The sequence below is a fragment of the Engystomops pustulosus genome, chromosome 7, assembly GCF_040894005.1.
Source record: "Engystomops pustulosus chromosome 7, aEngPut4.maternal, whole genome shotgun sequence".
Classification (NCBI taxonomy): domain Eukaryota; kingdom Metazoa; phylum Chordata; class Amphibia; order Anura; family Leptodactylidae; genus Engystomops; species Engystomops pustulosus.
Window position 1 is genome coordinate 54,628,708 of NC_092417.1, and position 288,358 is coordinate 54,917,065.

The 288,358-nt window shown below is 43.1% G+C and overlaps 1 protein-coding gene and 3 long non-coding RNA genes across 4 annotated transcripts; 3 read left to right on the plus strand and 1 right to left on the minus strand.

Moving 5' to 3' along the window:
• Positions 1–42,038: 42,038 nt before the first annotated feature.
• LOC140070177 (general transcription factor II-I repeat domain-containing protein 2-like) lies at positions 42,039–43,946 on the minus strand. The gene has a single exon (XM_072116516.1). The coding sequence runs from the start codon at positions 43,944–43,946 to the stop codon at positions 42,039–42,041; it is 1,908 nt and encodes a 635-aa protein (XP_071972617.1).
• Positions 43,947–55,338: 11,392 nt separating this feature from the next.
• On the plus strand, positions 55,339–205,447 carry LOC140068778 (uncharacterized). The gene is made up of 3 exons (XR_011848554.1): positions 55,339–55,409; positions 63,877–64,133; positions 205,339–205,447. It is a non-coding gene; the product is annotated as an uncharacterized lncRNA (long non-coding RNA).
• A 38,709-nt stretch (positions 205,448–244,156) lies between these two features.
• LOC140068779 (uncharacterized) lies at positions 244,157–245,618 on the plus strand. Its single transcript, XR_011848555.1, has 2 exons — positions 244,157–245,360; positions 245,509–245,618. It is a non-coding gene; the product is annotated as an uncharacterized lncRNA (long non-coding RNA).
• Positions 245,619–247,351: 1,733 nt separating this feature from the next.
• Positions 247,352–249,188, plus strand: LOC140069827 (uncharacterized). The gene is made up of 2 exons (XR_011848859.1): positions 247,352–247,937; positions 248,688–249,188. It is a non-coding gene; the product is annotated as an uncharacterized lncRNA (long non-coding RNA).
• Positions 249,189–288,358: the final 39,170 nt, after the last annotated feature.

Genomic DNA, 288,358 nt, shown 5'->3' on the forward strand with positions numbered 1-288,358 from the left:
GATTGGGTTGACATTACCAGTGAAGTACCACAGGGGGGTATTGGGGCCACTTCTTTTTAATATTTTTATTAATGACCTTGTAGTGGGTTTACATAATCAAGTTTAATATTTGCAGATGATACTAAGCTGTGTAAAGTAATACTGAGGTCGATAGTTTAGCATTACATAGGGATTTGTGGAAGCTTGAGGAGTGGGCAGAGAAATGCTTGATGAGGTTTAATGTCGGTAAGTGTAAAGTTATGCACTTAGGCCATGGAAACAAAAAGTATAATTATGTTCTAAACAGTCAATTACCTGGTAAAACTGGAGCTGAAAAGGACTTGGGGGTATTGGTGGATGGTAAACTTAATTTTAGTGAGCCAGACTGCTGCTGCTAAAGCAAATAAAATTATGGGATGTATCAAGAGAGGAATATATTCTCATGATAAAGACATAATTTATTATACAAATCCCTGGTCAGACCACACATGGAATATTGTGTATAGTTTTGGGCACCAGTGTATAAAAAGGACATAGTAGAGCTGGAACAGGTGCAGAGGAGAGCAACCAGGATTATTAGGGGAATGGGGGATTAGAATACAATGACAGATTACAAAACTTGGGATTAATCAGTTTAGAAAAAAGATGACTGAGGGGAGACCTCATTACAATGTGCAAATGCCTGAACGGACAGTACAAGGATCTCTCCAAAGATCTTTTTATACCTAGGCCTGTGACCAGGACAAGGGGGCATCCTCTGCGCCTACAGGAGAGGCGATTCTACCATAGCCATAGACAAAGGTTCTTTACTGTACGAGCAGTGAGACCATGGAACTCTCTGCCGCAGGAGGTTGTTATGGCGGACTCTATGTACATGTTCAAGAGAGGTCTTGATGATTTTCTGGAGAGAAAATATCACGGGTTATGGGGATAAAACATTTATTTAATTCTTAAAGGTTGGACTTGATGGACTTGCGTCTTTTTCCGGCCTTATATACTATGATAAGATGTTTCCTCTTTTTATAGCCCCACCTGCCAAATATAACATTTTTTTTTAAATCCTGGACAACTCCTTTAATCTTTTTATTACTTTCATTGTGCTGTCTAATGAGACATTCCCTTCATTCTGTTGCAGAAATATTAAACTTATATATTTTGATTTAGACCTTTGAAGAATGAAAACATTTAAAAAATGTCTTTGCATTGTCACTTTGGTGTAGGGAGCTGTGCAATGGAGTTTTTTATGAGACCAGCTGTCATTTTCATTGATACCATTTTGGAACTCTACGACCTTTTAAACACTTTTTATTCAAATTTTTATGTTTGTCGAATTGGCTACAAAATGGCAATTCAGCCATCTGGACATTTTTTTCCGTTACAGCGTTCACCTTATGTGATAATTATTCTTACATTTTATCAGGTTGTGTATGTTTGCATGCGGAGATACCTGACGTGTTTGTTTACTTTAGTTTTTTTATTGTTACCTGTGGTAAAGGGAAAGGGCAGTGATTGGAATGTTATAGTTTTTACATTTATTAAATACTTTGTCATTTGAATCCTAGGGGATCTAATTTTTCATACAATACAGGCGGTCCCCTACTTAAGAACACTCGACTTACATATGACCCCTAGTTACAAACGGACCTCTGGATATTGGTAATTTATTGTACTTTAGTCCTAGGCTACAATGATCAGCTGTAACAGTTATCACAGGTGTCTGTAATGAATCTTTATTGTTAATCCTGATTCTTATGACAACCCAACATTTTTAAAATCCAACTGTCACAGAGACCAAAAAAGTTCTGGCTGGGATTACAATGATAAAATATACAGTTCCGACTTACATACAAATTCAACTTAAGAACAAACCTACAGACCCCATCTTGTATGTAACCTGGGGACTGCCTGTATACGTCAATACTACATTAATGCAGTACGTTGCAGTGTGTCGGGGTATGAAAAGCACACATGGAGAAAATTTTTCTCTCACACTTTAAGCTCACCCCTTTGGTATCCATTTTCCCATTATGAGTAGCAGCCAGACATGTCCAGCCAAATCTGGTTTCAACCAACCAACTACTTACTTTCAACTAACCACTCCTCCCCCTAAAGCTAAAGCTAAAGCAATTCCCAGTACAGACTGTGGGTGTCACTGTTGCCAGGTTGTGTGTGTAGTGCAGTCTCAACGTAACTCATTCTCTGCCTACCAATTACAATGGTACAATGAATCCATAATACAGTTACCTCATGAAACATATAAAATAGCACTTGAGTATGTCACGGGTGTTCCTGCGATCCATGCCTCGGATCAAAGGGACACATGTGCCCCCCTCACTTACCTCTCCATGAACCTGCTCCTGTCCCAGCTAGGTCGCCCACGTGTGTCCCCGCTCCCTAGGGCACGCCCCTGCAGCCACTCGGAGTGCGCTCACTAGCTTAAGAAAAAGCTTCCCTGCGTTCCTTGCTGTTGTCCCCGTTTCTCCTGAATTCCTGTTGTTGACCTCGGACCTGAACTGTGACCTTGCATCTCTGCCGCCAGCCCTGACTACGTGCCTGTACCTGACCTCGAGCCTCAAAGCTGATTCTGTACCTCGACCTTGGCTGCCACCGTGGGCTAGTCAAGCCTGTGGAACAAGCTGGTGGCACCCTGCCGCAGTAAGACCATCCCACTATGCGGCGGGCTCTGGTGAAGACCAGTGTGGTGGGACAGTCATAGAGTCAAGATATAATACAAAAAAATCCTGGCTTGTATAGAGGGGATTCAGCTCCTTACTGACACTGACAGATCAGTAGGGTAGATCAGTGATTGGTTAATTGGATCCCAGTGATCCCATACACCAAAGAATAAAGATATTTGAAGAAACCCTGTCTCTCCTTTTACTAGAAAATGATGAGATTCTCTAGCGTGGCAGAGAGTGATTGATTTATAGACCTGGCTTATTTGTAGAAATCTTGAGGCGGTAGACAATTGATAACTTAGTGCATCAATTAATCATTACTAGTCTCTGGAGAAGATATATAAAAAACACAAGTCAATTTTTTTTACAAACGTTCCAATCTTGCTGCCTAATGGCCAAAATCCGAATGATGTAGACAATGAATTGAGATAAATCGAATGTGCTTTCACAAAGAAAACTCATCGGGAATGGCCTGATTTCACAGAAAAATAATGTGTGTCAATCCCACTTGTCACTTTAACAAGGCCTGCCAAGCACACTAGATTTTACTTACAAACCCCAATCACAGTAGACGAGGCATCTGTAACATCCACATTAGATTAAATATGTCTGCAATCACCGGGCAAAACATTGGAATAGAACACAACAGCTCTGACTAAATTGTGTCTTTTCTACTTAAGGACAAAATAAGTGTTCAGGCGGAGACGGAATAGGGCATAAAAAAAGTAAATCCTTTAAGATTACATTGTGAAGATTGGAAATATCTGCTGCATAGCCATTGTTAGCTGTTCTAGTCACATGAGGTAAAAGTACTTCATGGATGAAATTGAAGTTTTCATGAAAAACAACTTACATTCACAAGCCGGCCACTTTTCACTGTTTAGAAAAATATAACCAAAAATCCAATATTTTCACAATATTTTCAATTTAGTTGTGTGAACATTTTTGTCCAATGAACTTTGATCTCAAATGGACTTTCAAAGATAGAACAAGTATTTGGCCAATCTATTAGGACACAGCTCTCTGCCCAAATACTGCACCCCTAAACCCCTCTGCTTTGTTGTGGGATTCCGCTTGCCTTATGTAAGCCGCCAACAGATGCATAGCCATGCATTGAATACCTACAGCAGGTGGTTTAGTTAGCTGCAGAGGAGCACATGACTAACCAAAATTTGGATTTTGATGCACATCATAGCTGTAGCTACACTGATGCAGAAACACATCTTGTTTAATTCCTGAACTAAGTGTTTTTTCTAAAAATACTATTATAATATTCAGGAACTTGGGAAAACAGGGTGCAGGCTGGCTGCTGTACGTAAAAGAGCTGCCTGAAATTGTCCAGACAGGACTAATCAACCTGAGCTGGATGACTCTTACACAATAGCTGGGGGATGGTGAAGTGATTGATATGTCTGCCTGTCACGGACAATACAATGATTACGTATTCTTGGCTTATGCTTGGCAGGACAAGACTGGAGAAGGGCATAATTAGGGTGAGGAGAAGCCCAAGGGCAGCCACAGGGGCAACAGAGTCTCATTATCATATTTTATAATTGTTTTTTCAACAAGATATGTTTCTGCATCAGTGTAGCTACAGAATTCTCAAATTATGTTTGTTTAATAATGCATAAAAGCAAATGGTAGATTTTCTGGTTGAAGTTATTCAAGAAAGAGTTAACGTTTGTTATGGACATAATATTATGAAGCTATGCAGGATGGTGTCTGCGTGCTATGACTTCCAAGACAACATAATCTCCAACACGGCCTTGAAGAGGGTACATCAAGTTTCTTCTCCATTCTCCATGAGAAAGACTGAGGTCTCATGTATATCAATATCACATGATATGTTGTTCATTATATTTTGTATCTGTGCATATTCGGAAACATGACCAAATTAGGATAAGCCAATCACAACCAAGCACAGTACCTAAGAGACCATGGCTGTGTCTGTGTGATTCTTTGCGTATGTGTTATATAATATATTTATATGTTAATATCCGAATTGGAGCAGAGATCAAGTCATTCAGAGTGGCACACAGGTTTTAATTTGCAATCCAAATTAAAATAACATCATACAATCATGTCTTTGTATGTTCTACAAAGCTAAAGAGTAAAGATACTCACTATGGAGGAGGGGTCCAGCTTCCATGTAAATGTATGGGGTCTAATGTATTCATTTAGGGGTTATTTTTTACTGTGCTTTCTGGTATTTATTTTAGAACATATTTGAGAGCAGATGTTTTTTGTGTTGCTATAGAAGATAAGGTTGGCTACAGATACACTGGGCAAAAGTAGTCCTTATGGTTGTCTAGGGCACAGGATGAAGATAAGCAAGAGAAAACCAGCTGTATACTTTTCAGGCAGTACATGCAAGAAAGATTTTGTAGGTTCGTTCTTAAGTTGATTTTGTATGTAAATTAGAGATGTAAGTTAGAACTAGTATGTTGTTGACAATAGGATTTTTTTTATAATAACAAAGATTAACAATAAAGCTTCATTATAGCACCTGGGGGTAAAGTTCAGCCAACTATCAACATCAAGAGAGCTTCACCAGAGGTCACAGTATGCAGAGAAGACCGTCCCTAACTAGGGGTCATATGTAAGTCAGGTGTTCTTAAGTCGGAAGTTCTTAACTTGTGAAAGTTTCCTGGTTGCCCTTCTTTATTTTGGGACTACTCTCCAGAAGGTGAGAGATATCATTTATATATAGAAAGCTGCTGTTAGTCTATGGATGAGGTTAGCGATCTGCCAATTTGTGACCAGGCCTTGCTCATCAACATTCTTTAGATTTTACAGAGAGCTATAAGTTTTATTCTCCAGCTTATCCCCCATTCATTTGATTGCACAGAAGGGAACATGCCTATTGACTTTCATCTGCTTGATTTTGGTTTTTCATCAGGTTTTCATGTAGACAAACTGCAAACTCAATGTGTGAAGGAACCCTGGAGCCGTTTAAACAAAATGCTTGCGATTTAATGTCATTCTTTTCCTGCCTCAGCACATGGCAGAACACTTGACAAAGCCATTTACAAGGCAATGTTCTCAGATAGAAATGTGCTTATCATTAGATGCTAAGCAATATTTATATATCAAATAACTTAGAGAATTAATGAAATAATTGTTCCATTAATGAATGACATAATTGTTCTATGCTTGAATGGAGGCCTTCAGAGATTGACCTGCCCTTGTACTCTGGAACATTTCTGTCTATGCGGACAATATTCCTCCTAACTATATGAGATGACTCTTGCGTGACACCGGGACTCTAGAGACAGCGAGGACTCGTTTCTTTCCTGGCTCAGGTAGAGCTGGCAAAGTGCTGGACCGCACTCAATAGACGCACAGCAGATGTTCACTCTGGCACCAGATATCTGAAATGATTGTGGGTCGGGACTGAAAAGTACAAATCCAGCTAGATTTGCCCAGAAATAATATAGTTGAGTGAGTATAAATGGATGATTTTATTGGTGCACACTAGACAGCCTGGCAGCTGTTTGACTTAGGACACATGAAAAGCAATGGACGCTGTCCAGAACACAACTATTTTCTACTTCCTTTTTTGCTTTGCTTGCTAAATATTAAGTATCATACTGCTGCAGAACCTCTTTGCATATAGTGGTTTGGCGTAGTAATGAAAATATTTACCGTAATACATCCAGTGTCCACACATCTGTAAAGACCTCAGTACAAGAAGTCACTTTTTATGACACATTTTATGTCACCTCTCACACTCAGTGTAGTAAAAATCACATTTCCCATGAAATATTTACGCTGGAGCATGTTGTTTCATGCCTTTGTGTTGTGGTTTTCCTCTGTTATTTCTAATAAATATTCATGACCAGATTTGACGCCTGTTGACACCGTTCCTCTTTATGAATACTAGTATTTACTAAGACAGACATTTTAGATTCCCCTTTAGAGGCAGGGAAATGTCATTCTATCAAAGCAAAATTATATCCCAGCATCACTTAAAAATTAACTGCTCATTGTTCATCCATTATCCATATTAGGATCAATGAAAATGATGCGTTGTGGGCAGTAAGTTGCCTTTTTCTTAGCAAATGTGTCTCTATGTTCATGTCCAGCATATCTTTTGGAAGATGTGGAACAGACCATAGTTTTTGGTGCCACTTCTGCTTCACAGGCATGTAAAAAGTATAACTTTTTTGTATGTTTTTTGTCTTTTCCCCTTAGTGACCATCAAGCTCATTTGCACCTTGATGACCAAGGCCAATTTTTTAAAACCAGAATGTGTCACGTTATCTGGTAATGACTTTAGAACTTTAACTTACCCAAATGTTTTTGAGGTTTTTTCATGACATTTTGTACTTCACGTTAATGGGATAGCATATTTAGCATTTATTTATGAAAACAAGGTGAATTTGGTAAAAATGTAGAAAAAAATAGCTATTTTCAAAATTCTAAAGGTTCTGTTTTTCAAACTGATAATCTTATTACCAGAATTAGTTGCTAACTAAGTTGTAACTAACATTTACCATACCTCGGCTTTGTGTTGGCGTCATTTTAGAAGTGTCCTTTTGTTATATTACAACGCTAGAAAGATTACAATTACAACTTTTCAAGAAAATTTTAGAATCAATTATTTTAGGGACCATTTCATTTCTATAGGGGTTTTGGAAGTTCTGTTAATAGAAACCCCCACATATCACCACATACTATTAACTTTACCCCTCAAACTATTCAAAACAGCAGGTAGGAAGCTTTTTAACCCTTTAAGTATTTTACAGAACTTCAAACAAAATTAAGGTCTGATTTGGGATTTACAAATTTTTATCATTAATACATTCATTTAGCCCTAAAATTTACCCACTTAAGCTGAATAAACGTAGAAAATGCATCTACAAATATATTGTGCAGTTTCTTACAAGTAAGAGGACACCCCACATGTGAATGTAACATTTAAAAAAAATGTAAATGTGGGTGAATACACTGCTACACAACAATTTATAAAAAAAGAGGTCAATACCTTTATTATTTCATGTTAAAAATAGTACCACAATTCATTAATGGACAAACAGAGATAAAAGCCAGCTTGGAACACAGCCCATAGTAGAGGCATAGCTGAAATGGAATACTCAACTTTAGTATACAGTAATATTATTAATTCAATATGCTACATACCACACAATAAATTTTATATTCACTATAAAAGTAGAAAAAATATTTATTAAGTTATCATAATAAGATGTACAATACACAAGCTAAACAAAGATGACATATAATCTATAAGCACCATTTACATCAAAGTTAAGTACTCTAATGGGGTGTAGGTAGATGTCCCAGATACAATGCACCACCCAAAGCGCATTTCAGAGTGAACTCCTTCTTCATTCCCACTGAGACCCCACAGATCACGAAACAAGGGGTCTACCGCCAGACTAATGGAGCAGGCGGCCACAGATCTTTGAATTTTCCTCCTAGCCCCCTCCATTCCTGAGATATGAGCCCTGGGATCTGACTATTCCAAGGGCTGTTTTGTCAGAGAGGAGGAGCTGCAGCATTGGTGGGTGGTGTGACTATGCTAAAATCCTCTGACACCATCCAATCAGTGTCGGATGGTGTTAGAGAAAAGACTCCTTTGTAATGGCCTGAGTATGCGCCAAGCAGCGGCTCATGGGATCATGTGTCTGCACGCAGCTGCTTGTCCCTGTGCAGCACATGGAACACAGCGTGATCTCACGATCTAAAGCCGGAATCCGACCAAAGACAGCAGTTCGGGAGACGTGGAGCGGCAGTGAGTTAGGTATTAGCGTTTGCCACCCCTAAGCAACGAGCAAATGGCCCAAAAAGATTGAGCACATCTTGATTGATACACTAATAACACCCCCTGGCAACGAGCACATGATGCCGGGAGCGCGCAGCCGCTGCTTGACGCGTACTAAGGCCATTACAAAGGAGTCTCTTCTCTGACACCATCTGACACTGATTAGATGGTGTCAGAGGATTTTAGCATATTCAACCCCCCCCCCCCCACCTGTGCTGCAGCTCCTCCTCTCTGACTATACAGCCCTCGGAATGGTCAGATCCCGGGGCTCATATCTCAGGAACAGAGGGGGCTAGGAGGAATATTCAAAGTGCCCCAAAATCAGAATGAAAGTGCCTACATATGTTTAGTTTGGGGTGGTTAAAGGTCCTCTTTAAGTATTATTTGGGAGGGTCCTCTTTAAGTATTCTTGGTCCACATTGCTGTATTTTTACAGCCTTACTATTGATGTTACAGTATTACATTTTGTTTGGCTGGATGTAACCTGCTGTCTGGGAACATGGTGGGCACAGAAGAGAAGAAACGCCATTGAAGTTTTGTAAGGTAGATTATGATACAATAGTTTTCAGGTGCCATGACATGTTTGCAGAACCCCTGTAGCAACATTTTCATTGCAATCCAAAGGCTCTTCCAAAGGCTCTTCATGTTAAGTCAACACCTGGGAAACACAATGTTATGTGATAGCAGGTGAAGCCTTTGGATTTCTTTTCAAAACGGAACCGAAATGCCACATGTGAACATAAACCCCTTATCCCAGAGAGTGACTACTTTTCTATCATGTGGTATAGGGGGCATATTAACCCATTGCCATTGATGGGCTTTTTCCATTTTCCATGTTTATCGTTCCCCACTTTCAAAAATCTCTAACTTTTTTATTTTTCCGTGTACAGTGCTATATGTGGGACTGTTTTCTGTGTAACAAATTGTACTTCTTAGTACATCCCTTGTACTGGGAAGTGGAAATTCAATTCAAAATGCAGCAAATGCAGCAAAATTCACCAGAAACCACACTTGCGCCATATTCTTGTGGGCTCTGTTTTTACGCCTTTCACTATGCGCTCCAAATGACATCTCTAATTTATTATCTGGTTCAGTACTATTTACAGGGATACCACATTTATATAGGTTTTATTAGCTGTTAATAAGTTTTAAAAATAAAATCTAAATAAATAATGAAAATAAAAGGAGGTTTAGATGACCTGCTCCGCTGGCTTGTGGAAAAGAGACAAATTCTCAAGAAAAGGAGTTGTCCACCACCATACAATAAAATGTAAATTTTTTATGTAAAAAAACATTAAACACATGGCCCAAACAACAGCATTTTTTTTAAAATAAAAGATTTACATTTTATTGAATGGTGCTGGACAGCCCCTTTTCATGAAAAGTGGTCTCTGAGCCTGTAATCCAATGTTCCTTCTGCAGCAAATAGGTTCCTGCTGTATATAGATGCAACAGTACAGTACTGTACTATACATAGACGCAACAATTGGGCTCACCTGGTGTACTTAAAGGGGTTGTCCACCTTCTGCAAATAATTGATATTGTTTGTGTAAGGAAAAGTTTTACAATTTAAAAATATACTTTCTGTATCAATTCCTTATGGTTTTCTAGATCTCTTCTCACTGTCCTGCTCTATTGAGCTTCTCTGTTTACTTCCAGTGGATGGAAATCTGTCCATGGTCTTGTGATGGACAGGCAGGTGCACTAACCGTTAGTATCACAGATTTCTATCAATTGGATGTAAACATAGAAGCTTTCTATAGAATCACAACAAGCAGAGATCTAGAAAACTGTAAGGAATTGATATAGAAAGTATATTGGAAAATTGTATAACTTCTCCTTACTCAAACCATATCAATTATTTGCTGAAAGTGGACAACCCCTTTAAGTTTGAGTAATCTGCAAGGGATAACAGGGAAAAGAATATTAAGTCACCAGACACCAGACAGAAGGCAATGAGCGAGTAGGACATGAAGTAATTTGACACCAGGTTTTCGAAGGACCATCCATTGGACATAGGTAGAAGGCTTTTTTAGTAACTATATACAAGACTAGATTGATTACTATGGACTGGGCAATAATCTACTAGATACCAGGGGTCCAGAAACGTTACCACCAGATACTAGACACCAGAGAGCAGTGAGAAATTAATCAAAAATAATTATTTTTTCTATTATACTTGTTTCTAGTCTTGCTGTATCAAATAGCCTTGTGTACATAAAGAATCTATAGATTTCTCCAGAATACACTTAAATAGGTTGACCCCTTTTCTTTTGTTTCAACCTATCATCTACCTTTATGCAAAAATATCATCTCTTTGAACTGTAGACCCTTGAATGGGTAGGAGGTTAAGCAGCTTCTGATGTTTGTTTTTTTCTTTTCACCCAATACTCAGAAGCTTTTTTGACGATGCGGTGAGTGAAGACTGCCTAGCCCTGCCGTATGTTGAGTGCCATATCCTAATCATATGGTAGATAGTAAAAGCAAAACTATTCTCAACACTAGAAAATGTTAAACAATGGATGGAGCCTTCTTATATTTCCATCTGTAACTTGCAGTGTTATAAATCATTTACATTGACAATGTTATGCTAGAGCTAGAAGAAAGCTGACAGAAGGTAAAATAGAAAATTCACATAAGCAGATGTGTAACTTCTGTCACACTATGGTAAATCATAGAGAAACATATAAACACAACAGAAATGCATGTTTTTTTCTTGGCTCTGAATGCTGATGGACAGATGGACCTCAGCCATTTGGACCAAGATTATAGTCACTAGAGATTCTGAAAATCTTTACAAACAACATCAAACTGATAATTCACTTTCTTCGGGCACTTTAGGTATTGTGTGTAGAATGAGGTGTTTGATGTTTTTTTGTGTTTTTATTTTACTTATGTATTGCTGCCAAAACCACTCAACTCTCCATGCAGAAATATTTAGCTAAAGGCATAGGACGACAATGAAAGACTCCTTCTAGTCATCGGATCTACAATGAAATCTTTGGGCTTGTTTGGATAGCACCCTGTCATGGTTAATCAGAGTTTTGGAATCAATTGTAATGTATGAGGAACTTTATTATTTTCCAAGATGTGCCAAGATAGGCGAAGTGAAACATTTCACAATTCCCACTGAAATCACTTCCCACTTTCTGTGTAATACATGGACACCTTTGGTCCAGTAGGAAAGATGCTTCAAAATAGACACAATTATTGACAAGGGAACACACTGAGGATAGGAGGTAAATCCAATGTTCCCGTGGAATCTGGTGGAATGTCTCTAACCTAAAACTCACATCTTGGTTAAGGACTGATTCTTGTGGACAGGTGATAGATGAACACAGAGATTGACCTTCCCAGGATTAGATAACTTAAAATAGTTTAATTGAAGCTCCTCCATCCAGAGGCGTACCTGGAAGAGCTTGGACCTCATAGCAGACTTCTGCATTCCACCCCCCGCCTCTTACCCTTAAAAAAAAAATACATATTTGTACACACACAAGTTTATACAATTACACACTTTATACACGTGTATACATTTACATAAATGCATATAGTCATACCTAGGAAAATATGCTAAGTTTTCCAGGATGGGATAAAGAAAACCACGCCTCTTTTAGCTACCATGTAAAGCAGCTCCCTTGACATCAAGCATGACCTTCAGGAGGCCTTATGACATGATGCAGGATTAATACCAAGCCAGTACATCCAGAAGGAACAGATTCCCAACTGTAGACCGCAGTGTTTCGACTTGGTTAGGGTCTTTTCAGTGCAGCGTAGGGATCTGGTTTGGCTGGGTGAGAGGCTTTTGACTAGGGTCGTGAAGGAAAACGTTTTCCTTACGTAAACTGCTAATTAAGGCTGCCTTAGGCGTGTGGAGTCTTATTGTCATTGATGCTCCACTAGGCAGTTTCTGGGAAAATATGCAAAGTTCTCCAGGATGTGATAAGGAAACCTCTCCTATTTTAGCTGCCTTGTAAGGCAGCTCCCTTGACATCAAGCATGAACTTCAGCAAGCCTTATTTATAAGGCAACAGAATAAAATAATTTAATAAATAAAAATGCTGTTGCTTGAACCAGTCATCAGCCGTCATGTTATATAGAAAGTCTGAAAGTGAAAGTAATTGCAGAGAAGCCTGGAGCTTGGTATCTATGTTGTGTAACCTGGTGATATTTATCTGGAGGTGCCACATAACAGACGGGAAGAGGACATAAGATGGGTTATTAAAGAAAATTGACATCTCATGCAGTAAGCGAGTGTGATAGGCTTTGTGGATGAACTGTATGCGGAAGGAGACAGGCAACCAGTGCAATGACTGGCATAGGCTGGAGGAATCTGTGTAGCATTCGGTCTGAATGAAAAGCCTGACCGCTGCATTAAGAATGGAGATCAGAGAGTATAGTGAATGGAAGACCGAATAGTAGGGAGTCACACCAGTCTAGTTGTGAGCGAATCAGAGCAACAATTAGCATTTTAGAGGTTTCAATTGTAAGAAATGGAGATTCAGGAGGTGTTTCTGAGATGCAAGCATCAAGAGCAAGCAAGAGATTGAATATGTGGTACAAAGGAACGGAGTCCAGTACAACCCCATGACAGCGGACCTGCTGCCTTGGTGCTATAGTGATCCCACTGACCAAGATGGAGATGTCAGAGTTTGGGTTGGTTAATAGATGGTGGCAAGACAAGAAGTTCAGTATTAGAAAGATTAAGTTTCAAGAAGAGAGAGGACATGATGTTAGAGACAGAAGAGAGACATCCACTAGTGTTTTGGATAAAGGCAGGGGTGATGTTAAGTGCAGAAGTATATAGCTGGGTATCAACAAGATAAAGATGATACTGGAAACCAAATCTTCTGATGGTTTGTCTGATGGGGCAGTATAGAGGGAGAAGAGAAGAGGACCTAGGACTGTGCCCTGAGAAACCCGATATTGAGAGGAAGGAGACACTGAAGGTGCGGTCAGAGAGATAGGAAGAAAACCAGGAGAGTCCTTCAGGCCAATGGACCAAAGCATCCTGAGGAGGAGCTGCTGGTGGTGGTCCGCTGAGAGATCCAGAAGAATAAGAGAGAATAGTCACCTTTGGATTGAGCAGTAAGGAGATCATTGGAGACTTTAGAAAGAGCAGTTTCAGTGGAGTGCATAGAGCCGGAACCAGATTGTAGGGGGTCAAGGAGGGAGTTAGCTCTAGGTGTTCCAGGAGAGTGGAGATGAAAGGGAGATTAGAAACTGGTCGGTAGTTAGTAGCACTGGATGTTTATATGGAGAAGAGAAACATGTGTTTGCTTTTAGAGCCCATTAGAAAGGGGCTAGGTCAAGCATGAAGGGATCTTGAAAAAAGTTTGGTTCCCAAATCCGAATGGACCGCCAACATTTTAAAAGTTGCCACCAAACCCATTTACCTGAACATTGTAGTTTGGGTCAACTCAACACTACTGTCAGGATTCATGGGTAGTGGACCCACTGGACCACCACGGACGATGACGTAAGCCAACACCTGGGACCAGAGGCAACCGGTCTTCACCAGAGCCTGCCGCAAAAAGGGCTTGATTTGCTGCGCTGTGGTACCACCCGGTCATTCCACAGCTGCGATTTCGTCCGCGGCGGCAGCCAAGGCGGTGTACAGAGTCAGAAGGAGGTCAAGACAGGCGGCAAAGGGTCAAGGTCAAAGGCGGAGCAGAAGATTAGGGCTGGCAGCGGAGGAGCATAAACTGGAACAGGTCCCGGGTAACAACGGTAGATCAAAACACAGATAAATGGCAAGGGAACAAGCTTTCTCTTAGGCATATAGCACGAAGATACGGCGGGAATGCGGGGAGAGCCCGGCTTTTATTCAATTCCAGGAAAATCTACGAGCGCCAGCGTGCGTGCACCCTAGGAGATGGGGACGCGCGCTGGGAAGCCGGGACGGGAGCAGGTGCGTGGAGAAGTGAGTGAACCCAGGGGGAGTGGGCAAGGGTGCACCTACGACCTGGAACGTGGGTCGCAAAAGCACCCTTGACAGTACCCCCCTCCCTTTTGCCTCCCCCTCTTCTTGGTCTGGAAGAACCTTTGCAGGAGGCTACAAGGAAGAACCGCTCAGGAACAGGAGGAGGAAGTTACCGAAAAAAGCTGGGAGGCCGGGACGGGAGCAGGAGCGTGGAAAGGTGAGTGAACCCGGGCAGAGCAGGCGCCAGAAGAGGGGCACGGGTGCACCTGCGGAGTGGAGCACCCGGGACAACTACTAGCATGTTCTGGGCCACCTTACCTTATGGGAAGCTGCATGGGCTGTCTCTATTGCAGATACACCCTTTTCTGAGCATTATTTCCATTATCGAGGGGTGAATTTTACATTTTGGCAATATTTTCAAAAGATCTGTCTCATCCCAACATCAACAGTAGTTACAGAAACAGTACCATGCATCTTGCAAGGTATATGAAACTGAAGTGCAAGACTTGACACATCTTTTGGGCATGAGTAGTGTTGTTTCAAAAAAGAAACAGGTTTCTAACCTTATAAATCTCTTTTCAGGACAATAGATTACGGATATTACAAGGTCACCTTGATGTCAAACATAAAGATACTGAATCCCCTGCTAGGAAAGTATAAAGCTGGTTTGAAAAAAAATTATAAATGCAACAAATGTATCTTTTATCAAACAAAGCCTGGCTAAATTGATGCCATTCATAACATCTCCTCTATAATGGTAGTTTCGTTTTTTTCAAAACACATTTCTACTGTGCAAACACCAGCAGGGGTTCCTAAAAAGCTGTGAAGCCGGCAATTAAAAAATGTGTTACTGTAAATGTGCGATTGTTTCAAAACTCAGGAATCTGTAAGACATTCAGTAACTATTATCTGTGTAAAAACAGCTGGAAGTCGGTAGAAAGAGGAGGCAGAGGATTAGAAATTGATACACTGTGTTACCAGTGTGATCCTATAGATGGCGCTTGTGTAATTTGAAAAGCAGATGGCTCATATTAGGATTTTGGAGTTTTTTTCCCCCAGCTGCAGTCATGTTTAACATATGAACAGCCGAATGTCTGCTCAGTGTTCAGTAACCACTTGGCCATGCATGACCGATCCTTGGAGTAGGTTAAGTAGTATTTGGGAGTCCATGCTTTTCAATTAATTCTATATTGTAAGTCATATAAAGCAGGAATTGTATGTAGTGTATAGGAGCAGGTATATAAATTTAGTATTCACATATTTGATCCCTCTTTAGAGACAGGGCATGCTCTATCCACGGCAATGTCTAACAGCTAATAAGATAGAAAATTGATAACAATTATGCATATGGATGGCACTTTCACCTACTCACACTTGCGAGTGTGATGTGCTGAACTCACATCACACTCGCAGCGGGTGCTGCCTGGATTGCCCGGCTTGAGTTCAGTTCCGGTTTGCAGCGTTCAGGCCGGAAGATCCGGGCAGCACTCGCTGCGAGTGTGATGCAAGTTCAGCACATCACCCTCGCAAGTGTGGAAGGGTCCTAAAGAAAAGCAAAAGATACAAAGGCCAAACTTATAGTAGCTAAAATTTAAATTTGACACACATTAGCACTTCAAATAGACATATTAAAAACACACTTATTTACAATGGGTACGTGAATCGCACTTTAGTTGTATTTTCCTATGTTTTTGGGATTTGCGCCACTGTGACAGGTATTTAACTGAGGATTGTGTCACACGCGATCGGATTGTGGTGCAGCTGCGCTGGATTTCATGTGCCAGAAATCGGGGGGCGGGTCGTTGGACGATCCCCCTGATTTGGACTGAAGCGGGATATAACTTTCAAATTGTGTCGTAAGACAATGCACTTACATGCACCAGGAAGAAGAAGGTGAACTCCGGCGGACCTGAGCAGGGAAGTGACACATGCAGGATATCGGGTGCACGATTACTTACCTGTCCTGATGCTTTCTCTGAGAATGCATTGTACGAATGGAATGCACTTTCGGGGAACATGTCAAGACAGGTGAGTAAATGTGCTCCACAGTGTCCCATATACATTAGAAACAAAGGACAGATGGATTAATATCACATCTAAGATTCCTTGCATCATAGAATAAAATGAAATGATTATTTCACAAAATCCCCAGGCCAGGGGATGGTATGAGTGTGATAGTGGCAGCCATACCCATAATTCATATAAATGTATTAGTTGCATCCACCATCATCCACCTAGGGGTGTAACTAGGAGAGGCAGGATCCCATAGCAGACTCCTGAATATGGCCCTGTCCACTTAAAAAATATACATATTTGACACTGACACTGTGGGCCTCATAGCAGCAGCTATGGCTGCTACCACTGTAGTTACACCCCTGTATCCCCTCACAGGCCTAAGTTGGTCTACAGGATGGTGAGCGGCAGGGCAGGGAGCAACATTGTAAAGGGATACAGCCAGGCTTCCCAATTCTTGCTGTATAAGACCTGTTAAAGGGACACTGTCACTAGATTTCACCCTAAGAATTGTCATTTCTTGATGACAGGTTCCCTTTCAAGATATAGTTGTGGATAAAATCCAATTCACGCCTTATTTAACTGTCTTTAACTTCTGTTTTGCAACTCACAGAACAGCAAACCTATTGTGATCTGAAAGATGAAATTCTTATCATTACATGACACCAAATGCATTTTTCTAGGTACTATAGGACTAAAGAGAGGGGCTTCTGAAGCTACACTCCTCCACCAGCCTCTATACTTGAGATCATCTCATGCAAATATGACTCATCTCTGTTCATATTCTCATGACTTTGGAGGTGATCTTTTATAGGTAAAAATGTGATTTATGATCTGTGGCATATTAATTCATTGCTGCGGATCAGGGTGCAGAAATCAACCTTTGCAAAAAACAAATCAGAACTCACATTTTGATCCGTTGAAAAGGCTGCGGAATAAGATTTACTGCACACACAGCGGTTTTGGAATTTAGCCCAGGGATGCTGTTGCAACCATCTTGTGAACATCAAAGACCTGAATTTTTTCTGATACATTTTGCATTACAATTTTACCATCCAGGGAGGCGGAGCTCTTCCTTTAAAGGATGTTCCACAATTCGATGACCTCATAGATCCACATAGAAAGCCATTTCCTCTGCACAATGTATCTGCAATATTTGAATGGGCTTTAATTCCTTTCACTGTATTGCTACAGGGTGTGGATTTAGTGACCTAACTGCTGTGCAGCAACTCCGCAGGTAATACACATAGGGGCACATTTACTTACCCGGTCCCCGCTCGATCCCCGAACCGGACTGTCTGACGATGATGAAGTCTGCCACGATTCACGAAGGCATGTGCAGTCAGCTCATTGCTCACTGCTGTGGCGGTGTGGCGGCACCTTCTTCTGTATGAAGAAGCTATGCTGAGCAGGGGGATTGTGGGAGATGTAGTCTTTTGGCAGCCATCTTGGAGTGATGCAGCTGCAGTAGTGAGCTGTGAAGTGAAAATTGAAGAGGGCTATCCTCACGTCCTATAGATCCACCTACCACCCGATCTACCTTTATAGGTAGATCCATGATGGTAGGTTTCCTTTAAGTTTAAAAGTTGATACTTCAAATTGCTGAAAGACATGGGTCATGTTGTTTCGAGAAAGTTTTCCTTATCCCATGCTGGAAAACATATTTGCATATTTTTTAGAATAAAAAATCATCCTTTTTAAGTTCTTGCGAGCAGGACCCTCCCTGCTATTCTTTTTTTTGACAATGCTATTACTCTGTAATGTCTTATTTTGTCTGTGTACTCCATTATCTGTCAAGTGCTCCATGCTATTGTTTGTATAAAGATTTGTTATTTTTCTAATTCTGGACGATATCCTTTTATGTGGATTACATACAGGAGATGAGAAGGAGAGTATGACTAATGTATCCACCATACTGTCCATTGCTTTTATTAATTAATAGGCTTTATTTTGCTCTAAAGGAAAAATCAATATTCACCTAGAAATGTAGAGGAAGCCTACTAGGAAACATGTACCATAGGGATATAACACATATTTATCTGTGTTCCAAACAGCACAAAAAAGCATAAGCAATATTGATCATCCTAATAAGATCAAACCATAAATTCTCTTTTAAGTTTCCCTTGACTGTAACTGATTATTTTCTGGAGTGGATCAAAATAAACATGTTATAAAAGTTTATTTTTTTAACTGTTAAAAGACTACTTGTCATAAATGTACACTACCTGGGGTACTCTAGTCCCAAACAATCTATATTTATGATGCAGGTTTAAAAAAGAATTTATAGTCTTCAGTAATCAATAGCTGTTCATCTTTCCAGAAAAGTACCTACTACCTAATTGCCCTACCTACGCCAAACGGTAGGAGATAACTGGTCCATGTTCACTTCTTGCACTAAATTGCAGCCACAAAGACAAGACAATACAAATAGGCAGGGATTGTTGTCAAATAAAAGTCAGAACCAAGAGGACAAAGCTGTACAAAATTACTAGGCAAACGAATAGTCAGAGAATCAGGCAAAAGATCCAAGATACCTTAATACTGAATGACAGAATAACCCAGCTAGATTACAAAGTACAATACTATAATAGTCAAAGAGCACTGATCCAGATATTCTTTTATAAGTTGTCAGAATCCAGGTTCTGAAGATGATTGGATTAGGTCTCTGGCATCAAAGTGTCACCCCACATTCTGTAATTCACAGCAGTTAACTGTTAGTGAACCAGAGCAAAGTTCACAGGAAACAGATGGGTGTACTTGAAAGCAATCAAGGCTGCTAGAAGAGGAACATATCAGTGGTCAGAGTAGCAAAGACAGAATGGAACAAAATGACACAATCAGGGCATCCTCAACCATGTACTTTACAGATAGAGGATGGCACAGTGGAGGTTTTCAGCTAGTGCACCAATCAGCAGTGCGCTGGCCTTTTAAATTTTCATCAGCCGCCATGCGTGCTTCCTAGAAGGCGGGGATGTGTGCGCACGGCAGTCCGGAGGATAGCAGGTGCCGGGATAGGTGAGTCCAGCACAGGGGCTGCAGCGGCGGCACACGGAGATCTGTGACAGTTCTTCTATATTCTTATATTATAAGGTGATGCAACATGCTGTCATTATCCCCTACAGTGACATGGTGCTGAGATGGAGTGGAGCTATGAGATGCATATATGCTGTAGTGAACACAAATGGTGGCATTAAAAATTCAGAAACTGAAACAGTCTCCTGTTACCTAGAATATTTCCTAGTTTATCATACCAAACAGCCCCCTCATGGATATTTTATATAAAGCCCACCTCACTCCCTATGAGTTCATTAGATACAACCCACTGCCATGGATTACTTATGCGGCCCCCCCAGCAGCTCTGGGCCCCGGCACTTTCCTGGGTATGCCCAGTAGTGACGCCGGCCCTGGCCTATGTATTTGCCCAGTGGTGCTATCTACCATAAAATACAGATTCCCTTTCTTATAAAGTTTCCCAGAAACATTAAAACAGTCTCTGCAAGTAATAGACAGAGGTAATCTGAACACAAAAGAGGTGGAAGATTTTACCTCTACCTTTCTATCATGTACTACATTGCAGCTCTGTTTGTTCGGATTGGCTCCTAAATGTAGGCGCCAGGACGTTAGCACATAGAAATCTTATTTCCATTACAGCCTGGGCAGAATAATTATAAAATACAGCTGCAGTAAGAAAAAAAGATTATCAGGTGACTTTGGGGAAATGTGCCTGGGTAAGCGAAGAGCCTGGAGATCTGCATTAATATGTGGTTGTCTAATGATTTTTCTTCTACTTCCCAATGAGTTTCCTACATACATTCCCGCTATATTTGATCTAATCTATCCTAAGGCATATCACCCGCTCTACAAACAGGATTACTGAGTAATCTCTTATTTATATTCTAATTGGCAGGATGTAAATGGCAATAAGACACTAATATATTTGACCTTTTCAGATTTCCTAGCTAGCTTGGCTGACGAGTCGTGGATGTAATTATCTCTTTTAAGTGCTATTACAATTTCTAGGTCTTGTTTGCAGTCTCTTCAAATCTATTTCCCCTGGATGAAGATGTCCATCTGATTCTCAAATCAAATGTGACACAAAAAACGGTACAAATAATCACATGCGATAAGAGAAAACTAAATAGTTGCGCTATTACAATAGATGTAACCTTGCCGCCAACCACTGATTTTACAATTAAAAAGCTTAAAATAGTTTAAATATTATGCATGCCATAGATCAAAGAGTAACAGCATAGACAGGGATAGCGGGCAGCCCCCAGCATGTGTGCCAGGATTGTCACAGCTATGGCTGACACTCAGTGAAAGTTGACATATATTCTATAAGCTTTCCATGGAGTAATGTTATTTTCTGCTTTGTCCTGATTTCAAGAAAGTGATAAATGTACTGTAGCTCCCAAGTGTACTTAATGGAAACCTGACTAAATAGTGAAATGTTGTTGATTTTTATGCTAAATACACCTTCCTGGTGACAAGCTACTTTAGCCAAGTAGCCAAGTTTTTTTTAACAGTTAGGAATATTTTTATTGTGCCAGTAGATCTAAAATAAGGCACAATTAAAGGGGTATTCCCATGAAAACAAGTTTCTTATATATACTCAGGATAACAAAATAACACATTCTCTAATTCATTGTTATTCACAAAAATACAGCATTTCACAGATATAAGTCCAACCTGTCTCTATCAGTCCTGGTGTACTCAATTTTGGTTGCCCCTAGACCTGACCCTGGATCTTCAGAGTTTAGGGTTGGCAGACATCTTATTTTTCTGTCTGACACTGCACTGAGCAGCTTCCTGCCTCTAGCCCCCACCTTGGTATTCCAATACGAGCTCACAGACAGACACTGACTTCCTGCCAGAAAACAGCACATCAACACATGGTGAGGAGAGTAAAGCTACAAGCTACAGAAATATAAGATCTTTATATCAGGGGAGTATATAGCAAGACTGTGTGTTATAGGTGAGTTAGCAGAGCTGAGAGTGTCCTGTGTTATATCCATCTCATGGCTCTCATCATCTCTCATCTACGATCTGTCTCATCTCTCTTTTTATGTGTCACATACTAGAAGAATGTTCAGAAGCTAAATTAAATTGTACATAAACCTGTACCTGTTGATAATCAAAGCACATTTTCAGCACACAGAACTAGAGGAATCATGAAGTGTTTGGTTATAGAGATTCCCCACCCATCACTGAGTGATAGGAGCTAAAACAGTAAATAAACTGTGTAAAACTGTAAAGCAAGGGGTTAAAAACGATCTTTATTGTTTAAACATCACTGAGGGGAATTGAAATTTGAAATTGTATTTTAATGGGAAAACCATTTTAAGCAATATTAAAGACCTATGTGTCTTGGTAGTTACAGCCTACAAATAAACTCTCTTCCTGGTCACTTTTCCCTCCCCCTACCATTCAGTATCGATAACATAGGGGCTCATTTACTAAGGGTCCGAATCACGCACTTTTGTCGGGTTACCCGACGATTTCCGATTTGCGCCAAATTTCCCTGGGATTTTGGCGCACATGATTTCATGTGACAGAAATTGGGGGCGTGGCCGTCGGACAACCTGACGGATCCGGAAACACAGCGGAATTTAAAAAATTATTTGTGTCGCAAGACACGCACTTACATGCCCCAGGACGAAGAAGGTGAACTCCGATGGACCTCGGCGCAGCAGCGATACCTGGTGGATATCGGGTGCACGGACCTTAGTGAATCCCGGCAGACCCGAATAAACGTTGGACAATGCGCCGCAGGATCGCTACTGGACCGGGTAAGTAAATGTGCCCCATGATGCTATTCATTCCTGCACCCAGGGGCAAAAGCCATAGCGGTGTGCGGTGGTCCCGGCATCTGGGGTATTGGGTGTGTACATACTGTATGTGTGTGTATATGGTATATGTCTGTATATGGTATTGTATGTATGTGTGTATTTACTGTGTGTGTAATTACATGTGATATGTATATACTGCATGGGTATATATGATACTGTATTGTATTTATGTATGTATATGCTGCATGTATATATAAAAGATGTGTTTATGCTGGTTCTAGGTATATGGTGTGTATAAATGTGTGTATATAAGAGTATATAAATGTTTGTGATTGTCACTCACATGTATGTAAATGTATGTAAAGGTGAAGAAGGGCCCAATTCAGAATTCTGCTATGGGCCCTGCCTCTCCTAGTTACACCCCTGCCTGCATCCCTGATATGGGCGCTTACTGTGGATGAGGAGCGCTAGCCAGATATCTTCTACAATACCATATAAATAAATAAAACAATAAATATGTCAACTCTTTTAGACCAAACATATAAATGCCTTAGCATTTCGTTTGGTCATCCAATCACATGTTGGCAGTAATTTGGTTACAAACCAACACTACACACCAGGATATTTTGAATACCAGTGAATCCCCCAAGTGGAGTATCCGTGGCTATAAGAATCCACACGCCTACACGGTGGCCTTAATTGGCAGTCTCCGTAAGGAGAACTCTTACTTCCCTACCAGGTTAGGCCAGTTTACACCTGGTCTGTAGATTTCAACTATAGTCTCCCCGGTGGTGACTATAGTAAATATGGCGGGCGGGGGAACTCATGCCCTCACACTCTCCACTCCATCAGTGGAGTGAAGGGCAGAAACCTGACAAAACTGTCAGAAACTGGGCTTTTTATAAACTAGATCGCAAGAAAATATCCAAAGCGATTTGCATACTGTCTTCTTGACTACGTGGTTCTAAGGAGCATTCAGATTGAGTGTCTTGAAACCTGCCTTAAATTAGACTTTGAGTTGCCATTTCTAGTTGTGAACTACAATCACAACTAAAATTACAAAAGAGAATTCACCATCTAAGAGTATAATCCTTACTATGAACATTGTATCAGTTCACCAGAAGAGATGAGTGGACCCACTCAGGTTTGTGTTCGCTGAGTTTGGCTGAGCCCAAACCTGAAAGTTTGTTTTGGTTACCTGGACACTCACCTCCTTCGGTAACACCCATGATTGGTGCTGGAGGAAAAGCCGGTGGTGGCATTGAAATGCATGCGCCACCATTTTGTCTAGGAGCGATGGTCCTATGAAAAATGTGGACTGTGCATGCATCAATCATGAATTTTACCATCAGTGGTGAAACCAACATCTGTCAGATTTTTATCTTAAAATGGGTTGCCTATAGTGTGACAACCCATTCAACAATCTGATAATTGAAAACAATACAATAACATAAAATATTTATCTATCTCTCCATCTATCTATTTATCCGTCCATCTATCATTATCACATTGCGGACCATCACAAAGGAATTTAAGGCGATCAGGTGCCTCTTCCTCAGGTCTTGTATCAGTTATGTATCCAGAGAATCCAGTTTCAAGTGTTGCTTAAATATAATTCCCTAAAATGTGGGGAATTTCTAATTTTCCATTTTTTGTATATTTTTTGCCATAGCTATATAATAATACATTTTCTAGAATATTATAAGAATAAATAAAAACAAGTATGCATAAAAAAATAAAGGGTGTACTCTAGGACAAAAATAGGCTTTATGGGTCATGGAGATAACAATTTTTGTTGCCTTATTGACCAATAATAAACTCTTTTGGGACAACCTCTTTAAAATTTAAGTTCAGTTCTGTGATCCTGAAAAATGTTCAAGGTATAAAACTCAAACACAAAATGCACATTGACCTATGAGTACCCTGTAGGCCTGAGAAGGATGAAACGGGGTGACTGGAGCAAGATAATTACTAGAAGCACTAGAGGCTTAATTGACCTGAAAATTGTTATGCTCCGCTCTAAGCTGACTGCTCGTAAAATACTTTGTTGTACAGCAGGCAGGATAGCAGAATGGATGTTGGCTCGGTGGGATTTGAGTTTTTTTGTTAATGGATTTAGATGTTCACATAGTATGGATGCTTCCATGTCCCTCTAGACTAAATAAAAAGATGTGCGATGGACGTAAGCTAACTCTGCTTTCAGGTATTTAACCAAGGTCATAAAAGGATTTAGGAAGTAGCCTTGGGATTTAGATTCTTTCTTTCTGTATGTTACTTGGGGAGGTTAGCCATGTTATTAAATGCTGCAGACAGAATTTGAAAACTTAGTTTACTTAACCTGCCCTGGGCACTCTAAGGGGGGGGGGGAGACTCAAAATTTGCTTCGAAAACAGAACAAGATGTGCTCTTTGCTTTGCCTAATGCTCTGTGAAAAGATTTACCCTTGTTGTTTAACAAGTATAGCAACAAAAAAGACCAAGGTTATGTTCATTTTTTTTATCACTTACCGTATATACCGGTGTATAAGACGACTTTTGAAGACTTTTGAATCTTCTGTCTGGTCTGGGGTCGTCTTATACGCCGGTAATGTTTCTCACCTTTCCCGCGATCCACCGAAGCTCCACTGCCGGTCAGTCAGAGGCCCACACCTGACCCCTGCGCTGCGCTGATAACTCGGCGCAGCACAGTGGGCAGATGTTTTGAATTGTGACAGCCGCGGGCCTGCCTGTTACAGCGCACGGACTGTTCTGCATCTGGATCAGGGAGGGCCTGGAGCTGTCATAATTCAAAATTAGAACGGGCCCCCGATCCGCCCCCGTCCCACCCACCTCACACTACTTACCCGCCATCGACCCCATTGCTGACGCAGGCTATGTGACGCGTCTGCCTGCGCCGGGTCTGCTGAGGTCTATGATCCGGCACCTGACCTGCAGACGCGTCATCAGCCGTCGCCTGCGTCGGATCCCCTGATGAGAGGCAGCACGAAGAGGAGCGGGATAAGGTAAGAATTATGTTTTGTATTTAGCTTAAATATATAGGGCCTTGTTTGGTGGTGGGGGACATTATTTATGGCTACTGGGGGTGCAGGACAGTAATTATAGCTACTGGGGGGCAGGACATTAATTGTAGCTACTGGGGGGCAGGACATTAATTATAGCTACTGGGGGGCAGGACATTAATTGTAGCTACTGGGGGGCAGGACATTAATTATAGCTACTGGGGGGGCAGGACATTAATTATGGCTACTGGGGGGGCAGGACATTAATTATGGCTACTGGGGGGGGGCAGGACATTAATTATAGCTACTGAGGGGGGGGGGGCAGGACATTAATTATAGCTACAGAGGGGGGGGGGCAGGACATTAATTATGGCTTCTGGGAGGGGGGTATAATTTTAATTTTTACCGGTGTTTTGTATGCATTGGAAAAGGGGTAGTCTTATACGGCGAATATATCTTAAACTCTATATTTTAACAGGAAAGTAGGGGGGTCGTCTTATACACCAGGTCGTCTTATACGCCGGAATATACGGTACATGTAATAACTACAGTCACTGTACTATACACGGCACAAAATAATCAGGCAGATTGTGGAAAAAAAGGTAATGCTTGTACAAACTTGTCAAACAGCATATAGGGAGGGTTTTCAGACTTCCTTTGATGTTGATCACTTTTTCTAAGTATAGGTTATCAAAATACCAATTCTGAAAAATCGCTTCTGAAAAACTAAAAAAAATGAAAGATTCACCCCCTTTCCCTCAAACTGATATAAAAATAAATAGTAAATATCCTAAATTTATAAGGTATCCTTACGTCCCAAAATGTCACATTTATCAAAATATAGTAACAGTTTTTCCAAGTTTTGAACCTCGTAACGGAAAATAGCAGCCATCAAAAGGTCATACAGTCCCCGAAGTGGTAGCAAAGAAAACGTCAGCTCATTCTGCAAAAAGTGCTTACACAGCTTATTACACTGAAGTAGGAAAAAGTTATTAGCAGTAGATGATGGTGAAAAGAAGAGATTTTTTATTTTACAGAAGGTTTTAATTTTTTAAAATGTATTAAGACACAATGGGGGTCATTTACTAAGGTCCCGAAACGCGTTTTTACGTCGGGTTACCCGAATTTTACAGTTTTGCACTGATTTTCCCTGAATTGCCCCAGGACATCTGCGCTGGCATGCACGCGACGGAAATCGGGGGCGTGGCCGTCGGAAAACCCATCGGATTCGGAGAAACCGCCGCTTGACACGCGCTTACCTGCACCCCGCCTGGCTTGGTGAACTTAACAGAGAATGTGCCGCTGGATCGCGAATGGACCGGGTAAGTAAATCTGCCCCAATGAATATATAAATCCCTGTGATCGTATCGAACCAAAGAATAAAGAATACATGTCATTTGGTTTGCATAGTGAAAGCCGTATATACCAAGCCCACAAGAAAATGGCGCAAAAGCATTTTTTCACTAATTCCCTGGTCCTTTGTACAGTTCTTATAAAGAGTCAATCATGTGCTAGATCTTTGCACTGACAATACATATATATATATATATATATATATATATATATACCGTATATACTCGAGTATAAGCCGACCCGAGTATAAGCCGAGACCCCTAATTTCAACACAAAAACTGGGAAAACCTATTGACTCGAGTATAAGCCGAGGGTGGGAAATGCATTGGTTACAGCCTCCCAGTATATAGTCTGCCAGCCCCTGTAGCATACAGCCTGCCCAACCCCTGTAGCATACAGCCTGCCCAGCCCCTGTAGTAGGAATAAAAATAACACTGTACTTTCCGACGTCCCCATAGGTCCTCTTCTGCCTCAGACTGTCTCAGACAGAAGATGACCTATGGGTGACGTCACAAAGGTGAGTTTTGTCTTTATGTTTTTAGTTGACTCGAGTATAAGCCGAGTTAGGGTTTTTGAGCACAAATTTTGTGCTGAAAAACTAGGCTTATACTCGAGTATATAAGGTATATATACATGTCTGATCTTACTGTCAATTTAACAGCCATACATCCGAGATTGGCTTATGACTTATTCAACTTTTTCAAGTGGATAACAAAGGCCAGGGTTCAATGACAGCAAGCAGAGATGTATACCACTGTAAGAATTTGCCACTCTATTGTAGCATTGTATAACTTAGCATTTTACAATGGGTAAGTATTCTGAATGTTTTAATATATATCCTAATATATATCCATAATATATCCTTCAGCCTCAGATTTTGAGATGCAAAGATGATTTCTCTGCAGATGACGACAATGTTGTTCCTTGTCAAACAGAAAGGGGCAGGATATGAATGTTATTAGAGCTTCACACCTCTAGACTCACGCTCTGTTCCCTATGGCTCTGATGAAAGCTCAGTGACCAGAAGCAGGCCATTATCACAGATACTTTTCTTCTATTTCGGATCATAAGGACAATGTTTTACTTTTGATTATTCTGTTAGAATCTTTGCCTCAGATGAAATACGACGTTTTGTGTGGAACCCCAGGACGTCCAGGCTAAGTGCAAGACTTGCTTCAGCAGCGTACTATTAGCAGTGTCCTGCTGTTTGGTTCGATTGTAAAATGGCTAATAAGATATTGAATACATTCATTCATTCATTCAAGATATTTGTGAAAGGTGAGGAAGATTCATTTGATTTCTATTTAGCCGCATGGTAAAAGCCGCAGCACAGGATGAAGCTTTTATTATATTCCTATTTACTAAACAAAGTCAAGATGGAAAATATAATCCCGGAACTGTAATTGGTTTTGAGGCATCTGACTGTGCAGACACTTGGAGACAAAAGCTGTGAGATGTAATACCATATACCATATTTTTTTTTTTGGACAGTTGGGCGCCGCCTGGAGTGGCAGCCTGTTACAGCAGCTCCTGCTCACCTATGAGCTTATTCTCTTCTTTCTTTTTTTATTACTTCTATTACTCTACTTAAGAGAGATTGAACTATGGGCCGAGGGTCTATAGTCTACACTAGGGAACAGCTGCTGGAGCTCAGTGACACATCAGGGCAGCATGCTATCAGACCTGACATCCCCCAAGAACTGAGGAAAAGAAGGAGACGAGGTTGTAGGGCTGGAGCTCTTCGGAGAGCCAGGAGGAGACGTCATAGACCTGTTCTACCCTCCGTCATTATGGGCAACGTAAGATCTCTCTCAAATAAGATGGAAGAACTGTCGGCGCTGACCCGGTATCAACAGGAGTTTCGGGAGTGCAGCATGATGCTGTTTACAGAGACTTGGCTTACTGGACTTACTCCGGACACACTTGTCTCCTTGGGAGGTTTTAAACTCTTTCGCGCAGACAGGACAAGGGATAGCGGTAAGAGGATAGGAGGAGGGCTGGCAATATTTGTGAATGACAGATGGTGTGACCCTAGGCACATTACGATTAAGGAGCAAACTTGCTGTAAAGACATTGAACTGTTAGCTATGAGTATGAGACCTTTTTATCTGCCAAGGGAACTATCCCATGTCATTGTCATAGCTGCTTATGTGCCCCCCTCTGCGGATGCTGATACTGCCTGTGACGTCCTACAATCTGCGCTGAGCCGGCTGCAGACACTGCACCCCCAGGCCCTCTTTCTGGTGTCTGGAGATTTTAACCACGCTTGTCCAACATCTGCATTGTCAAATTTCACACAGTATGTATCCTGCAACACAAGGGAAAATAAAACACTGGACCTCTTTTTTGCCAACATAAAGGAGGCATATAAGTCATCAGCCCTACCTCCCTTGGGAAGAGCAGATCACAACATTGTGCACCTATGCCCTGTGTACCTACCCCTTGTACAGAGAGAACCAGTTGCTATCCGCACAGCGAGGATATGGTCTGCGGAGGCTGAAGAGGCTTTGAGGGATTGTTTCAATACAACTGTATGGGAAGTCTTGCAGGATTCTTATGGGGATGACATTGATGGCCTAACACACTGCATAACGGACTATATTAACTTCTGTACAGAGAACACGGTACCCACAAAAATGGTGAGGTGCTTCTCTAACAACAAACCCTGGATTAACCCTGATATAAAAGCTCTTCTTAAAGAGAAAAAGAGATTTTTTAGATTAGGTGACAGGGAAAACCTGAGGATTGTTCAAAAGGAGCTGAGGCGACAGATAAGGGAGGGGAAATCCAGATACAAGAGGAAGATAGAGGAGCAGATGCAACAGAAAAACATCAGTGGGGTGTGGAAAAGCCTCAAATCAATATCTGATCACAGACAGCCTGTCTCTCAGGTTACAGCAGATAAGGAGTGGGTTAATGAACTTAATCTATTCTTCAATAGGTTTGATCACACACCTGCCTCTCCCACCTCACAGGCTTCCCTCCTGAGACAACATGAGTCCATGTCATCAGGAAACCATTCTATTGTCTCCTCCACACTCAATGTCTGCCCCACTAGATCCCCTGCTGTTAGCCCTCATCCACAGATCAGTCACAGCTGTCAGTCATCAGGCTACAATTTGATCCTTACAAGTGCCCAGGTGAGAAAAGAGCTGAAAAGACTCAAAGTGGGCAAGGCTACAGGACCAGATGGTATCAGTGCAAGATTAATCAAGACCTGTGGTGATCAGCTTTGTGGTATCATTGCACATATGTTCAACATGAGCCTGGAGTTGGGAAGGGTACCACAACTGTGGAAAACATCTTGTGTGGTACCAGTTCCAAAAACACTTCACCCATCGGACCTCAACAGCTACAGACCGGTGGCATTAACATCCCATTTGATGAAGGTCTTCGAGAGGTTGGTTCTCACACATCTCCGCCCTCTAGTGAGCTCATCTATGGACGCCCTACAGTTTGCTTATCGGCCAGGCATTGGTGTAGATGATGCCATCATCCACCTACTACATCGAACTCTTTCTCACTTGGAGAAACCTGGGAACACTGTGAGAATAATGTTCTTTGATTTCTCCAGTGCTTTCAATACCATACAGCCAGGGCTACTAAGAGACAAACTGGATCTGGCTGGAGTGGACCACCATCTCTCTAGTTGGATCCTAGACTACCTCACAAACCGACCTCAATATGTGAGAGCCCAGGATTGTGTGTCGGATACTGTGATGAGTAGTACAGGTGCACCTCAAGGTACAGTTCTGGCTCCCTTCCTCTTCACATTGTACACAGCAGACTTCAGGTACAATTCATGTAGCTGCTACCTCCAGAAGTTCTCTGATGACTCTGCAATAGTAGGCCTCATTACAGGTGAGAACGACAGGGAGTACAAAGAACTGATCCGGAAATTTGTGGACTGGTGCCAGCGAAACAACCTTAGGATTAATGCTGGGAAGACCAAGGAGATGGTGATGGACTTTCGTAAGCACAGTCCTCCTTCTCAACCGGTGGTCATCCATGGGATGGACATTGAGGCAGTGAAGTCCTATAAGTACTTGGGTGTCCTCCTCAACAATAAACTGGAGTGGGCAGAGAACATAAACGCACTTCACAGGAGGGGTCAGAGCCGGCTACACCTGCTGAGGAGGCTGAGGGCATTTGGAGTGCGGGGGGCTCTTCTTAAGACCTTCTTCAACTCTGTAGTGGCACCAGCCTTCTTCTTTGGCATAGTCTGTTGGGGAAGCAGCATCTCAGCTAGGGAAAGGAGCAGACTGGACAAACTGATTAGGAAAGCCAGTTCTGTCCTGGGGGGTCCTCTTGACACAGTGCAGGTGGTAGCTGAGAGGAGGACACTGGGTAAGTTGAAGTCTATTCTGGAGAATAGCTCCCATCCCTTGCATGAGACTGTGGTGGCATTGGGGAGCACCTTCAGTGACCGACTGCTTCACCCCAAATGTGAGAGGGAGCGTTATCGTAAGTCCTTCCTCCCCGTTGCCATCAGGCTGTTCAACAAACAAGGCCCAAACAGAAGTAACCTGCGCCCCCCATCTAACCAGTCCCTGCAGGTCCCATCCACAGACTAAACATCAAACTGCCGATCATTGCTTGTCTCTTTTTTGTCTTTTTATCCCCCTTTTCTTTTTGTTCATTTATCCCTAATATTATTGTTTTCATAGTTTGTACTTCACTCTCTGTACCCTCTCTGCTGCTGTAACGATGTGAATTTCCCCACTGGGGGACTAATAAAGGATTATCTTATCTTATATACATAGAATTTAGAAGTTGAAGATTATATTTGTAGACATGGGCAGCTTGGTTTTATTAATAACAATCATATATCTAATGACATGTGCATTTACCCATAGTGCACCCATGAATTAGCATAGGGGGCTTTAAATCTGGATACCGATCCTTTGAATAAGTGGGATGCCACACACTATTGTGCTGTAATCGGTGCAGGGGGCAATGCAGTGTAAAGCTATGATACAGAAGGGGGCATTACACTCAATGATTTGTCATTGAGAATGGAACTATGTGTTAGTGCCCACTCCTGTATCTAATACATTGGGGCACATTTACTAAAAACCGTGCAAACTGCACTAAGTGCAGTTTTCCTGCGTAGTGTGCCAAATCCTGATTTATGGCACACGTTCTTCATCAATCTGGCGCCCCCTGCACAGATTGCACCACTTTTTTTGTGCGCCTTTAACATTGGGCGAGTAACACAATTCTGAGCAACGGAACACCCATTTCAATGTAGAATTTTGTGTTGCATCGGGTATAATGCCGCATGCGCTACAATTGGCGCATGCAAACTCTTCTTAAATACATGTGCAAGCAGTTTGTGCATGAAAGTCTGACAGAAAACTGGCACAGGGGCTTTAGTAAATCAGGGCCATTGTGCATATGCTATGCCAGTGATATCCTACTGTGTCATGGGGAAATCCATGCAACCGTGCCAAATTTGTTTGGCGTATGTTCTGTACCTTGTCCTGTTTCAGTGGCATGTTTCAAATCTCAGTAGCCACATCTTTGAAAGTGTATTCCCATGAAGATAAGACATTCTCTAATTCACTGTTATTAACAAGAGTACAGCATTTCACAGATATACAGGCGGTCCCCTACTTAAGAACACTCGACTTACATACGACCCCTAGTTACAAACGGACCTCTGGATATTGGTAATCTCTGCCTCCTGCATCTCTCCCTGCATTACAAGACCAGCCCAGACATAGGCACTTCTTGCCAGCAAGCAGCAGTATGCAGCGTTTTACTCTCTGTGTATTATATTTAAGTTTTATTGATTAGGTGAGTTAGCAGAGCTGAGAGTGTCATTGTGTTTTATATCCATCTCATGGACCCAATCATCTCCCATCTTTGATCTGTCTCATCTCTGTTTGGAATGTTCAGAAGCTAAATAAAAGTGTAGGTAAACCATGTATGATAATCCAAGCACATTGTTAGCACACAGCATCTCATAGCACAGAATAATCAGAATAAAAGTGTCTTCTTAGAGAGTCCCCGCCTACACTCCGGAATTTTACATTGACCTGTCTAAGGAGTCATGGGAGCATAAACAGCAATATAACCAAACTAAAAGACTAAAATTGCAAAGTAAGGGGTTAAAAATAAGAACTTTCTTTACTGGGAAAACCCCTTTAACACACCTCCATGGAAACCTGGCCACTTACTGTATAATGCAAGAGACACCAAACAGACAGCAGCTTCCAGATGTTGAGGCTGAACTGATTTTCTGGTATTTTGAGTCTAATCATCAGCATAGTCTTGCCTCTGGATATGGCATGTGTATGGGGCCTTTCTCAATACAATATTGAGAAATGATGAGAAGGCACATTATTTATTCCAAAACATTGTTTTTACATAACCTTAAGGCATAGATCCAGAAAAAGGCAAAACATCTGGACACATTCGTATGACAGGGAAAAAATTCTAGGAGCACAAAAAAAATTCAATAAACTTTAATGCTCCATTAAAAATACATGACAAACATGGGATGCATGTAAAAATACCAATGCATTTCGAAACAACACAAATCTTAAAGGAAATCTACCATTTGCTTTTACGCATTATGAACCAAACATACCTTAAGAGTGCTGTAGCTACACTGATGCAGAAACATACCTTGTTTAATCCTTGAGTGGTTTTGCTGAGAAAACAATTATAAAATCATGATAATGAGGTTCTGTTGCTCCTGTGGCTGCCCCGGTGCTCTTCTCAACCTAATTTTGTCCTGCTCCAGCCTTGTCCTGTCCAGACAGTTCAGGCAGCTCCTGTGTATGTCATAGTTATGTGTTTATTTATGGCAGCCAGTCTGCACCCAGATTTCCCAAGGTCCTGAATTTTATAATTGTTTTTGAGAAAAACCACTCAGTTCAGGGATTAAAAAAGATATGTTTCTGCATCAGTGTGGCTACAGCATTCTCAAGGTATGTTTAGTTCACAATGCATAAAAATGATTTCTATTAAGTTCTTAGTCATGGCCTGACCATGACTAAGAACTTAAGATTTGTGTAGTTTGAAATGTGTGTGTACTAACTAGAGGATCCAACTATCTACAGCCAAGGGACATCCACACCTTTCTTAGGATGAACCAGGCATGGATCCCACCTGACTTGGCTGTGCCAGGGTCAATTTTCTAAAATACTTTTCCTTTAAAAAATGTATAAAATAATTACTCCGCATCTATCTGATAAATTTCTAGTATGAGTGACTAACTATTAACTCCGATAAAGTTGTATCAGTACTGGATATGTTTCCTAATGTGGAACTCCAACATTTTAGAGCGATATTGATTAGAAATCCAATTAATATAATTAAAGACAAATGCAGGTTCTCTTGTAATGGTCGACCCTTTGCTCCCCCACTAATTGTTATAAAATGGACGGTGTCACGTCTTGGAAGGGAAGCAAATTTAATTTAACACTTTGAATAAATTGGTCTACACACGGGAGCCAATTAATCATAATGTATTGTTCACAAATGAAAGGGAAATGCTTTCTAATAGATTTTTCCCCCAGAACTGGGCATATTTTACAGTAATCTGGAAGATGCAAGTTTTATTAACCAATTGATGCAAATATGTAAAAATGAAGTGAGAAAAAGAAGCAATAAATAAAAAGATATTTGCTAACATGGGCCAGTTTTAGTAAAAACAGTTTCATAAAAACCACTTTATTAAAATGCTGCTCTGTGCAGTCTAACCTTGTCTTTATTATTATGCTAAATTTTGATAAAAGTGAAATGCAAGTGTTTGTTGCTGACTAATCACATTTACTTACCCGTCCGCTGGTGTTTCATCGAAAGTGCATTGTCCGCATGTGTCGCTTTCCCGCTCAGGTCCGGCAGAGTTCACCATCTTTTTAGTGGTGCATGTAAGTGCTCGGGCTTGCGACACAATTTGAAAGTTAAATCCTGCACTCAGACTGAATTGGATCGTCCCATGGCACACCCCCTAAATTGTGTCGCATGGAAGCCAGCGCAGCTGTACCAAAAAATGATTGTGTGTGCCAAAATCCCAGCGCAGACACCTATTAAATACCTGTCCAAGCCATCCAATCCCCGAAAAAACAGCCCGACAAAAGTGAGCAACAGTGAAGCTGTCAGCCAATGCAGAATGCATAAGCTGACTATGTAATATGCGGTAATATGCTGCAATACATTAGTATTTCAGCAAATGATCACTTGTCCATGTCCCACACTGGTACAAAATAAAACATAAAAAAAAGTTTAAAAATAAATTAGAGCAAAAAAAAAAAAAAAGAATAATAGTCCCTTTATGCCCCATCCCATATATAATAATATGCAACATAAAAAAGTAAAAATCACAAAAAAACGCTACATATTAGGTATCACCACGTCCATCACTACCCATACAATAAAATAAAATTTTCACCGAACCCGTACGGTGAACCCAAGTAAAAAAAAAAATGTACATAAATTCTGATATTTTCACATCTGATTTCATAAAAACAAAATAAAAAGTTGTCACAAAGTGACATTTACCCTAACATGATACCAATAAAGAGCTTGTCCTGCAAATATCAAGCCCTAAAACAGATCTGTAAACAAAAACATAAAAATGTCATGGCCATTAATACATGGTAATGCAAAAACAGGCAAATTTCTCACAAAATGAGTTCTATATTCTGCAAAACAATAACCATAAAACAGCTATATAAATGGAGTATCGCCCGTAATCATGACATAGAAAAATATGGATAGAAAAAAAGCTAAAAACCTTAAACCAGAATTAATGATTTTTTTAACCACCACCAAGAAAGAGTTAATAAATTCTCATTATTAACAATTGAATCCATCCAAATAATGTACCTGAAAAGGTGACATCATCCTGCAAAAAATAATCCCCACTCTGCCCAAATTACAAAAAATAAAGATTATATAGCCTGTTAAATGTAGCAATGAAAATCTGCTGTGAATGGCGCCTCCTTCCATTCTAAGCTGAGCTGTGTGCCCGTACAGCAGTCTACCAACACAAATGGGGTATCACATACCCAGGATAAATTAGGTATCAAACTTTGCGGCGTTTCTTGTCATTTAATACATTGTGACTAGAGATGGGCGAATCGATTCTAATGATTCTAACTTCGGTTAGAATTTCAGGAAAAATTCGATTAGATTCTTCACGAATTCAAAGTTTATGCTGATTCGCGGGAACGGAGTTGTTTTTTTCCCCCTCATGTTTCTGCTAAATGGGCGCGAGAACAACGTGTTACGAGAAAGGAACACCCCCGATGACATCTGCAGACCTGTAAGCCAATCAGCGACCGGCAGGCTTATAAAACCAGCCATTTTCTATCTCAGCACTTCACAATTCATGTTGTAGCGTCCAACTGCTGCTATTGTGCTGTGCGATTCTTGCTGCCATCCCTCGCTGTTCTCTAAGGGGGATCTGTATACCCCAAATAGCAGTTCTATTTAGTGACAAAATCGAATAGGAAGAAATCTGTTTGACATTCATGCATCTGCAGTAGTGAGCTGTCAGTTGTGGGGTATCTGTATAACGCACATTTCAATACCTTTTGGGGGCTCTAGTTTACAGCCAGATTCATGTGTCAAATCCACGTAGTTTACACAGTGATTTTCGCTGAAATTACACTGTCAGTTGTGGGGTATCTATATAACGCACATTGCAATACCTTTTGGGGGCTCTAGTTTACAGCCAGATTTACGTGTGAAATCCACATAGTTTATACAGTGATTTTCGCTGAAATTACACTGTCAGTTGTGGGGTATCTGTATAACGCACATTGCAATACCTTTTGGGGGCTCTAGTTTACAGCCAGATTCACGTGTCAAATCCACGTAGTTTATACAGTGATTTTCGCTGAAATTACACTGTCAGTTGTGGGGTATCTGTATAACGCACATTGCAATACCTTTTGGGGGCTCTAGTTTACAGCCAGATTTACGTGTCAAATCCACGTAGTTTATAAACCACTATGTCAGACAGAAAGGTGGTAGGTGGAGCAGGCAGAGGTGGCAGCACAGTAAGGGGATGTCGCAGCAGGGGTTGTTGAATGGTTGACTAGGTCATCCAATTCCTCAAATATATCATCTGACAACCCCAGCCAGTCCGTAGGTTCCTCTGATACAACAATTAGTTGGCATGGCCCAGGAGCAGGTCAGCGGCCCTCACCTGTCCTCAACCAGGCTCTGTTCTGTTCCTTTCCCGCAGCCAGAGAGCTACTAGGTGGTCTGGGCTCAGCACCACTATTCAGCGAAGACAAAGTGTTTGAGGACAGTCAGCAGCTGCTTTGCAGTGAAGAGGTGGGGCAGACTTCCGCTGCTTCCTGCAGTAAGCAGGCTGTGCATACTGACACCGGTGAGGAGAGTAGCAGTGACCGGGAAACGCAAATTGACGATGATGTAGCCGATCGCACTTGGGAGCCGGGTGTAGCAGGGGATTCATCATCACCGGGCGAAGAGAGTGTCAGTTTGCGGAGCAGGCAACAAGTCACTACTGTGGCTGTGAGTCAGCAGGGTGGCAGCAGTGCGAGGATGGGAGCCAAACGTCCGCGGGGTACAAATCCCGATTCGCAGGCCCAAATTAGCAGTGGCACAGGGGCTCAGCGAGGCAGCGGCGGTAGTAGTTGCTCAGTGAAGACTGTTGGCGAGTAGCCGAGCGTGGGTATATGTCGTATCTGCGGGCAGAAAGTGAAGCGTGGCCAGGGAGCTAACCTTGGCACCACGGCCCTGAGCCAACACATGCAGCGTTACCATCCAATGGCCTGGGAGAAACGTGTGTCAGATGCGGTCCATCCTGCAGGCGCAGCAACAGCAGCAGCACCTAGTGGCACACATGCTGTTTCAGCAAGTCAAGGCTCCAGCACCTCTGCCGAAGGGAGCTGTTTGTCTTTGCCATCATCTCCCGGTCCAGATACTCCTGCTCCTCACTACACATGGCTCCAGCAGTCGTTGAGCGAGGCGATTACAAAAAGACAACTCTATGCATCCAGCCATCCTAAGGTACAGAAGCTGACCGTGCTCTTGTCGAAGTTGTTGGTACTGCAGTCTCTCCCTTTCCAAGTCGTGGACTCTGCACCCTTCAGAGAACAAATGGTTTGTGCCGAACCAAGGTGGAGAGTTCCAAGCTACAATTTTTTTTTCAAAAAGGCTTTGCCAGCCCTTCACCAATATGTACAACAGATGGTGGGCCAGTCCTTGAGTTTATCAGTTTCTTCCAAGGTGCACGGCAGCGAGGACGTGGTCAGGGCCAGTATATGTCCTTTACGGGGTGAATGTGCTTCCCGCCCAGCCACACCAACAACTTCCACAAGAGAAGGCGCTTTCTCCTCCACGTTGTCAAACTGCTGCTCCTGCGCCAGTGTCCGCCTCCTCCTCCTCCTTCTCCACCACCACCTCAGCCTCCACAAGTGCTGCTCCATCATACCACATGTGCAGGGCACAGCAGTGTCACGCAGTTCTACACCTGGTTTTCCTGGGCGAACAAAGTCACACAGGGGAGGAACTGCTCCGCGTCATGCAGGAAGAAATCAATGTGTGGCTTTCTCCGCGACAACTAAAAATCGGAGCCATGGTGACAGACAATGGGAGGAACATGGTGTCCGCGCTGGACAGAGGAGGGATGGTCCATGCGCCCTGCATGGCGCACATGTTCAATCTGGTAGTCAACAAGTTCCTGAAGTCTTACACCCATCTGCAAGACATTCTAAAAATGGCCAGGACACTGTGCACGCACTTCAGCCATTCTTACAAAGCCAAGCACACCCTCCTCGAGTTGCAGCGCCAGAATGGCCTACCCCAACATAGTCTGATATGCGATGTTTCCACCCGTTGGAATTTCAGCCTCCATATGTTAGACCACCTGTATGAACAGAGAAAAGCCATTAATGATTTTTTGATGATGCAAGTGGACCGTAGGACTCCCCTGTGTAACTTTGATGTCAGCCACCTGCCGTTTGCTCAGGCGTTTTGAAGAGGCCACGTTATTTGTCAGTCGCCAGGACTGCGGGATAAATAACGTCATTCCACTGCTTCATGTCCTGGAACTCATGCTGCAAAATTTGTCTGGTCAGGGCACTGGAGAAGTGGAGACTACATCTCATGGCCACATGAGTCTGGTGGGGGCTGAACTGGAGGAGGAGGAGGAGGACATTGGAGCACAAGCAGAGTCTGGTGCAATTTGTGGTTTTTCTACTCAGGTGACAGGAGAGGAGGAGCAGGAGAATCCGGAGGAGGTAGAAGACGAGGCAGATGACCCAGAAGCACCGTGGCAGTATACTGTGGATATGGAGACCGGGAGTCCCTCAGAGTCACTTGTGCAGATGGCCCGCAGCATGCTGCTTTTCCTAACTAGTGACAGCCGAATAGTCAATATCCGGCATAGGGATGACTTTTGGCTCCCCACCCTCTTGGACCCTCGCTACCGGTCCAAAATGGGTGACTTTTTTCCTGCTGCTGAGAGGAAGGAACAACTGGCATACTATAGAGAAATACTGAGCACATAGTTGGCCGCTGCCTATGTGTGGCATTGTCCATCCTCTGTCAGGTCTGACTGGGGGATTCCTGTCAGTCATTGCTCACGTACTACTACCACGGCTGCTGTGGGGAGCTGGGGGGGTAGGATCAGCAGCAGTTCCATCAACAGTCGCTTAAGTCTGCATTCCTTAATGAGCAATTTCCTTCACCCGCCTAGTGAGGAGGGTAGCCGCCACCAGCAGCAGCAGCAGGACATGAAGCAGACCCTGCACCACCAGTGGTGGCCTACTTGGACAGCACTTTACCACCTGAGGTAGGGGATCCCATGGACTATTGGGCAGCCAAACTTGATGCGTGGCCGCAACTTGCGGAGTTCGCAGTAGAGAAGCTGTCCTGCCCGGCCAGTAGTGTGGCAGCGCGGGTGTTCAGTGCGGCGGGGGCCATCGTTACCCCCAGGAGAACCCGCTTGTCCACCCTTAATGTGGAGAGACTGACCTTTGTCAAGATGAATCAGGCTTGGATTGGCCAGGATTTCAACTCACCAATGCCTAATGCATCAGATGAGATCAGCCATGACGCCTCCTCCAAACGTTGAGAAATGAGTCAGGGTTCTAACTACCTGCCTCAGCTACTATTCTGATGCTGCCACCCACCTGATGCCACACATCTGCTGCTAGTTGCACCATCTGCCTCCTACCATCTTTACCAGGGACTGGAATTGTCCGCCACCTCCACACTATATCATGGTGCCACTCTGCAGGCTCCTGCTGCTTCTTATGCCACCTTCACACTATATCATTGTGCCACTCTGCGGGCTCCTATTACTGCTGCTTCTGATGCCGCCTTCACACTACATCATTGTGCCACTCTGCGGGCTCCTGCTGCTGCTTCTAATGCCACCAACACACTATATCATTGTGCCACTCTGCCGCTCTTGCTGCTTCTGATGCCAACTTCCCACTATATCATTGTGCCACTCTGCAGGCTCCTGCTGCTTCTGATGCCACCAACACTCTATATCATTGTGCCACTCTGTTGGCTCCTGCTGCTGCTGCTACTGATGCCACCTTCACACTATATCATTGTGCCACTCTGCCGCTCTTGCTGCTTCTGATGCCAACTTCATACTATATCATTGTGCCACTCTGCAGGCTCCTGCTGCTTCTGATGCCACCAACACTCTATATCATTGTGCCACTCTGTGGGCTCCTGCTGCTGCTGCTGCTAATGATGCCACCTTCACACTATATCATTGTGCCAATCTGCGGGCTCCTGCTTTTCATGCCACCAACACACTACATCATTGTGCCACTTTGCCGCTCTTGCTGCTTCTGATGCCACCTTCACACTTTATCATTGTGCCACTCTGCGGGCTCCTGCTGCTTCTGATGCCACCAACACACTATATCATTGTGCCACTCTGTGGACTCCTCCTGCTGCTACTGATGCCACCTTCACACTATATCATTGTGCCACTCTGCGGGCTCCGGCTGCTGCTCTTGATGCCACCAACACACTTTATCATTGTACCACTCTGCCGCTCTTGCTGCTTCTGATGCCACCTTCACACTATATCATTGTGACACTCTGTGGCTTTCCCTGTTGCTGCCACCATGTTGCTGACACCTGTGGACTCCTGCTTCTTCTTCTGTCGCCACCTCCACACTCTTATCATTGTGCCACTTTTTGGCCTCCTGTTGCTGCTGCTGCTGCTGATGCCACTTCCACACTATATAATTGTGCCACTCTGTGGCTTTCCCTGTTACTGCCACCATGTTGCTGCCACCTGTGGGATCCTGCTGCTGCTTCTCCTGCCGCCACCTCCACACTCTTATCATTGGGCCACTTTGTGGCCTACCATGTTTCCGCCACCTCCATAATTTGTCATTTTGCCACTCTGCAGCCTACTCACAGAGGACATGCAAGTATCCCATTTGCTGCTCATCTCTATTCTGGATCAACTCCTGTTTGTTTTTGGCTTTAGCAATACTGATGGATTATTGACCGATTGAAAGAGGACACTGACGCGTGAAAAGAAGGGCAAAATGATTAGTGACATCAATGCAAAATTACTGCCGCCATCCTCTGCACTCTTTTGGGGGGCTTTCCACATGTATCCGCGTTTAACAGAACAGGTTCTGTCGTAATCTATGGAATCATCTGATGTGTAAAAAAGTGCACTCTTTGATGTTATAGTGGGATCTTGGCCCTCAGGTCGGTCCTTTCGAGCTGGCACAGACGTTACCTTGTCAGGATGCGTTCCCGCTTCGCTTATTTGGGGAAGTTGGCCTATGTAAGTGCACATGGAAGTGAAGAGTGACTAAGAGCCTTAGCTGTCATATGCATGTCATACTAAAACACAGCATTGTGGAAGACCAAACCAACGCTCCCTATGCATATTTAAGAATGGCACAACGTTCTACAACACCCTATAGCAGTGATGGCGAACCTTTTAGAGGCCGAGTGCCCAAAATGCAACCCAAGCCCTTCTGACTTGAAGCGAAGTGCCAACACAAAAATGTAACTAGAATAACAAGGTTTTAATTGAGAAAACATAGCTCAAACGTTACAATCTTTTGTATTACAATAAAAACACTATCAACAGAGCTCAAAGGTTTGCATTTTCTGTGCTTTTGAACAATTAAAATGGAATCTGTCATAAGTTTTGATCATGTATCACACAGCCAGTGTTAGATATTGTTCCCACAAAGATGTGTGATCACTATGAGAAATTCCAGTATTCCATTTCTATTCCAGAATTGTGGCTGGATTTGGAGCACTCTGTTGCAGTGTTACACAGCCCCCCCTCCCCTTAAGTAACTGTTGGTCATTGTATTACAACAGCAACCAGCTACAGAAGTGACTCAGAGGTAAGAAAAGGGGTTGAGCGCTGATGTGAGCTCTCTCATAGCAGTGCACTAAAATCCAAGTCCAGGTACAATCCAGGAATATAAATCAACAACATTTTTACTTCTAACAAAGGTAAAACCAAAACTCCATCTAACGCTGGCTGCAGTACTGTATCGTAAAAACTGATGTAAAGCACGCTTTAATGAGATTTTTGCTGTTGCATGCACGCTGACAATTTGTCTATCCTGGGCTCATACTTTGTAAGTTTCAGAGCAACACATGCAGCACTCAGGTCATCCGTTAATCTGTTTCTGTTGTCAGATTTGATATAATTCAAAGCTGAAAAGAGCTGCTCACAAGCATAAGATGATCCAAACAAAGTGAGCAAAGCAATAGCAAGGGCTTTCATGGACTTGAAATTATCTGGCAGAGAATTCCACACTTTAAGGATTTCATTTTCTGAAGTGTTGTCGCCGTTTCCATCTGCGCTGTCATTTGTCATCCTTTCCATTTTCTCGAGTGTTTCACTCAGGTCAGAGAATTTATTTTTCCACATCGAGTTTTCTTGAAATTCCAACAGCTCCATTTCCAGGTTTCCTAAATCTAACCAGTGTAAGCAAGAGAGAGAAAGTTCTTCAAACTGAGCTTTATCTGGTGAAGTAAGAAAACGCAGGGTTGCCTCCATCTTACGGAACTGTACAAATCTTTTACTAAAATTCACCTTTGCAACTGCTACAACATTAGAAAATTCATTGTAGACGTCCTGATGACTTGTAGGATTGTCTGCAAACGTTGTACAATTTTCTAAATGGTCTTTTAGATTTGGGAAATATTTCAGCTGTCCAGTTTCAAGGTCTTTTTCAAAAACCTGCAGTTTACGCTCAAATGTTTTTATATCACAAAACATTCTTTCTGCTGTTTTCCCCGCTGTACCTTGTAGTTGCTTGTTCAGTTCATTAAAGTGTTGTGTAAAATCAGTAAAAAACATAAGGTTGGTAAGCCAGGCCACATCGGTGAGCTGTGGATAGTCCTGCCCTTTTTCATGCATAAACAGCCTGATTTCCTCCAAGCAAGCTACAAATCGCTCCAGGACCCGTCCCCTGCTCAGCCACCGGACATTGTTATACATAAGCAGACAATTATACTGTGCCTGAACCTCATCAAGAAGTGCTTGAAATTGTCGAAAATTCAGAGCACGAGCCATAATGAAATTTACCATTTTTGTGACATCTTTGAGGATATCTGCAAATTTCTCGCTGCTTTCACTTGCACATAGAGCTTCCTGGTGTATTATACAATGAAACTGAATGACTTCATGTTTGGTTTCTTTAATAAACAACTGTATGAAACCAGAAGTTGTCCCAACCATAGAAGGTGCCCCATCACTAGTAATGGAAACCACTTTTCCTGGCGTTATGCCTTGTGACGTAAAAACCTCCATCACTGCGTTGTAAATATCTACTCCTTGCGTTCTTTTAGGCAAAGACGCCAGTTTCACCAGCTCTTCTCTCATGTTGTCACCAACAGCATAACGTAAAATGATGGCTAGCCTTGCGTGATTATTAATATCCGTGCTCTCATCCAGGCACATGGAGTAGCAGGCTGCCTTTTGTAGGTCAGTGGTGAGCTGCTGACTAACATCACTTGCCATGCGCTGGACTCGATCTTTCACAGTATTTCTACTGAGTGGCATCTCAGAGATACGCTGACTGATTTTATCCTTGTTTTGAAAATCATGAAAAAGGGAATTACTCCCAGACAACAAGGCTTCTTTGACAATCTCCCCATCTGAGAGGGGCTTACCATGTTTAGCTATACACAGCGACATTTTAAAACTGGCTGCAGTCAGATAATTTGTTTTTGAAAGATAGTTAGTAAAACTACGATGCTGGGAGTGATGTTTCCTTAATTGCCCTTCAAGAAACTTTTTTCTCTCTGTTTCCTCAAGTTCTGCAACTGTTTTATGGTTGGTGTCAAAGTGCCGTCTGACACTTGATGTGCGACACACAACACTTTCATTACACAGTACACATAATGCTTTGCCATTTCGTTCAATCATTCCATATGACTCTGTCCAGGCCTCTTGGAATGATCTGCCACTATCCATTTTGCCTTTTTTTGCTGTACTCATTTTTGATGTCTAGAAAAACATTAAAAAATTTTTTGAAGCAAACAATACAAATCTAAGTAGCTAACACTATCATGTTATAGTTATAGATGGCAAGGAAGATCCAATGGACCACATTTAACAAAAATAGTGCAGTGTCTTGCGTAGTGTACAGGGTGCACCAGATTCATGATTTGTAGTGCACGGTCTTCATGAATTTGGTGCACTCTGCACTGCTCGGGAAGTGTGCACAAAATTAATGGTGCACTTTGTTCATGCGGCAGAATTGTGACACAGACAACTGTGGTGCAAGCCAGACAGAAATGTGTCGCACAGTCCGACTAAGCAGTAACAGCCCCTTTAGGTGCACATTTTTCTGTCCTGTCAGCACAGAGCAGCTGCGACACAAAACTGGTGCAGACACTTTATAAATACATGTACAAGCAGTTTGCATGTTACTTCTACTGCAAAGTCAGACACAAAACTGGTGCAAACATTTTAATAAATGTGGGCCAACACTTTTTTTAAAAAATGCAACAGGGGGTCTTATGCGATCACAGATGCTTTTACACCAAAATGCACGTTATCAGTATTAAGCTCCATGAGGAAGATTTATTAGAAGTGGTTGAGATCCGAACTTGCAATTGCAATTGGTTCTGCTCAGACATTTCTGATAAATCTCCCCCAAGTGTTTTTTTACACGTAATTCCAAAACATACTGGTAGGATGATTAGATTGTGAGCCCCATTGGGACAAATTTGACAAGTTTTGTGCAGCGCCGCGTAATCTGTGTGCACCATATAAATAAAGAATTATTATTATTATATTACACACGTAGCTTGTTTTAAATCGCATTTGTTTCAGGCAAAACGCAAGTGCGAACAGGCCAAGCTCAACGCAAGTCAACCACATTATGTAAACTAACATGCTTGTGCAGCGCTGCGTAATCTGTGTGCGCTATATAAATAAAGAATTATTATTATTATTAAACTAAGACTACATGTAGAGACTGCTATTTTAGTGGTTTAAATGATCCCCCAGAAATATTACTTACATATGTGTAACTTTGTGGGGAACTTTGTAGTTAACACTGACAGTACACTGCTGCTGTCACCTGCTCGTGTAAAGTTGTGCACTGTTCAGTGGAAAGAATGGGGGGGGGGGGGGGCAGAGCTCATAGTAAACCTGCATCTGATTGGCTGAGGCTGTGCTGTCAGCCACCCAGCATTATAAATCGTGCCAACTAAACTTAAGTATATAAAATATTTATTAATGTGCCCTGACACTAATAGGGGTCCGCTGACCCCCATCCTATGTAGTGGGAGCACTTTTAAAATTGCCTTCTCCCAACCGCATGCATCTACCATGCATGGGTTCTATGGGAGCGGCAATTCAGTCAGCGCTCCCTGTCGGTCCGCGACAATTACTGCGCATGCGCGGTTTCTATGGGAGCGACTGAAACTTTCAGCGCTTCCCAAGTTACCGCGCATGCGCGAAAACTCTGTCTGTGGAGCGGCGCGTGCGGTCTATGGAGCGGCGCGGTTCCGCCGCTTGCATAGGTAAATTTTACGGGCAGCGGGCAGCGGCTTACCGGCGGCGGTACGCGTGCCAACAGAAACGGCTCCGCGTGCCGTCTGTGGCACGCGTGCCATAGGTTCGCCATCGCTGCCCTATAGGCTCTCTGCAGCCAGGAAATGCCTGTTTTGTTTTTTTTTTTTATAATGAAAGTTTTATTTCCCTGTGTAATCAAAATCAGATTTACAAGTTATCTCATAGAAAAAAATACAATTTCACATAAACAAAGTCAAAGACTCATTTAAATACAAAAACTAGACAAATTGAAGTATAATCTCAAATTAAAGTATATTCTCAGGGCGTCCAACCATTTAAAATTACTCGGGACCTGGATATCATCCAGCAACTTTTCCTTGATAAAAAGTAATCGGTCAAGACTAGTTCCCTCCGGCACCTACTATATTGCCGGCGCCATAGTAGAGACTCTACTTCTATCTGATTCTGATTTCAAAATTAACCCCTTAACGCTGAAGCCACTTTTCACCTTCCTGACACGGACCATTTTTTAAAATCTGACATGTGTCTATTTAAGTGGTTATAACTTTGGAACGCTTTAACATATCCAGTTGATTTTTAGATTGTTTTTTCGTGACACATTGTACTTCATGCTGGTTGAGAAATTTAATAAATATATTTAGTATTTATTTATGAAATAAATGGAAATTTGGCAAAAATTTTGAAAAAAACAATGTTTTCCAAATTCAAAATTTTCTACTTTTTGGAAAGTTGGTCATATCACTAAAATAACTTGATAACTAACATTTTCCATATGTCTGCTTTAACTTGGCATCATTTTTCAAACATCTTTTCCTTTATTTTGGATGTTAGGAGGCTTATAACTTTAGGTGCAATTTTTCAGATTTTCACGAAAATCATCAAAACCTACTTTTGGAGGGTCAATTTAGTTAGAAGTGACTTTATAAGGCCCACATGACAGAAACCCCCCACAAATGACACCATTTTAGAAACTACACCCCTCAAAATATTCAAAACAACCTTTGGGAATTTTGTTAACCCTTTGAGCGTTTCATGAGCGTGAAAGATAAATGAAAGTGAAATTAGAGAAATGTAATTTTATCTTACTATAGATTCATTGAACACTAAAATTTGCACCTTCACAATGGGTTAAAAAGGAAAATGCATTTTACAATGTTGAGGGCAATTCCTCTTGAGTATGCCAATACCCATTTTGTCACTGTACCCTGCTGTACGGGCACAGGGGGGCACTTGGAATGGAAAGAGCGTTGTTTCGTTTTTGCAGGGTAAATATGGCTGAAAAAGTTTACATGTGTCAGGATGCATTTGGAGAGCCATAGTGGTACCAAAACAGAGGAAAGCCCCAACATGAGACACCATTTTGGAAAGTACACCCCTTGGAGAGTTTAGCAAGGTGTAATTTGTGTATTTTCCCCAACAGGTGTTTGATTCAATTAGGCCCCAAAAGGGAAAAAAGGTGAAAATTTTCTAGAAAAAGTCACTTTTACCCCAAATTTTTGTAAGTCACAAGGGATAAAAGATGAAACAACCCCATAAATGTGTAAAACTATTTCTCCTAAGCACAGAACTGCACCACTTTTGCATATAAAGTGTTGTATGGGTGCAAAGTAGGGCTCAGAAGGGAAAGAGGGGCTTTGGCCTTTTAGAAGCCAGATTTAACAATCATCCTTTACATGTGTCAGGATGCATTTGGAGAGCCCTAGTGGTACCAAAACAGAGGGGAACCCCAACAAGTGTCACCATTTTGGAAAGTTCACCCTTTGGAGAATTCAGAAAGGTGTAATATGTGTATTTACCCCTACAGGTGTTTGCTTCAATTAGGTCCCTAAAAGGAAAAAGGTGAACATTTTCCCAAAAAAGTCACTTTTACGGCTAATTTTTGTATCCCATAAGGCATTAAAGATGAAACAACCCCAAAAAATGTGTACTAGCATTTCTCCCGAGTATAAAATTGCCCCACACATGCAAATAAAATGTTGTATGGGTACGCAGTGAAGCTCAGAAGGGAAAGAGGGGCGTTGGCCTTTTAGAAGCCAAATTTGACAGACATCCTTTACATATGTCAGGATGCATTTAGAGAGCCGTAGTGGTACCAAAACAGAGGGGAACCCCAACAAGTATCACCATTTTGGAAAGCACACCCCTTAGAGAATTTAGCAAGGTGTAATATGTGTATTTGTCCGTAAAGGTGTTTGATTTAATTAGGACTTAAATAGATAAAAGGTGAACATTTTCTTATAAAGGTCATTTTACTCCTAATTTTATATAGCCACAAGGGATAAAAAAATGTAATAACCCCCCAAAATGTGTAAACCTATTTCTCTCGAGTGTAGAAGTACCCCACATGTGTATATAAAATGTTGTATGGGCGCACAGTAAAAGGAAAGGGGAATGTTTGCCTTTTAGAAGCCAAATTTGACAGAAATGTTTGACATGCATTTGGAGAACCCTAGTGGTATAAAACAGATAAGAATCCGAAAAGTGACCCTAATCTTTGAATGCACACCCCTTAGAGAATTTTGCAATGTGTAATATATGTATTTGCCCCTACAGGTGAATGATCCAATTAGGCCCGAATCATTAAAAAGGTGAAAATTTTCCTATAAATGTCACTTTACCCCTAATTTATGTAAGCCACAAGGGATAATATATTAAATAACCCCAAAAAAGGTGTAAAACTATTTCTCCCGAGTGTAGAAGTACCCCACATGTGCATATAAAATGCTTTATGGGCGCACAGTAGAGGAAAAGAGGGGTGTTTGTCTTTTAGAGGCCAAATTTGTAAGAAATCCTTCACATGTGTCAGGATACATTTGGAGAGATGTAGTGGTACCAAAACAGAGGAAAACCCGAAAAGTGACCCTAATTGTTGAATGTACACCCCTTGGGGAATATAGCAAGGTGTAATATGTGGTGTAGTGTAATACACGTGGCGAAATGAGCATTTTGAACATATAGGTGGTTTCCAAATATGATGTGCAATGAAGTCCGAGATGGAAATTGCAATTATTTTTGGAAAGTTCAGTGCCCGTTATGTGGCGCCCCTTATGAAATAATGGAGGGGTATAGGGAGCAACGGGACATAACAGTTGTTACAATTATTCATTTTACCGAAATTAATTCACAATAGGTTGGGCGTGAATTGTGAATGTTTAGTGTATAAGGAGGTAGAATAGACCAGGGGACCAACTAAACTTTTGTCACTCTGGAGGTGTCGCAGGTCTATTAGTAGTATGTAGTGTCCATCCTTACTCCTCTTTTGGAACAGACTCTTTATTGAGTCCTACCATTAGAAGCAGCAGAATTCACCGGGAAATGCTGTCCTGGCAAAACACAGGAACATCTAAACCAGAGGTACTGGGGCCCCGTCCTTCTTGTCCCAATATTAGTTTCCTAATATCTTCCTCTTGAAAACAGAGAAATGATACGGCAGGACCTGCACATTGGAACAGCTCGTAAGAGTTGTACAGCGTAATCTGTACAATGTGCACGGCCAGCACTTTTGTACCATATCTTGGTTTTTCGTAGGGAAATTATCGCCAAGTGTTGCTCTTATTCACCCTAGCGATGCCCATTGTGACGAATATTGCTGCTTTTGGCTGGACCATATCGACCAGCAAATAGCGACAAACATGGACAGAGGGGGGCAACAAAACCCCTCTGGACCGCAAGGCAAAATTGGTGGCTGTCAGGAACAGCCGCCACCCTGCCCCGATCACCGTGTCTATAGACATGGTGACCGGTATTACTGACGTCATAAGTAAATTCACTGCTATCGGCTCGTCTGAATTGATGAGCCAATAGCAGCGATAATAAACTGGGGGTGTGTGGGGGGGACGTAACCCTTCTGGTCCATGGGGCAGGATGTCAGGAACAGCCGCCGTCTTACCCCGATCAGTGAACAGCCGCCGTCTTACCCTGACCGGTGTTGGAAAGTCACTACCCGCCGCACCGTTCTATAACAACGCTCGTTGGGAATAGGCTATACAATCTTTATTTATTTTTTTAAGCAATTTAGACAAATAAGGGCTTATTTTTTGCGAGACGAGATGCACTGTAAAAAAAACCTTAATTTTAGTGGGTTTTTAGCTTATTGAAGAAATTTTATTAACTTTTTACGTGTGGAGGAAAATAAAATCATCAATTCTTGTTTTGGATTTTTAGCATTTTTTTGGGGGGTTGTTCACTGTAGCATAACAATAATATATTATCTTTATTCTACGGATCACTACGATTACGGTGATACCTCATTTATATAGTTTTATTTATATTTGTCCAATTTTATTGAAGGAAAACTAGAATAGAAAAAATTGCATTTGTTTTAGTATTGCCATTTTTATAGTGGCATAATTATAGTATTTTTTGGTTTACGGAGCTGGTTGTAAGCTTATTTTTTGCGTGACAAGTTGCTCTTTTTATCGGTATCATTTTGGTGCTTGTAACTTTTTCGGATCAATTTTTAGAACATTTTTTGTAAAGCAATTTGATAAAAAGTTTTAATTTTTGGCAAGTTTTTGGTTTTTTTTTTTTACCACGTTCACCGAGCGGGTCCAATTATGATTAGAATTTATTGTACAGATTGTTACGGACGCGGCGATACCAAATAAGTGGGGTTTTTTCGTGATTTAGTGTTTTTTATACTTTATTACTTGTGTAAAGGGAAATGTGATGTTTGGGGGGACTTTCACTTTCTTTTATTATTTATTTTTACTGTAAAAAACCTTTATTTATTTATTTTTCCTTTTTTTTACAGTTAATGACATCTAAGCTTGAACAAGTGATCTTCTGATCACTTGTTCAAGCTTTTTTACAGGTTACACAGTGCAATACAGATGTATTGCACTGTGTAATGTAAGACACTGAGCATGCTGCGCATGCCCAGTGTCTTACAGCCGGGTCCTGCCAGGAGGCACGGACCCGGCACCGAGAAGAGGATCGCGCAGCCCCGGGCACCGGCAGTCCCGGGGCTGCGATCGGAGGAGCGGACCCCCCCGGTAAGCGCCGCGGGGGGGTCCGATTCGGATTTAAACAACTTTAAATGCCTCTGACACGCCGCGGTCAGCGCGACCGCGGCGTGTTAGGGGTTAACACCCGCGATCGGAGAAATCTCCGATCGCGGGTGTTAGAGGCGGGTGTCAGCTATAACATATAGCCGACACCCGCAGCTTCTGGCCCCGGCTCCGTTCAGGAGCCGGGGCCAGAAGCTTGACGTAATAATACTGCATTTTGCGGGAACGCACCTCCCGCGATGCAGTACTATTACGTCAAATGTCGGGAAGGGGTTAATCATATATCCCCCGCATCCCCCCCCTCCCCCCCCAGCGTGGCTAACAGACTTAAAATTCGATCTTAACAAAAACGTTATTCCCAAAGCAGAGAAAAAAGAATAGAAAAAATTAAAAAGGAGTAAATAAATTAAATAAAAATAAAAGAAGAGAAGGGAGAGAGGAAAAAAAAAAAACTTAAGTCCAAAATAAAGGGAGAGAATTATTATATGTACATATTCCTACAGGGCCCTGGAGGAGAACATGTCCTTCTACCCTGATCTTCTATCCCCAAACCAATTCCCCGTATTCCCCCTTGCCTTTTGTTTTGTAATGGGAGATTTCATACTTCCCTACTAATTTAACCAGTTCTTCCCAATTCCTAAATATTGGGGGGTCTTTACTTCCCCACTTTCTGACCACTATCAATCTTCCAAGAAACAGCATTTTATTACATCTATCTCTGTCTACCCCTGAGAGCTTCTCCAAATCGACTACCCCAAACAGAGCGTCCCTCATCGAAACCCTCCTATTCCCGGTGCACCTTCTCTCCACTTCTTCTATTACTTTGTCCCAAAAGGGACGGATTTTTGTGCACTCCCATATTTTGTGTAAGTAGCCTGCATTTGATTTGAGACACTTTTCGCAGTCAGCATTTTCCCTCAACTTCATTCTGAGCATTTTTTCAGGTGTATAATGCAACCTGTGTATTATATTAAATTGGACTATTCTATGGTTACCGCTTAATGACACACGCTTAATATTCCTATAAATCTCTAACCATTTTTTTTCCCCTATACTACCTAAATCTTTTTCCCATCCTTTCCTTGCAGGGAAACATTCATAGTGACTTTTCTCTTTCATTAAACTTTTATATAATCGTGACAGGACCCCTTTATATGTGACTCCTAACCTAATAATTTCAGTGCTTTCATGCATCTCCAACCCCAATCTTACCCTTTCTATCTTGTGTGCTGCGTGATACACTTGAAAGGCCCTAAATGTCCCCACACTTCTTAATTCTGGCATTTTTGTCAAGAAATCCATAGTGATTCTACCTTCCTTATCTACAATTTGTGGGATATATTTGACCCCTTGCTTAATCCAAAAGTGAGGTTCTGGGATCGTGAAAAATTACTCAAAATTAAAATTGTGCCATATTGGACTGAATGAAAACACTCCTTTAACCTTCAACCACTCCTTTACTGTGTCCCAACATTTATTCAATAATTTACTGATATCCATTTTCCGGTATACTTCTTGCGTTAATACTCCACTTTCCAATAGTTCCAATATGTTTTCATATTTCCCCTCGCTCATTTCCGCCAGCTTTTGAAATGCTGAACAGTCCTTCCTTGAGACCAAAAAGCTCAGCTGGGATGCTAGGAAGTACCCCCTAAAGTCCGGAATGGCCAAACCTCCTTGATTGACTGGCTTGTATAAATGGGTGATTTTTATTCTGGCTTTCTTCCCTCCCCATATCAAGTCCCTCAGAACCCCCTCTATTTTTTTGAAGGTCCTCTGTTGGATCCAGACCGGGGAACAACTCAGGGGGTATAATAATTGGGGCAGGACCACCATTTTAACCAAGCTCACTCTGTCTGCTTTTGAGAATGGCATTTTTTTCCCATCCGTTAACCCTTTTCTTGATTTTTTTCAATTAGGGGGTCAATGTTCATCTCTACAAATTTACCTGTCTCTTCCGAGACCTGTACGCCCAAATATTTAAATTTTCCCCCTATTTTTAGGTTCCTCAGTTTGCAGTCTCGCAGGCTTAATTCCTCCCCCAGTGGTAGTACTAGAGATTTCTCCCAATTTATTAAGAGCCCAGAGAGCCTCCCAAACTCTTCCACTGCTTCTATCACTCTGGGGATCCCCTCTTCCGAGTCCTGCAGTGTGAGCAGGATGTCGTCCGCGTACAGGGATATCTTGTCCCCTTCCCCGCCACTACCGCATCCTTGGATGTCCTTCGATTCTCTTATTTTAATAGCCAAAGGCTCAATGTACAATGCGAATAGAAGCGGGGAAAGGGGACACCCCTGCCGAGTTCCCCTTGTCAATGTAAAAAAGGGGGAGCTGCTTCCTCCCACTCGGATCTTGGCTCTCGGGGATTGATACATTACTCTTACTCCCTCAATAAACCCTGGGCCGAAGCCAAATTCCTTTAAAACGGCCCATAGGAAGCGCCACTCCACCCTGTCGAAGGCCTTGACAGCGTCCAAAGACAGGATGGAGCGGCGCCCCCCAGCACCCAACTGTATATCCGAGAAAAGACGGTGCAGGTTATGGCTAGTGCTTCTACCGGGTATAAACCCATTCTGGTCCGGGTGCACCAAGGAGGCGATCACTTTTTTTACCCTATTCGCTACCACCTTAGCATAGATTTTCACATCTGAGTTTAACAGGGATATAGGCTGATATGAGCCTACATCTCTTAAGTCCTTGTCCTTTTTAGGGATCACTGCTATCACCGCCTCTTCCATTGATTGTGAAATGTGACCAGTTGTTCTGGCCTCGTTGAACACCCGAAGCAGAAGGGGACCCAAAACTTCAGCATATTCCCTATAGCAGTGGTGGCAAACCTATGGCACGCGTGCCAGAGAGGGCACGCACAGCCCTCTCTGTGGGCACGCGTACCATCTTCCTGTTCCATTTCCCTGTTAATCACTGCAGCTCAGGCAATGCAGCAAAATCTGCCGTTTGCCGAGAGCTTCAGTGATCTCTCATACTGTAGTCTGCATCTGACCTGCTCTGTGCTCACAAGTGCTGCCTTAGACACAGAGCAAGTCAGTGCCCGCCCCTCAACTCCCTCCCCCTCCTCCCCTCCCTCCCCCTCCTCCCCTGCAGCCAGGAACTCCGTGAGAATGAGGGCAGAACATCCGGAGCTTACACAACGCCCCGGTGAGTACATGGAAGTAGGAGCTGCTCGTTACACAGGCAGCAGGCAGGCAGCTTTGGGACACTAAACAACTACAGGTCCTTATTGTTTAGTGTCCCAAACTGCCCTGTATGACAGCTTCCCATGGTCACAAATCTACTGCCCCTGGCTGGATCCCTTGTTGCTGTGCCATGCTGCGAGTGATGCCAGGGTGCACTACACTGCCCTCACTGACAGCATGGCACAGCTGCCCCCCTCCGAATTGAATTCAACAATCCTTCATATTGCCCCTGATATTTGGTCACTGTATGGGGGTAGTGCTCTTCACTAGATGGGGGTAGTGCTCCTCACTGGATGGGGGTAGTGCTCCTCACTGGATGGGGGTAGTGCTCCTGACTGGATGGGGGTAGTGTTCCTCACTGGATGGGTGTAGTGTTCCTCACTGGATGGGGGTAGTGTTCCTCAGTGGATGGGGGTAGTGCTCCTCAGTGGATGGGGGTAGTGCTCCTCACTGGATGGGGGTAGTGCTCCTCACTGGATGGGGGTAGTGTCCCTCATTGGATGGGGGTAGTGTTCCTCACTAGATGGGAGTAGTGTCCCTCACTGTATTTGCTCCTGCTTAGTGATATTATTAGTGATATTGGTCTGTTTATTATCAGTATGGTGGTATTTATCATGTTGTACTGGTAATGGTCATGATATTACTTTATTATATGTCCCTTATAGAGGGGGATTGTCAGTAATTTTAGGCTAAATAGCCGGGTTGGCACTCTGCAATGATAGCGTAGACTTTGGTTTGCAGTTTGGGCACTTGGTCTCTTAAAGGTTCGCCATCACTGCCCTATAGTATCTAAATGGCAAACCATCCGTTCCCGGGCTCGAGTCAGGAGTAGCCTTTATAACCTCCATTATTTCCTCCATAGACACAGGAGCATCAAGTTTCTCTCTTTCCTCTGATGTTAATTTAGGGAAATTAATATTATCCAGATAAGACTGGAGTTCAGAGCTTGAGCCTTCCTCCTCTGTTTGGTACAGTTTCTGGTAATAGATCCTAAACTGATCCAATATGCCCTCCTCTGTCTTCTCCAGTCCCCCCTCCTGATTTGCTACTTCTAAAATTTTATTATCCTGAAAACTTGGGTTTATGATAGAGGCTAATATTTTCCCCGACTTCCCTCTCTCCAAAAAATTCTTCTGCCCCTAAAGAAAATCTTTTGCTGAGCTTTTTCTTTAGTGTAGGTATTCCATATATCCCTAGCCTCCCACCATGCTATCATTTTATCTCTATTTGGGTCCTTTTTAGGGATCACTGCTATCACCGCCTCTTCCATTGATTGTGAAATGTGACCAGTTGTTCTGGCCTCGTTGAACACCCGAAGCAGAAGGGGACCCAAAACTTCAGCATATTCCCTATAGCAGTGGTGGCGAACCTATGGCACGCGTGCCAGAGAGGGCACGCACAGCCCTCTCTGTGGGCACGCGTACCATCTTCCTGTTCCATTTCCCTGTTAATCACTGCAGCTCAGGCAATGCAGCAAAATCTGCCGTTTGCCGAGAGCTTCAGTGATCTCTCATACTGTAGTCTGCATCTGACCTGCTCTGTGCTCACAAGTGCTGCCTTAGACACAGAGCAAGTCAGTGCCCGCCCCTCAACTCCCTCCCCCTCCTCCCCTCCCTCCCCCTCCTCCCCTGCAGCCAGGAACTCCGTGAGAATGAGGGCAGAACATCCGGAGCTTACACAACGCCCCGGTGAGTACATGGAAGTAGGAGCTGCTCGTTACACAGGCAGCAGGCAGGCAGCTTTGGGACACTAAACAACTACAGGTCCTTATTGTTTAGTGTCCCAAACTGCCCTGTATGACAGCTTCCCATGGTCACAAATCTACTGCCCCTGGCTGGATCCCTTGTTGCTGTGCCATGCTGCGAGTGATGCCAGGGTGCACTACACTGCCCTCACTGACAGCATGGCACAGCTGCCCCCTCCGAATTGAATTCAACAATCCTTCATATTGCCCCTGATATTTGGTCACTGTATGGGGGTAGTGCTCTTCACTAGATGGGGGTAGTGCTCCTCACTGGATGGGGGTAGTGCTCCTCACTGGATGGGGGTAGTGCTCCTGACTGGATGGGGGTAGTGTTCCTCACTGGATGGGTGTAGTGTTCCTCACTGGATGGGGGTAGTGTTCCTCAGTGGATGGGGGTAGTGCTCCTCAGTGGATGGGGGTAGTGCTCCTCACTGGATGGGGGTAGTGCTCCTCAGTGGATGGGGGTAGTGCTCCTCAGTGGATGGGTGTAGTGTTCCTCACTGGATGGGGGTAGTGCTCCTCACTGGATGGGGGTAGTGCTCCTCACTGGATGGGGGTAGTGTCCCTCACTGAATGGAGGTAGTGTTCCTCAGTGGATGGTGGTAGTGTTCCTCAGTGGATGGGGGTAGTGTTCCTCGGTGGATGGGGGTAGTGCTCCTCACTGGATGGGGGTAGTGCTCCTCACTGGATGGGGGTAGTGTCCCTCATTGGATGGGGGTAGTGTTCCTCACTAGATGGGAGTAGTGTCCCTCACTGTATTTGCTCCTGCTTAGTGATATTATTAGTGATATTGGTCTGTTTATTATCAGTATGGTGGTATTTATCATGTTGTACTGGTAATGGTCATGATATTACTTTATTATATGTCCCTTATAGAGGGGGATTGTCAGTAATTTTAGGCTAAATAGCCGGGTTGGCACTCTGCAATGATAGCGTAGACTTTGGTTTGCAGTTTGGGCACTTGGTCTCTTAAAGGTTCGCCATCACTGCCCTATAGTATCTAAATGGCAAACCATCCGTTCCCGGGCTCGAGTCAGGAGTAGCCTTTATAACCTCCATTATTTCCTCCATAGACACAGGAGCATCAAGTTTCTCTCTTTCCTCTGATGTTAATTTAGGGAAATTAATATTATCCAGATAAGACTGGAGTTCAGAGCTTGAGCCTTCCTCCTCTGTTTGGTACAGTTTCTGGTAATAGATCCTAAACTGATCCAATATGCCCTCCTCTGTCTTCTCCAGTCCCCCCTCCTGATTTGCTACTTCTAAAATTTTATTATCCTGAAAACTTGGGTTTATGATAGAGGCTAACTTCCCTCTCTAACTTCCCTCTCTCCAAAAAATTCTTCTGCCCCTAAAGAAAATCTTTTGCTGAGCTTTTTCTTTAGTGTAGGTATTCCATATATCCCTAGCCTCCCACCATGCTATCATTTTATCTCTATTTGGGTCCTTAACCATTTCCCTGAGCTTTTGTTCCGTCACTCTCTTTAGAGACCTTTCCTGATCTCTGAATTCCTTTTTTTTGTCATCAATTTTGTCCCTAAAGATCCCTCTAAGATACGCCTTTAAGGTATCCTAGACTAAAAGCGGATCGGACATATCACAGTTTTTTTCCCAAAATTCCACAATGAGCCCTGCAATACCACTTTTGTCACCCAAGAGACTCAACCAATGAAGGTTCAACCTGAAGGATATTTCTTTCCTACTTCTTCCCCTAGCATTCAGCCTTAGAACCATCGGCGAATGATCAGAAATATTAATAGCTTCATACCTCATCGCTCTTATTAAATCCAGGGCTTTATTATTTCCCAGACATAGGTCTATTCTAGAGAAGCTCTCGTGGGTCCGGCTAAAGCAGGAAAATGCCTTCTTTTCTGAGTACAAAAACCGCCAAACATCCACCAAACCGGCCTCCAAGCAGAAATTTCTCAGGTTTGGTGTGCTACTATTCTTGTAATTCTTATTACCTCTCATCCTCATTCTATCCCTTTCCCCATCCATAATGGCATTAAAATCTCCCATAACAAAAACGGGACATGGGTCTCTCACCTCCATAAATTCCAGCAATTTACCCAACACCTGAAATGAGAATGGCGGAGGGATATAAATGAATGCCATGATATTGACCTGATCTCTCCAGGACCCAGGAAATGCCTGTTTTTTAACGTGATTTGTTTTGATTCGATTCGGGTCGAATCAAATTTTTTCGAAAAATTTGGCAAATCGGGACGAAACGAATTTTAACAAATTCGCCCATCTCTAATTGTGACAATTTTTGGCCAAAATGAATGTATTGCCTAAATAAAATGACAGTTTGGAAATCACCTCAACTTTGTTTTAACCCCTGTGAAGCACCTAAAGATTTATTAAACTTCTTAAAGTAGATTTTTCATACGTTGAGGGGTGTAGTTTCTAAAATGGCATAATTTATGGGGTTTTACTATTATTTAGGCCACAAAGTCACTTAAAGCTGAGCAGGTGCCTCTAAATATAGGTTTTGTTGATTTTCATACTAATGAGAAAAAATCTGAACCTGCTAACAATCTAGAAAAAAAGAGAGGATGCTAAAACAGCCATGCCGATATAAAGCAGACATTTAAGAAATGTTAGTTATGAAGTTGTTTGGGAGCTATGACTATCATCCTGAAAAGCAGAACATTTTGAACAAATGAAGAATTTTTAGAAATTTCGGCCAAATTTCCAAAAGATATCATCCAAATTTTACAACTTTTTCAACTACAATGTGTGACAAGAAAATAATCTCAAAAGAACCTGGATATGTTAAAGCGTTACAAAGTTATAACCACTTATAGCGGCAGGGCAGACTTGGTCCTAAAGCCCGAAAATGGCTCAGTCCCAAAGGGATTAATAAACCACTTCCAATTTTGGCTTATGCCTGACCAAATAATAATACCACCAACATAATGATAATAAACAAAAAAAAACCTAAACAATGACCAGTATTACCAATAATTTGACAAATATAACCTCCATTCATTGACGATCTTTACTGCCATAATGTAATAATACAAACACCGCCATGCAAAGAGCAATAATAGTAATAAGACCTCTGTAAAAGGCCCAAATAATACAACTATACCATGACCACTACCATGACCATAATAACTGAATAAAACCTATACTCATAGTCCAGTGAATACCATCATATAGTGACCATATGGTAGCAGTAGATACCAATCCTGCACAGAGGCTGCAGTGTAATCCAATGATTTATATATGACGTCACTGGTGGCTTCTCTTCCTTTTGTTCTGCTCTTCCAGCTACAACTCTGCGGGTTTATAATGGTTGGTATCTTCCTATACACTCCTCATACCTGACGTCCACATAATATATATATCCCTCACACCACAACGGACCACACCACAATACACCAGCACATACATGACACCTTACATGGGTCCTTACACAAAAGTGTGAAAAAGTTATATTTTTTATGTACAAAAGATTAACATTTTTAAAAATCTATTCAAACCTAATAAAACCTATTTAAATTTGGTATCTCTGTGATCATAGTGACCGAAAGATTAAAGAGAAAGTGTCATTTGGAGCGCAGAATAAAACCAGTAATAATAGAGCCCACGAGAAGACGTCACAAATGTGTTTTTTTTGTCATTTTCACTGCATTTTTTCCAGCTTTCCAGTACATTGGATGGAATATTAAATGGCACCACTAAAAAGTACAATTTGTCCCACAGACAACAAGCCCTAACTCATCTCTGTAAACGTAAAAATAGTTATTGCTTTAGGAATAAGGGGAGTAAGAAACAGGAACACAAAAATGAAAAATGGTCCTGAAGGAGTTAAATGAGAAAGAAAATAGCCATACATTCCCTTTAAGAAACTAAGAAGCAAATAATGCACAAAAAAATATATTCAAAATAACATTACAATGTGAGTCATCATACTTTTTGTCTCTTTGCACAATGACTTCACTGCTTGTACTGTATATTTTTTAATGATTTTTTAAGATTCAATAAAGCAGATATTTACAAAATATAATTGGCTAGAAAAGAGTTAATCTTTGTTTTTTTCTATGTGAGCACAAAAAAAATGACATAAGGTTCAACCTTTTTTTTTCGATACACCGGTCCTACTTAATCTGTTACACTGTGCTGGAGACAGAAATCAGCAACTCTTATTGTGATTACATGGTTCCAGCCACTAATCTGTTTCACTTGAATAGATCCTGATTTGTCCAAGGGTGCAGAAAATACCGGTGAAAGCAACAAAAACAAAACGATGCACAATGCAGCTGAATAAAAGCCAGCACAATAAACACAGTCCTGCCTCCTCTACAAAACATAATTGACGCACTCGTATCTGAAATCTGTCACTTTTTCCCATTCTATATGGTAGGTTTTAGTGGTATTATGTTGTTTTATTCTTTTTTTCCCCCTGGATTGTGTGATTCTGGTTTCTGATATGAGATAGTATTGTACTGTACATGAACATGATGACTTACTATGTATTTATAGTCTGCCAGCAAATGTGTGCCCTTATGAACCACATAGACACTGCAGGATGTCCAAACTAAATGATATAGTGGGACACATTTAAATTTTTAGGGTTACGGTCCCAGAACCTATTTGTATGGCCATGTTACAATTGTAAATTATCCATGTGTAATATTCACAGGTGTCATTATACTGATTTATTTTGCTGTGGTGATGGGGTGTTATCTTTTTTTACCTTGTTGTTTGCAATGTTAAATAGGAACTGTCAGGTCGATTTGTAACTCTAAAGCAGCAACAGGTCCGAATGAACCTGTGGTTTAGGGTCCTAAATCAACCCGTATGAGTGCTGAAAAGCATAAAAACACTTTTATACTTATTTAGATGAGAGTCTGATGAGGCACATCTGAAGATCCCGCCACCTCCTCGTGTGATGGGGCAATTGAAGCCAGGGTGAACTATGTCGGCTTCACTTGCTGCAACTCGCAAGTGCCGAAGGGAACGAGGAAGGAGGTAAGAATAAAGTTTTGTTTTTTTAACATTTGCTTAGTGCATTGTAACAGAGGGAGTGAGATTGAATAAGGGCAGACAAGACAGGACAGTGAGCCATAATCTCCATCCCCTCCATATATTCTGCCTGCTTGCCTCTGCATATCTTAAGGGATACAGGACAACCACAAAGACGGTCCCTTCCAACGCCAAAGTGGGGACATGAAACAGGACAAACAGACAAATAACACAAAAGAATCATCAGTGGTCACAACAAAGATAGCATGTAAGGCACAAAATCACAGGTACAAAGGGATAGTCACAAAACCATAATCTAATAACCGTAAGTATATATAACGCACACACATACAATAGAGCAGTTAAATCAAACTTTAAACTGGCGAGGACCAGGTTCTTAGCCTGTCAGGTTCTTAGCCTCGTGATAAGAGCAAAGTTTACTGTTGCTGATCCAGAGGCAGGCTGGAGAGGAGATGGGTGTGGTGATTTCAATCAATAGCCCAGCACAATGCTCACACTGCTCAAAGAAGGCGAGACACAAACAATTGCAACGTCTCCTCAAACTTACAGCACGGTCAAAGGAAGAAACCGGTACACAAGTAACAGGCATATTGTTAAAATAGAGTTGGGGTCCTTCTACATTCCCATATTCACACGCACATGCCTGGTTATGATTCAATATCACATTGCCTATGGGTGCCTATGGGTACATTTGGATGTCTTCAAATCTGAAAGGAACCTTCTAGAAAATTCTCATGTGTTAACGATTTACATGCAACTGACAAAGCAACCAGTGGCACTTAAAGGGGTTATCCGGGTTTAAATTTTTTTTTATGGCCGGACTGGGGAGGGCTATTTAAACATAATAAACATGTACTTACCTCCTCCGGTGCTGCCGATGTCCCGCGCCGCGGCCCGTCTTCTCCGTGCGCCGGTTTCATTACACCGGCGCACAGGGAGCTTCCGGCCGGCCGGATGCTCCCATGCGCCCCATCTCCCAGCGCTTACAACGCTGAGAGATAGGGACGGATGGGAGGAGCCGTCCACAACGCGGACCGGAAGCTCCCTGTGCGCGGCTTTCGTGCCCCTGTTTGTTTACAGGGGCACGGATCGAAGTGACCGCGGCGCGGGACATCGGCGGCGCCGGAGGAGGTAAGTCCATGTTTATTATGTTTAACTATCCCTCCCCAGCCCGGCCATAAAAAAAAAATTAAACCCGGATAACCCCTTTAAATGACCAAGAATCGTCGCTGACATGCCCCGATGACATTCTAAATGGGTTGATCATCGGTGAGGGGGTGAGCTGTACCTGAACCCAAATCCAAGCTTCTAACTGAAGTTCGGGCTTGGGTTCAGGCGATCCGAACATTTGGGCCTGGGTCAGCTCATCGCTAACTGTAAGTAAAAATCCCAAACAACATCTTTAATTTCACTTCTACTTTCTCATTACATTAGTTTTTTAAAATGTTTTCAGGGAACTTATGTTACATTTCAGTATAAGTATAATGAGATAAAAGCCTGCAAATTGTTACAGTCAAAGAAAGTAATCAGCAGCGGACATTTCTGTCAATCTAACCCATGGATAAGCGACACAGAGAGCTATCTAGTAATGGAGATGGCTATTACTGATTCACTCCAGTGCCAAGGAAAATAATTGGTTATCAGTTAGAGTACAACGCAGTCCAGAAGGGCACTTCATTGGATTTAATATTAAATTACTTTACAATTAAATTCTCTGAAGTGTCAATCTCAATGGTCTACAACCTAAAATCTAGAGAAGGGATCTAAGTCATTAATGAAACAAAAATGCAGACTGTCTGCGAAGGCTTTGCAAAAGTGTTATGGTAAACTTCTTGTTGATAGCAAGTTAAGACGTATTACTCATATATCCGACAGACACAGCTAGATTGCTATACATCACTGACAGTGCAATTGTGTACATAAATCTACTGAAATTTTGTTAAGGAAATAAAGGCTCTTGTTTTAATTGCATTTCAATGTTATATAGCAAAGAAATATGTAAAATAAGGTCAAATGCTTAGCCTACTCAGTCCCAGTGGAAAACATGCACCAGGAGAGCCTCCTCTATCATGTGTGACAGATCATCTAGGATCCCTCTGTCTTTCCCATCTTGGTAACCATAGACCAGAGGTCCCCAACCTTTTTTGCACCAGGGACCGGCTTTAAGCTAGACCAGTTTTCCATGGCCCGGTGGGGGTGGGGGCGGGGCTTTGGTCATATGGGGTGGGGTTATGGAGGGGTGGAGCTTAGTGCATACTTATCATATAATTATGACATTTATAATGAGAATGTGATTCAACTTACCATAGGTTCAGAATGAGTGGGAGCACCAGGCTTGTTTCCCTGAATCAGTGGGAGCACTGGGCTTGTTTTCATGCACCCACCCGCCCCACCCCGTTCTGCATAATGTTCTCTGCCGGGAGCTGCGAGCTGTCACGGCTATGGCAGAAAACATTATAAATCCACACAGAGCGAGCTCTGACCAGGCGCAGGGCCGCGGAGCTAGCTGTCAGCGGCGCCACGGACCGGCTGATTAACTCCAACGGCCCGGTCCTGGTCCCCGGACCGGTGGTTGGGGACCTCTGCCATAGACCATACCTATACCAGAGACAGATATTCATTCTACTGTCATAGCCAAGTCCTTTATTTACAATACCTATAAACACAAAGGGGCAGATTTATCAAGTTTCTGAAAGTCAGAATATTTCTAGTTGCTTTCTAGTTCAGCTTTCATTTTACCAGTGCTCATGAATATTTTAAAGGGGAGCTGTGATTGGTTGCCATGGGCAACTAGAAATACTCTGACTTTCAGACACTTGATACATCTGCCCCAAAGTGACTTGTTAGTACCTGACCTGGCAACCAGCACACATGGTGTATACCCTACCAGCCTCACTCGTTATACTCCTTACCCTTATCATAAAATGCCTCCCAAACTTGGCATCTGCCCAGGTTGCCTGCTGCTGACTCTTGTACTGTTTTCCAAAATATTGCTTGTAGAAGGTTAGATTAAGTTGGGTTTGTTTGCAAGGAAGCTATGTCAATAATCTACCGCGCTTCTCTACGCTATACTGAAGACATGCAACCACGTCAAAACAGTGCTGTCTACAGTTGGGAATCTCCTCCTTTTGGAATAGATATACGGGTTTGGCCTTAATTTCACATCATGTCATTATGCTTCCTGAAGGTCATTCTTTCCTTGTCCCATCCAAAAAAATTGTATTTGCATATTTCCCAGAATCCCCTAGTGAAGCATCAATGGCTATAAATCTCCACACGCCTACAATGCGACTCTTAAGGAGAACTCTTACTTCCTCATCCCAAGTATCTGTACAGAAATGATTATTTTACACATGCTGTGGCCCAAGCAAACAAATGTTGCATGCCAAAATTCTTCTTCTTGTCTATTTCAGGTGCTCGGGCTCGGATTGGCCTGCCGGGGTACCGGGAAAATCCCCGGTGGGCCCTGGCACCTGTAACTGTGCTCCTGTCCTACCCCTGCTGTGGACTGTTTGGTGATGTGCATCTTTATCGTGAAGATGTCACAGACTCCTGCACTGGCACCTGTATGCTGTAGCTGCCGGAGTTTCCCCCCCTGCTCCTCCTACTCCTAGGCTCCTGCAGAACAGGAAGTGATAGAGATGCCGGGACGGAGCTTGTGGAGGAGGAGGTGAGCAGTGAATATGTAATATCTTTGTAATGACTGTGCCTGCAGCTGCTGCTGCTTTGATTCTCCTCCTCTTCTGCTGCTGTCCTGTATACAGTGTGATGTACTGTATGTATTCATGTCTGCTCTCTGTATACTATAAGTGTATTGTGTGCTGTATTGTGTATTGTGTACTATGCATGTTAGTGTATTTATAGGGTATGCATGTGTTTCCAGCATGTATTAATGTGTATATAGTGTGCATATAGTGTGTCCAACGTGTGTCCATTTGTATATAGTGTGTCCAGCGTTCTTCCATGTGTGTATATAGTGTGTCCAGCGTTCTTCCATGTGTGTATATAGTGTGTCCAGCATGTGTCCATGTGTGTATATAGTGTGTCCAGCGTGTGTCCATGTGTGTATATAGTGTGTCCAGCGTGTGTCCATGTGTGTATATAATGTGTCCAGCGTGTGAACATGTGTGTATATAGCGTGTCCAGTGTGTGTCCATGTGTGTATATACAATGTCCTGTGATAGACTATTATATGTATATACATATGCTATATGTAGTGAGCGGCGTAACAATCAGTCCTCGTGACAGGAGGGGCCTGCTACCTGCGGGTCCATTACGGGAAGATAACACAAATACAATTGATTATTAGTGTGACATTATACAGTATGCACTGGGATAGCGCACAGACATGTCTATGCCCCTCTACTGGATGGGAGGCTACTAGAGATGAGCGAACATGCTCGTCCGAGCTTGATGCTCGTTCGAGTATTAAGGTACTCGAGACGGCTCGTTGCTCGGACGAGTATTTCCCCTGCTCGAGATCGAGCATTTAATTAAAAAAACACAGTGAAGAACAATGAAGAATAGAATAAAAACAGTGAACACAGGATCATTTAAGTGAAAAACACAGTGAAGAACACAGTGAAGAATAGATTACAGATGTTCGGCACATCTGCTTACTTGTCGGAAGATATGCGCGGAACGGTGCGAACAAAATAGTATGTGAAGAACAATATATATGTGTGAAGAACACATTGAAGAACACAGTGAGCAGGACAGAGACAACGGGGAGCAGCACAGAGACACCGGGGAGCAGCACAGAGACACCGGGGAGCAGCACGGAGACATCGGGCAGCGGCAGCACAGAGACATGGGGCAGCGGCAGCACAGAGACATGGGGCAGCGGCAGCACGGAGACATGGGGCAGCGGCAGCACGGAGACATGGGGCACGGAGACATGGGGCACGGAGACATGGGCACGGAGACATGGGGCACGGAGACATGGGCACGGAGAGCAGCGGGGCACGGAGACATGGGGCACGGAGACATGGGCACGGAGAGCAGCGGGGCACGGAGACATGGGGCACGGAGACATGGGGCACGGAGACATGGGCACGGAGAGCAGCGGGGCACGGAGACATGGGGCACGGAGACATGGGCACGGAGAGCAGCGGGGCACGGAGAGCAGCGGGGCACGGAGACATGGGGCACGGAGACATGGGGCACGGAGACATGGGCACGGAGAGCAGCGGGGCACGGAGACATGGGGCACGGAGACATGGGCACGGAGAGCAGCGGGGCACGGAGAGCAGCGGGGCACGGAGAGCAGCGGGGCACGGAGACATGGGGCACGGAGACATGGGGCACGGAGACATGGGCACGGAGAGCAGCGGGGCATGGAGAGCAGCGGGGCACGGAGAGCAGCGGGGCACGGAGAGCAGCGGGGCACGGGACAGCGTATCTCCCGACAAGTAAGCAGATGTGCAGAACATCTGTAATCTATTCTTCACTGTGTTTTTCACTTAAATGATCTTGTGTTCACTGTTTTTATTCTATTCTTCACTGTTCTTCACATCTGTTAACTTGTCGGGAGATAATATACGCGCGGAACAGTGAAGAATAGATTGCAGATGTTTGCATACATCTGCTAACTTATCAGAAGACATTCTTTTTCAATTAATTAACACATTTTATTCCCGAACCATGGTCCCTTTGAAAAATGCTCGAGTCTCCCATTGACTTCAATGGGGCTCGTTATTCGAGACGAGCACTCGAGCATCTGGAAAAGTTCGTCTCGAATAACGAGCACTCGAGCATTTTAGTGCTCGCTCATCTCTAGAGGCTACCACTAGACATGTTATTAGTGAGGGGAGGCTACTGCTGGACATGTTATCAGTGAGGGGAGGCTGCTGCTGGGACATGTTATCAGTGAGGGGAGGCCGCTGCTGGGACATGTTATTAGTGAGGGGAGGCCGCTGCTGGGACATGTTATTAGTGAGGGGAGGCCGCTGCTGGGACATGTTATTAGTGAGGGGCGGCCACTGCTGGGACATGTTATTAGTGAGGGGAGGCCGCTGCTGGGACATGTTATTAGTGAGGGGAGGCCGCTGCTGGGACATGTTATCAGTGAGGGGGTGGCAGCGCAATTTTAGATATATGGGTGCCCCAATCCAAAGGTCACATCAGGGCTCACTGGTGTCTTGTTATGCCACTGTATAGTGTATAATTAACCCCTTCCCACTCAGGCCCTTTTTAGTTTTTGTGTTTTAATTTCTTTACTCCCCACCTTCAAAAACCAAAACCTTTTTTATTTTTCCATGTACAGAGCTGTGTGAGTGCTTGTTTTCTGTGTAACAAATTGCACGTCATAGTGACGGTATTTAATATGAAAAAAATTTGTAGTAAGTTAGACGGTATTTAATGAAAAAATGCATTTGCACCATTTTCTTGTGGGCTTGGATTTTACGGCTTTCACTGTGCGCCCCAAATGATATGTCTACTTTATACTTTGGGTCGTAGCTGTGGGTGGTGACATTTTTTTGGGACTTTTTCAATGCTACAATTTTTATCACTGTACAGCCTTTTGATCACTTTTTATTGAATTTATATTTCATGAATGGCATTATATTTTGATTCACATCATGGGGGAGATGTATTAAAAGTGTCTGAGCACAGAAAATAGCTGTTTGCAAAAGGAATCACCATATCTGATTGGTTGACAAGTCCTTAAGGGAATTTTTGCAGCCTTATATTGTACATGCAATATTTCCTCTTAGCAGTAGGTGGGCCGCCAGAATCAACATTACTGGTGGGCCCTAGGCCCCCCAGTCCGACCCTGCAGGTGCTCCCATAGACTGAAATGAAGAATGGAGGTGTGACATGCACACAGGGGTGGACTGGCCATAAGACCCACCGGGAAAAATCCCGGTGGGCCCCGGTGGGCCGGTCCGGGGCCAGTCTGGTACTGGTGGGGCCGGTGGGAAAATAAAAACACACGAAACTCAACTCTCCGATGCCCAGACGCTGCTCCCCTGCTTAGTCCAGTCCGGCCGCGGTGACAACAGCGTACGCGCCGGCGTCGCACAGACCATGACGTCGGCAAGCAGCAAACGTCGTGGTCAGTGCGACGCCGGCCCGTACGGAGCTTTCACCGTGGCCGGACTGGGATCAAGCAGGGGAGCAGCATCGGGGCATCGGAGAGGTGAGTTCCATTTGTTTTTATTTTTATGTACTGTGCTGGGGCTGTATACCGGGGGCTGGGGCTGTATACTGGGGCTATGGGCTGTATACTGGGGCTATGGGCTGTATACTGCGGCTATGGGCTGTATACTGCGGCTATGGGCTGTATACTGGGGCTATGGGCTGTATACAGGGGCTATGGGCTGTATACTGGGGCTTTGGGCTGTCTGGCTGTAGACTGGGGCTATGGGCCGTCTGGCTGTATACTGGGGCTATGGGCTGTCTGGCTGTATTCTGCGGCTATGGGCTGTATACTGCAGCTATGGGCTGTATACTGGGGCTATGGGCTGTATACTGGGGCTATGGGCTGTATACTGGGGCTATGGGCTGTCTGGCTGTATACTGGGGCTATGGGCTGTCTGGCTGTGTACTGGGGCTATGGGCTGTCTGGCTGTATACTGGGGCTATGGGCTGTCTGGCTGTATACTGGGGCGAATACATATATACTACAGTGGGCTGGATGTGTACTGGCGTGGCACACTGACTGTATACTGGGGGGGGTGCTGGCTATATTTCTGTACATAGGGGGCAGTATTATAGTAGTTATATTCTGTACATAGGGGGCAGTATTATAGTAGTTATATTCCTGTACAAAGGGGGCAGTGTTATAGTAGTTGTATTCTTGTAAATAGGGGGCAGGATTATAGGAGTTATATACTTGTACATAGGGGGCAGTATTATAGCAGTTATATTCCTGTACATAGGGGGCAGGATTATAGGAGTTATATTCTTGTACATAGGGGGCAGTATTATAGCAGTTATATTCCTGTACATAGGGGACAGTATTATAGTAGTTATATTCATGTACATAGGGAGCAGGATTATAGCAGTTATATTCCTGTACATAGGGGGCAGGATTATAGGAGTTATATTCTTGTACATAGGGGGCAGTATTATAGCAGTTATATTCCTGTACATAGGGGACAGTATTATAGTAGTTATATTCATGTACATAGGGAGCAGGATTATAGTAGTTATATTCTTGCACATAGGTGGCAGTATTATAGTAGTTATATTCTTAGACATAGGGGGCAGTATTATAGCAGTTATATTCTTGTACATAGGGGGCAGTATTATAGTAGTTATATTCCTGTACATAGGGGGCAGTATTATAGTAGTTATAATTTTGTACATAGGTGGCAGTATTATAGTAGTTATATTTTTGTACATAGGGGGCAGTAGTATTATAGTAGTTACAATCTTGTTTATTGGAGAAGGTATTGTAGTATGTTTTAGTATCTATTAACAGTTTGTATGTAGTTTAGTAACTCCACCCACATCACAAGGCCTATTTGTTTTGACCCCGCCCACGGAATGGGGCCACTTTTACAGTTTTTTCCAGGGCCACTTTAAATTCACAGTCCGCCCCTGCATGCACATCCACCTCTCTGCTACCTGACAGAGATATCTTATGTACAAGATACAAATGGGTACCCTCTTAGGTACCAGGCCATTGAATTTCTTGCTACCCTCAGCTACACCCTTCAAGAATGTCATAACTTTACAGCTTGGTGATTTTCTTTTCAGAAATATTCCTTATGAACAGAGTCGTCTGTACAAAACAAAAGCTCATTATCATTTAAAACCATCAAGCCGCCATGAAATGCCATCCTCGGATAACACTGTTTCAATAGATAAATTTGAACAAGGCGGCTATTAATGGGAATAGTCATTTGTATTTATGCAGGGGCGATTTTTATCCTGAGCCAGCAGATACATTTTAAAGAACTGCAGCAGCAAGTAATTCTGGCAAATGTTAAATCAGAACTCCACCACTAAGTCTAAACGTTTCCCCGGCACAGAATCAAATACAAACAAATTAACCTTTTGGGTTGCTATAGCAGTAAATCAATCAAACTCTGCCACTGCACCTCGGCTGGAATATAGCTGCCTCCTCAAAGCGCCATGTCAGGAAATATGTATTTTTCCGCACTAACGTTTCCATCCCTCTTGCAGATATTTTATCTTCCTTGCAATCAGGAGAAATTGTGCGGCTGTAATAACATTGTATCAGTTCTATTTTATGGAGTGAAGATGGTAATAACTATGTTTTACATCTGCATTAATTCTGACAAGATTTATTAGTGTTTGCCGAACTGTAAAGTCTAAAACGCAAACTGCAAAGGTAAAAAAAACAGTAACACTAATGGCAGAGGGAATGAGCCGCAAGAAATGGAGGGAGAATACAAAGAGAGAAAAGTGTCCTGTTATCTTTGGCGGCTAAAAATGCCAGAAGAGTTCACTTCTAACTTTTGCTAAAGCAATTGTCTTTCAATGAAATTACCCATAAGTATAGGGTGTTCTGCGAACATGACGTCGAAAAAAAGACAACTTTATTATGCATCTTCTTTTAGAATTCAAGCATATTTCCTTCTACTAGTCATCAGGATCCGAAAATTAAAGGCCACCTGTAATGCTGCCAAATGCTGGGAATGTACAACCATGGAAGTAAAGGAAGACACAGACGGTGAGCCCTAATGGTAAACCCAACCAGCTGTCCCTAACTTCTTGCTGATCCTACCCTAGATAGTAGGTGACAACTGGGCGATGTTCCCTTCCAAAGTGAAAAGAGATGGTAAAACAAAACACAGTAGGTAGGTTGCACAAATAAAGGTGAAAACAAAGATGGCTACACAGAACAGAAAAAGAGACAAATGGAACATAAGGAAGTGAGGAAATATTAGAGAAACCAAAATAGAGCAATACAGGATATGGCAGCCAGCTCCAGAGAAGACTTATACCAACCATTAGGAAGAGGGCAAATGAACTTCTGATGGGATGGCATAGTCCCAATCCAGACATGATTGGAACAGGCCAACATGTAACCAAAACAGCAGGGAATGAATGTGAATGGAGAAAGCATCTGTCTCTCACAACTAGATTAAATGTCTGCAGCCCAGGACAAAATCAACAGCGGTCAAGCAGGTGTGCTGGAATTCAATTAAGACAGCCAGGGATGAAATAGGGCAGTGTTCACATTAGTGCAAGACATGCAAAGTAAGTACAAAATCATAGCTCACAGCATATCCTCTGACTTACTTTATGGACAATGTATGGCGCTGAGGCCTCAATGGGAACATATGCTACACTACCTCTGGAAGGCAGCCCCTTAACCTCAAGCATGACCTGCAGATAAGGCCTTTAATGGCAAAGTCTCTTTAAGGACTCTTTTCACTTCCCTGATGTCTGAAGCCATGTCATTTCCCTACACTGTGCTGATGAGATGCAAACAGAAGTTCTGTCCACAATTGGGAGTAGAAAGGGTACACTGGTTTCACTATTACCACATATTATATCTTCATGCTTGCTGTTAAGGAAGCTGCCTTACAAGATAGCCAAGAGACAATGTTACCTTATAATAGCATAGTAAACACACTTGCATATTTTATCACCAATATTTTAGGCATTCTGTTATGGAATTAATGATGTATTAATGATACTGTGATAAAGGCCTATGACTTTTTCTCTTTATAGTTTCTTTTGTAGTTTTCATCACAAATATAGTCAGCTAACACAGCAGATTTACAGACAGCCCAGACTACGTATAGAGCCTGTGATTATCACTAAATGGCCTATTCCATCATAATTTGCATGGAATGGTTGTCAGTGTATGGGATTGTAGGCAAGTGACAGAAGCGTAACAGGGCCCGTGAGCCGTAGGAGCCTGCAGGGCATGGCTGGATCATAATGCACAACTATGGCGCAACAGGGGCCCGCACGCAAATGAGTCGACCTGCACCACCCAAGCCCTTTCTCCCTCCACCCCCCCTCCCCTCACTCGGAGAAAAGGACAAGGCACCAAACTACTCACTGCACTGCAATGGTCAGCACTAGCACTACTCATTAACCCCCTCTCCCCTGGCAGAGAGGAGTTGGCCTGTCCTCTGCCTGTGTCCCTGCCCCTAGGTCTTACCAGGCCTTTTGTGGTCCACACATCATCTTATCCGGATGGCCTGTTCACCTGGAAGTCTCCCGACTTCACCCGACGTATGAAGCTTGGAGGAGCAGCAATCATGAAGAGAGACAGCCATGAAATTATCTCCACTTCTCCAGGTGAGTTTAAAAGTAAAAAGTTTGCTATGGCGCCCACTCATTCCTAGTTACATCACTGTGTATGGATGTTGTGTACTTCTATATTTGATCACTTTAGTGGTGAGTGTAATATTTAGGGGTGCTAAAGATTACTTTAAAAGACACTTTTAACATATTGGGGCTTATTTACTATGGTCCCGCGGTCACATGTGCCCCATTATATTTGATAACTAGGCTTTGAAGATAATATTCCACTTGTGAAATTATAACTATGACTTATATCAAGAATTTCTACAACAGAAAAGTCTTTGTTAAAGCCTCTGTTTGTTTTTTGTTGTGACAAAATTTCACTTCAACCTGCATTATAGAGGTGGTCATGACTTCCATTAGAATCCAGGGATAAGTAAAAGCATTTGTAGCTTTTACAGAAATATGTTGCATTAGATTTGTTATTTTTCACCAACCTCAGAATCGAGAGGGCAAATCTGTTTACCCACTAGGAAGTTTTAGCAAGCACTACAAATAATACAATAAACTACTAACTATAAAATCACTTTTGGAAACTGAACTTTTGCTCCACTTTTAAAAGATGAATTTAACTTTTTCAAGGCTGGAAAGTTGCAAGCTAAGTGCTCATATGCACAGAGTATATACTGTCCATACTATGAAGCCATGTACACCATTATATTACTTGCACAATGTTTATAGAGAGTTTGTCCCTACGGATGGGTATGGCTTAAAGTGCAATTCCAATAATTTATGTTTAGATTTTTGGATGTAGTACAGATTTGCCTATTACTTTCATTAGCTATCTCCAGCAGTTTCTTTGCTATCCTCCTCAGTATAGCCTGTCCCTGTAGTAGCTGTTTTCCTCAATGTCAATGAGAAGTATTAAATATGCCACTTCTGCCTTAGTTGGACGGTTGTAGAAGTCCTGACAAGGTGCAATTGCTATATTTACATCTGGTAACATATTAATGGCAACTAGAATGCACAAAATAGTTCTGTAGTTCTGCTTGTATGTGACTGTAGTCCATGCTAGTTGTATACATGAAGCCGCATTACATGTGCAGGTGTTTTGATCTAATTAGTTATTTTTTCTATTGTAATGATTTTAAGTAATTTATTGCATGTTTAATCTGGTCCATGGTCCGATTGAGCACAGGAATGCCCCCTTCAGTGCAGAAATTTGTGCCGCAAGAAGCATAGTGCAGCTGAGCCACAAAATGGTTGCATGCGAAACAAATGAGGCGCGGGCACTTCTTTAATAACTGTGCAAGCAGTTTGCACCTAAAAGAATGTGAAAAGTCCAATAAAAAACTGATGCATAGCCCTTATAAACGTGCCCCACTATGTCTTATGGCACAGTAACTAGTAAGCCACGGATGCCGTAAAACGTCCTATTCCATCCTCGATTTGCAGCTTAGGCTCCTTCGGAGCTCCAAAGGGCCCCAAACTGAGGAAAGCACAGGTTAGTGTTCACTTAGCCTAACAGTTAAATTCATGTGAACTTAACTAACCTATTACTTATATATAGCAATTGAAAATGCTTGGAATGGACAGCAATGTGTCCATGTAAAGAAAACTTTTCATAGCCCTCATTAGTCCCTAACAGAGAAACAAATGCCAGGTGGAGAAACTGGACTGCAAAAAGTTACATTCCCAACAGTACCACCAGGATTTCAATAAGAAGAATTCCTATTAAACCCTGCACAAAACCTGTTATAGGCAACCACCACACCCAAAATGTATGCTCTAATTTATTGGCCAAATTTAGGATATATTTACATAAAACATTTTTGCATACATTTCTGTGATTCAATTTATTTAAATAGCTGCACAAAGAAAAGAAAAACTAAGACTGTGCATGTGAGGCCAGGTAAGTAAATATATTTTGGTGCGCCATGGGCTTCAGCCATGTGGAAAAACTGGGCAAGAGAGTCTCCACTGGACCTTGTGGCTACTGTATGTTTATAGTGCAATAAATTGCTAATTTGCATACAAAAGAAAATAAATCTATTCTTTGCATATATATTTACTGAGGACTGAGAGAGTACCTTTAATAAATGTCATTGATTACAATAAGTGGTGCATTAAATACTAAATACTCACAGCCCCCTTTAGCTTAACACCATGCTCTAGTCATGCAACTTTGCCTCAGTACTCCTCAGCTGCTCACATAACAAATTTATGGCAAATAGGGGCATGGGCCCATTTATAAGTTGCACCCCCTCAGAAATGTATATGTATTTGGGAAACAGCAAATCTACTACAAATCTTTTCTTACATGGCAGCTTAGATGCCACAGCTTAGATCTATATAATGGAAGCTTAGATTTAGACTCATCTTTATATATTGTAGACACCTCTGTATTATTGTTTGTATAACATATTACACAGTGAGAAGTGATACTGCGCCAGTTGTTGCATCCGGTGCTGTTTCCTGTCACGGGTGCCTCTGTGACCTCCCTCCCGGGTCGCAGGGGCACCCGTGCCGCGGTTCATGGCTGCCCCGGTCCCCCGGCATCTTACTTACCCCATCCCGTTCCCACGCTGACTCCGGCAGCACGGCGCGCGCGTCCCCGCCTCCTAGGGCGCGCGCACGCCACCTTTGGCAAATTTAAAGGGCCAGTGCGCCACTAATTGGCGCTGGCCATTTTCACTAAATCTACTTAAGCCTGCCTCTTCCTGTATCTCTTGCCAGATCTTTGTGCCTCACAGCCTGAGAGAAAGCTTTACTGCGATTTGCCTGCGTTCCTGTGTATCCTGCGTTCCTGTGTCTCCTGTGTCCCTCCGTGTTCCTGTGTTACCTGAGCTCCTCCGTGTTTCCGTGTACCAGTGTTCCTCTGTGCTGCTGTTCTGTGTTCCCGTACCCCTCTGCTTGGACCTCCTGTTGCTGACCCCGGATTGAACCCTGACGTTGCATCTCTGCCGCCTGCCCTGACTCTGTGCCTGGACTTTGACCACGAGATTGACTGCCGTTCATGTACCTCAACCTTAGCCGCCACTGCAGACAAGTCACGCCTGAGGAACGACCTGGTGGTACCACGCCGCAGCTTGTCTAACCCGCTTTGCGGCGGGCTCTGGTGAAAACCGGGTACCACTTAGACTCCGGTCCCAGGTAGTGACTTGAGTCATCGTCTGCAGTGGTCCAGTGGATCCACTACCCGCAAGCCTGACAGTAAGATCCGGCCATGGATCCCGCTGAGGTTCCGTCTCCCAGTCGGCCCGATCTTGCTACGATTGTGATGCATCAATCTTGGCAGATTGCCGCACAGCGCGAGCAGCTGGAGCAAGTCACCGCCATGCTGCAACAGTTGCTATCTACCCAGCATCAGCAACAGGTCCCTGAAGCTGTTCCTGCAACTCCGACTGTCCTTCCTGCTACCGAACCCAGGCTACGTCTTTCTATGCCCGGCAAGTATGACGGGGATCCCAAGTTATGCAGGGGCTTCATCACCCAGTGTTCTCTACACATAGAGCTCATGCCGTCCCAGTTCGTCACAGAGCGTTCCAAGGTGGCATTTATCCTCAGCCTCCTCTCCGGGAAAGCTCTGGCCTGGGCTACTCCGCTTTGGGACAGAGACGACCCGGTCACTGCTACACTTTCGGCATTTCTGGCAGAATTCCGGTCTGTTTTCGAAGAACCAGCACGGGCCTCCTCTGCTGAGACTGCATTGTTGAATCTGCGTCAGGGAGATTCATCTGTTGGAGAGTACGCCGTGCAGTTCCGTACCCTGGCCTCGGAGCTCACTTGGAACGATGCAGCCCTGTCCGCAGCTTTCAAAAAAGGACTCTCCTCCCATGTTAAAGACGCTCTGGCCGCTCGTGATCTGCCGTCCACTCTGAGTGGTCTAATCTCTCTGGCCACCTGGATAGACGTGTGATTTAGAGAGCGTGCCGAAGAGTCTCTTCTCGAGCAGCCGCAAGCTCGTCCAAGACGTCTTCCTCGCCTGGCTCCTGTCTTCAAGAGGCCGCTCCAGTCACCAGTTGTACCGTCTGCCGAAGAGCCTATGGAGGTGGACAGAGCCAGACTCTCTTCCCAGGAACGCAACAGAAGACAACAGGGAGACCTCTGCCTCTATTGTGCGAGTCCTGAACATTTCATCAGGACATGTCCTGTCCGTCCTCAATGTTCGGGAAACGCCACCACCTAGGGTTCTTGGGAGAAGCGTCCCTAGGTGTGTGCGAAGCTTCTCCACGTTTGACCATTCCTGTGCTCCTCAGCGTTGGTACGAGCAGCCAGGTCCAAGTGTGTGCCTTCTTGGACTCCGGATCCGCGGGGAATTTTGTGAATGCTGCACTGGTCTCGCAGCATCACATTCCAGTGATCCACCTCGACAAGCCCCTGGTCATCTCTTCGGTCAGTGGTCAGATCCTCTCTGATCCAGTCCAGTATCGCACTGAACCTCTGTGTCTGCAAGTTGGTGCCCTGCATATGGAGAGACCTTCTTTCTACGTACTTCCCCGTTCCACTTCCTCCATTCTATTGGGACTTCCGTGGCTGCAGAGACATGCACCTGTTCTTAACTGGCAGACTGGGGAGTTTCTTCGCTGGGGTCCTGGATGCCAGTCCCGCTGTCTCAGGGCTCTTCATCCAGCCTCTACTATACCTTCCACCTTGTCTCCCAAGTCTTTGAAGGGTCTTCCCGCTGCTTACCTGGACTTTGCTGATGTCTTCTCTGAAAAGCAAGCGGAGACCTTGCCACTGCATCGTCCGTATGATTGTCCTATTGAACTGCTGCCAGGAACATCCCCGCCACGAGGTCGAGTTTACCCGCTGTCCGTGCCTGAAACTGCGGCCATGTCGGCCTATATTAAGGAAAATTTGCAGAAGGGATTCATCCGGAAGTCTTCTTCACCTGCCAGTGCTGGCTTCTTCTTCGTGGCCAAGAAGGATGGTTCCCTTCATCCGTGCATAGATTACCGCGGACTCAACAAAGTCACGGTGAAAAACCGTTACCCTTTGCCTCTCATCACCAAACTTTTTGACTGTCTACGGGGTGCCAAGATCTTCACCAAGTTAGATCTGCGAGGGGCATATAATCTCATACGCATACGTGAAGGTGATGAGTGGAAGACCGCCTTCAATACTCGAGATGGGCACTTCGAGTACCTTGTTATGCCTTTCGGTCTCTGTAATGCTCCGGCGGTATTTCAGGACTTTGTCAACGACATTTTCAGAGACTTGCTCTATACCTGTGTCGTGGTATACTTGGACGACATTCTGGTGTTCTCTGCGGACATTGCATCCCATCAGGCCCACGTACGGCAGGTTCTCAGGCGCCTAAGGACCAATCGCTTCTACGCTAAGCTGGAGAAGTGTCTATTTAATCAGAAGAGTCTTCCGTTCCTTGGATATATTGTTTCGGACAAGGGACTTCAGATGGACCCTGCTTAAGTGTCTGCAGTACTTCACTGGCCACGTCCAGTGGGGCTGCAAGCTATCCAGAGATTCCTGGGATTCGCCAATTATTACCGGCAGTTCATCCCACATTTTTCCTCCGTGGTGTCTCCCATTGTGGCCCTGACGAAGAAGAACACCAACCCTAGACACTGGTCTCCGGCGGCAGAAGACGCCTTCTCTAAGTTAAAATCTGCTTTTTCATCTGCTCCCGTTCTTACTCGACCTGACTCTGAGAAGCCGTTCCTGCTTGAGGTTGACGCCTCATCCATTGGTGCTGGAGCCGTACTCACACAGAAGGGCCCCAAAGGCAGAACTCTCACTTGTGGGTTCTTCTCCAAGACCTTTTCAGCTGCTGAACGGAATTACTCTATTGGTGATCGAGAGCTTCTGGCAATAAAACTGGCCTTGGAGGAATGGCGTTATCTTCTGGAGGGTGCTCGTTTTCCAGTTAATATCTACACCGATCATAAAAACCTTCTGTACCTCCAGACTGCCCAGCGTCTCAATCCAAGACAGGCTCGTTGGTCTCTCTTCCTCTCCCGTTTCAATTTTCTCATACATTTCCGTCCTGCAGAGAAGAATGTGAGGGCCGATGCTCTCTCCCGTGCCTCGGATGTGATTGGGGAGGATCCTGCTCCTAGACATATTGTTCCTCCTGAACGCTTGGTTCTTGCTGCTCCTGTAAATCTTCGGCAACTTCCTCCAGGCAATATTTATGTCCGACCTGCCCTTCGGAGGAGGATACTGACTTGGGGACATTGCTCCCGTGTGGCTGGGCATCCTGGGGTGCAGCGCTCTCTCGCCTTCATTTCCCGACACTACTGGTGGCCAGATATGGTCAAGGATGTACGGGACTTTGTGGGCGCCTGCACCTCCTGCGCTCGAAACAAGCCATCTCATCTTAAACCAGCTGGTCTTCTCTTGCCGTTACCGATACCCAGCTGCCCGTGGACTCACGTGGCAATGGACTTTATTACCGATCTTCCATGCTCTGTGGGTAATACCGTTATCTGGGTGGTGACCGACTGCTTCTCCAAGATGGCCCATTTTGTTCCCCTGCCAGGCCTGCCGTCAGCCCCACGTCTTGCCAGCCTGTTCTTTCAGCACATCTTCCGTCTACATGGACTACCTCTGCACATAGTCTCGGACCGAGGGTTCCAGTTTGTTTCCCGTTTCTGGCGGTCCCTGTGCCATCAACTACAAGTGAAACTGGACTTCTCGTCTGCTTACCATCCTCAGTCCAACGGACAAGTTGAGAGGGTTAATCAAACCCTGGGCTGCTATCTTCGCCATTTTGTTTCCACCCGACAGGACGACTGGTCCGCTCTGCTCCCATGGGCAGAATTTTCCTATAATTCCCTGGATTCAGAGTCTGCCGGCTCCGCCCCATTCTTCGTTGTGTATGGGAGACTTCCACGTCCACCCCTACCTCTCTCCGTGTCTGCTGATGTTCCTGCAGTAGAAGAGTTGGTAGTGGACCTTAAATCCATCTGGGAACAGACTCGACGGTCTTTGCTTCAGGCGTCTGCCCGCACTAAGACTCAGGCAGATAAAAGACGCAGATCTCCTCCCATCTTCTCTCCTGGAGATAAAGTGTGGCTCTCCTCCAGATATGTCCGGTTGAAGATCCCCAGTTACAAACTGGGTCCACGTTTCCTGGGTCCGTTCGAGGTGTTACAGCGCATTAATCCAGTGGCATATAAGCTCCGCCTTCCCTCCACTATGCGCATCCCGAATTCTTTTCATGTCTCCCTGCTGAAACCTGTCATCCTGAATCAATTCTCCCGGCATGTACCTTCTCCTGGTCCTGAAGCTGATACTTCTGATGTCTTTGAGGTGAAAGAAGACCTTGATATGAAGACAGTCAGAGGGAGACGATTCTACCTTGTCGACTGGAGGGGGTTCGGCCCAGAGGAGAGGTCATGGGAACCCGAAGAGAACTTACTGGATCGTGCTCTTCTCCACAGGCTCCTTCAGTCCAAGAGGAGGGGGAGGCCGAAGGGGGGGGGGGTACTGTCACGGGTGCCTCTGTGACCTCCCTCCCGGGTCGCAGGGGCACCCGTGCCGCTGTTCATGGCTGCCCCGGTCCCCCGGCATCTTACTTACCCCATCCCGTTCCCACGCTGACTCCGGCAGCACGGCGCGCGCGTCCCCGCCTCCTAGGGCGCGCGCACGCCACCTTTGGCAAATTTAAAGGGCCAGTGCGCCACTAATTGGCGCTGGCCATTTTCACTAAATCTACTTAAGCCTGCCTCTTCCTGTATCTCTTGCCGGATCTTTGTGCCTCACAGCCTGAGAGAAAGCTTTACTGCGATTTGCCTGCGTTCCTGTGTATCCTGCGTTCCTGTGTCCCTCCGTGTTCCTGTGTTACCTGAGCTCCTCCGTGTTTCCGTGTACCAGTGTTCCTCTGTGCTGCTGTTCTGTGTTCCCGTACCCCTCTGCTTGGACCTCCTGTTGCTGACCCCGGATTGAACCCTGACGTTGCATCTCTGCCGCCTGCCCTGACTCTGTGCCTGGACTTTGACCACGAGATTGACTGCCGTTCTTGTACCTCAACCTTAGCCGCCACTGCAGACAAGTCACGCCTGAGGAACGACCTGGTGGTACCACACCGCAGCTTGTCTAACCCGCTTTGCGGCGGGCTCTGGTGAAAACCGGGTACCACTTAGACTCCGGTCCCAGGTAGTGACTTGAGTCATCGTCTGCAGTGGTCCAGTGGATCCACTACCCGCAAGCCTGACATTTCCTCAGAATGTGGGGCACATTTGCTTAGCCGGTCCTGCGCTTGTCCAACGAAAATGAACTTTGCCGCGATTCACAAAGATTGTGCGCCTGATACACTGCATCTGTCGCTTCCCCGCTGGAGTTCAACTTCTTCCCGGTGCATTGTCTTCCGACACAATTTTAAAGTTAGATTTCCTAGTTGTTCTGTCTAGTGATTTAACCCACAGCACGAGAGGGTCAAGACCCCGCAATAGGCGAAACTGTGACTACCCACAGTGCAACAGAAGAACTAAGCAAGCAGCAACTGATGCCCAGAAGGGGAGGACTAAGGAGTTGCTCAAGCCTTAAAGGCGCAGAGCACGGCCAATCCTGAAACCCCCAGGCTTATACAGCCTGTGGGTTATACAGGAGTGTCTTAGGTAAGTTCAGCACCTCCTCTGCTTTCAGTCTGCCTGAAGCTGGTTGTACAAAGGCAAGTTTGTTTTTTATTTTGCCAAAAAACACAGTGAGAATTATGAAATTACCTTCCTACTGTAAAAGAATACTACTTTCATATTACCACTTTTGTGTTGCAAAAAATGGAGACTTGGACGTTACTTTCCATTCCATGGTTCACCACAGGCAATAATTGTCTCTATATTTTGGAAGAAAAGGACCCCGGCACTTCGAGGTAGGTGAGATAATTTCTCCTATATTTATGGAGCATAAACAAAATTTACACGCACAGAAACGCGTTTTTCGGCTCAGCCGAGCCTTCATCTGCTAGCGTTTAACTAGCTTACAATGCTTTTAAAGAAACAAACATCCAATGCAAGATCTTGCTTACCAGAAAGGACGTTCATTCATTGGATGTTTGTTTCTTTAAAAGCATTGTAAGCTAGTTAACGCGTTTCAGTCTGTGTAAGTTTTGTTTATGCTCCATAAATAAAGGAGAAATTATCTCACCTACCTCGAAGTGCCGGGATCCTTTGCTTGTATATTACTGCAGCCAGTCCGCGTGCACGAGGAAAAGGTGAGCCGAGTGCCGACCATCACAAATATACATTGGGGCAGATTTACTTACCTGGTCCATTTGCGATCCAGCGCGCGTTCTCTGCGCTGGATTCAGGTCCGGCCGGGATTTATTAAGGTAGTTCCTCCGCCGTCCACCAGGTGGCCCTGAAGTTCAGAACGCGCTGGAGTTCACTGAGCTGGGCTGAGTGAAGGTAAGTGCAAGCTCCGCAGTGGTTTTTCCGAATCCGTCAGGTTTTCGTTTGGCCACGCCCACCCCGATTTCCGTTGCATGCATGCCAGCACCGAAGCGCCACAATCCAATCGCGTGCGCCAAAATCCCGGGCAATTCAGGGGAAATCGGCGCAAATCGGAAATATTCGGGGAAAACGTGAATCGGGCCCTTAGTAAATGACCCCATTGTCTCTATATTGGTGGATCAGCCATTTGGATACCTAACATGTTTATGTTTGTTTATATTTGCAATTCAAGGAAAGGCAATTTCAACTGTTACAGATGAAGCCAAGCCATGACCGTCATGATCCAAGCCAAGATGGCTGTGGCATTTAATTGCCTAAACACACATGGACGTTGCCAGCACAAATAGGGGTTGTTATCGTTGGGAGTTTGTTGCATTATGCAGCAAACACCAAGTATGTATTAAGAGGGCTCAGGCCATGAGCTCTTTTTATACATCCTTAACGACACCATGTGTCACTAAGCTGTTAAGTGCGGATCAGTCTTCATGGGTCACCACTGAGTATATTCCACAAAATGTTTTTTTCTTACATATAGTAGATATTTTTATGCTCATTATTTACAGCTTCATGCAACCTCATAATCTGAATGCTCCATCACATTATCTTTAATCTTCTTTTGTCTTAGTATAGTAATACTTGATCTCCCTGCAGTTATCTATTAGTCTCACATTAAGTATTCTAAGCAACTTTTGTTTTCTGTGTGGAAAACTGCAGCAGAAGCTATTGCCAATTCATATAGGATAATGTAAAACCAAAAATCAAGTATATATATAATAGAATCTAATTTTATTCATTATATTGTCAAGAATTACTAATGATGGCTTCTTTGAGCTTGAATATTTAATAATAACAGCAATTTTTTCCCACAATGGAGAAAAATTAATACATTCATAGTGAAGGTCAGTCTGGAGAGTAAGAAGCAATAGGTGCATTTTTGTTTAAAAAGAAAACTTTGCAAAGCGTAATTAGTGATTCTTATAATGGATAAGTGGAAGTCAAGAGGTCTAATTTTCATGTCAAACAACAAAATGGACTTGGCAGCAAAAGTTTCAATGAAAAGAAAGGTAAAGAATATCCGCACTGGCAAAATACAATTTTAATTTTCCATGCTTTATAAATTACACTAAGTGAAAAAAAAATGAACAGAAATGAAAACCTATCATCCTACGTCCTTCTCAATATATCATAATAAATTATTGTGTCTTCTCTTTTATTCTTTGCCCTTTGTATAATGATATTTTTACAAATGCTGCACAGCATTGGAGAAACATGGCTGCTTTCATCCAGAAATAGCACCACACCTGCCAATGGTTGTATCTGGTATTACAGCTCAGACTAATTAAAGCGAAAGAGGCTAATTTATATTAAAAAATCCAGAAAGTTGCAGCTCTGTGTTTTTTTTCCCTAAGACTTGATTCACACCTCATTGTTGCCTTCTGTTGTTCTGTTAAATTTTTGACGAGTCTAGTGAAAATTAGATATTGGTCAATCACTTCTCAATGATGGTTGAAACGGCAGTCTTGGCCTCCATTCAATAGGAAGTAACATTCTCGTTATCAGTGGGGGTCCTAGCATTCAAACCCTTCTCAATCACTTTGTTACTTCCTATCCTGTAGATAAGAAATAACCTCGTAACTTAAAACGTCCCCTTTAATTTTTTTATGTTGTTTGTTGAGATGGTTACGAATATTACTCTATTTTAAAAACATTTTATTTGTTAAATTTTCAACATAAGAAAATAGAGCATTCCATTAATACTAATAATTTTATTTATATAGTGCAGACAGATTAAGCAGCTATACACAGAGCTTGCCAGATTAGTCTCTGTCCCCAATGGGGCTCACAATCTTATCATTGCATTCAGTAAATGTAATAATATATAAGGTACAAGAACAGAGATTCTAATTTGCTTCAGTTCATTTTAACAGGGGGAAATCAGATTAACTGGGCTATGATTTACCTATCATAACAACAAAAGAAGTGTAACACCTGTGTCCTTTTGGGCTTCACGGCCAAACTCTATCCATGAAGTACAGCTGATGGGGAACTGATTACTGTGATTTCCTTACATTGCTTACTAGTCTGAACACTGATTTACCCATTTCCTGACTGTCTTAATTGATTTCCACCACAGTTGTGTGCCTCCCGTGGATTTTGTTCTGGGTTGCAAACATTTACATTAACTGAGATAGACAGAATCTTCCTCCACTTTTGGTCTACTCTATCTGATCCACCCAACTTTGCTTGTTTTAGGTCTTATTCAGAACTTGCTGCTCTTTAATGTCACGGGCACCCGTGCCTCTCTCCTCTGCCCCGGTCACGCTCCCGTGCACTCACCTCTCCTGGCTCCCACTCCCGTCCGGACTAGGTCCCGCGCGAGGCCCCGTTCCCTAGGGCGCGCGCGCGGCAGTGTCTTCAGATTTAAAGGGCCAGCGCGCAGGTGATTGGCACTGGTCACTTCTTGTTCTGTATTTAACCCTATGACTCCCATCATTCCCTGCCGGATCTTTGTGTGTGTTCCATGGTGAAAGCTCCCCTGCGATATTCCTGTGTTCCTGTGTTTCCTGCGTTACCTGAGTCCCTCCGTGTTGCTGTGTTACCTGAGTTCCTCCGTGTTGCTGTGTTCCTGTGTCCCGTGTGCCTGTCCTCCCGTTCCCTCCTGCCTGGACCTCCCATTGATGATCCCGGATTCGGGACTTGACCTTGCATCTCTGCCGCCTGCCCTGACCTTCCGCTTGGACCTGACCACGAGACTGTCTTCCGCTAAGGCACCTCGACCTCAGCTGCCACTGCGGGCTAGTCGCACCTGTGGAACGACCTGGTGGTATCCTGCCGCAGCAAGTCCATCCCGCTTTGTGGTGGGCTCTGGTGAAAACCAGGTGCCACTTAGACTCCGGTCCCAGGTGTCGGTGGTCCAGAGGATCCACTGATCCTGACATTTATTTTGAGTTCTGTATTTTGGATTTTGGCCTGTTTTCCAACCATCCATTTTTCTTGTCGTTTCTGTACTATGTTGTCCTATAGATTCTGACCTGAATCTGTCACCTAAAGCTTAGGGAAGCCTGGGCAATAAGGTATTCCCTAAGCTGCGAAAGGGGTTTAGCCTTATCTCTGTTCTTATTTGTCCTTCCAGTGCATCCCAGTCATTCCCTTACAGCAACATAACAGGATATTTTAATGCAATCCAGCTATAATTTACCACAATAAGATAGTTATCAAATGATCAAATGAATCTATTTTCAACAGAACTTTAAAAATCACTGTTCACATAACCTGCTACAATCTTCAGATTAATGCATCCGTCTTTATATGCAGCAATGTGTAATGTCAGGTTAGGTCTAATACCATAAGCAGATGGTCCAGCCCGTATGTTTCTGTAACAGCACTTTGCCATCTTACAGAATCAGGTTTATTTTAGGATGTCGGCAATTACTTGTGAATCCTCTAGTAATGCATTCTGGTGATAATGTCAGCAAAACGACTTCTCAAATTGGAGCTGAGTGATAGGCTTTTTAGAAAAGATGACATTTTAGCAGCAGCCTCAAACCGGTCTTCTGTTTTCTTCCTTTCTTCCTCTACTTTTTGAAGCTGAGGTGTGGTAATTACCAATCACATTTTTAAGTGTGGAATGTTACTTTTATAGGTTTTAGCTGCGAGCTATAAAAATGACAGACAAACATTTGGATTTTTTTTAGCACAATGAATGTAGAGTTTGGACATATTCTGATATTAATGGTGAGGCAAGATTTCTTTGGCTGAGGAACTTGTTTTGTAATAACTTCCACCACCTAAGTTCAGCATGATATATTTTAAAGGGCACCTGTCATCAGGGACCTCAGTTTCACTATAGACAGGTGACAAAAATCCATTACAACTGCATTGCAAATATGCCTTTCTAAGCATTCACATTACAATATAATTGTGTTATAACTTAATAACTTGCACCCTGGCAGAATCCTCTTGTGTAGTCCCAGGGGTTGGGCTTTGGTTTATATGCATTTCAGAAAAAACATGACTTGTCTGTGCTGCAAATTCCCCATTTCTCCGCCCCCACCTTTGTGCTCCTGTAAAGCTACACCCAATGATGTCAGCTCCCCACGCTGTGAGCTTTATGAAGGAGGAGGGAGAAGCTGTACAGCTGTACAGGAGCACAAAGGTGGGGGCCAAGAGCTAAGCAGTTTACAGCACAGACAAGTCATGTATTGTTTTTTTAAATGCTTCTAAACCCAAGCCAACCCCTAGGATTCTGTCAGGGTGCAAGGTACGTTATAACACACTATTATATTGTAATGCAAAAGCTTAGAGAAGGCAGATTTGTAATGCAAATAAGGACTTCTGTAACCTGTGGTTAGTGACAATGAGGACCTGTTGTCAGATTCCCTTTAATTTGAAGTTTTTCCTCTGTGCTGTCCCTATATTCCTGCATCCCCCAACTTTGTTCTTTACACTAATATTTATTATTATTAGAATCTTTTATCCACAACTAGTTTGGGTCATGCTACTCTGTGGTATGGAAGCAAGAAGTCTAAAGATTGTCTATTTTAAAGGAAACCTACCATCACTGATCTACCTCATAAGGTAGATCTGGAGGCAGGTTCCTGTATTTAGTGGCAACCTGATGCTTTTTTAGTAAAACTTTTAGTGCCCTAGATGTTTATAAATAGTTTATTTTATCAATATGCAAATTTCCTTTGGAGGCTACTTGGGGTTGGAGTAGCCGCACTGTGGAGTGGAAGCTACGGCTACTCCATGCTCCAGTAGCCTCTTTGGATACCTCCGACAGGCAGCACAGAAGCTCCAGCTTGCCAGATGAGTACACACAGCTGCAGGGATGCCAGTAGCCTCCAAAGCGATGCATATTGATAAGATAAACTTTTTAATAAAGATAAACTGGGGCACTAAGAGTTTTACTGAAAAAAGCATAGGGCTGCCACTAAATACAAGAGCCTACCACCGGATCTACCTTATTAAGCACATTAATATAACATAATGGGGGTCATTTATTAAGGGCCCGATTCGCGTTTTCCCGACGTGTTACCCGAATATTTCCGATTTGCGCCGCTTGTACATGAATTGCCCCGGGTTTTTGGCGCACGCGATCGGATTGTGGCGCATCGACAGAAATCGGGGGGCGTGGCTGAACGAAAACCCGACGTATTCGGAAAAACCGCCGCATTTAAAAACCGAAATGTGTCGCATAAGGACCGCTTACCTTCACCTGGTCCAGCTCGGTGCATTCCGGCGCGATGAGTTTACTTTCAGCGCAGCAGCGCCACCTGGTGGACGGCGGAAGAACTACCTTATTAAATCCCGGCCGGACCCGAATCCAGAGCGGAGAAGCCGCCGCTGGAACGCGAATGGACCGGGTAAGTAAATTTGCCCCAATATGTTCTGTATCATTACTTCAAAGATCTCTGCTTGTTGTGTTTAATTATTTATTAACCCCTTCACCTGAGGCCCTTTTTCGTTTTTGCGTTTTCATTTTTCACTACCCACCTTAAAAAATCCATAACTATTTTATTTTTCCATGTAAAGAGCTGTGTGAGGGCTTGTTTTCTGCGCTTCATAGTCATGGAATTAAATATTCCATGCTGTGTACTGGGAAGCAAGAAAAAAAATTCCAAATGCAATGAAAATGGGGAAAAACACATGGGCTTGGATTTTACAGCTTTCACTGTATGCCCCAAATGACATGTCTACTTTAGTCTTTGGGTCAGTGTGGAAACTCGGATATTAAATTTGTATAGGTTTTATAATGTTTTCAAACATTTACAAAAATTAAAACCTCCTGTACGGAAAAATTTTATTCATTTTGCCATCTTCTGGCGCTAAAAACTTTTTCATACTTTGGTTTATGGAGCTGTTTTTGGTTTAATTTTTTGCGACATTTGATGACGTTTTCAATACTTCTATTTTAAGGACTATATGGCCTTTTGATCAATGTTTTATTGAATTTCTAAATATTTTTAGGTTTTTTTAATATAATTTTTTTTGTTTCAACAAGATTTTATTGAATTAAAAACAATAGGTCATAGCAGGGGCGTTGCTAGGGTTGTAAAAGATCCGGGGCACGGGCCCCAATACATATGTAGCGCTCTTTTAGTAAAGCCCCCTCTGTACATAACCCCTCACATGTGGCTGTGCCAATAACAACTTTACTGACAGTGTATACAGCTACAGAAACACCAGAGAAATCCCTACTTTTTCCCTCCAGTGACTACAGGTGACGCGACGCCTCCATCTTCTCCATTAGGCATCACCACATCTTATGTTCCTCATTGTCCCTACATCTTGATTCCTGGGCAGTGTTATCCAGCTGCTGCCCCTAACAATCTCCCCCAAATACTGTAAGGCTGCGTCCACACTTTGTCTTGCATTTAAACAAAACCAGTTGCGTGTTACCCAACACGCCCCCCCCCCAGTAAGTAATGTACCCACACACAGCCCCCCAGTAAGTAATGTGCCTCACACAGCCCCCCAGTAGGTAATGTCCTCACACAGCCCCCCCAGTAAGTAATGTGCCCCACACAGCCCCCAGTAAGTAATGTGCCTCACACAGCCCCCTAGTAAGTAATGTGCCTCACACAACCCCCGAGTAAGTAATGTACCTCTCACACAGCCCCCCAGTAAGTAATGTGCCTCTCACACAGCCCCCCAGTAAGTAATGTGCACACACAGCCCCCCAGTAAGTAATGTGCACACACAGCACTCCAGTAAGTAATGTGCCCACACAGCCCCCCAGTAAGTAATGTGCACACACAGCCTCCCAGTAAGTAATGTGCCCACACAGCCCCCCAGTAAGTAATGTGCCCACAAACAGCCCCCCCCAGTAAGTAATGTGCACACACAGCCCCCCCAGTAAGTAATGTGCCTCACACAGCCCCCCCAGTAAGTAATGTGCCTCACACAGCCCCCCAGTAAGTAATGTGCCTCACACAGCCCCCCAGCAAGTAATGTGCTCACACACAGCCCCCCAGTAAGTAATGTGCCCACACAGCCCCCCAGTAGGTAATGTGTCCACACAGCTCCCAGTAAGTAATGTGCCTCACACAGCCCCCCAGTAAGTAATGTGCCTCACACAGCCCCCCAGTAAGTAATGCCCACACACAGCCCCCCAGTAAGTAATGTCCCCCACACACAGCCCCCCAGTAAGTAATGTGCCTCACACACAGCCCCCCAGTAAGTAATGTGCTCACACAGCCCCCCCAGTAAGTAATGTGCTCACACTAACCCCCCCTTATTCTCCCCCTTACCTCACAGATGCAGAGATCTCTGTGTGTGCACTGCTTTCCCCGGCAGGTCATGTGACCATGACATCATCACAGGTCCTTCAGACTCTGTGACTATTATTCACCGGAGGCTGAGCTGCTGGGGAAAGCAGTGACAGCAAACGTTCTTATCACGATCCGTGCAGGACACGGATCGTGTTGAGAGAGGGGAGGATGCCCGGGGAGATCCGGGGCACAGGGCAAACGATCCGGGGCACGAGCCCCGGATCTTTTGACCTAGCGACGCCCCTGGGTCATAGCATTTGCCCCTCGCAGGGGAATCTCATAGAAGTAATTTTAGAGTGAAGCTACTGTATTAGTGAAGCTACTGTATTAAATAAACTGAACAAGTGAATGGGGGTGGTTGGGGGGAGGGAACAAAGGGCTGGGAGGGTTGGATTAACCTGAGAATGGAGTTAGTACAAGATCAGTATAGGTGGTTGCTACAGTTGAGAGTGGTAACAAGCATATGTATTGGTGAACCATGTGTAATCTACCAATGTCCTTAAGGGGACAGAGCCCTCTCAAGGATAGGTGAACCCTGTGCAGTGATCCATGGGTTCCAAATACCTTCCAATACAGGTAGTGTGTCTGTCCTGGTCGCCTCTATCCTCTAGTACAACATCAATAGGTTTACTCTGTTTTTCAATGCGGTAAATGACAGATCCGTATATATGGATTCTAGTTGCCAACGCTATAAACTCAGTGAATCGATGTGCTTTATTATTGAGCCTTGCTGGTTTATCCCCTGGGAGGAGTACAGCTGGGGTTACTGGGGCTACATTACCTAATACACAGTGGATAAGGGTCTTAACGCTGTCCCACAGAGGTCACCAGCTGGCAGTGCAACCATATGTGGGCCATATAACCCAAAGCATCACAGTGAATGCTGTCGAATCGAATTTGTTGAATTAAAAAAATTTATGAGTTTGACCCGAATCGAATCACTTTAAAAAACGGGTACTTCCTGGCTACAGAGAGCCTGTAGGGTGTTGTAGAACGTTGTGCCATGCTTAGATATGCATAGGGAGTGTAGTTTGGTCTTCAAAGAATGTTGTGTTTTAATATGACATGCACATGACAGCCGCCGCTTCACTCTTCAATTCCATGGGCACTTACAGGGGCCAACTTCACCAAATGAGCAAAGCGGGAACTCAGCCTGACAAGGTAACGCCAGCTCGAAAGGACTGAGCTGAGGGCCAAGATCCCACTATAACATCAAAGAGTGCACTCTTTTTACACTAACATCAGATAATTCCATAGATGACAACAGAACCTGTTCTGTTAAACGCAGATACGAATAGAAACCCCACAAAAGAGTGGAGAGGGTGTCGGCAGTTATTTTGCATTGACGTCACTAATCATTTTGCCCTTCTTTTCATCCGTCAGTGTCCACTTTCAGTTGGTCATTAATCCATCAGTATTGCTAAAGCCAAAAACAAAAAGGAGTAAATGCGATATTTGCATGTCCTCTGTGTTCTGTATCCACTCCTGCTTTTGGCTTTCAATCCTGAAGCTTTCCATTTCTTCTGACAGATGAAATGAAGGGGAAAACAAAACACAGTAGCAATATCACAGAGTGTTGCAGCAGCATGAATAGGCTGCACAGTGGAACATTGACAAATTAAGGTGGCAGCAACATCGCAGGCCACAGAGTGGCACAATGAAATTTTTTGATTTAAATTTGAAGATTAGAGAGGCCACGTGCATCATCCATTACAATTTCCCCGAAAATATTGGCTTTGCCAAATAACCTCAAAGGTGGCAGTGGCAGCAGCAGCATGAGGTCAGAGAGTGGCTCAATGACAAATTCTGGAGCTGGCAGCAACATGGTAAGCCAAAGAGTGGCACAATGAATTTGAAGTTTGAAATGAATTTGAAGATTGAAATGAATTCGAAGTTTGAAATGAATTCGAAGTTTGAAATGAATTTGAAATTTGAAATGAATTCGAAGTTTGAAATGAATTCAAAGTTTGAAATGAATTCAAAGTTTGAAATGAATTCGAAGTTGAAATTTTTAATTTAAATTTGAGAATTAGAGACACCGCATGCATCATCCATTACAATTTCCCTGAAAATATTATGTCTTTGCCAAAAAAGAACTTCAAAGGCGGTAGTGGCAGCAGCAGCAGCGGCATGAGGTCAGAGAGTGGCACGATGACAAATTCTTTAGGTGGCACCAACATGATAGGCCACAGTGTGGCACAATGTTAGAGTGTGGAGGTAGCAGTGGCAGCAGCAGGATCAGCAGCAGCATGAGTTCAGAGAGTGGCTCAATGACAAATTCTGGAGCTGGCAGCAACAGGGTAGGCCACAGTGTGGCACAATGAATTCAAAGTTTGAAATGAATTAGAAGTTTGAAATGAATTAGAAGTTTGAAATGAATTTTAAAGTTTGAAATGAATACAAAGTTTCAAGTGAATTCAAAGTTGAAATTTTTAATTTTAATTTGACAATTAGAGACGCCACATGCATCATCCATTACAGTTTCCCTAAAAATATTATTTCTTTGCCAAAAAAGAACTTCAAAGGTGGCAGTGTCAGCAGCGGCATGAGGTCAGAGAGTGGCACGATGACAAATTCTTTAGGTGGCAGCAACATGGTAGGCCACAGTATGGCACAATGATAGAGCGTGGAGGCGGCAGTGGCAGAATCAGCAGCATGAGGTCTGAGAGTGGCACAATGAAAAATTTGGAAGGTGACAGCAACATGGTAGGCCACAGTGTGGCACGATATTAGAGTGTCGAGGCGGCAGTGGCGTCAGTAGCAACAGGTCAGAGAGTGGTTTAATGACAAATTCTGGAGCTGGCAGCAACATGGTAGGCCAAAGAGTGGCACAATGAATTCAAAGTTTGAAACGAATTCGAAGTTTGAAATGAATTTGAAGTTTCAAATTAATTCAAAGTTTCAAATGAATTTGAAGTAGAATTTTTTAATTTGAAGATTAGAGACTCCGTATGCATCATCCATTATAATTTCCCTGAAAATATTATGTCTTTGCGGAAAAAAAAAACTTCAAAGTGGCAGTGGCAGCAGTGGCATGAGGTCAGAGAGTGGCACAATGACAAAATCTTTAGGTGGCAGCAACTGTGGTAGGCCACAGTGTGGCACAATGATAGAGCGTGGAGGCGGCAGAGGCAGCAGCAGCAGCATGAGGTCGGAGAGTGGCACAATGAAAAATTTGGGAGGTGACAGCAACATGGTAGGCCACAGTGTGGCACAATGTTAGAGCGTCGAGGCGGCAGTGGTGGCAGCAGCAGCAGGAGGTCATAGAGTGGCTCAATGACAAATTCTGGAGCTGGCAGCAACATGGTAGGCCACAGAGTGGCACAATGAATTCGAAGTTTGAAATGAATTAAAATTTTGAAATGAATTTGAAGAATGAACTGAATTCGAAGTTTGAAATGAATTCAAAGTTTTAAATGGATTTGAAGTTTCAAATGAATTCAAAGTTGAAATTTTTATTTTAAATTTGACAATTAGAGACGCCACATGCATCATCCATTACAGTTTCCCTGAAAATATTATGTCTTTGCCAGAAAAGAACTTCAAAGGTGGCAGTGACAGCAGCAGCAGCGGCATGAGGTTAGAGAGTGGCACGATGACAAATTCTTTAGGTTGCAGCAACATGGTAGGCCACAATGTGGCACAATGTTAGAGCGTGGAGGCAGCAGTGGCAGCAGCAGGATCAGCAGCAGCATGAGGTTGGAGAGTGGCACAATGAAAAATTCGGGAGGTGGCAGCAACATGGTAGGCCACAGTGTGGCACAATGTTAGAGCGTGGAGATGGCAGCAGCAGCAGCAGCATTATTGGCTTACAGGTCTGCAGATGTCATTGAGGGTGTTCTCCTTCCCAGAGTTCTCTGCCCCATACAGCACGTTGTGCTTGCGTCCATTTAGCTAAAAAAAGAGGAAAAAAAAATGTTGTTCCCACGAATCAGCGTAAACTTCGGGTTCGTGGCGAATCCAATTTTCCGTGAAATTCGTATCGAATTCTACTTCATTCGAATCGATTCGCCCATCTTTAATGAGAAATTGTGAACTTATTTGTAAAAATTAAAATTTTAGTTGGTAGTTTTCTTGTGTTGTGTCCTGTTTTCTATTTTGTACAGTTGTGGTATTATTAAATAGGATAGCAGGTATTTATGTTGAATTTCGTTTTGGCACCCAATAGGCTAATAAGACACTCTACTGTAAGTAGAGGTCATTGTACAGGCAGGGGGAGGAGATAATCTGTGACATCATCTATTGTCAGTAGTGATGTAATGATGAGTCAGTGGTACTATCTATATAGAGGTCATTGTACAGGAAAGGGGAGGAGATAAGATGTGACATCATCTATTGTCAGTAGTGATGTAATGATGGGTCAGTGTTATCTATATAGAGATCATTGTAAATGGAGGGGGAGGGGATAAGATGTTACATCATCTATTGTCAGTAGTGATGTAATGATGGGTCAGTGTTATCTATATAGAGATCATTGTACAGGGAATATATGCATATTTTTACACTCACACATGTTAATACAATCATACATATTTATACACTGTTACACACATACTTTATATACATTCAAACATTAATGAATTCACATTTATGCAGTAAAATATACATGTACTTATATACAGTATTTACATTTTAAATATATAAATATACTGGGGCAGATTTATCAAGCTGTCTAAATCACAGCTCCCCTTTAAAGGGAACCTGTCACCAGGAGACCCATTTTTAGCACTCCCCTAGTCCCCACAGAGCATAGTACATACACTGCCAAAGTGTTTTTGTATAAAAAATAGGTTTTACAGAAAAAAAGATGTGTTATATTGCACCTTTCATTTTCATCTGCTGTGTGACTAGGCAGTTGCCCAATAGGAGGAGCTGGAAAGGAGCAGTTCCCCCCCACCCTTGGGAAACATGTGACCTTTTCAAATATATGAATATCTCCCCACACCCGGGATTGGCTGTAGAGGAGCAGGGGGCGTCGCTAAGCCAAGTGATGGGTGTTTTCATATATTTGAAAAGGTCACATGGAGTAGCTGTTCCCCAAGGGTGGGGGGAACTGCTCCTTTCCAGCCCCTCCCATTTGGCAACTGCCTAGTCACACAGCAGATGCTAATGAAAGGTACAATATAACATACCTTTTTTTCTGTAAAACCTTTTTTTAAAAAAAAAAAAACACTTTGGCAGTGTATGTACTATGCTCTGTGGGGACTGGGGGAGTGGTAAAAATGGGTCTCCTGGTGACAGGTTCTCTGTTAAAATGAAAGCTGAGCTGTAATTGGTTGTCATAGACAACTAAGAATATTCTGACTTTTAGACAGCTTGATAAATCTGCCCCATAGTATTTGTAATCATATTATTACATATACCATATATACAAACCCACCATTAATACACACCAATACAGTATAAACACACATGAATACAGTATATATGAACCATATGTACCTACAGTACCATATACACACATATAGAATATACACACCACATGCACCCATACAGCATATGCACACATTGAAAATATACACATCACATATATACACACATACAGTATATAGATACATTCATACAGTATATACACACCATACACTTATACACTCATACGTACATACAGTATGTAAATACTCACTGTCTAGCAGATTTCTTAATGTAGGCCCCAGTAGCTTCTGAACACATGTGGTATGAAGAGGGCAGGAAGTAGAGGTGGAAAATCCCTATTCCTGGCGTCCTGCTGTTGCTTTCCCCTTCTCCGACATTTGTTAAGATGTGAACTGTTCTATACATATTATATACACATTTACTAAGAGTCCGAATCGCGTTTTTCCGCCGGGTTTCCAGAATTTTTCTGATTTGCGCCTTCATATTGTGACCCCTCTTATCTACCCCCTTCCATTATGGCCCCATCACCACCACTTTTATTGTCACCCTTCATCTTTCCTTATATTGTGGGCCCCTCTCATCCCCCCTCTCTTATTGTAGACCCTACCATCACCCCCGTCACATATTGTAGCCCCTTATCTCCCTTTCATATTCTGCCTCATTTAACCCCATTTGTTGTGGCTCCCTCTGATCTCCCCTCTCATTTGTGACCCCCTTATCTCTTCCTTATATTGTGGCCCCTCTCATCTCCCCCTGATATTATGCCCCCTCTTATATCCTTTCATATTGTGGCCCCTCAATTAGCTTCATATTGTGGTCCCTCATCTCCCACTCATATATTATGGTCCACTTATCTCCCCCGCTTATTTAGAATCCCCTCTTCTCTCTCCCTTCTTATTAAGTGGGTAAACTCTCATTGTGCCATCCCTCTTATTGTGGGCCCCCTTATCTCCCTCTCATATTGTGCCCCCCTCATATTGTGGGTCCCCTTTGACATCCCCCATCATTTATGCCCCCCCCCCCCTATCTCTTCATCATATAATGGCCAGTCCAATATCCCTCCTCAATTGTGGCCCCTCTCATCTCTCTCCTCATTTGTGGCCCTTCTTCGCTTTGCAGTGTAAAGATAATAATCAATAGATACTTACATTTACACGTTCTCCTCTCCAATTCTTTCTCCTCTGCAACAGGTCAGCAGGTGACATCATCACTTAGCGTCTGACGGCCTATAGTACACATCAGCTGAGAAGCACATTGATGTTGTTAGGAGCTAACAGCACTCTGCAACATCAGTGTTTTAAACTGTGTGGCTGTAGGATGCAGATAGAGTTGAGTAGTTAGCGGATGTCGGGGCCCACTGATGCATTCACCGCTATACCATTGGGCCAGTCTGATCCTGGAATACTTTCTATGACTTGCTGGTGTGTCCCCTCTGGCAGGATTTTTCTTTAAGCTTCGTATGTCCTGGTTTTTAAGAAGAAAAGGCTGTAAAAATTATGCAAGCGGCTCCAGTCTCCATGAACACCTATGGAGCTGAGAGACCCTCAGGCTCATTTGCATAATTTTAAAAACCATTTTTAATAAAAACCAGGGCACAATAAGCTAAAAGAAGAGCAGATTCTGTCTGTGGGGGCACACACCAGTATGTCTGTGTGCGTGGTTTACAACGTTATCCTGGTGGTAGATATCCTTTAATAAAAACTATTAGAAAACCCTACAAAATATGGAATGAAAATTTTTTCACTATATTCTGTATATGATACATGTTTCTTAAATACATTATTAAGAGATGTTCAAGAAAGCAGAAGTACATACAGAAGATAATTAAGGTTTTTATAGTCTCTCATTAGACTTTTTCATTTCTTGTTTCTTCCAAAAACAATGTTCAGTGGAATAAAGATGAATGGAGCTTAGTTGCACGCACGACCCATTGTCAGGAGAGGAGCTGTTTTTGGAACAAAGCAGACAGGTTTTTTAACCCCTGGAAACCACTTTAAATCTGTCACTTATTTGTCATATATCTACAAATGCCACCCTTAGTAAAGGATTTCTCTGACATCAGAAAAAAAATGGACCTAAAATTAAAAAATAAACTTTTTAGCACATTCATGATTTTTCTACAGATTTTTTCTCCATTAAGGGTGGAACTGCCGTTTTTCTAAAGTTTATTTGCTAAGAGTTTAAAATTGTTAGGTACCGCAAAGCACAAAAGCAAAACTTTGTAAACATGCAAAATTAATCCACACGGAACTTATTGTTATCCATTTGGGTCCTTATTTTTAGAAAAATCGGACACTATAGGAAATTAGTTTTTTATGCTGACTGTATCCCTTTGTGCACATCTTCAATTAATAATTGCTCCTTAAATCATATTTCAGGAGTTTTCCTAGTTGTATGACTACAACAGTCTATTTTCTAAGGTGAACTCAAAAATTGGTTATTATACACTATTTGTTACTTTGAGCTGCATAAGACCCTAACTACTAGGTCTGTGAATGTGCTTACAAAGCAACATAATTGCAATTACTTGTTTATTGTAACTACAGGAACAATGTTTTTAATGAACCTCAGTCTGTCATGGAAGGGTGCAATAAAAAAGGCATCAAGTCGCAGGCAGAAAATTTAATATATATGATAATATACATAAAACTATTAGAGTAAGTAAAATGCAGTTAATTACTTCTTAGTGCCTTAAGGGCAAAAGCAAAATTAGTCCAAAATGATGGAATAAAAAATTCATATTGCAATTTGATTGAAAACAAAATTGGAAAATAAGAAAACTTGTCTCGTCTGTTTGTGACACTTTAATTTGAAGGCGGTCGTGTTAATAAAGAAGCATATTGTGAGATCTGTAAAAATCTGAGATATTGCTCAAACCCAGCATATGCCATTCTCTTCTTATGTTTCAATGGAGTTATTCATTCATGTATTACACGCAGGGCCGGCTCCAGGTTTCAGTGGGCCCCTGGGCGACAGAGCCTCAGTGGGCCCCATAGCAGTGAAATGTGGTGGCATTAAAAACGCAGAATCTTAAGATATAAACATTAATATACAACCCCCGCGGCTCCATTAATTAATATACACCCCCATGCTCCATTAATTAATATATACCCCTCCAGGCTCCAATTAATATACACCCCCCAGGCCCCATTCATTAATATATCCCGCAGGCCCCATTCATTAATATATACCACCCCAGGCTCCATTAATTAATATATACCCCCCCCAGGCTCCATTAATTAATATATACCCCCCCCCAGGCTCCATTAATTAATTAAATGCACATTATTAGTGGCCAGAAAAAAATAAACGCTAACTTACCTCAAGGGCTGCATGCGATTTCTTCTTCATCTCTTCTGGGGCTTGCCGCTCTTCTGCTACATCTTCAGCACAGCGTCTTCTGTGCAGCAGCAGGGACGCTAGCGGCGTGAGGTCATGACGTCAGCCAGCGTCCTGCACAGTGATAGACGCTCTGCTCCAGAAATACATTGGCGGCGCCGATGCAATAATATTCTGTAAGTGTCCACTTGCGGTGCTGCCCCCCTGTCAGCCGCGCCGGCAGTGTGAGGCAGTGTGAGGCGCTTCTCTCAATTACATCGGCAACAAGCATGCCGATGTAATTGAGTATGCTCATCTTGCCAGTGTGTGCTGTGGGCCCCTCTGAGACCTCTGGGGCCATGGCACTTGCCCGGCTAAGCCGGGTGCTGGCGCCGGCCATGATTACACGTCACTGCACTTGGGTATCGGGTGTTTAGGTAGGGTACCACCTCAATATTCACACTCCTAATAATAACCTGGCACTCTAATGTATGTTGAATTAGATATTCCAATGTATTATACATGGTAATTCTAAAACAATATTTGATGTTTTGGTCCATCCGACCTTCATCAGTAACACGTATTGCTGGAGGGCAATGAAAAGCAAGGAATAAGAGCGTGTTTTTCAAAGCGGTGAGACGCCACACATACTCCAACCGTAAAAAATACTAATAAAGATTGGAACAAACGGCATCCAGTGCCAGATTGATATATTTCATTTGCTTACAAAACTTAGAGCAGGTCATTTTCTTGCCCACTCTTGTGGCTTAGATGGCACCATACAGTACCATAAACGGGGAAAAGATAGAGCTTGCTCTATTTTTTCCCGTATGTACGACCGGGCAGCGCTATTTCCTAAGGAGAGGGGAGGGGTGAGCAGCTCTCACCCCTCCTCCTCTCCAGCACACTGCTGTATGCTCACCCAGCCAGCTGATGATAATTACGTTGACTGCATAGGATTTCTGAGTTAGTTTTTTGCATAAAAGGTAACAATCATCTGTACACCTTAGCTGTGACATCTACAGGAGAGCAAATAAGGTAGCAAAAGCAATAAGGTAGCCAAAGCTAACCTTCCAAAATCATTCAAAAGGTGAGTAATAATAATAATATAAAGCAAAACTGCAGTAAGATAATAGGGTGGAGTTCTCACCAGTACTAGTACCAGTACTATCAAATGGTGTATATCCTACAAGCACCTCTTATACTGTATAAAGGTATGTGATTCCATTGAAATGACCAGGATTCTCGAGCTCTAGAAGATCTGCCCCTCCCTTTTCCTGTAGACCTGGGCCCTGTAGTTGGGCCACTTCAGGTTCCACTACATAAGCCACAATTTCCCTAACATAACACTGACCGTGACCATAACTACTCATTCTTCCAACTAAAAACCAATGCTGCATTTTATGACATATACTGATGTTATCAAGCACCTCAATTTTTAGAAGTAAAAGTGTTAAACTTTACACAGTCATGCCAAGGTTGCAGCTCAGAACATCTGTAGTTTAATAGGCTGTGGATTTTAGGCCGCTAACCATATTCAGCTTTAAATAAGCCCCTTAAGGTATTAACACTCCTGAATCCCATTTTGGTTTTGATGAATTATGAATGTGTAAGCCTTGGAGGGATCATTGGTTGCACAGGTGGATGTTCTGGGGTATGGAAGTTGGATAAATGTTTATGCTAAAATGTCTATGTTTTCATCAAGTTCTCGGTGAGTGGTTAGTAAAGTGGATGCTTCTTCCTGCAGATTTGCAATATGGCTAAATACCTAGGGAGTTCTAAACTTTTTAAAGAGAGATCAGAAACTATAGAAAGATTTAAAGGTTAAGATTGATCAGCAATGCCAGTGCCTTAAAAGGAGATGCTAACCTATGGATACTTCTATTCTAGACATGTAATGTTCACTATAATGTAGATTCAAACTCACCTAGTGCCATAAAATCCTGGCGCCCTTTCCAAACTGTATTCAGTTATATTGACTGACTTGTAGAATCTGCAGGGAAATAACAGCCATCTACTACTTCTTGCCTTCCCCCCTTCTTTACTCATAAAGAATTTTCACATGATGGATAGAGAAACCCAGCACAAGAGGTACCATGGACTATTTCATTGGTAATGTCTATAGCTTCAATGGAGGTGTCTTTGGCCACAATGCAGAAATATTTGTCTCCTTCTGACAAATCTGTGGCTGGTGAACCCATTAAGGACATGGGGTGTTGTGATGAGTGACATACCCTGTACAGCATGGGCTGGTGTGATGGGTGACAACTAGAGATGAGCGAGCACTAAAATGCTCGGGTACTTATCATGGAGCGTTATCGTAAGTCATTCCTCCCCGCTGCCATCAGGCTGTTCAACAAACAAGGCCCAAACAGAAGTAACCTGCGCCCCCCATCTAACCAGTCCCTGCAGGTCCCACAGACTAAACATCAAACTGCCGATCATTGCTTGTCTCTTTTTTGTCTTTTTATCCCCCTTTTATTTTTGTTCATTTATCCCTAATATTATTGTTGTCATAGTTTGTACTTCACTCTCTGTACCCTCTCTGCTGCTGTAACGCTGTGAATTTCTCCACTGTGGGACTAATAAAGGATTATCTTATCTTATCTTACTCGTTATTCGAGACAAACTTTTCCCGATGTTCGAGTGCTCGTCTCGAATAACGAGCCCCATTGAAGTCAATGGGAGACTCGAGCATTTTTCAAGGGGACCAAGGCTCTGCACAGGGAAGCTTGGCCAAACACCTGGGAACCTCATAAAAGGATGGAAACACCACGGAAATGGACAGGAAACAGCAGGGGCAGCATGCATGGATGCCTCTGAGGCTGCTTAATCGCACCATTATGCCAAAATTATGGGCAACAGCATGGCCATGACAGAGTGACCGAATGAGGCTAGATAGCATCTAAAACATGCAATAATTGACCCTGACACTATAGGGGACGGCATGCAGAGGCAGCGGCAGCAGTGGCAGGCTAGAGAGTCTCATGGCGACATACCCTAAATGGACTCAGGTTTCACCAAAGGAGGTGAAATGATTTCCTATGTGAACAAAAGGTTGACGGTATATTTAGTCGATAACACAGCATGGTGGCGACATAGTGACCAAGTTCCATAACGTATCTGTTGAAACACCCGAAAAATGAGCCTGACACAGCTCTTTTGATAAGGGGACGTCATGTGGAGGCAGCCATGGAGACGACTTCCATGATTAAGAGCGACAGTATGGGGCATTCATATTGCGCTGCTATGATTGCAACTTCAGGTCTCCAGCATGGCGGCAACAGATGGGCCGAGTTCCACTATGTATCTGGTGAAACACCTGAAAATTCTGCCTGACACAGCTCGTTTGATAAGGGGATGATGTGCTGCATATCCTCTCGTGCTCCAGCGTCTGGGGTATAGAGAGTTGAAATGAGACATTGGTGGACGCTGTGGAGGATCGTGGAGGCAAAATGGACAGGAAACAGCAGGGGCAGCATGCATGGATGCCTCTGCGGCTGCCTAATCTTGGGATGGAGCTGGCAGTCCACTGCCAGGCGAGCTTTCGCCTGTCCAAGCCCCTGTCTCTCGGCTCCTCCCCACCCAAAATGGGCCTGGGGGCCAGAAGCGTTTACTTTGAAAAAATTATAATTTTCAAATCAGGCCGGGTCGTTTGAATATTTCACCTAGGAATAATGGAATAGCATAGTGGTTCTATTTTTAATTGTTTTTACGGAAATGGTTCCATGATTAAGAGCGACAGTATGGGGCATCCATATTGCGCTGCTATGATTGCAACTTCAGGTCTCCAGCATGGCGGCGACAGATGGGCCGCGTTCCACTATGTATCTGGTGAAACACCTGAAAATTCTGCCTGACACAGCTCGTTTGATAAGGGGACGATGTATGGAGGCAGTGAACTAGTAGTAGATTAAAGGTGCTGCAGTTAAAACTATGTTAGTTGGAGCTTGAGATGGAGCTGGCGCTCCGCTGCCAGGCGAGCTTTCGCCAATCCAAGCCCCTGTCTCTAGGCTACTCCCCAAACAGCACTTCTAAGAACCTTTTGTATAAGATCAAGTGTAGTAGCGTTCTTATAAGTTTGGGATATGGCGGGTGAGGGGAATGTAAACAGATGCGCAAGAAGTGCTGAAATAATATCGGTAAATGATAAAAGTTTACAATGTATGGAGGCAGCTATATGGACGACTTTTGGAGGCAGCTATGGCGATGACGTGTGGAGGTAGCAATGGAGACAACGTGTGGAGCCAGCTAAAAAGACGACATGTGGAGGCTGCTATGGAGACAATTTAATTTGGATAGTGCCTGTATGTGGCAGTCCAAAAAAGTTTTCAAACCAGAGGAGCAGGTAGGTGGTCCTCCAGAAAAATTAAACAAATTGAGTGCCTGTATGTGGCAGTCCAAAAATTGCTTAAAACAGAGGACCGGGTAGGTGGCCCTCCAGAAAAATTAAATACATAGAGTACTATAGCTAGAGCCAGTTGGCCCTGGCAAAAAATAGCCAGTTTCCTATGCTTTAGTGTACAAAGCGGAGGAGAAGGAGGACAATGAGGAGGAGGTTGCATACATTATTCAGGTTGAGCTTCTTTCACCTGGTGGAGAATGAAAATCCGGAGAAATCCAGGCTTTATTCATCTTGAGAAGCGTCAGCCTGTCAGCGCTGTCAGTCGACAGGCGTGTACGCTTATCGGTGATGATGCCACCAGCTGCACTGAAAACCCGCTCGGACAACACGCTAGCGGCAGGGCAGGCAAGAACCTCCAAGGCGTACAGCGCCAGTTCGTGCCACATGTCCAGCTTTGAAACCCAGTAGTTGTAGGGAGCTGTGGTATGGTCAGCTACGTACTCCCTCACCATCTTTCTGTAAAGATCAGCCCTACTCTGCCGAGACTGGGGACAGCGTACCCCTGCCATTGCTGGAAAAGCTGCCTGCTCGCCTACTCTCCCTCGCTACTTGTCCCGCAGAAGTATGCCCTCTGCCGCTAGCGCTGTTAGAAGGGAAATACTGTTTCAGCTTGTGCACCAGGGCCTGCTGGTATTCATGCGTTCTCACACTCCTTTCCTCTCCAGGGATGAGAGTGGAAAGATTTTGCTTGTACCGTGGGTCCAGGAGAGTGAATACCCAGTAATCGGTGCTGGAATAAATTCTTTGAACGCGAGGGTCACGGGATAGGCACCCTAGCATGAAATCTGCCATATGTGCCAGAGTCCCAACGCACAAGAATTCACTCCCCTCACTGGCCTGACTGCCCATTTCCTCCTCCTCCAACTCCTCCAACTCCTCTTCTTCTGCCCATACACGCTGAACAGTGAAGGACTGAACAATGGTCCCCTCTTCTGTCTCGCCAACATTCTCCTCCTCTTCCTCCTCATCCTCCTCCACCTCCTCCGATATGCGCTGAGAAACAGACCTAAGGGTGCTTTGGCTATCAACAAGGGAATCTTCTTCCCCCGTCTCTTGTGACGAGCGCAAAGCTTCCGACTTCATGCTGACCAGAGAGTTTTTCAACAGGCCAAGCAGCGGGATGGTGAGGCTGATGATGGCGGCATCGCCACTGACCATCTGTGTTGACTCCTCAAAGTTACTCAGCACCTGACAGATATCAGACATCCATGTCCACTCCTCATTGTAGACTTGAGGAAGCTGACTGACCTGACTACCAGTTCTGGTGGAAGTTGACATCTGGCAGTCTACAATCGCTCTGCGCTGCTGGTAAACTCTGGATAACATGGTTAATGTTGAATTCCACCTCGTGGGCACGTCGCACAACAGTCGGTGAGCGGGCAGTTGGAGGCGGCGCTGCGCTGCCCTGAGAGTGGCAGCATCTGAGCTGGACTTCCTGACATGCGCACAGATGCGGCGCACCTTCATGAGCAAATCAGACAGATAGGGGTATGTCTTGAGGAAACGATGAACTATGAGATTTAACACATGGGCCAGGCATGGCACATGTGTCAGTCTGCCGAGTTGCAGAGCCGCCACCAGGTTACAGCCGTTGTCACACACAACCATGCCTGGCTTCAGGTTCAGCGGTGCCAGCCACAGATCAGTCTGCGCCGTGATGCCCTATAATAGCTCTTGGGCGGTGTGCCTTTTATCGCCTAGGCTCAGCAGTTTGAGCACCGCCTGCTGTCGCTTAGCGATGGCACTGCTGCTGTGCCTAGAGCTACCGACTGATGGCGCCATGCCCACGGATGGTAATTCGGAGGAGGAGGAGGTGGAGGAGGGGTGGGAGGAGGAGGAGGCATAGTAGGCCTTTGAGACCTGGACCGAGGTAGGCCCCGCAATCCTCGGCTCTATCCCAGCCTCCACCAAGTTAACCCAATGTGCCGTCAGCGATATATAGTGGCCCTGCCCGGCAGCACTCGTCCACGTGTCCGTGGTCAGGTGGACCTTGTCAGAAACGGCGTTGGTCAGGGCACGGATGATGTTCTCTGACACGTGCTTGTGCAGGGCTGGGACGGCACATCGGGAAAAGTAGTGGCGGCTGGGGACCGAATACTGAGGGGCGGCCGCCGCCATGAGGTTTCGAAAGGCCTCGGTCTCTACCAGCCTATAGGGCAGCATCTCCAGGCTAAGCAACTTGGAGATGTGGACGTTGAGGGCTTGGGCGTGTGGGTGGGTTGCGCTATACTTCCTTTTGTGCTCCAGCGTCTGGGGTATGGACAGCTGAACGCTGGTGGATGCTGTGGAGGATCATGGAGGCGAAGATGGGGTTTTCGCACGGGAGGTGTTTGGGCCGTGGTCCTGGGCAGGGGGCTGACTAGCAGATGACACAGGGGAAGGAGCAGTGGTGTGCCCGTTGAGTGGGGTGTTTAGCATTCATATGCCTGCGCATACTGGTGGTAGTTAAGCTAGTAGTGGTGGAACCCCTGCTGATCCTGGTTTGGCAAAGGTTGCACACCACAGTCCGTCGGTCATCCGGTGTTTCTTTAAAGAACCTCCAGACTTCTGAAAATCTAGCCCTCGCCACGGGAGCTTGACTACGGGCAACATTTGGCGCTGATGCACCAGCTCTGGCCCTGCCTCTCCGTCTGGCCCCACCACTGCCTCTTCCAACCTGTTCTGCTATAGGACTCGCCTCCGTCTCAGAAGCACTGTGTTCACCCGGCCTATCAACTCAGCTTGGGTCTGTCACCTCATCATCCTCCGATCCCTCAGTCTGCTCCCCCCTCGGACTTCCTGCCCTGACAACAACTTCACCACTGTCTGACAACCGTGTCTCCTCATCGTCCGACACCTCTTTACACACTTCTTCCACTACGTCAATAATGTCATCATCACCCACAGACTGCGACTGGTGGAAAACCTGGGCATCGGAAAATTGCTCAGCAGCAACCGGACAAGTGGTTTGTGACTGTGGGAAGGGTCCAGGAAACAGTTCCTCAGAGTATGCCGGTTCAAATGCCAAATTTTGCTGGGAGGGGGCAGACTGGGGGGAAGGAGGCTGAGGTGGAGGAGCTGGAGGAGTGCTGATTTCGGTGACATGGGTGGACTGCATGGAAGACTGACTGGTGGACAAATGGCTAGAAGCATCACCTCTTCGCACTGTTCTGGCCTCAACAGTGCTCTACCACGAGTCCCAGTAACTTGAGACATGATGAACCTAGGGAGTGTAGCTCTGCGGCGTTCCCCTGCTCCCTCATCAGCAGGTGGTGTCTCACCCCGCCCAGGACCACGGCCTCTGACCCCTGCAGTAGTTGGACGCCCACGTCCACGCCCTTGTCCTCTACCCCTAGCCCTCGGGTTAAACATTTTCCAAATTAAAGTGTAAACTTAAAATTTTTTTTTTGTGTTTATTTTTTTTTTTTTTTAAACAAAACGATGCTATCCTATTGCTATGGCTAGTTTGTAACCTACACTGACAGCACACAACTGGATTTTGTGCTGTGCCTGATGACTTTGAGTTATAAAAAGAAAAACTGACCCCTGCAGTAGTTGGACGCCCACGTCCACGCCCTCGTCCTCTACCCCTAGCCCTCGGGTTAGGCCTAAGTAAGCCGAAGGGGTTCTCCTATGTCTATTTTGTAGCCTACAATGAAAGCACACTGCTTTGCAAGATGAGTTTGAGCTATAAAATGAAATAAAGGTAAAAAAAAAAAAAATCAGCAGACTCTGCCTAATTCTAATCAAACTCCTAATAAATTGTCCCACTTCGGTGTTTGAGGTGGATATGCGTGTCACTAAGAGTTAAACACAACGGTCTCAGGTCTCCCAGCAAATTCCTCACAATATGGTACTAGCTGCACTACTAGTGCCAGCAAGCCCAGCCACAAGCAAATAAAAAAAAAATGTATAACGTTATTGTAGCCCTATGAAGGGCTGTTGGGTTCTTGTAGAATCACTCCTGCCTAACACTATTCTAATAGAACACCCTAACGCTTTCCCTGACCAGCAGCAGCTCTCTCCCTAACGGCATCCAGACAGAGAATGATCCGAGCAGCGCAGGCAGGGGCTAGTCTATTCCAGGGTCACCTGATCTGGCCAGCCAACCACTGCTATCGACGTGTAAGGGTACCACGTCATGCTGGGTGGAGTGCAGAGTCTCCTGGCTTGTGATTGGCTCTGTTTCTGGCCGCCAAAAAGCAAAACGGCGGGAGATGCCATTTTCTCGAGCGGGCGAAGTATTCGTATGTATGTATTCGTATGTATTAGTATGTTCGCTCATCTCTAGTGACAACCCCTGTACAGCATGGGCTGGTGTAATGGGTGACAACCTGTGTACAGCATGGGCTGGTGTTATGGGTGACATCCCCTGTACAGCAAGGGCTGGTGTGATGGGTGACATCCCCTGTACAGCATGGGTTGGTGTGATGGGTGACATCCCCTGTACAGCACGGGTTGATGTGATGGGTGACAACCCCTGTACAGTATGGGTTGGTGTGATGGGTGACATCCCCTGTACAGCATGGGCTGGTGTAATGGGTGACATCCTGTGTACAGAATGGGCTGGTGTGATGGGTGACATCCCCTGTACTGCATGGGCTGGTGTGATGGGTGACATCCCCTGTACAGCATGGGTTGGTGTGATCGGTGACAGCCCCTGTACAGCATGGGCTGGTGTGATGGGTGACATCCCTTGTACAGCAAGGGCTGGTGTGATGGGTGACAACCTGTGTATAGGATGGGCTGTTGTGATGGGAGACATTCTCTGTACAGCATGGGATGGTGTGATGGGTGACATCCCCTGTACAGCATGGGCTGGTGTGATGGGTGACATCCCTTGTACAGCAAGGGCTTGTGTGATGGGTGACAACCTGTGTATAGCATGGGCTGTTGTGATGGGAGACATTCTCTGTACAGCATGGGCTGGTGTGATGGGTGACATCCCCTGTACAGCATGGGCTGGTTTCATGGGTGACATCCCCTGTACAGCATGTTGTGATGGGTGACAACCCCTGTACAGCATGGGCTGGTGTAATGGGTGACATCCCCTGTACAGCATGGGTTGGAGTAATGGGGGGCATACACTGTACAGCATGGGCTGGTGTAATGGGTGACATCCTGTGTACAGCATGGGCTGGTGTGATGGGTGATATCCCCTGTACAGCATGGGCTGGTGTGATTGGTGACATCCCCTGTACAGCATTGGCTGGTGTGATGGGTGAGAACCTGTGTACAGCATGGGCTGTTGTGATGGGTGACATCCCCTGTATAGCATGGGCTGGTGTGGTGGATAACTTTCTCTGTACAGCATGGGCTGGTGTGGTGGATAACTTTCTCTGTACAGCATGGGCTGGTGTGATGGGTGACATCCCCTGTACAGCATGGGCTGGTGTATTGGGTGACATCCCCCGTACAGCCTGGGCTGGTGTGATGGGTGACAACCTGTGTACAACATGGGCTGGTGTGATGGGTGACAACCTGTGTACAGCATGGGCTGGTGTGATGGGTGACAACTTGTGTACAGCATGGGTTGGTGTGATGGGTGACATCCCCTGTACAGCATGGGCTGGTGTGATGGGTGACATACCCTGTACAGCATGGGTTGCTGTGATGGGTGACATCCCCTGTACAGCATGGGCTGGTGTAATGGCTGACACCCCCTTTACAGCATGGGCTGGTATAATGGGTGACATCCTGTCTACAGCATGGGCTGGTGTGATGGGTGCCAACCTGTGTACAGAATGGGCTGTTGTGATGGGTGACAACCCCTGTACAGCATGGGCTGGTGTGATGGGTGACAACCTGTGTACAGCATTGGCTGGTGTGATGAGTGACATCTCCTGTACAGCATGGGCTGGTGTAATGGGTGACATCCCCTGTACAGCATGGGCTGGTGTGATGAGTGACAACCTGTGCACAGCATGGGCTGGTGTGATGGGTGACAACCTGTGCACAGCATGGGCTGGTGTGATGGGTGACAACTAGAGATGAGCGAGCACTAAAATGCTCGGGTACTCGTTATTCGAGACGAACTTTTCCCGATGCTCGAGTGCTCGTCTCGAATAACGAGCCCCATTGAAGTCAATGGGAGACTCGAGCATTTTTCAGGGGGACCAAGGCTCTGCACAGGGAAGCTTGGCCAAACACCTGGGAACCTCAGAAAAGGATGGAAACACCACGGAAATGGACAGGAAACAGCAGGGGCAGCATGCATGGATGCCTCTGAGGCTGCTTAATCGCACCATTATGCCAAAATTATGGGCAACAGCATGGCCATGACAGAGTGACAGAATGAAGCTAGATAGCATGTAAAACATCCAATAATTGACCCTGACACTATAGGGGACGGCATGCAGAGGCAGCGGCAGCAGCGGCAGGCTAGAGAGTGGCATGGCGACATACCCTAAATGGACTCAGGCTTCAAACCAATGGGTGGCAGAGAGGAACCAAAGGAGGTGAGCAAGAAGCGCTCAAATAATATCAGTACATGATAAAAGTTTGCCAGTATATTTTGTGGATTACACAGCAGGGTGGCGACAAAGTTAACATGGAAGCCATGAAAACAACCCAAAATTCTGCCTCACACAGCTCGTTTGAATAGGGGACCATGTATGGAGGCAGTGAACTAGTAGTAGATTAAAGGTGCTGCAGTTAAAACTATGTTAGTTGGATCTTGGCATGGAGCTGGCGCTCCGCTGCCAGGCGAGCTTTCACCAATCCAAGCCCCTGTCTCTAGGCTACTCCCCAAACAGCACTTCTAAGAACCTTTTGTATAAGATCAAGTGTAGTAGCGTTCTTATAAGTTTGGGATATGGCGGGTGAGGGGAATGTAAACAGATGCGCAAGAAGCGCATGATGCGCATGGAGCTGGCGCTCCGCTGCCCGGCGAGCTTTCGCCAATCCAAGCCCCTGTCTCTAGGCTACTCCCCAAACAGCACTTCTAAGAACCTTTTGTATAAGATCAAGTGTAGTAGCGTTCTTATAAGTTTAGGATATGGCGGGTGAGGGGAATGTAAACAGATGCGCAAGAAGCGCTGAAATAATATTGGTAAATGATAAAAGTTTGCCAGTATATTTTGTGGATAACACAGCAGGGTGGCGACAAAGTTAACAACTTTGATGTGGAATCCATGAAAACAACCCAAATTTCTGCCTGACACACCTCGTTTGATAAGGGGACGATGTATGGAGGCAGCTATATGGACGACTTTTGGAGGTAGCAATGGAGACAACGTGTGGAGGCTGCTATGGAGACAATTTAATTTGGATAGTGCCTGTATGTGGCAGTCCAAAAAAGTTTTCAAACCAGAGGAGCAGGTAGGTGGCCCTCCAGAAAAATGAAATAGATTGAGTGCCTGTATGTGGCAGTCCAAAAAAGTTTTCAAACCAGAGGAGCGGGTAGGTGGCCCTCCAGAAAAATGAAATAGATTGAGTGCCTGTATGTGGCAGTCCAAAAAAGTTTTCAAACCAGAGGAGCAGGTAGGTGGCCCTCCAGAAAAATTGAATAGATTGAGTGCCTGTATGTGGCAGTCCAAAAAAGTTTTCAAACCAGAGGAGCAGGTAGGTGGCCCTCCAGAAAAATGAAATAGATTGAGTGCCTGTATGTGGCAGTCCAAAAAAGTTTTCAAACCAGAGGAGCAGGTAGGTGGCCCTCCAGAAAAATTGAATAGATTGAGTGCCTGTATGTGGCACTCCCAAAAATTGTTTAAAACAGAGGACCGGGTCGGTGGCCCTCCAGAAAAATTAAATGCATAAAGTACTATAGCTAGAGCCAGTGGGCCCTGTCAAAAAATAGCCAGTTTCCTCTGCTTTACTGTACAAAGAGGAGGAGAAGGAGGAAAATGAGGAGGAGGAGTGGATAAATTATTCAGGTTGAGGTTCCTTCACCTGGTGGAGATTGGAAATTATGAGAAATCCAGGCTTTATTCATCTTAATAAGCGTCAGCCTGTCAGCGCTGTCAGTCGACAGGCGTGTACGCTTATCGGTGATGATGCCACCAGCTGCACTGAAAACCCGCTCGGACAAGATGCTAGCGGCAGGGCAGGCAAGAACCTCCAAGGCGTACAGCGCCAGTTCGTGCCACATGTCCAGCTTTGAAACCCAGTAGTTGTAGGGAGCTGTGTGATCATTTAGGACGATGGTATGGTCAGCTACGTACTCCCTCACCATCTTTCTGTAAAGATCAGCCCTACTCTGCCGAGACTGGGGACAGGTGACAGTGTCTTGCTGGGGTGACATAAAGCTGCCAGTGCTGGACAAGCTGGACAAGCTGCCTGCTCGCCTACTCTCCCTCGCTACTTGTCCCGCAGAACTACGCACTCTGCCGCTAGCGCTGTCAGAAGGGAAATACTGTTTCAGCTTGTGAACCAGGGCCTGCTGGTATTCATGCATTCTCACACTCCTTTCCTCTCCAGGGATGAGAGTGGAAAGATTTTGCTTGTATCGTGGGTCCAGGAGAGTGAACACCCAGTAATCGGTGCTGGAATAAATTCTTTGAACGCGAGGGTCACGGGATAGGCAGCCTAGCATGAAATCTGCCATATGCGCCAGAGTACCAACGCGTAAGAATTCACTCCCCTCACTGGCCTGACTGTCCATTTCCTCCTCATCCAACTCCTCTTCTTCTGCCCATACACGCTGAACAGTGAAGGACTCAACAATGGTCCCCTCTTGTGTCTCGCCAACATTCTCCTCCTCTTCCTCCTCATCCTCCTCCACCTCCACCTCCTCCGATATGCGCTGAGAAACAGACCTAAGGGTGCTTTGGCTATCAACAAGGGAATCTTCTTCCCCCGTCTCTTGTGACGAGCGCAAAGCTTCCGACTTCATGCTGATCAGAGAGTTTTTCAACAGGCCAAGCAGCGGGATGGTGAGGCTGATGATGGCGGCATCGCCACTGACCATCTGTGTTGACTCCTCAAAGTTACTCAGCACCTGACAGATATCAGACATCCACGTCCACTCCTCATTGTAGACTTGAGGAAGCTGACTGACCTGACTACCAGTTCTGGTGGAAGTTGACATCTGGCAGTCTACAATCGCTCGGCGCTGCTGGTAAACTCTGGATAACATGGTCAGTGTTGAATTCCACCTCGTGGGCACGTCGCACAACAGTCGGTGAACGGGCAGTTGGAGGCGGCGCTGCGCTGCCCTGAGAGTGGCAGCATCTGTGCTGGACTTCCTGAAATGCGCACAGATGCGGCGCACCTTCGTGAGCAAATCAGACAGATTGGGGTATGTCTTGAGGAAACACTGAACTATCAGATTTAACACATGGGCCAGGCATGGCACATGTGTCAGTCTGCCGAGTTGCAGAGCCGCCACCAGGTTACGGCCGTTGTCACACACAACCATGCCTGGCTTCAGGTTCAGCGGTGCCAGCCACAGATCAGTCTGCGCCGTGATGCCCTGTAATAGTTCTTGGGCGGTGTGCCTTTTATCGCCTAGGCTCAGCAGTTTGAGCACCGCCTGCTGTCGCTTAGCGACGGCACTGCTGCTGTGCCTAGAGCTACCGACTGATGGCGCCATGCCCACGGATGGTAGTTCGGAGGAGGAGGTGGAGGAGGGGTGGGAGGAGGAGGAGGCATAGTAGGCCTGAAACACCTGGACCGAGGTAAGCCCCGCAATCCTCGGCGTCGGCAGTATATGACCAGCCGCAGGGTCAGACTCGGTCCCAGCCTCCACCAAGTTAACCCAATGTGCCGTCAGCGATATATAGTGGCCCTGCCCGGCAGCACTCGTCCACGTGTCCGAGGTCAGGTGGACCTTGTCAGAAACGGCGTTGGTCAGGGCACGGATGATGTTGTCTGACACGTGCTGGTGCAGGGCTGGGACGGCACATCGGGAAAAGTAGTGGCGGCTGGGGACCGAATACCGAGGGGCGGCCGCCGCCATGAGGTTGCGAAAGGCCTCGGTCTCTACTAGCCTATAGGGCAGCATCTCCAGGCTAAGCAATCTGGAGATGTGGACATTAAGGGCTTGGGCGTGCGGGTGGGTTGCACTATATTTGCGTTTCCGCTCCAGCGTCTGGGGTATGGAGAGCTGAACGCTGGTGGATGCTGTGGAGGATCGTGGAGGCGACGATGGGGTTTTTGTGGCAGGGTCCTGGGCAGGGGGCTGACTATCAGCTGACACAGGGGAAGGAGCAGTGGTGTGCACGGCCGGAGGTGAACGGGCTTGTTGCCACTGAGTGGGGTGTTTAGCATTCATATGCCTGCGCATACTGGTGGTAGTTAAGCTATTAGTGGTGGAACCCCTGCTGATCCTGGTTTGGCAAATGTTGCACACCACAGTCCGTCGGTCATCCGGTGTTTCCTTAAAGAACCTCCAGACTTCTGAAAATCTAGCCCTCGCCGCAGGAGCCCTCGCCACGGGAGCTTCACTAGTTGACACATTTGGCGCTGATGCACCAGCTCTGGCCCTGCCTCTCCGTCTGGCCCCACCACTGCCTCTTCCAACCTGTTCTGGTCGAGGACTCTCCTCTGTTTTAGAAGCACTGTGTTCACCCGGCCTATCAACCCAGCTTGGGTCTGTCACCTCATCATCCTCCGATCCCTCAGTCTGCTCCCCCCTCGGACTTCCTGCCCTGACAACAACTTCCCCACTGTCTGACAACCGTGTCTCCTCATCATCGGACACCTCTTTAGACACTTCTTCCACTACGTCAAGAAGGTCATCATCACCCACAGACTGCGACTGGTGGAAAACCTGGGCATCGGAAAATTGCTCAGCAGCAACCGGACAAGTGGTTTGTGACTGTGGGAAGGGTCCAGAAAACAGTTCCTCAGAGTATGCCGGTTCAAATGCCAAATTTTCCTGGGAGGGGGCAGACTGGGGGGGAGGAGGCTGAGGTGCAGGAGCTGGAGGAGTGCCGATTTCGGTGACATGGGTGGACTGCGTGGAAGACTGACTGGTGGACAAATTGCTCGAAGCATTGTCGGCAATCCACGACATCACCTCTTCGCACTGTTCTGGCCTCAACAGTGCTCTACCACGAGTCCCAGTAACTTCAGACATGAACCTAGGGAGTGTAGCTCTGCGGCGTTCCCCTGCTCCCTCATAAGCAGGTGGTGTCTCACCCCGCCCAGGACCACGGCCTCTGACCCCTGCAGTAGTTGGACGCCCACGTCCCGCCCTCGTCCTCTACCCCTAGCCCTCGGGTTAAACATTTTGAAAATGAGAGTTATAACTTTAATTTTTTTTTAACTTTTTTTTGTGTTTTTTGTTTTTTTTTGTGTTTTTTAGTTTTTAAAACCAAACGATGCTATCCTATTGCTATGGCTATTTTCTAGCCAAGTATGAAAGCACACTGCTATGCCAGATGAGATGACGCTGAGTTATTAAAAAAATAAACGTAAAATAAAAAAGGAAATGGCAGACTGTGCCTAATTGAAATCCAACCCCTAATAAATTTTCCCACTTCGGTCTTTGCGATGGATATGTGCGTCACTAAGCGCAAAACACAGTGGTCGCAAGTCTCACTACACATTGCTCACAATTTGCTAGTAGATGCACTGCAGCAAGTACAGCCACCAGCAGATCAACCAGAAATCAAAAATATATAACGCTACTGTAGGCGTAAGTAAGCTGTTTGGATTCTCCTATGGCTATTTTCTAGCCAAGTATGAAAGCACACTGCTATGCCAGATGAGATGACGCTGAGTTATTAAAAAAATAAACATAAAATAAAAAAGGAAATGGCAGACTGTGCCTAATTGAAATCCAACCCCTAATAAATTTTCCCACTTCGGTCTTTGCGATGGATATGTGCGTCACTAAGCGCAAAACACAGTGGTCGCAAGTCTCACTACAAATTGCTCACAATTTGCTAGTAGATGCACTGCAGCAAGTACAGCCACCAGCAGATCAACCAGAAATCAAATATATATAACGCTACTGTAGGCGTAAGTAAGCCGTTTGGATTCTCCTATGGCTATTTTCTAGCCAAGTATGAAAGCACACTGCTATGCCAGATGAGATGACGCTGAGTTATTAAAAAAATAAACGTAAAATAAAAAAGGAAATGGCAGACTGTGCCTAATTGAAATCCAACCCCTAATAAATTTTCCCACTTCGGTCTTTGCGATGGATATGTGCGTCACTAAGCGCAAAACACAGCGGTCGCAAGTCTCACTACAAATTGCTCACAATTTGCTAGTAGATGCACTGCAGCAAGGACAGCCACCAGCAGATCAACCAGAAATCAAATATATATAACGCTACTGTAGGCGTAAGTAAGCCGTTTGGATTCTCCTATGGCTATTTTCTAGCCAAGTATGAAAGCACACTGCTATGCCAGATGAGATGACACTGAGTTATTAAAAAAATAAACGTAAAATAAAAAGTAAATGGCAGACTGTGCCTAATTGAAATCAAACCCCTAATAAATTTTCCCACTTTGGTGTTTGAGGTGGATATGTGTGTCACTAAGAGCTAAACACAACGGTAGCAAGTCCCCCTGCAAATTCCTCACAATATGGTACTAGCTGCACTACTAGTGCCAGCAAGCCCAGCCACAAGGAAACAAAAAAAAAAAAGTATAACGTTATTGTAGCCCTAAGAAGGGCTGTTGGGTTCTTGTTGAATCACTCCTGCCTAACACTATTCTAATAGAACACCCTAACGCTTTCCCTGACCAGCAGCAGCTCTCTCCCTAGCGGCATCCAGACACAGAATGATCCGAGCAGCGCGGGCAGCGGCTAGTCTATCCCAGGGTCACCTGATCTGGCCAGCCAACCACTGCTATCGACGTGTAAGGGTACCACGTCATGCTGGGTGGAGTGCAGAGTCTCCTGGCTTGTGATTGGCTCTGTTTCTGGCCGCCAAAAAGCAAAACGTCGGGAGCTGCCATTTTCTCGAGCGGGCGAAGTATTCGTCCGAGCAACGAGCAGTTTCGAGTACGCTAATGCTCGAAGGAGCATCAAGCTCGGACGAGTATGTTCGTTCATCTCTAGTGATAACCTGTGTACTGCATTGGCTGGTGTGATGGGTGACAACCTGTGTACAGCATTGGCTGGTGTGACGTGTGGCATCTCCTGTACAGCATGGGCTGGTGTACATGGAACAGCAGCATAGTTAAATATTTTTGGAATATAAATAATATGCAAATTATATCTTAGGTAAGGAATATTATTTCTTACCTTATAATTAAAATATTTTCATGAAAATAATAATGTAAAGAACATAACATATATATTAAGCAGAACTACTTATTGTGATATCATGGTGTGTAATCTTTGGTTTTCAGCTCTTTATGTGTATACATGTCCTTCAATCTATGGCAACTGGAATGAAAACATCCATTGTAAAGAATCAAAACTAGATTTATATATTTTGTATTTTCATGTCTATTTATTCATTACGTGGATATATTATTATGGCCTCATGCACACAACTGTATTGGGGCCCATAACTCCAGCTGAACAATTTGCAGGCAGATCACCATATAAGTCTACTGCATCCGGTCACAGTGAGTGCGTCACTGCACCATTACCGTCTGGGCAGCTGCATGGAGAGAGGAGGAACACTCATTCTGCCTTGCTTCTCCACCCTTCTACCGATCCAACGACCGTGTGAATGAGGCCTTAGTCATAGGTTTAGTCTTCAAATCACAATGGAGCAGATTTACTTACCCGGTCCATTCGGAATCAAGCGGCGGGTTCACTGTGGAGGATTCAGGTCTACAGGGGATTCACTAAGGTAGTTCCCGTGATGTCCACTAGGTGTCGCTGCTGCGCTGAATTCCGTCGGAGTTCACTGAAGTTCACCAAGCCAGGCCGGGTGCAGGTAAGCACGTGTCAAGCAACACATCTTTAAAAAAATACAGCGGTTTTTACAGGGAAAATAGGCGCAAAACGGTAATATTCGGGTAACCGGACAGAAAAATGCGATTTGGGCCCTTAGTAAATGACCCCCAATATGCTAATACATTACATTGTGGAAAAAGAGGTTGAGCAGAGACCCTCTGGTCTCATGGGTTACTGGTGTCCAAAACGATGCCTATAGTATGTGTATATGAGGCTATAATATACTTTAAAGTAAAAGGGAATTTTATGTACCCAGAACAATTTTGATATTGATGCCCTATGCTCTGGATAGGACAAAAGAATCAGATCAAACCCTGTAAACCTGTTCTGATCAGCAGTTTCAGGCAGCCAGATATGTGAAAAAAGGATTGTTTTATTCCACTAGTATGATATTATTTATCCATTTTATCATAGCCACAAAGAAAAGTACAAAAACAATTGGGACATGGTTAGTCTTCTTTGCCTTTTTACTTTAAATTTCATATTGGGTGGCAGCATATACCTTCATAACCTGTTCTTGGATGTTGAGAATAGTGAGCAGAGTTCAATATCATAAAGCTGTACCACAGTGCTGTCTCTGTAACATAATTGTGTTCTTATTTGTGGTATCATGCTTCTAATGCCCCCTCTAATCTTATCTTATTTTGTCTTTAAAAAGTACATTATCAGATAATGCATCTTTCTCTCAGTATGTGCAGCAGTGTTTCTATCTGTCTACCTTTGTCTTTGATGTTCTGAAATGTGGCAATAACCTTATCTGACTTTAGAAAACTTTTAACAAAGTAGTATGAATAGAAAACAAAGAAAACATCTTCACCAAACACAATTTTGTTCTTATTTAATTCACTTGGGTACATAATATGGATTTCCACAAAACTAAATTGGCATATAACTACCCATGTGAGGTCTGTCTTTAGATCTATGTCTCACTAAATCTGTTGTTTGCTACAAAAGCTTTGGACTTGTATGCTTTTGCCGCAGCTGCCTGGCATTAGTTTCCAAAGGGACTATTATGCTGATTTATTAAAAAAAAAAAAAAAAAACCCAAACAATAATGGTGCAGATTTACTTACCCGGTCCTGTCGCAATTCCGCGGTGCATTGTCCAACGAGGATTCGGGTCTGCCGCGATTCACAAAGCTCATGCGCCCGAGCTCCTGCATCCGTCGCTCCGCCGGAGTTCACCTGCTTCTTCCTGGTGCTCGTAAGTGCGTGTCTTGCGACACAATTCAAAATGTTAAATCCTGTGCGTTGTCCGAATCCGTCAGGTTGTCCAACGGCCCACCCCCTGATTTCTGTCGCATGCAAGTCGGCGCCGATGCGCCAAAATCCGATTGCGTGCACCAAAATCCCGGGCAATTCGGCGCAGAATGGAAATTGTCGGGCAACCCGACGAAAATGCGTCCGACGTACCCTTAGTAAATGAGCCCCAATATGTCAAGACGGGAAGAAGTGTGAGCCCTAAGGATGATGCCACCCATGGCGTTTTGAACCCGTTTTTGGTCCGTTTTTAAGCAGTCTGTCCAAAAACGCATGCATTAAAAAACGTATCCATTTTTGAAAAACGCATGCTTTTTTTGAAAACACATCTGTTTTTGACCAGTTTTAATTGAGATAATTGGTCAAATCTGTCAAAAACGGATGCATTTCAGATAATGCAAAATCAGACCTACAGACGTCTGTACATAAAAGTTTGGTCTTTATAACAAAAAACAACTGGTTTAAAATAAAGTTTAAAAAAAAAAAAAAAATGGTTTAAGGATAAGTATTTTACTTATATTGTGAGGTATAAGAGAAAAATATTTTTATATAAAAACGTTCATATGCATATGGTAAAAAAGTGGATATCCAGGAGGTATCTTTTGCAACTGGCAGGATATAGGGCCCTATATCTGCAGTATATGTGGCTAAAAGAAATGGGATCGGCCCAATGATATGTTGCAATTAGCGCTATGTGGACAGGCACTCACGGTTCGTTGGTTCTGGCTTGTTCTCGTCACAGACCCCAGTTTCTCTGTATCGGAGGATAATAGAAGGTTGTATGGACAATGTCGTCTTCACCGCCACGTGTGTTGCACAATGGCGTTCAAGGCGCCTGTTTTGGCGTGGATCTTCAGCTTTATAACTTCTTCGTCCTGAGGTCGTGGTGAGTGTTTTGTTACAAGCAGCGGGATGCGTCCATCCCTAGGAGTTTGTGGCAAGAGATATTTCGTTTGCAAGTTTCTTTAAAGTCGTTAACAGGTGCTCTCTCCGTGAGTGGCTATCGGTTGGGTCGCGATCCTGTGTTTTATGGCTGTTATGGCTAGACGCGTTTCAGAGCAAGCAGCTCTTTCCTCAGTAGCCTTTGTAAAACTTGCAACATATCATTGGGCCGATCCCATTTCTTTTAGCCACATATACTGCAGATATAGGGCCCTATATCCTGCCAGTTGCAAAAGATACCTCCTGGATATCCACTTTTTTACCATATGCATATGAACGTTTTTATAAAAAAATATTTTTCTCTTATACCTCACAATATAAGTAAAACACTTATCCTTAAACCATTTTTTTTTTTAAACTTTATTTTAAATCAGTTGTTTTTTGTTATAAAGACCAAACTTTTATGTACAGACGTCTGTAGGTCTGATTTTGCATTATCTTTGTATTTATTTGTATATAATTAGTTTACATAAATTAAAATTTTCATATTAAGAAATCTGGCACCGGCCCTTATTATTGCCCACCTATACACCAATTTCACAAACCAACAATTTTCTCTTTTCCCTTTTCTGGTGTTTAAGGGTTAAGGTGGTAGCACATAAGAACAGTTTTATAAGTCTGATAAGTGCCACTAAACATTTTTTCCGTTTTTTTTAACGGACTGTTTCAAAACGGACCAAAAATGGGTTCGAAGCGCAATGTGTGGCATCACCCTAACTCGTTCCTTATTATGTAAATGAGGCTGGGCACATGGAGAGAGAAAGTGATGTCACCCCTGTTAACCCTCCCCTCTCCTCCCCTGCTGATGTCCGTGTGTAATGTATAGTAAAACATTGCTAGTGCTTGTGCTTAATCTGCTGACATGCCCTCTTCTGCTATACACATGTGAGACACACAGACATCAGCTACACAAGTACCTGACATGTTCTGCTATACATATGTGAGAGACAGACATCAGCTACACAAGTACCTGACATGTTTTGCTATACACATGTGTGAGACACAGACATCAGCTACACAAGTACCTGACGTGTTCTGCTATACATATATGTGAGACACAGACATCAGCTACACAAGTACCTGACGTGTTCTGCTATACATATATGTGAGACACAGACATCATCTACACAAGTACCTGACATGTTCTGCTATACACATATGAGAGACACAGACATCAGCTACACAAATACCTGACATATTCTGCTATACACATGTGAGAGACACAGACATCAGCTACACAAGTACCTGACATGTTCTGCTATACTGCATCCTAGAGCAGTTGAATACACACAAAGGCATTAGGGGGTGTGAACCAGGAAGCACATAGAGGAGCCATTACTAGGAGTGTATGCGATTGTCACTGTGTCAATTGCATATCTGCCCTAATTTGTGCGGTCCCCAAACCAGGTAAACAAAGTGAAAAAACCACACGAAACCCGGATAGGTTCTGGTGTTATAGGGCCTAAAAAACAATACTATGTATGGTATAAAAGACAGTTTTTATTGATATGCGTTAAAAACAATTAAAACATAACAAACACCCATCACTAGGATGGGAGCAACCAGACGCCTCTTGCCATGTAACTTTACCCAGAGTTGTCAGATCGGGGGGGGGGGACCACTGCCCCACGCGTATCGCCACCTCACTGTCGCTTTGTCAGGGGTAAATGGCATATCAATCAGTGGGGTTAAATACCTTGTGTCTGTATCGGATGTTCCCTTCCATTGGAGTGGGAAAAATCGCGCGATCCCGGGCGCCGCGTCATCGCCGCACACGCGCCTCCGGATCTCCATGGAAATGTAATTGTGATCGGGTAAGTTTTTAAATCGTGAAAGAATAGTTCCAAATTATGTTCACTCCTGGTTGGATCTTCACCATATTGTGGATCTCTAGTTTTTCAATGTCCTTGGAACATTTTTGGCAACAATTGGATGTGATTAAAGATGAGCGAACATACTCGTCCCAGCTTGATGCTCGTTCGAGCATTAGCGTACTCGAAACTGCTCGTTGCTCGGACGAATACTTCGCCCGCTCGAGAAAATGGCATCTCCCGCCGTTGTGATTTTTGGCGGCCAGAAACAGAGCCAATCACAAGCCAGGAGACTCTGCACTCAACCCAGCATGACGTGGTACCCTTACACGTCGATAGCAGTGGTTGGCTGGCCAGATCAGGTGACCCTGGAATAGACTAGCCCCTGCCCACGCTGCTCGCATCATTCTCTGTCTGGATGCCGCTAGGGAGAGAGCTGCTGCTGGTCAGGGAAAGCGTTAGGGTGTTCTATTAGAATAGTATTAGGCAGGAGTGATTCTACAAGAACCCAACAGCCCTTCTTAGGGCTACAATAACATTTTAATTTACTTTTTTTGGTTTGCCTGTGGCTGGGCTTGCTGCCATTAGTAGTGCAGCTAGTATCATATTGTGAGGAATTTGCTGGGAGACTTGCGACCATTGTGTTTAGCTCTTAGTGACACACATATCCACCTCAAACACCGAAGTGGGACAATTTATTAGGGGTTTGATTTGAATTAGGCAGAGTCTGCTGATTTATTTTTTTTTACGTTTATTTCTTTTTATAACTCAAAGTCATCAGGCATAGCACAAAATCCAGTTGTGTGCTGTCAGTGTAGGTTACAAACTAGCCATAGCAATAGGATAGCATCGTTTTGTTTAAAAAAAAAAATAAAAATAAACACAAAAAAAAAAATGTAAAGTTTACACTTTAATTTGGAAAATGTTTAACCCAAGGGCTAGGGGTAGAGGACAAGGGCGTGGACGTTGGCGTCCAACTACTGCAGGGGTCAGAGGCCGTGGTCCTGGGCGGGGTGAGACACCACCTGCTGATGAGGGAGCAGGGGAACGCCGCAGAGCTACACTCCCTAGGTTCATCATGTCTCAAGTTACTGGGACTCGTGGTAGAGCACTGTTGAGGCCAGAACAGTGCGAAGAGGTGATGTCGTGGATTGTGGACAATGCTTCTAGCCATTTGTCCACCAGTCAGTCTTCCACGCAGTCCAACCATGTCACCGAAATCAGCACTCCTCCAGCTCCTCCACCTCAGCCTCCTGCCCCCCAGTCTGCCCCCTCCCAGCAAAATTTGGCATTCGAACCGGCATACTCTGAGGAACTGTTTTCTGGACCCTTCCCACAGTCACAAACCACTTGTCCGGTTGCTGCTGAGCTATTTTCCGATGCCCAGGTTTTCCACCGGTCGCAGTCTGTGGGTGATGATGACATTATTGACGTAGTGGAAGAAGTGTGTAAAGAGGTGTCGGACGATGAGGAGACACGGTTGTGAGACAGTGGTGAAGTTGTTGTCAGGGCAGGAAGTCCGAGGGGGTAGCAGACTGAGGGATCGGAGGATGATGAGGTGACAGACCCAAGCTGGGTTGATAGGCCGGGTGAACACAGTGCTTCTGAGACGGAGGCGAGTCCTATAGCAGAACAGGTTGGAAGAGGCAGTGGTGGGGCCAGACGGAGAGGCAGGGCCAGAGCTGGTGCATCAGCGCCAAATGTTGCCCGTAGTCAAGCTCCCGTGGCGAGGGCTAGATTTTCGGAAGTCTGGAGGTACTTTAAAGAAACACCGGATGACCGACGGACTGTGGTGTGCAACCTGTGCCAAACCAGGATCAGCAGGGGTTCCACAACTACTAGCTTAACTACCACCAGTATGCGCAGGCATATGAATGCTAAACACCCCACTCAATGGCACCAAGCCCGTTCACCTCCGGCTGGGCACACCACTTCTCCTTCCCCTGTGTCATCTGCTAGTCGGCCCCCTGCCCAGGACCCCGGCCCAAACACCTCCCGTGCGAAAACCCCATCTTCGCCTCCACGATCCTCCACAGCATCCACCAGCGTTCAGCTCTCCATACCCCAGACGCTGGAGCACAAAAGGAAGTATAGTGCAACCCACCCACACGCCCAAGCCCTCAACGTCCACATCTCCAAACTGCTTAGCCTGGAGATGCTGCCCTATAGGCTGGTAGAGACCGAGGCCTTTCGAAACCTCATGGCGGCGGCCGCCCCTCGGTATGCGGTCCCCAGCCGCCACTACTTTTCCAGATGTGCCGTCCCAGCCCTGCACAAGCACGTGTCAGACAACATCATCCGTGCTCTGACCAACGCCGTTTCTGACAAGGTCCACCTGACCACGGACACGTGGACGAGTGCTGCCGGACAGGGCCACTATATATCGCTGCCGGCACATTGGGTTAACTTGGTGGAGGCTGACCCTGCGGCTGGTCATATACTGCCGACGCCGAGGATTGCGGGGGCCTACCTCGGTCCAGGTCTCAAAGGCCTACTATGCTTCCTCCTCCTCCCACCCCTCCTCCACCTCCTCCTCCGAATTACCATCCGTGGGCATGGCGCCATCAGTCGGTAGCTCTAGGCACAGCAGCAGTGCCGTCGCTAATCGACAGCAGGCGGTGCTCAAACTGCTGAGCCTAGGCGATAAAAGGCACACCGCCCAAGAGCTATTACAGGGCATCACGGCGCAGACTGAACTGTGGCTGGCACCGCTGAACCTGAAGCCAGGCATGGTTGTGTGTGACAACGGCTGTAACCTGGTGGCGGCTCTGCAACTCGGCAGACTGACACATGTGCCATGCCTGGCCCATGTGTTAAATCTCATAGTTCAGCGTTTCCTCAAGACATACAATCTGTCAGATTTGCTCACGAAGGTGCGCCGCATCTGTGCGCATTTCAGGAAGTCCAGCACAGATGCTGCCACTCTCAGGGCGGCGCAGCGCCGCCTCCAACTGCCCGCTCACCGACTGTTGTGCGACGTGCCCATGAGGTGGAATTCAACATTAACCATGTTATCCAGAGTTTACCAGCAGCGCAGAGCGATTGTAGACTGCCAGATGTCAACTTCCACCAGAACTGGTAGTCAGGTCAGTCAGCTTCCTCAAGTCTACAATGAGGAGTGGATGTCTGATATCTGTCAGGTGCTGAGTAACTTTGAGGAGTCAACACAGATGGTCAGTGGCGATGCCGCCATCATCAGCCTCACCATCCCGCTGCTTGGCCTGTTGAAAAACTCTCTGGTCAGCATGAAGTCGGAAGCTTTGCGCTCGTCACAAGAGGCGGGGGAAGAAGATTCCCTTGTTGATAGCCAAAGCACCCTTAGGTCTCAGCGCATATCGGAGGAGGTGGAGGAGGATGAGGAGGAAGAGGAGGAGAATGTTGGCGAGACAGAAGAGGGGACTGTTGTTCAGTCCTTCACTGTTCAGCGTGTATGGGCAGAAGAAGAGGAGTTGGAGGAGTTGGAGGAAATGGGCAGTCAGGCCAGTGAGGGGAGTGAATTCTTGCGCGTTGGGACTCTGGCACATATGGCAGATTTCATGCTAGGCTGCCTATCCCGTGACCCTCGCGTTCAAAGAATTCACTCTCCTGGACCCACGGTACAAGCAAAATCTTTCCACTCTCATCCCTGGAGAGGAAAGGAGTGTGAGAATGCATGAATACCAGCAGGCCCTGGTGCACAAGCTGAAACAGAATTTCCCTTCTGACAGCTCTAGCGGCAGAGGGCGTACTTCTGCGGGACAAGTAGCGAGGGAGAGTAGGCGAGCAGGCAGCTTGTCCAGCACTGGCAGGTGTACGCTTTACAAGGCTTTTGCCAGCTTTATGTCACCCCAGCAAGACACTGTCACCTGTCCCCAGTCTCGGCAGAGTAGGGCTGATCTTTACAGAAAGATGGTGAGGGAGTACATAGCTGACCATACCATCGTCCTAAATGATCACACAGCTCCCTACAACTACAGGGTTTCAAAGCTGGACATGTGGCACGAACTGGCGCTGTACGCCTTGGAGGTTCTTGCCTGCCCTGCCGCTAGAGTGTTGTCCGATCAGGTTTTCAGTGCAGCTGGTGGCATCATCACCGATAAGCGTACACGCCTGTCGACTGACAGCGCTGACAGGCTGACGCTTATCAAGATGAATAAAGCCTGGATTTCTCAGGATTTTCATTCTCCACCAGGTGAAAGAACCTCAACCTGAATAATGTATGCACTCCTCCTCCTCATTGTCCTCCTTCTCCTCCTCTTTGTACACTAAAGCATAGGAAACTGGCTATTTTTTGCCAGGGCCAACTGGCTCTAGCTATAGTACTCTATGTATTTAATTTTTCTGGAGGACCACCTACCCTGTCCTCTGTTTTAAACAATTTTTGGGAGTGCCACATACAGGCACTCAATCTATTTAATTTTTCTGGAGGACCACCTACCTGCTCCTCTGGTTTGAAAACTTTTTTGGACTGCCACATACAGGCACTCAATTTATTTAATTTTTCTGGAGGACCACCTACCGGCTCCTCTGGTTTGAAAACTTTTTTGGACTGCCACATACAGGCACTATCCAAATTAAATTGTCTCCATAGCAGCCTCCACACATCGTCTTTTTAGCTGCCTTCACACGTCTCCATTGCTACCTCCACACGTCATCGCCATAGCTGCCTCCATAAGTCGTCTATATAGCTGCCTCCATACATGGTCCCCTTATCAAACGAACTGTGTCAGGCAGAATTTTGGGTTGTTTTCATGGCTTCCACATCAAACTTGTTAACTTTGTCGCCACCCTGCTGTGTAATCCACAAAATATACTGGCAAACTTTTATCATTTACCGATATTATTTCAGCGCTTCTTGCGCATCTGTTTACATTCCCCTCACCCGCCATAACCCAAACTTATAAGAACACTACTACACTTGATCTTATACAAAAGGTTCTTAGAAGTGCTGTTTGGGGAGTAGCCGAGAGATAGGGGCTTGGATAGGCGAAAGCTCGCCTGGCAGCGGAGCGCCAGCTCCATCCCAAGATCCAACTAACATAGTTTTAACTGCAGCACCTTTCTCTATACCCCAGGCGCTTGAGCACGAGAGGATATGCAGGACATCATCCCCTTATCAAACGAGCTGTGTAAGGCAGAATTTTCAGGTGTTTCACTAGATAGATAGTGGAACTCGGCCCATCTGTCGCCGCCATGCTGGAGACATGAAGTTGCAATCATAGCAGCGCAATATGAATGCCCCATACTGTCGCTCTTAATCAAGGAAGTCGTCTCCATGGCTGCCTCCACATGTCGTCCCCTTATCAAAAGAGCTGTGTCAGGCTCATTTTTCGGGTGTTTCACCAGATACGTTATGGAACTTGGTCACTATGTCGCCACCATGCTGTGTTATCGACTAAATATACCGTCAACCTTTTGTTCACATAGGAAATCATTCTTCTTGCTCACCTCCTTTGGTGAAGCCTGAGTCCATTTAGGGTATGTCGCCATGACACTCTCTAGCTTGCCACTGCTGCCGCTGCCTCTGCATGCCGACCCCTATAGTGTCACGGTCAATTATTGTATGTTTTAGATGCTATCTAGCCTCATTCGGTCACTCTGTCATGGCCATGCTGTTGCCCATAATTTTGGCATAATGGTACAATTAAGCAGCCTCACAGGCATCCATGCATGCTGCCCCTGCTGTTTCCTGTCCATTTCCATGGTGTTTCCATCCTTTTCTGAGATTTCCAGGTGTTTGGCCAAGCTTCCCTGTGCAGAGCCTTGGTCCTCTTGAAAAATGCTTGAGTCTCCCAATGACTTCAATGGGGCTCGTTATTCGAGACGAGCACTCGAGCATCGGGAAAAGTTGTCTCGAATAACGAGTACCCGAGCATTTTAGTGCTCGATCATCTCTATTCATAAATCTGGTGCCCCCAACACAATACACAGGCAAACTCCTCATATAGCAGTTTGAGCTGTTCTTAGTAAATGAAGGCCAATAAACCCCTTTTACAACTAAGCTACCAGATAAATAATGGTCCATAGCTGTAACTTTGGTGGCCCTAAACTCACATCATGACTTCTTATAACTGAAGTTAGGAGTTACAAGTTTTTTAAGTTGCCTAGTTGGCATGCTCCTGAGATTCTGGACAGAAATTTTGGAACCCTTAACCTGAGCTGAATGAGTGCATGCTGTTGGTAAAAGGGACCTAAACCTTCTGACAGGTTCCCTACAATAAAGGATAGAGGTAAAGTTCCTGTAAAGATGACAGGCCTCTTTATAACCATATGGCATAATATAACATAGGGACAAAGGTTATCTTAATGATAAAACACTAACAATCAATTACTAAAATCATTTGTATACAAAACCAAATATACACATAAACATAATCTCCCTCCCCAATAAAATAAATAGAAGCTTTTGTTATAATGGCGAACCCCAATTAAAGGATTATAAAGGTCATTTCATACTATCACAAGACATCGGTCAAGGGTGTGGATATAAATATGCATAACGACAGAGAATATGACTGTAAATTTTATGATTCAGCAGTAATTTCAACATGATTTTGTGGAAAAATATGAAAAAAATATTCAAGTAACGTACAGAGGTGACAGCAATTTGCATGTATTATATATGATATAATTGAAGCTGTCAGCTGCTTAAACTTTTTTTTTACAGTTCCTCTAGCAAATGTCTTAAGTTTTTACTTTAGATAGGCAGTCTGGGAAGATTATTTTACAGCTGTGGTTTGTAATACTTCATTTTGTTAGTCATTAAATTAAAAATTAAAAGCAGAACCAATTTGGAGCAATTTATAATATCTAAACATGTTTACTAACCTGTATCTTAAGTTATATATGTGTATGAATTGCTGCCATACTTAAGAGAACTCAAGAACGTTTGTAGGACACAGTCAATTAGGATTATAAAACTGCAGATGATGGTAATTTTAGATACCAAGCATTTTTGAATCTGTAATTTATTATTTACCGGATATTCTTTGTGGGACAATCTCTTTAAGTTTTAGGTCTGATTGCTTATACAATATACGGATATGCCAATGTACTGCTGATCTGTAATGCTCTGCCAATGGCAGACCCTAACAGATCAGGTCTCACGACAGGCCTGGGAGTCTCTATGAAACTCCCAGCCGACATGACATCTGATTGACACCCTCTGATGATGTCATGGGGGGTGGAGGGCTATTGGTGCCTGTACGGTGGTGCCACACACCTCTGTTATTTAAGTGCCCTGGTGGGGATGGACAACGATACCTGACATGTCAGCTGTGATGATAGTCATGAGCACTAATTTTGGTAGTTTACTGTAGGTGTCGGCTGTGTAATAGACCTGTCCTTTATCAATGCTTGATCCGTGAGTAATCACCACACAGCCCCCACCACACCAAGACTCACTACAATATCATGGTTCATGTTAGTGTTAAATCTAAATGAAATTAGATAATTATGTTACATTTTTGTTAATAAAAGATAATAAAGGGTATTTGTTGTTAACCTGTTAAATGTCATAGTAAACCTCTCCCCAAGCACCTTGATAGGTAAAGGCTCCGTATTGGGGTTGGTTGCCTTGTCTCTCAGAAGCTCCAAAGCCAGTTATGTCACATTACCTATTACACCCTGCCCTGGGACATTAGTATACCTAGAAACATTCTACTGGTTTCAAATTAAAGACATCAGATTGGCCTGCTCAAATTCCACTCCATCTATAGCTAGCGGTTCAATTTGGTCTCGCCTGTTCCTAGAAAAATCTATTACCATCTCTTTTGTTTTCAATTGGTTAAACTTAGATGCCAATTAGTTCAAAATCAGTATGAAAATTCATCCACCAAGTGCCTGTACTCCTTATCAACTCCATCTCGTATTAATCCCACTAGGATAGTATCATCCGAGTATTTATGTAAAGAACACTGCTTGCTGTCCCTACTAAGATCAGCAGTATATACCGTAAACAAAAAAGGTGAAAGTACCGTCTCCTATGGGACTCCTACATTGGACAGGACTTCACTAGACCAATGGCTACCAATTCTCACCCTCTGTGGTCTGTCCTTTAAATTACTCATAATCCAGTTTATCATTCTTTGCTGCTCAGTTTATCCACCAATAACTCTTGAATGATACAATTAAAAACGCAACTTAAATTTAAAAAACCGTTAATCATACAGCAGTATTCATTGAATCCAGGTGGGGATATACCCTTTCAAGTAGATATATTAGCCCATCCTCTGTGATTGACAGCAACAGAGAGAGAGAATTACTTGCTGCAACAAGTGGCTTTGAGCTATACTAGGTTGTTCCTATGATGTTACTGCAGTGTTACTGTCACTACAGAGGTGAGGTAGAGGTAAGTATTCGTTCTTTTGTTTTTACCAATAAAATTAATTTATCAGGACAACCCCTTTATGAAAGCATAAAGGTTCACTTGCAAAAACAAGCATAGGTTATTTTTTACAGAGAAAATAAAATGATTCTATTCGGCGGGGCGTATTTTGCATATATTCCTAAAAAGGCTGCTCTCCACGATATTTTGTGTTGACGTTTTTTGCCAATGCTTGTTCATTCAAAATTGTTATGAAACAAAATGAGGAAGCCGAATCGCAGAGAAGTTTATTAAAGTTGACATGCTAAGACTTGATTTATATTTTCACTGAAATCAGAATGTTTGTGGTTGTGGCGTTTGTCATTTTCACAGCTGCTAAATGTATCATTGCTTGGACTTCTATAGATATGAGATTTACATGTGGAAGATAGTCACAAATCTTTCAGCTAGAACTTTAAAAAGATTCTCCTCCAATTATTAAGGTCACCTCGCAGGCAAGGGAATATGGTTTTGTAGAGCTCAAAGGCTGTGTATGTGTTTGTGCATCCAACAATGGAAAATAAAAATGAAAAATTAGAATGTCTAAAGGAAAATGAAAAATATCAGGACTAAAATATATATTATTGTAGTTTGACAAAGTAAATTAATTAAAGGGGCTTTCCATTGTACAGGACATCAATATCTTTCATGATTCTGGAATTAACTGGTCAGTGGGGGCCCCCACAATCTGATATTGATGACTTATCCTATACAGTAGATCAGTGGCATAACTACAGGGGTAGCAGCAATAGCAGCTTCTATGGGGCCCACAGTATCAGGGTATTGATTCTGTATATCCTGTATGTGTGTGTGTGGGGTGTTGTACATATGCTGTATGTTTGTTTGTGGTATTGTATGTATGCATGTATTTGCTGTAAGTGTGGATATGTGATGTGTATATGCTTTATATGTGTATGCATATATGATGTGTATATACTATATGCCTGTGTATATGATACATGCATGTATATGGTACTGTATTTAAATGTGTATATGAATACTTTTTGATTTATTAACATTTGCAAACTGTAAAATTAATTGGGATATTCACTGATTTTCTGATCATGATTGCCTACACCGCGTAGAACAGATATGGAATTCCAGCTCTGTTCTCTGTATTGGGCAGGTGAGCTCCAAGAGCTAAAGGGGTCATGAAGATTGAGCCTGGCGGAATAAGGGTATGGCACGGGACTCTCCAAGCAGACAACTTATGATTCCTCTAGTGCTGCTAGATGAAAATGTGATTAGATAGACAGATTTATGTACTGTTTGATTTAGCTTTTGAACATTGTACAAGTAACTGATACATAGAAAGAGAGATGAGATAGATCAGAGGTGAGATGATGAGATGCCTATTACACACAATGACAGTCATCTTTCCTACACCTCTGCTATTCCACAAGACACTAGATCTGCTGTGCCTTCCTCCCCGATAAAGAACTTATCTGTCTGTAGCCTGTAGTACTTCTCATGCTGCTGCCAGCAGGAAGTCAGTGTATGTGTCTGTGAGCTCCATCCTTGACTGCAGGGGGGCAGGGCTAGAGGCAGAGAGAAGAGAGAGAGACAAGCTCTAGTGATGGGAATTACAGCTCTTCTTAGTGAGCTGGCTCATTAGCCTCCACTCACTAACAATAGCCGTCTCTCCTGGCTCCTGAACAGCTTCCTTTTAAATATATAATAGGGAGCCGCAGGCCAATCAATAACCCCACACCACTCCACTTTTAACCCGATTGGTGAGCCGGTTAGGGGCGGGGTTAAGTGAGCCATCGACTCGTTCACCAACAACACATCACTAACAAGCTCTGTGAAGCCTCAGGCAAGATGTCTGCTGATCCTAAAGTCAGAAGTTACAGGGTCGTGTCTAGGGGCAGTAGAAACCGGGACTGAAAGAGACAGGTTGGACTTTGGAATTTGTTAAACTGTATTTTTGTTGATAACAGTGAATTAGAGAATATGTTATTTTGTTATCCTGAGTACATTTAAGAATCTTGTCTACATGGTAATACCCCTTTAAAGGAAATCTATCACCACGATGAAAGATTGTAAACCAAGCACACTGATATACTAGTGCAGTGATGGCGAACCTTTATGGACCGAGTGCCCAAACTGAAACCCCGTTTATCTTGAGGTGCCAACCAAAAATAAAGCAGTAACTTATTGCTCCCTGTTCTTCAACAACGTTAAATCCTATTGGCCTCCTGAGGACACCAACATAGTAGAGAAAAAGATGGAAAATTTGCATCATTGTAGCTTCTTTCCAGTGTCCCTCTCTACACAGAGAATCGTGGGGCCAACAGGAGGTCCTCCAAAGATAATTTGGCCCTGTCTACGAATTCCCCTCTTCCTACAGTCCCATGTAGCCAAGTACGTATCACTTGTACGTATCACTTGTTTGTAACTCTAGGAAAATTCTTTGAGTCCTATCTGGTGTGCTGGGGCGATGGCCCAGGTGCCCACAGAAAGAGCTTGGAGTGCCACCTCTGGCACCCGTGCCATAGGTTCACCACCATTGTACTAGTGTGTGCCCCCTCTGGCAGGATCTGCTCTTATTTTAGCTTCTTATTTGCTTGTTTTTACATAAAAAGGCTTTAACGATTATGCAAATGAGCCTGAGGGGCTCCAGACTACATTGACACCTATGGAGCCCGGAGCCCCTCAGGATAATTTGAATAATTTTTAAAGCCTACTTTTTGAAAAAATAAGAGCATAAGAAGCTAAAAGAAGAGCAGATACTGACAGAGGGGGCACACACCAACATGTAAGTGTTCTTGATTTACAATCCTTGATCCTGATGGTAAATATCCTTTAACGTGGAAACCCTTCTCCAATCTAACTCATAGGAGGTGAACACCCTCCTTCCCATACATCTAGGTGCTCTTATAGGGTACATGGACAAGAGCTGTCTTTATGAGACAAATCCTAGGAAAACCAGGGGGAGCTTATTGTATAAAGAATTGCTATTACATTCAATGGGATTTGTATAAATCAGTCTATGGTAGGACCATTCATTTTTATCCTTCTTTTCTTGACAATATAATTAACTCTGAAGTTGTTGGGCTAGTATTAGATTAAATCTTTATGTAATGAGAACACTTTAGATGACAAGCACAATTCTTACGTTTGGAGCCAGATTTTTTGTTTCTGAAGAATGCTTTGAAATACATGAATAGTAATTAAGAACTAACAATGAAATGTATAAATACTTCCAAGGTACTGTGAATAATCTTTTAAAAATCTTACAAAGGACTATGTTCTCTGTCTTTCAGGTTTGTCTTTCTTCTCTTCACTATTTACCATTTTAAGAGGCAGATGTTGACAGCTGACTAGTCTAAAGAAAAAAAACAATACATTAAATATCGATTTTTAATTGTGTGCCTTATAGTGTACAATTAAAGAAAATGTACCATCAGAATCCATCATGATAAACCAGATATACTTACTCATAGTTCCAGGCACTGTGACTGTGGTAATCTTCTTATAATTGTGATCCATGGCGTCCTTCCTCCTAAATGATGTTTTTTCACAGGTTGTTACAATGAGCAGAGAAGGTCTCCCAACCCTCTGATCTTCCTGCTGCTGCTAGATTACAGGGGCAGAAGTGGAGAGAGAAAGCAGGGTAAGGGCTCATTCTTCTGCTCATAGTAATAGCAAGTGAAAAGACATTACTGAGGGGCACTGGAAAAAAAAACCCAGAGCCCTAAGGCTCATTTCATAATTTTATAAGTTGATTTTAGAATGAAGGAGGCCATGGATAACAAATATAAGAAAATCTCCACAATAACGCTGTCTGGATCTATGAGTAAGTGCCCTTGCTTTATAATGCCTGATTTTGATGGATGATTTTCTTTGAATAGTGTCTGTGTAATTCACAATTTCTCCATTCTGTCATATTTAGAAGGTGTGTATAATGTTATATAATGGCATAAAAAAGAAGCAATCTTCTGTTTGAAAACATTTTTTTTTTCATAATATAATAATAATTCTTTATTTATATAGCGCACACAGATTACGTAGCGCTGCACAAAGCATGACAAATCGGTCCCTCTCCCCATGGGGCTCACAATCTAAACAACCTAACAGTATGTTTTTGGAGTGTGGGAGGAAACCGGGGTACCCAGAGGAAACCCACGCAAACACGGAGAGAACAGACAAACTCTTTGACCTGGGTGGGATGCAGCGCTACTACTCACCCACCGTGCCGCCCTATGTTTATTCATTTCCCATACAAACATCATAAATATCAACAGACAACATGCAATTGTCAGAAATGCATATTTTTAACCCTCTGCCCTAGGTAAACTGGTTTGGCTGTTATCCCTCAACATAAGAAGAGTGAAGAAATCAGGCGATACGTTTATATTTTCTTCACTCTTCTTCTGCTCTCCATGGTTAATACGGTACAAATCTACATCCCTCAACATGTGTAGACAGGGGCGTAACTACAGGGGTAGCAGCCATAGCAACTGTTATAGGGCTCGCAGTGTCAGGGGCCCACAGCATCTGACCTGACACACTAAAGAATGGTAAATAGGCACCATTATATACATATTATGGTACACCTTGTACAGCATAATGGGGCACATTTACTAAGGGTCCGAACACCGCACTTTCGTCGGGTTTCGCGATTATTTCCATTTTGCGCCAAATTCCCCCGGGTTTTTTGGGGGGTGTGGCCGTCGGACAACCTGACAGATTTGGACAAACCGCGGAATTTAGAAAGCAAATTGTGGCGCAAGATCAAGCACTCACATACACTGGGAAGAAGCAGGTGAACTCTGGAGGACCTTAGGGCAGAAGCGACGGATGCAAGAACTCGGGCACACAAGGTACGTGAATCGCGCCAGACCAGAATCCTCGTCAGACAGCGCACCGCAGGATCGCGACAGGACCGGGTAAGTAAATCTGCCCCAATATGTGTATAACACTGAAATCTTCTACAGTACACAGCTGAGTCAGGAACTCAGATAAGAGGTGTCTCATCTCTAGCATTCTGCCATGTGGTCTGCAGTTACTGGAAAGATATGTGCCCTCAACCTCCCTGGGATAATACTGAAGGTTATAATGAAGGTTCTATTTTTATGTTTAATTTTAAGGTTCTATTATTATTTTTTAACATACTGTAATATCTTTGTCAAACCACCAAAACTGCAGCAGGAATTGCTTAGAACTTGCTGTTAATGACAAGACTTCAGCACATACAGTATTATAAAACAAAATAATTTAAAAAAATGTTTGTATCAATACAGGCGTACTACTTAAGAACACCCGACTTACAGGCGACCCCTAGTTACAAACGGACCTCTGGATGTTGGTAATTTACTGTACATTAGTCCTAAGCTACAATAAACAGCTGTAACTGTTAAAAAATGTGTCTGTAATGAAGCTTTAGTGTTAACCCTGGTTCTTCTGACAATCCAAAAATTTGGTTGCGGTTAAATGATAAAATATACAGTTCCAACATCCATACATATTCAACTTAAGAACAAACCTACAGACCCTATCTTGTACGTAACTGACTGCCTGTATCTGGCAGAAGGAAAAAATTAGAGAAGTTGGATTTTATGGTGATTTATTTTCTAATAGCCTTTAGATGGAGCTGTGACTGTTCTCAGCAGAGCTTCTACCGTCCTGGTGACTGCTACTGAGCTATGAATTTTACATTGGATTAAAAGACTTTCATTTTGTTGATGCTATGAGAGGAAGGTAACACTTTCAAGCATTTTGGTGGTTGCTTAGAAACTGTCATTAGGACCCAGAATGTAGGCATTACTAGAAAATAGGGTCCATCCAGTGCCGGACTGAGGTCTTAGGCTGCATTCACACGACCACAAGGGGGACGTATATACGGCCGACGTATATACGGCCGATATACGTCCCCCATAGACGGCAATGGGCGTGCGGCGCCCTACGGGAGCTGCTCCGTGCCCCGTGAAAAAATAGGACATGTCCTATTTTTTCAGGGCATACGGCGCCGTGCGCCATATATCCCTATGGAGAGGGGCGGGGGTGAGCAGCGCTCTCCCCTCCTCCTCTCCCCGCACGCTGCCGTGTGCCCGCCGTGCTACGGTACGGCGGGCACCAGTCGTGTGAATGCAGCCTTAAGATGATTCTAGGGGCGGACCCTTCAGCATCTCCTAGAAAATAGACACTTCCAGTCTCCAAATTAGCTTTCTGCTTCCTTATGTGCTATATTTGGGTATCTCCAGTATAAGTTAGAGCCTGGGTTCACCAGAGGATCTTCTGGTACTTTGGTGGGCCAGTCTGACACTGGATCCATGGCAAGATACGAGCCATTGCCATGCTTGCCATATCCATCCATCCACTGAACTGAAATTCTGTTCTTACATAACTGCCCTACCAAGCCTCCTTACTATTTGTTTCTTCCTAGCAGTGGAAAATACAGGTTTGACTAGATCTGTGGTCTAATCTCAGCCAATGCCCTTCTGCCCCCAATCTATTAACCCCTTAATGACCAGACCCTTTTCATTTTTGCATTACCATTTTTCACTTTTTCACTCTATAACTTTTAAAATTTTCCATGTAAAGATCTGCGTGAGGTCTTCAATATTCCATGCTGTGTACTGGGAAGCGGGAAAAAACTTTTACATCCTTCACTGTGTACCCGAAATTACATGTCTCCTTTATTCTTTGGGTAGATAACATTATAGGGATAATGTATAAGAGCTGCCAACCTTTTAATGTCGCCTGCAGCTTTGTTGGCGGTGATCGAAGGGTTAGCCCCTTGTATGGAGAGGGCTTAGCCTGTGAGTCCTCTCCATATACCCAGAGCCAACGTGTGATGTAATAATAAGGGGTTAAAGAACAGTTCCTTCAACCTAAGCATTATGGTCCTTCCCTGTCCTAAACACAAATTTAAGAAGAAATCCAGTTCTGTTTCTTCCTGCCCTTCTGCCTGTCTACCCTATTTCTTCCAATACATGTGTATAGGTAGAAAAAATGATCAGGATGGGATAAGGAAAACAATACCTCTGTACAACTACATTGTAAGTCAGCCCCTTACCACATTCAGACTCTGTTATAAAATAGGTACACTGGTTTGGCTTTAAAGGAGTTTGCCCATGAAAGAAAGTTCTCAAATTTCAATCCTCTAGTTTACACAATAAATATCATCTTTAACCCCATACTTTACAATTTTACTCAGTTTTATTGCAGTTTTAGCTCCTATCACTCAGTGATGGTCAGTGTGAGATTCCAGGGATGTGGGCGGGGACTCTCTAAGCAGGCACTTCATGATTCTTCTAGTGCTGTGAGATGCTGTGTCCTGACCATCAGGGTACAGGTTTATACACACTTTCATTTAGCTTCTGAACATTGCACTAGTTTTTGACACATAGAAAGAGAGATGAGACTGATCAGAGATGAGAGATGAGGAGATCCATGAGATGCATATTACACATGACATTCTCGGCTCTGCCATAACAGCCATAACATACACAGCTCTTCTATATACCTCCCTCCCCCTGATAAAAAATATCATCTGTCTGTAGAGTTACTTTCCTCACAATGCTGCTGGTGTTTGTCATCAGGAAGTCTCTGTGTGAGCTTGTCCTGGAATGCAAGGATTGGGGCTAGAGGCAGAGAAAAGCGCAGTGATAGACATAAGAACAAGATAGCTGCTGACCCTAAACTCAGAAGATCCAGGGTCGGGACCAGGGGCAACCAAAGTTGTGTACACCTGGACTGATTAGGTTGGACTTATATCTGTGAAAAGTTGTATTTTTGTTAATAACAGTGAATTAGAGAATGTGTTATTTTGCCATCCTGAGTACATTTAAGAATCTTGTCTTCATGGGAATACCCCTTTTATCCCGTATCATGTCATTAGTCTTTCTGAAAGTCATGCTTGATATTTAGGGGGCTACCCTACAAGGTAGCCAAAATAGGTATTGTTTTCCTTATTCCAACCTGCAAAGCTTTTTGCGCATTTCACAGAATCCCCAGAAGTCTTCATGGGAAAAGTCTCCATAAGGAGAGTTCCCTCATCAACTCCAGTCGGCAGCTGCGGTGTCTGTGATAACACACAGGCACAGGATGTCATCGCGCACGCCGGCCTGTGTCCTGCAGATCTGTGCTACACCGCTCTGCCTATAAATTACATTGGCGCCTTAAAGGTAGCACGGACCTGCCAGCTATTGCCGCTCCTAAAAGGGGTCTGCAATCTGCCACCTGAGGCAAAGACCTCACCCCGCCTCATGGCAGATGCCGCCCTGCTTGTAAGCATCTACAAAAATCACATAAAATCTATACCTTCTACATGAAGGGACTGCAGGTGACATGATCTCGGATTGTAATTCTCTTTCCTAAACTTTTTGATAAAGCCCATCATCACTGTGAAAAGAAGATCTAAAATTATAAATGGCTACATCCTTGAAGGTTTAAGCCTACAACAGTTTTATTCTTTTAAAACTTTTTGGTTCTAGAGGTAAAAAAGGAACTGTGCAGGACTATGTCTACTTTAGCTGATTGACAAGGTTGCAATTTACTGTTAAACTTTGCAAACACAGAATAATAGAGCTTGGAATTCTTCATTAATCCGCATCTGGCCTGGATACAGCGTTTGGCTTCAAAACATATCTAATAATTCCAGCTTTAAACATTTGCTGGTGTGCTGCAAACCTGATAAGTGCTAATATTGTACCTGGAACAAGTCATTTTCTCTACCTACAGCACAAATGCACCATTGCTAGGGATAGACTAATTATGATGGATGTTACACTGTATATCCAGCAGAGAGAGATGCATTCATTAATCTGCGGCAACATAGTTTTATAGCAATGTATTATTTTATGGCTGGATTTTATATAGTGATCTTGCTACTTAATGCTAAATGAGTGGAATTGAATACATCTACACAGTAATTGTGTATGGACCGAGTCTTGCACTGAGGGTGATCTCTTCTCCTGCCAAATCCATCATCATTTCTGCTTTGGACGTCTGTTTATTTGGGTGCGCTTTATACCGAGAGATTACAGACAGCTGTCAGTGGTAACCTTTCCCATAAACGCTAAATGCTAAATATACTTTGTGCAAAAACTGGAATGAAGAGATCAAAATAGTGGTTTGTTTTAAAGGGAATGTGCGATCTCCACCAAGCTGGCAGCATGTTGGAGCAAATTTCACTGTGATTTCCAACCTACTTTAATTATTTCTGTCCATTATGTAATTTCCATGATAGTGCCAGTTTAATCCATATGCTAATGAGGCTAATTGCTGCACCTGTAATAAACTAATAAACACTATTCCCACCTAAATCACTTCCCTCTTCTTTCAGCATCACCCAATGCTTCTCACAAGAGAACAAAACTTGTGCTTATCTGATGGAAGGGGAAATGGTCCAGGCAGAAATAGAGCCATTCAGGGTGCCAGGACCTGGTGCACCAACTGCCTCATTAGGATGTGCATTCAAATTGGAATTTCTCAGAAAAGGCATAATGAACAGAAATAATTTGGTAGTTCTGAAATTATAGTGTATTTCTCTACATGATCATGTCAACAGATTATGATGCCTGGGATAGTAGTAGACTCCCTTTGAAGTTATTAGAGTAATGGCATACCAAGTCATTAGGGTGAACGTATTATTGCTGCTACATCAGTTTTTTTTGTCTCACAATCATCACTTTTGCTGATTTGCTCCAATTTTTGCCTTTTTTTGTGAATTTTTTCAACCCACTCCACATTCCCATAACACAGATCTTGGGAATGGACACATGGTACAGAAAGTGGACACTGATGCTAAACCCACTACCATTTGCCCATACCTGACAGCCTAGTGAGCCTTAAAGGGATATTCTCATTTCGGCAAATTAATGTTATTGTTTGTATGATGAAAAATAATACAATTTTCCTATATACTTTCTGTATCAGTTTCTTGTGGTTTTCTAGATCTCTGCTTGCTGTCATTCTATAGAAAGCTTCATTGCTTACTTCCAGGGGACAGAATCTGACCATGGTCACACAGGTGCACGGCTCGTTATATAACACGGCTCTGATTACTCTCTGTGATCCTAATGGGCCGTGCACCTGTGTGACCACGGTCAGATTTCTGTCCACTGGAAGTAAACCTAGAAGCTTTCTATGGAATGACAGCAAGCAGAGATCTAGAAAACGGTGAGAAATTGATACAGAAAGTGTATTGTAAAGTTGTATAACTTTTCATTATTCTAACAATATACATTACTTATGGAAATGGGAATACCCCTTTAAAGGCAAGGGACTGCGGGTCCACATTCTCTTTTTGCACCAAAGAGCAAAATACGGACACAAGGACAAAACAATAAAAACAGATAAGAGAAGTCAACAGAGTCGGGTCACAAAAAGTTCTATAACCAGAGGCAACAAGGTAGGCAAGATTAATATGGTATCTCAAAGCCCTGGCCTCAATAGTAATTGGCCCATAGCTCAGAGATCCCGAGGCCTAAACCACAGCTAAGCTGGAGGAAAGAGATAGGGTGTGGTGCTATTCAGGCAAAACAGCACAGCAAGTAAAACCCGTGTTCACACCACAGAATGCAGGCAAGGCACAGAGATAAATTCAGTGTCTCCTCAGCTGTACACCACAGAACGAGGATGATGCAACTTATTCCAGATTGATTTATGTAGTGCGATTTTTTAAAAAGTTACAAGTTTTGATGCAAATCCACTCTAATTCCCCAGTATCATAAGAAAACACATTGAAAGAACTAGTTGGGTCAAATTTGGGATTTGGGGAACTGTTGAACTAAAAATTTGCACTAATACCTCATGTGCAAAATTTATCAATCTGTCTAAGAGACTATGATAAATCTATTTTGTTTATAAGTTATAAGTCCTCACTGACATCACTTCCTGCTGTACAGCTATTAGCTGACGCTTAAGCTTAGAGACTTCCGGTTCTCCTCCCGCGGCAGGTAACACTCAAAGCTCTCCACTCCATTAGGGGTAATTCTAGAGCAGTGTTGGCGAACCTATGGCACGGGTGTCAGAGGTAGCACTTGGTGCCCTTTCTGTGGGCACCCAGGCCATCACCCGGCACAAAGATTGCCATTCAAGACCTCCTCCTGCAGTCACAGGCAGCCCAGGGTATGCCACGTCCAGCGCTATTCTAAAGTGACTTGAAGTGCAAGTGCAAGGAGGATTTGACAGAGCTGGCTTATCATTGGAACCCCTTCTCAGGGCCTGTGATTCATCCTGTTAATGGGACCTAAGAGGGACTCTATAATGATAATCCAAATTTCTCCTTCTTTCTGCTGTATTCAGTGTTCTCAGGATGTCAATACTTTTGAAACCTGTGACAGAGCAGGGAGCAATAAGTTACTTTGATTTGGCATTTGGCACGCTGTGAAACATTTGTGGCTTTTGGTTGTAGTTTGGGCACTCGGTCTCTAAAAGGTTCGCCATCACTGTTCTAGAGTATTCTAGATGATGATGTGCATAAGACCTTTAACAAGTTTCCCATGAGCGATTTTGTTCTGATTGACCTTAGAGGAATACCCTGGGCATCCCTTGATACCAATTTTTGTGTGGAGCGAAGGAGGAATATTGCATGGACACTCCCTTGCTATGCATTACCCTTTTTGACAATAGTTTATTGCATTTGCCTACATGTTCTTTTTAGTTATAATGTTATAGCTTCAATTCTGGTCTCATTTCCATATTTTTTCCTTTTTTTGTTCATTGGTCATACAGTATGACTCTACAAGCAGTGTATGACAGCCCCGCTGATAATGCTCTATCTGTTGTGTCCCACAGCAGGATTTGTAATGTGGACCGGAAGAATAGTGACATTTCTCCCCCTCACAAATGGCCACATTCCCCTCACAGGGGACTAAGACCAATTCCAGTAAAGGGGTTACCAAGTCCCAGAGGTGGAGCTGCTGTTTCACTGCTAGACTTTCTTTCACATATTTCTGAATAACAATTTTTTGAAATTGTAAAATTTGATAAAGTGTTACATTGTGAGGAAAAATGGAAGGAAACGTCCATGCTGGATGCACCTCCTATGTTCTAGTGCAATGTGTGACCGCTGATATGATTAGTGAACTTTGGACTTGCCCATGCTCCTCTGCACTTATAACGAATTGCCTGGAATTCATGAGTCTGTGATAAACAAGCTCTAGCGGAGAGCTCTGAACATGATGGATGTGAAGTGTTTTAAGCCCTAAATTACTAAATAACCTTCCACCTTTTCCAGCTCAAGCTGAAACATTTAATGCAGCAGATTCCCTTTTTAATTTTGCAGTCTGGATGCCGCCAGAGGAAGATGTTGCAGTTTTTAGCATTTCATAAATACAGTTCAAGGCTTCTACGTAGAGGCTTTCTTCTCTCATAATACAGGATTTTCTTATGAGAATGATATGTTAACAGGTTATAGTACGGATAAAAGTAGGAAGGTGGTGCCCATGACAACCACTCATGTCAATACTTTCAAGCAAATCTGTCAGATTAACAATTTATCCACTGTAAGGACAGTGTAGGGGACAAATCCTTGGTCTCAGAAAGCGTCATAACAAGATCAGTGGACCTCACCTTCAAAGATCTATAACTTTATTATTTTTCCATGTACAGAGCTGTGTTATGGCTTATTTTCTGTGAAACAAATTACACTTCAAAATGGTGGTATTTAATATTCCATGCCGTGTACTGGGAAGTGAAAAAAAAATCCAAATACAGTGAAATTGGTAAAAAAAACCCCGCATTTTCTTGTGGGCTTAGATTTTACGGATTTCACTGTATGCCCCAAATGACATGTCTACTTTATTCTTTGGGTCGGTACGATTACGGGGACACCAAATTTGTATAGGTTTTATAATGTTTTCATACATTTACAAAAATTAAAACCTGTACAAAACATTTTTTTTTTGCATTTTGCCCTCTTCTGGCGCTAATAACTTTTTTATACTTTGGGAGCTTTGGGAGGTGTCGTTTTTTTTGCGTCTTTTGATGACGTTTACAATGTTATCATTTTTAGGACTGTACGACCTTTTGATAACTTTTTATAGAATTATTATTTTTTTTTTAAATGGCAAAAAAGAGCCATTTTTTACTTTGGGCGCGATTTTCCGTTATGGGGTTAAGCGCAGTGAAAAACTGTTATTATATTTTGATAGATTGGACATTCTCGGACGTGGTGATACCTAATGTGTTTATGATTTTTACTGTTTATTTATATTTATATCAGTTCTAGGGAAAGGGGGGTGATTTGAGTTTTTAGGTTTTTTATTATAATTTTTTTTAGACTATTTTTACTATTTTTCAGACTCCCCGGAGTACTTTAACCCTAGGGTGTCTGTACGATCCTACCATATACTGTATATTTTCCTCCTCATTCATTACAATATGCTGATAGCACATTGTAATGAATGGGTTAACCCGAAGATGCCTCGGGTCTTTGGAAGATCCTAGGCTACCATAGCGATGGATTGCAACTCCTCGATGACTTCACAGGGAGCGCCGATCCTCAGAAATGGGCGCGGGCGGCGATCAGCGGAAAGCAACCGCAATATGCAGCAAAGACTTACCGGCTATGGAGAGTGCTCAGCCCTCTCCATGCACCTGCACCCGGCATGTGACGTAGTATTACGTCACATGTCGGTAAGGGGTTAATAATAATCTTTATATAGCTCTATCATATCCCATGGTGCTTTACAAATCATAGGGGACATATACAAATATACTATTACATTACAGAGTACAACCAGTCATATGGAACAATAGGAGTGAGGGCCCTGCTCACAAGAGGTTACAGACTATGAGGATGAGGGGGTGACACAAGAGGCATAAGCGCTTTTATAATGGTCCATTAGTATAATGGGTGATTATTTTAAACAGCATTCGAAGGAGACTGGCCACCAGCGCAATGACTGGCTACTGAGGCATGGGGGAAGGACTGTGACAACTTCGGTGCAGCACTGGCTACTGGGGGCAGCCCTGTGACTACTGGTTACTGAAGCATTCGTAGCTACTTGGGCACAGCCCTGTGGCAAGTGGTAAGGGAACTGGTAGGGTGAGCCAGGAGGACGGAATACTACAGGCACACAAAGTGAGAATGGGCAGAAAAGTCTGTGGGTGTAGCCCTCAAAAGATGGGAAAGTGATAGAGGGTTCAGGAGGAATGCCCTGAAAAGTGAACCTTTAGTTACCGTATTAAAAAAGTGCACTTCTGGATATGCTATGACTGTAATGAGTTAAGAAGTCACATTTTATGGGTTTTTTTGTGACGTCATTTTTAAGTCTTTTATGTCTCATTTACTTCTGATTGCATTGAAAAACTATAAATTAGTATTGGCGCCCTGGGGCAAAGCATATTTAAAACAATGTCTAAACAGGGAGCCTGAAACTCTAAAATTAAATCTTTTTAAATCCCTTAATTTCAATTGTATCTAAAACACATGGTTTAGACCCATTTTTTCCCCATTTAGAAGAATTTCCGTATTTTCCTTCATCTCGTGCTCCACAGGACACTATGTTTTATTTACATTTCTTCAGTTTCAACATCTGCATTGCATCGAATTTAATGCATTTTTAAATGAATATTTTGTTCCCCTGCTGCTTATTTCTGATTGTATTATATAAGAAATCTTAGTGGCGGGCGTTCTGCTCAGTTTATCAGATAAAATTAGGCCATGGTCTACAACATTTTCTGATGTGCAATTTAAAATAACGACTCTTATAGTATTTGATTATTTTTACAATATTGTAGACACCTCCTTAAAGGAGCAGATTTCTACTAATGTATATAGAATAAAAAATATAAAAATAAGAAATCTACCAAAACCAGGAAGTGTGGGATAAACATAGTTATAGGTCTTGCCTAATTGTGGCTGCGCAATTAAAGATCACCCAAAATAAAATGTTGTGTGGTACAAGTGGAATATGATGTAAGTCAGTTAAAGGCTCCCAAGCTGCCAAAGGTATACTAGTATGTAATCCAAAACAGAAGTCAGAGTGGTCAAATGATAACTTCCTTTGAGGGAGTGAAAATTCTGTGAGAAGAAAGTTTTAAAATATAAAAGTGTATTCTGCACAGTAATTTCTTTAAAGAGGACCTGTCAGGAAAATAAACCCTCTAACAGCACTTACTAAAGTAAGAAGCTCCCTAGCCCTCTCCTAGTTATAGCAGTGTTAAGTCTAAGTAGCAGTCCGATCAAAGGACCTAGCTTACAGGGGTCCGGTGTATTCATGAGGGGGCAGTCGGGGTGCTCCCCTCTCCTTAGCTTTTCCCCCGGACCGCCCCTCCCACCATCTGTTGGTGGTGAATGCCAGGCTTCATGCTGCAGTCACCGCCCCCTTGGACCGCCCTTTCATAAATACGCCTGACCACTGCAAGCTAGGTCTGATGATCGGACCGCTACGTATGAAGTGTTTCCTAGCTCCCTTCAAAAAAAAGTACTTACGAGACTTGGTAAAATGTATTTTTAGTAGTAAAGCATTAAAGATATCTGTATTCTTTATGAAGTGAATGTAGGAAAAGTCATTTTTTATAAAAAAAAAATGCCATTACAACTCATCCTCCTCCCAAAAAAATACTGATTTAGTTTTGTTGTTAGAGAAATTAAAAGATTGTGGCTCTTTGGAGCTAGGAAATAAAAAAATAAAAATGTAAAAATTCTAAAATGAAGCAATCCTTATACCCCATGCATACACGGGTACTAAAAACAAAAAGCTAAGACTTTTGGTTCCTGCATTGTGGTGCTCTCCCTGCCTTTGGCACTGCCCTTGTCATCACTTAGTCTATATAATGTTACTATCATGTTGTTTTTCTAGGAGGTAACCACCAGGAGATTGCCAAATTCAGTGCTAAAACCTGTGAGACCTACAGAGCTGCAGCACTGGAATCAGAAGGTGGAACAGGATAAGTGCACTTATAGATTCTCTTTGGCTAACCCTACAGTAGGTATTCCATGATTTCTGGTTATTACATCTACAGCTCCCAAGATGCAATTAGCACATGATTCAACCATATAATCAGCTCTTAAAGGGGTTTGCCCATGAAACAAGCTTCCCAATTTTTAATTCCCTAGTGATGTTAACACAAAAAAGATCATTTTTGAATTCCAAAACTCTACAATTTTACTCACTTTTATTGCTGTTTTTGGTCCTATCACTCAGTGATGGTCACTGTAAAATTCCAGATAATGGGCGGGCACTATCCTATAATTCCTCTGTGTCATGAGATGTCGTGTGCTGACAATGTGTTTAGAATATCAGGGTACAGGGTTTAGCTACACTTTCATTTAGCTTCTGAATATTCTACTAGAATCTGGCACAAAGATAAAGAAAGAGGAGACAGATCTGAATCATTTGATGGATATAAAACACAATAACACACTTGGTTCTGTTATTTCACCTATAACACACACAGTCCACTCTGCTATGCTCCCTCCTCCCCTCTGATCTAGACCTTATCTTGTCTTTAGCTTGTACAGTAAAATATGTACACTGCTTGCCGGCAGGAAGTGCTTGTGTCTGTAGTGCTGGTCTTGTAATAGAGGGGCAGGAGGCAGAGAGCAGTGCAGCATGCAGACAAGAGAAGCTATTCATGAGAGGAATCTTCTGACCATAGTTAGGAGTTTATGGTCGGATCCAGGGACAACCAAATGGTAAAACCACGAGTGATAGATTGGAATTATATCTGTGAAATGCTTTTTGTTAATAACAGTGAATTAGAGTTGAGTTTATAAATTTTTTCTACACCCGTTAAAAGTGCTTAGATATAGCAACTGCAATCTTATCTCATTCAGGTTCTTCTATCAGGGTGTCAGCACTATCTACAATTGTGGTGTAAGATACAGATATTATTGTTCTGGGGTATGTATATTACTTTAAACATATTGTGGTTTTTTTCCTCAGTGTTCTCTCCAGAACATTGAACAGAATGTATGTTTCACATATAACTGGATAAGACGTTGTATGACTTTTGTTATTTTCAGCATTTTTAGACTTGGGTATTGTGTCTTGATAACTACATTATTAAAAAGTGCACTTTTACCTTTGATGTTTGGAGCTTTTTATCTGAAGTGGAATCACTTAATTATCCGACACACTGCGACTTCCCTGTGGCTAAGACTTGTGCATCATTGTACTCAGGTTAATGATATAGTATGGCTGTAGATGCTTGCTAAGCAGAGTCTCTGAGTTTCTTAATTGCATAGAGGGAGAGGAATAAGCAGACTCTGTGCCATGGTCAAGAAATAGATTTTCTTCAGGGTCTCATTCAACTCGTATCTCATTTTGTTTTATTTTAACCTCTTTCCACACCTTGATGTAATTTACTGCAGCTTAGTGCCCCCTGTCGTATGGTTATATAATAGTGATCAGCCTCAATTCCCATGGGGGGGGGGGGGTTTGTATCAGTGCACTGGCAATTAGGTTCTTACAAGTCAGCTATTTTTAACCCTCAATTAAACTTAAGGCAACTTAAGCTTAAGCTTTAACTGGGTAAGTATGTTAAAGTTTAGAATACCACTCCAACCACTAACCACATCCTGCCAGAAAATACATTAGTATCATCCAGTCCCTTGATGACATAGGAATGAAATAATTATTAATAATAAAAAAAAATAAAATGGCATTGGGAAATTTATTGAGAATAATGTTTTAAAAGCCAGTCTTAAAATCCCCTCCAATAGCAGCCTGCATCCTGGATCTACCTGGATCTTAGTAGATCCGAATGCGATCTCTGGGGACTGACCTCTTTAGCAGAGTCTATATCAAATGTTGCAGGCCCAGAGTATTCACACCCCTGTCCGCCCCAACCTACCTTGCTCCCTACCATGCCCAAATGTTTAGGATTGGTGGATGTTTTGGCAGATTTAAATGACTTCTTTGCCTTAAACCTAGCGAGAAGAAAAAAATGTACCGTATTTTCCGGACTATAAGGCGCACTTAAAAGCCTTGGATTTCCTTGGAAATCCAAAGTGCGCCTTATAGTCCGGTGCGCCCTATATGAGGGCAGCGGACCCTACTTACATAGGTCCCCGCTACCGGAGACAGCAGATCTCCAGCAGGAACTGCAGACCACGCGGCACGAACAACTTCTGCCGCGTGGTCTGCAGTTCCCGCTGGAGATCTGCTGTCTCCGGTAGCGGGGATCTATGTAAGTATGCCATTCTCCACCTCACCTTCCCCGCTCACCTTCCCCGCTTTCCGCGTCTCTTCTCGGCGGCGCGTCCTGTCGGGTCTCCGCTCCGCCCCCGGACCTCCGCCACGCCCCCGACCCTGCGCCTTATAGTCCGATGCGCCTAATGGCCCGGAAAATACGGTAAAACAATAAAAATACACGTTTGTGTTAAGGAGTTCTTTTTCATCATATTTCTGAAGATTTAGTTAACCCTTTACTCGTTTCCATTTTTGTGTTTCCATTTTGTACTACCCTCTTTCCACAAGCCATGTAATTTAATAATAATGATAATCTTTACATAGCTACATCATATTCCACAGGGCTTTACAAATCATAGGGGACATATACAAATAAGACATTACAGAGTACAAACAGACATATGGAACAATAGGAATGAGGACCCTGCTCGCAAAAATGTACAGTCTTTTATTTTTCCGTTTACAGAGACATACGAGGGCTTGTTATTTGCAGGAAAAATTGTGATTTCCAGTGGCACCATTCTATATTTTCTTTAGTGTAAAGATGAACTAGAGACAAATTCCAAATGTGAGAGAATTGTCAAAAAAACTCAGTTGTGCCATTTTCCTATGGGCTTTGTTTTAACATCTTTTCCTGTGTGGTCCAAATTATGCCTCCCTTTTATTAATTGGGTTGATACAGTCACAAAGATACCAAATCTGTATAAGTATGCTGGCCCAGATAAATCTGCACTACGCACAAAGTGTGCCTGATTATTGAAGACCGGTGGACAGTCTTCAATAATCCGGCGCAGCCTGCATACGCCACACACTCTTAAATTGGGTGCACCCGTTTTGTTTTATGCAACGGACGAGTGCCACAATTATGATGGGACTTCCGACATAAATGTGGCAGCCGGTGCGAATGCCCCTTTAGGTGCAGAGTTTTGTGTTGCGGCAGACACAGTGCAGCCGCAATACATAACTGACGCAAACACTACACAAATATACGTGCAAGCAGTTTTCACGGATATTTATGTGCGATGTGCCACAGTAAACAGGCGCATTAGTTTTGCCACATTGGGGACTGAATGAACTTTTAATCTCCTTTTGTATATAAATTATTTTATCTTTGGCAAAATGGTTGAAAAAGTAGTGATTCGCTAGTGATGATTCAGCGCCAGGAATAATTGTTCTTATTGGACGGGACATTTTGTGTGTTCTATGGAAAGGGGGTGATTAGAATGTTTATATCTTTTATTTTTAAAAAACATTTTTTGAACTTTTTACATTTTTTTTACTATTATTTCAGTTTCTGGCAGGTGTCAGCTGTAAAATACAGCTGACACACGTCGCATATGAAGAAGGGTCAACCCATGAGCCCCGCTGTATGATGTTTATAGTTCATTTTCATTATATTTTTAAGCATTAGGGGATTTTTTGCACAACTTACTGAAGGATTTTCATGTGCCTTTTTACATCAGACATAAGCACATTCAGTAAAGCCTCAGTGAAAATCATTGAAGCCAGGAAGAGAAAAAAAATATTTTTTCATCGGCCCTAAAGTTTACAGTTTTGCATAGTTGTAAAGGTACAAAACAATGATTTACTATGAAAGTATTAATAATGTATAACTAAACCTATGACACTATTTTTATTTCAGAAATTAATACTGAAGGTATAATAAAAGACTTTGTTATGTACTTCAAGTAAAGCAGCTTCTCCGTAATTTTATTGGTCTCTTCTCCTGCAGTGAGCAGTTTATCTTCCCCCTTCTGACTAGAGAGATATGGAGACACCTAGTGGCGGCTTTCAGGATGCACACTTTTTTATACAATTGGGAATTGGTGACATGAATTGAGTAACTGTTCTATGATATGAGCCTTAGGGTCCGCAGTATGAGAGACAATACTAGAGATGCTCCTGCATGTACTTGACATCATTTTTAGAATTGAACTTATAAAAGTAAAGTTTCATACCTCCTATTTCTTTATGTGTGAATAGTGTATCTGAAAGCATTCAAAGCTTTTTTCACCAATATTTTCAATGATGATTGATCTCTTTACGGAGATTAGACTAACCCTACCTTTCAGGATTGAACTGATCTCTTTTTCAGGTTGAATTCACTTATTAAACCTGAGAAAGGGTTAATTAAACACAAAACCTATATTTTTAACATATGATTTACAATTACCGTATATACTCGAGTATAAGCCGACTCAAGTATAAGCCGAGGCCCCTAATTTTACCACAAAAACCTTGTAAAACCTATATATTTTTTACTCGAGCATAAGCCGAGTTTGGGTTTTCAGCACATTTTTTTGTGCTAAAAAACTAGGCTTATACTCGAGTATATACGGTAAATAACAAAGCACATTTTATGTATCCGAATGTGTTTGCTTCTCGACAATTGTGGCGCTGTTGCCGTACAAAAGCAGCCATGTTGACTTTTTCCGTATTAACGACATATTCTTTTATCAAAAGTAGTAAATTCAAAACTTTGTTTTAGCCAACATTCTTTTAAACGCTTCTCCTTGTGCGCATTACAGTATGTACCAGAGTTCACATCCCTGAAGCTGTTTATGATTGTGATCCTCAAGTGATTTTCATATATCTTTTGTGTGGGAAAAAATGCTCATTTGCATAATTAAAATGAAAAGCAAAAAGTTACAATTGTAATTAGACTCCCAGCAATTCTTACAGAGAACAATGCTTAAAAATTCCCAGCAGCCAATCCCGTGGAGTATAAATCTGAGATCAACATTCATTATATATCAGCGAGAAGGTCGGATGCAGCCTCCAGGAACATCATTTATATATAACTCAATTTAGGACACAAATAATCAGTAGAATAATTTTGCACATTTTATTTAAAATTGAAATATATATCACACATTAAAGTGACACCCTACACTTACACTATAATATAGTATGGGTCAGACTCTCATTTATCTTTTCGGGTTTCTTGCGAGGTGGGGGAATTTATGAATCCATTTGCCGACTTGTTCAACTAAGGGTGTGGTCTCTGAAAAAGGGGGAATGGTCAGGCTCAAATAGTCTGTGTGACAAAAAAAGGAAGATGGTGAGCCACCTTCTGGTGTAGCAAAAGAGTAGCGCTGCCCTGCTTAAAGGGGTTGTTCACTTTCAGCAGATGTTTGATATGGTTTGTGTAAGGAAATGCTGTACAATTTTCCAATATACTTTCTCTATCAATTTCTCATGGTTTTCTAGATCTCTGCTTGCTGTCCAGCTATAATAGCTTCTATTTTTACTTCGAGTGGATAGAAATCTGTCCATGCTCAGAAACCCAGAATTATTTTATTAAGCAGTTTGATATAAACAGGGGTGTAACTGCAGGGGTAGCGCCATAGCAGCTTCTACGACGTCTATAGTGTCAGGGGGCCCTGGAATCTTGGGTATTGGGTGTGCATTTGCTGTATGTCTGTATATGGTATTGTATATATGTATGTATTTGTTGTATATGTGTGTGCATATATAATGTGTATATACTGTATGTCTGTGTATATGATACATGGGTGTATATGGTACTGTATGTATGTGTTTATATGCTGTATGTATGTATATACAGTATGTATATCCTGTGAGTGATTGTAATTCATATGTGTGAATATGCAAATATGTTTATTATTTTAAGGGGAAGGCGGGGCATTCAGAAGTTTGCTATGGGGCTCTGCAACTCTTAGTTGCGCCCCTGGATATACAGTCAAGAGATAGTAAAGGAAAGTTTGGTTTGTACTGGCATTTTACTGTGAACAGCTACCCAACCTGTCCTCAATGTAGGTCAACCATGGGGAATAGATTATTTGGATAGTAAAATATGGTATTTATGAGTCACTACAGATGGCAGATGCTACATGTCATTTTTTTATAGTGATATCTGCATAATATTCATATATCTGTCAATAAGTTGTTTGTAGTACTGGAACTCAGCTTAATAGAAGTGAATAGTGCTAAGCTCCAGATACCTGTGGATAGGTGTGGTGATGTTGTGGAAGAAATCTGTCTTTTTTAGAAAACCCATTACGGTGTATTGTCAGCAGCATTCTTACTATACCAGCAACCAGGTTCTCTACTTGCATTGTGCTGGTGTTTGCGTGCTGCGCGCACATTTGTCACTGTAAGGCCTGATAGCATGAGGTGCGTTCTGGTTTGAACCTTACTCCGGGTTCTTTCATGTATTATCTGCTTAATCAGATCAAGTTGCTCTGGTTGAGCTGTGTGGAAATATAAAATATGACAGGCTATAAATCAAGGTGATTTTGATGCAAGGGATATATCCATTGATTTATTGCCCAGGGCTCAGAAACACAGTTATAGTTGGAGCAGATTTAGAATCCTCTTCTTTATTTTTGTAAGCTGGAAAGTTTACTGCTTTCTTTAAAGCACTTTATAGTTTTGATATTCCAGATTGCAGGGCAAGGTGTGCGATAGAAGAATTTAACAGTTTTAAAGGGAATTCCAGGCCAAACTACATTTATTTCTATACCGTATTTTTCTCACTATAAGGTAGGTGCACCGGATTATAGGGCACACCATCAATAAATGCCTGCTAAAACGTCTAGGTTCATATATAAGGCGCACTGGATTATAAGGCACACCTTATTATAAGGATGAATGACCAGCAGGTGGCAGACCTGTGCACAGTTCAAGGCAGCTGTTGTCTGTAAGTACGGTTCATATATAAGGTGCACTGGACTATAAGGTGCATCTTTGATTTCTGAGAAAATCAAAGGACTTCTTGTGCCTTATAGTCTAAAAAAATGGTAATTTAAGCCCTCTTTGGCATATTTGCCAGCAGAAGTACAATCTCCTCACTGCTCAGCCTACTGGGGGGCATCTGTTAGAGGGGTTCAGCACAGGATATACTCAGTGGAAATTGCTGGAACACGCTCTAACGCTAACTGCACACTATGCAGATTCCATGCGGAAATGTAATGGAGACAATGCAATTTTTCCACAAAGAAATTGTTGCTCAGTGCTGAAAATAAAATAATGATCGTGTTACTTATCTTCTGCGTCTTTGCAGATTTGTGCACAACTTTTTTTTTACTTTGAAGTTCATGGGTATGTGAAATCAGATCTGCAACAAATCCCATGAAATCTGCTGCATGATGCAGATTTTATGTTGATGTAAAAAATACATGCAAAAATCAGCAGAAAAAAAGCACATAAAGCGCAACACTAAATGGTTAAAGCTGCATGACAAACGCACATAAAAATCGTGTGTATTGGATATGTTTCTTTTTCGCATCACCATCCATAGCATGAGCAGTTAGCCTAATGGGGCTAAGGTTTGAAAGGTGCATGATTTTAGTGAAAAGCTGCTTTCATGCACTGTAGCTGAAGGGTGATATAACTTTAAAGGAAATCTAGCAATAATAAACCAGGGACAGTTGTGCTGCATTAACACAAACTTACGTGGCTGGCACCGTATTGTTCCGTCTGTGGGGGACGTATGTACGGCCGCAAGCTTACATCCCCCTCAAGTTGGTCCCCCTCACACACATCCCCCTCAGGTTTGTGTAATTGCAGCCAGACTCATAGATCCAGGCACTGTGACTGTAGTAATCTTCTTATATTTCTTATCCATGGCCTCTTTCCTTCTACAGTCAACTTTTAAAATGGAGGTAATGAGCCAGAAGGGCTCTGGTAACGCTGTAGCTTCACAGGCTGTTACATTGTGCAATGAACACTTCCCCCTCTCACTGTGTGCTGAAACATCCTCTTCTGCTGTGAGATTACATCAGGCTGTGGGATGGGGAAGTGCCGAGAGAGCAGGGGGAGGCTGAGACAGTGTAACAGCCTGTGACGCCAGAGCATGGAGGGGTTTAGGTGATGCCTCCCAGCCCTTTAAGCTCATAGCATAACTTTAAAAATTGATAAGCAATGAGGCCATGAATAACAAATATAAGATGATTATCACTGTCTCAGTGTCTGGATCTACAAGTGGCCAAGGTTTATCATGCATGATTTGGATGGTAGAGTGGTAGATAATGCTCACTCGGATATGAACAACTTCTTGCACAACTTCATAAACTTATATAAACTGCAGAATACAAGTCAAGAAACAGAAACACTGTTATTACTCAAGGACAGTACACACTGCACTACTAAGATCCTTTTACAGGTGCAGCCACCACCAGTGAAAAACTTGTTATATGATTCTCAAGAAGACTCATGGCTGCACCAGCTCAAATGGTGCTTTTACTCATCACTGAGCAAAGGGGCTGAATACTTATGTGATATTTCAGTTTCTCTTAATATCTACAGTTCTGTTTTTTTCTGTGCAGATGGGGAGCAGTGTGTACATTAATGAGCAAAAAAGGCAATTTTTTGATCTTACCAACAATAAAACAATGACTGAAAAAGTACTGTTTATCTGCAACAGTCCCCCTTTTAATATCACCTTTCCTTCAGGTCCCCACATCTTCCTTTCCTGTTGACCCCCGTAATGTCCACTTTATGATCCTCAACCACCCTCCCTTCCACTTTATTGTTAAAAAAAATCAGATACTCACATTCCCCATTTTCCTGACATAGTGCTCCTCTCTTCTCTGCCAGGGCTGTGTGACCATGTGTGACCATGTGATCACATCATCGCTCCTGCAGCTTCTGAGCTGCGCCTGGCATTTGAGTACTGCTGCTCCATGTGTTGGAAATGGTTACAGAAAGGTCTTTAGCAATCCAGCATATAAACAATTACAGTATACATAACCAATAATTACTAACATAATCACCATATCAAGGTCATTACAACAAGTGGCTATCCAGCTGTTAGGAAACTACATTTCCCAGCATGCACAGTATACATCCAATTCATCATATTTTTACTGATGACTATGTATACATTTATACTGTTGCACCACTACAACTTTCAGCGTATACTGAGGGTATGCTGGGGGTCGTATTATCACCTCAGCCACTGATTAGCATATCTGGATTTTTTTTTGGTCTCCCTACAGTGTCCCCTGACAGACATAAGAGTTAATATCAACTTTATTTTTATACTGTTTCCCCAAAGTGATGAAATTAGCTAAGTGGTTACTGTAAGAATCCACCTGGCTGATATCCCAGGCAGTGCATTAATGGAGGGTCAAACATGTCCCTCGGTGAAAAGGCAAAGTTCCATTTTTACCAAAATGATTATTCTCCTACAGAAATTAAATTGCCCCTGATATGATTAAAAACTCTATTCTCTCGTGGCCACCTTTTTACTTTATTAAGTAGAATATATAATGCTGCTATTTTTGTTCAAATGTGAAATAAAATCTTTGTAATAATACATTCTTTATGCTGAACTTACTCTCATCCATATAGGCAGTCACAGTATATTCAGAAGAAGAGCTCAGTATGGCAGCAGCTAACAGGTGGCAGCAGCAAGACCTTCCTATATCTATTTTGCCATTTAGAGTTAAATGATAGCAGATTCATCTAGTACTCATCTGATAGTCGGTACATCTTACAGAAGTTTTCTGGGATGTTTTGATATGGATGATCAATCTTCATAAAAATAATCACTCAGATGTTCTGGTTATACCCATCTTTTATACCTTTCTGTCTCTGAATCTAATACTTAGCAATTTTTTTCATAAATTTATGTTGTGTATAAATACAATTTACAAAGCACATTTTCATTTAGGATTGTTATGTAAGCCATACACCATATACTATAAGCAGTGGTGGATTCAGACACCCATGGGCCCTGGATTGTACCAATATCATAGCCCCTACAAGTCTGGAATCACTTCCTACAAATGATACTACAATCAAGCTTCTTGGGGAAAGGAGGATGCTTCCCTTCTGTCTGCTTTCAATCTGAGGTTTCAGGACCTTTGGAGGACCATCAAAGGTCCTGAAATGTCTCTTGTGTACATGTGTATTGAGGTCATGAAAAGATCTACGATGATTTCATGGGTAAAGGTCCTTTTTCATTTGGTTGGCGGTTTGAGTGGTCATGAGTTCCCTATGATGCTTGGGCCTTGGACTACCGCCCAAACCACCTATATAATAATCTACTAATGTGTATAACCATATAGCCATATACTGCCTATAGCAGTGATGACGAACCTTTTAGAGAGCAAGTGCCCAAACTCAACCAAGACCCACTAATTTATTGCAAAGTGCCAACACAGAAATTTAATTCATGATTTATACTCTTTTCTCTGTCACAGCTTTCATTGATATCAGCACCCTGAGGACACCAATAAAGCAGAAAATAGAAGTAATTTGGATGATCATTGTCGCTTCCCTCCAGGGTCCCATAAACAGGAAGAATTGTCAGGGCCGGTGCAGGAGCTACAATGATTATCCAGATCTGTCCACACCTTCCCATTCCTCCAGTAGTTCCAGGTAGCCCTGTCACTTTAAAATAGTTCTGTGCACAGCAAGTCCTGGACGTTCTGGGACGGCAGGAAGATACCTGGAGTTATCTCTGGTGATGGCCTAAGTGCCCACAGAAAGGGCTCCGAGGGCCACCTCTGGCACCAGTGCCATAGATTAGCCACCACTGGCCTATAATATAGTCTGTGCCACATCATACTATTGTTTTTCGGATATAGATACCAGGACTATCTATCCTTCTAATTATATGGTAGGATAGACAAAAAGACAAAAAGATAATTTAGGGGACACAAATTAAATACATTATATGGCTAATGTCTATTCATCTATCTATATATCTTAAAATAAGTATGTAACACTCTAAATATTAAAGCAAAAAATTGGGTACTTTTATTCACCCAAGAGCAACATTTTGGCTCCTTTTCCAGACATATGTGCTAGATATCAGACTATGAATATAAGAACCATATTATTTTGCTACTGTCTCTATTTATTGTTAGCTATTGTTGAAAGAATGTTGGTTTGATTCCTTTTTATTTACCTTTTTAGCTACGTTTTTTAAATTTTTCAGTCTATGTATCTATCTTGCATTGCATTCACATTTTTGTATTTAATTAGAAATATCTTTAATATGCAGACAATGGAATGAATCACACATAAAGGTCTTTAGTGGCTTTTAAAGCTTTTTAAGCAAGGCAAAACATTACACAAGTAGCATCTTGTGCCCCTGTTAACTGCAAGGTCGAGGTGATATTCACATTGAATTCTTGATCTCACTTTATGTTGAAGTTATGTTGGGATGTATTTTGTGCTTGCACATAAAGTAGAAATGTACTCGACTTTGATTCAATATGAAAACCAGTTCCCAGGATATTCCACATATTTGTTCCAATCTGAGACAGGGAGAATTTTGAAAACCAAAGAAAGCTTATATCTGAGGTTTGAAAGTGTTTCACTTTTTAGATAATGGGGCTTATTTACTAAGGTCCCATGGCCGCATTTCCGCCGGGTTTTTCCGAATGGTTAATTCGAACTGATCTGTAGGTTCTGGCAAGAGACCTCAGGCAGAACCAGCATGTATAAGAGTAAAACTCACTACTTGTTCTGTTTTTGGTCACAAGATTGTGGGTTCGCTTGTGTATCTGACACTTTTGTAGCCCATCTAATTTTCAGACTCGTTTGGTGCAAATTTTGGCGCCCGATTAGAGCAGCTAAAAGCTGGTGTAGGGAGTTCTACTTTACCTTCATGAATGGGGAGACAGTTTTAAAACTTTTTGTTTGTGCTCCAATTCATAAATCCTTGCGCCACAAACTTACATCCCAGTGAAAATTATAAAATGTTTCTTGTGCCACCCTTTTGCCCAAATTGATAAATGCCCGACATTATGTGGCAGTTAGCTACTCCCCAGGATCTCAGGATCAAGAATGTCTCCCTCACCAGTCTCAACTCCCCATCCAGATCAGGACAGTGCTCTGCAGATCTTTCTGAGGGTGCAGTTTTTGAAGCCAAAAGCAGGTGACAATCATAATGGGTGAAAACCATATCATTGGTTGTTGCGGGTGCTCTTTTTTTCACTCTACTCCTGGTTTGGACATCAAAAACTGCATCTGATGTCCAAACCATCAGACAAACCCTCACTCTTGTGGCGCTTCCTAGCTTCAGGGCCGGTTCTAGACAAAGTCTGGCCCCAAAACAAAACTATTTTATGACCAACCACAGTGAGTAAGAGGCTCCTTTAGCATGGTAAAACAAACTATAAAATGGCAGAATTTTATAGGAAATAGATAGATAAGAGAGATTGATGGGCAGCACAGTGGCTCAGTGGTTATCACTACAACCTTGCAGCGCTGATCAGCATCTGCAAAGAGTTTGTATGTTCTCTCAGGGTCCTCTGGTTTCTTTCCACACTCCAAAAACATACTGGTAGGTTGATTAGATTGTCAACCCCATTGTGGACAGGGACTGATGTGACAAGCTCTGTGCAGCGCTGCATAATCTGTGTGCGCTATATAAATAAAGGAATTATTAATTATAATTATCATCATAGAAGATAAAAATGAAAGATGATAGAGATTTCTAGATTCAGAACTATAAAAGTAGATGATATAGACAGTAGATGGATATGAGATATAAATACAGTAGAGGAGAGATAGAGAAAAAGCAAGATATATAAATGGTCAGATTATAGGAAATAGGTAACTAGACAGATAGATGATAGCTATATAGATAGGAGATAGATAACTAGATAGAGAGATGATAGATATATAGACAGGACATAGATGATAAGCATCTTCCCCCGGGAATTCAACCAACGGGTATTAACACTTTCACTGCAGGCATTTCTGGATATTTTGTCGCTTTATTGGCCAGAGCAATTTTTAGAATTTTGACGTATACACTGCAATACAAGTGTATTGCTTGGCTTGATGATTGCTTGTTCTAGCCAAGAATCGGACGATCGGACGATTGCTTGTTCTAGCCAAGAAGTAGAAAATCATTTTATTATATAATTAAATAAATAAATAAAATAAAAGTCCCATAATCTCCCCAGTTACACATGAAATGCAAATAAAGTATATAAAACAAAAAAACACGTACATATTTGGTATCACCGCGTCCGTATCAATCTGTACAATAAATCTAAATCAATCTTGAATCCGCTCGGTGAACGACGTAAAAAATTTTTTCCCGTAATATACAATTTTTCATCAAACACAATCACAAAAAATGTTCTAAAAAGTGATCAAAAAAAGTTACGTTCCCTTATATGATACAACTGAAAAGAACAACTCTTTTCACAAAAAATAAGCCCTCAACAAGGTCTGACAACAGAACAATACAGAAGTTATGGCCCTAAAAAGTTGTCAAAAGTAAACACAATGCGATATTCTCCAATATTGGTTTTGCTCAGGAAAATTTAGCAAAGAAAAACTATATAAATGAGGTATCACTGCATTCGTAGTGAACCAGAGAATAAAGATAAATATTATTTTTACATTACGGTGAGCGGGGGAAAGAAAAATGCTAAAAATCCAAAATAAAAATTGATGATTTTGTTTGTGTCCCCCTTGAAATAGTTAATAAAATCTCATGAATAAGCTTTAGACCCCCAAAATGAATTATCTATATATTGTATCTCATCCCGTAAATAATAAGACCTCATATGTTTGCATTACCAAAAAAAATAAAAATGTATAGGTTGTACAATGTGACAATACAAATCTGCTGTGAATGGCGCCTCCATTCATTCTATACTTGGCCGTGCGCCCGTACAGAAGTTTACCACCACATATGTGGTATCAGTACACTCGGAAAGAATTGGGCATCAAACGTTGCAGTGCGTTTCATCATTTAATTTATTCTGAAACTGTCAGTTTGGCCTAAATGAATGTATTTTCCAAAAAAATTCCATAGTTTCTAATTTGCAGGTCCATATTGTTTTAAACCATGTGAAACACTTAAAGGGTTAATGGACTTAATAGAAGTTGTTTTACATACGTTGAGGGGTGAAGTTTCTATAGTGGGGTAATTTATGTGGTTTTACTATTATTTAGGCCTTTCAAAGTCACTTGAAAGCTGAGTTGTCCCTCAAAATGTGAGTTTTGGCAATTTTCATGAAAATTAGAAAAATCGCACCTAAAGTTCTGCACCTCATAACATCCTAGAAAAATGAGAGGACGCATAAAATATCATCTCAACATAAAGCAGATATTCCGTAAATGTAATTTATCAAGCTTTTTGGGTAGTTTTACTTCCTGTCTGGAAAGCGGAACATTTCAAACTTGGAAAATGAAGAATATTTACAAACTTTTGACAAATTTTCACTTTTTTTCAGAACGAATCGCAAAACTTATCACTTACATTTTATAACTAACATGAAGTACAATGTATCACGAGAAAACATTCTCAAAATCCCCTGGATATATTAAAGCGTTCTGAAGTTATAACCAATTATCGTGACACATGTCAGATTTGAAAAATTGAGTCTGGTCATTGAGCTGAAAACTAGTGTCGGTGATAAGGGGTTAAGAAAACATACTTTCCTAAAACAGCAAGATGTGAGGAGATCATACATACCCCACATGTGTATATTCACCAAAGGGAACGTTAAATCACACAGATCTATCATTGTATACTCCCTTACACAATGGTAACCCAAATAAATAACTATATATCCATAATCCAAGCTAATGAGATAACAAAAGTCACGTTTAGATGTGCGCCAATGTATTAGCCACATAATAACAGATCCCTCCAAGCTTCATAAGACGTTTAGTGAGAACTTTATGACATAGTTACAAATAATGGGATGGTGTGACACAAAAACTTTATTCCGGAACATGTATGTATGTGTGTATTTTTGGTGTTACACATGGCTTCATGGACACGTTCTGGGTCGCAGTGTTAATATTTAGCCACATTAGGCGAAGAGGATTGAATGTTCATCGTATCAATCAATTTTCGCAAAAAAAACCCTATCACGAAATAAAAGGCAATAAGAGAGAAAGAGTGCTCTTAGATATTTCTGGATAGGAGAGGGTTAAAAACATGAATATTAGTTGATATTATTCTTTATCAAAATGTAGTAACATATAAAGTGAATATTTCCAACTGCTCCTGTGTGCAGCATATTCTCCCTGTAATCTGCCTGCTAAGAATCTGAAAGGGGCTGTATCTCTGGCTCTGTGACATATAGAATCTCACTTCTTCTTTCCTATGGAAGAAGAGAGTCTCCTCTTTTATATGAATCTAAATTTGTGTTTCTAGGTTTCAGGAAACAGATATATTAACTGTTAATATCCCATTGGGAGTGATTTTTATAGATAAGAATCGCACCTGATATTCTCACTTTAAACCCGAATATCTCTGGATCCATGGCACCTAGAAACACAATTCTAGATTCATTTGAAAGAAGATATTCTCCTCTCCCTGGGCAAATGCCCACTTTGCCTACCCATAGCACCGGCCCTGTCTAGCTTCACTTGATACTCTCTATGCAAAATAGGGCTGCATGATGGCTGAGTGGGTAGCACTTCTGCCCTGCAGCGCTGGGGTCCTGGATTCGAATCCCACCCAGGTCAACATCTGCAAAGAGCTTGTATGTTCTCTCCGTGTTTGTGTGGGTTTCCTCCGGTTTCCTAACACACTCCAAAAAACATACTATTAGGTTGTTTAGATTGTGAACCCCATGGGGACAGGGAACAATTTGACATGCTTCTGTAGGCACTATATAAATAAAGAATTATTATTATTATTATACACAAAACCTGTTCATTATACACTTACTCCATATTCTGCATGTAACCAATAAACATTGCAGTCATTGTGCCCACTGGTCCCACATCTAAAAACAAGGATACACTTAAGCAAACAGTGGGTTTCACACACATTGGTTTTACAAAGAATAACAATGAAATATATTATTCACAAAAAAATTGACCTGTTTATCTTTTTGGGACATAAGGAAATATGACAAGTATAAGTCAGAGACACTGGTTGCATATCTGTTGCATATCTGTTTCATTTCTGTTATGCACCTAAAAACTAATATTAAGTTTGTATATAACCTTTGGAGATATTCCTACCACTTTTTGTGTACATGATTTTTCATGGTTAAACCATGTCCCAACCCCTTCTTCCTGACATAAACATAGTAAATAAGCAAGACATAAAATACTGGAGCGGAGCGTAAAAGAAGAATCAGACTACACAGGGGTTGCTTGATGCTGTATACAGAAAGCAGTAGGAGATTTTGTTAGTTTTTATTTTAGATTTACTGGACCAATACAAACAATTTCTAAGTTGGATTCAGGTTTTATAAATGTACTTTCCATATCCTGTCATCCAAAAAAGTGAAGTGGGGTGTTGTAGGGAGATTTCCTTTTATTTTGGTGTTGGTAATTTTCTCAATACAATTGATCTGTTTATTTCTATAAGATTCAACACTGGCCAAAAAATTCTGACTTTTGTCTGTGTTGTGATAATCATTTGGAGAAGAAAATAACAAAGTAGCCAAAGAATTTGTAAATTGGGAGTCAAACCAATTATCAGCTTGTCATAAACATGCAAGCAAAATAGTAGCAATTTTCTTGCAAAGTCAATAGGGGTCCATAAGTACAAAGCATCTCGTTCTCTAAGGAGAATACACACAAAGGAAACTTGTCACTGAGAGACAAAATCAATGAAGCTATTGTAGAACTGCTGGGGATGACTAAACAAATAGAATATAAACCGGTTGGAATGGTTTGTTGCTATAGAAGAGCCGCAGATTGGACATTTCACAGTAGACTGGGTCCTGACCCGGCCATTAAAAGTCAGAGTCATTGATACAATTGACTTTAACTCACTTTTAACACAGACTATGAAACAAGACAGAAAGTGTCTTAGTCAATTAGACTTCAGGGTCAGAGATTTTCTGGTTGGGAGACTTCTTTCTTTCGAGAATAAGCAAAGTTTAGGTTTTATTTTTTATTTTTACTATGCTTATAAATGTTAAATGTAGTAAAGGGAAGAAAGGGTGTACATAAAGGTAGATTAAAATGATGGGCTCTTTAGATGATGGTTAAAGGGGTTTGCTCATGAAAGAAAGTTCTTAAATTTTCTTAAATCTTAAATTAGATTTATTCAAACTTTTATTTAGCTTCTGAACATTCTACTAATATCTGACACATCCACACAGAGATGGTATGGAATGGTGCAACATAATGGAAAATAAGTCCAGAGAGTCAGGATCTCCAGTGAACAGTTTCCTATACTAAAGAAATTCTGGTGTAAAGCAATACAAGCAAATATAAGGGTTTTCTTGTCCAATCTCCTTCCTGACAAAAGAATGGTTAATGCTGAGGAAAGGCCTGGGCTAGCTGTCTCTCTCTTTTTCAGAAGGCTGGTACCCTGGTAACTGTCTGGAAGTCCAGGGTCTATGGCAGAGTATTGCCATCTCAGTTTCTTCTTCTGGTTGCTCAGGTAGACTGGCAGTCTTCTCCTCTGAGCTCTGATCCCTAACTGAAAGACATTAAGGATTGGGAGTAGAGATAGGCGATTCGATTCTAATGATTCTAACTTCGGTTAGAATTTCAGGAAAAATTCGATTCGCCACGAAGCCGAAGTTTATGCTGATTCGCAGGAGCGAAGTTCGGTTTTTTCCCCCCTCATGTTTCTGCTAAATGGGCGCGAGAACAATGTGTTACATGGGGCAAAGAACTCTGGGAAGGAGAAAGGAACACCCCCAATGACATCTGCAGACCTGTAAGCCAATCAGCGACCGGCAGGCTTATGTGATGTCACACAGCCCTATAAAACCCAGCCATTTTCTATCTCATCACTTCACACTTCATGTTGTAGCGTCCAACTGCTGCTATTGTACTGGGCGATTCTTGCTGCAATCCCTCGCTGTTCTCTAAGGGGGTTCTATATACCCCAAATAGCAGTTCTATTTAGTGACAAAATCGAATATGAAGAAATCTGTTTGACATTCATGTATCTGCAGTAGTGAGCTGTCAGTTGTGGGGTATCTGTATAACGCACATTGCAATACCTTTTGGGGGCTCTAGTTTACAGCCAGATTTATGTGTCAAATCCACGTAGTTTATACAGTAGTTAATAAAGTGAAAAGAAGGGCAAAATGATCAGTGACGTCAATGCAAAATTACTGCCGACATCCTCTGCACTATTTTGGGGGGCTTTCCACATGTATCCACGTTTAACAGAACAGGTTCTGTCGTAATCTATGGAATCATCTGATGTCAGTGTAAAAAGAGTGCACTCTGATGTTATAGTGGGATCTTGGCCCTCAGCTCGGTCCTTTTGAGCTGGCACAGACGTTACCTTGTCAGGCTGTGTTCCCGCTTTGCTTATTTGGGGAATTTGGCCTATGTAAGTGCACATGGAAGTGAAGAGTGAAGCGATTCTAAGAGCCGCGGCTGTCATGTGCGTGTCATACTAAAACACAGCATTGTTTGAAGACCAAACCACGCTCCCTATGCATATATAAGCATGGCACAACATTCTACAATACCCTACAGGCTCTCTGCAGCCAGGAAATGCCTGTTTTTAACGTGATTCGTTTTGATTCGATTCGAGTCGAATCAAATTTTTTCAAAAAATGTTGCGAATCGGGACAAAACTAATTTTAACAAATTCGCCCATCTCTAATTAGGACTATTCTGGGATCGTATATACTTTCTACAAGGGGAGGAGCGGTTACATTTCAGCACAAAAACAATGACCAAGCATTCTCCCATAGACTTACATTGAGTCCACATAATATTCTATGCCAGCAAGTTTCTAACATAGTAAACAACTTCAGCACCTGTCATTCTAAAGGACAAGCTGTCTGCTGGTCTGGTTAAATAGTCTGTTTTTCTTATTTAATACAATATACTATAGATGTCAATAATTACTGGCTTGTCTTTAGTTAGAGATACACAGAAATGCCTTTCAAAGTTCATTAACCCTTTCTACCAGTCTATACAGATCCAATAATAATAACCAGAATGTATATAACAAAACCCTATAGATTAATGCAAGTTAATCCTTGATGTTAATCCTTGATGTTAATCCTTGACTGTAAAGTAAGACATGCTGAATTTGCATATGGGAAATTTTACAATGTCCACAAATGTCCAAAGTTCAATGTTCCTCTGCTACAGGGCACTGCACATCACAAGGGAGGGGGAGTAATATGAAACTGCCTCCGCTGCTTGAAAAACCCATTCTACGGTGAGCACACTGCATAGTTCTTTATTAGGCTTCCATTAATAAATCCATACACAATGCAATTCCCCTAGTGGTGGCTCCGTGTCACCAGGATTATATTATTTATAAAGTCAATGAGATTTAAAATGAAATAAAATATAATAAATTCATAGAAATCTGATGGAGTTGTCAGAGCTATGGGTCCCTATAACAAACCAATAACAAATAATAAAAAAGATGATGTTTTATTCTTCAACACATCGTTAATTGAAAAGGTGTACGTGTTGACAGTAACATAAAAATTGAAGTGGCAGCTTCAATCTTTCATACATAAGCCCCCACCCTCTAGGCTGCTGTAAATGGAGTCACTAATGGATAATGTTCAAGTCAATGAAAACATTGGACCTTTAAAAATTATTCTGCGCTTACTGAATAAGAGGTTACACAAAAAGTAACAATCAGAATGTGTGGAAAATGCTATTTTCTCTTAGGCGTAAAACTTTACATTTTTCATTTCAATGGTTTTTGAACTCAATCTTTCACCTACTAATTGTGCTGAGGACTAGTCAAGCACTTTACAAGGTCATGAACGGTTCAGACTATAAATGAATGGAGGCTGGATATCTCCGCAAGCCCTTATTTTATACACATTGCCATGGAACAATATGTGATACGTTGAATGAAAATTTGTGAACGTCTGAGGACAACTCATTAGCCAAAACATAGACTCAAGACCCCAAAACAGTTTGCGTTGACCTATTGTGTTCTATTGTTCCGTAAGGTGAAGGTCCGCTCATTATTATTATTAAATTCAATTATAGTAAAAACTTCTTTAGATGTGAGAATAGAAAAAGCTTCCAAACAATGGAAAATCACAGCAGGTCACAATTTCACTAATTATGTTGAATTACAGTATAGAAGGAAGTCAGATAAATACATATAAATGGAGAGTACAATCCTTCTGTATACACATCGCCCAAGTATTCTTAAGCAAACAACTGAGAGGAGACAGACAGAAAGGATCATGACTACAGGACCAGACTACATAGATTGTATTTGTTGTCTGTTACCATGGAGATGCATACATGCATACAACAGCTATGTAAACAGGATGGTGTAAATGAAAAGTAAACATTATTTTTTAACATGAGTAAGCCTTACAATCAGGAAATCTCTTCCTCATGCGTCTATTTTAAATTTTAAAGGGAACCTGTCACCAGCGTGACGCCTGTTAATCTCCTAAACATACCTTATAGGATGTAGTAAATGCTGTCCAGGCATGTCCTTATAATGCTGGTGTGCCGGCCGCATGCTGAAATATCACCTTATATTCCAAGTCATCTACTAGTCAGGGGGGCGGACTTTGTGCTTGACTAGTCAAGTGAGCACCAACCTCCGGCCAGGTGCATCATGAAAACTTCGCCTTCATTTCTCTTTTCAGGTGATTCCTGCCCTGCCTCCAGCGCCTCCCCATCCTCTGTGATCTAGTCCAAAATTGTAGACATGTGCAGTGCATTTAACATTTCCTCTCTGGCCATGAGCGTATCTGGTGGGAGAAACACGCACAGCACATGCGCCGCAGACTATTTTGGGGATAATTACTGTTGTTAATGAAATTTTAAATATATAACATAAAAAAACCCCTATAAAATCAACCCATTTTCAAATCTGCACCCCTGAAACAATTGGAAACAGCTTTTAGGAAGATTGTTAACTTGGGATCTTCATAGTTATAAAATCAAAATGGAGGTAAAATTTGGAATGGTCACATTTTGATGTTTATACATGTATTTATCCCTAAAATGTAGACATTTTCAAAAGATAAAAAGAGAAAACCCACCTTACAATTTGTTATGCAATTTCTCCCAAGTACAGGGACCCCCCTCACGTGGCTGTTACTTGTTTTATGGGGGCACAGCGAGACACAGAAGGGAAGGAGCGCCCTGCAGCTGCCAGGATTTTAGTTTCCTTATTGGCCGCTTTTGTAGGCTATAAAATTTTAGCTTTTTTGTTATTGGGGTCATGTCATGGCATTTTTTTTGTGGGATGAGATGCTTTTTCCAGTGTTACCATTTTCTGGTTGGTATCTCCTATTTATGAACTGAGGGTAGGAGTAGAAAAGCATCAATTCTGTACTGGATTTTTTACTTTTTTTTTCGGTGTTCACTGTATAGCCAAATAATCATGTTTTCTTTATTTTATGGGTCAATACGATTATGGGGATCCCATACTTGAATATATTTAATTTGCCACATAAAGCACTAATATGGGTAAAAATCTATCATTTTTGCATTGCAGTCTTCCAAGTGACATATATGTGGGGTTTGTGTTATGATTTAGACATTTTGCGTTATATGTCTCTTTATATGTTTATGGGGCTTATGGGCATTTTCATTAATTTATCTATTCTATTTTTTATTGAACAATATTTTTTACACTTTTTTATTAGTTCCAATATGGGACATGAACATGAATTATTCGATTGCTTGTTCATGATAATGCCCTATGCACATTCATAGGATGACACTGTGCCGTCATCTTACAGGGACTGTCTGCGGACAGACCAGGGGTCCTGATTGGATCTCAGGGCTACCAGCGATCGGCACCCCCCAAAGATGGTGCCTGGCAAGTGTGTTAAGGGGCTAGGCGAGTTAACGGGTTAGACAACCGCGATTGGAGCTCACTCTGACCTTGGGTGTTACACTGGGATGTCGCTGTTAGTTACTGCCGGCACCCTGTGTATACCGATGCTGGCTCAGCTCCGATCTCGAGCTGGGCCAGCATCAGCTCAGAGTCGGATATATATCCGCCACTGAATGCTAAGTCACTGTGCTCAGAGGCGGATATATCCATTGTGGAGCGGGAAGGAGTTAAGAAAAGATTTGATTTGTATACACTGGGGGGCTCATAAATTGTTTTGATTACTATATAAATATAAATTTTTGTTGGAAGCTTGATTAAAAAATGTCAGTTTGGACATTTTTTTTCCTTTAGTTTTTTGTAGTCCAAATAAATACCATTATTGTTCGGTAGTCTTATTTTATATGGGTATGGAGATACAAGATGTGCGTGATTTAACTTTTTTTAAGGGGAGGGCCATTTTTGTGGGTGTGTTTTTTCTTCCTTTTTTAGACTTTATAGTTGTTTTCTTTCTAAATAAAGTTTATTTTTTTTCTTTACATTTTCTTTGCCCCATAAGGGGACACAAGCTTGAGTTCATTTGATGTACAGTACTTACGTAGTGCAGTGCTATATATGCTACATTATATGCTAACAGACATCTATTAGGTAAGGCATCTGGGTGCCCTCCAGGATGCGACACAGAGTGCCGATGGGTGGCAGATGGAGCATGCTCCCTGTGCAGCTGCTTAAATACTGCTGTCCATGGTCTTCCATTCTAGAAGTGGAGGAAAACCAGCTCACCTTCCTTGGTGCTGTGTTGAGCTAGGCACGGGCCAACCCTCTGCTGGGGCATGAATAGCTTGAAACAAAATCAGTACACATTCCAGCCAGGCCCCAAACACTGACATTTTTAATTCTTTATTGTAGCATGGATAATACAAATCTTCCCATGGTACGGGACAACAGCAACTTACGCGTTTACGCGTTTCTGGCAGGTATACTGCCCTTAGTCATAGCTGACTAATGGTCTACCATGGTGTCTTAGGAGTTAAACACCTGGGATCAGAGCAATTTCTATCCCAGGTGTAATTATACAGACCAGCCCCGAACCAACAGGAACGGATTTGCTGCAATCTTCTTCTGACGCGACGCTGTACAAAGGCATTGTATTAGAAGAAGTACCCTTGTTGGCCACCATAAAAAGACAATAAAGCAGTCATTAAGTCTAACTGCTGGACAGTACATAACTATGGGGGGCTACAGGTCAGAATATTAATCAATATAGGGCGCTGTTGAACTTTAAATTAATACAAAGATCAGTATCCCCCATATTAATATAGGTTATAAAGGCCCACTTATTCATACAGAGTTCAGCACTATCCCTTAGTCCTTAATTAACTTTGCTGAACTTTATTTAAATGAACAAAATCAATTAAAGTAAATCAACTAAAGTAACCTAAATGAATTAGGAAGGGGGATTCTATGGTATATATTAATTAATGAGGGTGCTGCATCCTATATTTGAATTAATGAGGGGGGATGCTGAACTGCTAACTTAATTAATGGGAGTTCCCATCTCCATGCCAAGGGGGCCATCTCTACCTTTCTGTGACAACTCCCTTTCTTGCTGCTCCAGTAGTGGGACTAAATTGGGAAATAGCAAACCTTATTGATTATGTGTTAAGATACCATACAGAGATTAAATGGTAAAAACTAAAAGGGATATACCAAGAGTTACACCAACTTGACCATCATTTGATCATTATTTCATTCATGACTTATGCAAAGCTCTATTTAATGAAACACTTTGTAAAAGTGCTAACGGAAACAGCGCTAACCTCCTCATACAAAGTTGTACTAAACATGAAAAATCCATATTTTCTCTACCCTGACTGTATCCAGATACAAGAAAATCTAAGAAAATAAGCAGTATAATAACAGTACAAACATAATTTGTATTTTTTTAATTCCCCCAAAATACTGCAGTAATTGTTCCTCTTGTTTGAAGAATCATTCTAAAACTGTGCATTAAGTTCTCTCTGATTACACTGGGTAATTACAAAGAGCGTTACAACTATCCGAAAGAAATAATTTCTAGTTTTCTCATTCTCTTGAGTATTTTCTTTTCATCCAAGTTATAAAAATTACTATTTACAGTACAAACTCCAAGAGAAATGACTGTTATGACAATTATTGCTTTCAATACAGATAATGATGGTTGTACACAATCAGCCCACTTAATACACATCTACTTTAGCTTTCTCAAAAACAAAAGATAATGATTGAGATGGCAAATCAGGTCAAAAAAATAAGTTGCCTACACTGTTTTAGAATATCTTTTAAAAACTTTTCTAGTTTCAGGTTGGTAGCTTATGAATAATGTCAGTTACCCATTGTCTTGAAATCATTATCATTAAATCTCCTATTATATGCCTAAATAGGGGACAGAAAATTGTGTGTGTCTTTGTAAATCATTGTTTATATAGTGATTTATACTTTAATAGATTTAGTGAATGTCTAACCTTGAAAAAATAGGTTCAATCTTATGTTCTTAATACAGATTTATGATGGCTAATAGCTCTTAAATAGACATAACATTCTTTACATTTATAATGTCTAATAGCTCAAAAATAGACATAACTATTTTTTGAATGCATTCGCCTCTAGAGGGAGCTTAAAGGAAACCTACCATTTCATTTGATGCATTATGAAGCAAACATACTTTGAGACTGTTGTAGCTACACTGATGCAGGCTCATGCCTTGCTTAATCCCTGAGCTGTGTGGTTTTGCTGAAAAAACAATTATGACATCCAGGACCTTGGGAAAGCTGGGTCTGGCTGGCTGCCTAGATCAACACATTAGACACTGAGCTTGTAATTACAAACAGTGGTTAGTCACGCATGAATAATCAACCTGAGCTGGATGACTCATACACAGCAGCTGGGGGATGGTCCAGCAATTGATTATTCTGCCTTCAGGCACAAGCCAGAGATTACATCGTCCTCTCCTGCAGAGAAAAACTCACAGGCTAGGAGAAGTGCTGAACCAAGTGCTGAACTAGCCATAGAAGTGACAGAGCTTCATTATCATAATGTTATATCTGTTTTATCAGCAAAACCACTCAGCACAGGGATAACCAAGAAATGATCCTGCATCAGTGTAGCTACAGCAGTCTAAAGGTATGTTTGCTTCACAGTGCATCAAATCAAATGGTAGGTGTCCTTTAAGAGCTTACTGTTTACACCTTGCTCAGAATAACAATATATGAGGAATTTCTCTAGTGGTCAGCAAAATGTATTTTTAAATTGGCATATTGCTGTGCAGAGGGTTCTTGCGTAAAGTTAAAGTGGTGGGACCTCATTTTGACAGAAATTATGCAGAAGTTTGGTGTATTGTTCTGGCACAAATAAAGCAAACCATATCAGGTGCAAAGTTAGACTTTGACCACCCTTATTATTAAACATTAGATACTTTGAGAAATCTGGGTATATTAAGGCTAACTTTGTACTTTCTTACTTTTAGGCATCTGGCATCCACCCCTATGTCCCTTTAGGGAATGTGTGGCTTCTTTTTTGCATAGAATATTGGACCTGTTATACAACATGGTATTAAAAAGTAGAATATCATTTTAATTGCACTTTAGGGGGGGGGTTGGGTTTGGACTGGGGGAAAATGCAGCATACTTGTTGTCAAACAGCTTGCAGACCCACAGCTACCACTGCCATGCCCACACTTAGCATGCCTGTACATGGCTACATGGGGCATGTGACCCACCTGTATAAGAGGCAGGATCACATGTCCAGGCACTATTACAGACAAGAGTCAGAGCTATGGAGAGGTTGCTACTCTTGATAGGGTCAGTCAGAAGACTGGGCATGAAGCAAAAATTAATGACTGCCCTTTTAAGGACAATTAGGTCCTGCTGTGATTAGGGACAAATGGAAATCTGAAATAATTGCCCTATTTAGGGCACTCTAAAGAACTACATGCTGCTACTCATAGGCTGCTATAGTGCAGGAACATTGTTAGTACAAATTGTATTTACATTACAATACAATACAACTTTATTGATCCCTTGGGGGGAAATTATTTTGCACATAGTGTTCCAACAATTGTTACCCAGTTAGAAACAGGTTTAACAATACAAATAGATAAATTCTTTGAGAGGCACATTTTTACATGTTGCTAGTTCCTTTGTTTGCATAAAAACAGTTAGAGGACATTGCGATTCAGCACAATACAGGTTACATGACACATAACATTACCTAAAGCAATTACGGTACAAAAATATACCAGTTACGATAACACATAAAGTACCGGCGCTTGAGGGGGTATACCCATTTAATTCAATTCATTTGTCATATGTTAACATTTCTTCAATTGGATGTTATTAAAAAAATGTTCCTGTGTGAAGATAATTTCTCATAAATGTCGCCATGCTGTCCCTTAGAAACGAGATAGTTTCCTCGGATACCACCACCTCACATTTTGGCACCAGTGGCCAGACATGCGCTATACAGGCCTGCCTGACCACATGACTTCAGCGTTCATTACCACAGGCCGGCTGTGGGATCATAGGGTCCATATCACTACATTTATGAGAAATTATCTTCACACTGGAATTTTTTTTTAATAACATCTAATTAAAGAAATTTTTATGTATGGCAAATTAATCAAACTGAATGTCAATGCCCAGACGAGAATACCCCTTTAAGCTTCCTGGTTGTGGCTTCCACTATAGCCATGGTGCAGCATGTTCTTGACTTGCGTTAAGGCTCTGGTTGTGATCACTTACATCTCAGTTGCTCCGGTGAAGGTGCTAGTGGTGCTCTTGGCTGCCAGGATCCATTATCAGCTCTCTGTTGCAACCAGTTGTGTGACATGGAGCCCCAGCTGTTGATGATCATCTTTTCTAAGTGCCACGACAAGTACACAAGATTTGGAGTGGGAAGGCGATGGAGGAAAGCGGTTATTTTGTTTTCTGCATAACATTTGATTGTAAGAGTTAAGTATGTTCTTACAGATAGTGTCCCTTTGTTCATTTCTGGTTCAATTCTGAAATAATTCTGTACACTTTAATAGTTACACTTATAAAAGTTACAACTATCAGGTGTTAATCATGAGGCCTCACACACCAATACCTTAAAGTTGTAGTGTTAGTACTATTTGTATTTCCAGGATCATAGAGCAATGCATTAGAGGCAAAAAAGTTTTGGGAACTCCAGCAAAGATCAAAAAATGAAAAATCAAAAAATGAAAAAATGCATCAAAAACTAACTTTTAATCAAACGCTTAAAAACCATGTACACATGGAGGCAAAGGAAAGAGATAGTGCCATAATGGCTTTCCTTTGCCTCCATGTGCACATGGCTTTTTAATCGTTTGATTAAAAGTTAGTTATTAGTGCATTTTTTTATTTTTTCAATTTTTTATTTTTCATTTTTTGATCTTCGCTGGAGTGGCCCGACCTCCTAACTGCGTGCGTCTGATCAACTATTTCAGCACCACTTAGGTGTTGCCTAAATTTCAGGTTTTGGTGGCTGTACAGCAGTTATATGTCTTAATGAAACAACAATTCTAATTTAATGTTCTCCATCTACTGAGCTTTTGTTGTGCCTGGATTCAGTCATTACTGTACACTTTCCCTTGATACTAATAATACGCCAGACCAGTCGCCAATCAAGCATCTATAGAAACTGCACAGAAACATTGGAAGCTATTTCTTTCCCTTCAGCCAAAGGTACAATGGACAAGAAGCAATCTGCAACATTTCACCCTCGAAAACAATCTTCTCCTTAGCTATGCTAATCTGCACCGTTGTTGTTCTCTGGAAACATCCCTGTAGACAAGTTTCTCTAACATGACATAATTAAGCCTTTCATACATCCTAAAAAAAGGAAGAAGATAAAGTGTAAATGAATTGTGGCAGCTGCACTTTCCCCGTGAAGAAGCTTTTCTGACAGTTCCCTTCTCTACTGCTCTTAAGCAGTTCCCTGAAATGAATTAAAGTCAGGTGAATTAGTCAGCTTTCATTCAAAGTGACAGCACTACGCGATTCGCAACCTCTTCAAGCGCGTTCCACTTCAGGAGAATGGCAGTGAATACCGTGATCACAATCTATATACTTCCTGAGCTGGATTTAAATAAGCATCTAGTTGCAATTTACAACCTTCTTCTTAACGTCCAAGATGAAATGCAAACTTTGATCTCAAGATTTATGGTTTGATTGAGGTATTCAGTCTAATTACCATCGCAACTGCAGAAAAGTAATATACAAGTCGTATATCCAGACATATGCCACTCGGATTTTGTAGCCAGGACCGTTATTGGTTGTTCATCTTTGGGTATTTGACAGTAACTAAACTAGAGTTTGATATCTTATTTTGTTCTCAACTCTCTTTCGTAATACATTCCCGAAATAAATAATTCATAGAAGCGTGGATGTTTTCTCCTCCTTTCAGAATGTAATAATCAAAGCAATGTAAGTCTGTAACTGGTTTACTACAGACATGGAGTTGCATTAATATTAACAGCATGTTTCAACTCACGCTCTGAAAGTGTAGTTTATGCTTTATAAACAGTTTCAATATTTCCTCTGAATTAGGGATCTTTCTGGGAACAGTAGTGGCAGAGGGCAAAATGTGAGCAAAACAAAAGTCTATTTTATATTTTGGCTACTGGAATATATAGATAAAAGGCTGCATCCGTTTTTTCCTGTGTTTACTTGTCAACTCTTTATATAGACTGGGATAAAGTTTGTCATTTTTGTACAAATAGAGAGTAGGCTATGTAATGATAGAACACAGCTGTACTAGAGGTATAGAAGAATAGTAACACAGAATGCAGAGCCGTAGCAACACTCTGGTCTCTGGTATAAGAATTTATTGATGCTTGTCTTAGCATTAAATGGGTTTGCCCATGAAAGAAAATTCTCAAATTTCAATCCCCTATTGATGTTAAAGATAATTTTTAACTACTCACAATACAATTTTACTCAGTTTTATTGCTGTTTTAGCTCCTATCACTCCCTAGCCTTGTCAGTGTAAAATTCTATAGTGTGGGTGGGGACAATGTAACCAGACACAACATGATTCCTCTAGTGCTGTGTACTGACAATGTGGTTAGATTATCAGGGTATAGCTTTATATACACATTCATTTAGCTTCTGAACATTGTACTAGTATCTGACACGTAGAAAGAGAGATAATACAGATGAGAAATTATGAGATCCATGAGATGCATATTAAACACAAAGATGTTCTAAGCTCTCCTATCTCAGCCATAACATACAATGTCAGCTCCCTCCTCCTCCCCCAAATAAAGAACTTATCTGCCTGTAGATTTACTCTCCTCACACTGTTGCTTGCCGACAAGTAGTCTGTGTGTGTGTGTCTGTGTGTGAGCTCGTCTTGGAATACAATGGGAGGGACAGATGCAGAGAGGAGCTTACTGTAGCATCAGACGGGAGAACAATCTTTCCTGCCCAGTCTGATTTATGGTCAGATCCCGAGGCAACTGAAAATCTATACACCAGGACTGATAGAGACAGGTTGGAATTATATCTGTAAAATGCTGTATTTTGGTTAATAACAGTGAATTAGAGAATGTGTCATTTTGTTATCCTGAGTATATTTAACAATCTTGTCTTCCTGGGAATACCCGTTTAAAGGAAACCTACCATTTGATTTGATGCATTATGAAGCAAACATTCCTTGAGAATGCTGTAGCTACATTGATGCAGGATCATATCTTGGTTAATCCCTGATCTGAGTGGTTTTGCTGAAAAAACAAATATGACATTCAAGACCTTGGGAAAGCTGGGTCAGCATGGCTGCCTCGATCAACACATTACACAAGGGAGCTTGGAATTACAAATGGTGGTTAGTGAAGCATGACTAATCAACCTGAGCTGGATCACTCATACACAGCAGCTGAGGGATGGTGCAGCAATTGATTATTCTGTCTGGCAGGGAGAAAAGTGATTGCATCATCATCTCCTGCATAGAAAACTCACAGGCTAGGAGAAGCGTGGAACTAAGCACTGAAGGAGCTATAGAAGGGACAGAGCTTCATTATCATAATGTTATATCTGTTTTATATATCTGCAAAACCACTCAGCTCAGGGATTAACCGAGATAAGAACCTATATCAGTGTAGCTACAGCATTCTCAAGGTATGTTTGCTTCATAATGCATCAAATCAAATGGTAGGTTTCCTTTTAGATCCATCATCTCTGCTCTGCCTGCATCTTGCTGTGTTTTCTATAGAACCCATTAATAATAATAATTCTTTATTTATATAGCGCACACAGATTACGCAGCACTGAACAAAGCATGTGAAATAGTTCCTTGTCCCCATGGGGCTCACAATCTAAGAAACCTAACAATATGTTTTGGAGTTAAGTAAGTGTGACTGCAGCATGTAAAGCATTCTGTTAACTGAACCCCAACACCCATGGGCGTAACTAGAAGAGGCAGGGCCCCAAAGCAGGCAGCTGAATGGGGCCCCCTTCCCACTTAAGAAATATACAAACCATATATACTTGAGTATAAGCTTAGGGTGGGAAATGCATTGGTGCCAGCCGATGCCCCCAGTGTATAGCTGGCCAGCCTCCTGTCCCCCAGTATATAGCTGGTCAGACCCCTTTCCTCCAGTATATAGCTGACCAGACACATACAAATGTACAGCATATATACACAGATACAGACAGTACATACACACACTATACACATCACATATATATATATGTTATATACATATAATGATGTACAATGTGCAGCATAATATGCACTGTATACAATGGTGCACATTCTCAACTCTTTAGAGTGTCAGGTTGGATGACAGGGCCCCCTGACACTGCGGGCCCCATAGCAGCGGCTATGGCTGCTACCACTGTAGTTACCCCCCTGCCAACACCTCACATTATTTCTGCCATAATTGGGGATATGAATGTATTGCTATTTCAGGTGATCCAGTCTTGGATATTGCAGTGATTACTTCCATCACCTGAATAGTATTAACATATATTCAAATGCCTGTTGACTTATTGTAGGGCTTGGGAGCATTGTAAAGGCACTGTAAAGCACTGGATCACCTGCAGGGAGATGAAATAAGTAAAGATTAATATGTTATGGAAAATATATTCTTTTTTTTTGAGCAACCCCCTTAAACATGGTAAATGATGTCCCAAGATTGGTGACGGGCACCAATTTACAATGACTGTAGTGTCCAATATTTGCATCTATGTATTTGTGCCTGTTATTTCAGCTCAACCTTACTGATAGGAATGAAGTTTAGCTGAGGATGAGCTGAGATACTAGACATAAAAACATGGAGAAGATATGATATATGTCATAAGAAGCAGTAATGGTTCTTTCTGTTTTTTACATTAATGACAGTTCTTTGGGGTAAAAGCAGTCACAGAAAATGTCATATTCTGATAACATTTTTGAACAGCGCACCATTTGGTTATGCATAGTACCATTTGGTTATTCATGGAAAAGTTAGCTCCTGATCCATTGCAGAACCTTCTCTTTCGCTGTAACCAGATTTCTGCCATCTTCCTATTGTTAAATGACTGATGCATGCATAGCTAGAGTTTTCTAGAACATTATAAAGGACGTGTCCTCATTTGACACTTCTGTGAACCTCGGTAAAGGTGAATTATTCCTATGTGAGCGCTGAAGTGGAAAAAGAACGTTTCCCTAATTTATTAGACTGTGGGCGTAGTGCGATTTAAAAGGAGCGATTAAGTAGTACAGTTAACAGGTTAACAAGTTGAAATGATGTTCCTGTGGATAGAACATTTTTTATCATCAGTATTTCAGGTATGGAATTGTTTTAAACTTTTCCTATTTTTTTTTACAAATCCCTCTGGCTGGAGTTAAAGGGAACCAGACAAGTACATTAAAGAAACTAAACCTTGAAATCTACCACCAGGATCAAGGAATGTAAACTAAGTACACTGACATACTGGTGTGTGCTCCTTCTGGCAGGATCCGCTCTTTTTTAAGCTTCTTTAGCCCTTGTTTTTAGGAATAAAAGGCTTTAAAAATGATGCAAGTAAGCCTGAGGGGAATAAAGACTAGGAGGGTGTTTAGTGGTGAGTGGACCCGTTCAGGTTTGGATTCACCAAGTTTAACTGAACCCTGAGGCAAAAATTGGTTCAGGCACCCGCGATCAATGCCAGGACCATTTCCTGGTGTTGCCTTTAACCCCTTCCCGACGCGCGCCATACTAGTACGGCGCGCGCTGGGTCCCGGTGCATGGAGAGGGCTCGCGGGCCAAGCCCTCTCCATAGCCGGTAAGTCTTTGCTGCATATTGCAGCAAAGGCTTACCGGTAACACCCGCGATCGGTGCTAGCACCGATCGCGGGTGCTTTCACCGCGATCGCCGCCGGCAATGCTGCCGGAGGCTTCAAAAAGATGGCGCCGCATGGGCGCCGCCATCTTGGCGCGGATCTTCGCTCCCCGATGACGTCACGGGGAGCGGTGATCCGTTGCCGTGACAGCATCGGGCCTCACGAAGGCCCGAAGCTGTCTCGTTTTAACCCATTCATTACAATGTGCTATCAGCACATTGTAATGAATGAGGAGTAAAATCCCCATATACTGCCATATTGCAGTATGGCAGTATATGGTAGGATCGATCAGACAACCTAGGGTTAAAGTACCCTAGGGAGTCTGAAAAATAGTTAAAGTAAAAGTAAAAAAAAGTTAAAAAAAAAAAAATTATATTAAAAAAACCTAAAATTTCAAATCACCCCCCTTTCCCTAGAACTGATATTAATATTAATAAACAGTAAAAATCATAAACACATTAGGTATCACCGCGTCCGAAAATGTCCGATCTATCAAAATATAATAACGGTTTTTCACTGAGTTTAACCCCGTAACGGAAAATAGCGTCCAAAGTCAAAAATGACATTTTTTTGCCATTTTGGAAAATATAAAAAAATTAATAAAAAGTGATCAAAAGGTAGCACAGTCCTAACAATGATAGCAATGAAAACGCCATCAAAAGTCGCAAAAAATGACACCACCCACAGCTCCGTACACCAAAGTATGAAAAAGTTATTAACGCCAGAAGATGGCAAAATAAAAAAAAAAATTTTGTACAGGAGGTTTTAATTTTTTTAAATGTATGAAAACATTATAAAACCTGTACAAATGTGGTATCCCTGTGATCGTAGCAACCCAAAGAATAAAGTAGACCTGTCATTTGGGGCACACAGTGAAAGCTGTAAAATCCAAGCCCACAAGAAAACGTTGCAAATGTGTTTTTTCACCATTTTCACTGCATTTGGAATTTTTTTCCCGCTTCCCAGTACGCGCCATGGAATATTGAATACCGTCACTACGAAGTGCAATTTGTTACGCAGAAAATAAGCCATAACACAGCTCTTTATGTGGAAAAATAAAAAAGTTATAGATTTTTGAAGGTGGGGTGTGAAAAATGGAAGTGAAAAAACTAAAAAAGGCCAAGTCGTTAAGGGGTTAAATACTTTGGGCAAATCCACTTGTGTGCCACAATTCACGTTCCCTGTTACATCATCAGGGAGCAACGATTCTGGGGAAAATGGCAGACACTTTGGCATTTAAAGGGTGGGTGAACAACTTTGGAACCCTAAATTCTGGGTGAAGTACGGGTTTGGGGCCCGCACTGTTTCACACAGACCCGAACATTGCGGATTGGGTCTTCCCACTCATCCCTAATGGTATCTACGTAAAGAAGTCTTGAGTCTACAGGGAAGTGTGTATCTCTCATACTCTACTCTTCTATACTAAACATGATACTCGGGTTTCCATGCAGAATGGAAAAGAATTCTGGAATTTAAGACCGCCGAGCCATGCTTTGCACCTCGTATTAGTTGGTGCAGTAGAGCCAACTTAGGCTGCAGCCACTTTTCCCACATCCCTTTAGTAAGGAAGTGCCCCTTTTGGCGCACCAGTCATGAAATTGTCTAAAACTGCATTTGAGGAACTAACAGTAACACAAACTCTTTGTTTAATTGCCAATCCTTGATGCATGCACATATATTTCTGCACATGTCTGGTAGGAACGAAGAAGAAAATTACCAATGAAGAACAAATGTCAAGTTTTCTGTTTTCCATTAACAGATGAAGTGAAAGACTGCATGTCTATAAGAGGCTATGCAAGGACACGGGTTAAAACTGTATTAGGTTTCTCATTCTCCTGAAAACAGCATTCCACTTACAAAGCAGTACAGACAACTGCAATGGCATCACAAATCAAACAGTGGCCTTCTGGCAAACTTAAAGAGTGATCTTCATAATAAATATTGTATTGAAATGAATAGTTTAAGTTTTTATAAGATGTATTTTAAGCAATATATAAACACAATGGGGGTCATTTACTAAGGGCCCGATTCGCGTTTTCCCGACGTGTTACCCGAATATTTCCGATTTGCGCCGATTTCCCCTGAATTGCCCCGGGATTTTGGTGCACACGATCGGATTGCGGCGCATCGGTGCTGGCATGCACGCAACGGAAATCGGGGGGCGTGGCCGAACAAAAACCAGACGGATTTGGAAAAACCGCCGCATTTAAAACAAAAAAAGTGTCGCGGAGCTTGCACTTACCTTCACTAGGAATAGGCCGGTGTACTTGAGCGCGTTCCGATGCTCTTCATCGCAGCAGCGCCACCTGGTGGACGTCGGAGGAACTGCCTTAATGAATCCCGGCCGGACCCGAATCCACCGCAGAGAACGCGCCACTGGATCGCGAATGGCCCGGGTAAGTAAATCTGCCCCAATGTTTCCCTCCTTTCAACCTTATTCTGCCTGCTATACTGCTCAGTTCACTGCTCAGATCTGTCTTCAGTAAGAGTCAAGAGCATCCAAAGACACAGAGGTACTGGAGGAGATAACAGTGAGATATCAGTTTTATCTGAGCTTTACCCACATCTGTACTGCTATTTATTAATGAAACCCATTGAAATCTTATTAAACAAAGACTATAAGAAGTCTGATCCAGATATGTAATGGGACTTTTTGCACAATATTTTGACAAAATTGTGTGCAGTTCCTTTGAAAACCTCATTAGGTCACTCAAACCTCAATGTAATCCTATTTTATTAACTTATAGAAAGAGCAACGTCTATTAAAAAAAATCTTTTCAATACTTTTGTCTGGTCTAGCACCTGCCTGTGTCTCTCCTATTCCCTGAAGTATTGAAAGGTTTAGTACAAGGAGAGGTCTGATAAGGGGAGACAGAGGCATTTTTCTATGAAAAGATAAATAACAGAGGATTGAAGAGGTTGTACCAGTGCCGCATCTGCCATGAGGCGAGATGAAAATCTTGCCTCAGGCAGCAGAATGCAGAGCCCTTTAAGGAACGGCAAAATTTGCCGCTCTAATGTGGATGATTCTGCCCACCAGATAAATCGCACCTGTTTCTTTAAGACACAGGTGCGATTTATATGTGGAGCGACGCAGCGCCTTCCCGTAACTGACATCGCTCTGTTCTATACAGAGATACAGGCGGTGGATGATGAGCGGAGCCGTAGCTCACAGAAGAGCCACGGGAAGGCGGGAGCCATTCGCTGTGGGAGCACCCTGCCTGTAGGTAAGTATCAGTTCATTTTTCATGGACAATGGGCCGAATACTGCTATAAGAGATAGGGGTGGCGGGGGCTGCTATATAAATCTATGGTCTATATACATTTATATGGGGCTGGATTCCATTGGTACTGGGGGGGGGGGCTTCTATATATATTGAAATGGAGCTGGATACTGTATACACTGGGGGGTCTGCATATATATATATGGGTCTGGATTCCATTTATCTTGGGGGGGCTTTTATATTTATATATACATATTTATTTAAGAGGGGCTGGATACTGTATTTACTGGGGGGGGGGGTCTGCATATATTTATATGGGTTTGGATCCTTTTTATACTGGGGAGGGGCTGTATATATTAATATGGAGCCATATTCTGTATATTCTGAGTGGGGTCTATATACATTTATATGTGGCCAGATACTGTATATACTGGGGTGGGGGGTCTGTATATATCTATATGGGGCCGGATTATGTTTATACTGTGGGGATGGGGCTCTGTATTAATAAATTAGGGGTGTTATGTATATGTATATATATATATATATATATATATATATATATATATATATATACATATATACAGGCAGTCATTAAGTTGAATTTGTATGTAAGTGTAACTGTATATTTTACAATTGTAACCCTCAAAAAAAATTTTTTGGTCTTCTTTGACAATTGGATTTTAAAAATGTCATTGTCATAAGAACCAGGATTAACCATAAAACTTCATTGAAGACACCTGTTATAGCTGTTTATTGTAGCCTAAGGCAAAATTACATTAAATTACCAACATCCAGAGGTCCATTTGTAACTGGGGGTCGTATGTAAGTTGGGTGCTCTTAAGTAGGGGACCGCCTGTATTTAATGAAGGGATGTTTTATATGTGTGGGAGCATGTGGTCAGTTGTGTTGTGAGGGGTATATATTATTTAGGAGCACAGTGTTGATATCCAGGGGACTTTATACTGTAAGTGACTGTGGTATTTTTAGGGACGCCGGGTGGAGATGTGCTGCATGGAGCTGAATAAAGTTCTACTTGGCGACTAAACAATGGAGATCAAAACAGCAGCAGCATATTGCTGCAATTGTAAAGAATAGGTCATAGATAAATATGAATCGTAAGATGACCAAGCCTATCACCATGCCACACCCCTCTCACATGACTAAGGGGGCGGATAAGGTGGTTAGTCAAAAGCAACATGCCAGCATTCAATCATTGTCAGTTCCAGGAGATGTAACCCGTTTGCAGGACTCTCCAGGGTTTCATGGGTTTCTTCTGCGAGGATCTCTATGCCAATCCAATTAACAAGAGCTGTTTTTTTCTTTAATTTATCCCCATCCTCTGCGATCTTGTCCTAAATCTCGGACATGCGCAGTGCGTTTAGTATCTCCTCTCCGGCCCTGCGTGTATCTGGAGGGAGTGCACACTTTACAAGTTGACCCCCCCCTGACTAATAGATGATTTGAAATATAAGGTGATATTACAGCATGCGGCCGGCACACCAGCGTTTTAAGGACATGCCTGGACAACATGGACACCCAATAAGGTATGTTTAGGGGTTTAACAGGCATACCCCTGGTGACTGGTTCCCTTTAATAAGGAGATTAGCATATTATTTATTCTGTGAATATTGTAGTCTTTTAATTTCTGTATTTTAACTTACCTGGCTCCCTGCCAGAATCCTGTGATGAGACCCGGGGGTTTTAGATTGGATACATTTAAAAAATAAATACTTGTCTTGTTTGTGTTCAACCCCTCCTCCCTCATCCACACTCCTCAGTTTCCACAGGGCTCACGGCATGGTGAGCTGACATCAGTAGGGGAGGAAGGGGTTATAAGCCATCAAAGAGGTGAGGGCTGAGAGCTGAGGAGTGTGGATGAGGGAGGAGGCATTGAGCAGAGACAGGACAAGTATTTATTTTTGAAATGTATCCATACCAAAGCCCTCCAGGACACAGCACAGGATTGTGGCAGGCAGCCAGTTAAGTCTAAATACACCATTATAATGAAAAGAAAATGCTCAGAGAAGGAGCAAACGCATCTTTGCAATCCAGATGTAATTGGCTTTTGCCGCCTGTCTGTAGTGAAAATTAGGTCCCTGCTGACAGGTTCCCTTTAAAGGAAACCTACCAGTTAGAATGGCAGGGGTAAGCAGTAAGTACCGAGCACCAGCTCAGGGTGAGCTGGTGCCGGTGCTTAGTTTCGTTAGTGTTAATAACCGCTGTATCGCGGTTTTAACACTGTTTAAACTTTAGAGCAGAATAGGCTTCGGCGCTGCGCGCGACCGTAGGCGCGCAACGCCTCCGGCATTTCCTATGTAGGCGCGCACACGATCGTGCGCACGCAGCACCGAAGCCTCTTCTGCTCTAAAGTTTAAACAGTGTTAAAACCGCGATACAGCGGTTATTAACACTAACGAAACTAAGCACCGGCACCAGCTCACCCTGAGCTGGTGCTCAGTACTTACTGCTTACCCCTGCCATTCTAACTGGTAGGTTTCCTTTAACATTCTGCTGTTTAATTCAATGGTGTCTTGGGTTATTTGTGCAAAAGTCGATACATGTCAACTGAATTATATAATACTGATATGGATGCTTCTTGTTCATTTAGGGTCGTACCAATGCTTCAGTCCTTTTCATCCTCATGAATTCAATAGAAGTGGGGTTACAGGATGACCATACAGTAAGCAACACCATTCCGGTCCTTATGAAGTAATTGGGGTATTAACACAGACCACAGCACCATTCTAGTTTATGTCTCCAGAGAAATTCTCAGGCAAGCTCATCTTCTGAAGTGAATAAGCAGGAGACAACCATTATGTGCTTGTGTTGCAAGTAATTACTGCCATTACAGCTTAGATGGAGGAGAAAGATGCCTTTAAGAAGTGTGTCTGTTTCTTTCTGCAACTTCCATCTAATTTGTAGCACCATATGTTTTGCACTTCTTATGCAAATGAAACGTATGCAAAATTAGCGAAGTGAACCATAAAGACGGCTTTAGGGGAAGAAAACAGATCACATATTCATTCTGAACGTCCAGAGAAAAATGCTGTTATTTTTCTGCTTTCAAAAGCTTTCGATTCACGAAGTGATTATTACTACACGACTACTCTCCATCTTCTATGAAAATAAGAAAAAGTACCTATAAGTATATGTTTTAGGTACATACAGTAAACTCTCTGTTATTATAGATGGCTGTGGAGGCAGTAATAAAAAGTGCAAAGGGAGCAAAGCTACAGATTTTTAGGGAGTCCCAGGAGCTTCAGGTTATTACATTCTATGTGCCATAGGGGTTGTCCCAAAACAAGTCATATTCTTCTCCAATATTGAGCAACTTTGTCTTGGACAACCCCTTTAATATAGTAGCTGATAACCTATGAGAAAGTGAATGCCGTTTTCAAGCAAATTCTTTTTATGGGTAATGGGAAATGGAGTCCGCATTCAAATCTCCAAAGACAATGAGATTCGTGTCCATTAGGAATTTTGGAAGTCTTTTCAAGTACTTTTTATCATCTTTATCACCACCTTCTTGGTTTACTTGCAGTCTTTCAACTTTTGAAAAAATGGGTATGGATTTAGAACCCACAACTCACTCAATAGGGATCATTTATCTTATTTTCCCCTTCCCTGAGCTCTTTTTTGCATTTTTGTGAGGTTATTTTTTGGAGATTTTTAGACTTATTAGGCACAAAGTTTAAAAAGGCACACAGTTTTGCACAAATCATACCATTTCTTTTCTTACGTATGGTTGGGAGTGAAGTGGGCAATTATTAGCGCCCTTTTCATGCACAAAGAAATGTTACGTAACTTGCAAACATCTTGAAACAGGAGAAATACAAAGACAAATTAGGCGCAAACCAGGATTGTTCACATACCCCAATGCGCCCAAAAAGTCACAAAATTACAACCAAAAAAACATGCAGCAGACTAAGATAAATCCACCTCATTGTCTACTATTTATGTACTTCTTTCACAACAACCAAAATAAACTATGGCTTGTGGCACTATGGAAAGTAGATCTACAATTAGTATTATCAAAAGAACACATATATATAGTAGATGCTACAATCAGTATGTATGTAACAGCCACACACGCCAGACCACGATGGGCTAGCAGGGGCGAGTTCTTTTAGGATTCTGAGGGTGTGTAGTTTAGGGGATATAAGGCCCAGATAGGTAAGCACATGTTCCACAGTCTCTTTGAACAGTTTATTCACAACAGTCTGAACACTTCAGTCAGCAATCACAGTAATAATAATCCAAGACAAGTTCTAGGGGCAGTGACTTCAGTACCTGATGTGTGAGGCTGAGGTGTCTCTGTGCTCCAGTGTCCTCCCTCTGCACATGTCTCTGGATCCTCTGTAGCTTCTGCAGTTACATATGTTCTTTCTCACTGTCCTGTACAGAAATACCTTGTGCTTCCAGCTCTTTCTAATGTACAACTAATGTGCAATCTCTTCCCAGCTTTACTGAGGTGTTTCTTGCTGCAGATTCTTGCACTACAACCCAGACACTGGGCCTTCTCTGCACTACAACAACTCAGACACTAGGCCTGGTCTGCACTGGTCTCTGCAAAATGTAACAATATTGTGAGATGTCACTACAGCATCTTTGTTTAGTTAACTCTATAGTTGCTGTGTAGTAGTGTGATACACATGTGTATGTGCACAGTTTAGCTGTGTTTGTGAGGCAGGGATCTAGAGATGATGATACCCCTGTTTTCACTGTATATGAAAAAAGACCAGAGTGGTGTGTAACACGGTTCATATAATACACTACATATCGTAGTAAGTAATCGATTTTTATTATACAACATTATTATACAACGAAACACCATAAAAACACTTAAAAACACGTTCCCATCGACGTGTAAGATCAGGGTATGGTTCCGATACAACCAAAATATATAACCCTTCCACACTCTCCCTTTACAGAATCGAGTGGCAAGTAGAAGATTTACATAGAGATAATCCCATGTTCAAATGCCAGTAGAAAATACATAATTTAAATCCACATCAATACCAAGGCTCCAATAGCCCAAAATTTGCAGACACTGACACTGAGCAAAACATGATATAATGCATACTAACTTGCCAAAGAGAGTAGTGTGGGACTGAAAATGCCCCACGCGTATCGCCACAGAAGTGGCTTCCTCAGGGGTGCTGTGGTGTAACAATTGTGCATCCCATATATAGGGTCAGTAATTAGCGTTTACCTCCTGATCATGTGGTGTGCGTACCTTGCGTTGTGTTCTTTGCCGCGGTCACCGCGAACCTCCCGCGATGTTGGCGCGATCCCGCGCACACGCGGACACCCCCGTTCCTCCACCTCCTTTTCGGGGGGGCCGCGCATGCGCAGGCCACGCCTCCACCACGGGAGTTGTGCCGCGGCTGTCGCTCAAAGACCACAATATTGTACCGGTACATAAATGTATGCAAGGTCTGGATGATCGTTGATGGCGCTGTGGAATGTTATTGATAATAACGAGGGTACATTTCATAAGTACAATGCTGTGGAGTATAACATAATGATTTAGTTACTGCATTTATGATCAATATAGATTAATTTTATAAATTTAGAACAACATATGAATATATTACATTAAAGTGACTTGTGCTATGAATTGTGTAAACATATTGCTTAGTGAGTTTTGTACAAGGTATATTACATTGGAAGTGACAAGTGCTGAAAGTGGTGTTAATTGTATTAACAAGTAAATTATACATAAAATATGAATATATTATATTGTTAAAGTGCCTAGTGCTAGAAATTGTGTTGAACATATTGGCTTCTTTGTTCCATTTGATCGTAATAGTGGGTAAAGTGCCACTGGTCCTCTAAGAAGAAGAAGTTCATCATCATCAATCTCTATTCAAACACAGGAATAAGGGTACAAATTGGTATCTTGCTGGCATCACCTACCATCTAAACTCATGTCCCCTGAGATGTCTACCCTATGTTGGTGATGAGGGTAGTATTCTTCATGTGTTCTGGGGATGTCATGTGATTCAAACTTTTTGGGAAAACATTTTGTGAAGGGGATGGATATTTTAAATCTTTATAACCCAGCTAGACACCTAGAAGAACTTACAGTGTTTGTTCATCAACAACAATTGAGATAGGTTGATATATGGTTTCCTTGGATACAATTCCAAAACTCTTAACAATATGTAGATTTGTTTAGACATTGATGGAGAAGGCCTGGCTGGATTAGGGGAGGTACAGAGGTAAAGACCTTCTTCCCATCTGTTCTTCTATTCCCCCTTTTTCACTCCCTCCTGCATTTATTTTTTGGAGGAATGGATAGTGGGTAATTTGAATGTTTGATGTATGTTGATAATGCTGTGGAAATGTTGTGATTTTACTTTTTATTGTATTTGTGAAGAATTTTGAAAAATAAAGAATTAAAAAAGAAAGTGAGTGAGTTTAAAAGTGGGCATGTTATGGAGCTACAGCTGTTTCTTTTGCAAGGCTTCCATGTCTGTTGTGAAGCATGGAGGAAACGGCTGATAGGATGCCATTAACTTTGTCATCTTTCCCTCTGCCTTTCCTCTAACTTAATATATGTTCTGATCAACTTCTTCTGATGCAAGGTAGCAAGGTGTTTCCTCTCTATAAGTATTGTTTTATCTTTTCTGATATCACACAGGTGTTAGCAAAACAGTTACTTTGCCATGTAATAAAACTGTGACAAAGCAGTTCAGTGCAATGTCAGAAACAACAGAAATAACCTTCCTCATAAGGTAACCTGACATAATGGGGCACATTTACGGTCCTGATGTGATCCCAGATCCGGACGGTCCGACAAAGATCAAGTCCGGCGCGATTCACCAACATCGTGCACCCGAGTTCCTGCATGTGTCGCTTCCTCGGTGAGGTCCACCTTCTTCTTCCCGATGTATGTGAGTGCATATCTTGTGACACAATTTGCGATGTTAAATCCCGTGCGTTGTCTGAATCCGTCGGATCGTTCAATGGCCCGCCCCCGATTTGTGTCACGTAAAAGCCGGCACCGATGTTCCAAAATCCGATCGCATATGCCAAAAATCCCTGTCAAATGCAGCACAACACGGAAATTAGGGTCCGCGGACCCTTAGTAAATGAGCCCCAATGTTGTTTACAGTTAAAAGACTGAAAGATAAAGCAAAATGATATCTGCCATGTGCTACACAGGTGCTACACAGAATAAGAGGTTATAAACTGCTATGGAAGTGTTTGGAACGTGTTCTAGGGTCTGTATTCATTTAGGGGATCTAGTGTTTATATTTGGGGTTTTTTCTGGGGCCTGTAAGTATTCAGTAGTTGGAATGCGAGTACTAAATTGGGATCCAAGTAATCGGCCCCTTAATACAGCTTGTAAGCGAGGTCAACCTTATATAAATACTATAATCAACATATGAGGAGATCAGGAAAGGGTTAAAAAATGGGATCACTTTCAGTTTAACTCCTTAACGCTCTATCACGTATCTGTGAGCCCTCATCAAACAGACACGGGGTTTGCTGCATATTGAACCAAACAAGCACCGCTTACACCCGTGATCGGTGCCGGCAAAGCCAGCGGCAGAATTTCAAAAACGGCGGCATCTGGGAGCCTTCATCTTTGCTATGATCACCGCTCCATGTGATGTAATTGGGAGTGGCGATCTGTTGCAATGACACCCTCAGGTCATACAAAGACCCGAGGCTGCCTCGTTCAGGCAGTTCTATTACAATACACGATTTGCACATTGTAATAGATGATGTGGGAAAACCTCATACTGTAGTATGGCAGTATATGGTAGGATCAATCAGACAACCTAGAATTAAAATACCCTATGAGGAAGCAATCTTCGAAATGCGCATTGGGGTGCCTGGCGGTGCAGTCACTGTACATGGGTAAAGGAGCTAACTTGCTGCAACTTTGTGTTTACTTTAGTGCCTCCCGACACTGCTTTGATGACTCACCTGCCTGATGGCTTTTGTTGTATTGGAATCTTTACATATTTTACCACAATAAATATGCATACATTTTTATAATTATGCATGGGGTCTGGAAAATATTAAAAAAACAAATAAAAAAAGGAATTTTTTAAATGTATAAAACCTTAAAGTTAAAATCACCCCTCTTTCCTAAGACTGATATAAAAATTAAATTAACAACTTACATCATAAACATGTAAAGTATCACTGCATCCCAAAATGTCTGTTCTGTCAAAATATTAAAACGGTTATTACCACCAGAAATGCCAATTTTTTGGCGTTTTGCAACATATAAAAAATTTAACAAAAAGTGATCAAAAGGTTGTACAGTCTTCAAAATGCTAGCTGAGCTGTGTACACTGAAGTATGAAAAAGTTTTTAGAGTCAGAATATGGCCGTTTGCCCATACAGCAGTTTACCAACACATATAGGGTATCAGCATACTCAGGAGATATTGAGTACTAAAGTGCTTTTCGTCATTTAATCCATCGTGAATATTACAATTTGTCGAAAAAACTGCAAATTCTGCCTCCATTTTATTTTAACCTCTGTAAAACAGCTAAAGGGTTAACAAACTTCTTAAAGTTGGTTTCTATTTTTGGATAATTTATGGGTTGTTACCCTCTCAATGTTACTTAAAAACTGAGCATGAGCCTGTAAAACTAAATTGAGGCGATTTTCATAAACATGTTAAACTTGCACCAACAATTTTAAGCCCCATAAAACCTTAAAGAAATTAGACGATGCATAAAAAACCTTGCTAATATATAGCATATATTAGGGAATATTAGTTATAATGTTTTTTAGGTGAATGCGGGAAATAGCAAAAAAATTCAATTTTTCAAAATGTTTGCCCAATTTCCATTTTTTTTATAATTAAACACAAACGATATCATCCAAATGTTTCCACTAATTTGAAGTAGAATGTGTGATGAGAAAACAATCTTAAATTTACCTGTTTTATCTGTGCTCCAAGGGACAAACTGGAGCATAAGTCTTACCCACTTAAAAAAAGGTTGTTTTTAGAAATGGAATGACATTTTACTCATGTGTCTGTCTTCATTTCCATGGTGTGTGTACAACCCTCACTCTCTTTTCCCAAAAAACTACTTATCGATCTGCCTTGTATCCCTTCTATATAACAAGCTCCATGAAAATTGAGAGCTGAGTGACAGTCTGGGAAGCTGAGCTGTGAGCTTATGAGTGGTAGGAACCTGTCCATTTATTATATGAACAGTAGCTGGGAAATAATTTTTTGCTTGTAACACATAGATCTCCATAGACTCTAGTAAAGAAAGTGTGTCACCTGGGCAGATATATACTATGTGATATATTGAGATAGAAACCCTTAGAACAAGTGAAAAATGTACACAGGGGCAATAAAGGGGCAATAAATCATGACCCGTATGCCAGAAAAGGCAGCTTTCCTAGTCATGCATCCAGCCACGCCCATTTCACAAGCTACTTCCATGCCAAGTGGGCAGGGTCTGGAATGGGGAAGGTGGGGTTTACACCCTGGCCTGGTGCACTAACTATAACCTGCACCAGTTAATGGCACATGTTACAGCACAATTTTACACTAGACCGAGCATAACGTAGAAATAATCTGGATTGATTATTCATGTCTGAGCCTCTTAGTATATTTGATGAGGGATGAGGGAACATCAAGAGCTGGCCCACGGCAAGGCAGCTCTCAATAAATCCCCTCTCGTGAATTCAATAATGGAGGTCATGGAAATCTATAATGACAAATCTAACCTTGTATTATGGTCTTTGTATGTAATATAAAATCTTATTACAAAATCATGGGGACAAATCCGAGAAACATCTTTATACAACCATATATTTTTTTTATTTAAAGGGGAAATGGTGTTAAAGTTTTGTTTTAGTGTTCTCAAAGTAGTTGTCAGGATGACTGCACACTCATGAAATGATTATTAGTTTCCTCTTCTCCCAGGTAGAACGAAAGTACACTGGAAATTTACAGGGTAATGTTCCCACATGAATCTAAGCAATGACTATATTTGTGGTAAAAGTAAAGTTCACTATTTTAGTAGCTGTTCCCCATCGAAGAATTTTTCAGTGTTTATTGCAAATCGTAGACACACATTGATGTTTTATGGAGGACATCAAATTGTATGTTTAAGAGACAGAGAATATAATTCGATAACTAAGTCGCTATATACTATGCATTTGTATCCTGTGAATAAAAAGCTCTTCTATAAAATTAGGTTTCTTGTTCTGTTTATAACTTGAAGTCTAACTACACTTAAAAAAATTCACTTTTTGCCCCCTCCGTGACTTTGACGGCATGCCCTCCATTTATGCAGATGCTGTGAATGTCCATAGCACTCCATAATTAAAAGTACTTAAAGGAGTGGTCCAGTTACAGCAATTAAATGTAAATATTTGGCCTCATGCACAAGACCATGTGTGAGCCACACGCAACCAGACCACCTGCCATTGCTCATTAAACCAATGTCCATAGCAATGTGGCTGGAACAGGACCTACTTTAATTTTCGGCAGTTTGGATGTGTCCAATAGAAGGCTATAGTGTTGTGAGTTAGGCGCAGTTTGTGCAGCTAGATCGCGGGCGAAGCACACAGGTATATGCATGCTACACAATTTTCCAGTATGCATTCCGTGAGAAGATCTCTGCTTGCTGTCATTAAGTAGGAAGGTGTAGCAGTTGCACCCAGGGCCGGGTCAGCATTGAACCCAAGATGTAACAATATTGCAGCTGATTCTATGTCATCCGGCTATGAATGATTTACATCCTAAGTAATTGCTAATTACTAGAGATGAGCGAACACTAAAATGCTCGGGTACTCGAGACGAACTTTTCCCGATGCTCGAGTGCTCGTCTCGAATAACGAACCCCATTGAAGTCAATGGGAGACTCGAGCATTTTTCAAGGGGACCAAGGCTCTGCACAGGGAAGCTTGGCCAAACACCTGGGAACCTCAGAAAAGGATGGAAACACCACGGAAATGGACAGGAAACAGCAGGGGCAGCATGCATGGATGCCTCTGAGGCTGCCTAATCGCACCATTATGCCAAAATTATGGGCAACAGCATGGCCATGACAGAGTGACAGAATGAAGCTAGATAGCATCTAAAACATCCAATAATTGACCCTGACACTATAGGGGACGGCATGCAGAGGCAGCGGCAGCAGGCTAGAGAGTGGCATGGCGACATACCCTAATTGGACTCAGGCTTCAAACCAATGGGTGTCAGAGAGGAACCAAAGGAGGTGAGCAAGAAGCGCTCAAATAATATCGGTACATGATAAAAGTTTGCCAGTATATTTTGTGGATTACACAGCAGGGTGGCGACAAAGTTAACATGGAAGCCATGAAAACAACCCAAAATTCTGCCTGACACAGCTCGTTTGATAAGGGGACCATGTATGCTTACAGTTCATGCCAGTCGCTGCACTGGCTGCCAGTCTCCTTTCGAATACAGTTTAAAATAATAATAACCCTCATCCATAAAGCTCTGTATAATGCTGCACCCCCCTACCTCTCCTCTCTTATCTCAGTCTATCGCCCAACCCGTGCTCTTAGATCCGCCAGTGATCTTAGATTAACCTCTACCCTAGTGCGGACCTCCCACTCGCGTCTCCAAGACTTCTCTAGAGCTGCACCAATTCTATGGAATGCTCTGCCCCGGACTATCAGACTAATACCTAACCTCCAAAGTTTCAAACGTGCTCTTAAAACCCATTTCTTTAGGCAAGCCTATAACACTCATTAACTGCATGAAGTTTTAACTCTTCTACTAACCCGTCCTGTGTCGTCCTCCCATCTGTTATCCAGCAACCAACAGGCACCAGACTTCTCTGCAGTCCCATTCACCCTGGACCTGGTATATAAGATGACGGCTGAGTGGTTCAAGCGACAGCAATTCCATTTATTATATTTTTTTCTATTCCCTAAGAAGAATGGCTTGACCATTAAATATTCTTTTACCTCGTGTTACCCCATCATCTTCATAAACCGTAAGCTCTGGCGAGCAGGGACCTCACTCCTGTTGTTCCATACAAATGTTGTGCTCTGTTACATTACATTTGTATTTGTTTCCTATGATTTGTAAAGCGCTACAGAATATGATGACGCTATATAAATAAAGATTATTATTATTATTATTATGGAGGCAGTGAACTAGTAGTAGATTAAAGGTGCTGCAACTATGTTAGTTGGATCTTGGGATGGAGCTGGCGCTCTGCAGCCAGGCGAGCTTTCGCCAATCCAAGCCCCTGTCTCTAGGCTACTCCCCAAACAGCACTTCTAAGAACCTTTTGTATAAGATCAAGTGTAGTAGCGTTCTTATAAGTTTAGGATATGCCGGGTGAGGGGAATGTAAACAGATGCGCAAGAAGCGCTGAAATAATATCCCTAAATGGTAAAAGTTTGCCAGTATATTTTGTGGATAACACAGCAGGGTGGCGACAAAGTTAACAACTTTGATGTGGAATCCATGAAAACAACCCAAATTTCTGCCTGACACACCTCGTTTGATAAAGGGACGATGTATGGAGGCAGCTATATGGACGACTTTTGGAGGTAGCAATGGAGACAACGTGTGGAGGCTGCTATGGAGACAATTTAATTTGGATAGTGCCTGTATGTGGCAGTCCCAAACATTTTTCAAACCAGAGGAGCAGGTAGGTGGCCCTCCAGTAAAATGGAATAGATTGAGTGCCTGTATGTGGCAGTCCCAAAAATGTTTCAAACCAGAGGAGCAGGTAGGTGGCCCTGCAGTAAAATGGAATAGATTGAGTGCCTGTATGTGGCAGTCCCAAAAATTTTTCAAACCAGAAGAGCAGGTAGGTGGCCCTCCAGTAAAATGGAATAGATTGAGTGCCTGTATGTGGCAGTCCCAAACATTTTTCAAACCAGAGGAGCAGGTAGGTGGCCCTCCAGTAAAATGGAATAGATTGAGTGCCTGTATGTGGCAGTCCCAAAAATGTTTCAAACCAGAGGAGCAGGTAGGTGGCCCTCCAGTAAAATGGAATAGATTGAGTGCCTGTATGTGGCAGTCCCAAACATTTTTCAAACCAGAGGAGCAGGTAGGTGGCCCTCCAGTAAAATGGAATAGATTGAGTGCCTGTATGTGGCAGTCCCAAACATTTTTCAAACCAGAGGAGCAGGTAGGTGGCCCTCCAGTAAAATGGAATAGATTGAGTGCCTGTATGTGGCAGTCCCAAAAATTTTTTAAAACAGAGGACCGGGTAGGTGGCCCTCCAGAAAAATGGAATAGATTGAGTGCCTGTATGTGGCACTCACAAAAATTGTTTCAAACAGAGGACCGGGTAGGTGGCCCTCCAGAAAAATTAAATGCATGAAGTACTATAGCAAGAGCCAGTGGGCCCTGTCAAAAAATAGCCATTTTCCTCTGCTTTACTGTACAAAGAGGAGGAGAAGGAGGAAAATGAGGAGGAGGAGGAGTGGATCAATTATTCAGGTTGAGCTTCCTTCACCTGGTGGAGATTGGAAATTCTGAGAAATCCAGCCTTTATTCATTTTAATAAGCGTCAGCCTGTCAGCGCTGTCAGTCGACAGGCGTGTACGCTTATCGGTGATGATGCCACCAGCTGCACTGAAAACCCGCTCGGACAAGACGCTAGCGGCAGGGCAGGCAAGAACCTCCAAGGCGTACAGCGCCAGTTCGTGCCACATGTCCAGCTTTGAAACCCAGTAGTTGTAGGGAGCTGTGTGATCATTTAGGACGATGGTATGGTCAGCTACGTACTCCCTCACCATCTTTCTGTAAAGATCAGCCCTACTCTGCCGAGACTGGGGACAGGTGACAGTGTCTTGCTGGGGTGACATAAAGCTGGCAAAAGCCTTGTAAAGCGTACCCTTGCCAGTGCTGGACAAGCTGCCTGCTCGCCTACTCTCCCTCGCTACTTGTCCCGCAGAACTACGCACTCTGCCGCTAGCGCTGTCAGAAGGGAAATACTGTTTCAGCTTGTGCACCAGGGCCTGCTGGTATTCATGCATTCTCACACTCCTTTCCTCTGCAGGGATGAGAGTGGAAAGATTTTGCTTGTACCGTGGGTCCAGGAGAGTGAACACCCAGTAATCGGTGCTGGAATAAATTCTTTGAACGCGAGGGTCACGGGATAGGCAGCCTAGCATGAAATCTGCCATATGCGCCAGAGTACCAACGCGTAAGAATTCACTCCCCTCACTGGCCTGACTGTCCATTTCCTCCTCCTCCAACTCCTCTTCTTCTGCCCATACACGCTGAACAGTGAAGGACTCAACAATGGTCCCCTCTTGTGTCTCGCCAACATTCTCCTCCTCTTCCTCCTCATCCTCCTCCACCTCCACCTCCTCCGATATGCGCTGAGAAACAGACCTGAGGGTGCTTTGGCTATCAACAAGGGAATATTCTTCCCCTGTCTCTTGTGACGAGCGCAAAGCTTCCGACTTCATGCTGACCAGAGAGTTTTTCAACAGGCCAAGCAGCGGGATGGTGAGGCTGATGATGGCGGCATCGCCACTGACCATCTGTGTTGACTCCTCAAAGTTACTCAGCACCTGACAGATATCAGACATCCACGTCCACTCCTCATTGTAGACTTGAGGAAGCTGACTGACCTGACTACCAGTTCTGGTGGAAGTTGACATCTGGCAGTCTACAATCGCTCTGCGCTGCTGGTAAACTCTGGATAACATGGTCAGTGTTGAATTCCACCTCGTGGGCACGTCGCACAACAGTCGGTGAGCGGGCAGTTGGAGGCGGCGCTGCGCTGCCCTGAGAGTGGCAGCATCTGGGCTGGACTTCCTGAAATGCGCACAGATGCGGCGCACCTTCGTGAGCAAATCAGACAGATTGGGGTATGTCTTGAGGAAACGCTGAACTATCAGATTTAACACATGGGCCAGGCATGGCACATGTGTCAGTCTGCCGAGTTGCAGAGCCGCCACCAGGTTACGGCCGTTGTCACACACAACCATTCCCGGCTTGAGGTTCAGCGGTGCCAGCCACAGATCAGTCTGCGCCGTGATGCCCTGTAATAGCTCTTGGGCGGTGTGCCTTTTGTCGCCTAGGCTCAGCAGTTTGAGCACCGCCTGCTGTCGCTTAGCGACGGCACTGCTGCTGTGCCTAGAGCTACCGACTGATGGCGCCGTGCCCACGGATGGTAGTTCGGAGGAGGAGGTGGAGGAGGGGTGGGAGGAGGAGGAGGCATAGTAGGCCTGAAACACCTGGACCGAGGTAGGCCCCGCAATCCTCGGCGTCGGCAGTATATGAGCAGCCCCAGGGTCAGACTCGGTCCCAGCCTCCACCAAGTTAACCCAATGTGCCGTCAGCGATATATAGTGGCCCTGCCCGGCAGCACTTGTCCACGTGTCCGTGGTCAGGTGGACCTTGTCAGAAACGGCGTTGGTCAGGGCACGGATGATGTTGTCTGACACGTGCTGGTGCAGGGCTGGGACGGCACATCGGGAAAAGTAGTGGCGGCTGGGGACCGAATACCGAGGGGCGGCCGCCGCCATGAGGTTGCGAAAGGCCTCGGTCTCTACTAGCCTATAGGGCAGCATCTCCAGGCTAAGCAATCTGGAGATGTGCACATTAAGGGCTTGGGCGTGCGGGTGGGTTGCACTATATTTGCGTTTCCGCTCCAGCGTCTGGGGTATGGAGAGCTGAACGCTGGTGGATGCTGTGGAGGATCGTGGAGGCGACGATGGGGTTTTTGTGGCAGGGTCCTGGGCAGGGGGCTGACTAGCAGCTGACACAGGGGAAGGAGCAGTGGTGTGCACGGCCGGAGGTGAACGGGCTTGTTGCCACTGAGTGGGGTGTTTAGCATTCATATGCCTGCGCATACTGGTGGTAGTTAAGCTAGTAGTGGTGGAACCCCTGCTGAGCCTGGTTTGGCAAATGTTGCACACCACAGTCCGTCGGTCATCCGGTGTTTCCTTAAAGAACCTCCAGACTTCTGAAGATCTAGCCCTCGCCGCAAGAGCCCTCGCCACGGGAGCTTCACTAGTTGACACATTTGGCGCTGATGCACCAGCTCTGGCCCTGCCTCTCCGTCTGGCCCCACCACTGCCTCTTCCAACCTGTTCTGGTCAAGGACTCTCCTCCGTCTCAGAAGCACTGTGTTCACCCGGCCTCTCAACCCAGCTTGGGTCTGTCACCTCATCATCCTCCAATCCCTAAGTCTGCTCCCCCCTCGGACTTCCTGCCCTGACAACAACTTCCCCACTGTCTGACAACCGTGTCTCCTCATCGTCGGACACCTCTTTACACACTTCCACTACGTCAAGAAGGTCATCATCACCCACAGACTGTGACTGGTGGAAAACCTGGGCATCGGAAAATTGCTCAGCAGCAACCGGACAAGTGGTTTGTGACTGTGGGAAGGGTCCAGAAAACAGTTCCTCAGAGTATGCCGGTTCAAATGCCAAATTTTCCTAGGAGGGGGCAGACTGGGGGGGAGGAGGCTGAGGTGCAGGAGCTGGAGGAGTGGCGATTTCGGTGACATGGGTGGACTGCGTGGAAGACTGACTGGTGGACAAATTGCTCGAAGCATTGTCAGCAATCCACGACATCACCTGTTCGCACTGTTCTGGCCTCAACAGTGCTCTACCACGAGTCCCAGTAACTTCAGACATGAACCTAGGGAGTGTAGCTCTGCGGCGTTCCCCTGCTCCCTCATCAGCAGGTGGTGTCTCACCCCGCCCAGGACCACGGCCTCTGACCCCTGCAGTAGTTGGACGCCCACGTCCCCGCCCTCGTCCTCTACCCCTAGCCCTCGGGTTAAACATTTTTAAAATGAGAGTTATAACTTTATTTTTTTTTTAACTTTTTTTTGTTTTTTTTTGTGTTTTTTGTTTTTTTTGGTGTTTTTTGTTTTTTTTTGTGTTTTTTTTTTTTTTTTTAGTTTTTAAAACCAAACAATGCTATCCTATTGCTATGGCTATTTTCTAGCCAAGTATCAAAGCACACTACTATGCCAGATGAGATGACACTGAGTTAGTGCCTAATTGAAATCCAACCCCTACTAAATTTTCCCACTTCGGTCTTTGCTATGGATATGTGCGTCACTAAGCGCAGAACACAGCGGTCGCAAGTCTCACTACAAATTGCTCAGAATTGGCTAGTACATGCACTGCAGAAAGTACAGCCACCAGCAGATCAACCAGAAATCAAATATATAGAACGCTACTGTAGGCGTAAGTAAGCTCTTTGTATTCTCCTATGGCTATTTTCTAGCCAAGTATCAAAGCACACTACTATGCCAGATGAGATGACACTGAGTTAGTGCCTAATTGAAATCCAACCCCTACTAAATTTTCCCACTTCGGTCTTTGCTATGGATATGTGCGTCACTAAGCGCAGAACACAGCGGTCGCAAGTCTCACTACAAATTGCTCAGAATTGGCTAGTACATGCACTGCAGAAAGTACAGCCACCAGCAGATCAACCAGAAATCAAATATATAGAACGCTACTGTAGGCGTAAGTAAGCTCTTTGTATTCTCCTATGGCTATTTTCTAGCCAAGTATCAAAGCACACTACTATGCCAGATGAGATGACACTGAGTTAGTGCCTAATTGAAATCCAACCCCTACTAAATTTTCCCACTTCGGTCTTTGCTATGGATATGTGCGTCACTAAGCGCAGAACACAGCGGTCGCAAGTCTCACTACAAATTGCTCAGAATTGGCTAGTACATGCACTGCAGAAAGTACAGCCACCAGCAGATCAACCAGAAATCAAATATATAGAACGCTACTGTAGGCGTAAGTAAGCTCTTTGTATTCTCCTATGGCTATTTTCTAGCCAAGTATCAAAGCACACTACTATGCCAGATGAGATGACACTGAGTTAGTGCCTAATTGAAATCCAACCCCTACTAAATTTTCCCACTTCGGTCTTTGCTATGGATATGTGCGTCACTAAGCGCAGAACACAGCGGTCGCAAGTCTCACTACAAATTGCTCAGAATTGGCTAGTACATGCACTGCAGAAAGTACAGCCACCAGCAGATCAACCAGAAATCAAATATATAGAACGCTACTGTAGGCGTAAGTAAGCTCTTTGTATTCTCCTATGGCTATTTTCTAGCCAAGTATCAAAGCACACTACTATGCCAGATGAGATGACACTGAGTTAGTGCCTAATTGAAATCCAACCCCTACTAAATTTTCCCACTTCGGTCTTTGCTATGGATATGTGCGTCACTAAGCGCAGAACACAGCGGTCGCAAGTCTCACTACAAATTGCTCAGAATTGGCTAGTACATGCACTGCAGAAAGTACAGCCACCAGCAGATCAACCAGAAATCAAATATATAGAACGCTACTGTAGGCGTAAGTAAGCTCTTTGTATTCTCCTATGGCTATTTTCTAGCCAAGTATCAAAGCACACTACTATGCCAGATGAGATGACACTGAGTTAGTGCCTAATTGAAATCCAACCCCTACTAAATTTTCCCACTTCGGTCTTTGCTATGGATATGTGCGTCACTAAGCGCAGAACACAGCGGTCGCAAGTCTCACTACAAATTGCTCAGAATTGGCTAGTACATGCACTGCAGAAAGTACAGCCACCAGCAGATCAACCAGAAATCAAATATATAGAACGCTACTGTAGGCGTAAGTAAGCTCTTTGTATTCTCCTATGGCTATTTTCTAGCCAAGTATCAAAGCACACTACTATGCCAGATGAGATGACACTGAGTTAGTGCCTAATTGAAATCCAACCCCTACTAAATTTTCCCACTTCGGTCTTTGCTATGGATATGTGCGTCACTAAGCGCAGAACACAGCGGTCGCAAGTCTCACTACAAATTGCTCAGAATTGGCTAGTACATGCACTGCAGAAAGTACAGCCACCAGCAGATCAACCAGAAATCAAATATATAGAACGCTACTGTAGGCGTAAGTAAGCTCTTTGTATTCTCCTATGGCTATTTTCTAGCCAAGTATCAAAGCACACTACTATGCCAGATGAGATGACACTGAGTTAGTGCCTAATTGAAATCCAACCCCTACTAAATTTTCCCACTTCGGTCTTTGCTATGGATATGTGTGCCACTAAGAGCTAAACACAACGGTAGCAAGTCCCCCTGCTAATTCCTCACAAAATGGTACTAGATGCAAATTAAAATAAAAAAAGTAGAACGTTATTGTAGCCCTAAGAAGGGCTGTTGGGTTCTTGGAGAATCACTCCTGCCTAACAGTAAGCTAATAGAACACCCTAACGCTTTCCCTGACCAGCAGCAGCTCTCTCCCTAGCGGCATCCAGACACAGAATGATCCGAGCAGCGCGGGCAGCGGCTAGTCTATCCCAGGGTCACCTGATCTGGCCAGCCAACCACTGCTATCGACGTGTAAGGGTACCACGTCATGCTGGGTGGAGTGCAGAGTCTCCTGGCTTGTGATTGGCTCTGTTTCTGGCCGCCAAAAAGCAAAACGGCGGGAGCTGCCATTTTCTCGAGCGGGCGAAGTATTCGTCCGAGCAACGAGCAGTTTCGAGTACCCTAATGCTCGACCGAGCATCAAGCTCGGACGAGCATGTTCGCTCATCTCTACTAATTACCATTAACAATAACCACTATTACTAATGCTACAGTGGTAGCAATAGGGAATCAATTAGTGAATCAATTGATAATACTCATCACAAGGCATGAAGATAAATAGAAGGTCTCTATTAAATTTCAACGATATAAAATGTAAAAATAATAAACTTGAAACATTGAGTAATTTTGCACATTATTCCACACTCTAACCCTGAGTAATATTATTATCATTATTCAGTTGCTAATGAAATACAACAGGTTTGTTGCCCTGACAGCGTATTTGAATTCCAGTTATATAAAGGGAAATGTTAATTTTAAGAACATTAAAGGGAACCTGTCAATAGTCACCCCCACTCCGACAAACCACCCACAGAACCTTTAAGATGTCTTTGTACATATTTCACTGATACCTCATTCATTGGATTACAAAAAGCATTTACTCATGTGATTTGTTACTGGAGAGGTGGGGGAGCTCCAACAGAGTCAAACCCCCTTGCCCATGCTGACACAGCTACCCCAGAACCCCTCAGAAGTTGTAAACACATGTGACTCGCTGAAGGAGGAGTGAATGAGGAGGTTGATTGCCCTTCTCACAGCCAGTGGCTCATTTAAACCCCTCCATCTTGAGGCAGTGGCAAATGATGTTGCACAGCCACATACAGCTGCTGTCTCTCTCAACCTCTCTAGTGTCAGCATCAGGTGGGGTAGTTTGACTCTAGTTTGAGTTCCCTTGCCGCCATGATTGGATCTCAAGTGACAGGGGACATCAATAAAAGTATTTTAGAAGAATGGTGGCTCTAATCCCACAGATAGAGGCATCAGTGAAACATGTATAAAGATATCTAAAAGGTTTTGTGTATGGTTTGGGCGGAGGGGGGTTTGCAGGGGATCGCTGGTGATAAGTTCTCTTCAATATACAATGTATGGATAAGTACAGAATCTGTGCAAATAGGAATGAAGGATTTCAGCCCTGAAGGCTGCAAAATTTTGAATGCAGTTTTATTTATATGTATAGATTTGATTGCTTCTTGTTGGAAATTATTAAATGGTGCAGATTATTTCCTTAGGTAAAAAAAAATGGACACGGCTGATGACTTTCTATAACCACCAAGAAGCAAATTTTTTTAACCATGAAGTGATGTACAAGAGATGGTTTACTTCATAACCATGAAATCTTGCTAAATCTTGGAGGAGTTTTGAATAGCTAAAAAAACAGAATTTTTTAATGTAGAAAAAGTTCGGGAACTCATTGATTTTTGGGAAATGTTCCTTAATGACAGCTCCTTTTATCATGGGATTGGTGTTGAATTACTTTGCCATGTTAACATCTTGCTGAGTTTCTAATCAACCTTTTCATCGACACTGCAATGGCTGGGTCTACATATGATGCATGAAAACCTTGTTCCATCTCTTCCCACCTAAGTCTCTGATTTTCTATTATGTTTTTACAGTCGAGCGGCGATGAGCGATTTTCCTCGATAAGGCATAATCCAATTCATCTTACTAAAGGAAGCAATCAGCTGTGATTACAGTCATGAGCAACCAACCATTTCTCTTCTATTCAATCAGCAAATTTTCTAAACAATTTGCAGATGTAATCAAGATGTATTTATTAACATATTTTTTAAAGGAGGGAAGCTTAACGTGACAAAGTTAATTGCATTTAACCCCTTTACTTACAATGCATAGCTAAAATCTGTTAAAGATGACCTGTCACTATTTCTGACGTATCTGTTTTAATAAATACTGTAATTCCATCCCCTGTAATGAAACAATCTGGGTAGATCTTTCCTGCAGCTACTTGGTTATTCTTTTAGACCTAAATGATCATATTAACATCAACTGATGGTAATGGGACCATAAATAACAAGATTCCTAAATTCTCATTCCCTCTAATAAAATATAATGTTTACTACTTTATGAAGGTAAATTAAGTTTGGACTTTTGAAAAAAAAAAAAGAGTTACCAAGTATAAGCCGAGGCCCCTAATTTTGCCACAAAAACCTGGTAAAACCTATATTTTTTACTCGAGTATAAGCCGAGTTTGGGTTTTCAGCACATACTCGAGTATATATGGTTAGTTCTGGTTTGTCTCATGACGTCAATGTCTGTTGGTGTCTATTGGCACATATATGCATATTGACTGTATAATAAAGGCTGTTACCATGGCCATAGCCATGGGTTTTCCAGGGCACTTCAGTGAAGATCATATTTTTTACTGTAATCGTTCACATCTTCTGTCTCCTTCATCTGGCCAAGACCACCACCATGAGAAGCTCATCTACCAGTCCTGTCATTGTAAAGTTTGCAAAATGCACATATTTGGTACTTAAGTACCTGACTCACTTTTGTCTATTATCCTGCAGTATATCATCAATATATAATACAGTCCCTGTAAGTTATATACTCTCTCGGTATATATATATAAAGAACTGCAAGTCACCTACTAATTCAGTACTGGTGAAACTGATATAATGTAACTTTTAATAACAACAAATTAAAAAGGATACACAATGGGGCGCGATTCACTAACATTGTGCGTCCGAGCTCCTGCATGTGTCGCTGCTGCGCCGAGGTACGCCGGAGTTCACCTGCTTCTTCCCAATGCATGTGAGTGTGTGATCTTGCAACACAATTCCTTTTTTAAATTCCACGGTTTGTCCAAATCTGTTGGGTTGTCGTGCAATCCAGCACCGATGCACCAAAATCCGATCTCGTGCGCCAAAATCCTGGGGCAATTCGGCACAAAATGGAAATATTCAGGAAACCCGACAAAAGTGCGGCATTCGGACCGTTAGTAAATGAGCCACAATGAGTTATCCTGTGTATACATAAGACCAAACCTCAAGTACAAGATGTATACAAAAGTATAGGTGTACACAATTGTGAGATACACCAATGCACACAAATACACAGAAGTAGGCACACAGATTAGGCCCGCTAGAATGCCCCAATGACAACAATCAGTAAGTAATAGATAGACTACAATGATCATGGTATAATAGAATATAAGGCTGGAAAATGACGTAAGTCCATCAAGTCCAACCTATAAGAATTAAACAAATGTTTTATACCCATAACCTGTGATATTTCTGCTCTCCAGAAAGTCATCCAAGCTACTCTTGAACATGTACATAGAGTCCGCCATAACAACCACCTGTGCCAGAGAGTTCCATAGTCTCACTGCTCTTACAGTAAAGAACCTTTGTCTATGGAAGAATTGCCTCTCCTCTAGGTCATTAATAAAAATGTTGAAAAGAAGTTGCCCCAATACTGAACCCTGTGGCACTCTACTGGTAATGTCAACCCAATCTGACAATGTGCCATTAATGACGACCCTCTGTTTTTTGTCACTAAGCCAATTGACACAAATCTTCCCCTAGTCCTAGCAGTCTCATCTTATGTACCAACCTTTTATGCAGCACTGTATCAAATGCATTGGATACAGGCATTAGAAGGTTAAAAAAAAAATGGTAAAACTTTTGGTCAAATCAACTCCATCCATCGGGGGGAGTTGTACAGCATGGGAAAGATGTCAGTCATATCAGAGCATCCAGGTCAGAAATAAGTAACAGTGATATCCATTTGAACCCAGTGTCAGCTCCTGCCCTTACAAGGGCAGTCCTAGGCTATCCCTAAGAAGGTAGGAATCCCTTGTTAGCCCTATCCGTGATGAAATAAATAAACATATTCCCTTCATCTGGGGAGGAAAACTCATCCAGAGATAGGATGTGGTATTGCCTACACAGATCAGTAGTTCCTATGATAGATGGGTACAGTGGTAACCCACACCAGGATGAATGAACTTAAACTGCAATGTACTTGACAGTCAGAAGTTTGTGTTTACCGTGTTCAGGCTCACCCTTGTTGCTAACACCCGGGATCAGTGCCAGCACTGTTTGTTGGTGTTAACCCTTTCAATTTCACCAGTAAAGCTGAGAATTATCACTCCTCCATAATGATCCCTGGGAAAATGTTGGTGCACATGGCTTTGCCAGAGGGATTTAAATGGTTATCACCCGCAATTGGTGCTATAGGATCAATAGCAGGTGAGTAATAGTGATGAACAGGCAAGCACCAATCACGAATGTTACTGGTGGGTGTTCGGATCTGGGTCTGAACTTCTGTTGAGGTTTGCTGAACTCAGCTCATCTGGACCTGAACTGATCCACTTATCACTACTAGTGACATGTTCACTACTTCATTCACCAATTGGCCTGCCACACACATCAGACCAAATGTATCAATCTTTTTAGTGATTACAGTCTTGCCAGTGTTCCTTTAATCTTTAGATGTTGCTTGTAAAGCTTTCACATCTATTGTGTTATTTAAAGAGAACCTGTCACAAGGGAATCCCCCTGCAAACCACACACAGTACCTGTTAGATGCCATTATACTGGGATTGGGGCCAGCATTCTTCTAAAACAAAGACTTTTATTGATTCCTCTGTTCCAGTCATGGAGGCGGGCAGATGTAGTAGACAGTCAAGCTACCCTACTCCCATCACCGTGGCTGACATTGATTTCTTTTCACACAAAACCGAGTCTACTCACTGCTCAGAGCCCCCAACTTTCTGAGGGAGAGGTTTATTATTTAGCATAGCCAGAACACAGAAGCACTGTCTCTCCCTCACCCTCAGCAATTTCTTCAGCCATTAGCAGTGTCAGCCTCAGTGAGGAGGAGGATAGCTTGACTGTGTACTGCAGCTCCCCGCCCCCATGACTGGCACCTGGGAATCAATTAAAGTCTTTTTTAGAAGAAGGCTGTCTGTAATTCAATGGATGGAAGCATCAGTGGAATATGTATAAAGACATCTAACAGGTACTATTTGTGGTTTGTGAGGAGTTTCCCTGGTGACAGGTTCTCTTTAAAATTGACCTTTCTTAAAAATGTAACTACATAATTTTATTTGATTAAAAAATGTAAACACAGAATTTTCACTTTTTTGTACTTTCTACATTTCACTACCTTTGCAATAAAACCTGCCTCAGCAAACCTGCTCAATATGTCACGTAGTACCATGATCAGCTCTAAAAGCTACTTCCTATAAAATGACAAGCTGATATAAGTCCCCTTCACAATGATTTATACCATAGATTACTTGGTACTTGGAAAAATACCCAGTTAAATCACTGTCAACCTTTAAGCAACAACAATGACCCTAGTCCACAATATACTGTAACTCGGACTAACTTTTTGCTATATTAAATCATCATTTTATTGTTTTTTGAAGATAATTTTACTTAAAGGAAACCTACCATCAGGAAAGTACTTTGTGAAGTAGCTCCTGATTCAGATTGGCTATGGATGCAGCAGCTGCAACCTGTTTTTGTCTAAAACTTGGATTCAGCTGCAGGCAAAATAAAATTTAATAGCATAACATGCAAATAAATTTCAAATGCTACTTGGGGCTTGTAGTAGCCTAAGAGAACAAGGTAAAGGCTACTCTACAGCCTCAGTAGCTGCTTCATACCGCCTCCCGCCCGTCTTTAGCATCATTTTGTGCATCTCCAACTTTAAGACCACATCGCGAGCGCAATTAAAGAAAGGCTACCACTAAACTCACGGCTAAACCACGGCTAAACTAGGGGCACTCATAGATCCAGGCACTGTGACTATGGTGATCTACTTGTATTTGTTATCCATTGCCTCTTTCCTCTTTCTAAAATCTACTTTTTAAATTATGTTAATGAGTACAAAGGGCTACTGGGGTTGCAGCTAGAGCCGCATGGTGCTGCAGATTCACAGTCTGCTATACTATGCAATAAATATGTTCTGCTTACATGAGGCGGAGAAAACCCTTCAGGATAATTAGCATATATTTAAAAGTTTATTTTAGAAGGAAGGAACCCATGGATAACAACTACATGAAGCCTGGAATTATGAGGACGTTCCCCTGGTTTATCATGCTTGATTTTGATGGTAGATTTCCTTTACGCTTAAAAGAATTTTCTAATTTTGCGTCCGGCATGAGGTTTTATACCTGGAAGCTAGGAAACTTTCAGATATACTTGACATGTGCTGTCAGAGAGCAGAGAAGATTCTTGTAAAAAAAAAAAAACTCTGACTCTCTGATCACATCGAGCCTCTGGTATAATTCATTGATAACAAAAATCATTAAAACCAGAATGTATCAAGAAATTCCATTTGCCTTTGTAATTATTATGGATTATGGTCAATGACCATCTTAGTCATTTACTCAATGGTATAGTTGACAAATTTAAAGAAAATTTGGATTAAATGGCAATCACTGATAACAACATATAGGAGATAACATTTTCCTTACCCTGGTTGGTCCGGAGGACCCAGGGGGAAACCCACACAAACACAGAGAGAACATACAAACTCATTGCAGACTGTGACGGGTGCCCCTGCGACCCATATCCTGATCTTTGTGCCTAGTGCCTCTGAGAAAGCTTTTTCATGCGATCTGCTGTATTTCCAAATTCCTGTTGTGACCCCGGTTCCGTTATTGACTCTGATCCCGTGCTGCTTGTCCTGACCTACCGCTACGGCCCTGACTCTGATCCTGTGCTGCCTGTCTCGACCTTCCCGACCACAAGTTTGCCTTACGATTCTGTATTTCACCTTGGCCGCCACCACGGACAAAGTCGCACCTGTAGAACGACCTGGTGGTACCACCTGGCAACAAGTCCAACCTGCTTTGCAGCGGGCTCTGGTGAAAAGCAGATACCACTTAGACTCCGGTCTGTGTTTTGTAACATAACAACTTGGTTATCTTAATAAATATAAGTTGATATAAGTATAAAATAGAATATAAATATCAAAAATGTAAAAAGTTATTTTTTTTCAAAACTAACATTTAGTCCCTAATCCCTATCATAATTGAGTTTAATTTCAAACATGATAAATTATCCTCAGTTCAAAGTCGTTTTGCAGAAAAAACATTGATTTTTGTTGTTTGTTTTGCAGAAAACGGGTTAAGGAATTATTCAAAAAGCGACTTGGGAGATGTCTGTGGAACAGCTGTTGTGAATATTTTTATCACCACTTCCTAATTTGGTTTTCCCCTGTCTCATCCTGATATTGTTTTAAGTTAATTTTGAAATTGCTTTTCTTCATTGCCTTTTAGCTATTATGCAATGCATCAAGGCTGCACAAGCAGATGGAGTAATGCCTTAGCGGGTTTAAGCAAATATCACATTTCACAAATGGAAAATAAAAAATGACTGCTTCTCTTCGCTTTTCTGACACTCTAATTTGACGAAAAGTGGGACACTATTAACCCTCTGCAAACTGAAATGAACTGGAATAAGACACATAGGGGTCATTTATTATTCATTGGCCTATGGTGCGCCTGTATATGTTGTACCCCCTGCCCGTCAGATATATCAGAGATTACGGCTTTCTGATTTATTTGAAGTGCAGCTGGGCGCATGTACTGCAAATTACTTTAAATAATGTTAATTTAAAGTACTTTATAATAACAAACATGGAAATCCATTTCAATAGAGCAAAAACAGACCCTAGAGTAAGTCATTTCAACCATTTAACTTTTGATGGAAGTTTTTGTGTTTAGAGTTTTAGGTGTCATGGCCATTGTGGTCTGGGTGGAGCGTGCAGGTCATAGTTACTCCGAAGGAGAGGGGCAGGTACACCCCTTCTGCTCAATACACAAGTGCTGAGGGAGCAGGGGTAAGAATGTGACCGTGTAACAGTTTGTAAAGCCAAAACAAAAGTTGATTTTAGAAGGAAAGGGGCAATGGATAACAAATATCCAGTAATGGTCCCTGCATCTATAAGTAACTGTCCCTTAGTGCTAGATTTCATTTAAGTATAAAAACATTTACAGGTAGATTTTCCATCATCTGGAAAAGACTAAGCTAGAATTTGTTACATCATTTTTGTTTTATTTTGCACAATTTTTAAGGAGCATAAACTAGGTCATGGAAATACCCTAAATAGTCCAATCATATTATACTTTTGCCTGCCCAAAAGCATGAATGGCAGAGCAGCACATGATTTCTTAATATAACCTAGAATTCTTTTTCCCATTCAGGGAAATATTGCAGTAATAATTTTTCATCCTCTCTAAGTTTTTGACAGCATCAAGTACCATCAAGAACTAACTAATGACCAACTTCAAAACTTCTCACACACGAAAATTATTTTTTTCTAAAACCGAATGGCTTTACTTGAGACGGTAATTGTAATTGATATGCAGGCAGCATGCAGAGCTTTAAATGAAACAATTCTATAGGGTCATGTCACAAATGAAACTGCAATTGAGACTTGATTAGCTCATTATAGATAATGACATCACAATCTCCATAGAAAATATCACAGAGTAATTATATTTGCCACTTGTATCTGACACAGTAACTAGGATATGGGCCAATTTCAGATTAATTCATTATTTGTTCAATTGGTGAATTAATGCTAAGTACCTTTCTACCTGGAAAAGATATATTATAGCAATTATCAGTAACTGCGCCTTCACTACCGATATTCAATTAGATATTTGAAATGTACAGAAATAAGGATGCTTAGAAAGATAAAGGGATATCTAAGTAGCTTACAGTCCTGATGATAAATCATTGGTTTTCTTGAATGTGACAATAGAAAAAGTATTTGCAGTCAGGTAATGTCAACATAACAAGCCATTGCCATTGTGTATGACATCCAGACCCGTTTCTTTCACTGAGTGGGGGCGATTTCTTGGAGCACTAACCAGTGGAGGCAACGGTGGATGCCGGCATCCACCCACTGCCCTCAGCACATAAAAAAACAACTTATTACTCACCTTTCAGGCTCTCCCCTCTTCTCTCCTCTTTTTTTACGCCCCAATGCACACTATGGCACAGTAGATCACCGCCTCATGATGTCATAGTGTGAGCATGGTGTTGGCTCTTCTGGCCCTGATGAAAAAGAAGAGTAGAGACAAGCATTACAAAGAGCAATGAGTTAAACAAAAATGATTCCAGTGTGCTGGGCCTATCTGTATACGGGGGAAGAGGAGGGGTAATATGCTGGGCTTTACCTGTACTTGCGCTGGAGCTACTTATCTTTAAAATGGGGTTGTGTGCTGGGTCTACCTATCTGTATATGGAAGGCGTGTGCTGGGGCTACCTATCTATATACTGGCAACATGTGCTGGGGCTACCTATCTATATACTATGGCGTTTGCTGGGGCCACCTATATATAGACTGTGGTGTGTGCTGGGGCTACCTATCTGTATACTGGGGACGTGTGATCAGGCTACCTATCTTTATACTGGGCATGTGTGCTTGGGTTACCTATCTGTATACTAAAGGCATGTGCTGGGGCTACCTATCGGTTTATGAGAGGAATGTTCTGGGGCTGCCTATCTATACACTGGGGGCTTGTTCTTTAGCTAAGCTACCTATTTGTATAATGGTGAAGTGTGCTGGGACTGCATATCTATATACTGGGGCGTGTGCTGAGGATACCAATCTGTATACTTGGGGCATGTGCTGGGGCTACTGATCTGTATACTGGGGATGTGTGCTGGGACTACCTATCTATATACTGGGGACATGTGCTGGGGCTACCTATCTGTATACGGGAGGTGTGTATAGGGGCTACCTTTGTATATACTGGGCACATGTGCTGGAGCTACTTATCTTTATACTGGGGCTACCTATCTGCATATGAAGGGTTTGTACTGGGGCTACCTATCTATATACTAGGATATGTGCTGGGGCTACCTGTCTATAGACTGGGGCATGTGCTGGGGCTACCTACTGTATCTGTATACTGGGGACGTGTGCTCAGGCTACCTATCTATATATTGGGGACGTGTGCACGGGCTACCTATCTATATATTGGGGACGTGTGCTTAGGTTACCTATCTGTATATTGGGAAAATGTGCTGGGGCTACCTATCTATATATGGTAGGCATGTACTGGGGCCACTTATCTATAAACTGGGGGCGGTACTTGGGCTACCTATTTATATACTGGGGACATGTGCTGGGGCTACCTATCTATTTACTGGGCGCTAATGCTGGGGCTACCTATCTGTATACTGGGCGGGGGGGCTGGAGATACCTAACTATATACTGGAAGTGTGAACTGGGGCTACCTATCGATATACTGGGGACGTGTGCTGGGACTTCCTATCTATATACTGGGGACATGTGCTGGGGCTACCTATCTGTATACTGTGGGTTTGTGCTGGGACTACCTATGTATATAATGTGAATGTGTGTGTTGAGGCTAGCTATCTGTATAATGGGAGCATCTGCTGGGGCTACCTATCTGTATACTTGAGGGGTGTACTGTATCTATTTACTGGGGGCTTTTGCTGGGGATCCCTATTGATATACTGGCACTGTGTGCTGGGGCTACCTATCTGTATACTGGCGGCATGTGCTGGGAATACCTATCTATATACTGGGGACGTGTGCTGGGGCTTTCTATCTATATATTGGGGACATGTGCTGGGGCTACCTATCTGTATACTGGGGGGGGGGGGTGCTGGGGCTACCTATCTTTATACTCGGGGTGTGTTGCGACCCAAATATAAGCCGATGCACCAGATTTTGCCACAAAAAGTAAGGAAAATGTATTGACTCAAGTATAAGCTTAGGGTGGGAAATGCATTGGTCACAGCCTTCCCCCACTAGTGAAATGCCAGATCAGCCACCTCCAGTAATAAAATGCCTAGAAGCCTCCTTCAGTAAAGAAATGCCCAGCAGCCTCTCCTCATTACTGAAATGCCCAGCAGCCTCTCCTCATTAATGAAATGCCCAGCAGTCTCTCCTCACTAATGAAATGCCCACCAGCCTTCCTCCACTAGTGAAATGCCCAACGGCCTCCTCCAGTAATAAAATGCCCAGAAGCCTCCTTCAGTAATGAAATGCCCAGCAGCTTCTTCTCACTAATGAAATGCCAAGCAGCCTCCCTCACTAATGAAATGCCCAACAGCCTCCTCCAGTAATAAAATGCCCAACAGCCTCTCCTCACTAATGAAATGCCCAGTAGCCTCCCCTGACTAATGAAATGCCCAGCAGTCTCCTCCAGTAATAAAATGCCTAGAAGCCTCACTCAGTAATGAAATGCCCAGCAGCCTCTCTTTACTATTGAAATGCCCAGCAGCCTCCTCCAGTAATAAAATGTCTAGAAGCCTTACTCACTAATGAAATGCCCAGCAGCCTCTCTTTACTATTGAAATGCCCAGCAGCCTCTCTTTACTATTGAAATGCCCAGCATTTTTTCTACAAAATGACAGATAAATAGGAAACTACAAAGGTGTGTATGAAAAGCTAGCAACATGCTCTATACAATGGAGTTTTTACTTATGGGATGATCTTGGTAGACTCCCTTTAACCCCTTCACAACTGGTCAACATAGGGGAGTATGGAGAGGGCTCACGGACCAAACTCTTTCCATATGCGCTGGGTGTCACTTGTACATATGGACTGATCAGCAGCTCCGTTACGTCATTGGATTGTGCCGATTGTTGCCCTGACAGCTAAAAAGCCTTTAAAATAATACCATTGTGGTTATTTGGGATCCTGTATTACAATCCATCAGGGACAGACTGTAATACAGGAACAATGTATTCATCCCCCTTTCCCTAAAAGACATAAAAATAAATAAGTAAAATCATAAACATTCCAAAGCGTCCAATCTTTCAAAATATAAGAATAATTATTCCCGCTGCTGAATCCTGTAAAGGAAAATACTTTTCAGTACCACTTATTTTTTACTCCAATAAAAATTTGAATAAAAAGTGATAAAAAGGTCATATAGTTTTCAAAATGGTTTCAATGAGAAAGTCATCCCATTGCACAGACAATGACACTCCTCCATACATTCTACGGGTAACAGAAAATGGTGATGTGAGGCTTTTTTAATGCAAGGTTTTTAATAAGGTATAAATAACTAAACAATATAAATTTGTTATCTCTGCAAATCCATGGAATAAATGAGAGGTGCTATATTGAATACACATTGATAGCTGTAAAAATCAGAATTATACGACAGTGTTTTTTGTCAATTTTACCACATTTGGAATTTTTCTCCATTTCCTAGTTAAATGGTTCCTAACTAAAATTAGTTTCACAGATAAAAAGTCCTTGTATAGTTTTGTAAACGTGAAAATAAAAAAGTAACGGGTTGTGGAAAGATGAGGTAAAAATGGAAACTCAAAAAAAAACCTTGGTCTTGAAGGGATTAAACAAACTCAATGGTGCAGATTTATCAAGCTGTCTAAAAGTCAGAATATTCTTAATTGCCCATGGCAACCAATCATGAGCACTGGTAAAATGAAAGCTGAGCTGTAATTGGATGCCATAGGCAACTTGGAATATTCTGACTTTTAGACAGCTTGCCCAATTTGTTAGCTCATACTAGCCAAGGAGGCTGTAACTTTTTATTTTTATGACATACACAGGCACACCCCTAGAAAAAATAAAAGTTTATCTCCTCTTTATAAGGGGGAGTTATTTGTAGATATTAACCACTGGAAATAGTTAAATTGCCCAAAGTCCTTGCTACAAAAGAAAACTGTAGTGCCGGAGCCCCTCTACTTAAGAACAACCGACTTAGAGACGACCACTAGTTACAAACTGACCTCTTGATGTTGGTAATTTACTGTATAGAAAGATGCAATAGGAAGAGGTAACTAAAAATGAGGTCAATTAACATTAAAGAGAGCTAATTTGCATGTCTTTTCCTAGAAAGCATACTGTGGCCTATAAAGCTCTTCATGCTATCATGGCCCCTCACTTAGAAGAAACAGTCCCTTTGGTGATTTACCGTAGGGGCGATCTTCATGGAGTTTCAATGAAAATCGATCCATTGTTTCCTCTGGGCTCTATTGTTTTTTGTAACATAGTAAATCATAGTAAATCTAAAGATATTTTTCCTTCCTACAAATGTAAATGTCATTTATATTTTGAGCTCAACTGGAAGACTTGGGTTAAAGGGAAGACACAAGACACCTTCCATTAGGGTCTCCATTGTCGTGGGATATCAAAGTATCTTCCACCTCTTCCTTCATGTCCAGGACAGTAAAAACTATTTTGGGATTGTAAAATGTTGGAGATGCCCACTGATACAGCATCATGGAAGGTGTAGAAATATTTAATCGAATAGTGAGCATTTATATTTACATCACAGTATTCAACTTTATATTTTAGGTTTACCGAATTTTGAACATCCCCCACATTAGAATACTGCTCCTGCTACATGGATGGCTGGAAAGGGCATGCATGATTGATAACGCGTCTCTAAACCCCTCAGAAAATTCTTCCATTTATTAATTACATTAAAATATAGTCAGGCTTGTTTTTCCAAGATGCTGCTAATAATGCTAATTTATATTAATCAGTGTAAATTAGTCTCTTAGTACAATTTACCAGTGACTGACTCCTTCCTATTATGTTAACAGAGCTGCATACATTTGTCTTTGGCTGTTATTTCAGTGCAGAAGAACTGACAGGGATGCTTTATTGCCGTGGTACAGCATGTACTTTTCTGGATGTTCCATGATTCTCTGTTTTAAAGCAATGTCTGTCAGTGAGAAGCTATGTTTAACTTGCTTTATAGTAATTTCTGTCTCTGTCCATTTTAGTAAGAACTGTTCACCTGTGGACATTTGTGTCTTAAGCCCATTTTTGTTCTGGTTTCTACAACATGGTGCAGTAGTTTGAATGTAATGCATAGTGTGGTTCATTAAAGGGGTTCTCCAACTAAATAGGTTATTAATGCCACATCCCTGTTTTTTTATTTTTGTGTTTCCATTTTTTGCTACCTACTCTGAAAAATCCATACTTTTTTAATATTTCTGTGCACAGAGCTGTATAGAGGCTTGCTTTCTATGCCAGTGTTCCCCAACCACCAGGCCGCGTCCCAAGACCGGTGCGTGGAGCATCTGGTCCCAGGCCGTAGCCGAACTCCGTAGCTCCCTGCAGCTGCCTTTTCTTATCTTCTCTTCCATGTTAATACACGGCTTTATTGCCTGCATGCTGCATGCTGTAGGAAAGGGGACATTGAGAGAGGGGTGACGTGCTTTAGAAAAGGGGACATTAATGGAGGGAGGTATGCTGCAGAAAAAGGGACATTGAGGGTGTGGTGCATGCTTCAGGAATGGGAACAGACTGCAGGTAAGGGTACATTAATGGAGGATAGCATGCTGCAGGAAAAAGGGCATTGAGGAAGAGGGGGCAGTTAGAGGAAAGAGGATATAGGAGGGGGGGTAGCTACAGGTAAGGGGACATAGGAGGAGTTGGGCAGCTACTGGCAAGGGGACATTGGAGGAGGTGGGACAGCTACAGGAAAGAGGACCTGGGATGGGGGCATGCCACAGGAAAGGGGACAATGAAAGAAGGGGAGCAAACATACCTTTTTGGCTAGACAACAGACCCCATTCCCCCACCCACTGGTCCCTGGAGAAAATGTATTCTCACAGCCAGTCCCTAGGCAAAAAAGGTTGGGGACCACTGTTCTATGCAACAAATTGTCTTTCCTACTGATAGTATTAAATATTCCATGCCATGTACTGAGCAGCTGGAAAATGTGGTATAATTGACGAAAAAACACATTTGTGTCATTTTCTTGGTGGCTCTGTTTTTATGACTTTCACTCAATGTTTTGATAGATTTAAAGAAATTAAAACCTTTTGTACAAAAAAACCCCCTCAAATTTGCTCTATTCTATTGCTAATAACTTTTTCATACTTAGGTGTACTGAGCTGTGGATAGTGTAATTTTTTGCTGGGTGAAAACATTTTCATTGCTACCATTCTGGAGACTGTATGACACTTTAATTGCTATGAATTCAATATTTTGTGTGATGCAAAATAGTGGCAGGCTATATTTTATGTTCACCACCAGGAATAACCTTTTTGATAGATTGTGAATTTTGGTACATGGCAATTCCTAACATGTATATGATTTTACTTGTTTATGTATTTTTTTACATCAGTTCTAGGGGAAGGGGGTGATTTGACACCTTTGCTGGGGGCATTTAAATGGTTTACACCATCAATTCCAGGTGTTAGAGAAGCATGTTTGCTGCAACATTCAGCAAACGTTTGGTGAGTATGAAGAGGCCGCAGTATGTGAGTCCTCTTCATACACCCCCTACCATAACAGGATATTCAGAAACAATGCTGGGTTAATAGATTATGAGTAACGCAAAGTGATAATCTGACTGAATGGCAGAATTATATAAAATATAGCAAAAATATTTATACCCGTTGAATTTTCCTAATTTTTATCAGCACTCTAATACACCTAATAAGAAGATACCCCAAATTGGCTTTAGAAGTCACCTTAGTAGTAAATAGAGAAGGCTGTGTGTTATTTATTCTCAATATAACTACAGCTGTTTTATGAGGGCCTCAGAGTATTGTTAAAGAATCTATGTGAACAAACAGCAATATGAAAACCAAGGAACACAGTAGCTCAGGGGTAAAATTGTGGCAATGTATACTGTAGGGTTAGGTTTAAAAAAGATGCCCAAGCTCAATCAAATGAAAGGAGTTTGGTACAATTGCTAACCTATCAAGACAAACTTTTCAACCCAAACAAGAGGAAGCAGCCAGTAGCCAAGAGTCACCCTGGAGGAAATGCAGAGACCCACAGATCAGGTGGGGTAATCTATCTATTAGTCATGTACTCAAGAAATCTGGGCTTCATGTAAGGGTGTCAAGAAGAAATTCATTTTTGAAAGCAAACCATAAGAAATCTTCTATGTGGTTTTGAAAAAAAGCTATGTAGATGACACAGAAAGGATAAAGAAATTTGTTTTCTTTTTGGCCAACCTAAATCACGTTGAAAATCTATGGCTTGAATGGAAAATTGGTGTACACAAACATTCTTTAACCATTGTGACTGAGCTAGAGCTATTTTGCAAAGAAAAATGTGTAAAAATTCTAGCTGTGTCAAATTGGTAGACACATAAGGCAACAGAATTAAAACTGTGATTGCATCTAAAGGTGGTTGAAGCTGTGATTGCAGCTAAAGGTGGTCCTACAAAGTATTGACTCAGAGGGGTGAATATACATGCACAATATTCATCTCTGAGGGGCTGTGCTGTGTTCAGTGGCGAGCTCGCACCAGAGTGCTCCATATCCAACTACAATCCTTCTGTATCAATTACATTTTAACAGTCCTGCTGCTACAATCAAAACATATTGGGGGTCATTTACTAAGGGCCCGATTTGCGTTTTCCCGACGTGTTACCCGAATATTTCCAATTTGCGCCGATTTCCCCTGATTTTGGCACACGCAAGTGGATTGTGGTGCATCGGCGCTGGCATGGCACGCGACGGAAATCGGGGGGCGTGGCCGAACGAAAACCTGACGGATTCGGATAAACCGCCGCATTTTAAAAAAATAAAATGTGTCGTGGAGCTTGCACTTACCTTCACTCAGCCCAGCTCGGTGTATTCCAGTGCCTTCCAGGGAACTTCAGCGCAGCAGCGCCACCTGCTGGACGTCGGAGGAACTGCCTTAATAAATTCCGGCCGGACCCAAATCCAGCGCAGAGAACGTGCCGCTGGATCGCGAATGGACCGGGTAAGTAAATCTGCCCCAATGTATGATTACTCCGTTCTCCAGGACTGATGCCACATTGTGCAGTAGACAAGGTTAAACAAAGATGAAGGTCCATCAAGTCCTACATATTATTAATTGTTGTTCCAGAAGAAGCACCCCACTAAGAAAATTGTGTTGCTTTCATTAGTCCAGAATGAGACACATAGGACTAGTCTACTGTATGGAAAAGCTGTCTGCTCTCACGGACAGTACTATATATGCAACATATACTGAGAATAACAATATGTTCTCTGCGCTATCAATCTTAATAAAGAGTAGCATTACAACAGAGAGAGGGATGTTCCCAAATTGATACCCCTAGAGCTTAATTATGTTCTTCTAGGGCTCGTCTGACAGATATTGCCATTTGTATTGTGTCAGCTTTTAGTCTTGTTGCTTGCGCTGAGTTGTATTTTATCAAACTTTCCAGATTATACTGAAATTTTTTTCATTAAAACAGAGGAAAATTCTTGTGAGATTAATTAGACTGTTTTAAGTCCTCTGTTTTTCCTTATCTGAACGGGAGATTCAAATACTTTGCAGACATTCAAGGAAACTGTGGAATCCCTTGTGACCAACAATGTGCACGGTATTATTTTAGACTTACTGAACTACAAAACTAGATGAGTTGCAAAACATACATACAGGAGGAAATCCTTCATATCACTTTGTGATATGCGTTGCATTTAAAATTGATGGTCCTTGTTGTTTCCTCCTTCCTGCCCTCGTCTTACTCCGCCCTTAATGCTCTTATCTTATTCTTTCTTTTCCTACTGCAGCCTTCTATTTCTCCCTTCTTTGTTATATCCTCCGTCTCCCTATTTTTTTGCTTTCTTTCCTTCCTATTCACGTCTCCATTGTGTCTTCCTAACTCTTTCTTTGCATCTCCTTTCTATTCATATTTTAATTTTTTCTTATATATTGGGGACATGGTATTAAACAGCTTACAATATACATATTCACATAAAGTTTGCACCATTATGGAGCCAAAGACCCACTTCGGAAAAGCCTTCATGCTCCGCGGTCTGGTGCTGCTGTCCATAAAAGACATCTACCATCACTTTTACCTGTTAAGAAGTTCTTGAGGAATGACTTGTGATTGTGTCATTGTAGAGTTATAAAAATTACTCTAATTAGCCTGGGGAGCTCCAGCTACATCACCGGAGCTCAGTCCCATCCCCCCCCCCCCTACAATGCAGAGAGCAGGTGATGGGCAGGACCGGGCAAGAACTGCTATCGCAACGGGGTAGTGAATACATTAAAAAAAAAGTTGTTCTGAGAATATTATGGATCACAAATATAAAACGTTGGCATCTTTCTTACTTAATAGGTAGAACCTTCTCTTCTTACTTCTTTTCTGTGGTCCTCATGCAGGTTTTTTAGCTTTAAATGTTATTTTTTTTTTGCAACAATAAAACAAAGCGTGACTCCGAAAGAAAAATTGGGAGGTGAGAGCAACGTAAATAGTTTTTGCTGCCTTAATAAATCAATGTCACGACCTTGTGGCTTTACTTATAGGAATTGAAACAAAAACTAGTATTATATGTTGCTCCGCGGATATCAAAAACAGCAAAATCTTGATCTAAATCACTAGTAAAAACACAGTGATACAGTGTTTCCCTCATGTAGTCAGAGTCCAATATTAACTGCATTTATCTTGTGAAGATCATCTGATTGTGTTCCTAGAAAGAAAGTCACAGCCGCTCTGATTACTATCCTGCAGTTATTCGGTGTAGGGTTATTACACAGTGTGGATAGAAAAACCGTATCACTTTCTGCTCAAATACGGCATAAACAATTGATGACCTACGCCTTGTTGGAAGTCTTTGTAGTGCGACATGGTTTAATTTTGCAGCTTTTAGTCGGCCTAAACTGCACTTAGGTATTGAGGCGAGTTGCAAAACAGACACAACACAAGATTTTCTCTCCTCTATCTACCTTTGAATAAACGTTTACTGACTTCAATGAACTTGCCGAGAAGGTACAGAAGGGATAAAATCCCTTCACTATTTAATTGCACTGAAGAGGTAGAGAAGCCACAGAAAAGCAACATGAGCATTGCATCTGCTTGTACATTGGGTTACTTGTTAACAGTATTTTAAACTGTCTTATTCGTCTTTCCCTTTTAAATGTATTATTCCTAACGGGATAAAACTGTGTTGAATTGATGAAGAAGTATAGTAATATATATAAATATATATATATATTCAGCCCACAGCTTATTACATCACTGTTTAAAGCATTTTAATCACATGCTGATTACTTGACAGCAAGAAATCATGCAGTGATGGCTTATTGCAGTCCCTTCCTCCTGCATAACTGTATACATGGGGAGGGGTATCATGGTTTGTACCCCATTTGCCCATGTACCTCAATTCCTAGCGTATGGGTGACCTTTTATACCCTTTTGCTTCCTCCATGCCAAGTGGACTGATAGGGGGATGGGAGGAGCTGCGAGTGGGCCAGGCTGGGGACACCCAGACCTGGCGCATTTGCTTTAGCTTGCACTAGGATCCTAGTGGAGTTTGTAGCCAGACAGAACCTGGCATAAAATTCCCCAGAGGACACTGGCAGATGCCCCTTAGTACAACACTTTAGACATCAGTGAGTGGGTATCAACATTAAAAAGAAAATGTGATGTTAAATTGCCCATGATGGTTTGTATGAAGACAAAAGTAAATTAATTAACTAAACAAAACTCAACGATGTAAAAATAAAAAAATATCACTACCAAATAGCATTGCATCTAGTTTCACCCCTAACAACAGAAGACTATGGGGGTATTTACCAGAAGTGCCTGAAAGCAAAACCGTTGTAGTTGCTCATGGCAACCAATCAGAGCTCAGCTTTCATTTTATGTGGGAAATTGATAGCTGAGCTAAGAACGGTGATCATGAGCAACTAGAACAGTTTTGCTCTCAGACACTTCCTGTGTCTACTTTTAATGAGAGATAAAGCAATTCGAAAAAATTTCTTTCAGTAATCAGTATTGCTGCATTGTTTGCCATTACAAAATTTACTTTCCCCACTAATTAAACCCTTTACACCATAGCCCATTTTTGTTTTTGTGTTTCCATTTTTAACTCCCCATCTTCAAAAGTCCATAACTTTTTTTCTGTGCGCAGAGCTACATAAGGGCTTGTTTTCTGTTTTAGAAATAATACTTTATAGTGACCATTTGAAGGGATGGTAGAAAGCTACAAAAATATTCAAATGAGGCAGAATTGGTGAAAAAACTTGACGAAATTTTGAACTACTTTCTTGTGAGCTCTATTTCTACTGCTTTCACTGTGTTCTGCAAATGACACCAAGCCTTTATTGCTTGGGTTAGTACAATCATGGAGATGCCAAATTTATAAAGGTTTCATAAGGTTTTAATATATAAAATATTTTTGTTTTGCCATTTTCTGATGCCAACAACTTTTTCATACTTCAGTATATGGGCTGTGTAAGGTGCCATTTTTTGTGGGTAGAGCAAATGTTTGCATGGCTAACTTTTTTGGGGACTACAAAACTTTTAAATCACTATTTATTCAAATTTTTATGTATTGTAAAATGGCAAAAAACTGGTGATTAAAATATATAAGCACTATCAATAATAATTTTTATATTTTTAAAGATTGGTTTTTTTTAGACACAGTGATACCCAACATGTTTATGATTTGGTCATTTGTTTATTTTTAACCCCTTAAGGACGCAGGGTTTTTCGGCTCATTTCTCGCTCTCCAACTTCAAAAATCCATAACTTTTTCATTTTTACGTGTACAGACCTGTGTGAGGGCTTATTTTGTGCGTAACAAATTTTACTTTCCCATAATGTTATTTATTTTAACATGCCGTGTACTGCGAAGCTGAAAAAAAATCCAAATGTGGAAAAATTGAAAAAAAAAACGCACGTCACGTTCTTGTGGGCTCAGTTTTTACGACTTTAACTCTTCACTCCAAATAACACGCCTACTTTATTCTTTGGTTCGGTGCGATGATACCAAATTTATATAGGTTTTATTGTGTTTTAATACATTTTCAAAAATTAAACGAATGTGTACAAAAAAGAAAAAAAAAATTTTTGCCATCTTCTGACGCTAATAACTTTTTCATACTTTGGCGCACGGAGATGTGTGAGGAGTCATTTTTTGTGAAATGAGGCGACATTTTCATTGCTACCATTTTGAGGTCTGTGCGACATTTTGATAATTTTTTATTTCATTTTTTATGTTATGTAAAAAGGTGTAAAAGTCGCATTTCGGACATTTGGGCGCCATTTCCCGCCTCGGAGGTTACCACCGCCCGTAACCGTTTTTATATTTTGATAGATCGGGCATTTTGGGACGCGGCGATACCTAATATGTTTGTGATTTTTACTGTTTATTATGTTTTATATCCGTTCTAGGGAAAGGGGGGTGATTTGAACTTTTAATATTTTATTAATTTTTTTTATTTTTTAAACTTTTTTTTCTATTTTTTTTTTCACTATTTTTTAGACCATCTAGGGTACATTAACCCTAGATAGTCAGATCGCTCCTACCATATACTGCAATACTTCTGTATTGCAATATATGGCATTTTTGCAGCACATTCATTACAATGAGCCACTGGCTCATTGTAACGAATCTGCAGATGCCAGATAGTCTCGGGTCAAACGAAGACCCAAGGCTACCATGGCAACCAATCGCCGCCCCCCGATGACGTTCGGGGGCGCGGCGATCGTAAAACAGATGGCGGCGCCCGTGCGCCGTCGTCTTTTAAACGCCGCCGGCGACTTTGCCAGCGGCGTTGAAAGGGTTAATAGCCGTGATCGGTGCAAGCACCGACCGCGGTTATTAGCGGTGGGGGTTTGCTGCAATATGCAACAACCCCCACCTCTGTATGAAGAGGACTCAGCCCGTGAGCCCTCTTCATACAACCCTTATACCTCTGCGCCGTAGAGCTACGGCGCAGAGCGTTAAGGGGTTAAACAGGGTGACAGGGTAGTGATTTAAACTTAAATCAAAGTTTAAATTTAACCTAAGGTTTATAAAACTTAAAAAAATGTTATTTCCTGTATTTTTAGACCCACTAGGGTTATTGAACCGAGGGGTGTCTGATTACTCCTACCATATACTGCAATATAGCTGTATAGATGTGAAGATCTTACTGTGTGACAGGCTATGAAGTCACAGAGACTCCGGGATGTCATGAAGATGGATCATCGACCCAGCCAATGACATCTTGGCGGGTTTGTCGGTGGAATTTAGATGGTTAACACCCATAAGTGGTGAAAGCACTGATCATGGGTGATAGGTGTGAGTGTTTGCTGCATAATTCAGCAAAAAACCACCATGTATGAAGAGGGCTTACCCTGGTTACATTTTTCCTAAGATGTAAAAAATGATGTCAAAATCATTTGAATTCTTAATTAAATAAATACATTATAATGTTTAAAGACATGTATATTAGAAGATCCTGAAAATAAGTCTATTTTGGGTGCCATTGGGGTAAAACGTTCCAGTCTTGAACTTTTGAAAAGGTTAATCTCAAATTTTAGGAGACTGCAGCTCAGCTCCCATTCAAGTAAGCAATAGCTAGCAATACCAAGGAAGGCTACTACACAAAAAGTAGCTGGGCTTCCGCCTTCATACTCTTTATTAGTTGTGGTGCTGAAGGGAACACTGATGGGGTGTCGGTTGTCATACAATATAACATTGATAGGTCATCAATACAAACAACCCAGAAAAGCCAATAACTATTTACTAATTTCTAAAAAGTTTTTCATCTTTTACTAATTAATATATCCTCTTAATTCATTATGAAATCTTAAACATTATATTATATTAATGTCATCGCAAAGACATAATACTGTGTTAAGGTGTATTTGCTCTTTAAGAAAGTAACATAAAACTCTTAGAAGGCGTATTGTACCTCTTAGTAGACAATTTGAGGCAATATGACCTTCACTTTTATCTGCACAATTTTTTCTGTTCGGCATTTGAGGTTGACATCTCAGCACTACAGATCTGTTTTAAAGGACAAGCTCCTCACTTCTTATCTCGGCCGTTCAGTGTGGCATATAAAAGCTGTATGAATGCTCCCTCTAATGAGAGACACCCTAATATTTTATTAATGGACAAGCACATGCAGAGATAAATAAAAAATTTTTATAAAACTTTTCTTTTTAAACTGCTTGCAGCACAAATAAGACTTTTTTCCTGTACTGTAGATGTTTGCCGTGAGATGTGATACTACGAATATTGATACAGAACGGTAAACTTATTATTTGCCATTATGTATCATTTTGCCATTATCATTCAATCGAGGTTCATCTTACAAAACTAGAGCCTTGCTGGCTCTTTGTGCAGTGCCAACTGACTGTAAAGTAATGTATCTGTCACAGGAAAGGCAATCTACATTTATCATTTCTTATCTGTAAGACGTGCACTTAGTGAGCAATGACACTTATCTCCTTCTTTGCCTAGTTCAAGGTTTAGATAAAGGTTAAGGAAAGGATGCAATGAGCCCTTCAATTGCAAGGAATTTAAGTTGTTGTGGCTGGCAATAAAAGGAAAATAAAAAAAAAATTATCATGATACCATTCTTTTTAAATATTACAATTAATTGTAAAGAGAGAATTGTACAGTTAATTGTAAGGTTCTCTTTAAATGAAACTATAAATGACAAAATCAGGATTTTTTAAATAATTTGATTCTTACAAATTAGAACTTTAGAATATAAATAATAAAAATTACGGAAAAAGTTAAATTCCTTCAGAAAATCAGGAAAGGAAAGTAAAGTAAAATCATTGATTTATTCCTTCATGCCTTGTAAATAAATATGGTCAACCCCTTCCTGCTGTGTGCTGTACATGTGCTGATATCCCGATATAAATTCAGCTCTGGCGATGAGCTGAACCAGTATCAGAACATGGGATGTCAGCTGTAATGAATAGCTGACATTCCCGTGTAACACCTGCAATTGGAGATGCTAAGCTGTTAAAGGAAATCTACCACCATGATGAAAGACTGTATGCAAATGAGCCTGAGGGGGATCTAGGCTCCATTAACACCCATGGAACCTGGAGCCCCTCAAGCTCATTTGCACACATCCCTTCATCCTAGGGGTAGATGCCCTTTAAATACTGGAGTCAGGGAGACTGCAACATTTTAATGGCTAAAATGGGAATCACCCCTATGATTAGAAAACCCAAAGTGTTCCAGGGGATGCAGATCACTGATCAGTATTATAATGACCAAGAAATCCTTGTTTTATAATAGAAAAAAAATCAACTAACTAATAAAAAACCCCCAGTGTTTTTAAACATATAAAAGTTACATATACAGGAAAAAAAATAAAAATCCCCACACAAAGCCAACACATATTTAGTATCACCCAGTCTGTAACCGCCTGTACAATAAAAGTAAATCATTACTGAACCCCCGAACCATACAAAAAATTTTTGAAAACGTAACAAAAAATTATGATTTTTACCTGTAAAAAGAGCAAAAAGAAATGTACTCCAGGGTGAAACTAGTATTTTACTAAATGACTACACTACTACACTACACTACACTACTACTACAGTTATATTACAAAATGATTCAGTATTTTCCCCACATTATTCTACAAGTTTAGTCAAATGTAAGAAAAAAAACATCGAAATATGGTATTGACTTAATCACACTGACTCTTCAAATAAAGATAACTGGGCACATTTACTTACCCATTCTAAGGAGTTCTCAGAAAGTGCATTGTCCGTGATCATGCACTGTGCCGCAATTCACTAAGATCGTGCGCCCGATATCCTGAATGTATCGCTTCCCCGATCAGGTCCGCCAGAGTTCACCTTCTTCTTCCTGGTGTATGTAAGTGCATTGTCTTGCTACACAATTTGAAAATTAAATCCCGCGCTCAGTCTGAATCAGTTGGATCGTCCGACGGCCTGCCCCCTGACTTCTGTCGCATGAAAGCCAGCGCTGCTGCGCCACAATCCGATCACATGCAACATATTAACCTGGTAAATATCTGTTACAGCTGTGAAACAACGGAAAGTCTGCCAAAAATGTGGTCGCGGACCATTAGTAAATAAGCCCCAACATGTTACTTTTTTATTGTTTACAAATGTTTGCACATGAACAAATTAAAAACATTTAGATCCTTCAGGGCAAAACTGGCTGCTAGTGGCCCTCCTTCCCTTCTGCACCTCAGTGGGTGCCCATATAACAAGAAACTGGGTCTCTGTACTTGGGAGAAATTGCATAACAAAGTTTAAGATGGGTTTTTGCAAATGTCTACATTTTAGGACTGAATGACCGTTTCACTTATTCTAAATTTCACCTCTAACTGGTTTTAGTTACTATGAAGCTCCCAAAGGGTTAACAAGCTTTATAAAAGCTATTTTTAATTGGTTGAGAGGTGCAGTTTTGAAAATGTGCTAATTCATAGGGTGTTTTGATTATTAATTTGATCAAAACTCATTAAAAACAAAAATGAACTCCAAAGAAATTAAATACTGAAATTTCGGGGAAAATCTGGGAAAATCGCTGTTCAATTTTAATAAAATTGCAATAAAATTTAAGGACATTTGAAACACAATGTATACATAAAGCAGACATATGGGAAATGTTAGGTATTAACAATTTTTTGGACATTTTTGACAAAATTTTCTTAATTTTATATAAATAAATGCAAGTTATAAACCATTATTTACCACTAACATGAAGTACAATGTGGCGGATTTACTAATTCTGGCACAAGCAGGACTGTCGGCATCGGAGATGAGTCTCCGGAAAGCACAACCCGATGTTTTAAAGTGGCGCACAGCTGTAAGTAAATAATGGGTGGACGTTAATAATCAGTCGTGCGCCATAAAAATGCCGACATTAATGAGATGTGCGCCCAAAGCTTACATGGACTGCACCTTAATTTTGCTCTCTGAACATTTTTTCCTGGTCTATTGTGCGCCAAAAATTGCGCCTAAAAAAGTGGAAAAGTTAAGCCACGCCCACTTGCACAAAAAAAAGACGAAGGAGTCGGGGTAGTCGGAAACATCTGTTCTTTCTGGTGCAAACTCATTATAAATTATCTGCAACAATTCTGCGCCCAAAGAAACGAAAGATCCCGGCATTTTTTAGGTGCAGATACGAAAAAAGATGGGGCTGAGTCATAACTTACAAATAGGGTGTATCTTGAAGGGGTTAAGGCTGTTTGTCATTAATAACCCTCTATATGACTCCACGATTGTTATATGCTATTCCTCGGAGAAAGTATATTCTATAGATATGATTTTTGAGCCAAGGTTTAGACTCCCAGAGGTCTTCCTAGCTGTCTAGCTTGCTATCTTCCCAGTGATTTATAAGGTCACCCAGTCTGGAGAATATGTTAGCCAAGAACATCTGTTTCCATCATGATAAGTCATTTCTGATGCTCTTAATTATTTTACTGGTGAATGATCCACAACTTTATCAATGGTTTGAGCAGATCTATTTTACTCCCTCAAGGATATGTCTATGATATATGGTATTCCGCAGCTGTCCCTATATGCTGACAAGAAGTGCTACCTCTTTTTTTGTAAACTAACACCATAATATAAGTATAGTGTACTTCTGACCTTGACTTTACATTGGAAAATAAATAGTTAATCTTAGTGTAAATTGTCATTGCTTCTAGACTACCCACTTTCTAACCCCTTCGTGACCAAGCTCATTTGCGCCTTGATGACCGAGGCCTATTTTTCAAAACCAGCATGTGTCACTTTATCTGGTTGAAACTTTAGAACACTATAACTTACCCAATTGTTTTTGAGTCTGTTTTCCCATGACATTTTGTACTTCAAGTTAGTGGGAAATTTTGGTAGTTTTATAGTTTGAATTTATTTATGAAAAAAGGTGAATTTGGTAAACATTTTGAAAAAATATTGCTATTTTCAAACTTCAAAATGTTCTGTTTTTTAAACTGATAGTCTTACTACCCAAATTAGTTACTAGCTAACATTTACCATATCTCAGCTTTGTGGTGGCATCATTTTAGAAGTGTCCTTTTCTTTTATTACGACGCTAGAAAGATCACAAATTGAACAGCATTCTCTCAAATTTTCAAGAAAATTTTAGAATCAATTATTTTAGGGACCCTTTCATTTCTATAGGGATTTTGGAAGTTCTGTTATTAGAAACCCCCCACATATCACCCCATTCTATTAACTTCACACTTCAAACTATTCAAACAGCAGGTAGGGATCTTGTAATTCAAACAAAATGAAGGTTTGATTTGGAATTCACTAATATTTATCATTATTACATTCATTTAGCTGCAAAATTTACCCACATTAACTGAATAAAATTAGAAAACGCATCTAGGAATATATCGTTCAGTTTTTTACGAGTAAGTGGACGCCCCATTAATGGATGTAACCCGTTGTCAGGGCACATGGTGGGGTGCAGAAGGGAAGGAGCCATTGAGCTTTTGTAGGGCAGGATAGTTTTCAGGTGCCATCACGTGTTTATAGAGCCCCTGTTGCTTATCGCTCCCTACTTTAAAAAATCAAAAACTTTTTCTTCTGTGTACAGAGCTGTGTGAGGGGTTATTTTCTGTGTAACAAATTTTACTTCCTAGTGATGGTATTTTATATTCCATCCCTTGTACTGGGAAGTGGAAATACAATCCAAAATGCAGTAAATTGACAAGAATCTGCATTTGCGGCATTTTCTTGTGGCCTCTGTCTTTACGTCTTTCACTGTACACTCCAAATGGCATATCTAATATATTCTTTGGTTCAGTTAGATCATAGGGATACCAAATTTATATAGATTTTTATATAGGTGTTAATAGAGTTTACCAAAAATGAAAACTTTTTGCACCCCTAAAAAATTATTATTTTTACCATATTCTGACTCCAATAACTTCTTCATACTTAGGGCTATGGAGTTGGCTAACATGTCATTTTTTCAGGGACAAGCTTTATGTGTTGCACAAGGGCAAAAAAGTGGTAATTCTGACATTTGAGCGCATCTTTTGTTACGAGGTTAACTGCTGGGAATAACCGTTTCTACATTTTTATAGATTGGGAATTTTGGAATGCGGTGATACCTGATATGTCATGTTTTTTTTACTTTTTTCCTCTTTTTTATTATTTATTGTTTTATATGTGTTTCATAGGTGCTTCTGGGACATTTTTATGAATTTTATTTCTTTTTTGTGTTTTTTTGTTTTTACTATAGTATCATATGAAATAGTGATCATGATGTAGTCGTCAATCGCATTGCGGGGTGCTGGGAGGAGAGGGAGGGAGCCACCACTCTCTGCGGGTATGTAGATCCTGCAGTCACTACATTGACCGCTGGATCTAACGGGTTAACAGCTGTTCCGATCCGGACTGTAAGAGCAATTTTCCCAGATAGCCGGTGCACCACTCCTCCCTGCATGGGTTGCCCATGCAGACCTTAGGTTAGGCCAATGGAGAAACCCTTTGGCCTAGCTTAAGGCGCCTTAGTGAACGGCAGAGAAATCCATATGGGGTCACTAAGGGGTTAAACTAACACCATTGTGCATTGCATCGAGAAAACAGAAGAATAATTTACCATTTCTGTCTTCTCAATTTCTCATACCCTGTGCTCAGTTGAACATTGTGCATAGAATAGAGACATCAGAAGCTCCACTGCATCTATTCCTCATGGTGATCATGTGATTAAACACTAAAGGGAACCTTTCACCTCATTTTCACAAATACAGCTACTGATAGCGGACCTGAAGATGTCATCTAAGGTCCTTAACCCAGTTACATTTTCAACATCTACCCCATTTGTGTATCTGATCACATGAAATCACAGCAGACCTCCATGTACATCTACTGCAGTGATGTTATAAGATCATATAAGATCAGATACATACAAGGGGTAGACATTGCAAATGTAACCCGGTAAAGGACCTTACATGACATCACCCTTGTCACATGACATGAAGTATCCAATGATATAACAGAGCTTGCTGTCAATATTCCACACAACAGCATATCTAAGCAGGGATATATGTGTCAATCAGGAACAGGGGGTCAGAGCAGTGCAAGTAAAATTTAATATCCAGGATTCACTTTCGTAAGGTGAGTTGCATATAAGTTTAGAAACTGATTTTTTTTTTTACATTGCAGCCATGGAAAGGAACCATTTAGGGATAAGGGCCATGCTTTTAATCACTTGAATGCAAGTGCTGAGAGGCTGCTACTGGGTCTGTCTAGAATCAGCCAACACAAACATTTTAAAGGACATCTACCACCAGGATGAAGGATTGTAAACCAAGCACACTGTCATACTGGAGTGTGCCATCTCTAACAGGATCCACAATTCTTTAAACTTCTTATTCCCTTGTTTTTAAGAAAAAAAGGCTTTACAAATTGAACCTAAGGGGCTCCAGGCTCCATAGGTTTTAATGGAGCCTGGAGCCCCTCAGTCTCATATGCATAATTTAAGATAAAAAGAAGAGCAGATTTTACACCTGCATGTAAGTGTGCTTTGTTTAAAATCTTTGATCCTGGTGAAAGATAACTGCTTATTTTTAACCTGTGACTGGAGCTGCATGAAAAAATTGTTAAAAATAAAGTTCCCTTAGGTCTATCTTTGAAGCACAGAAAGTAAAAATAAAATAGAAAAGTAGAAAAAAGTGAATACATTTAATACAATATAAAAAAGTATACTCCAAAACGCGATATATTAAAATTTGAGAAATCAGTGACCCCTTTAATCAGGGGAAAAAAATTATTTGATACTTTCCAATTTTTTTTGTAAAAAAAAAAATTTGAATTTGAAAGACATATTCTAGAACTGCATGATGAATGACCATGGGATTTTCCTCCAGAATAAAGAGAAATGGAAGATCACACTTCCTGCCAGAAATAAGAATTTGCCAAACAAAGAAGGTTTTGTTCTGTACTTCAATCATGACAATAGTGTCAGCACCGAGCTTACGGAAAAGGAAAGCACATTACTGGGCAGTGACTCAAGAGATAAGACTCAGACTTACCTTTTCTAGCCGTATTTAGCTGCTTTATATTTGTTTTCTTTTTTCTAAGTTATTATGAGGTATTTTTTTTATTATAATCCTGACATAATACATTTGGATCACATTCAGCATTCAATTATAGATTTGTTTCCATATCCAAGGGCATGTACAATTAAGAAGACTGGTAAATAAAAAAGACAGTGGGGGGTCACATTTATCATTTGGACATTTGTACATGTGTTTATTTGTTTGTCCGTATTTTGTAAGAGTCTGTGGGTTTATGTAATTTTTTCCTAAAAGGTTGCACCTTTGCCTGTTTGGGAATGGAATTTATTTGTGCCAAAGTTTCAACTTTCTACCATGATTTGCATTCTAAAGATATATCAGGTGCAGCACAAACTCTGGTGCAGCAAACAGTGTAAATGTTGCCAATTTTGGCAAATATATTCAAAAATGTGTGAATATAAGATCAAAAAAAGAAAGCCTAAGATAAATGACCCTGGGGTATTGCTCATATAATATTGCACCATGTTCAGACAAGATAAAATATCTGTACAACTCCAATCCCATTGCTATTATTGCTCTTGTCATTTGGGGGAGATGTATTACATTAAATGTACCAAAATTCTAACTTAAAGAAAGACTCCAGTGAATTATATAAAAACAGCCATCCCATCATCATACATGCTACATTTATAAATGTTGAAGCCATGTGCTTCCTGTTACTTGCCCTTACTTGTATTTACCAAACTGAAGCAAATTGACTGAGCAATGGGTTAACTTTAGCTTATAACTAGAGATGAGCGAGCACTAAAATGCTCGGGTACTCATTATTCGAGACGAACTTTTCCCGATGCTCGAGTGCTCATCTCGAATAACGAGCCCCATTGAAGTCAATGGGAGACTCGAGCATTTTTCAAGGGGACCAAGGATCTGCACAGGGAAGCTTGGCCAAGCACCTGGGAACCTCAGAAAAGGATGGAAACACCACGGAAATGGACAGGAAACAGCAGGGGCAGCATGCATGGATGCCTCTGAGGCTGCTTAATCGTACCATTATGCCAAAAGTATGGGCAACAGCATGGCAATGACAGAGTGACCGAATGAGGCTAGATAGCATGTAAAACATCCAATAATTGACCCTGACACTATAGGGGACGGCATGCAGAGGCAGCGGCAGCAGCAGCAGGCTAGAGAGTGTCTTGGCAACATACCCCAAATGGACTCAGGCTTAAAACCAATGGGTGGCAGAGAGGAACCAAAGGAGGTGAGCAAGAAGCGCTCAAATAATATCGGTAAATGATAAAAGTTTGCCAGTATATTTTGTGGATTACACAGCAGGGTGGCGACAAAGTTTACAAGTTTGATGAGGAAGCCATGAAACAAACAACCCAAAATTCTGCCTGACACAGCTCGTTTGATAAGGGGACCATGTATGGAGGCAGTGAACTAGTAGTAGATTAAAGGTGCTGCAGTTAAAACTATGTTAGTTGGATCTTGGGATGGAGCTGGCGCTCCGCTGCCAGGCGAGCTTTCGCCAATCCAAGCCCCTGTCTCTAGGCTACTCCCCAAACAGCACTTCTAAGAACCTTTTGTATAAGATCAAGTGTAGTAGCGTTCTTATAAGTTTGGGTTCTGGCGGGTGAGGGGAATGTAAACAGATGCGCAAGAAGCGCTGAAATAATATTGGTAAATGATAAAAGTTTGCCAGTATATTTTGTGGATTACACAGCAGGGTGGCGACAAAGTTTACATGGAAGCCAAGAAAACAATCCAAAATTCTGCCTGACACAGCTCGTTTGATAAGGGGACCATGTGTGGAGGCAGCTATATGGACTACTTTTGGAGGCAGCTATGGCGATGACGTGTGGAGGTAGCAATGGAGACAACGTGTGAAGGCAGCTAAAAAGACGACGTGTGGAGGCTGCTATGGAGACAATTTAATTTGGATAGTGCCTGTATGTGGCAGTCCAAAAAAGTTTTCAAACCAGAGGAGCAGGTAGCTGGTCCTCCAGAAAAATTACATAGATTGAGTGCCTGTATGTGGCAGTCCAAAAAAGTTTTCAAACCAGAGGAGCAGGTAGCTGGTCCTCCAGAAAAATTACAAGTTCAAATTCTTTGAACGCGAGGGTCACGGGATAGGCAGCTTAGCATGAAATCTGCCATATGCGCCAGAGTCCCAACGCGCAAGAATTCACTCCCCTCACTGGCCTGACTGTCCATTTCCTCCTCCTCCAACTCCTCCAACTCCTCTTCTTCTGCCCATACACGCTGAACAGTGAAGGACTGAACAATGGTCCCCTCTTGTGTCTCGCCAACATTCTCCTCCTCTTCCTCCTCATCCTCCTCCACCTCCTCCGATATGCGCTGAGAAACAGACCTAAGGGTGCTTTGGCTATCAACAAGGGAATCTTCTTCCCCCGTCTCTTGTGACGAGCGCAAAGCTTCCGACTTCTTGCTGACCAGAGAGTTTTTCAACAGGCCAAGCAGCGGGATGGTGAGGCTGATGATGGCGGCATCACCACTGACCATCTGTGTTGACTCCTCAAAGTTACTCAGCACCTGACAGATATCAGACATCCACGTCCACTCCTCATTGTAGACTTGAGGAAGCTGACGGACCTGACTACCAGTTCTGGTGGAAGTTAACATCTGGCAGTCTACAATCGCTCTGCGCTGCTGGGAAACTCTGGATAACATGGTTAGTGTTGAATTCCACCTCGTGGGCACGTCGCACAACAGTCGGTGAGCGGGCAGTTGGAGGCGGCGCTGCGCTGCCCTAAGAGTGGCAGCATCTGTGCTGGACTTCCTGAAATGCGCACAGATGCGGCGCACCTTCGTGAGCAAATCAGACAGATTGGGGTATGTATTGAGGAAACGCTGAACTATGAGATTTAACTAGAGATGAGCGAACATGCTCGTCCGAGCTTGATGCTCGGTCGAGCATTAGGGTACTCGAAACTGCTCGTTGCTCGGACGAATACTTCGCCCGCTCGAGAAAATGGCAGCTCCCGCCGTTTTGCTTTTTGGCGGCCAGAAACAGAGCCAATCACAAGCCAGGAGACTCTGCACTCCACCCAGCATGACGTGGTACCCTTACACGTCGATAGCAGTGGTTGGCTGGCCAGATCAGGTGACCCTGGGATAGACTAGCCGCTGCCCACGCTGCTCGGATCATTCTGTGTCTGGATGCCGCTAGGGAGAGAGCTGCTGCTGGTCAGGGAAAGCGTTAGGGTGTTCTATTAGCTTACTGTTAGGCAGGAGTGATTCTCAAAGAACCCAACAGCCCTTCTTAGGGCTACAATAACGTTCTACTTTTTTTATTTTAATTTGCATCTAGTACCATTTTGTGAGGAATTAGCAGGGGGACTTGCTACCGTTGTGTTTAGCTCTTAGTGGCACACATATCCATAGCAAAGACCGAAGTGGGAAAATTTAGTAGGGGTTGGATTTCAATTAGGCACTAACTCAGTGTCATCTCATCTGGCATAGTAGTGTGCTTTGATACTTGGCTAGAAAATAGCCATAGGAGAATACAAAGAGCTTACTTACGCCTACAGTAGCGTTCTATATATTTGATTTCTGGTTGATCTGCTGGTGGCTGTACTTTCTGCAGTGCATGTACTAGCCAATTCTGAGCAATTTGTAGTGAGACTTGCGACCGCTGTGTTCTGCGCTTAGTGACGCACATATCCATAGCAAAGACCGAAGTGGGAAAATTTAGTAGGGGTTGGATTTCAATTAGGCACTAACTCAGTGTCATCTCATCTGGCATAGTAGTGTGCTTTGATACTTGGCTAGAAAATAGCCATAGGAGAATACAAAGAGCTTACTTACGCCTACAGTAGCGTTCTATATATTTGATTTCTGGTTGATCTGCTGGTGGCTGTACTTTCTGCAGTGCATGTACTAGCCAATTCTGAGCAATTTGTAGTGAGACTTGCGACCGCTGTGTTCTGCGCTTAGTGACGCACATATCCATAGCAAAGACCGAAGTGGGAAAATTTAGTAGGGGTTGGATTTCAATTAGGCACTAACTCAGTGTCATCTCATCTGGCATAGTAGTGTGCTTTGATACTTGGCTAGAAAATAGCCATAGGAGAATACAAAGAGCTTACTTACGCCTACAGTAGCGTTCTATATATTTGATTTCTGGTTGATCTGCTGGTGGCTGTACTTTCTGCAGTGCATGTACTAGCCAATTCTGAGCAATTTGTAGTGAGACTTGCGACCGCTGTGTTCTGCGCTTAGTGATGCACATATCCATAGCAAAGACCGAAGTGGGAAAATTTAGTAGGGGTTGGATTTCAATTAGGCACTAACTCAGTGTCATCTCATCTGGCATAGTAGTGTGCTTTGATACTTGGCTAGAAAATAGCCATAGCAATAGGATAGCATTGTTTGGTTTTAAAAACTCAAAAAAAAACAAAAAACACAAAAAAAAACTAAAAACACAAAAAAAACAAAAAACACAAAAAAAACCAAAAAAAGTTAAAAAAAAAAAAAAGTTATAACTCTCATTTTAAAAATGTTTAACCCGAGGGCTAGGGGTAGAGGACAAGGGCGGGGACGTGGGCCGTGGTCCTGGGCGGGGTGGTCCTGGGCGGGGTGAGACACCACCTGCTGATGAGGGAGCAGGGGAACGCCGCAGAGCTACACTCCCTAGGTTCATGTCTGAAGTTACTGGGACTCGTGGTAGAGCACTGTTGAGGCCAGAACAGTGCGAACAGGTGATGTCGTGGATTGCTGACAATGCTTCGAGCAATTTGTCCACCACCAGTCAGTCTTCCACGCAGTCCACCCATGTCACCGAAATCGCCACTCCTCCAGCTCCTGCACCTCAGCCTCCTCCCCCCCAGTCTGCCCCCTCCCAGGAAAATTTGGCATTTGAACCGGCATACTCTGAGGAACTGTTTTCTGGACCCTTCCCACAGTCACAAACCACTTGTCCGGTTGCTGCTGAGCAATTTTCCGATGCCCAGGTTTTCCACCAGTCACAGTCTGTGGGTGATGATGACCTTCTTGACGTAGTGGAAGTGTGTAAAGAGGTGTCCGACGATGAGGAGACACGGTTGTCAGACAGTGGGGAAGTTGTTGTCAGGGCAGGAAGTCCGAGGGGGGAGCAGACTGAGGGCTCGGAGGATGATGAGGTGACAGACCCAAGCTGGGTTGAGAGGCCGGGTGAACACAGTGCTTCTGAGACGGAGGAGAGTCCTCGACCAGAACAGGTTGGAAGAGGCAGTGGTGGGGCCAGACGGAGAGGCAGGGCCAGAGCTGGTGCATCAGCGCCAAATGTGTCAACTAGTGAAGCTCCCGTGGCGAGGGCTCTTGCGGCGAGGGCTAGATCTTCAGAAGTCTGGAGGTTCTTTAAGGAAACACCGGATGACCGACGGACTGTGGTGTGCAACATTTGCCAAACCAGGCTCAGCAGGGGTTCCACCACTACTAGCTTAACTACCACCAGTATGCGCAGGCATATGAATGCTAAACACCCCACTCAGTGGCAACAAGCCCGTTCACCTCCGGCCGTGCACACCACTGCTCCTTCCCCTGTGTCAGCTGCTAGTCAGCCCCCTGCCCAGGACCCTGCCACAAAAACCCCATCGTCGCCTCCACGATCCTCCACAGCATCCACCAGCGTTCAGCTCTCCATACCCCAGACGCTGGAGCAGAAACGCAAATATAGTGCAACCCACCCGCACGCCCAAGCCCTTAATGTGCACATCTCCAGATTGCTTAGCCTGGAGATGCTGCCCTATAGGCTAGTAGAGACCGAGGCCTTTCGCAACCTCATGGCGGCGGCCGCCCCTCGGTATTCGGTCCCCAGCCGCCACTACTTTTCCCGATGTGCCGTCCCAGCCCTGCACCAGCACGTGTCAGACAACATCATCCGTGCCCTGACCAACGCCGTTTCTGACAAGGTCCACCTGACCACGGACACGTGGACGAGTGCTGCCGGGCAGGGCCACTATATATCGCTGACGGCACATTGGGGCTGCTCATATACTGCCGACGCCGAGGATTGCGGGGCCTACCTCGGTCCAGGTGTTTCAGGCCTACTATGCCTCCTCCTCCTCCCACCCCTCCTCCACCTCCTCCTCCGAACTACCATCCGTGGGCACGGCGCCATCAGTCGGTAGCTCTAGGCACAGCAGCAGTGCCGTCGCTAAGCGACAGCAGGCGGTGCTCAAACTGCTGAGCCTAGGCGACAAAAGGCACACCGCCCAAGAGCTATTACAGGGCATCACGGCGCAGACTGATCTGTGGCTGGCACCGCTGAACCTCAAGCCGGGAATGGTTGTGTGTGACAACGGCCGTAACCTGGTGGCGGCTCTGCAACTCGGCAGACTGACACATGTGCCATGCCTGGCCCATGTGTTAAATCTGATAGTTCAGCGTTTCCTCAAGACATACCCCAATCTGTCTGATTTGCTCACGAAGGTGCGCCGCATCTGTGCGCATTTCAGGAAGTCCAGCCCAGATGCTGCCACTCTCAGGGCAGCGCAGCGCCGCCTCCAACTGCCCGCTCACCGACTGTTGTGCGACGTGCCCACGAGGTGGAATTCAACACTGACCATGTTATCCAGAGTTTACCAGCAGCGCAGAGCGATTGTAGACTGCCAGATGTCAACTTCCACCAGAACTGGTAGTCAGGTCAGTCAGCTTCCTCAAGTCTACAATGAGGAGTGGACGTGGATGTCTGATATCTGTCAGGTGCTGAGTAACTTTGAGGAGTCAACACAGATGGTCAGTGGCGATGCCGCCATCATCAGCCTCACCATCCCGCTGCTTGGCCTGTTGAAAAACTCTCTGGTCAGCATGAAGTCGGAAGCTTTGCGCTCGTCACAAGAGACAGGGGAAGAATATTCCCTTGTTGATAGCCAAAGCACCCTCAGGTCTGTTTCTCAGCGCATATCGGAGGAGGTGGAGATGGAGGAGGATGAGGAGGAAGAGGAGGAGAATGTTGGCGAGACACAAGAGGGGACCATTGTTGAGTCCTTCACTGTTCAGCGTGTATGGGCAGAAGAAGAGGAGTTGGAGGAGTTGGAGGAGGAGGAAATGGACAGTCAGGCCAGTGAGGGGAGTGAATTCTTACGCGTTGGTACTCTGGCGCATATGGCAGATTTCATGCTAGGCTGCCTATCCCGTGACCCTCGCGTTCAAAGAATTTATTCCAGCACCGATTACTGGGTGTTCACTCTCCTGGACCCACGGTACAAGCAAAATCTTCCAACTCTCATCCCTGCAGAGGAAAGGAGTGTGAGAATGCATGAATACCAGCAGGCCCTGGTGCACAAGCTGAAACAGTATTTCCCTTCTGACAGCGCTAGCGGCAGAGTGCGTAGTTCTGCGGGACAAGTAGCGAGGGAGAGTAGGCGAGCAGGCAGCTTGTCCAGCACTGGCAAGGGTACGCTTTACAAGGCTTTTGCCAGCTTTATGTCACCCCAGCAAGACACTGTCACCTGTCCCCAGTCTCGGCAGAGTAGGGCTGATCTTTACAGAAAGATGGTGAGGGAGTACGTAGCTGAACATACCATCGTCCTAAATGATCACACAGCTCCCTACAACTACTGGGTTTCAAAGCTGGACATGTGGCACGAACTGGCGCTGTACGCCTTGGAGGTTCTTGCCTGCCCTGCCGCTAGCGTCTTGTCCGAGCGGGTTTTCAGTGCAGCTGGTGGCATCATCACCGATAAGCGTACACGCCTGTCGACTGACAGCGCTGACAGGCTGACGCTTATTAAAATGAATAAAGGCTGGATTTCTCAGAATTTCCAATCTCCACCAGGTGAAGGAAGCTCAACCTGAATAATTGATCCACTCCTCCTCCTCCTCATTTTCCTCCTTCTCCTCCTCTTTGTACAGTAAAGCAGAGGAAAATGGCTATTTTTTGACAGGGCCCACTGGCTCTTGCTATAGTACTTCATGCATTTAATTTTTCTGGAGGGCCACCTACCCGGTCCTCTGTTTGAAACAATTTTTGTGAGTGCCACATACAGGCACTCAATCTATTCCATTTTACTGGAGGGCCACCTACCTGCTCCTCTGGTTTGAAAAATTTTTGGGACTGCCACATACAGGCACTCAATCTATTCCATTTTACTGCAGGGCCACTTACCTGCTCCTCTCGTTTGAAACATTTTTGGGACTGCCACATACAGGCACTCAATCTATTCCATTTTACTGGAGGGCCACCTACCTGCTCCTCTGGTTTGAAAAATTTTTGGGACTGCCACATACAGGCACTCAATCTATTCCATTTTACTGCAGGGCCACCTACCTGCTCCTCTGGTTTGAAACATTTTTGGGACTGCCACATACAGGCACTCAATCTATTCCATTTTACTGGAGGGCCACCTACCTGCTCCTCTGGTTTGAAAAATTTTTGGGACTGCCACATACAGGCACTCAATCTATTCCATTTTTCTGGAGGGCCACCTACCCGGTCCTCTGTTTTAAAAAATTTTTGGGACTGCCACATACAGGCACTCAATCTATTCCATTTTACTGGAGGGCCACCTACCTGCTCCTCTGGTTTGAAAAATTTTTGGGACTGCCACATACAGGCACTCAATCTATTCCATTTTACTGGAGGGCCACCTACCTGCTCCTCTGGTTTGAAAAATGTTTGGGACTGCCACATACAGGCACTATCCAAATTAAATTGTCTCCATAGCAGCCTCCACACGTTGTCTCCATTGCTACCTCCAAAAGTCGTCCATATAGCTGCCTCCATACATCGTCCCTTTATCAAACGAGGTGTGTCAGGCAGAAATTTGGGTTGTTTTCATGGATTCCACATCAAAGTTGTTAACTTTGTCGCCACCCTGCTGTGTTATCCACAAAATATACTGGCAAACTTTTACCATTTAGGGATATTATTTGTTTACATTCCCCTCACCCGGCATATCCTAAACTTATAAGAACGCTACTACACTTGATCTTATACAAAAGGTTCTTAGAAGTGCTGTTTGGGGAGTAGCCTAGAGACAGGGGCTTGGATTGGCGAAAGCTCGCCTGGCAGCGGAGCGCCAGCTCCATGCGCATCATGCGCTTCTTGCGCATCTGTTTATATTCCCCTCACCCGCCATATCCCAAACTTATAAGAACGCTACTACACTTAACTTGGTGCAGGCTGGGACCGAGTCTGACCCTGGGGCTGGTCATATACTGCCGACGCAGAGAATTGCGGGGCCTACCTCGGTCCTGGTCTCAAAGGCCTACTATACCTCCTCCCACCCCTCCTCCACCTCCTCCTCCTCCGAATTACCATCCGTGGGCATGGCGCCATCAGTCGGTAGCTCTAGGCACAGCAGCAGTGCCGTCGCTAAGCGACAGCAGGCGGTGCTGAAACTGCTGAGCCTAGGCGATAAAAGGCACACCGCCCAAGAGCTATTACAGGGCATTCCACATCAAAGTTGTTAACTTTGTCGCCACCCTGCTGTGTAATCCACAAAATATACTTGCAAACTTTTACCATTTAGGGATATTATTTCAGCGCTTCTTGCGCATCTGTTTACATTCCCCTCACCCGCCATATCCTAAACTTATAAGAACGCTACTACACTTGATCTTATACAAAAGGTTCTTAGAAGTGCTGTTTGGGGAGTAGCCTAGAGACAGGGGCTTGGATTGGCGAAAGCTCGCCTGGCTGCAGAGCGCCAGCTCCATCCCAAGATCCAACTAACATAGTTGCAGCACCTTTAATCTACTACTAGTTCACTGCCTCCATAATAATAATAATAATAATAATCTTTATTTATATAGCGTCATCATATTCTGTAGCGCTTTACAAATCATAGGAAACAAATACAAATGTAATGTAACAGAGCACAACATTTGTATGGAACAACAGGAGTGAGGTCCCTGCTCGCCAGAGCTTACGGTTTATGAAGATGATGGGGTAACACGAGGTAAAAGAATATTTAATGGTCAAGCCATTCTTCTTAGGGAATAGAAAAAAATATAATAAATGGAATTGCTGTCGCTTGAACCACTCAGCCGTCATCTTATATACCAGGTCCAGGGTGAATGGGACTGCAGAGAAGTCTGGTGCCTGTTGGTTGCTGGATAACAGATGGGAGGACGACACAGGACGGGTTAGTAGAAGAGTTAAAACTTCATGCAGTTAATGAGTGTTATAGGCTTGCCTAAAGAAATGGGTTTTAAGAGCACGTTTGAAACTTTGGAGGTTAGGTATTAGTCTGATAGTCCGGGGCAGAGCATTCCATAGAATTGGTGCAGCTCTAGAGAAGTCTTGGAGACGCGAGTGGGAGGTCCGCACTAGGGTAGAGGTTAATCTAAGATCACTGGCGGATCTAAGAGCACGGGTTGGGCGATAGACTGAGATAAGAGAGGAGAGGTAGGGGGGTGCAGCATTATACAGAGCTTTATGGATGAGGGTTATTATTATTTTAAACTGTATTCGAAAGGAGACTGGCAGCCAGTGCAGCGACTGGCATGAACTGTAAGCATACATGGTCCCCTTATCAAACGAGCTGTGTCAGGCAGAATTTTGGGTTGTTTTCATGGCTTCCATGTTAACTTTGTCGCCACCCTGCTGTGTAATCCACAAAATATACTGGCAAACTTTTATCATGTACCGATATTATTTGAGCGCTTCTTGCTCACCTCCTTTGGTTCCTCTCTGACACCCATTGGTTTGAAGCCTGAGTCCAATTAGGGTATGTCGCCATGCCACTCTCTAGCCTGCTGCCGCTGCCTCTGCATGCCGTCCCCTATAGTGTCAGGGTCAATTATTGGATGTTTTAGATGCTATCTAGCTTCATTCTGTCACTCTGTCATGGCCATGCTGTTGCCCATAATTTTGGCATAATGGTGCGATTAGGCAGCCTCAGAGGCATCCATGCATGCTGCCCCTGCTGTTTCCTGTCCATTTCCGTGGTGTTTCCATCCTTTTCTGAGGTTCCCAGGTGTTTGGCCAAGCTTCCCTGTGCAGAGCCTTGGTCCCCTTGAAAAATGCTCGAGTCTCCCATTGACTTCAATGGGGTTCGTTATTCGAGACGAGCACTCGAGTATCGGGAAAAGTTCGTCTCGAATAACGAGTACCCGAGCATTTTAGTGTTCGCTCATCTCTAGATTTAACACATGGGCCAGGCATGGCACATGTGTCAGTCTGCCGAGTTGCAGAGCTGCCACCAGGTTACGGCCGTTGTCACACACAACCATGCCTGTCTTCAGGTTCAGCGGTGCCAGCCACAGATCAGTCTGCGCCGTGATGCCCTGTAATAACTTTTGGGCGGTGTGCCTTTTATCGCCTAGGCTCAGCAGTTTGAGCACCGTCTGCTGTCGCTTAGCGATGGCACTGCTGCTGTGCCTAGAGCTACTGATGGATGGCGCCATGCCCACGGATGGTAATTCGGAGGAGGAGGTGGAGGAGGGGTGGGAGGAGGAGGAGGCATAGTAGGCCTTTGAGACCTGGACCGAGGTAAGCCCCGCAATCCTCGGCGTCGGCAGTATATGACCAGCCCCAGGGTCAAACTCGGTCCCAGCCTCCACCAAGTTAACCCAATGTGCCGTCAGCGATATATAGTGGCCCTGCCCGGCAGCACTCGTCCACGTGTCCGTGGTCAGGTGGACCTTGTCAGAAACGGCGTTGGTCAGGGCACGGAGGGTGTTCTCTGACACGTGCTTGTGCAGGGCTGGGACGGCACATTGGGAAAAGTAGTGGTGGCTGGGGACCGAATACTGAGGGGCAGCCGCCGCCATGAGGTTTCGAAAGGCCTCGGTCTCTACCAGCCTATAGGGCAGCATCTCCAGGCTAAGCAACTTGGAGATGTGGACGTTGAGGGCTTGGGCGTGTGGGTGGGTTGCGCTATACCTCCTTTTGCGCTCCAGCGTCTGGGGTATGGAGAGCTGAACGCTGGTGGATGCTGTGGAGGATCGTGGAGGCGAAGATGGGGTTTTCGCATGGGAGGTGTTTGGGCCGGGGTCCTGGGCAGGGGGCTAGTAGTGGTGGAACCCCTGCTGATCCTGGTTTGGCAAAGGTTGCACACCACAGTCCGTCGGTCATCCGGTGTTTCTTTAAAGAACCTCCAGACTTCTGAAAATCTAGCCCTCGCCACGAGAGCTTGACTATGGGCAACATTTGGCGCTGATGCACCAGCTCTGGCCCTGCCTCTCCGTCTGGCCCCACCACTGCCTCTTCCAACCTGTTCTGCTATAGGACTCGCCTCCGTCTCAGAAGCACTGTGTTCACCCGGCCTATCAACCCAGCTTGGGTCTGTCACCTCATCATCCTCCGATCCCTCAGTCTGCTCCCCCCTCGGACTTCCTGCCCTGACAACAACTTCACCACTGTCTGACAACCGTGTCTCCTCATCGTCCGACACCTCTTTAAACACTTCTTCCACTACGTGAATAATGTCATCATCACCCACAGACTGCGACTGGTGGAAAACCTGGGCATCGGAAAATAGCTCAGCAGCAGCAGGACAAGTGGTTTGTGACTGTGGGAAGGGTCCAGAAAACAGTTCCTCAGAGTATGCCGGTTCAAATGCCAAATTTTGGTGGGAGGGGGCAGACTGGGGGGAAGGAGGCTGAGGTGGAGGAGCTGGAGGAGTGCCGATTTCGGTGACATGGGTGGACTGCGTGGAAGACTGACTGGTGGACAAATGGCTAGAAGCATTGTCCGCAATCCACGACATCACCTCTTCGCACTGTTCTGGCCTCAACAGTGCTCTACCACGAGTCCCAGTAACTTGAGACATGATGAACCTAGGGAGTGTACCTCTGCGGCGTTCCCCTGCTTCCCCACCAGCAGGTGGTGTCTCACCCCGCCCAGGACCACGGCCTCTGACCCCTGCAGTAGTTGGACGCCCACGTCCACGCCCTCGTCCTCTACCCCTAGCCCTCGGGTTAAACATTTTCCAAATCAAAGTGTAAACTTGAAAAAAAAAAAAATTTTGTGTTTATTTTTTTTATTTTTTTATTTTTTTTAACAAAACGATGCTATCCTATTGCTATGGCTAGTTTCTAACCTACATTGACAGCACACAACTGGATTTTGTGCTTTGCAAGATGAGTTTGAGCTATAAAATGAAATAAAGGTAAAAAAAAAAAAAAATCAGCAGACTCTGCCTAATTCTACTCAAACCCCTAATAAATTGTCCCACTTCAGTGTTTGAGGTGGATATGCGTGTCACTAAGAGCTAAACACAACGGTCGCAGGTCTCCCAGCAAATTCCTCACAATATGGTACTAGCTGCACTACTAATGCCAGCAAGCCCAGCCACAAGCAAACAAAAAAAAGGAAAATATAACGCTATTGTAGGCCTAAGTAAGCCGTTGGGGTTCTCCTATGGCTATTTTGTAGCCTACAATGAGAGCACACTGCTTTGCAAGATAAGTTTGAGCTATAAAATGAAATACAGCTAAAAAAAAAAAAAAATCAGCAGACTCTGCCTAATTCTACTCAAACCCCTAATAAATTGTCCCACTTCAGTGTTTGAGGTGGATATGTGTGTCACTAAGAGCTAAACACAACGGTCGCAAGTCCCCCTGCAAATTCCTCACAATATGGTACTAGCTGCACTACGAGTGCCAGCAAGCCCAGCCACAAGCAAATAAAAAAAAAAAAAGTATAACGTTATTGTAGCCCTAAGAAGGGCTGTTGGGTTCTTGTAGACTCACTCCTACCTAACAGTAAGCTAATATAACACCCTAACGCTATCCCTGCAGCAGCAGCAGCTCTCTCCCTAACGGCATCCAGACACAGAATGATCCGAGCAGCGCGGGCAGGGGCTAGTCTATTCCAGGGTCACCTTATCTGGCCAGCCAACCACTGCTATCGACGTGTAAGGGTACCACGTCATGCTGGGTGGAGTGCAGAGTCTCTTGGCTTGTGATTGGCTCTGTTTCTGGCCGCCAAAAAGCAAAACGGCGGGAGATGCCATTTTCTCGAGCGGGCGAAGTATTCGTCCGAGCAACGAGCAGTTTCGAGTACACTAATGCTCGAACGAGCATCAAGCTCGGACGAGTATGTTCGCTCATCTCTACTTATAACTTTATTCAAATCTTCACATTGTATCCTATCAGTATACAGCAGGGAGTAACCATATTGTAAAATTTTGAGGTACTTGTTTTTGTCTTATGAAGGCTCATGGCAGGTCAGCACTGCTACGGAGGGGACAGCAGAATCATCTCTGTAACAGCACAACCTGAGTTAATGAAACTGGAAGAGCATATAAAAATCTAAGACTTTGACCAAAGACTGTTATTATACTTTTTGCCTACAGTCAAGGGCGTAATTATCGTGGTCGCAGGGAGTGTAACTGGGACCAGGCCCGTTGGCAGATATGGGCCCGGGCTGGGGCTATTACAGTAATATAATGAACTGTGACAGCTTCTGTCCAGGCACCATGTCATAAATATACCATCAGCGTTCATTTATATGGGGGAGGGTGGCTTGCTGCCCGTGGATGAAGTCTGCTCCCGGCACCCTGTTGCAGACTTGCATTGGAGCTGCTGTCCGATGCTGCTGCGGGACAGAGTATGAAGTGACACACAGACACTTCCCTGCTCTGTCAGTACGGGATGGGAAGTAAGCCCCCCAGCGCCTCCAGCCTGTGACATCATTACGCTGCCAGCACTGGGAACATTACTCCATGCACAGAATAGAACCCAGGAGGAATAGGGGGATGAAGGTGAGTTCTGTATTTTTTTTTTTATTTTTCCTAGACAGTTCCCACTATTAGTGTCCCAAACTCCCTGGCCTGGAGTAATGTGCACGATAATTTATGGATCATACATACTGTATGATTCCCTTCTGAGAACTTTCTGTTATAATACAGTAGCAGGATGGCATGGGGGAAGGAATACTCATGAGGGAAATTGCCAAAGGGGATTCAATCAGCAGCAGGAGGGCATACTTCATTGTAAAGAGCTGTGTGTGGTGTCATCTTTTGCGACTTTTGATTACATTTTCATAGCTACCATTTTGAGGACTGTATGGCCTTTGGATCACTTTTTATAGAATTTTTTTGATTTTTCAAAATGGCAAAAAGTGGCATTTTCCCCCAGTGTCTACCAATTCTGCCAAAGTGCCTGCACAATCCTCCAATTACATAAATGCAAGACATGGCAAAAAGGTGACATCCATCACTTCTGAGGTCCTCACACCTGCTGGGGGAGCAGCTTCCAGACCCCACATCTAGAGGAACAATGGCAGATTTATCAAAAGTATCAAAAAGTAAGAAGTGCTTTTGGGGGGATTGTGTAATAGCCATAGCCCCCAGAGCCCAGAGTGGTTTTGTTGACCCTACCCAAACCACTTTTGCTTCATTGTCATAAAAATAACATTCATTTCTAAAATAAACTACAGGAGAAGAGGTCCATATTAACATATAGGGGGAGATTTATCAATCACTGGCACTAGGTACACCAGTCTATAATGTAATTTCCACTCTGCACCCCTCCCTGCCGTATTTATCAGGAGACTCTGACCTTTGAGTCTGGCTTAGAATTTTGATATAGCCTACGCCTGAACAGGTACAGGCTACAGATAGGCTGGAATTCCCCAGGCACACCCCCTTCTGGGGGGAGGGGTATATAGGCACAATTCCGGGCAAGTGCCACGAATTGCATCAATTACAGGGCTTGTACGCTAGTTTTCTTACGTACAAGCCTTGATAAAATCATAGTTTAACTAGTTTGTGACCGCCCACCGTGTATTCACGGTGACGGTCAGGTCCCGCTGCTTCGAGAGGGCTCACGGGCTGAGCCCTCTCCATAGCTGGTAAGTTTTTGCTGCATATTGCAGCAAAGACTAACCGGTAACACCTGTGATCAGTGCTAGCACCGATCGCGGGTTTTATCACAGCGATCGCTGCTGCCATCTTGCCTAGGATCGTCACTCCCCGTGACATCATCGCGGAGCGGCGATCCATCTCCATGGTAGCCTCGGGTCTTCCGAAGACCCGAGGCTATTTCGAAAAATATTAAAAAAGAAAAAAAAATTATAATGAAAAACCCCTAAAAATTCAAATCACCCCCTTTCCCTAAAAATAAAAAAGCTATAGATTTTTGAAGGTGGGGAGTGAAAAATGGAAATGAAAAAACAGGAAAGGGCTCGGTCCTTAACCGGTTAAATCATGCTCCTGGGATCTACGCAACAGCATTATTGGTTAATGAAGTGGAAATGAACGGTAGATTTTCTTTAAAGGTTTTGTTAAAGATATTACACTGGACTCAGACGCCATCTTACATACTGTCGGACATTTTAAAGATTCAGTATTCATTTCATATAACTTTGTGTAGTGATAACTAAGTTTGGGTGTTTCCCTCAGCAAACAAAGACTTAGTGCTCACTAGCACTACCTAGTGGAAGGTATCCAGACGAGCACCTGGGAAGTTTCAGTATTTGCATGTAGCCAATAGTATTAGACTCCTTTGTGTGCTTACATCCAATAGTATTACATTTCCTGGGTGAGAACACCCAATTATAGTTGCTGCTTTTCTAATTACACGCCTTATGTAAAGTGCCTTATGGTTTTCTATAAATGTTGGTCCCTCAATAAAATTATTAGTCTTGTTTGCTAACTTCCTGCAAGGACAGGTCTTGTCTTTTCATTCAAGTTAGTCAAATTCCAGCGCTGGACACAGACTCATTTAATTTGAAAGTCACCTTACAATGATTAGGGGTTTGAGCCCCAGATATAAATCTATAAGAATTGGCGTCTTCCTGGGTGGCCATACTTTTATGGACATCTAACCATCGAGGTGACCTCCGCAAGAGTCCAGGCGGCCAGTGACCAGAACTGACAATGAGCGCTCGTCGGGGTAAGTCAAGTCTATTTTTGTCTACCTTGACTGTAGTTCTGTTTCACTGGCTGAAAGGGACTGGGTAAGGTCATCTCCTTGTGTGATATTATGTACTTTGCCTTATATGTACATATATAATAGTATGTTCACTTTAATTGTGATAAAGGATCTCTTGTAAAGTGATTGACTGACAGAGACTGGACGTGACTATGTATGTTGTAGAAAAAGGTCTGCAGTGCCCTCTTGTGAATTGTTGATGTAGTTCAGAAAGTTTGTGATGGTGGAGATTTTTGTTCATGTAAGCGCGGATAGAATCTGGAAGTTTGCAGAGACAAATTCTGGCCAAATTTACGTATCATTCCTTCGGGATTGATGCGGCCCCGTGATGCGGAAAGGACAGTAGAGGCAGGAAGGACACTGACGGGAATTTTACAGTTGAGGGTTCTCCTTGATTTCTGAAATATTGTGTGAAGGTCTCTAATTTGTACTTACTGATAGTTAGCGGGGTAGTCTGGAGCTGTATGTACGGAGGATATCTATAGCCCTTGAACAGAATCAGGTATTCCACAGATTCCACAAAATGGGTAGTGAGCAAAGTAAGACTGTAGCTGGACACTGCAGACCTAAAAAGGCGACTGACATAGTGTCACACAGGAAAGGTAGAGAGTGGGTAAAAGGAAGTTATGAGGTATTGAAGTTTTTGGGTATGTTAGTGTGCAGAGGTAGGAGACAGCACTTGATGAAAATGGTGGCTGGCTCAAAGACAAAAAGTGGCACACCCAGGCAGAAGGTTGTTTTGATGTAAGTAGAGAGTTAATGACAAAGGAGAGTGGATGGGGTTGATTACTGGAGACTTAGACCAGTGACTACGGACGGACCAGGACAGAGGGACAGGAATCCTAGAGAGTGCTCATTAAAAAAAAAGAAAAAAAAAAAAATCTTTTGGAATGCAGACCAGCACCCTCTTAGACTCCAACCCCGTATCTGGGGGGTTAGAGAAGATGACACGCCCTACCATCTTTTAGTGGTGGCCATCTTAAGACAGTATATTCCCTTCAAGTCCCTGAAAGTTAATTGCCTATAACTCTACACTGTAGGCTGGTTCTAGGATAGCAGCAGCTTCACCCTTGAGGCATCCTGGCGGACGTTTGAAAAAAAATGCCGGCAGGTGAATATTTTCACCAATTTCAAACATTTGCTAAGGGTCTTGAGTGTGCAACGCTGTTTGTTTATTTTATTTTTTATTTTTAAACTTATTTGATCTTGACAATTGCAGAAAAATTACTAGAAAAAGTGTTGCAATGTCTCTGGTACCTGCTTTCTGGAGTTGAAAGAGTTAATCAGGGTGAGATCTCTGTGAAGCTGGGCTTTGTTTTGTCTTATCTATGTCTGTGAGAAGTGGCCTTGAAGCACACAGAAAGCATCTGTGTTGAGTGGGGGAAACAGAGCTGACAATCTAAAAGACTTAAAGGAATTTGCTTGTGATAAGAATACAAAGAGACACACTCTAGGAAACGTAGACGGCCCCAACAGGGCGGGACAAGGGGGGTGGTAATGGACAAGGATGTCAGCAAGAACAGTCCCCCTCTTCTGTAAGCCCCCCCCCCCAAATAGAGTTAGTGCCTTTCATTGTAGAACTCTTCCCTGTTGGCAAATGTTCTCCTCTCTGTGCCCCTACATGAGAATTGCCAGTACCTATTTGCCTTTACCAGTGTAGTATTTCAGTATATCCGATGCAGATTCCCACAAGGGGGGTAAAACTCCCCCAGCCAGTACTCCATACTACACAACCCTACAGGGAGTGACTGGCAGACTAGCCCCTTACTGGATGTCCTCCTTTTCAGTATGCGGGCGACCTACTGTTGTTGTTTGCCAGGATGCATTTATTGACCTTATGTGTTTTCTGTTCCAGAAGGGTTGTAAAGTTTCCTGAGACAAACTCCGGTACTGCCAGGAGAAGGTGGTCTTCTTAGGCCACTGCTTCTCAGCCACAGGCAGACACCTGACAGCGGAAAGAAAGCTGGCAGTCCAGAATGTGCCCCTGTCCTGAGGCCCTAAGCCTCTGCACATGTTTCTAGGACTGGCCAGCTCCTGCAGCCTGGGATAAGGTCTGCTGCCTCCAGCCTGATGTTGTTCCTTGATAATTTAATTGCCTCTTCTCCATTTGCCCTTAGTCAGGAGGCAATTGATGATCTCCATAGCCTTAAGCTGGCAAATCCTGTCTGCCCCGGCCCTAGGCACATCCTATTGGATAAGAACTTTTATTTTATTTTGCACTGAGTATCTAGGCCACAGGTGTCTAGTCCAGGAACGTGGTGGCCTCCCCAGTGGCCCACTATTAGGCCCGGTTAGACTCAGTCATGAGGGGAGCCCCTCAGGTGTCAGTAGCTGCAGCCAGCAATCTGCTCAGCAAGGTCAGTGAGTTACAAACTCAAACCCCACATACCTTGCACAGTGTCCTCACCCAAGTACAGCCCAAGCATGTGAGCAATGGCCAGACAGCTCAGACTCCACTGTGCACTCCTGATGCCCCAGGATACACTGATAAGGTGCACAGCTCTGAATCCTTCATTCTGTCGCCAGTCTTCCAGGATTCAGAGAGGGGGGGAGAAGGGTGAGTAACGCAGATGTTGAGTTTTTTCTCATAGGTGGCTCCAGGTCTGTAGGAGAAGACAGATGGTTCTACACTGGATATACAGTGGTCAGTGGCGCACATGAGGTAGTACAAGCAGAACCACTCCCTCCACACAGGTCAGCGCTGGAGGTGAAGTGATGGCACTCAGGGATGCGCTACAGCTGGTGGAAGGTAAAAGGGCAAACATCTATACTCAAGGTGTAGGTCTGGGGTCTAAACACGACTATGAACCCATATGGAAGGCTAGAGATTTCCTCACCTCTGCAGGGAACCCCGTTAAGCATGGCACGCTGGTTAAAGAGCTCATGGATGCTCTCTTACTTCCACAAGAGGTGAGGATAGTAAAAGTAAAAGCACACACAATTTGGTAACTCCACAAGCCAAGGGCAAGTATGTGGCTGACGGGATGGCAAAGGCAGCTGCACAGATGGAGCCCAGAGACTGTCCTGAAGTCTCAGCGGTGAGTTCTGAGCTAAAAGTTTGATCCACAGGTGTTCCAGTCCCTGGTGGCCCGAGAGTCATCAGAAGTGAAGGGAGTGTGGAGGAAAGCTGGAGCCCAGATGCCTATGGGACCTGGATGCTGGGAGAGAGGGTGTGCCTGCCCAGAGCCCTGCACCCGACAGTAAGTCAAGTAGCCACAGACACATACACATCAAAAATGGCCATGCTAGTGCTCATAAACCATAAGTGGTTTGCCCCGGGCATTACTACCCCTGTCACTAGACTAGTGAAAGCCTGTATAGTCTGTGCCCGCCACAACCCGGGTAAGGTGGTAAAGACCCCACAGAAGGTGACACCCAAGCCGCTGTATCCCTTCCAAAGACTGCAGATGGATTTTATCCAGCTACCAAAAGTGGCACGTAGGAGTACGTGCTTATGTGCATTGATCTCTTTCCAGGGTGGCCAGAAGCTTCTCCCATGATCAAGGCTACTGCCAGAGCTGCAGCCAAGAAGTTGGTGAGTGAGATTTTTCTGCAGGTTTGGACTTCCGGAGACCATAGAGTCCGGTCGCAGAACCCACTTCACTGGACAGGTAAAAACCTAAAGCCTTGTCCCTCCTGGGTGTATAAGAGGCCCTGCACACCCCTTCCCGAATTAGTTGTGGGTTTGAGAGAATAAATGGCACTCTTAAGTTAGAGATACGGGAGGCCATGGAAGAAACAGGGAAACCATGGTGCGAGTGCTTTCCTGCTGCCCACCATACAGTTAGGAACACCCCCAACAGAAAGATGGGATTGTCCCCCTTTGAAGTATTTTTTTTTTGGCTATGCACCCAGACTAGGCTCCTACTAGGAAACCAAGTGGAATATGCCATACAGTTGAGCCAGGCCTTGGAAAAGGTCCGCAAAAGTGTTTCTGATTACTTTTTCAGATCCAGACAGAGACCTCAGGATGCATAACCTGAAGCCTGGAGACTACATGGTGGTAAAGAGACACCAGAGAGAGAGTCTGAAGCCTCGTTAAGATGGTCCTTTCCAAGTCCTGCTGACCAGTGCCACGGCTGTGAAGCTAGAGGGAAGTCGGCACGCTTCCCACACTTACTATTGCAAACGTACTTATTCTTCTTGCTAGCTGGTCTCTTCTGACTGACTGTATGCTCAGGGACACCCCAACCATGACTATCACTGTATCTATAGGGGTGACCAGGATGCCCCCAGGGTAGGAGACTTTACCTACGGTTGGTGCAACAAGACAATGACCTTCTATAACATTGACAGCACAGGTAACCCTGTATTAGCAGTGTCTGATGTGTACAGGATTTGTGGGGATAGGAGAGTCAGGTCAGGCCTAGAGGCTGGGAAGGTGAGTGTACTGTGATAAGGTTTGTGCATTCCTTCCTCGTGATCCCCAGGGATAAGTTTGATCAGACACATAAAGTAAAGGTAGAGAATCCCAAAGGATTCTGGAAGAGAGAAGCACCTAGATGACAACGTTTATATGGATACAGTGGGAGCACCAAGGGGGGTCCCAGATGAGTACAAGGCCCACAATCAGATATGGGCAGGTCTAGAGTCCATTATTCCCCAGAGAGCTATGAGCAAAGATGTTGGTTGGGTTAACTGGTTGTATTGTAATCAACAGAGATTTGTGACTGTATCCGAGATGCTTTCCAGAACCGCACGGCTTTGGACATGATCCTTGCTGAGAAGGGAGGAGTCTGTAAGATGGTGGGAGTGGCTTGTCGCGTGTACATCCCGGATGACATCGCCCCCTATGGATCCATTACCCATGCACTTGAAGAGATTGAAGGACTGTCCTGGGAACTCGAGAGAAACTCTGGGGTGGACACTTTGTCCTTCACTTTGTGGTTGGGGGATTGGAAGGGTTTCCTTTAAGTGGGGGTGATATTGGGGATTGTGATTTTGCTCTCGTCACTTATTGCGTGTTGTGTGGTCCCCCTCATCAAGTCCACCATGTCCCAGATGGCCGTCCAGGTGGTAAGAACCATGACAGGAGAAGTGCCGGTGTGGAGGATACCGTCTTGTTGAAGAACCAGCCTGTTAATAAACCCATAAACTATGGAAACACAATTATGTAATTTGAGTATGCAGGCCTGTAACCCCCGAGTGACTGGCCTCCAGGGGATCTGGTGAAGAGTTAACAAGTCCAGCAGGTAAGGGCTTAGCCTACCTGTATGTACCTGGAGTTTGAGGAGGCCACCCTGGACAAAAGTTACAGGCCATGCAAAGCTCAAAAGGGTGGAAATGTTAACCCCTTAACGCTGAAGCCACTTTTCACCTTCCTGACACGGCCCATTTTTTCAAATCTGCCCTGTGTCACTATAAATGGTTATAACTTTGGAACGCTTTAACATATCTAGATGATTTTGAAATTGTTTTTTCGTGACACATTGTACTTCATGTTGGTTGAGAAATTTAATCAATATTTTTAGTATTTATTTATGAAATAAATGGAAATTTGGCAAAAATTTTGAAAAAAACTATGTTTTCCAAATTCTAAATTTTCTACTTTTTGGAAAGTTGGTCATATCACTAAAATAACTTGATAACTAACATTTTCCATATGTCTACTTTAACTTGGCATCATTTTTAAAACATCTTTTCCTTTTTTTAGGATGTTAGGAGGCTTATAACTTTAGGTGCAATTTTTCAGATTTTCACGAAAATCATCAAAACCTACTTTTGGAGGGTCAATTTAGTTAGAAGTGACTTTATAAGGCCCACATGACAGGAAACCCCCACAAATGACACCATTTTAGAAACAACACCCCTCAAAATATTCAAAACAACCTTTGGGAATTTTGTTAACCCTATGAACGTTTCATAAGGGTGAAAGATAAATGAAAGTGAAATTACAGAAATGTAATTTTATCGTACTATAGATTCATTGAACACTAAAATTTTCACCTTCACAATGGGTTAAAAAGGAAAATGCATTTTACAATGTTTAGGGCAATTCCTCCTGAGTATGCCAATACCCATTTTGTCACTGTACCCTGCTGTACGGGCACAGGGGGGCACTTGGAATGGAAAGAGCGTTGTTTCGTTTTTGGAGGGCAAATATGGCTGAAAAAGTTTTCATGTGACAGGATGCATTTGGAGAGCCATTATGGTACCAAAACAGTAGAAAGCCCCAACATGAGACACCATTTTGGAAAGTACACCCCTTGGAGAGTTTAGCAAGGTGTAATTTGTGTATTTGCCCCAACAGGTGTTTGATTCAATTAGGCCCCAAAAAGGAAAAAGGTGAAAATTTTCTCAAAAAAGTCACTTTTACCCCAAATTTTTGTAAGCCACAAAGGATAAAAGATGAAACAACCCCCATAAATGTGTAGAACTATTTCTCCTAATCACAGAACTGCCCCACACATGCAAATAAAATGTTGTATGGGTAAGCAGTGAAGCTCAGAAGGGAAAGAGGGGTGTTGGACTTTTAGAAGCCAAGTTTGACAGACATCCTTTACATGTGTCAGGATGCATTTAGAGAGCCGTAGCGGTACTAAAACAGAGCGGAACCCCAACAAGTGTCACCATTTTGAAAGCACACCCCTTAGAGAATTTAGCAAGGTGTAATATGTGTATTTGTCCGTAAAGGTGTTTGATTTAATTAGGACTTAAATAGGAAAAAGGTAAAAATTTTCCTATAAAGGTCATTTTACCCCTAATTTTTTAAAGCCACAAGGGATAAATAAAATGTAATAACCCCACAAAATGTGTAAACCTATTTCTCTCGAGTGTAGAAGTACCCCACATGTGTATATAAAATGTTGTATGGGCGCACAGTAAAAGGAAAGGGGGATGTTTGCCTTTTAGAAGCCAAATTTGACAGAAATGTTTGACATGCATTTGGAGAACCCTAGTGGTATAAAACAGGCAAGAATCCAAAAAGTGACCCTAATTTTTGAATGCACACCCCTTAGAGAATTTCACAATGTGTAATATATGTATTTGCCCCTACAGGTGAATGATCCAATTAGGCCCTAAACATTAAAAAGGTGAAAATTTTCCTATAAATGTCACTTTACCCCTAATTTTTGTAAGCTACAAGGGATCATATATTAAATAACCCCAAAAAAGGTGTAAAACTATTTCTCCCGAGTGTAGAAGTACCCCACATGTGCATATAAAATGCTTTATGGGCGCACAGTAGAGGAAAAGAGGGATGTTTGTCTTTTAGAGGCCAAATTTGACAGAAATCCTTCACATGTGTCAGGATACATTTGGAGAGCCGTAGTGGTACCAAAACAGAGGAAAACCCAAAATGTCACCCTAATTGTTGAATGTACACCCCTTGTGGAATTTAGCATGGTGTAATATGTGGTGTAGTGTAATACACGTGGTGAAATGAGCATTTTGAACATATAGGTGATGTGCAATGGAGTCCAAGATGGAAATTGCAATTATTTCTGGAAAGTTCAGTGCCCGTTATGTGGCGCCCGTTATGAAATAATGGAGGGGTATAGGGAGCAACGTGACCTAACAGTTGTTACAATTATTCATTTTACCTAAATTAATTCACAACTGGTTGGGCGTGAATTGTGAATGTCTAGTGTATAAGGAGGTAGAATAGACCAGGGGACCAACTAAACTTTTGTCACTCTGGAGTTGTCGCAGGTCTCTTAGTAGTATGTAGTGTCCATCCTTAGTATGTAGTGTCCATCCTAACTCCTCTTTTGTAACAGACTCTTTATTGAGTCCTACCTTTAGAAGCAGCAGAATTCACCGGGAAAATGCTGTCCTGGCAAAACACAGGAACATCTAAACCAGAGGTACTGGGGCCCCGTCCTTCTTGTCCCAATATTAGTTTCCTAATACCTTTCTCTTGAAAACGGAGAAATTATACAGCAGGACCTGCACATTGGAACAGCACGTAAGAGTTGTACAGCATAATCTGTACAATGTGCACGGCCAGCGCTTTTGTACCATATCTTCGTTTTAGTAGGGAATTATCGCCAAGTTTTGCTCTTATTCACCCTAGCGATGCCCATTGTGACGAATATTGCTGCTTTTGGCTGGACCAAATCGACCAGCCAATAGCGGCAAACATGTACAGAGGGGGGCAACAAAACCCCTCTGGACCGCAAGGTAAAATTGGTGGCTGTCAGGAACAGCCGCTACTCTGCCCCGATCACCGTGTCTACAGACATAGTGACCGGTATTACTGACGTCATAAGTAAATTCGCTTCTATTGGCTCATCTGAATTGATGAGCCAGTAGCAGCGATCATGTGGGGGGGACGTAACCCTTCTGTTCCATGGGGCAGGATGGATGGCCGTCAGGAACAGCCGCCATCTTGCCCCGATCACTGTGTCTGAAATGTGTTGGCAAGTCACTACCCGCCGCACCGTTCTATAACAATGCGCGTTGGGAGTAGGCTATACAATCTTTATTTTTTAAGCAATTTAGACAAATAAGGGCTTATTTTTTGCGAGACGAGATGCACTGTAAAAATCACCTTCATTTTAGTGGGTTTTTAGCTTATTGAAGCAATTTTATTAACTTTTTACATGTGGAGGAAAATAAAATCATCAATTCTTGTTTTGGATTTTTAGCATTTTTTGGGGGGGTGTTCACTGTAGCATAACAATAATATATTATCTTTATTCTACGGATCACTACGATTACGGTGATACCTCATTTATATAGTTTATTTTATATTTGTCCAATTTTATTGAAGGAAAACTAGAATTGAAAAATTGGATTTGTTTTAGTATTGCCATTTTTATAGCAGCATAACTAAAGTATTTTTTGGTTGACGGAGCTGGTTGTAAGCTTATTTTTTGCGTGACAAGTTGTTCTTTTCATTGGTATCATTTTGGTGCTTGTAACTTTTTCGGATAACTTTATAGAACTTTTTTTGTAAAGCAATTTGATAAAAAGTTTAAATTTTTGGCAAGTTTTTGGGTTTTTTTTTTTACCACGTTCAACGAGGGGGTCCAATTATGATTAGGATTTATTGTACAGATTGTTACGGACGCAGCGATACCAAATAAGTGGGGTTTTTTTGTGATTTAGTGTTTTTTATACTTTATTACTTGTGTACAGGGAAATGTGGTGTTTGGGGGGACTTTCACTTTCTTTTATTATTTATTTTTATTTTAAAAAAACCTTTATTTATTTTTTTTACTTCTTTTACAGTATCTGACATCTTAGTTTGAACAAGTGATCTTCTGATCACTTGTTCAAGCTCTTTTACATGTTACACAGTGCAATACAGATGTATTGCACTGTGTAATGTAAGACACTGAGCATGCTGCGCATGCCCAGTGTCTTACAGCCGGGTCCTGCCAGAAGGCAGGGACCCGGCTTCCGGATGAAGATCGCGCAGCCCCGGGCACCGGCAGTCCCGGGGCTGCGATCGGAGCAGCGGACCCCCCCCCCGGTAAGCGCCGCGGGGGGGTCCGATTCACCTTTACTAAACTTTAAATGCCTCTAACACGCCGCGGTCAGCGCGACCGCGGCGTGTTAGGGGTTAACACCCGCGATCGGAGAAATCTCCGATTGCGGGTGTTAGAAGCAGGTGTCGGCTATAATATATAGCTGACACCCGCAGCTTCTGGCCCCGGCTCCGTTCAGGAGCCGGGGCCAGAAGCTTGACGTAATAATACTGCATTTTGCGGGAACGCACCTCCCGCCATGCAGTACTATTACGTCAAATGTCGGGAAGGGGTTAAAGATATTACACTGGACTCAGACGCCATCTTACATACTGTCGGACATTTTAAAGATTCAGTATTCATTTCATATAACTTTGTGTAGTGATAACTAAGTTTGGGTGTTTCCCTCAGCAAACAAAGACTTAGTGCTCACTAGCACTACCTAGTGGAAGGTATCCAGACGAGCACCTGGGAAGTTTCAGTATTTGCATGTAGCCAATAGTATTAGACTCCTTTGTGTGCTTACATCCAATAGTATTACATTTCCTGGGTGAGAACACCCAATTATAGTTGCTGCTTTTCTAATTACATGCCTTATGTAAAGTGCCTTATGGTTTTCTATAAATGTCGGTCCCTCAATAAAATTATTAGTCTTGTTTGCTAACTTCCTGCAAGGACAGGTCTTGTCTTTTCATTCAAGTTAGTCAATTCCAGCGCTGGACACAGACTCATTTAATTTGAAAGTCACCTTACAATGATTAGGGGTTTGAGCCCCAGATATAAATCTATAAGAGTTTCATCTACCTATTCAGCCCAAGGAGCAGAAAGTTCTGCGCACCACTGCTATTAATACTGCTGTACATTTCTTACGATCAACACGAAATGATGCCATAGGCAACACCACTATGTTTCCGCGGCGCTCATCTCTGTGCCAGCCTAGAACAGTAATAGTATTTGCTTTTCAAGTCTATCTCAATACAAGGTGTTGTTCTGCCACAGAAGCAAAGCCATTGTAGATGTAGTTAAGAAATGATGACACTTGTTATTAAACCCTAGAGGTGAGAAGACAAACAAAATATTAATAGAAGACATTTCCTCCTCTCCAGTAAACATACCTCTGAATAATTATATTTACTGAGTCTTCCTGTACGGCGTTATCTTCTGTCATGGAGAGAAAGTTAATAATAAAAAAAATCATCTGATAATGATGTAAACAGTAATATAATGTCAACAATTTAATATTTATGTAGAGCTGCGGTGGGAATTAATAAAATATTCCCCCTTTATACAGAGTCATACTTCCTCCTGGCATCTGTAATAAAATAAGAAGTCTTGCTTTTTATGCCGGCACTTAGTATAAGGCATTGTCAACATTATCGCCTTTGCTGGAAAAAATAAATTGAATTTTGAGAATTGGCTCTATAACTGTTGTGTATTAATAACCATATGGGGGCCGCAGGGCTGAAATGTTTTGCAGATAACAAGTCCATTTATACAAGAATGGTCAGCCCTCCGGACATGTTTGTTTTAGTAAATTATAATCCTGAAAGGGGTTTGCCCATGAAAGAAAGTTCTCAAATTTCAATCCCCAAGTGATGAAGATCATTTTGAACCCCTTACTTTACAATTTTACTCAGTTGTATTGCTGTGTTAGCTTCTATCATTCAGTGATGGTCAGTGTTGGATTCCAGAATGTGGACTCTCTAAGCAGACAATTCATGATTCCTTTAGTTTTGTGAGATAAAGTGTGCTGACAATGTGCTTAGATTATCAGGGTGCAGGTTTATTTACTCTTTTATTTATTTTCTGAACATTATACTAGCATCTGACACGAAAGAGAGACGAGACAGACGAGAGATGAAAGATGATGAGATCCATGAGATGGATAAAAAACACAATGACACTCTCAGCCCTGCTAACTCACCTATAACACACTCAATATCAGCTCTGCTGCTGTATATGCTTCCCTCCCGGATAAAGAACTTATGTGTCTATATCTAGTAGAACAAGTTTCTGCATGCTGCTGAATTAGAGGATGTGTTATTTTGTTATCCTGAATATATTTAAGAATCTTGTCTTCCTGGGAATACCTGTTTAATCATCTGCTGCCCCTCATGGAAATGAAAAAGCGCTATAGAGCGCTAATATTGTAGTGCATACAAAAGAAGTGAAAGTCAATATATTTCAAAGGTGCAAAAGAACATGAAATTCTCACCGGATGTAGGAAAAAACCCTAAATCTATAGATGTCTAACTATAGATGTCTATAAGATTAAATAATGTGTAATAATGAGAAATGACACAGGGAAAAAGTATTGAACACAAGTACTGAAATTTATTTCATACTTTCTCCTTTGTTGGTGATGATATTTTCAATTCTTACACACACTTCAAATCCTAAAGGTTCTGTGGGCTCCTCCTAGGAACTCTGTGCTTTGTTTCCTTCTATACATTTCCATTGAGATTCAGGTCAGGTAATTGGCTGGGCCACTCTAGCAGCTTTATTTTCTTTCTCTGAAAACAATATAGAGTTTTCTTTGATGTGTTTATTGGGAATATAGGGGCAAATTTACTTACCCGGCCCATTCGCGATCCAGCGGCGCGTTCTCTGCTATGGATTCGGGTCCGGCCGGGATTTAAGAAGGTAGTTCCTCCGCCGTCCACCAGGTGGCGCTGCTGCGCTGAAAGTCATCTCATCGCGCCGGAATGCACCACCTCGGACCAGGTGAAGGTAAGCGCTCCCCAGGGACACTTTTTCGGTTTTTAAATGCGGCGGTTTTTCCGAATACGTCGGGTTTTCGTTCGGCCACGCCCCCCGATTTCCGTCGCGCGCATGCCGGCGCCGATGCGCCACAATCCGATCGCGTGCGCCACAATCCCGGGGCAATTCAGGTACAATCGGCGCAAATCGGAAATATTCGGGTAACACGTCGGGAAAACGCGAATCGGGCCCTTAGTAAATGACCCCCATAGTCTTGGAGAAATGTCCATCCTGGTTTCATCTTCATAATTCTGGAAGACGGCAGAAGATTTGTATTAATAATATCTTGGTAAAGAACAATTCAATGAATCCTTGCTTATGGTTTGCCAGTACCATATGCTGGAATACAGCCCCACACCATGATGTTCCCGCCTCCGAATTTCACTGTTAGTATGGGGCTTTGGAGTAATAGGCTGTTCAACAAACAAGGCCCAAAGAGAAGTAAGCTGTGCTCACCACCTTACCAGTCCCTGCAGGTCCCATCCACAGACTGAATACCAAACTGACGATTATTACTTGTCTTCTTTTTCTTTTGTTTTTTTATCCCTTTTTTTCATTTTGTTCATTTATCCCTAATATTGTTCTGTCATTGTTTGTACTGTACTCTCTCTGCTGCTGTAACACTCTGAATTTCCCCAATGTGGGACTAATAAAGGATTATCTTATCTTAAAATGCAGTACCTTTTGGCATTCAAACATGGAATGTATTATGGCATCCAAACATTTCTATTTAGGTAGAATGCAGTACTTACTGTTTCCTTTGAAAAAATTCACCTGTCGATCCCAGGCATTTCTGTAAATCACCACATGTGGTCCTTTGCTCTTGGACAACACTTCTGACAAAATTTCCATCCTCTGTCTGAAACCACGCAGGAAGCACCTGGTTATTGCTAGTTTATAGTGGAATGATTCTGTTTGAGGATTATGGCCCCAAAAGTGCTCACTTGAACCTTCAGTAGCTTAGAAATTCTTCTGCAGCCATTGCCGTCAGTGTGTTTTGCAACAATAAGGTTCCAAAGGTCTTGAGACCTCTTAGAGTTTCACCCATTATAAGATGGTTCTTGTGTGGCACCTTGGTAATGGGACACCTTTTTACATGCCTTAAGTTGTACTAGCAGATATTGTTTTTCACTGTTTTGCAGAATTGCTTTCTTATTATGAATAGATTTCAGCTGGTGTTAAGACTTACTTTTTGCACATCTATTTCTTTCCGTTTCATTGCTCATTATTACACACAACTTAATTTGTGGACATCTATAGGTGATTTCTTAGCCAGTAGAATTTGATGGGTTGTAACCATCATCTGGTGAAAATTTTATGTCACCTTTGGAAATATATTTGAAGTATTTTGGTTAATTGGTAAAGTGTTATACTTGTTTCTCCAGCTAAATATATATAAAAAGATATTTCCAACAGGTAAAGAGTAGAGATGAGCGAGCACTAAAATGCTCGGGTACTCGTTATTCGAGACGAACTTTTCCCGATGCTCGAGTGCTCGTCTCGAATAACGAGCCCCATTGAAGTCAATGGGAGACTCGAGCATTTTTCAAGGGGACCAAGGCTCTGCACAGGGAAGCTTGGCCAAACACCTGGGAACCTCAGAAAAGGATGGAAACACCACGGAAATGGACAGGAAACAGCAGGGGCAGCATGCATGGATGCCTCTGAGGCTGCTTAATCGCACCATTATGCCAAAATTATGGGCAACAGCATGGCCATGACAGAGTGACAGAATGAAGCTAGATAGCATCTAAAACATCCAATAATTGACCCTGACACTATAGGGGACGGCATGCAGAGGCAGCGGCAGCAGGCTAGAGAGTGTCATGGCGACATACCCTAAATGGACTCTGGCTTCAAACCAATGGGTGGCAGAGAGGAACCAAAGGAGGTGAGCAAGAAGCGCTCAAATAATATCGGTACATGATAAAAGTTTGCCAGTATATTTTGTGGATTACACAGCAGGGTGGCGACAAAGTTAACATGGAAGCCATGAAAACAACCGAAAATTCTGCCTGACACAGCTCGTTTGATAAGGGGACCATGTATGGAGGCAGTGAACTAGTAGTAGATTAAAGGTGCTGCAGTTAAAACTATGTTAGTTGGATCTTGGCATGGAGCTGGCGCTCCGCTGCCAGGCGAGCTTTCGCCAATCCAAGCCCCTGTCTCTAGGCTACTCCCCAAACAGCACTTCTAAGAACCTTTTGTATAAGATCAAGTGTAGTAGCGTTCTTATAAGTTTGGGATATGGCGGGTGAGGGGAATGTAAACAGATGCGCAAGAAGCGCATGATGCGCATGGAGCTGGCGCTCCGCTGCCAGGCGAGCTTTCGCCAATCCAAGCCCCTGTCTCTAGGCTACTCCCCAAACAGCACTTCTAAGAACCTTTTGTATAAGATCAAGTGTAGTAGCGTTCTTATAAGTTTAGGATATGGCGGGTGAGGGGAATGTAAACAGATGCGCAAGAAGCGCTGAAATAATATCGGTAAATGATAAAAGTTTGCCAGTATTTTTTGTGGATTACACAGCAGGGTGGCGACAAAGTTAACAAGTTTGTTGTGGAAGCCATGAAAACAACCCAAAATTCTGCCTGACACAGCTCGTTTGATAAGGGGACCATGTATGCTTACAGTTCATGCCAGTCGCTGCACTGGCTGCCAGTCTCCTTTCGAATACAGTTTAAAATAATAACCCTCATCCATAAAGCTCTGTATAATGCTGCACCCCCCTACCTCTCCTCTCTTATCTCAGTCTATCGCCCAACCCGTGCTCTTAGATCCGCCAGTGATCTTAGATTAACCTCTACCCTAGTGCGGACCTCCCACTCGCGTCTCCAAGACTTCTCTAGAGCTGCACCAATTCTATGGAATGCTCTGCCCTGGACTATCAGACTAATACCTAACCTCCAAAGTTTCAAACGTGCTCTTAAAACCCATTTCTTTAGGCAAGCCTATAACACTCATTAACTGCATGAAGTTTTAACTCTTCTACTAACCCGTCCTGTGTCGTCCTCCCATCTGTTATCCAGCAACCAACAGGCACCAGACTTCTCTACAGTCCCATTCACCCTGGACCTGGTATATAAGATGACGGCTGAGTGGTTCAAGCGACAGCAATTCCATTTATTATATTTTGTTCTATTCCCTAAGAAGAATGGCTTGACCATTAAATATTCTTTTACCTCGTGTTACCCCATCATCTTCATAAACCGTAAGCTCTGGCGAGCAGGGACCTCACTCCTGTTGTTCCATGCAAATGTTGTGCTCTGTTACATTACATTTGTATTTGTTTCCTATGATTTGTAAAGCGCTACGGAATATGATGGCGCTATATAAATAAAGATTATTATTATTATTATGGAGGCAGTGAACTAGTAGTAGATTAAAGGTGCTGCAGTTAAAACTATGTTAGTTGGATCTTGGGATGGAGCTGGCGCTCCGCAGCCAGGCGAGCTTTCGCCAATCCAAGCCCCTGTCTCTAGGCTACTCCCCAAACAGCACTTCTAAGAACCTTTTGTATAAGATCAAGTGTAATAGCGTTCTTATAAGTTTGGGATATGGCGGGTGAGGGGAATGTAAACAGATGCGCAAGAAGCGCTGAAATAATATTGGTAAATGATAAAAGTTTATTAGTATATTTTGTGGATAACACAGCTGGGTGGCGACAAAGTTAACAACTTTGATGTGGAATCCATGAAAACAACCCAAATTTCTGCCTGACACACCTCGTTTGATAAAGGGACGATGTATGGAGGCAGCTATATGGACGACTTTTGGAGGTAGCAATGGAGACAACGTGTGGAGGCTGCTATGGAGACAATTTAATTTGAATAGTGCCTGTATGTGGCAGTCCCAAAAATTTTTCAAACCAGAGGAGCAGGTAGGTGGCCCTCCAGAAAAATTGAATAGATTGAGTGCCTGTATGTGGCAGTCCCAAAAAGTTTTCAAACCAGAGGAGCAGGTAGGTGGCCCTCCAGAAAAATAGAATAGATTGAGTGCCTGTATGTGGCAGTCCCAAAAAGTTTTCAAACCAAAGGAGCAGGTAGGTGGCCCTCCAGAAAAATGGAATCGATTGAGTGCCTGTATGTGGCAGTCCCAAAAAGTTTTCAAACCAGAGGAGCAGGTAGGTGGCCCTCCAGAAAAATTGAATAGATTGAGTGCCTGTATGTGGCAGTCCCAAAAAGTTTTCAAACCAGAGGAGTAGGTAGGTGGCCCTCCAGAAAAATTGAATAGATTGAGTGCCTGTATGTGGCACTCCCTAAAATTGTTTAAAACAGAGGAACGGGTCGGTGGTCCTCCAGAAAAATTGAATAGATTGAGTGCCTGTATGTGGCACTCCCAAAAATTGTTTAAAACAGAGGACCGGGTAGGTGGCCCTCCAGAAAAATTAAATGCATAAAGTACTATAGCTAGAGCCAGTGGGCCCTGTCAAAAAATAGCCAGTTTCCTCTGCTTTACTGTACAAAGAGGAGGAGAAGGAGGAAAATGAGGAGGAGGAGGAGTGGATCAATTATTCAGGTTGAGCTTTCTTCACCTGGTGGAGATTGGAAATTATGAGAAATCCAGGCTTTATTCATCTTAATAAGCGTCAGCCTGTCAGCGCTGTCAGTCGACAGGCGTGTACGCTTATCGGTGATGATGCCACCAGCTGCACTGAAAACCCGCTCGGACAAGACGCTAGCGGCAGGGCAGGCAAGAACCTCCAAGGCGTACAGCACCAGTTCGTGCCACATGTCCAGCTTTGAAACCCAGTAGTTGTAGGGAGCTGTGTGATCATTTAGAACGATGGTATGGTCAGCTACGTACTCCCTCACCATCTTTCTGTAAAGATCAGCCCTACTCTGCCGAGACTGGGGACAGGTGACAGTGTCTTGCTGGGGTGACATAAAGCTGGCAAAAGCCTTGTAAAGTGTACCCTTGCCAGTGCTGGACAAGCTGTCTGCTCGCCTACTCTCCCTTGCTACTTGTCCCGCAGAACTACGCACTCTGCCGCTAGCGCTGTCAGAAGGGAAATACTGTTTCAGCTTGTGCACCAGGGCCTGCTGGTATTCATGCATTCTCACACTCCTTTCCTCTGCAGGGATGAGAGTGGAAAGATTTTGCTTGTACCGTGGGTCCAGGAGAGTGAACACCCAGTAATCGGTGCTGGAATAAATTCTTTGAACGCGAGGGTCACGGGATAGGCAGCCTAGCATGAAATCTGCCATATGCGCCAGAGTACCAACGCGTAAGAATTCACTCCCCTCACTGGCCTAACTGTCCATTTCCTCCTCCTCCAACTCCTCCAACTACTCTTCTTCTGCCCATACACGCTGAACAGTGAAGGACTCAACAATGGTCCCCTCTTGTGTCTCGCCAACATTCTCCTCCTCTTCCTCCTCATCCTCCTCCATCTCCACCTCCTCCGATATGCGCTGAGAAACAGACCTAAGGGTGCTTTGGCTATCAACAAGGGAATCTTCTTCCCCCGTCTCTTGTGACGAGCGCAAAGCTTCCGACTTCATGCTGATCAGAGAGTTTTTCAACAGGCCAAGCAGCGGGATGGTGAGGCTGATGATGGCGGCATCGCCACTGACCATCTGTGTTGACTCCTCAAAGTTACTCAGCACCTGACAGATATCAGACATCCACGTCCACTCCTCATTGTAGACTTGAGGAAGCTGACTGACCTGACTACCAGTTCTGGTGGAAGTTGACATCTGGCAGTCTACAATCGCTCGGCGCTGCTGGTAAACTCTGGATAACATGGTCAGTGTTGAATTCCACCTCGTGGGCACGTCGCACAACAGTCGGTGAGCGGGCAGTTGGAGGCGGCGCTGCGCTGCCCTGAGAGTGGCAGCATCTGTGCTGGACTTCCTGAAATGCGCACAGATGCGGCGCACCTTCGTGAGCAAATCAGACAGATTGGGGTATGTCTTGAGGAAACGCTGAACTATGAGATTTAACACATGGGCCAGGCATGGCACATGTGTCAGTCTGCCGAGTTGCAGAGCCGCCACCAGGTTACGGCCGTTGTCACACACAACCATGCCTGGCTTGAGGTTCAGCGGTGCCAGCCACAGATCAGTCTGCGCCGTGATGCCCTGTAATAGCTCTTGGGCGGTGTGCCTTTTATCGCCTAGGCTCAGCAGTTTGAGCACCGCCTGCTGTCGCTTAGCGACGACACTGCTGCTGTGCCTAGAGCTACCGACTGATGGCGCCGTGCCCACGGATGGTAGTTCGGAGGAGGAGGTGGAGGAGGGGTGGGAGGAGGAGGAGGCATAGTAGGCCTGAAACACCTGGACCGATGTAGGCCCCGCAATCCTCGGCGTCGGCAGTATATGACCAGCCCCAGGGTCAGACTCGGTCCCAGCCTCCACCAAGTTAACCCAATGTGCCGTCAGCGATATATAGTGGCCCTGCCCGGCAGCACTCGTCCACGTGTCCGTGGTCAGGTGGACCTTGTCAGAAACGGCGTTGGTCAGGGCACGGGTGATGTTGTCTGACACGTGCTGGTGCAGGGCTGGGACGGCACACCGGGAAAAGTAGTGGCGGCTGGGGACCGAATACCGAGGGGCGGCCGCCGCCATGAGGTTGCGAAAGGCCTCGGTCTCTACTGGGAGGGGGCAGACTGGGGGGGAGGAGGCTGAGGTGCAGGAGCTGGAGGAGTGGCGATTTCGGTGACATGGGTGGACTGCGTGGAAGACTGACTGGTGGACAAATTGCTCGAAGCATTGTCGGCAATCCACGACATCACCCTGAAATCCAACCCCTACTAAATTTTCCCACTTCGGTCTTTGCAATGGATATGTGCGTCACTAAGCGCAAAACACACCGGTCGCAAGTCTCACTACAAATTGCTCACAATTGGCTAGTAGATGCACTGCAGCAAGTACAGCCACCAGCAGATCAACCAGAAATCAAATATATATAACGCTACTGTAGGCGTAAGTAAGCCGTTTAGATTCTCCTATGGCTATTTTCTAGCCAAGTATGAAAGCACACTACTATGCCAGATGAGATGACGCAGAGTTATGAAACAAAATAAACGTAAAATAAAAAAGGAAAAATGGCAGACTGTGCCTAATTGAAATCCAACCCCTACTAAATTTTCCCACTTCGGTCTTTGCAATGGATATGTGCGTCACTAAGCGCAAAATCAGCGGTCGCAAGTCTCACTACAAATTGCTCACAATTTGCTAGTAGATGCACTGCAGCAAGTACAGCCACCAGCAGATCAACCAGAAATCAAATACAGGCGGTCCCCTACTTAAGGACACCCGACTTACAGACAACCCATAGTTACAGACGGACCCCTCTGCCCCATGTGACCTCTGGTGAAGCTCTCTGGATGCTTTACTATAGTCCCAGACTGCAATGATCAGCTGTAAGATGTCTGTAATGAAGCTTTATTGATAATTCTTGGTCCAATTACACCAAAAATTTTGAAACTCCAAATGTCACTGGGGCAAAAGAAAAAAAATTGTCTAGAACTTCCATTATAAAATATACAGTTTCGACTTACATACAAATTCAACTTAAGAACAAACCTCCAGACCCTATCTTGTATGTAACCCGGGGACTGCCTGTATATATAACGCTACTGTAGGCGTAAGTAAGCCGTTTAGATTCTCCTATGGCTATTTTCTAGCCAAGTATGAAAGCACACTACTATGCCAGATGAGATGACGCAGAGTTATGAAACAAAATAAACGTAAAATAAAAAAGGAAAAATGGCAGACTGTGCCTAATTGAAATCCAACCCCTACTAAATTTTCCCACTTCGGTCTTTGCAATGGATATGTACGTCACTAAGCGCAAAACACACCGGTCGCAAGTCTCACTACAAATTGCTCACAATTGGCTAGTAGATGCACTGCAGCAAGTACAGCCACCAGCAGATCAACCAGAAATCAAATATATATAACGCTACTGTAGGCGTAAGTAAGCTGTTTGGATTCTCCTATGGCTATTTTCTAGCCAAGTATGAAAGCACACTACTATGCCAGATGAGATGACACTGAGTTATTAAAAAAATAAACGTAAAATAAAAAGTAAATGGCAGACTGTGCCTAATTGAAATCAAACCCCTATTAAATTTTCCCACTTTGGTGTTTGAGGTGGATATGTGTGTCACTAAGAGCTAAACACAACGGTAGCAAGTCCCCCTGCATATTCCTCACAAAATGGTACTAGCTGCAAATAAAAAAAAAAAAGTAGAACGTTATTGTAGCCCTAAGAAGGGCTATTGGGTTCTTGGAGAATCACTCCTGCCTAACAGTAAGCTAATAGAACACCCTAACGCTTTCCCTGACCAGCAGCAGCTCTCTCCCTAGCGGCATCCAGACACAGAATGATCCGAGCAGCGCGGGCAGCGGCTAGTCTATCCCAGGGTCACCTGATCTGGCCAGCCAACCACTGCTATCGACGTGTAAGGGTACCACGTCATGCTGGGTGGAGAGCAGAGTCTCCTGGCTTGTGATTGGCTCTGTTTCTGGCCGCCAAAAAGCAAAACGGCGGGAGCTGCCATTTTCTCGAGCGGGCGAAGTATTCGTCCGAGCAACGAGCAGTTTCGAGTACGCTAATGCTCGACCGCATGTTCGCTCATCTCTAGTAAAGAGCAATGAAGAGATCTATAAAAACCTTCTCTAAAAAAACTGTTTTCATGCATTATGTTTGCTAAATTACGGAATCTAGTCCTCTCCCATCTGTTACTTCCTTTTCATCTAGATCTGCATAGTTGCAATCTTCTCGTGCATTCATTTTTCTATTCCAAGCTCATGTACTGTAGAGAACAAGTGTATTGTATGGCATGTAGCCCTTTGACAACTATACCTTTACATAAAAACAAATAATAGCAACTCAGACAGGATATTGCTTGGTTTCTTGACAATCTTATCTGTAACATACTGCTGGATTTCCTAAATGTAAGGACCAAGCTAAAGACTGACAATGTCACAGTTCGTAGGGACAAACTGTCAGAGAGTCTCTTAGGGAAGAGTCTCCTTGGCGCAGGTTCAGCAGTGACGTTAGAGCTGAGGAGGCACGAGCGGGTAATTCAATTACAGAGCGAAATTCAGCCAGAAAGGTGGTATGGGAAGCCGTCACTGGGTCGTCTCTGTCCCACAGCGAAGTAGCACAGTCCGGGGCCCTTCCGGGGAGGAGGCTGAAGATGAATGCCACCTTTGAGCATTCGGTGAAAAACTGAGTTGGCATAAGCTATGTACAATGAGTACTGGGTGATGAAACCCCTACAGAGTTTGGGGTCACCATCAAATTTATCGGGCATAGAAAGTCTTGGCTCTGCTGCAGGTGGAAATGCTGGGGCGGGTGGAGGGTTAGCAGGAGTGGATACAGAAGCCTGTTGCTGGTAATTAAGCAGCTGTTGCAGCGCGGCGGCAACTTTGCCAAGAAGTTCTCCTTGAGCAGCAATTTGCTTTGATTGCTGAGGCTGCCGGGCGAAAACGGTCCAAAGATCAATCTGTTCCGGAGGAGACTCCTTGGTGGGATCCATGACCGGATCTTACTTTCACAGGGACGAACTGTCAGAGAGTCTCTTAGGGAAGAGTCTGTGGACCCTCTGGACCACAGTGGGAGATGATGGTACTGCCCAACACCCCGGACCGGAGTCTAAGTGGCACCTCGTCTTCACCAGGCGGGGAGCCGCCAGGTCGTTCCACGGGTGCAACTAGGCCCGCGGTGGCAGCCAAGGTAGTATGGCAGGAAATGCAGGAAACAGTCCAAGCCTGAGATGACAGCAGGAACACAGAGGAACACTGGTAACACAGGGACACTGGATAGCTTTCACTTAGCAGGAATAGTGCTGAAGATCCAGCGAGGCAGGAAGAAAGGTGGTGGATTATAAGGGCTGAGCCAGATTAACCAGCGCCAAACAGGAGGACGCTGGCCCTTTAAGTCTTGAAGAGCCAGCGTGTGCACCCAAGGGAGTGGGAACGCGCGCGGCCTAGCAGAGCCAGGAGCGTGGAGAGATGAGTCCGGGCCGGGGGGGGACCCACACCACGTAGAAGGGGACGGATCTGCCTTGACATGGATCGTGGGTGCATCTGTGACAGACAGCTTACAAGCCTAGGTGTCTGTGATTTGCATAGTAATGGTCTTTAATCCAAATGTCTGATATAGGGTGTAGTAAAAAATATGTAGTGTATAAGACCCCTAGTTACAAACGGCCCTCTGGATGCTGGTAATTTACTTTAGCCTCAGGCTACAATAAACAGCTGTAAAGTCTCTTCACTTTGTATCAAGCACAGTACTGTAGAAGGTACAGTGGCCGCTTTTGTCTGGTTGCACCTACGCTAAAAAAAAATCCTCACAATTTAACACATAGATTCCGCCAACCTATGCATGGTGGTGCCTTAACTCTAAAAGCTCTCAGCCCTGGGACTTGCTTCAGTCCTCACTGCCACAAACAATACCTCTATTATTAAATTTTAATAATAAGTCAAATAGGTTCCATTCTACAGAAATCTCTCAACAGTTTAGAAACCCAGATTACACAATACATAACTAATCAGCTAACATATTACTTAACAATTGATATTGGTAAAGCTATGTCTTTGGACACTGAGGTTCTTTAAAGGACATCTACCACCAGGATCAAGGATTCTAAACCAAGCATTGTAAACTTTAATCTTCTTATGCCCTTGTTTTTAAGAAAAAAAATGCTTTAAAAATTATGCAAATGAGCCTGATGGGGCTCCAAAGTCTATTAACGCATATGGAGCCTCTTTTGTAAAAACAAAGGCATAAGAAGCTAAAAGAAGAACTCATCCTGCCAGAGGGGAAGACACCAGTATGTCAGTGTGTGGCTTACAATCCTTCATCCTGGTGGTAGATGCCCTTTAAAGTTACAAGCAGAGGCTTTTAAGGGTTTAATACACAAAAGGGCAGTGCAAACGTAAAAACATACAATTGTCAGATAAAAAAATGGTTAGAAGGAATATACACAAAATACATACATAAACAGTTATAAAAGTAAAACAGGATAAAAACAAATAGCCTTACTGATGAAGAGTAGCAGTTATTTGGTTGTGGAGTCTGCAGATAGATCTTCCAGGAAGCCCCTTCATGCAATGTTGGATTCCTCAAATGACTGAAAAAGGGCATTTGCATAGCCCAAAAATGTATAGTGCATGGATTTTGGCTCCTAACCCTCCTCAGCCTGTGAAATCACTGAGAGAGGGATTTTCAGATGCTAAATGTAAATGTCCCTCCCAACCCATTTAGGCACATTTCTAAGGTGAGTGGTTATAAAAACTCATAATTATTTCCTTAAAATGGTTACAATGATGCAATCATGTTCAATTGAGTGGGTACCATCTATCACCCCCATACTAAATTTGGGGTGGCTAGTCTTAAAATTAGTGGTGTTACACCATCTGACCCTATTCCCAAACAGCTTGAGTTATGAAATTTAAAAGAGATGTAATATAAAACCCCTTAACCCTATCCATATAGTGAGACCTCATAACTACAAATTATGTCTAATTTATTAAGAGACATGTCCTATGCACAGGATAAGTGGTCTGAAGAGGTGTGAATGGCCACACTTTCTGCACAGACTCTCCTGTGGGCAGTCGGCACCAGACCAAATCTATGCCTGAATATTAAAAAGTATTTAGATTTGCAAATGAGGTTCGTACTAGAAAGGGTGAGTTTATGGCTGAGGAGGACATGTAACAGTTAATGGCTTTGTTTTATACTATTACAACACAGCTTAACCTCTTTTACTTGAAAATGGCTGAGCTGTAAGTGAGCTACATGACTAATAGATTTGCTGTCATTGGCCTAGAAAGCTGAGGTTATACTTACTAGGTTGTTACAGTAGAGAAAAGCAAGAAACATTTCTTTTCAAAACAGTTTTCACCTTTGGTCTTTGGTTTTTATGAGGTCAATCTTCTGGAGAAGCTGATCAAAGGTTTTCCCGATACCGGTGTTAAGGGGATAATAGGTAGTGTTGTGTGTTGAGGTCTTAGAACATGGCAATGTCGAAAGAGTATGTAAACTGTCCAGGTTGGCAGTACCATCCCCAATGATCCTTCCGAATTCAGTTTAAAATAATAACCCTCAACTACAAAGCACTGCATAATGCTGCACTTCTCTATCTCTCTTCTCTCATCTCAGTCTATCACCCAACTCGCGCTCCTTGATTTGCCAGTGTTATTAGATCAATATCTACCTTAATTAAACCTCTCATGCATGTCTCCAAGACTAATCCCGAGCTGCACCAATTCTCTGGAATGCCCTACCCCGGACTAACAGACTGATAAACAACCTCCAAAGTTTAAAACATGCTCTTAAAACCCATCTTTTTAGGCAAGCCTTTTACACTTGCTAATCTCAAGAAATATCAACTCTCTCTTTACTAATCCATCATATGTCCTCCTCTCATTTGTTATCTGACAAACGCCAGATATTTACCAAGCTCCAGGCATCTCTGCAGTCACTTCCACCTTGGACTTTATATATAAGATGGTGGCTGTTGGCTGGTTTAAGCAACATAATTTTTATGTATTAATTCATTTTATTATGTTCCCTTTTAAAGAATGTCTGATCCATTATACAAGCTTTTATACCTCTTGTGTCACCCCCTTCATCCTCATAGACTGTAAGCTCTTGTGTCACCCCCTCATCCTCATGGACTGTAAGATCTTGTGTCACCCCCTCTTCCTCATAGACTGTAAACTCTTGTGTCACCCCCTCATCCTCATAGACTGTAAGCTCGTGTCACCCCCTCATCCTCATAGACTGTAAGCTCTTGTGTCACCCCTCATCCTCATAGACTGTAAGCTCTTGTGTCACCCCCTCATCCTCATAGACTGTAAGCTCTTGTGTCACCCCCTCATCCTCATAGACTGTAAGCTCTTGTGTCACCCCCTCATCCTCATAGACTGTAAGCTCTTGTGTCACCCCCTCATCCTCATAGACTGTAAGCTCTTGTGTCACCCCCTCACCCTCATATACAGTAATCTCCTGTGTCACCCCCTCATCCTCACAGACTGTAAGCACTTGTGTCACCCCCTCACCCTCATATACTGTAAGCTCTTGTGTCCCCCACTCACCCTCATAGACTGTAAGCTCTTGTGTCGCCCCTCATCCTCATAGACTGTAAGCTCTTGTGTCACCCCCTCATCCTCATAGACTGTAAGCTCTTGTGTCACCCCCTCATCCTCATAGACTGTAAGCTCTTGTGTCACCCCCTCATCCTCATAGACTGTAAGCTCTTGTGTCACCCCCTCATCCTCATAGACTGTAAGCTCTTGTGTCACCCCCTCAAGCTCATATACAGTAATTTCCTGTGTCACCCCCTCATCCTCACAGACTGTAAGCACTTGTGTCACCCCCTCACCCTCATATACTGTAAGCTCTTGTGTCCCCCACTCACCCTCATAGACTGTAAGCTCTTGTGTCACCCCCTCATCCTCATAGACTGTAAGCTCTTGTGTCACCCCCTCATCCTCATAGACTGTAAGCTCTTGTGTCACCCCCTCATCCTCATAGACTGTAAGCTCTTGTGTCACCCCCTCATCCTCATAGACTGTAAGCTCTTGTGTCACCCCCTCATCCTCATAGACTGTAAGCTCTTGTGTCACCCCCTCATCCTCATAGACTGTAAGCTCTTGTGTCACCCCCTCATCCTCATAGACTGTAAGCTCTTGTGTCACCCCCTCATCCTCATAGACTGTAAGCTCTTGTGTCACCCCCTCACCCTCATATACAGTAATCTCCTGTGTCACCCCCTCATCCTCACAGACTGTAAGCACTTGTGTCACCCCCTCACCCTCATATACTGCAAGCTCTTGTGTCCCCCACTCACCCTCATAGACTGTAAGCTCTTGTGTCGCCCCTCATCCTCATAGACTGTAAGCTCTTGTGTCACCCCCTCATCCTCATAGACTGTAAGCTCTTGTGTCACCCCCTCATCCTCATAGACTGTAAGCTCTTGTGTCACCCCCTCATCCTCATAGACTGTAAGCTCTTGTGTCCCCCCTTCTATTGTTCTATATGACTGTTTGCACTCAGTGTAATATTATATTTCTATATGTCCCCTATGATTTGTAAAGCGCTACGGAATTTGATGACGCAATATAAATTAAGATTATTATTATTAGCTGTATCCATTCTTAGACAGCTTGTAATGTGCTGCTAGGTGCTGTTTCTGAATATTTTTAAATTAGATTTTAAGCTACAAACACAATTTGGTGAAGGTTGCATTTTAATTAAAGCAGATCAAGCCTTTGATTGATTTTAATATCACTGTGAAGCATTGGAAGGAATGGGAGATGTATTTTGTGTGCTGTTGTTTTACAGCGGTAATGCCCTTTTGTTCTGGTTTGACTTTCATTATATTTTCACACCATTTAAATGTTTTATTAAGCTTTACAGGATACTTAGAACTTTGCAGTGTCTAGCGACGAACAAAACATCTTCACAACCTACATTAAAGGGAGGGAATAAGAAATAATGTAAGAATATAATAAGAAAGAAAAATATGTGACTATAGAGCTGGAAAACAAATTTTCTATACTTTAAACTTATTTCTGCATGTACCTTCAGCTCTCTTTTTACTAACTCATTCTGTGTCCTCCTCCCGTTTTTTTATCCGACAAACACTAGATACTCAGCTCCTGGCTTCTCTGCAGTCACATTGGGGCAGATTTACTTACCCGTTCCTGTCGCGATCCCTCGGTGCATTGTCCGACGAGGATTCGGGTCTGCCACGATTCACTAAGGTCGTGGGTCCAATTTCCTGCATCCGTCGCTTCTGTGCCGAGGGCGGCCGGAGTTTACCTGCTTCTTCCTGGTGCTTGTAAGTGCGTGTGTGGGGACACATTTCTAAATGTTAAATCTTGCGCGTTGTCTGAAATCCGCCCCCCCCATCTCTGTCGCGAGCAAGCCGGCGCCGATGCGCCCAAATCCGATCACTTGCGCCAAAATCCCGGGCAATTTGGCGCAAAACGGAAAATGTTGGGGAACCTGACGAAAATGCGCTCTGCCGGTCCTTATTAAATGAGCCCCAATGATTCTGTATATAAGATGGCGGCTGATTGGTTCAAACAGCTGCATTTGTATTTATTAAATTTATATAGATTTTCCCATTCCCTTATAAAGAATGGGTGGAGCATTATACAAGCTCCTATACCTCTTGTGTCATTCCCTCTGGCAAAACATGTCGGGCAGCTAATGTTTGCAAATTTTTAATTAGCAGTGTTGTACATTCATAGCTAGTCTGTGCATACAATATACTATTTACATTTACAGAGGGACAGCCAGAGTTCTACCTGTTACACAGGATTACATTGTGTCATCATCACCTATTAAGCATATGGTCAGATGGTGTAAGCAGTGTCTGGAGACAGACCGGTATAGCAGCCCTAGCAGGGATAGATGTGGTTGTAATACGGCTCGCTGGGTACATCATAACCCCGATTATCTTGCAATATCGACAGCACTATACAGGACTTGCAACCCAATCTGACCAATAGTGTGACTGTGATAAATGATTTATACAGGTTATAAATTCCACTCTGTCCTATGTCCCACATACCAAGTATAGCTTGGCAGACCTATGATATAAACTACACTGTGTTTTTAAACACGTTTTCCCCTGTGCAGATGCTACCTTTGTATAAATAATCATTTTTAGTCTACTTAGCCCATACATTGTAACCATATATAACGTTTTGAGTTTAAAAAAATGTTTGCCGTTGGTCCGCCTTTCAGGATATTAGATGGTGAAAGCATGAAGAGTTCCAAAAACAAACAACCCCGACCCCCTTGAAAAAAAAAAACAGGTAAACATTTAGCATAGTCACTAACTGTAGAGGCCACTAGGCTGATCTAGAGCATTGTCTTCTCAATGTGGCATCGGCGGGGCTGTTGAAGAATTGGGTGTTGTTAATTGCCACTACACAAAGCCTAGCAAGATAAAGCATGAAGTACTGTAGAACCAGATGGCGCAGCCTCCTCCTTACTCCCTGAAAATGTGCTTGTTGGTGCTGGACCTCTGCAGAAAAGTCAAGCCCCCCAGCTTCACTAGCTGTTAAAATGAGCAGAGCAGGCAGAGGAGGAACGAAAGAGCAGGGGAAGGGTGAGACATGTTCTGCTCACTGTAACAACCTGTGATCAATTTAAAGTCGATTTCAGAAGGAGGTCATGGATAAAAATATAAGAATATTACTGTAGTCACAGTGCCTGGATCTATAAGTATGTGTCCCTGGTTTATCATGCTAGATTGTGATTGTAGATTTCCTTTCACTACACTGTGACATAATATTCCATCACAAGCCATTAAGGTGTTTATGTGTATCAAGAAAATGCAATAACACATTCTGGCCACCGAAGAGTGCTGATCCACGAATGGTCTGGTTCCATAACAGCCACTCCTACATTGGTTCACTATTTTCATCCTCAAATAGTTGGTTCAAGATTGGGAGACCCCTGTTTGGCATTTATATAATAGATACTTATATGTTATATCACAAAACTATTATATCATCCATACTGAAGGCTACAACAGTGACCAATGTGCAGCTACTGTGATGAGGAGCTATGCTTTTGCTGCCAGTATAAGAAGGGATTTTCATTGAGTAGAACTGTAAAAGTCTCTGCCAGGAGCCTTGCAATGGCACAATAAGTGAAGTTATATAAAAAGAATTGGAATGTTCCTCACAATGAAATATATCAATGGTTTTAAGCAACCATGAAATGAAATGGAGAATTTCATAAGGAACTTATTTTAGCAGAGACTAAGCTTGGACCATGGAGCCAAATCCAATGCCTGGTTGCTATTACACCATGAATTCAAAGGGGGTCATTTATCTTATCTCTGTTTGTTTTGGTTAGTTTTTTCCTGTCAACCACTTAGCATGTATATAATGGGGCAGATTTACTTACCCGGCCCATTCGCGATCCAGCGGCGCTTTCTCTGCGCTGGATTCGGGTCCGGACGGAATTTATTAAGGTAGTTGCGCTGAAGAGCATCGGGCTGAGTGAAGGTAAGTGCAATTATCGCGACACATTTTTTTTTTAAAAATGCGGCGTTTTTTCAGAATCCGTCGGGTTTTCGTTCGGCCACGTCCCCCGATTTCCGTTGCGTGCATACCAGTGCCGATGTGCCACAATCCGATCGCGTGCGCCAAAAGTCTCGTTGCTTATTTAGTCTATTTTCTTAGTCTAACTTGTCTTAGCTGGACTTTCCTTGGGTTAAATTGCACCTGTGTCTAAAATTGCTTTCTGCTGTGGAGGATGTGATTTTTTTTGTGCAAAAAAAGTCCCAAGTTGGTAGCCCTGCTTCTTCCTGTCAAGTTCGCCACTTGAGACTAGAAGTCACTGATGAGCAACGCAACTAAATTTAGTCTAAACAGATGGATTCCTTATATAAATAAAGCAAATCCATCCAAATGCTGTGCAAACACAAGTTGTGGTGCAAATATGTAAAAAAAAAACGCAGAAAAATGTGCAATAAGCACAAAACTCTAAGACTTTTTTGCACTAACATTTGAAAGAAAAATAAAGATTAGAGATGAGCGAACATGCTCGTCCGAGCTTGATGCTCGTTCGAGCATTAGCGTACTCGAAACTGCTCGTTGCTCGGACGAATACTTCGCCCGCTCGAGAAAATGACAAGCCAGGAGACTCTGCACTCCACCCAGCATGACGTGGTACCCTTACACGTCGATAGCAGTGGTTGGCTGGCCAGATCAGGTGACCCTGGGATAGACTAGCCGCTGCCCGCGCTGCTCGGATCATTCTGTGTCTGGATGCCGCTAGGGAGAGAGCTGCTGCTGGTCAGGGAAAGCGTTAGGGTGTTCTATTAGCTTACTGTTAGGCAGGAGTGATTCTCCAAGAACCCAACAGCCCTTCTTAGGGCTACAATAACGTTCTACTTTTTTTTATTTTATTTGCATCTAGTACCATTTTGTGAGGAATTAGCAGGGGGACTTGCTACCGTTGTGTTTAGCTCTTAGTGGCACACATATCCACCTCAAACACCAAAGTGGGAAAATTTAGTAGGGGTTGGATTTCAATTAGGCACAGTCTGCCATTTTTCCTTTTTTATTTTACTTTTATTTTGTTTAATAACTCAGTGTCATCTCATCTGGCATAGTAGTGTGCTTTCATACTTGGCTAGAAAATAGCCATAGGAGAATCCAAACGGCTTACGCCTACAGTAGCGTTATATATTTGATTTCTGGTTGATCTGCTGGTGGCTGTACTTGCTGCAGTGCATCTACTAGCCAATTGTGAGCAATTTGTAGTGAGACTTGCGACCGCTGTGTTTTGCGCTTAGTGACGCACATATCCATTGCAAAGACCGAAGTGGGAAAATTTAGTAGGGGTTGGATTTCAATTAGGCACAGTCTGCCATTTGTCCTTTTTTATTTTACGTTTATTTTGTTTAATAACTCAGCGTCATCTCATCTGGCATAGTAGTGTGCTTTCATACTTGGCTAGAAAATAGCCATAGGAGAATCCAAACGGCTTACGCCTACAGTAGCGTTATATATTTGATTTCTGGTTGATCTGCTGGTGGCTGTACTTGCTGCAGTGCATCTACTAGCCCAGTGATGGCAAACCTTTTAGACACCGAGTGCCCAGACTACAACCAAAACCCACATATTTTTTGCAACGTGCCAATGTAACAATTTAGGCAGTGACTTATTACTCCCTGCTCTGTCACAGGTTTAAGTCGTATAGGCATCAGAGGCCACCAATAGTAAAAATAAGAAGTTTGGATTATCATTGAGCTTCCTTCCAGGGTCCTGGGCTGCCTGGGAGTACAAGAGGCCTTGAGTCCTGTTTGGCAAACTCTGTGCTTGAGTGAAGGCGCGGGTGCCAACAGAGAGGGTTCTGAGTGCCAGCTCTGGCACCCGTGCCATAGGTTCGCCACCACTGTACTAGCCAATTGTGAGCAATTTGTAGTGAGACTTGCGACCGCTGTGTTTTGCGCTTAGTGACGCACATATCCATTGCAAAGACCGAAGTGGGAAAATTTATTAGGGGTTGGATTTCAATTAGGCACAGTCTGCCATTTGTCCTTTTTTATTTTACGTTTATTTTGTTTAATAACTCAGTGTCATCTCATCTGGCATAGTAGTGTGCTTTCATACTTGGCTAGAAAATAGCCATAGCAATAGGATAGCATTGTTTGGTTTTAAAAACTCAAAAACACAAAAAAAAAAACACAAAAAAAAGTTAAAAAAAAATTAAAGCTATAACTCTCATTTTAAAAATGTTTAACCCGAGGGCTAGGGGTAGAGGACGAGGGCGGGGACGTGGGCGTCCAACTACTGCAGGGGTCAGAGGCCGTGGTCCTGGCCGGGGTGAGACACCACCTGCTTATGAGGGAGCAGGGGAACGCCGCAGAGCTACACTCCCTAGGTTCATGTCTGAAGTTACTGGGACTCGTGGTAGAGCACTGTTGAGGCCAGAACAGTGCGAACAGGTGATGTCGTGGATTGCTGACAATGCTTCGAGCAATTTGTCCACCAGTCAGTCTTCCACGCAGTCCACCCATGTCACCGAAATCGCCACTCCTCCAGCTCCTGCACCTCAGCCTCCTCCCCCCCAGTCTGCCCCCTCCCAGGAAAATTTGGCATTTGAACCGGCATACTCTGAGGAACTGTTTTCTGGACCCTTCCCACAGTCACAAACCACTTGTCCGGTTGCTGCTGAGCAATTTTCCGATGCCCAGGTTTTCCACCAGTCACAGTCTGTGGGTGATGATGACCTTCTTGACGTAGTGGAAGTGTGTAAAGAGGTGTCCGACGATGAGGAGACACGGTTGTCAGACAGTGGGGAAGTTGTTGTCAGGGCAGGAAGTCCGAGGGGGGAGCAGACTGAGGGATCGGAGGATGATGAGGTGACAGACCCAAGCTGGGTTGATAGGCCGGGTGAACACAGTGCTTCTGAGACGGAGGAGATTCCTCGACCAGAACAGGTTGGAAGAGGCAGTGGTGGGGCCAGACGGAGAGGCAGGGCCAGAGCTGGTGCATCAGCGCCAAATGTGTCAACTAGTGAAGCTCCCGTGGTGAGGGCTCTTGCGGCGAGGACTAGATCTTCAGAAGTCTGGAGGTTCTTTAAGGAAACACTGGATGACCGACGGACTGTGGTGTGCAACATTTGCCAAACCAGGCTCAGCAGGGGTTCCACCACTACTAGCTTAACTACCACCAGTATGCGCAGGCATATGAATGCTAAACACCCCACTCAGTGGCAACAAGCCCGTTCACCTCCGGCCGTGCACACCACTGCTCCTTCCCCTGTGTCAGCTGATAGTCAGCCCCCTGCCCAGGACCCTGCCACAAAAACCCCATCGTCGCCTCCACGATCCTCCACAGCATCCACCAGCGTTCAGCTCTCCATACCCCAGACGCTGGAGCGGAAACGCAAATATAGTGCAACCCACCCGCACGCCCAAGCCCTTGGCCTTTCGCAACCTCATGGCGGCGGCGGCGGCGGCCGCCCCTCGGTATTCGGTCCCCAGCCGCCACTACTTTTCCCGATGTGCCGTCCCAGCCCTGCACCAGCATGTGTCAGACAACATCACCCGTGCCCTGACCAACGCCGTTTCTGACAAGGTCCACCTGACCACGGACACGTGGACGAGTGCTGCCGGGCAGGGCCACTATATATCGCTGACGGCACATTGGGTTAACTTGGTGGAGGCTGGGAGCGAGTCTGACCCTGGGGCTGGTCATATACTGCCGACGCCGAGGATTGCGGGGCCTACCTCGGTCCAGGTGTTTCAGGCCTACTATGCCTCCTCCTCCTCCCACCCCTCCTCCACCTCCTCCTCCGAACTACCATCCGTGGGCACGGCGCCATCAGTCGGTAGCTCTAGGCACAGCAGCAGTGCCGTCGCTAAGCGACAGCAGGCGGTGCTCAAACTGCTGAGCCTAGGCGACAAAAGGCACACCGCCCAAGAGCTATTAAAGGGCATCACGGCGCAGACTGATCTGTGGCTGGCACCGCTGAACCTGAAGCCAGGCATGGTTGTGTGTGACAACGGCCGTAACCTGGTGGCGGCTCTGCAACTCGGCAGACTGACACATGTGCCATGCCTGGCCCATGTGTTAAATCTGATAGTTCAGTGTTTCCTCAAGACATACCCCAATCTGTCTGATTTGCTCACGAAGGTGCGCCGCATCTGTGCGCATTTCAGGAAGTCCAGCCCAGATGCTGCCACTCTCAGGGCAGCGCAGCGCCGCCTCCAACTGCCCGCTCACCGACTGTTGTGCGACGTGCCCACGAGGTGGAATTCAACACTGACCATGTTATCCAGAGTTTACCAGCAGCGCCGAGCGATTGTAGACTGCCAGATGTCAACTTCCACCAGAAGTGGTAGTCAGGTCAGTCAGCTTCCTCAAGTCTACAATGAGGAGTGGACGTGGATGTCTGATATCTGTCAGGTGCTGAGTAACTTTGAGGAGTCAACACAGATGGTCAGTGGCGATGCCGCCATCATCAGCCTCACCATCCCGCTGCTTGGCCTGTTGAAAAACTCTCTGGTCAGCATGAAGTCGGAAGCTTTGCGCTCGTCACAAGAGACGGGGGAAGAAGATTCCCTTGTTGATAGCCAAAGCACCCTCGGGTCTGTTTCTCAGCGCATATCGGAGGAGGTGGAGGTGGAGGAGGATGAGGAGGAAGAGGAGGAGAATGTTGGCGAGACACAAGAGGGGACCATTGTTGAGTCCTTCACTGTTCAGCGTGTATGGGCAGAAGAAGAGGAGTTGGAGGAGTTGGAGGAGGAGGAAATGGACAGTCAGGCCAGTGAGGGGAGTGAATTCTTACACGTTGGTACTCTGGCGCATATGGCAGATTTCATGCTAGGCTGCCTATCCCGTGACCCTCGCGTTCAAAGAATTTATTCCAGCACCGATTACTGGCTGTTCACTCTCCTGGACCCACGGTACAAGCAAAATCTTTCCACTCTCATCCCTGCAGAGGAAAGGAGTGTGAGAATGCATGAATACCAGCAGGCCCTGGTGCACAAGCTGAAACAGTATTTCCCTTCTGACAGCGCTAGCGGCAGAGTGCGTAGTTCTACGGGACAAGTAGCGAGGGAGAGTAGGCGAGCAGGCAGCTTGTCCAGCACTGGCAAGGGTACGCTTTACAAGGCTTTTGCCAGCTTTATGTCACCCCAGCAAGACACTGTCACCTGTCCCAGTCTCGGCAGAGTAGGGCTGATCTTTACAGAAAGATGGTGAGGGAGTACGTAGCTGACCATACCATCGTCCTAAATTATCACACAGCTCCCTACAACTACTGGGTTTCAAAGCTGGACATGTGGCACGAACTGGCGCTGTACGCCTTGGAGGTTCTTGCCTGCCCTGCCGCTAGCGTCTTGTCCGAGCGGGTTTTCAGTGCAGCTGGTGGCATCATCACAGATAAGCGTACACGCCTGTCGACTGACAGCGCTGACAGGCTGACGCTTATTAAAATGAATAAAGGCTGGATTTCTCAGAATTTCCAATCTCCACCAGGTGAAGGAAGCTCAACCTGAATAATTGATCCACTCCTCCTCCTCCTCATTTTCCTCCTTCTCCTCCTCTTTGTACAGTAAAGCAGAGGAAACTGGCTATTTTTTGACAGGGCCCACTGGCTCTTGCTATAGTACTTTATGCATTTAATTTTTCTGGAGGGCCACCTACCCGGTCCTCTGTTTGAAACAATTTTTGTGAGTGCCACATACAGGCACTCAATCTATTCCATTTTTCTGGAGGGCCACCTACCCGGTCCTCTGTTTTAAAAAATTTTTGGGACTGCCACATACAGGCACTCAATCTATTCCATTTTACTGGAGGGCCACCTACCTGCTCCTCTGGTTTGAAAAATTTTTGGGACTGCCACATACAGGCACTCAATCTATTCCATTTTTCTGGAGGGACACCTACCTGCTCCTCTGGTTTGAAAACTTTTTGGGACTGCCACATACAGGCACTCAATCTATTCCATTTTTCTGGAGGGACACCTACCTGCTCCTCTGGTTTGAAAACTTTTTGGGACTGCCACATACAGGCACTCAATCTATTCCATTTTACTGGAGGGCCACCTACCTGCTCCTCTGGTTTGAAACATTTTTGGGACTGCCACATACAGGCACTCAATCTATTCCATTTTTCTGGAGGGACACCTACCTGCTCCTCTGGTTTGAAAACTTTTTGGGACTGCCACATACAGGCACTCAATCTATTCCATTTTTCTGGAGGGCCACCTACCTGCTCCTCTGGTTTGAAAACTTTTTGGGACTGCCACATTCATGCACTCAATCTATTCCATTTTTCTGGAGGGACACCTACCTGCTCCTCTGGTTTGAAAACTTTTTGGGACTGCCACATACAGGCACTATCCAAATTAAATTGTCTCCATAGCAGCCTCCACACGTTGTCTCCATTGCTACCTCCAAAAGTCGTCCATATAGCTGCCTCCATACATCCTCCCCTTATCAAACGAGGTGTGTCAGGTAGAAATTTGGGTTGTTTTCATGGATTCCACATCAAAGTTGTTAACTTTGTCGCCACCCTGCTGTGTTATCCACAAAATATACTGGCAAACTTTTATGATTAACCGATATTATTTCAGCGCTTCTTGCGCAGCTGTTTACATTCCCCTCACCCGCCATATCCCAAACTTATAAGAACGCTACTACACTTGATCTTATACAAAAGGTTCTTAGAAGTGCTGTTTGGGGAGTAGCCTAGAGACAGGGGCTTGGATTGGCGAAAGCTCGCCTGGCTGCAGAGCGCCAGCTCCATCCCAAGATCCAACTAACATAGTTTTAACTGCAGCACCTTTAATCTACTACTAGTTCACTGCCTCCATAATAATAATAATAATAATCTTTATTTATATAGCGTCATCATATTCTGTAGCGCTTTACAAATCATAGGAAACAAATACAAATGTAATGTAACAGAGCACAACATTTGTATGGAACAACAGGAGTGAGGTCCCTGCTCGCCAGAGCTTACGGTTTATGAAGATGATGGGGTAACACGAGGTAAAAGAATATTTAATGGTCAAGCCATTCTTCTTAGGGAATAGAACAAAATATAATAAATGGAATTGCTGTCGCTTGAACCACTCAGCCGTCATCTTATATACCAGGTCCAGGGTGAATGGGACTGCAGAGAAGTCTGGTGCCTGTTGGTTGCTGGATAACAGATGGGAGGACGACACAGGACGGGTTAGTAGAAGAGTTAAAACTTCATGCAGTTAATGAGTGTTATAGGCTTGCCTAAAGAAATGGGTTTTAAGACCACGTTTGAAACTTTGGAGGTTAGGTATTAGTCTGATAGTCCGGGGCAGAGCATTCCATAGAATTGGTGCAGCTCTAGAGAAGTCTTGGAGACGCGAGTGGGAGGTCCGCACTAGGGTAGAGGTTAATCTAAGATCACTGGCGGATCTAAGAGCACGGGTTGGGCGATAGACTGAGATAAGAGAGGAGAGGTAGGGGGGTGCAGCATTATACAGAGCTTTATGGATGAGGGTTATTATTATTTTAAACTGTATTCGAAAGGAGACTGGCAGCCAGTGCAGCGACTGGCATGAACTGTAAGCATACATGGTCCCCTTATCAAACGAGCTGTGTCAGGCAGAATTTTGGGTTGTTTTCATGGCTTCCACAACAAACTTGTTAACTTTGTCGCCACCCTGCTGTGTAATCCACAAAAAATACTGGCAAACTTTTATCATTTACCGATATTATTTCAGCGCTTCTTGCGCAGCTGTTTACATTCCCCTCACCCGCCATATCCTAAACTTATAAGAACGCTACTACACTTGATCTTATACAAAAGGTTCTTAGAAGTGCTGTTTGGGGAGTAGCCTATAGACAGGGGCTTGGATTGGCGAAAGCTCGCCTGGCAGCGGAGCGCCAGCTCCATGCCAAGATCCAACTAACATAGTTTTAACTGCAGCACCTTTAATCTACTACTAGTTCACTGCCTCCATACATGGTCCCCTTATCAAACGAGCTGTGTCAGGCAGAATTTTGGGTTGTTTTCATGGCTTCCATGTTAACTTTGTCGCCACCCTGCTGTGTAATCCACAAAATATACTGGCAAACTTTTATCATGTACCGATATTATTTGAGCGCTTCTTGCTCACCTCCTTTGGTTCCTCTCTGCCACCCATTGGTTTGAAGCCTGAGTCCATTTAGGGTATGTCGCCATGACACTCTCTAGCCTGCTGCCGCTGCCTCTGCATGCCGTCCCCTATAGTGTCAGGGTCAATTATTGGATGTTTTAGATGCTATCTAGCTTCATTCTGTCACTCTGTCATGGCCATGCTGTTGCCCATAATTTTGGCATAATGGTGCGATTAGGCAGCCTCAGAGGCATCCATGCATGCTGCCCCTGCTGTTTCCTGTCCATTTCCGTGGTGTTTCCATCCTTTTCTGAGGTTCCCAGGTGTTTGGCCAAGCTTCCCTGTGCAGAGCCTTGGTCCCCTTGAAAAATGCTCGAGTCTCCCATTGACTTCAATGGGGTTCGTTATTCGAGACGAGCACTCGAGCATCGGGAAAAGTTCGTCTCGAATAACGAGTACCCGAGCATTTTAGTGTTCGCTCATCTCTAATAAAGATAAATCTCAAAAAATCTCAAAATCCCCAAAACTCACTAACAACCTAAACCTCTCAAACTGCACATGTATCAAAAAGGAAAAAACACTAAGATATGTCTGATCAGCAGAACAGCCAAACAAACAAACAAACAAACAAAAAAGCATGTGCACAAAGTCTTAATAGCCAGTCTTAAGGTACCCGTAGTGTCTAGTTTTCTTCTTTCAGCATGTTTTATACTGAAGCCTGCATAAGGGTTTCTACCTATTATCTCTTAGCCTGTTGACTGGAGAACTATGAAGAAGTGAATATTTTAAGTAATATTTAGTTTGGTTGCTTTGTAGTTTCTGTTTTGTCATTTATATGTTGTGCCTTTGAAGAGCATCTAGACATAGATGCGCCGATTTTCCCTGAATTGCCCCGGGGTTTTGGCGCACGCGATCGGATTGTGGTGCATCGGCGCTGGCGTGCATGCGACGGAAATCGTGGGCCGTGGCTGTACAAAAACCCAACGGATTCGGAAAAACCGCAGCATTTTTAAAAAGAAAAGTGTCGCTTGACACGCACTTACCTGCACCCGGCCTGGCTTGGTGAACTTCTCTGCACTAGAGTGGACATCGGGCACACGACCTTAGTGAATCGCCGGAAGACCCGAATCCTCCACAGAGAACACACCACTGGATCGCGAATGAACCAGGTAAGTAAATCTGCCCCATAGTCTATTATCTAGAGATGGTCTATTATCATGAATTCAGTTCAGATACTGGATTGGAGGTGCTATGCCATGGTAATAACTGCATACATTCCAGCACCACATTCAGTAAAAACCTGTATAAAAGGAATTGCATGGACAAAAAGGGTTTATAGAGATTGAACAAATACAGCCATGAGGAAAAGAAAGTACATTTTTTAACCCCTTACCGACCAACATTTCGCCATTCTATGGTGTTTTCTTGGGTACTTTTTATGATGGTGGTGGTTCTGAAGAAGATTGCAAGATGTTGCAGCCTTAGGCTACATTCACACGACCGTTGGCTTGCAGCCCAGTGTATGTCCTCCATAGGCCGGCAATGGGTGAACGGAGCGGTAAGGAGACATGTACTATCTTTCCCTGTACTACAGCTCCGCGCACCCAGTATCTCTGTGGTGAAGGACGGGGGGAAGCAGCGCTCACCCCCTCCTCCTCGCCCATACGCCGATATGTGCTAACACCCAGTAAAGCTTGCATTCCAGGTACTGGGGACTGTTTACATTCTGCATGGCTTAAATGGCTTGCACAGCTATTTAAGAAGTGTGTGTGCTGGGATTGTGGTGCATGCGACCCCTTTGTGGCGCAGCTGCGCTTGCTTTCATGCAACACAACTTAGTGGGAGTGCAGCCAGTCGGTCTGACTGATTCGGACTGACTTTTAAATTGTGTTGCACGCCCTATGTTAAAGGTGCACCACAAAAAAGATGGTGAACTCTTAAGAAGCAGTGCGGGGATGTGACACATTCATGATTTCAGGCGCACAATCTTAATGAACTTCAGTGACCTTGTAAGTAAATGTGCCGCAATGTGGTGACAGGGGCAGGGGATCCCTATGTAGGTTGTGGGGATGTATTTACTAATATGTTTTAAGGTGAAATTATAATTTAAACCTAGTCAATATTCTCAATGAAAACAAAGACTGCGGCACTTCTATTAACATTGTTCCTTAATTGATACACCAAACAGTATGGGAGGTGGCCGTGGGGCAAAACACACCACCTCCCTTCCTTAAGACATATACACCTATCAAATGTCAATAAGTAATCAAATACCAATAAATGGTTATCAAAATTCAATAAACTTTATTAGATAGTCAAAAAAGCTTCCCGTAGGGATACCGATAGGGAACAAAAAGATATGGGAATCAATGGATAGACCACTAATGTAAAATATGTACATACCGCAGTGATGTGCTCTTTGTGTTCCCATATTATATCCCTACGGAAAGCTTTTTTGACTATCTAATAAAGTTTATTGAAATTTGATAACCATTTATTGGTATTTGATTACTTATTGACATTTGATAGGTATATTGTTCCTTAATTGTACAACTTAGAAAATCATTACAGGTAGGTAGACATAAAATCTGAGCAGAAGCTCTTAATCATGACGCTATCATATCACGCTAAACAATTTAAAACCTTGGCCATCAATCCCATTAAAACAGTCACATAACTCTTCACCTGTGATGTCAGAATCAAGTGAGGGGACACACCTTCTAAATGGGATTGGGGATCAAGGTTTTTAAATGTTCAGTCATTGTTTAGCATGATATTTCATGATTAAGAGCTCTTGCTCAAAAAGCATTGGCTTTTACGCCCCAGCTACCTGTGATGATTTAATAAAATGTACAATAAAGCACCAATTCTAATGGAAGTGCAGTGTTCTTTGTTTTCCTTGTTGATGTTCATATTGTCTGCCATCCGAACAGACCTACACAAGGCACTCCACTTTGGATGAGACCACTGAAACAACAGCCATCTTATTCCCGTATAGGAGCAAGCACGACGGGTGAGCTGCTTTTTCATAGTCAATATTCTATTTTTCCAATATGAAAATTGGAAATGAAAATTTTCCACTACATGAAAAGTGATGTATGAATTTAGTTGCCGTCTCGATCTGTCCATCAGATGTAGCAATTTCCAAAGCTTTTATTTAGAGTGAAATTACTAAGCATTTGAAAAAAAAAAAACTAAGGGGAGTGCATTTTAATTAAAACTATGCTGGTATAAAAGGCAAGGTTTTAGATGAAGACATCTCCATTTAACAGTTTCCTTTTTTTCCATTTGCATCACAAATTGTTCCCATTTCCTGATAAGAATGCCATATAAACATGTCTTTAATTACTTTTATAATTAGGAAACTACTTAAGTGCTAATGGGATTCTGCCACAGTATTTTTGTAGCTGTATTCAGTAGTAGTGCTTCAAGTTGGGCACTTTACTTTATCCATCTGATTTGCTGTGGGGTATGAATATTTTTAAAACTTTTTTCAGAAACGTTTGAATGGTAATAATAATTACCTGAAATTAACAAAAAAAGTTTAAAAATATGTTTAAAGTTAAATCTCTAAAAACTCCATGCTAGGCATGAATATTTTTGCAACATTTTTCACAAAAGTTAAATAGAAATAATAAAAGCTTGATGTTTTTTTGTTGAGGCACATTTCGTTTCTGGGGTTAATTCAGTATGTTTTCTCTAACAAAATATTCTACGTTTTGGATTATTAGTACAATCCAATGAATAAGATCAGGAAAAGAAGGAGGGGGGGGGAGGAATTAGCTCAAACATCCACTGCTAGTGGTGGATAATCCCGGTAATTATGATGGGACCCCTCACTCCAGAGTATCGCACCAAAACAGTGCCACAAAATAACACAATGAGAACCAAAGTTACCTTCCCAGAGGGAAGGAAAAAGGCACTGATACGATACACAATTTTAGAAATGTCGAAAATATCCTTTATTAATACAACAATACATAATGCTATTAAAATCTATTAAAAAAACCATGAAAACAGCAAATGTGGCCTCACTGTAAAGGAGGTCCACAGGATACAGTGTGGTACAAGGTGGTAGGACACAGAAACAGAAACGGTGGTCTACCGATGGGCAAGGTGGAACTATATTGTATATGTATAAAAGGAGACAAAGGTAGCAGACAGCATAGACGTTGTTCATGAACAATGCAGATGTATACAATGAACAAGAGGTGCTTGGCGAATTGTGTGTTGTCACACCAAGTACCCTTAATGGGAGCTACCACTCCTTACCTAGATCGTGAATGTGTTCCACCGCCCGGGAAGACCACCTCCCCGACGCGCGTTTCGGCTCGGGCTGAGCCTTCGTCTTGGGGTGGCGTCCTCACGGACGGAAATCTCCTCTTAAATCATGGATGGACCAATAAAACTGCATGTAGCCGGTCACGTGACCGGGATCATGTGAGGCCCATGACGTGGCCATATCACATGATCGGTCGGTCACGTGTGCCGTGTCTATGGGAAGCCGCGGTTGCGGTGGAAACTAAAGCATGGAAGCCGGCGTAACGTGGCGCATGCGCAAATGCTGAAGTCCAACCAACAAGGTAATGGGGACACGGAGATCAATAAGAAAAGTTGTAGTACCGGACACTCAAAAGTAGAAGTACTATGTGTTTGAGTTACTACGGCCATGGAGTGTATATTTGAAACAGTTATGTTTAAAATACGCTGATGCAGTCCGTACTTTAAAGTAACAAAATTTTAAATGTGTCTAGCGTGTCTTGTGTATGACGTGATACCTATGGTATGACGTGCTTCGGCAAATGTGAATGTGAAGTGCTATAGTGACGTTGTATCTAACATATGTAGTGTATCTATAGGTGTGTCTATTGATATAGACTAGTATGGTGAATCTATGATACAATTGAGGTATTAAGGTGCATGTGCTATAATGAATACACAGAAATGGGGAATGAGATGATAAAACAACATGTGCTAATATCAATGTGTCAAAAGGTGACACTGCATTTATACTGTGTAAAAACATTATTAACATTACAACAATCCCATAATGCAACATCATCGGCTACGGCCGATCTAGTTCAATGGCCATTTATGGCTAAATGTAATACCCTTGTCGTTAGATAAATCCTTAGTGGCCACAAAATATTTAGTTCGTTAAATCCCAGACGAGCATGTCTGCTTTGTATATATACTTTAAAACACTGATGTGTGTGTAGTGAAAGTGAAGGGGGAAGGGGGTAAAGGTGAGGGAGGGAAAGTGAAGTGCCAGAAAGTGAGGGAAGGTTAGGGTGTATGGGGTGTGATAACAGTGATATATGGCAAAAGCAAGATGTACCATTATGACATTCCATATACCATTATAACATTCCGTATAATAACTCGACTTATGTCAATGTAAGCTTGAATATAAATATAATACCTTGGACACATATAAGACTTTTGGTTGTGAGCTAGTGCTAGCTATTCGCTTTTTGTTGTTGCTAGGACCTATATCTACTGTCACAACTTCCAATATAATATTTCGTCGTAACTTAAACTGTATGTTACTAAAGCATTGGATGCTTATTTGGTTCGAAGGTGGGTGGGTGCCCTCAGTCTGGTATAACCGATGGTGTGCTCATACTCAGCTGTCCCTAGACGTAGATGACCTCATGGCTCTATGGGTACATTGCCGTTTTATTTCTTTAGGTAAATGGTCCGTGGTCTTCATATCTGTAACATCGAAGTAACCCAGGAGAACGACCGGGAGAGATAGTATCTGACTAGGATACAAAAAATGCAAGGTATGGTTAGTTAAAAACACTTAAAAGCTGGTGTATGATGACGCCAGTGCGCAAATGCAAGTCATGACCCATATAGAACCTATATGGTCTAGTGGCCCAAAAACTTATGGGGTGAGAATATGGTGGGTGGTTTGCCTATTGGAGGAACGGAGCAAAGCTCAGTATCTCGTTGAGCCCCTGGGGTTTCAGAGTATTAAGAGTCCAAATCCATCGGGCCTCGCACTGTGCCAGTCTTTTTTGAATTGGACCACCTCTGATACCCACTTCAATTTTATCAATGCCGCGTACTTTCAAGAGCTTAGGGTCTGAGTTATGTTTATCCTTGAAGTGTGCTGCCACCGGTTTGCCTTCAAGGTCAGACTCTGTATCTCGAGTAGCCCTGATGTCACGCATGTGCTCCCTGATCCGAGTTTTCAGAGGGCGGCTTGTCAAACCCACATAGATCAGATTGCACGGGCACGTTGCATAATATACAACTGCCTTCGTGCTACATGTGATACTATGTGTAATGTTGAATACTCTCTTTCCAGAGGAATCCAGAAATGTGTTTGCCCGTTCCACATTCGGGCATG

What these genes read in the sequence shown, in the direction of transcription:
- LOC140070177 (XM_072116516.1), bottom strand. Translation starts at nt 43,946, where the DNA reads ATGGATAGTGGCAGATCATTCCAAGAGGCCTGGACAGAGTCATATGGA.